This window comes from Ochotona princeps, chromosome 2 (assembly GCF_030435755.1).
Source record: "Ochotona princeps isolate mOchPri1 chromosome 2, mOchPri1.hap1, whole genome shotgun sequence".
Lineage (NCBI taxonomy): Eukaryota > Metazoa > Chordata > Mammalia > Lagomorpha > Ochotonidae > Ochotona > Ochotona princeps.
This window is the reverse complement of record NC_080833.1, coordinates 76,452,623-76,740,980: the sequence shown is the minus strand read 5'-3', so window position 1 is coordinate 76,740,980 and position 288,358 is coordinate 76,452,623. Positions and strand designations below refer to the sequence as shown.

The following is a 288,358-nucleotide window of genomic DNA, read 5'->3' as shown; positions in this document are numbered from 1 at the left end:
TGAGCATTCCTTAGAATCACAAATAAGCAAGATAAAGACTACATGAGTAATTTAGCAAATAAACAAACAGAAGACGTTTTAATCCTACCTTACACTGTCAAAACTTTGGAATGAGCTTGGGTATAATTAAGCTTTAAATGTAAAGCTCAGGAATTCTTATTTCCAAATTTCCTTCAGCCTCGCCTTAGCAGCTATTATTTTTGGTCAGCATTGATAATTAAGCACTTACCCACATGGTCATTTGGTGTGTATCCAATTGTAATGTTTCCTGAATTTGATCTATTCTAGCTGTTCATTTAGGGTGTACTCAAGAGAAAGTAGAAGGGTTGTAAGCTAAGGGAGAAAACGAAAGGTAAGCCAAGATAAGGGGAAATGCACACGAATAGCCTGGAGAGAAAGCAGAAGGGCAGAGAGACAATGGTCTAAGCGTGACAGTAGGTCATCCTCTGTCTTTCAGAGACAGAATGCTCAGAGCGTTCCAGGGTGGGGATGATCGCTTTGTTTTGAAAAGATGCACCTGGGTGCGTGTACACACACACAAACACACAAACACACACACACACACACACACACACACACAAGCAAAACTCCACTGACTCATTTTTTAGTCTTATTGGTTATAACAAATAATGACCCCTGTTAGACATTTTGACTTTAAATTTGAACTAAAAGAAAACTCGAAGATGTAAGCTCGGGAGGGAACTTCTGGCATCACCCTGTCCATTCCAATTCTACAAGGACTTGCCCAAGATCATGGTGCTGTGCAAGGGAGATTCCAGGCTAGGATTCCAGTCTTCACATGTCCAGTCCAATGAAGGCGTCAAGATACATGATGCTTTCCCTCATGTTTGGACTGAAGACATAACACCTTCTGTTCGAAAGAAAAAAAAATAGCTCAAGTGTGTAATTTCTTAAAGGATATTGTGGTAAATAGAATTATAATTTCTCTTAAAGGATAAATAAACTTCAGAATTTTATTTACTACACTTGCTAAAAGTTCCATGGTGAATGGAGAGGATTTTGACAACATCTGTTTACCAATTTCCTACTGGTAACAGAATCTCGGCTGCAATAACCGAATCACCTCCTTGCTCTTCTCTGTGAAGCCATTAAGCCTAGAAACATGCTGTTTTTGGCAATACAGAAATCAAAGTGGTAGCACAGCCGAGTAGATCTGTGTTAAAGAACAAAAATCCACAGGCTGCTTCAAATACCAACAAGGAACCCTGAAATTTTCTATCAATTTCTTTTCATGGCCTTGTGACATTTTCAACTTAAAACTATATTGCTTAACATCAAGGCACTTTGAGAGAGCTTCAGTTGGAAAAGGTAATTTTTGAGTGAGATTCAGCAGAAAAAGGTAATTTTTTTCAGAGAGGTTCACTGGAAAAAGGTAATTTTCAGAACCAATTGCTGCATTCTTTTGCTGTTATTTTGTCTTTTTTCTAAGTAGCCCTAATGTCATTCATGGGCATTCTATGTCAATACATCTGTGCTGGCTAAGTCGTTTGTGCAAAGTAAGTTTACAGAAACTGTAGCTTTAGGCTATGTTATTCCAGGGCTGTGAAGATCAAACAATGCAATTTCACTTGGAAGTTTCATCAATTTTGCATCAATGTTGATGCTCGAGCTGGAGGCCTGTACCCGGAATCATAATTTCAGCCATAAAATATTTTGTTTTTGAAGGAGAGTCTAATTTTCTATGATGACCATTGCTTGGTAATACTGTGGTTTAGTAATGCAGTTCTATAAACCTTGAGTGCTGACCCCCAAATAATGGGTAAGCCATGGAGAGAGTTAATAGCTGATTGAGACTGCATCAATTCAGACTGTTTTTGAGATACTAAAGGCAGAGTAATTCGTCTTAGAATGCATGTTATTATATGTTATTTGTATAAGTGGATGAGCAAGTATCCTTGAAAGCTGAGACCTTTCATCTATTCATTTTTAGAGAGCTTCAATCTTTAGACAGGAAATTATGCAATTCAGCTTTAATGGTTTGAAATGCACACTCTGAAATTATCAGACTCCTCATATATTTCTCCTTTGATTATGCCATCATAAAAAAATGAATTAAAAAAAACTTCCTTCCATACAAGATGTGAAAGTTGAGAGGCATAAAAAGAAGCATTTGATAGGCTCTTCTTTTTAAACCACAAGCCTTAACAGGCTAGTACTTTACTCTCCCCTTTAAAATTATATGTGTTTGATTTCAAACAAGTCTTAATGGATTTCCTTTCATTAATCCCTTTGTTTTGCAGTTCAGCCTTTGTGTAAGAACCTGTGCGGAAGTTCACGTTCCCTGGTTAGAACAACATACTGCCAGCACAGTTGGGACACTTCCCGCTCTCTGTTGAGACTGTGCACAACTGCTTTTTCTTGCTAAAGAGCTTCTTCAATCACCTTTCTGTCCCACAACAGCACTGTGGACTGAATAAAACAAACAGTGATGGCGAGTCTATTTAAAATAAGTATCTTTTTTTGTTATAAGGGTAATGCATATTTCATTACCCACTGAGAGAAAAATTAAAGGAATCAACTTTGATTTATGTGAGTTTTTCATCTGGATGAGTTGGTTTTTTGTCTATAATCCAGTTCATTGTCCATTTTTAAAATCAATATTGATAACCTGTTATAACAATAACTAAATGTGCACAAGCAGATGTTACATAACTCATCTTCAATCATTTAAAAAAATCCCTGTTAGTCCTGACATATGTAGTCTCTGAACTCTTTATCCAATCTGTTTTCAATTATCCACTGTCCACACAAAGATTTTTCATCATCCAGCTCATAAATATTTTATTAAGTGAAATTTTTGTCTAATTGTGGCTTCATCGGGCTGTAACAATAATTGCACGAATCTGTTAAGAGGGTACATCTTATGTTAAATGTGTTTGGCTCTGTGATGATGTCTTTGGCATGTCATTTATCCTCTCGTAGGCTTAGTGTAGCTTTTGTGCTCAAAATGAGTATGATAGTATTTACTATCAGTGGTTTTTGTGAGGGTAAATGAGCCAATGGCTTGATGTGATTAGTCCAGAACTCTGCAGATGCCAAGCATCATTAAGATATATGTCAATATTGAACATGGGATGTCAGAGTCAGAACAACTTATCTTAACATCGTTCCATTTTATGCTGGTGAAACACTTGCTACTCTAAACACCCTTTTCAATTAGAGTAATTTTGATGAAGATAAGATGAGCACTCTTCTGGTACTTTGTGTCACACCAGAAGATGAGTTCTGATTCTGTGTGTTGGAAATTACAGAGGGAAGTGTTTTCTAGACTCTGTGTAAAAACATGTCACTCCCTTCACTCCCTATGGACTGAGGATCACCTCAGGTAGACTACTCTTTGATATACTAAAAGATTCCTTAAATGCTCATTAAAATAAGGGCTGGGCTGGCCTGGAATTGTCAGATAGTTACTCCCCAATCCGTGGTAGGCAGTCTCCTTAATGTGGTATAACCTAATCACGAAGTCCTTTTAATATTTCAATCACTGTTTGTACTTCATGCTCAATTATGCTGTTATTAAGGAACATAAATGGGGTTTATTTTTCAAAAAATCATTTTATGATTACTTTTGTTGAAGCTGTGCTCTTCAATTCATGCTCATTTTTTAAATGGAAAAATGATACTAAATGTTTATATTTCCTAAAACTGCAGTGCCTGGGTACAGGTTATAAGAACTTTACAGGTATAGTGCCTGGCTCTCTCAAAGACACGGCTCCATACTACAGCACAGATAACAATGCATTTAAATGAACACAAATAAATTCACATTTGCACATGTAATTTATAAATGTATGAATATATTAAGTATGAATACATGAATGTGAATGAAGAGGGTTTTTCTTCCTCCTATTTTCAAACTGCTATCTTTCAGCCTGTGACACATTCTGTTTGTTCAATTCCTAAATGCAGTGTTGCCAGGTCAACCTCTTGGTTGAGTTCCTCCATATTTCCTTTATGTTGTCTCAGGGATATGTCCACTCAGCTCACAACTAACAGCTTAAATTGTTGGGCCAGTGCTTACTAAAGTGAGGCTGTTACAAACCTTGGCCAGCTATCTGCAAAGGCTTAAGGCCCATTTTACAAAGAAAAAAGAAACGCAGTCACATTGGCAGGAACTTAGCATATTTTTAGAGATAAATTTGAGTTTTAGCCAGGCTTATTTCTCTCCAAATTTGTGAATGAAATAATAAAAAAAAAGGGGGGGTCATTTCCTAGGACAATTTGCCGGGTGCAAAGATTCTTAGAATTAATCAGTCACTGACTACCTAAGTCCCTTGGTTCTCTAGCCAGTGCTGCCTTTGCTTTGCCAGGCAGCGTGCCATTTTGTTTTTGTTTTGTAATTGAGATTTTCAGGGCTTTTATTTTCTTCCAAAATGTACTTAGGCTGATTAAACTTGGCTGCTGTCTTAGGTTATTATTTGTAACCAAGTTCAGGTTCAGTAGGGGCAGAACCCGGGATAATTCAGTTAAAACAAAGCCAACAAAAAACAAAGCCTATGCCTTGTCTTGGACTTTGTGGCAATATGAGATGCGAGGTTTTCTCCATTACACCTGAGTTAGCAGGAAAAAGAACTCTCTCGGACTGTAGAATTCTCCTCCTCCTTGCTTCTGCTATTCTGTTCAGAGCCACAGGGACACCATCCATCAAAAGAACCTTTCCAGAAGAGAATCTTGTTAAGTCTGGCTGTCAACTTGAGAAAACTAATCATGGTATCGAACAACAAAATGATTTTATACTGCTTTCTTTTTTCTCTTCTACTGAGCAGGCCATTAAGGAGAAAGGCCGACAGATGTTCGGCCATAAACTAAAAATAGAAAACCTGCTTTAAATATCAAGCAAGCCCCTTCGATTCTGGGGTGAAAGAGTGTGCTGGATGTCTACACACAATGGACTTCAGATTCTGAAGCCATGAGTCTGACTCTGATTTGGGAGTGACCATGTGGACTAGTGGGCAGTTATTTTTGCCAAAGGACTTAATCACTCACATTGAATTTCTTTTCTTCCCTGTGACCAGATTTTGTCGAAATGTGTGTGTGTGCTGCTACTGATCGGGGTGCATATTATGTCCTACATTAGTTCAACCTAGAGTCAGGAAGATCGATTAGTGCACCTGAGTCTGCAAAATAGACTCAAGGCATTTTATTTTGTGCGTGCTGTGCTCTTTTTATCTTCTCTTCAATGTAGCTTTCCTTTCCTCCTTATGCTATGGCACTGGCTGAATGCTGATGACCCCAATGTACAATAACAGCCGAGCTGCACTTAATGGTAATCTGGTGGCCACCACTGCCAGGTTACCTACTGATACTAAAACAGGGCCCTGGAGCAAGGAGTTTTCATTCTTATTTATAACTGAGCTCAGAATCTTGCAAGCATCCATCCTTCAAACTTCAGTTCCCACTGCCCTCCTTTATACCCAGAGGATGCCGTGATATTCCGTTTCTCCCCTCAACAACTGGATTTCTCTGTCTGTCTGTCCCTCTCTCTTGCTTTCACTCTCACATTCACCACTTACTTCTTTGTTCTGCTTCTTTAATTGGTAATAAATGCTGGCCTGGCTTTTCCTGTCTGTACACAATCCATAAACATTTGTTGCTTAATTAGATTGCTTACACAAGAAGGAGGCAGGACAACTCAAAATGAGTAAATTGCAAAAATTTGTATTGAAACAGTGTGCATGCAGACATACACACCCATCTAGTTAAGGGGGGTTGCTGGCTCCCCCTGAAACCAGACTTGAGGAAGAACCCTGTTGAAGGACATTGGTTAGTACAAGAGAGGCCTTGCCAATACTCTTGGGAATAAGACAGAGGTGCCTATAAGCTTTCTTCCCAGCAGCAAACAAACAAACAGTTTGATTTAGAATTGTACATTTTCTCCAAGACTCTGAAGTTATGCACTTACATTTCAACTTTAGTATCTACAAGGATGTGAGGCCACAATGCAGAGTGAAAAGATCAAATAAATTTATTTTAATCACATCTGTATTTGAATCCAGATTTTGCTGCTTACTGCCTGTGTGATCTCAGCCAAGTCACTTAACATTTCTAGATTTTTTTTTTCTTTTTAAAAACAAAATTATTTTATTTTATTGTAATTGGTGAGTCATTTTTATATGTTTACTGTGGAAGTAGATGAGGAAGGGGAGGGATATTGATCAAAGAGAACAAAGTTGGGCTGGGCATTTGGCTCCACATGTAAGTCATGGTTTGGGATACCCAGTTCTTACATTGGAATCCATGGATTTGAGAACTGGTCTTCGTCTGATTTGGCTTCCTCTAATGCAGCATGGCAGGCAGCAGGGTGATGATGGAGTCCCTGTCTCTTCTGTGTAAGACCTGGGTACAGCTCCAGGCTAGCAGCTTTGGCCTGGCCCAGATCTGCTGCTGTAGGTATCCGGGAAGGGAAACAGCAAATGGAAGGTCCTCTCTCTCTTTCCTTCTCCTTCTTTCTTTCTGTCTTTTATGTAAATAAGCCAGAAACAAAAAAAACTTAAAATAAATATTTTTAGGGAGGTACAAAGTTGTAGTTCAGTGGGAGGAACAGATTCTGGCAATCTAATGCATACCATGGTGACTATAGCTAATAAAATGTATTATATACCTCAAAATAGCTAAAGACAGGATTTAAAATGTTCTCACTGTATTTAAAGTGATGGATAGCCTGATTTGATCATTCCACAATGCACTGTAGTTTTCCATCTCATTTTCCATCTGTTAAATTGGAATAAAGCTAATATTTTCTTCCTCAGAGATATCAAAGCACGCATGCGCACACACGCATATATGTACATATATACACATACATGTATGTATACAATGTACATGTATATATTGTATATATACATATATGATTTCATTATTTTTGAAAGGCCAAGCTATAGGAAAAATATAAATTTATATTTTTACTATATTTACCATATATTATACATAATATGACATAGATTTGATATATTATATAATATAGTATGTTATATTTATAGATTTATATATTTATATCTATACATATCTATACTTTTATCTATCTAGAGCGAGAAAGAGACAGAGAGAGATTGTTCTTCTACCTATTGGTTCGTTCTCCAGATGCCTGCAATGGCCAGGGCTGGGCCACGCTGAAGCTAGCACCCAGGACCCGGAGCTTCTTCCAGGATTTCTGCACATGTGGCAGGAGCCCAGCTATTTTGGCCATCCTCCACTGCTTTTCCTAGGCCATTAGTGGGGAGTTGGATAAAATGTGGAGCAGCTGGAACACAAACTGGTGCCTGTGTGGGATGCTGGTGCTAAAGGCAGCAGTTATACCTGCTATGCCCAAGATGTATATTTTTAAGTTGGAAAATAATTTGAAACACAGAGAAAGATCCTGTTCCTAAATTTATTCAACAGGTGATGACAATGTTGCCAGTGCTGGGCAGAGACTAAAACCAAAGCTGGAAACTCAATCCAGGACTTTGAAATGGTGACAGGACCCTGTTCCTTGAGCCTTCATTGCTGCCTGCCTACCAGAGTCCACATTAGCAGGAAGTTGTGAGTCAGGACCTGGAGGCAGATTTTGAAACCAGGCACAGTAATGTCAGACATGGGCTTGTCAGCCAGCATCTTTACCATTAGGTGTAAAGATGACCAACAAGTACATTTTAAAAGAAAATTAGCATATTTTATTTTACTTTTAACTTAATATTTTATTATTTTTATGTGTTGTATTTAAATTATGGTCAAAGGCTCAATTCTTCACTAAATGAAGAGTTAACTAAGATGTAGAATTTCTAGAGTTCAGAAGGAAAAATAGGCAGGAGTGGCAAATTATATCTAAATAGCACACATATTACATTGCTGTGCTTGTTGTAATAGTCTCACAGGTTTGGCGGTGAGAAGTGTGAAGCAGTGTCACTAGGCTGACAGCAAGCTGTCTCCATGGCTGCACACTCACGGTGTGTGGAGGTAGAGTTTGTTCCTTGCTTCTTCTGACCTCAGTAGCTGTCAGCATTCCTTGGCTAGTGGTGGCATTATGCTAATATCTAAGCCAGGACTAAGAGTTTCTCTTCTCCATCTTCACATACCCTTCTCCTTGGTAGGGGTATCAAATCTCCACCTATTCTCACAGTCATGCGATTGCATCTAGGGCCCCAGCAGACAATCCAGGATCATCCTTAACATAATCACATTTGCAGAGTCTTTTCCAAAATAGAAGATGACATTTACAGGTTCTAAGGACTAGGACCTGTCTTTGGGGACATTTTTCAGCCTACTCTTAACACTCATGTTGAGCTTCCAATATTTGTGTGTGTGTGTGTGTGTGTTTGAGATTTCTTAGGCATCTTGAAATTGCATAAATAATTAATGAATATATGTTCATCATTAAAAATTCAGAAAACATAAATTGTTACAAAATAAAAACCTACTGTGGCAGTGGTCAGCACTATGTGAAAGTCAACTTCCTTTTACAGATAATGAATTCAGCCAAATCCAATTACAAGCACTGTTCCTGTGAGACACACATGACAGCATAACTTACAGTAACTACTGCTAATTATTTAGTAAGCATCCTTCTAGATCCTTTATTGTGAATTTTTATAAGAAGCATTTTGTGATATATAGTCACATTACTGTGTGTGTATGTGTATAATTTGAACTTCTATGTATGGGAACTATACCATTCATTTTCTTGGGCAATTTGCTCTTAATTCTTAATATCTTAGAGATATTTTCATGTCAAGGCGTAAGGTTCTGCCTCCTTTGCATTACTTAAGTGCAAAGAGATATCATATAATTTGCCAGTCCATTTAAAAAATGTTTATTTATTTACTTATTTTAATCTAGTTGGAAGATTGAGCCACAGAGGAAGAGAAGGAGATGGACAGGCAGACAAAGGGAGAGAGAGATCTTACGTCTTCTGATCCATTACCTAAATGTCAACAATAGTAACCTGGGCCAGGCTGGAGCCAAGAGCTGGGAACCATACTCAGTTCTTCTGCATGAGTGTCAGGGGTTAACACACTTGAGCCATCATCTGCTGTACATGATATGCACTGTAGTTTTGACTATTTCATGAGTAAAAAAGATGTTTTATGAAATTAATCTATTTGTGCATCCATTGCATTTTTTGTATTATGTATCATACATATGTGGGTGGTTTTATGTGAATTTATGGTCGATAGCTTTTTAAAAAGGATTTATTTATTTTTATTAGAAAGGCAGATCTACAGAGAAAAGGAGAGACAGAAAGTGATATTTATCTGCTGTTTCACTCCACAGGTGACCACCAACAGTTGAAGCTGAGCCTGTCAGAAGTCAGGAGCCAGGAGCCTGGAGCCTTCTTCTGGGTCTCCCATAGGGTCCCGAGGCTTTGGATCATCTTCTTTCCAGGCAACAAATAGGGAGCTGGGTGGGAAGTGGAGTAGCCAGGACATGGATTGGCATCCATATGGGATCCCAGCATTTGAAGGTGGAGGATTAGCCGATTGAGCCACGGTGGCAAGCCCTTGGTGACTTTTTTGTTTCTACTTGAAGCAGTTAATTTCTCCTACTGGAAATTAGCTTGCACACTGGGTTATCTTTTAAAATGGCATTCACTGAACTAGTCTCAGGGACTCAAATGAATTTCTTGACCTTGTAAATTTCAGACTCTTAATTTTCAACTTTCTTTGCTTAAGGCTGTGTTGAAAAGCTAGTATGCATTTGTTAAACTACACATTACAGAAGAGAGGTGGCATTCTGTAAATGGACATTGCCAGCCTGCAGAAGAGCCCTTCACATTGTGTGGCAATGTACGTGTCCTGTCATACCTCCAGCCCAAGACACTCAAGGTAAGAGTGAGTAGTTGGGGTAGGTGGCTTCAAAAGACCAAGAATGAGGAAAATGAAACCCATGGATACAATATGAGCTCTTTCCACTTTGTTAGAGTACAATATTGGAAACCTCCAATGGAGTTGATGCAAAAAAGCTGTGAAAGTAAAGCCTTTCATTATTAGAGGCTATTTCCAAGGGAAGGAGGCTGCAGTGCCTGTATGCCATGGACTATGAATCCATCTCTTCCTTGTCCTTGCAAATGTCCCATCTATCTCTAATAATGTCTGTAAGCCTTATCACATGTAGTGTGAACACAATACCTAAAGAGCAAGTGTCAAGTAGGCATGAGCAAAGCAAGGCATAAACAGAGAAAATAAGATGGGACAGGACTTGCGGGGCGTGGACAAGAAATGATATAGCTTCGAGTTTACCAGATAGGGCCTATCTGAAAAAGTGTTGTAGTCCAGTTTTAAAATGATGAACACACAGGGCTGAAAGGGCCCCTGAGAAGTCATCTGAGCCTTCCCCCAACCTCCAGGGAGATTTTATCTAAACCATTTTCACTGAGCGGTATCTGTCGTGTTCTTAAAATTCTGTGGGGAAGTGGATTTGACAGCCTCTCTAGCATCCCATTAGAATGCTTTATAACCTCCAGTGTCAGAAAGCCCCTCCTCATACATATATATTCCTTCCTGCTCCAGCTCAATCCCATTGTTTCCCATTGCATCCCCAGTAGAGAAACGTTCACACATGTGGATACAGCTCCTGAATAATAATCCTTCCTACATTTAAAGAGACACTAAGTGGTCCATTTCTTCCTCTTCTTGAGACTGAATAATCCCTAAGGCTGTATTCTTTCTGCATTGCCCCATTTCCCCTGTCCCTCTTCAGTTTTTGAGGTCTCAAGCTGGGCTTCTTTACTTGGCAGGAGTTTTGACTTGTGGGCATTTCTAATGCCAATATTATTTTCCTTCTACATAGATGACTTTCTAGGCTTGTCCACATAAACAGTGTATAGGGGGTAGAAATATGTTATTGGATTCTGTAGAAGCATAGCTGTTCCATACTTAATTTGAGATTATCTGGCACAGCTAGAAGAAAGCAGACTAGGATCACAAGAAATAATTGTAAGAGTTGGCTCCAGCTCATACATAAGAAGAAAAATAGATCTGCAGATGTTATGTCTTTTAAGAAATATTTATTTGAAAGGCAGAGTAATGGGGTGAAGGAAGGAATGGAAAGACAATACTGATTTACTCCCCAAATAATCCTGGAATTCCATCTGGGTCTCCCACGTGGGTGGCAGGAGCCCCAGTACTTGGGCCATTTTCCAGTGGCTTTCCAGATGCGTTATCAGGGAGCTAGATCAGAAGCACATTAGCACATCCCTCAAGTAGAATGCCGATGTTACAGTAGCAGCTTAACTCACTGCACCATAATGTCAGCCCGTTGATGTTATATCTCTGTGTGGCTCAATGATTTTAAATACCCCAGGATGATTATTTGAAATTCTTGCAACCACTTTGGACTCCTTGCCAGCTATAGGCCCAGGGACTAAGTATCAAGACTTCATCTTATCCCCAGGGATACCTGGATAAGCTCTGGGATGATCAGGATGCCACCCTCTGAATTTTGGACAGTGTTATAACTTCCAAAGGGAATCTGGGAGGGGTGGTGAGGATAGGCAGTTGGTTCTTGCCATTGATCTTCTTTCCAACCAAATAAAACCAACACACAAAGTCCCTGTGTTTCAGATATCCTGCTCTGTGAAACTTGCACTATTCCCCAAGTCCTCCCTTTAGAACTGGATAATGACAATATATTGAAGTGTGGAGGCAGGTAATTCTACCAAGTGTGTTACAGAATTCTCTATAATCAGATAATAGCAAGTTTCAGTGACCTAAGCCCTAAACGCATTAGGAACAGATAGGCCTCTTTTGCAGTAGTTGGACAGTTGCAGTCATTTTTATTGCTAGGTAACTACAAGTGAAATGTACGGGACTATATGTTATATAATGCAAAGGCATCAAACAATAATAAGAAGGACAACTTGATTAAAGACTGTGTCAAAGATCTCAACAAAGTTCACATTAATGAAGACGCAACTATGGCAAATAAATATCTGAAAAGACGTTGAATATTATATCTCATTGAGAAATTTAAAAATGTGACAGCAATGTATAAATATTACATACTGATTCAAATGCTCAGAGTCCAGAAGGTGACAACACCAACTGCTGGTGGAGAGCTATAGAGGCAAGACTCTCATTTATTGCTTGTGGTAATACAAAGTGGCACAGCCAGTTTAAAAAATAGTTTGGTGATTTCTAAAAAACTGCACCTACTCTGATCATACCACCCACTTATCGCATTCCTAAGTATTTATGGAAAAATATGATAAGATGTTCATGATAGCTTTATTCATAGTTGCTGAACTTGGGGAATAACCAAGATGTCTCTCAATATAGTATGGTATGACTGCAGCTTCCTCATCCCAGCCTGTGTGGTCTTGAAGCTGCCTCAATGGCAGTTGTTCTTGGGTCCTGGACCCATTGGACTCGATAAAGTGTCCACTCAGAAAGTCCTATGGCCTCATTCTCTACTACCTCTGCTTGGTGTTGGCTTAGGGCCCAGCACTCTCAGCACTGGGTTGGCACAGGAATCCACAGGAATACCATCAGCTCCCATGCCTCTCAAACCTAAGTGTGTGGAAACTTAAAGAAGCAAGAGTAAGGAAGGTATGTTCTGTTTGGTGACAGTTCTGTTATATTATAGAAAAGGCAGTTTTGGAGACAATAAAAAGATCAGTGGTTGGCCATAGTTGGGCAAGGTTAAAATCATTAGATGGGGGCCTGGCACAGTAGCCTAGTGGCCAAAGTCCTCGCCTTGTGTGCACCAGGATCCCATATGGGCACCAGTTCATATCTTGACTGCTCCACTTCCCATCCAGCTCCCTGCTTGTGGCCTGGGAAAGCAGTAGAGTACGGTCCAAAATCTTGGGACCCTGCACCCATATGGGAGACCTGGAAGAAGCTCCTAGCTCCTGGCTCCTGGCTTCGGTTTAGCTCAGCTCTGGTCTTTGTGGCCATTTGAGGATGAACCAGCGGATGGAAGATCTTTTTCTCTGTCTCTCCTTTTCTCTATAAATATGATTTTCCAATAAAAATAAATAAATCTTTTAAAAAATCATTAGATGGAACATAGTGGATTTTTAGTTCAGGAAAACTGTTCTACAGGATACTGGGAATATAATGGTAGGTACATTTCATTATTATTCTGTCCAAGCCCACAGAATGTATGACATCAAGCTTGAACCCTAGGAAAGGGCATTGTGACATAGTGTGCCCAGCTACCACCTGTGACTGACATCCCAAATGGGAATATGTTCAAATTCCTGCTGCTCCATGTCCTATCCAGCTCCTTATTAATACACCTGGGAAAGCAGTAAAAGATGGACCAAGTACTTGGGTCTCTGCCACCTACATGGGAGACTGGGACGGAACTCTAGGCTCCTGGTGTCAACCTTGTCCACACTTGGCCATTGCAGCCAGTTGAAGAATGAACCAAAAAATGGAAGATTTTCTCTTTCCCCCTACCTCTCTCACTCTTTGTAGCTGTGCCTTTCCAATTAAAAAAATTTAAAAAGAGAATGAATCCCAATGCAAGCTATGGACCTTATAATGATGCATCAATATGAGCTCATCAATCATAGTACATGCACCACTCTGGTGTGCCTTGTGAACAATGGAGGACAATACCCATATGTGGAGCCTGGGGAGTTTTAGTTTTAAGTCTGTGCTTTCTCTTCCATTTTTCAGTGATCTTAAAAGTCTAAAAGATAAAATCTAATACCATGATTTTGTTTAATACTAAAGGATAACAAACATCTTCCAATTCTTCTTGTGGTTGTTAAAATCTGGCAGTCTGCCTCAGAAGTGGTTTCCCTTGGCCAGTGCCTCGTGCAAAGGATATTTTCTATTAACACTTATGTTTTTAATTATTGTGCAGTTTTCTTTAGACACGGATGGATAGAAGCAAAACATGGCAGCTTTCTCACAGATCCTAGCAGCTGATGGGCAAAGGTTAATTTGCCCACACATGGACACATTAGCTTGTCACATCTGCTATTAATTGCAAACAGAAGTAATAGTCTAATTAAACATTTCAAGGAACTGACCTAAATTGTTTAATGCCTGTTGCTATGTAGACTCCATGATTGGTTGCATGTTTATCCTTCTTATACTGATAGGAAATAGCAGTCTCAACTCTACATATAGAATTAGTTCTTGCAGTCATCACCGCTGGTATGTTAACTGTGCCTGAAATGAAAAACTAAAATTCATGTGACATAATCATGTGATTTTGCTGCTGGAGTTCAGCCATTTCTACTTCATTGCCTTGACCAAGAGCATTTTCAAATGGTTATTTTCTGTGGCAGCTGTCTAAGTGGCTTGCAGCCTTTCTAATTTTAGAGCTGATTATTAGGACAAACAGTTGTGGTACATCAATAGCCTATCAGAATTAATTAGGGGAACAGCAACCAAATATTCATCAGATCATTCACAAGCAATTTAGGGAGAGACTGTATCTTTCCTTCGGAGTCTTGAAACTGGCTTATTTTGTGACTTGCACTTGGGGTATATTTAGTGGTCGCCAGAGTTTATGATACCAGAAACCCAGTAATTGGGTGGGGTTTTGGAATTATTATGTGAACCTATTTCATGCATTTTTGTCAGTGTTAGACTACCCATCACAAGCACACGGGCAGATATTTCTTTCCCCACATTAAGAGAGGAAATCCCACTTTGTGTCTATCTATGGTCGTGTCCAGGACCTGGATACTCAGTAAATATTGATTGCATGAAGAAAACTGAGAAAACTATTTTCAGCTGGTATATGATAGAAACAGGGAAGATTACTATGAACTTCAGAGGCAGCTTGTGGGACAGTAGTTAGGCACCACTTGGAACACCCACACCCTGTGTTGGAATGCCTGTATTTGCGTTATGGCTTTGCTTTCAATTCTAGCTCTCTCCTAATGCACAGCCGTGGAGGCGGCAGGTGAGCAGACAAGCAGTGGGGCTCCTGCCTCCCATGTGAGAGATCTGGATTGAGTTCTAGGTTCTTAGAATCAGTCTGGCTTGGCCTTGGCTATTGTGAGGATGTGGGAAGTGAGCAAGTGGATGATGATCTCTTTTCTCTGTCTTTCCTTCTGATTCTCTTGCTATCTGTTTTACAATGAAAGTCAATGTAAAAGTTTTTACTCTTTCTGCTAAGAATGTGAAGACATATTTTTGAATAGACAAAAAAAGAACTCTTTAAAAGACAGGAAACAGTTCTCCTTTTTTTACACAAAAATATTTAGTAAACTCAAATTTTAAAACAGCATAAGAGGATTTTCATTAATGCTTGAAAATGATGACATTTGAATTAGTGATGAAAGAATATTTTAAGGTGGGGTATGTACATTGTAACATCTTGCCAGGTCCTGGGTGCCTCTGAAAAGCAACTTTTCAGTACCCAAGACAGTACCTGGTAAGGTCAGGCTTTGGCTGTGAATGCTGATAAACTTTGTCAGGTAAAGAGCAATTGGATTTTCTGACTCCTTTCTCCTTATGTTGCCAATCAGGGTAGTAGTTTGGGCACTTGGAAATAGATAGATTTTGCATGCTTCTCCTAACAGGTTGAATGGATATCTACTGAAAGATTGATGCAGTTGGCCCACTTATACTGGAACTAGAGAGGCTTTGGGAACCTTTCCCCTGGCTTCTCTTTGATTCTGGATTTTGCTGTCTTATTGGAAGCATCACATCTCTTCTGCCACACTCTCAGTTTACTGGCAACACTCTTCATGATTCAGACAATGGGCTTTCACCTTGATCTTGATAGAAGGATAAGATCTGGGCCTGTGAATGTAAGAATAGAAGCCAACAGTCCTTTAAGAAGATTTGGTTTTATTGTTTGTTTTTGCTTTTGTGCCCCTAACCTCATTCTATCTGCTAAAAATCTGGAACAAGAAAGATTCTTTTGCTGAATATGGGTAAGGCTTCATCTACTGCAGTAGAAAAACCCACTATATATATATATATTTCATTCAACGAACACAAGAGTGGGTGGCATGAAGATGAACTAGAAATGGTCTTTGCTCTTGAAGAATGCATAGTCTGTAGAGTAGTTGAAAAAGATATGCTGACTTATGAGTGGTAAGTGGAAAGAATATGTAAAATACCAAGGAAGAACAAAGCAGGTGATCATTCATTTTCTGTTGAGAAGAGTTCACATAATGAGTGATCTAAAGGGAATATCTAGTTTTCAATCAAGAATGCTTGAGGATGCAACAAATAGTAGCATCAAAGTATAGTTATTAACTCAATTATTCCATTTTTATTGATGCAATATTGATATCACAATAAAGGGAAAGTCAAAGTCTGCTTCTTGTAAACCTTAAGTTTAGTTGGGGACACAGATAATTATCAAGCAAATATCTGAAAGATCAGATAAACATAAATATTATGAAAAAGAACAAAAAGCAGAGTCTAAGGATGCAAAGTGATAGTAATGCTAGTAGCAAGTTGTGCTATTGTAAAGGGTAAATGGGAAATTCTGGCTGGAGCGAGCTGATATTTGATCAGAGAAATGAAGGACAACCATTGTGAGAACCTGTGAGAGGACCATAGCAGGTAGACATCAAAAAGTTTTGTCCTGGCTTTCAATACTCTCAGGCAATGAAGAGCTCTATTCATCGCCTCTTGGTGTGTTAACAACTCCATAAGATAGATATTTTAATATCTCCAAGTGACAGATAAGGGGAAATACTTGTCGTTATCCTGTGAGGAATATTTTCTAAGGTGATTGAAACTAGTGCAACTTCTCTAAGTCTTCACTGGGGGCTCAATATTTATTTTTTGTGTAGTACCACATTCTATCATGATTCTATGAACTCTTGGAGTCTTATTTACACCTATATTATTCCCCAACATAGTGATTTCAAGCCTAATAATCATATTTGCTCCCAATTTTTAAAATTCCACATTTAAATATTTATTCATCTAATTTACTTGAACAGGGAGAGAGAGAGAGAGAGAGAGAGAGAGAGAGAGAGAGAGAGAGAGAGATATTTCACATTGGCTGGTTGACTTTCTAAATGTCTACAACAGCTAAGGCATGGGTAGACTGAAGCCAGAAGCCTGGAGCAAAATCCATGTTTCCTACATGAGTTTTAGAAACCTACGTATCTGAACCATCACCCGCTGCCTCCCAGGGTGAACATTAATGGGAAACAGGATTCAGGAGCAGATCAGGACTCCAATGCAGGCACTCCAGCATGGAAGGCATGTGTGTGAAGCAGTGTCTTAGCCACTGTGCCTAACACTCACTCTAAAATTGCATATTAAAATACATATGCACACAAAACCCAGCTTCTGATTTAATAGGTCATGAGAGGGACCTGAATATCCAATTCTCATAGTGGGAACCTATCCAGCTCTTGGCTCAGTAGGTCTGAAGATGTTCCCTTTCTATTAAACTAATGTTGCTGGTCCTTGATCTGTGCTCTGCAATTGACATTGGCTCAATGTCAATGATGGAATGAGGACCAGCTCACTGGGAAATGCCGAAATCCAAGTGTGGAGATGTGGGAGAGTGAATTTACCACCCCATGCTGTCTGTATTGTGTCTGCAAGTGTTTTTGAAAACACTGGACTCTGTGAGAGCTGCAAGACACAACAGTTTGGAATGTGGCATAAGTGATAGTGAGGGCAGCAGATGGAGTTCTGATTTGGTGGGACAAGTTGAGGGCTAAAACAGGCATCCCTGGAAAACTCTGTTCCTTCTTTGTGCAATTGGTGTACCCCTTTACTGTGAGTTGAGGAGATCACCTGGTCCATGAAGCCTTCCTGTAAATTTCCCTCTTGGATCCTCCACTATATCACTCACAGGATCCATTGTCATTTCTGCTTTCTCCTTTTGCTTTCCTGCTTTGTGTGTTATTCTGGTAACTTTTTAGTGTGATTATAGACTCTACAAGACTGGAGTGCCCAGAGGAAGCTGCATTAATGGTTAGAATTTAGGATCTGGACACTAGAAGAGAACTCATGAAATCCAGTTTTCCTTTTAGGCAGTGATTACATCTCCCATTGTGCACAAAGGTAGTGATCAAACCCTGCCTGAGTCATGCCGATTGCAGAAACTGTACTTTGTGAATCTCTCACTTAAAGAAAAGAAGAAATGGCAGGGAGATAAATCAAGTCTTTGCACTTTCATCACTTCACAGCCAGAAAGGTAATAATAATGACAAACATGTAATATTTTAAAAATATTTCATGTATGCTGGACCCTTTTTTAAATTTTGCATGTAATTTATTTTGTTTAACCTTCATAACAATCTTAAAGACATTTTCATGAGCCTTGTTATGTGTAGGGGAAGGTTCAGTGAATTTCCCAACACCGGGCAGCTAGAGAGTGAAAGAGCCACGATTCTGAGTACTCTGATGGCAGATGACACACTGCCTGAATAGAGCAGAAGCTCATCACAATCAATCTGTTCTATCCTTTGTTTGCGAGAGAAAAGTCAAAGTCTCCCAAAAAGAAATTGTATCTCAGCAAAGTGAAATCCCTTTCTTACTTCAGCTACGCTTTGTGTGTGATGTGAGCCAGATGACTCACTAAATGTGACAGTGTGGTCGGAGACGGTTTTGAACTCCTTATGACATAAGTATGAGTTCTGGCAATTATAAGGGAAGCAGTAGGGATGGAGAGAACATTGCTCTGGTCCTTGATTTCCAAAATACCACAAATACATTGGTAATGCAAAATAAAGATGGGTTTTGAACTGGCCACTACCTAGCTGTGAACATTTTAATGGCTGCCATCAAGCTTGGAATCAAATCCAATCCCCTTAGCATGTTCTTTAGTGTCCTACATGCACTGGCTAAGGCTCTAGGTTCAATGATCCAGACAACCCTAACATTTCTTGGATCCAGAGAAGAAGTAAATATTGAGGACTACATTCTATATATCTCAAAATTAAAATTAAGGATAAAGTTAATAAAATGTCACGTGAGATAAAGTCTGTTTTCCTATTTGCATATACACCTTCCTAATGACAATGTGTTCCTAAAATAGTCGAAGTTGCTATTAAGGTTAAAGTCATCATGTTTTGAGAGGTCATGTTATATCTCACAGATATCACAAGGATTGTGTGCCGTTCAAAATCTAAAAATACCTTTTGAAAAGTATGAAAGACAAATGAAAATTATAAGTAGTGATTATCAGAATTTTAAAGCAGTGAAGCAAGCCAAAAGTCTGTTATTTAAAAAAATCAAATTATATATTGCTCAAAATTTTTTTGAAGATTTATTTATTTTATTGCAAAGTCAAATATACAGAGAGGAGGAGAGACAGAGAGAAAGATCTTCTGTCCATTAATTCACTCCCTGAGTGACTGCAACAGCCGGTGCTGTGCCAATCCGAAGCCAGGAGCTAGAAATCTCCTCCAGCTCTCCCACCGGGTGCAAGGTCCCAAGGCTTTGGACTGTCCGCAACTGGTTTCTCAGGCCACAAGCAGGGAGCTGGATGGGAAGTGGAGCTGCCGGGATTAGAACCGGCGCCCATATGGGATCCTGGGGCGTTCAAGGTGAGGACTTTAGCTGCTAGGCCATCGCACCAGGACCACTCAAAATTTTTGCAATGAAAATCAGACACACTTTTACAGTTTACAGTCTAGCTACTGCATTCATAATCACGTTTATACAAATAAGACAGGTAATACTGAATATTACAAACTATGCCTCAGCTTCCATGGATAGATGTTGCATATGCCACCCTAATTTGTGAACACCGGCAGAGCCAGAAAATGGAATATGAAAAGAAGCAAGAAAATAATCTGAGAAATTTTCATTATGCAAGAATCAATTGTATTCATGCTTTCTGTGAAAAAGTATTTGACAAGTTGATTTGTCTTTTTTCTTTCCAAGTCAAAAGGCTTCCGTGTCTGAAGCGCTCCTTTCCTGTGTTCTGTAGGTGGATGTCAGCACACCAAACCTTGAACTTGCACATTCAGACACGGTGGTCTTTTGTTTTGAGCACACAAGGCAGGAGATTTGGAGAACCAACTCCTTGGAGGCTAGTGAGTGAAACACAGGGCTGCTGTTTCCAAGCACAGGTTGGGCTGTCATCTGAGCAGCAGATCCCAGCTCTATTGCAGAAGCCAGCATATGTGTGTCTGCAGTTGTGTGAGTCTAGCTTTGTGCTATGTGAAGCCTTGTAAAGCGTAAGCCAAGAGCAGTATCGCTTCTTTTTGGTACTAGGGGTACATTGCAGTGGCCTTGCTGCTTTTCAGACACCACCAGCTTTACTACCTCACAGGCTTCATTGTGAAATGCTTGTCCCATTGAACTTGTAGCACTTAGTCTGTCATTTCAGTCAGGTCTGTTCTCAAACACCATCTATTCTAGAACCATCTGCCACTGCCACCCCACCTTCTCACCCCCTATTTAGGACAGTACTCATGGGGCAGGTGTTGTGGTACCTATACCATGACCACATTCATGTAGGAGTGCCAGTATGAGTCCTGCTTGCTCTTCTTATCATCCAGCATTCTGCTAAAGTACACCCCGAAGGGTAACAGGTGATCTGCCACCCATGTGGGAAACCTGGATGGAGTCCCTGGCTCTGTACTGTGGCCTGACCCAGCCCTGGCTGTTGCATTTTCTTGTGGGAGAGGTGGGTGGGTGGGTGGGGAGGACACCAGCAGACGGAAGAGCTCTTTCTCTGTGTTTTTCCCCTCTCTTTCTGTTACTCTTGTTTTTCAAATAAATAAGTTTTTAAAAATAAAATATACAGTAGCACTCCTGTCTCATCATTACCACCTTGCTCAGCTTTGTATCTCTTACTATCTGAAATTAAATCATGTCTTTGTCACCCTCACCAAGTGTGAATCATCTGAAGGGAGCAGCCTTGTTTCTCTTTTCATGGCTGCGTCTGGTACCTAGAATAGTGCCTGTCACGTCTTAGGTGCTCCATATTTTTATTCATGAATGACTGAGTTCTGAGTAATAGTTTATCACAAGGAAGAAATTATATTTTACTGCAAGGCTTTGAATAAGGGAAGGATGATTCCCTGTATTCTAGGACTGCCTGGGTTCCTAGGCAACAGCTGGGACCAAACTCACCTCTTTCCTCCAGCAGAATACCTGAAAGCTTTGACTTCCCCCTTCTGTCTAATAAAGAACAAAGCAGGTATGACACAGCAAATTAGCAATATTTCTCTCATCTCTACCTGGAACGTTGTTGAGCTGCCTTTCAATTATAACTGCTTTTCCTATGGTAAGGGAAAAAAGAACAGGAACACAAGATTAACAAAGGCCAGGATGATCTGTCTTCAACTAATACCAATTAACACTTTCCAAGTGACAAGACTAGCAGCGAACTGGTGGTTTTCACATTGTAAGGAATAGACACATGAGGTGTTCATTTACTATCTCTGGAAGAGACACACTAACTACGGCGGATGTGGAGCTTCTCCTTGGAAAATCTGTGCTCTAGTACCCAAATCATGTGTTTTCAGGTAACTTCACTGAAAATTTCTTTCAGCAAAAACTATGAAAATGAAGAATATGTTGAAGCTCTGCCTTTAGGAAGTGAGTGAAAGGTCATTATAGAAATACTTGTAGAAATGAAAATGGAGTCTATTCACGGATTTCCATGTTAATAGTAGTTGTCCCCAATTATCTTGCTCTTTCTCAGTCAATAACCTGGCATCTGTGTTTCACTTAGGATCCCTCTGGACGTTGTCTGGAAGTTGAGCACAGATAGCTGGACCACCACACCTCCCTGGACAGGTGGCCATTTTATTACCAAAATTTCAATTTCTAGAGGAAGGATGGTGGTGGTTTTGGTACTTTTCACTGTGTTTTTTCTGTCCATATATAAATGCAAAGATACTTTGTAAAACCCCATTGAGGGAAGCTTTCCAAATGATCACTGTAGTAAATATTTGTGTAAACAGTGATCAGAGAAGCAACACCAGAATGATAACTGAACAGCAAGGAATAAAGGTATGAAGTGGCAGGGAGTCATGGGGTGCCTAAAATGTTCTCTAACAAGGCAATTGAAGTGTATAGAACAATTATGGCAATTTCAGGCTATATGGTAGACATCCTATCAGGATCGTATTTCTCCAAAGTTAAATGTAATAAATAAATACATATGAAATCAATATTTACCTTTTAGAAATTGGATAATATGATTGAAAAGAAGACACAGGGGACTTTGACTTTCAAGATGAATCAATCCTACTTTCCCCTGCTCTTATGTACCTTCCAGAAAGTACAACTGAAAACCGTGTCACTATATAAAAATCTGACATCCAACTGGGCATCCTGTGGCCCAATCAAGTCAGCCGTGGATTAACCATCATAAATACTGTACTCTTGCAATAACAAATGTGCAAAAAAAAATGTGGCATTACTTCTGTCCACACCAATCAGGACCATATGGGAATTATCAAGTTCTACCCTTGCCAGTCTATAAGAAAACAATCTAAGAGAAGGATCTGATGCTCCCAGAAGCATCATTGTGGCATTTCCTGGATTTCTTCTTGCCTTGTGTATCCCAGACTTGTAACTAAATAAGGCATCAACCTACAGACTAAGACAAAAAGTTCCCCCACATGACCAGAACTTATTAAATTTAGCTCAAGGACAAGGAAGAGAGTAAGACAAAATAAGGTTAGGTAGTAACTACTGTGTTAGGGTTATCCAGAGACATAGATTTCATAAACTATATACATTTATGCTGATTAAAAAGCATTGGCTCACTTGAGTCTGACAAAGGCTTCCAACTTTGGTTGACAAGTTGGACAACCAGGAGATCTTAGTTGCTGTCCAGTTGTCAGAAGTTTGAGAACCAGGAATTCTTGAGGTTTAAGTGTAAGTCTGATGCAAGAAGTTATGTTCCAGTTTGGAGGCAAACAAGAAGAATTACCTTTTACTCTCCTGAGGGTCAGCCTTATTTTTCTGTTTCTTTCTAACCTCCAGTCCATTGAATGTGGCCTGCATACATTGGGAAGGACAACGGCTTTATACAGTCTATGATTCAAATGTGACACACAGAGTATGACCAAATGTCTGGGCACCAAATGGCCCAATCAATTCAAATACAAAATAGTCTGTCACTACCTTTCTACCCCAAACAGTGTGGGAAAATGTGTGGGACTGCCTTCAGACACACTAGCCAAGGCCAGGTAAGAAGCTTGGGCTTCTCCCCTTGCCAGTCAATAAGGAAACATCTTGAGCCCTTCCCACCAGGACAGTTTCAGAGGAATACTAGTAAATATTTTCACCACTTTCTGGTGAAAATTGAACATCGTAATTTGGAAATAGTTTGAGTATGTTCTCCAAAGATTCACCTATTGACATTTAGTCCTTATTGTGAGGTAGTAAGGAGATGGAAACTTAATCCTACCTTGGAGTTTAGAGCTGTGACCTTTGAGAGGTGATTGTAATTAGGTGAAGTCATCAACATGAAGCCCAGTGACTAAATACTGGTGGTGTTGTAGGACCAAGGAGAATAAGCTGGACATACACGCATGTATTCTTCCTTTCTCTTATTTTGTAAATTCCTGTGTCCCTCAGGAGTCCGTTAGCATGAAGGTCATCACCGGATGCCACCCCTTGACATTAAATCAGGAATTGTGAACTCAAATGAGCCTCTTTTCCATGTAACTCGTCTCCCCAAAGTCTATAATAATATGGTATTAGCAACAGAAAGTGGACAAATACATGAGACTGTCTTCTTTTACACCTGATATCAGTGGAGGAACATGAATATGTCACTTCTACCCTTTCTACAAAGGCAGATCAGCAGAGAACTAAAGGGGAACTCTAATCCTTTCCCAACCCAACAGTAGTTGTGTGGAGTCCCATGCTTCCTTAAGTGACAAGACAAAATGAGGAACTTACATCTCACCCAACAGTAGTCAGATAGCCCTCTCACTTTGCCCCCGAATAGTTAGTATTTTTTTTTAAAAAGATTTATTTATTTTATTACAAAGTCAGACATACAGAGAGGAGGAGAGACAGAGAGGAAGATCTTCCCTCCGATGATTCACTCCCCAAGTGAGCCGCAACGGGCTGGTGCTGTGCCAATCCGAAGCCGGGAACCTGGAACCTCTTCCCAGTCTCCCACGCGGGTGCAGGGTCCCAATGCATTGGGCCGTCCTCGACTGCTTTCCCAGGCCACAAGCAGGGAGCTGGATGGGAAGTGGAGCTGCTGGGATTAGAACCGGCGCCCATATGGGATCCTGGGGCGTTCAAGGTGAGGACTTTAGCCGCTAGGCCACACCGCTGGGCCCAATAGTTAGTATTTTAACAGAGGCTACATTAGGGCCAAGTAAATTACTCTACTTGTGGGACTTAATTGTGTTTAGAGGGAGGAGGTGAGGAAAGAGGAGACAGAGGATGCATGAGACAGAAGGGCTGTGACTTTGGAACCAGGCAAGGCCCCTGATGGAGCTCTGTCAGTAAAGTGCAGTATCTAGTGACCTTTGAGAGAGAACTCTGAAGGAGCGTGAGTCATCTTCCAAGACAGCAGAGCCAAGTGAAATAGAGGAGGCTTTGTTTCTTCAGATCTTTCACTTCGCCCCACAGTGACTTGAAATCACAGTGTCCAAGAAAGAAACTTGCATTCATGATTTGTTAGTTTCCCAAGATACTTCCTAGGAAATTCTAAACAACAAATGTTTTACATGTATGTACAGGATCTGCCTGGCATCACTATGCATCTATCATGCAAAATACCTTAGCAGTGATTCTCCATACACAAACATTAGCATGGTTCTTATTCTTTATGTCACAATAAATGTTGAAAACATGCCCTAGTTGCTTGTAGATGCCATTTACAGTTCTTATTTATTAAGGTACACATACATTTGTGGCCATTTTAAATATAGATGAACAGGGACTTTTGGATTACCCTATATAATAATTTGGAAAAGTAATCTAGAAAAATATTTTTCAAGCTAAAAAAGTGCCCCGTAATTTAGTTTCCACAATGGAACTGTTGAACTATATTATGTCAGTAATTCGAGAGTAATATTATATAATGAAATTGATTACTAAATTTAAGTGGTTTTAAACACAAATTCATCTCAGAGAGAATCTTGGAGAGCCTATGGACCAATTCATCTCATTTTACAGATGAAAACACTGAGGCCCAGAGAGCTAAATGGTCGAAGAGTTGGTGAATTAGAGCCAAGGATGTCTGTATCCATGGCCTTGTGTTCTGGATTGGACTGCCTTGCCTTGATGTTGAAACAACCACATTAGAAAGAAATTGATTTTGTGCCAGGTTCAACCTGCTTTGATGACAATAGCGTGAAAAGAAAAAAAAAGAAAGAAAAGGTGTGCAATAGAGTAACTTTGAAATGAGATAACAGTACAGGAGGGATGCAGCAGTGATGCCCAGCACTCAAGATCAGCTATGGAGTAATGTTACATGCAGAAAAGGATGATGTCTTCAAAATTTGCAGTGTCTATAACAAAACACCAGAGATTGGGCACCTGATAAAAGATGTTTATTCAGCTCACAGTCTGGGAGGCTAAAATATAAGATCAGATAGTGCCATCTGTGTGGCCTCCAGTGAGGGCTGCTTGAGAGGTGGTATCATGATAGCAGGAGTATGTGCAGAGGAGGAGGTCACATGGACAGACAGGAAGCCAGAGGGATACAGGAGTAAGGCTTGTTTTTGTGTCACAGTTGTCTCACAGGAACTAGCAGGTGCTTGAAGAACTACATTAATCTCTTCTGAGGGCTGAACAAATGATGTCTACTTAGCTCAGGGCTAGAGTTGTTGGATATCAGCCAGAGGCCACACCTCTCTTCACCTGTCATTGCTGAGGAACTTAGTTCCTCTTTTCTGGCTGATCAAAAAGGTTAGGTTAAGGAGTGAGTGACAATTGTAAATGGGTCTCATTCTGCTGGAGAGGGGTATCTCAGCTCCCAGCCATTGATAGTTCTACCATCTCAGTATGACTGTTCCAAGGAGGAAGTCATCAGCCATGAACCATTGGGAATACATACAAAGCGTGGCCAAGCCACAGAGGATGACTTCCAGATCTTAGCTCTTGGCCAGGTTAAGTCTCATCAGGACTTGGAGAAGGACAGCACTTGATGAGCATAGCATCTGTCTTGTGGTGTTCTTAGCAGGAGTGGTGTTCTGAAAATGCTCAGAAACGATTATTTGGGGGTTTATGTTTCTAAGGACTAATACTTTCAATGTCAGGAAGATATTTCTATCAGAACCTCAGTGGTGTTTCTTTATTTACATTATGACAGTTGCCACCTTTATCCATCTCTTCACATAGTCCTCTCTGTTAACTATTTCTTGAGCCTCTATTTTGTTGTTGCTATTGTTTATAGTTTTTCTCTTTTCAGGAGAGGGAAAAGAGAGGAAGAGGCAGACTTGATTTCCTCTGGCTAGCTCTAAATGCTACTGAGGAACACACAAGTATCTTCCCTTTAGTGGAGTGAGGCCCTCACACCAGGAAAATGTTACTCCCTCCTAGTGTTGACACTTTGGGTCAGCAAGTGAAAAGGAAATAAGTTCTCAGCAATTTCAGGTGGAGAGAGGTGTGGCTTCTGGCTGAGACCAAACAGCACTGGGCTGTGAGCCACAAAGAGGTCATGTATTTATTCAACAATCCAACAAATTCTGATTGGATACCTCCTATGTGACAGACAATGAGTGAGGCTGTAGGAGGCTAGCAGGGAGCCAGCTCCTTCAGCCAGTGCAGAGTACAGATAAGTAAAGGAGTTATGTCCACATGTGTGATTCCTTGGTTGTTCCAGCCCAGCCCAGCATGGTGTAAAGACAGACACTAGAGCAAGCTTTAGGATGCTCCATGCTCTTCCACTAGATACTTCTTGCTGAAGATCCTTTTATCCAGGATGTTAAAAAATAATAAAAGGATTCATGTTATATAAATTCCCCATTTCCAATATTTACCCAGAGTTTCCTTTATAGAGCTTGGTTCCCTCTCTGTTAACACTGAGCCAGTATTCATTTTTAATCACCTTCTTCTGTCTGCGATTTGGTTAGTTGGAGTGCTTTTACAATGATGCTGAGACAGGGCCCTTTATAGCTTTAATCAGTGCTACCTGCTGTGTGTTCACACAGAGGACATTGGCTTGACATATCTCATTGCAAAGCAGGCATGGTTATTTCCATTTTGCAGATGAGAAGAGCTTGAGATAGTTGGTTATTGATTGTGAGCACTACCAGATTTCTGGCTTCAAATGCACAAGCCCCTGCTTTACAGCAAATCATCCTGTATCAGACACCAGTCTTTGAGCACCTTCCTAGGACACAGCGCTGATGAGTAGCAAGTGCCATGAATTCTGCGAACATCTGCTCCTGAATGGGACCCATCCTAGTGATTGGGACCTACCCAATTCTAAGTTGCTAACCTTTTGCTAGGTGCCTTTTGAGGTCCTAATTATTTAAACCAGATTGAATAATGACAAATGTTAGTAACAATGACTTCTTTTTATTTGTACCTTACTATGTGCTGTTTGACACAGTGGCTAACATGCCATTTGACATACCTGCTTTCCATGTTGAACTGTGTTGGCTCTACTGCCGATTCCAGCTTCCTGCAAAAATGCATGGAGGAGGCAGGTGATGGTGCTAGGATTTGGGTCCCTGCCATCCACATGGGAGAAAGGGATTGAGTCCTTGGCTCCTGACTTCCACCTGGCACAGCAATGAGGAATAAATCAGTGATCTGTCTCTATGGATCTGTTTTTCTACCTTTCAAATAAATGGAGAAAAATGAAAGAAACAAATATTTTATGTGACATAGCTCATTTAATTTTCAAATCAACCTACCAAAGAGGAGGATATTTCTATTAGTCATATGGATAAGAAACATGGAGGCTGAGAGAGGTCAGGCTACTTGCCTAAGGTCACACAGATGGAAAATGATAGATTTGGGATTCAAAACAAAATTAACGGATGACCCCAGTATTTATTTTCTTATTTGTCCATTTAAAGGAACTATTTGTGTATTTGAAAATCAAAGTCAAGAGAGGGAAGGAGGAGAAACAGAAAGAGAGGGAGAGGGATAAATCTTCCATTTAATGCTTCAATCGAGTGTGCTGTTTGGACCAGTGCTGAGCCAGGCCAAAGCCAGAATACAGGAGCTTCTCCTGGATCTCCTGCGTGAATGACAGTAGCCCAACATGTGGGTCATTTTCTTCTGTTTTTTTTCCAAAGCAATTAGCAGAGTGTTGGATCAGAAGTGGATCAGTTGGGACATGAACTGGTATCTAAATGGGTTCCAACACTGCAGGTAGCAGCTTGATTTTTTTTTTCTTAATAAATCATTTAACCCTTCATCAAGAAAAATAAAAGACTTGATACGTTACCCAAATAAAGCCACAAATGTAATTCAGGATCATAAGGGCCACAATTGAGGCATCCATAAGTATTTCAGAGTTTAGAGGAAAACGTGAACTAGAGAAAAAATGGGGTGATACATTAAAAGTAAGACAATGGCTTATGCAAAGGCCAAATGAAAGAGAGCACAGTGTGTTTGCATGTATAGAACTAGTTCCCCAGGACAGCTGTTGAGAGGGTGGGAAAGGAGACTAGAGATGCAGGCAGGTGTTAAAGGAACAGGAATAGAAGGCTCAGGCAGGTGGACTGTCTGCAAAAGCACTCTGAAGGGTTAAGGAAAGAAGTGACACAGTTGGATTTGTGAGATTTTTGTAGTGGGGGCAAGACAGGAGATAAAGTCAACTGCATTAATCCATGTGAGAAAAAAAGTGTGAACTGTGCTCTGTCCCTGGAAATGCAAGGAAGGGGGTAGTCTGGGGAGATTTTTAGGAAGGTAAAGTTTGCAAGGCTGGGAGACCAATTAAGGGTGATGTAAGGATCTGGAAAGAGCTGAGGATGCCTTTTGCTCTCCAGAGTCGAGGTGAATGTGGATGTCACAGTGGGGGTGAAGGAAGAGCAGCAGCGACAGCCCTGGGCAAGTGCTTAACACTCCGTGTACTCCCTGGCTTTAGCACTTTACTTGCATTTGCTGGGTTAGCTCTTCCAAGCTCCCTATAATGTAGGCACTACCGTTGCTTGCACACTGCACAGAGAAGTCAAGGAACTGCCCCATTTGCAGTTGCCAAGGTGGTAGAGCCAGCAGTCTGGCATGAAATTCTTTGCCTTTGGCCAAGCTGGGAATAAGATGATGAGCTACATTTGAAGCTTCTAGAATGTGACGTACTTGTGGAGCTGTCAAATGGCAATTTCTGGTATGTAGATAGACACATGGCATGGGAACTAGGAGAAGTTCCAAATGCCTCTGTCAGTTACATCTGCAAAGGACTACCCTGCGAGTGGACCCACCCAAAGCAGGCATTGCCTGTGTGGTCAGTTTGGGGCATCTATGTCCTCAGTATCCTAATCATATTAGAAACCTGACCCTATGAATTAATTTTTAACTCTATGCTTAATGGTGTGACTAGAAATTTTAGTAAGCACTGGTGAAACCACTGGGCATCAATTTAGGAGAGAGCCTGTGATTATAAAAAATGACTCATCACCTTGGATTCTTTCTGGAATAAGGCAAGGGAATGATTAAACAGATAAAATACAAGCAGGACTCTCAACTTGTCATATGATTCTGGATACAGAAAAGAGATAAACCTTGATATGGAAAGAGGCTGGCAGAATTAGTGGGAAAAAGTTAGCCTCAAGGCGTAGGAAATAACCAAATTAAATGGGCTGCTTGCAGGCACAAGTCTACTGTGGGCTAATTTGTTTCTGCAAAAAGAAAAAAATAACCCCCAACTCATTTTTGTCCTCTTAAATTTTAAACAGGCACTGTGTAATTGCACTTCCTTTCCCTTCTTAGGATTGTTGCTTGGACAAGGGGGACTTGGGGGAGAGAAGAGATGGAGAGAGGGGTGGGAAGAAGGGGAGAGGGAGTGGAAAAGAGAGAGCAAGAAAGAGCAGGGAGATGGGCTTTGGGCTTCTTCCCTCTGCTTATCAGGGATGCTAATAACATCCCACCTGCCAGTACAACCAGGAGATGGGTATGTTTCATCTAAGCATCTTCTCTTTGAATTATCAGCACTTGCTCTTTTTCAGAGGAAAATTCCAACTTCAGTTTTCTTTCATCTCTGACTCTGCATGAGAAGCTATAGTTTAACAGCACTTAGTGGACCAATTGATTAAACATTGACCTCGTTTGCAGGCACAACCCAGACAGGATATAGAGAAAGCATGAAGCCTTTTTTTTTCTTTTGCAAGCCACATGATTATGTTTTCCCCATCCCTGCAGGACATTTATTCATTCACCAGATATTTGAAGGAGGCTTATTATGTGCCAGACACTGCTTTAGATGCTGTGGAGACAACAGAGAAGAACAGCTCAGAATGTGTTGAGGAAGCAAGGTCTGTAGGCTCTTGCAGTGCAATTTGCTAAGTAGTACTGTGAGAGTACCCAGAGTTCTGTGGCGTGAAACCAAGACTTGGGCCACCAGGGCAAGCTTCCTATTGGCAGGGGTAATAACTCAGGACTCCTGAAGGCTCAACAGAAGCTGGGGTGGCTAAGGGAGTAAGAAGAGAAGTATAGATTTCCAGGCGATGGAAGCCACACATGCAGCAATCTTGAGGCTGGACCAGAGAAGGTGTATGGAGTCCTATACAGCTTAGTAGCTCGAGAGGGTGAACAGGAGGGAAGGAAGGAAAATCTTCGCAGTAGGAGAGATAAGGCTGGAGATGACAAACAGAAGGACTCTGGACAACAGGCCCTGTCACACACATGAGAAATTTACCTTTTATTCTGATTAAAACGGGAGTAATGAATGTGTTGCTCATATTTACATTGTAGAAACATCTGAGGGTATGGCTAATGACTTAGAGGATGCACAACTGCCAAGATAGAGGGTGGGGCTGCAGTAATTAATCCAACATATAAGATGCTACCCTGAAATAACACTGTAGCTTGGCCACACATTGCTTTGGGGCATTAGAAAGAGGAGAGGTCAAGGGTTGGGGAAAGGCTTCCCAAGAGTGAAAAGACGCTCACTGTTCCCTGCCCTTGGGGTGACTTAAGGCCACACTCCTTCATCTGCTACTTTAGAAGTTCTTGAGAATTCTTACAAAAAGAAATTATACAATAACTATATTTTCTCATCTCCATGCCCCATGCTGCCATTGAATCATTCAGCATTTTCATATTTTATGAGGAGCTACAAAGTGTTTGATGAAAATACTCACCATCTTTTAATTCTGCTTTTCTGTAAGTGTTCTGGAGCCTCTGCATATGCCCTATGTCTCTAAATAAACTATTAGAAGATTACAGGGGCTAGTGCTGCCACCTGTAAGCCAACATCTGATATGGGTGCTCCTTACAGTCCCTGCTTGTCCACTTCTCTCCAAGCTCTCTGCTAATGTGGGAGAACTGAAAGAAGCTCCTGGCTCTCCAACCTTTAGCCTGGCCCAGTCCTGGCTATCGGGCAGTGTGCCAGTGGTTGAGAGATCTCATGCCCCTTCTTCCATAACTGCCTTTCAAATAAATAAACACATTTTTTAAAAAAGAAAATTATACCAGGTTATATTAGCATGTTAGAGTGGGAGCACAGACAATCACATAGGGCTGCATGTTGTAAAACTTACATTGACTTTCACAAGCAGAAGAGAGGGAGGGAGAGAGAGAGACAAAATAGGGAAAAGGAAGGAAAGAAGGAAGGAAGGGACAGAGGAAGAGAGGGAGGCAGAAAGGTAGAAAGATCACAGTGCCAGCTGGAACTCTCCTATTGATTAATTTTATATTTTTAATGACAGAATCACAGTAATTATCTTGCTAACAGACTGTCTTGAGTTTTAGACACACATTCACATTTCTTTTTAAAAATATCGACAAAAATCCTTTTTGGACTGGCACTGTCACATGCGGGTTAAGCCACCACCTGCAACACTGGCATCCCGTGTGGCCACAGGTTTGAGTCCCAGATGAACCACTTTTCATTCAGTTCCCTGCTAATGTGCCTAGAAAAACAAAACAAAGCAAAAAAAAAAAAAAAAAAAAAAACAGAAGCTGGTCCAATTGCTTGGGCCTCTGCCACCTACATGGGAGACTGCAATGGAGTTGTAGGCTCCTGACTTTGGCCTGGCCAAGCCCTGCCAACCATTTGGAGAGCAAACCAGCAGATGGAAGATTCTCTCTCTCTCTCTCTCTCTCTCTCTCTCTCTCTCCCTCCCTCCCTCCCTCTCTCTCTCACACACACACACCACTCTCTTTCTCTCTCTCTTTGTAACTCCCCTTTTCAAATAAAAAAAATCCTTTGCAAATACCAAATTTGGAATTTCTATAAGTAGTTCATGAACCTTCCTTCTGCTTTCCCATTGCGGCCAATGATGTTGCCATCTACTAATGATGACCTCACCAAACACTTCAAAGACAACATGACTTTTACTCCTCCACTGCACGTGTCCCTTTGCTGTCAGCTCATTAGGATGGGTTAGCACATCAGTGTTTCGCAGGTTGCCATGTTTTCACCATCCTTGGACCAGGGCAACCTCTTTCCTGGACTATTACAGACTTTAGAATAGCCTCTCACGCCTTTATCTGCTTTTTAGTCTTCTGTCAGAGTACTTCCAGAAGCAAGTTGCATCATATCTGACTTGACTTGCAATCTTCTGAAGGCTCTCTAAACCCAAAAGATAAAATCAAAACTCCTTAACAAGGTACTCCACAGCTAGTCTCCAAATTAGTATATATTTTTTGTCTCTTTGCTCATGTAGACTGTGAGCTGCACTTGGGCAAAGATTAAGCATTATTCATCTTTGTAATTTTAATGGTCTGAAAGACTGAGATACCAATGTGACACCTACCCACTTCTTACATCTAATTCCCTTCACGTTAACATGGCCAGAGCTGTGTTTTACTATGGCTTCATGTCTGCGTCAGTACCGCAGCCTTTTCAATCCTGTGAGTCACCCCTCCTCATCCCCAGACCTGCAGGGAACTCCATATAGTTGAGTACCCACGGCTGATGACGGATGAGTGCATAGCACAGCGGAATACATCATCCATGCAATGAGGGAGGGTTGCACTCACATCCTGATACTTACAAATCAGGCTTGAGAACAGGATGCATTTATGAATAAGGGTAATCTATTTTTAATAACTAACAATGAAGTCTGTATCATTACTTTGTTAATCACAGTCTCTATAGGAGGTGTGCTAGCTGACAACTGGACAAGAAAATTAAAAAGTAGTATGGGAAAGGACCAGAGTTCTCTTACGCTAATTGGAAATTTTCAAAAGTTTTTTAGAGGAGCACACATCCTAAGGGGCATGGTGAGGACAGCATTTTGAAGGTTGAGGAAAATTTGTGTCTGACAAAGGAAAGGTCACACATCACATGTGTGTTCCAAAGCACAGTCTGTGAGAGACACACTAAATGACAATGTCACTTATCTTCAATTACAGAAGAAATCATGAACAGTGCTCATCTGGGACATCTTGCAAAATAAAGAAGAAAAGAATCAGTAGCCATCCCAACATGTAGAATACTATAGGGTAACCTACCTGGCTGATTAACAGCCAGTCTTTCCACATGTTTATATAAATGCTATAACATACTGTTAAGGACCACAAATCTCTGTTTCCAGATTGAAATGGTTTCCGATACCAATACTGCTGCTTACTGTCTTCCTGGCGGAAAACTTATTTCCATCGTATAAGACTCAATTTTCTTTTCTATAAAATAGGGATAATAATACCACATAATACACTGGTTTCCTTTGAAGATTGAATGAGAGAATGTACATCAAGTGTTTATCACAGTGCCTATCATACATGGTAAATAGTAAATATTGGGCAGCATTTTTTTAAACAAAATGGACTTTATACTATGTGTGTATAGGTTTGTATCCTGTGCTTTCTTTATGAGACCTTCAAAATATTCTATTATATGACTGTCTGGTAATTTATTTCACTATTATACTATGGTTAGAAAGCTAGTTTGTTTTCAATTTTTCACTGTTATGAATAACCCTAGCAGTAGCAATAAGCATTTTTTGTAGCTTAATATCTACCATACCCATGATTATTTTCTAGGGATGAATTTCTGGAATGGAATTACTCAGTCAAAAGGCATGAATATGTGGATTTTTTTGGTATCTTGTTCTGAACTGTCCCTCAGATGAGCTATATCAATTCATACTCCCTCAGGCCTAAAATGAGAAATTTCATTTTTCGCTTATACCAACAAAGGGCATATATAAGTATAGATACATACGTTGCCAATTTAGAAAACTTTAAAAATTTTAAATATCTTAAGATAGCATTATTAATTTTACTAGAAGTACAACTAAAATGATATTGTTAAATAGCATCAATTAATTAATTCACTTGAAAACACACTGGACCAGCACATTTTATATTAACAATGGTGATTAAATAGATGAGAAGTGTCCCTTCTACCTACACTAGGGAGACTGGTATTATCCCACAGAAGGTAAGATCAAGGGAGGATTTCACAATTGTCATTAAGCTGATCAAGGTTTTATGTGATCTTGTCTATGTTGTGTAGAGTTTAACTAAACAAGAGGAGCAGGACTGTGATTCAAATAGGAGTGACTTCCAAACAACAAGGACAGAGTAGCACCTTTCAACATAAAACACAACAAAGCCCCTTTGGGAAATCCTGCAGTCCCTGGAGCTCTTAAAATCAGCAGTGTCACCTCTTGGCTTTGGGTGAAAACGGTTCAATTCCCAGGGGTCAAGATCTCATCCTATTCAATAATTCTGTAGCTATTTTAGCAGGGTGTTGATGTTGTGGTATTTTTGGAACTACAGAACATGATTTTATTCCAAAACATATAGCAAGTGACATTTTTGAATGGATAAATTAAGCTCTTTCTAGAATCACCTGTCCCATTATATATACAGATGCATGCAACGCAGTACCTGCCACCAGCTGTCTTACTCCTATGAGCAGGTTAATCAAAAGCAATGATGACCACGGCCTTTTAAAAATAAAATGCTGTGTATTTGTCCTTTTCAATGGAAAGATATATTAATTGAAAAGAAAAATGTTTAATCAAGAATTGAGTGCAAAACGGATTTTTGTTGTTGTTACTGACCAGTATACTCCAGCTCTTCCCCCTGGATTCTTCCACACAAAGAACACATTGTTATTGGAGCCATTACAGAGCGCCTCTGCTTTGCCAGGCTCAGCAGGGCTCGAGGGAAATGGCTATAGATTGCAGCAGAGGAGTTTGTCCGACAGACCACATGTGACCCCACTGTTTCTAGGAAAGAATGCACCAGAACACTTCAGCTGAATAGACAGATTTTCCAAATGTTTTAAATCAGTTTTGAGACAAAAAAGAAGAAAATGCTGAGAAATGCATTTGGCCTATACACATCAGGCTGTGCGGTGCCCATTTCTCTGAGATGCAGACATTAGGGCTTTCACAAGAATAGAAGACCTTAAGGGGAAAAAAATCCCCAGCCCCCCATAACAATTAAGCAGCAATTGAAGAAAAGCGGGCAAGAAAAGATGGCCCTGTGTTAGTACAATAGCTCAGGGGCTTTTCATTTTGGGGCATAAAGACAGAACAGAGAATGTTGTTTTCTTTTTAAAGCCCTTTTAAAAATGGTAACTGCATCCTGCTCTTGTAGATGTATTACTTATGACATCCCAGTTTTCATCCGTTCATGATTTTACATTAGAGTTAAATCTCTGCAGCTTGAATCTCACGGCTGAGTTGCCAGAGCCCATAAAATATTGAAACCTTTAGAGCAGCAGCCAGCCAGGTTGAGAGAAGTTCATGTCCAAAGCTGAGCTTTAGATTCTGAGACATCCCAATTGGAGTGTAGTACAGAAAAAAGCACTGATAAAATTTTCATAAAAATGAGCTAAGGATATTGCTAGCATGCTTCTCAGCATCTATATGAAAACTTAATCTGAGCTAATGGAAAGGATATGAAAGCCTTTCTCAATTCAAACACAGTCGATGCATGATTCATAAATTATTGTCAGAGAAGTGATTCAGCTCCCAGATTTATTCTCTTTTGGGTAGAAGCAACCAGAGGAAAACTGGGTCTTTTTGACCTTTAATGCCAGCAAATTTTACAGTAGAGCTGTCAATATAACCAAGTAAACTGGTCATTTCTCCAAACAGCAACAAAATACCCTCCATATACCCAGTGTGGGCTAATATTAGCTTGGCCCGCTAGGTTCCTGACAGCACAGTCAGAGGAGCAAACAGCCAAGTGTGTGAGCTTATCTGGCTACACAGGACTGAATGAAGATGCTGTGTGCCCAAGCCCACATCATCCGCAGTAACTGGGATGATATGTGGCTGTTAGATGTCCCCCTACCTTCATATCTTTGGGTGATGACAACAGCTTGGACCTGACCTACTCTTCAAAGAGGAATTATTACTTTCACTACTACTATTACTATGATTAACTTACTTTTGTGAGTGAAGGAGTTCAGAATGTATATGGGATCATAAAAGCAATAGTATTACATGGAAATTATTGACATTGTCCAGGTTAGCATGAAAGAAATGTAATGAGAGCAGTGAAGGTGGAAGTACTGCATGTCGGGAAGACTGTGAGAGTTGTCATTTTAGTTTAGTTTTTCTTCATCCATCTGATAGGTCTGAGCACCTACAAAATGCTAAGCATCATGGAGAACATAAAGATAAAAATACGAACTGTGCTTTCAGTGAATGAGGAACCCTATACAATGAAGCCACAGAATTTCAAACTTGGAGAGACGAAGATCATTTAGTGCAATCCTTCTCCATTGTAGATTTAGATTTTTTTTTCCTGTGAACCCTGCTGGCGTAGTCAACCAATCCAGATTGCACATGCTTGGTAAGAACCTCCATTCTCAGTTATCCATGTCATCCTCTTTGCTGGTTTCTCATAAGGAACCTAGACTCAACATAGGTTTCTTATCTCAAACCCCTGTTCTTGGTGTCCCCACATGCCACAAGTTTATTGGCAGGAAATCAAGGATTCTCAGATTAACCTGGCTCCTTCAGTGTGTTGCCATAGCCTCTGTTTGGGTTTAATTATCTTTCACCAGGACTGTCCAAATTTGCTTCCCTGTGATCATAATTTCCTCTAGTTTACTCTCCATTGTGTCAGCATAGTTTATTTCTAAGGTGAACCCATTATGTCACCCACATATTTTTAAAACCTATTTATGTCTCCTCATTTTTCATAGGACTGAGTTCCAACTCGGAAGCATATAGTACAAAGCCCTGGCCATCTGGCTCTGCTGTCATTTCCAGAGCCACCTCCAGCAGCCATGCTCTGGTCAAGAGCAGTTTTCTCATCCTCAGCTTCACATAAGATTTATCAATGGGTGGCACTTTCAGCAAAGGCCAAAGATTGGTTCAAACTTGGGATCAGCTGACAGAACTGGTGATGGACAGGGAGGAGAATCAGGGTATAATCACAGATGTATTTTTGCAACCTCACCAGGTGAGTCCAGTGCACTGCCACAGTTAGACTTACTGTTCTGAGAGTGCTGGTTGACTTTCTTCTTTCCATTCCCATGAAGTTCCAGATCTCAAGACGTGACCACAGCTTGATATACTGATTCCTCCACCTACACAATGGTGAATATTTGAGATTAGAGTGGTTTTGCTGAGTGACTAGGATTTTGAAGGTATGTTGAGGAACTCAAGAGGTTTACCCAGGAAAGATATATGGGGGTGGGGAGAGTAGTCAGCACTGAGCATCATACTCAGTTCTGGATACTGTTCTATGTGCTGCAGAGGGGGTGAAAATGTTCAGACCATAAAGTGTGAGCTTTGTGAGAGGAGTTGTACGTGTCTTCTCAGTGTTGTAACTCCAGCCCATAGAACAGTTACCCAATATAATAGTTCCTCAGTAAATGTCTGCTAAAAGACTGGATATTGAATTCAGACAATACAAGACATGTTTGGCTATGCTTTTCGCTCAGTCCTGTAATCACCCGGTCCACTAAAACATTTTTAGGAGTCTGAATCTGACCTTTCTCTTAGGTCTCTGCTATTTGCAAAAATACATAGAATAGCTACCAGAGAAGAGATTGCATGTACACATCTAAGTGTGGAGTAAGATGGGCATCTACACATCTGGTGCTCACCTAAGTATAAAGTGTCCAATTATATGTAGAGTACTACTGAAAGTGAGCATGCAGCAGCCGTGTAAAAGCATTCAAGACTGATTCCTGGGGCAGGTGTTGTGGCTCAGTGGTCAAGACACTGCTTTATTCTATGGACAGCTGGCTCGCAGTCTGGCTTCCCGATACATCCAATCCAACATCTGCTAATCCTCTGGGAAAGGTCCTTGGCAAGGGAGGAAGTGACAGCTCCAATGTAGTTCTGGGCCCCTGAGCTCAGCCTGATTCAACCCTAACCATTTTGGTGAATTTGAGATATTTGCGTGAACCAGTAAATAGAAGATAATTTTCTTGCTTTGTCTCTCCCTGTCTCTCCCCTTCTCTCCTTTCCCCTCTATTTCTGTGCCTTCCAAATAATTAAAGCTTTTCTCCCTTCAAAGAGATTACAATGTAGTTTGGGACTGAATTGTTACAGAATAGAAGGGTGGAAAAGCAGAATGCAATCTATGATTTAGTTGTTAAATGTATTACATGAGGCACGACCAGAAATATTATAATGAAGATAGGTATATACCTCTCCTGGTGTATGAAATCAAGACTTTCATACTTCACACATGTGAGTGCTTGCAGGAATGGCACCATTTGCTTCCTGATCCAGTTCTGGCTTAGTGACACTTTTGTGTCCTGCAGTGAGTCTGTGGGGCTTCCAGTTCAGAGAGACCTACTGATCATGTACTCCAGGGAACTGAGAGATATTTGTACAACTGGACTTGTTTTCTGTATCTTCACATTGAAGATCTGTGAAGTAATATTCCAAGTCAGGAAGAAGATCTAAGTAATTAGGTCAACTTGATGTCTTCTGCTGAAACCTCTGTCGCAGCTGAGGGAGTGTGGCTGCTACCAGCCACTCCCTTCCAGCCCCATCAGTGCTTCCTACAGCCACTAGGCCTTAGGGCTGGGAAGGGCCAGGGGGCTGCTGCCAGCCTCAGGGACAAGAGCCCAGCTCTCACAGTAAAGCCAGGGCATCAGGTAAGTCAACTCCAATTTTGAGAGTTGTTCCTCTCCTGAAGGGATTCTCTTATCCACCAAGATGCACTGAACACACACTGTAGAAGCCCAGAATTGCAACCAGTGTGCTGTTTAAATCAGGCCTGGGGGGAGAAACAAGGTTCTTCTAATTAGCTTTGCAAAATCACTGTGATCTCAAGGCTGGGATCAGAAAAATATGACGAGATATCCTTGTATACCTATGTATGGAGCATATCAAGACACTTATTGTACTTGTGCAACATCAATAGAGCTACTACATTAAGAGCTGTGAGAGATAAAATTCTACTATGTGCTTAAAATGCTGGCCTTTGTGCTGGAAGATTAAAGAGAACGCTATCCCATAGAGGTCCTTTTTTCGTAATGGCACCTAATCATATTAGCAGCATTTACAAACCTCCTGAAAACATGCGCCTAATTTAGGGTGATTTTCAAAAATGATCTGAATTCAGCCTCTCTCCTGAAAACAAAAAAAAATCTGGGGAAGCAAGGATGTTTTCCTGCTCATGGCTTCTTGCACCACAGCAGCAGCACAGTGTGAGGTTTTTTGGTGTCTGGTTGTCTGTCACCTATAGACTTGGATTTTACGAGTGCTGACCTCATTTGCTTCCTTTGTTTTTAATTGCCCTAGAAGCGGTGAGAAAGGAGGTGAGGACTGCCATTAGGGCCGGCCAAAGTTAACATACATAAATGGCACTGTTATGTGGGGAGGCTGTAATAAGTCACGTGACGGAGAGCACCGGCAGCCCAGCGAGCAAAGGGAGCAATTTTCTGCCCCGCAAACAGCACTTCAGGTGCTGCCGTTCATCTTTCTGTGACTTGGTCTGTCAAAGTCCGCCCAGAGCAGAGATGTCCAGGGACCCACCAGGCCATAAGTGTCCAGCTGAAAAACCTGGGAGAGATCCCCAGGCCCTAGGAGCTCACTTTTTCAGTTGCTCTGATTTACTTCAGAATGCCCCTTCAGGGAATTTCTGCCTTCCCTGGCTTTACTTTCCCATTTCCTTTCTTGTCATCTTTAAAAATCCATTAAAGATCACGCAGGCGGTTTCTGCAGGCTCAAATTTCCGAGAGTTTTTGTCGCTTTAATAAAATGCACCCTTACAGTGGGCTGTCTCCTTTGTGCTTTTAAAGCTTGGAGACTATTACGACTTTTAATCAGAGATCAAGGAAGCGAAAGATGAATTTCTCAGGGAAGTCAACATTTTCGCATCCAGGGATCCAAGATGGCCACTTGGCTCGGAGATGAAGATGGAAAAACACTGACCTCGGATTAGCAGTACAGGCAGCAGAATTCAAATATGCTCCCTCTTCCCCATTATTCCCCTAATTATTCGTTTCAAAGTCCTCTCATTGCCAAGGTTAAGTGTTTATTGTCAACACCACTGACGGCTGCTTCGGGAAAAGAAATCCAGCTCTTAATTTGTTTACAAATCCAATTTCCAAGTGTGCTCTTAACCAAGCAAAGCACAGATATCTTTTGAATTCTTGCCTATAATTTGTCTTTGCTCCACGGAGTCTCCTGTCTATATGCTTCTGTACAACTCATTCACTGTATAATACGCATGCAGCCTTCTCCACAATACAGGAAGATCATATTCAAATGCCACCCTGCCGATCAGCTCATATTAATTCAGATTTGTCTATCATTTGGTGTGGCTGCTGCTTTGCCTTAGGTATTATAATAACAATACCTCACCTGTCACACCCCACTAGCGCTGCCTCACCTAGAAAATTGCTCTAATCCTGCCTCGGATCTCACACATCTTCTTTATTTTGATTTTTTTCTCACAGGCTTACCTATTACAGCATAATAATTGAACCTTTATTGGAAGCCTGTTCATATGTTTGTATTGTATTTTAGATCTAGTCCAGCAATTGTTCCAAGTGGATCCTACAGCAGATTGAATCTCTGAAAGCTGATGTGCTGTTTTGTTCATCTATAAAATGTCTTGTTCCCCTCTCAAACTACTGCCAGTCGTACTGGGTAGCTTCAGTAAGATTTTGAGATGGATGAGTAGCTATTCAAAGGGTTATTTACTTGGGAATTTTAATAATAAACAATATTATATGGTTCTATCAGAATATGTCTGGTAGTCTTGGACTGAAAAAACGTAAGCTTAGTATTTCATTTCTTGTGAACAAAATTGAAACATCCATGTTCAAAAAGCTAGGTACAATTTCCTTGAAATACATTTTCTCAGAGAAATCCAAAGTATAGTTTATACCAAATAGAGACGTTTTCCTCCGAAAATACTATAGAATGGATTTGTGTTCTTATTTTTTTTTTGATTGTGGAAGTTGGTCTGAGTAATTTCCAAATGTACAAAGCCATTCGTCACAGGTGTTTTGGTCTCCAGGTCTGTGAGAACTCTAGCTGCTTTCACGTGTCCTGGTGAATTTCAAAATTGCCTTTTAAATGCTATGTAAAGAAAACAAATAGTTCATGAAAACCCACCACAGCCTTGTAATGCTTGCCAGGTGCCAAGGAGAAGAGGAAGTTGCTGAGAAGAAATACTATCTTATTGGCTAAGAAGCCCTCCGCAGTGTCTTTTTGCATAATTGAACTGGACATGTTTTAGAGAAATGCAATGACAAAGATCGACTGTTAAGCTGCAAGTAGTATTCTATGGCATTATCAATTGCCGAGCTTCCAAGGTTTGCATATTAATTGCAGAAAGGTGCTAATTTGCGTGCTTTCGGCTCCACTCACAAGCCTGTTTACATGCTTTGTTCCACCTGGACCTGTTTGGAGGTTTGTCAAAAGCCTAACAAGCAGAAAAATATTGCATTTGAAAATACACATGCATGTTTAATTAAGCCAGGGCCACTGAACATTCCTCAATATATTTAGCTGTTGAGCTTTAAGCGCCATCAGAGCATCAAGCATTATCACCTTTTGAAGTATCGCCGAATCTTTAATATTTAAAGCACAAAGCAGACGGTAATAAAAAATTCCAGCAGACCCTAGAAGATTAAAGACGCATTATAAATGTGACAGTTTGTAAATGGAACACCAGTATTAAAGGATCCCCCCCCCGATATTTCACAGCATATTTTTCAGGTGTACGCTAAATTATGAATACAATTAAATAGCTGTAATTATTCTCCAGGAGTGGACAGCAAATTTAAATACCTAGACATTTGCAATTGGCTGCAAAATAGGGATTTATAACATAGTAGCTTGAAGGGGCAGGGAAAATATTGCTAGCCGGTAGTAATGAAAGCTCTTTCAATCCAGTGAGAACTTTACTCAACCCGTCTAATGGCTGGCCTTAAGTTTCAGAAGCCAATGACTCTGTCTTGGCTAAGTGCGCACATCAGCACACAAACGTGTCAGAAAGGAATTCAGCAGGGCAGTGATATCCACAATCACGTGTCTTAGCCACACGTTCAAGCGGTGAGTCTGCTGATTTGAACATTTTTAGCACACCAATCTGATTGAACACATGCAGTGCTTGGCATAGAGTGAGTTATAAGTAAATATTTATGAAATGGATGAATTAATCAATGAATTAATAAATACAAAATGATGTACCTATCCTAAAACTTTCATATTTGCATTAAGTAAATTTCCCTGGAAACTGAGTTTAGCATGATTCAGTTGAATCCATGAAAAGTGGAAGAAAATTTGTGTGTTTTGCACTGTGAGCATAAGAATACCACAGTGTTCTTTAGCTGTGAGGTACTTCTCGAGGTGAACTAGTGTAAGCCTTACAAGGACCTATGGAAATTGTAGTCACTGATTGGCAATTAACCTCGACGTCCGCATCCATAATATGGGACAGCTCCTGTTTGGTTGGAAGTGAAACAATGAAAGATTAAGTGCTTCACTTGGTGCACACACATGGGCATTGCCTAACAAATAGTCTTTCACTAGGAAAGTCAGCACACATGTGTAGCTAAGAACCAAGATTCAGGGCATGGACATGGCAGCTTGGAGGTTAACCTGCCTGCTTGGGACACTTGCCCCTCATGTTGGACTGCCTGGGGTCCAGTCCTGCCTCCTCTTCTGATGCAGCATGCCTGCCAATGCTCCCTTGGGAAGCAGAAGGTGATGGCTCAAGTAGCTGAGTCCCTGTCACCCATGTGGGAGGTCCGGAGAGTTCCAGGTGCCTGACTTCGACGTGGCCCTGATCCAGCTGTTGTGGATGTTTAGGAGAGGAACTGATGGATTGAAAATTCCTGTTTCTGAGGGAGAGCCTCTTGGTCTCTCATCCCCTCTACCCCTATGGGCACTCTGACTTTCAAACATTAATTAACCAATATACTTAATTAACCAATTAGTTATAACCAAACATTAATTAGCCAATATACTTTATATTAATTAACTGATATACTTAACGAATAATAACTAAAACACTCATACAGTCTCTCCCAGACTGCCTGGGTTTGGGTCCTGGATTTGCCACTCCAGTGGATGACCTTAAACAGGTTATTTGACCTATATGGACCTCAGTTTTCCCTAACTACAACATGGAGGTAATAATAGAATCTACGCTCACAACGTTGTTAGGACGATTCAATGAATTAGGATCTATAAAATAGTTGGAACTGGTCATGGCATATGTACCCCCATAAAGTGTGGCAACTGAAAGAGTGCTAACTGTCTCATGGGAAAAGTTTCTGAGGAGAGGCATTCCAGGAGTGGGCACTCCTCGTGAAGCACATGGGCTGTGCTTCCAGAGGGCTGGGGGAGGCCTGCATGATTACCCTGGAGATCTAGAAGAGATTGAGGATGATGGAAAGAATGCAAAGGCTGAGCTCCAGGCTCAAGCCTCATTGCTCACGACGGGTTCTCCAAAATCCTAAAATCCAATGTAACAATAGGGAGACTAATTGTTCTCAGATTTGGGGAAAATGGGTTTCTTAGCCTTCCATTAGAGCAGGAGAAGCTTGTAGCCCCTCCCAACTGTTCTACTGCTACTCGGATCCTTCCCAAGCCACAGGTAGTTGACTGATCACGTGAGCTCGTTTTGGTTGCAATCCTGCTCGTTCCTATTGCTCCGCAAGAGTTCTCTTGGTATTCTTAAAAACTGTGAAGGGAAAACACTGTTATTAGCACCATTTCACCTACAAGAAAAGTGAGGCATAGTGGAATTCCTTGATGTGACTGTCATAGAGACAGGGAAGGGCAGAGCCAGAACTCAACTGAGCTCTGCTGTCTTGGTGTAGGCAACTTGAGATTACTCAAAAACATCCAACTAATTTTACTTTGTTTCTAGTGAGTTGTACATATTGAGGACGAGTTATAATGAGAGAGAGATAGTGAGAGGTGATATGAAATTGAAATCTAATTTTTATTTTTTGTAAGGTTCACCATTTTTTTTAAAGATTTATTCATTTTATTACAGCCAGATATACACAAGAGGAGGAGAGACAGAGAGGAAGATCTTCCATCTGATGATTCACTCCCCAAGTGAGCCGCAATGGGCCGATGTGCGCCGATCCGAAGCCGGGAACCTGGAACCTCCTCCAGGTCTCCCACATGGGTGCAGGGTCCTAAAGCCTTGGGCCGTCCTCGACTGCTTTCGCAGGCCACAAGCAGGGAGCTGGATGGGAAGTGGAGCTGCCGGGATTAGAACTGGCGCCCATATGGGGTCCCGGGGCTTTCAAGGAGAGGACTTTAGCCGCTAGGCCACGCCGCCGGGCCCAAGGTTCACCATTTTTAGAACTACTGATAAACTAAAATTAGACTAAATCTTTCTGTTGGGAAAAAAAATGCACAGAAGCACCTGCGCAGGCATTCTGACGTGAAGGAAGTCTTTGTTCAAGGCCAGACTCTGTAAGAAAAGGGTTGGTTCTACACAGTATGTGATTGGAGGGAGACATGTCATTTAACTCAGGAGATTAAAAGTAGTAGATTATTGTGGAAATGACCCCACTTTATTTTAGCTTTATCCTATCCATGTCCTTAGGAATTCCCTTCCCATGCTGGTTCTAGGCTTGACCATGTGACTGTGATCCCTTTGGGCTGATGGGCAATAGGTTATGTGACATAAGCAGAGACTTAACTATTGGAGTTTGATCTCTGCCACCATGTGTAAGAGTGTGGGTTAGTTTCCTGGCTGCTAAGAGAAGAATGGTACTGTTACCAACTGAGAAACCTGCCAACTAATTACAGATGCTGGAGAGAGCAGCCAGTCCAGGCCAAGATTATATATAAAATGTCTGTAACAAAAGCCAGAAATGGTTGGCATTGGCATTGGTTTGGGGGTCAGGCAATGAGCAGAGAGTAGAAAAATGTCAAGGAAGCTGCTATAGCAAACTGGAATAACAGAAATACAAGTAATAGTGTAACTAGACCAACGTTAAGGAGTACTTTTTTTTAATGTAGCAATCATCTCCAGATACCTCAAGTGCATTCTCACAAGGAATAGCCAAGGGGAAACAAATCATTGGCTGAACAGCACAGTTCCTCTACAAGATCTGTGCTTACTCAAGTGGTATCCACCGGTCATTGCTGGACGTGACACTGAAGGATACCTGCTTTTCCCCATATCTGTTAAGCCACTGCTAGAATAGCAAGGGCATCTCTCTAGCAGTGAACAAAGATTCTTTTCCTCTTGTATTTATTCATTTACTAATTCAATAAATATTTCCATCCTTTTATGTAAGGTTCTGAGCATACAATAGTGAGAAGATAGACATGGTTACTACCAATGTTATGTTTACTAGGAACATTGCTATTTGTACGAAATACTGTCAGTGGATTCTCAGATTAATTCATTTCAATAAATACCAGGTGAGTACCTACCACATGCTAGATATTGAGGATATTGTCACATTTCACTTAAGCAGAAGTAGGAGACAGAGAGAGTGGTAGAAATGGACCAGTTAGAGCAGCTGCCTTCATGATAGCTCTTGTGGGATGTGCTAGAGGTACTACACAAGTTTTTAAATCATGAGACAGGAGTCATTTCCATCTGTTAGTCCTGCCACTTGTCAACTGTAATTATCAACAATAACTGATATTTATTGGGAATTGCTACAATATGCCATATAATACTATTTTTAAATGTACTGCCTTATTTAAATACTACAGCTATCTGTAATCCACACAATTCTTATTCCAAGTTTACAAATGAGAATGCTGCAGTTCAAGAACGAAAGAAGAAAATGCCAAATGTCTCAGAGCTGATAAGTAGAAAGTCCCCAGTTAACACCTGATTTGTCTGACTCTTGGGCCAGGACTGCTGTGCCACCCTGTAGTCTGAGTCACCTTGGACACACTTCTTATTATTTCTGGAGTTCATTTTATTTAATTATAAAACAGGAAATTTAAACCAGAAAAACCTCTAAATTCCTGCCACCTTTCACATTCTATGATGATTCAAGCCTTACATATCACCCACAGTATATGGTCAATAAATATGGTTTGGGGTGCTGGGAGTGGCCTAGCGGCTTAAGTCCTCGCCTTTAAAGCCCCGGGATCCCATATGGGCGCCGGTTCTAATCCCGGCAGCTCCACTTCCCATCCAGCTCCCTGCTTGTGGCCTGGGAAAACAGTCGAGGACGGCCCAATGCATTGGGACACTGCACCCGCGTGGGAGACCCGGAAGAGCTTCCAGGTTCCCAGCTTCGGATCGGTGCGCATCGGCCCGTTGCGGCTCACTTGGGGAGTGAATCATCAGATGGAAGATCTTCCTCTCTGTCTCTCCTCCTCTCTGTATATCTGGCTGTAATAAAATGAATAAATCTTTAAAAAAAATAAATAAATATGGTTTGGAAGATCTTAGACAAATGTTACAGTTTTGAATCTCCCCAAAACTGTCTAACTCTAATAAATCTTTAACGTCCCTCAGGCATGACTGGGTTTTATGTTTCCTTGTACTCCCAGCATCCTCCCGGGCTTGGTGTCTGTGCTTCTACCTCCCTACTTTCAGAAAACAATAACAACAACAACAACAAAACAGGATGATGGATCTTTTGGAGAGAGAAGAGGGATGTGGGAGTGAACCACAATTCCACTGCTACAGAGGTTGTAAACGTAAATATCTACTAGGAAAACTCTTCTTAAAAAATGAATGTGTAAAATGGCTCACATGTATGAGAACATCACCTTGCTAGGCTGCTTTTATCACTACCAAGGAACATACCTACTTCACCTCATTGTTTCATAAAACACATGGAAGAGAATTCTTGGTTACATGGCCAGTTGACCCCAGCCACCTTTCATCTTTCCGTCCTGAAGCTCAATAAAATGCAATAAAAGTCAATATTTACTGAAAGGGCAAATAGAGGATGAAGAATTTCTCTATATTTTTATAACCATGAAACTGAAATGTTTTGATAACTGCCATGGCTGAGCGGAGGAAGCTACAGACCAAGGCCCGTGCATATGGAGAGAAGGAGCAGAAGTCAACTGGTTTATCCTGCAGGACCCTGAAAGTGCTGATATTTGAAGATGTACTGAAAGGTTTGGGTTTTTGGGTATGTGGTGTGGAAGGTGGGGGCAACATGTTTGATAAGTGGTGAAAATTCCTGACATTGCATTATTTTGACCACAGGTTCACTCCCCTTTTAGTGCACAGAAGCTTCCTTTAATGCAATGGATCAAAGGGATATTTTCTGGGTAAGTAGTAATAAAGAAAATGTGAATAAGACAAAAACAAAACCAACCAATTGGACAAAACACTATCAGAAAAAAATCACCAGTAAAGAGTTAAGGTGAGGCACATATGTAAAAAATGTGGATGAAAGTTGTTTCACTTCTGGCTCTGGTTGATTATCTCGTTGGCTAAACAAGTGAACTACCATTAGCTGGAGGGTCAGAGAAATAGAAAACATTCTAAAATGTCTATGTGAAGACACAACAGAAGTATCAGGACAATCAAAATGGCAGTGACCAAGGTGCAAGACAGAAGGAACATGCGAAGTGATACTATACATGCATCATTGCTTTTCTCTTTGGTTTACAAGGCACAGTCAAGAGGATGTAGTCATTGGGGTAGGATGGACAAAAGTCTAGAATGGAGCATCGTGTGACACTATAAACTTTGCAAGGCCTGGGAGTAACAGTCGTTTTGAAATAGACTAGTCTCACAAAGTTTGAAACCAGGCTTTGGGGCCCTAACTGGACTAATATCTTCTTTCAGCTAAACTTCCTGTTAGAAAGAAATGTGCACTAATTCTGGAGGGAAGATAACATTACCAGAAATGTTCCCTGTAAAATTTCCTATGTGACATTTAAGACTTACCTAAAACAAAAACAGCCAAAATACTAGAAGACAAGCATCAGTGGCCAAAAAGACAGAGAAAAAAAATTACTGAAGAGATACAGAAATGGAAGTTATTAGACAGAGATTCTGAAATAACTATTAATTACATGTCATAGATAAGGAAAAATGTGAAGTTTGGAAGAGAAATGAACTCTATACAAATAAATATGCTTTTGCAATATCTTAAATATGCAAAAGAAATTAATGTAGCAAGATATGAGTTTAAGAGATTAATGGAATTGAAGATAGGACTAAACATTTAAGTCATTTTGATGAAAGACATGAAGCCACAAATTCAAGAAATTTCATAAACCGTGATAAGACCAGTAAAAAGAACCACACCCAGATATATCATAGTTAAACCACTAAAAATCAGACAGGCAGATCACAATAGATGCACATGAAGTAGAAAATCCAGACAGATTTATTGCCTTCAAAAGGCTTGCCAATGGATGTCCCAAAAGTGGAACCCACAAGACAGCAGGACAATGAGGAAAGAAACTAAAAGTCTGGGTAGAACCCTGTACATAGAAGAAGTATATTTCTTTTATTTTAATTTTTATTGGAAGGGCAGATATACAGAAAGAAGGAGATACAGAGACAAAGATCTTTTGCCCGCTGGTTTGCTCCCCAAGAGGTCGCAACAGCCAGGGCTGAGCTGATCTGAAGCCAGGAGCCAGGAGCCTTCTCCAGGTGTCCCATGTGGGTGCAGGGTCCCAAGGTTTTTGGCTGTCCTCAACTGCTTTCCCAGACCAAAGGCACGGATGGAAAATGGAGCAGCTGGGATTCGAACTGGGCTCATATGGGATCCTGGCACATGCAAGATGAGGGCTTTAGCCACTAGGCTACCATGCTGGACCCACAGAAGTATATTTCAAGAATAAATACAATGTAAATATACCTCTCAGCAAATAAAACCAGGTAACTAGTCATCAAGAGGCCTATAGAAAAAGAAAAGGTAATGGAAATCTTTTAGTGTGAGGAAATATATTACACTATACAGAAACCACAAAACAAAGAAATGGATAGCATAGATATGTGGAAAGGCTAAATGAATATTGGTTATACAAAGATATTCAATAATGTCATGCAGTCTAAGATATTTTTATTATGCCAATTAAAAAGAAGGAATTAAGAAACAGATATTAGTATTCTTTTTAAAAGAAATTTTTATATTTCTGAAAGGCAAACAGAACAAGAAAGACATGGATAAGTAATCAGGGTGATATCTCCCATCTGCTGTTTTATCTCCAAATGTCTGTAACAGCTGGGGCTAGGCCAGGCCACAGTCAGAAGCCAGAAAATCAGTCTGGGTCTCCCACATGGGTGGCAAGGATGCAAGTACTTGAACCACTGCCTGCTGCCTCCTGGGGTGAACATTAGCAGAAAGTTGAATGTGTCTCAAGCCTAGGTACCGCAGAATGTGACGTGGGCCTCCCAAGTAATGTCTTACTCAGCCTTCCAACTACTGGCTCTAGAATATGGTTAATATATAATATGAAAATTGTATATTTGTATAAATACACATAATCTATTTAATCCAGAAAATGGAAGGACTAAGATTATAGAGCATGGTGAGTCAAGTAAAAACATAAGATAAAATGATAGAGTTACACACAAATATATTGGTAATTAAATGTGAAAGGACAAGATCTAGAATTAAAGAACAATTATTTTCTTTAAAAAAAATACTATATTCAATTTAAAAGCAACATTAGAGATACAATAAAGGAAGATTAAGAGTAAAAAGAAACGCAAACATGTATCTCATAGACACTAGAGGAAAGATGAACCTTGGCCTAGAGGCGGCGGGCTGCTCCCCAGGGCGGGGGCGGCCCAGCCAGGCCGGATCCGAGAACCAGGACTCAGCATGCCAAGACCACTGCCGCGAGGCAGTGAGGGACTCTCTGGCTATCCTTCAGGCCCAAGTGCTACCGCCTCCTTCCCGGAGCAACTCCAGTCCAAAAACAAAATCAGCCCAGGAATTGCACCTATAAACCGATTGTGGCGATGACCAGCTGGACTCAGAACGCCAGCCAAGATAAGATGGCGGACACATCGGGTCAATCAACCATCCCGGATATATGTTGGCAGCGAAAACTGGGCGAATGAAGACTCTATGATGGACAGTGTCAATTGGTGAACTCTACAACGACCTCATCGAGCTGGGAGAGGCGAGACTAGCAGTGATTCATAACTAGAGAAATATTAAAACCACTAGGGGTTGATCGCAGCTAAATAGTCTCCCCTAGAAGCTGTTCAATCCATCTGGACAATGAGCAGCTGGACTATATGCTTGGCATCTGTTTGCAGGGGAAGAATCTTGATTGAATTTGAACTGTAACGATGCAACGGGGTGGGGGGTTCCACCGTGGAGGAGGGACATGGGGAGGGGTAGGGGGGAACCCCAGAGCCTATGAAACTGTCACATAATGCAAAATAAAAATTTAAAAAAAAGATGATAAAGGTATCGTAATATTAGACAAAGTATATTTCATGGCAATATTTAGCACTTCAGGTAAGGTAGAATATTTCATGTTAATACTTATATACCACAAATATGTCCTTACTAAAGATTAAAATGTACCTAGTCATAAGGTATCAAAATTTGTAAAGCTAAATTGGATGAACCAAAGCAAGTAGATGTATTTATTAATAATTGTATTAGAAGCATTGAGCATATCACAGTATCTGTTAGAACAAGTGAACAAAACAGTAGGAAGGGAAGATATACAAGAGTTGAGCGCAAAGCTCCCATTAACATAGAATTATACTACATTATGTATAGAACTATGGATTGCATAATCATTCCAAGAGGACATGCGACATTTTCTAAGATGTCTCATTTTCTATGCCAGGTAATAGACATATGTGCTTGGAAAGATTAGTGTATCACAAAATACATTTTCTCACCACTACTTAAAGTTTACTAGAAACAAATAGAATAAAAATAAGTAATAAATCTGCCCAAATTTGGAAATTAATAAACAAAAAAGGAAGAAACCACAGTTAGGAAATCATACTAAATGAACAATAACTTCAATGTAAAGCAGGAAACCAAGTAAGATATAGGAAAAAAATAAGCTTAAATGAAACTATAATTATTTAAGAATCTATCCAAGACAGTAGAAAATGAGCAGAAATTAAATTCAAAGGCAGTAGGAAGAATGAAATAATAAAACTAAAACATATTCAAATTAAGTAGCCATGAAATATTCAATAAGAGTATTCATGAAGCTAAAATTTCTTCGTTGGAATGTAGTAAAATTTAAAGCACACAAAAGGCTCTTCAGTAAGACAGTAGGCATGGATTACTAACTATAGATTTTAAAAGAAGATGTATATAGATATTGACAATAGAAAGATAATAAAAGTTATTATAGACAATTTTCAGGCAATATTTTTGAAAATATAAATAAGAAAATTTCTTGCAAATAGATTTTGCCAAATAACCACAAAGAGAAGCAAAAATATTATCAGTCTTACATAAAATTTAAGTTATAATTTAAAACTATTCCATATAGAAAATGCTAGGTCCAGTGTTCATTTATGATTTTTGTAAATATTTAAGGAATAATTATATCAATCTTATCCAAGCTCTTTTAGAGAGTGTGGGTCAAGCCAGCTTCGGTCGCGACAAAAACCAGTACACAATATGGAATGCCAGGGTGAGGTTGCATGTACCGAATGTGACCGCAACACCCAACCAGCACGCATGAGAACCAGGAAAGGAGGGGGCAGAGCAGGCAGGGAAAATAAGGGGGGGTTTCCTTGCTGGACAGTTACTCCCACTGCAGAGCGTGAGCTGGGATGGGAGCAGACCAGACTAAGCAGGGCTACAACACCTGTGTGCCTCATGTGGACTAGATCAGGGAAAAGCCAGGCTGGGCGGATTATTCCTACTGGTACAATCTACAGTTAGAGTGGGTGAGGACTGTTTGGGCTTAGCCACAGCATCAGCTGGTAGAAGCTGGCACTGGGGGCTAATTCTGTCAGTCAAGCACAGAACCACCTGGAGAGTGCATAATCCAGGAGTGAGAGAGACCTGGGAGGGAAAGAGTGGGTTCCTGCCTCTTGGGTTACCACTCCCATGGGAGGGCTCGAAAACTAGGACAGGGGCTGGGGTGGCTAGACAGAGAGGCACTCAACAACATCCATGAGGGCTGGATAGTTGAGCTGGTTACATGAAACTAAGCTTCAAAACCCATTGACATGTACAAAAGCCAAATGGGATGTGGAACAGACTGGACTAGTCTGCTACACAGACGGGCAAACCAGGGTAGGGAGCGGGTCTGGTGGGGGTTATTGTGGGTCGCTCTGACTAGGCTGCAGCTCCCCCTGGTTTATGTGAGGGCTGAGTATGTGCTGGGCAGAACCAGGCTGGATTGCAACTCCCACTGGTTCAAGTGGAAGTCGGGGCTGAAAACAGAACCAACCCAGCAATTGCAAACACCAGCTGATCGGGGTGATGGACCGTGCTAGGCCTTGTGCTTGCTAGTACATACAAGAATCTGGTCTGGGAACACCTCAGACAAAGTTTCTTTGGGCATCTCCCCAGTCGAGCTTCCAGACTCAGAACCCTAACCAGGAAAAGACAGAAGACAGAACAAATCAATCAACCACCTCAGCTGTATATTGACAGCGAAATACTGAGCAAATGGAGACTCTATGATGGACTATGTCAATCAGTGGATTCTTCAATGACCTCATCGTGCTTGGAGTGGTGAGATTGGCAGCAATTCATAACTGGTGAACTATCAAAACTACTTGAACAAGTATCTCAGAGCATGCCTCACATCTGGGACCTGGAGTAGGTGGGAGACTGAGTAGGGCTTCTCCCTCAATATCCGTTTACCTCAGATACATGAAAGAAACAATATGGAAATAATAGTCTTGCCCATTTTCCTATAGCTCTTGAACCTTTTTACCATAATTAACTATTGTAAAGATTGTCAAAAATATAATAAAAAATGAAAAAATGCAAAAAATAAAAAAGAATGATTCTCAACTCATGTGAATAGGATAATATTGAGATAAGTCTGATGAAGAATATTAGAAGAAAAGATTATTACAGGTCATAATATGAGCATAAAAGCAAAACCTTGTAAACTAAGATTTAACAAATGAATCCAGTCACATATGAAAAGATGATATTTGATGATTAAGTGGAATTTATTTCCAGGATGATGAAATGACTTAAATTTTAAAAGGTGCTAGATAAAATTCACTACACTTACTAACTAAAGGAGAATCACTATGATGAGCTCAACAAATGCAGAAAAACTCCTTGAGAGCATCAACATCCATTTCGATCAATATGCTCAAAAGAGGAACTGTTTAAATTGCTACTTGAATTTAAGAAGACAAGGTATATATACAAAGTCACTTTATTTTCTTTTGCAACCAACCAAAACTAGAGAGTACAACTTTTGCTTATAGTCTGCAGGTCGGTCTAGGGAGTGAGCATTTAGCCCAGCTGTTGAGATACCTGTGTTTCAGCTGGAGCACCTGCTCCAGCTTCTGATTCCAGTGCCCTGCATGTACAGCCTCTGGGGGCAGCAGGGGTCACTCCCGTAACTGGGTTCCTGCCATCCACATGCAACACCAGGGCTAAATGCCTGGCTTTCTGTTTGGGCCTGAAACTAACCCTAACTATGTGGGCTTTTGAAGAGTGAGTCAGTACATGGACTCTCTCTTGCTTTCTTCCTTGATAAAGATGGAGACAGAGATCGAAATAGAGATGGAGATGGAGAGACAAAGACATCTGTATCTCTGGTTATCATTCTCTACCCTCAAATGAAGACATTTTTAAAATTTAAAGAGAAATTTGGAAAAAAATGTAGTAGAATGTTAAGGGAATATTTATTTTAAAGATGTAAAATACTACTGGGGAAATTAAAGATTGAAAATAGCAATGGAAGGGCGTATTACGTTCATGAACCAGACAGTGCAGTAATGCAGCATGGTCATCCCCAGTAAGATCGGTACCTTCAGCATAATCCAATGCAACATCTCTGTGGTTCTTGCACACGTTGAGAAACTAATTCCAAAATGTGTATGTCAATGTAAAGGATCAGGAATCACTAGGATCATATATCAGAGAATATTTTTTAAAGATTTATTTATTTTTATTTGAAAGGTAGATTTACAGAGAGAAGGAGAGACTGAGAAAGATCTGCCTTCTGCTGGTTCATTCCCCAAATAGCTGCAGCAAGTGGAACTGAGCCGATCTGAAGCCAGAAACTAGGAACGTCCAGGTCTCCCACGGGAGTGCAGGGCCCCAAGTCATCTGCTTATGCTTTCCCAGACCATGCACAGCGATTGAAATCACAAGTGGAGCAGTGGGGACTAGAGCAGGCACCCATAGGGGATGCCGTCATTGTAGGGGGCAGCTTTACCCCACTACACCACCATGTAGGTCCCTTCACAGCTTTTTCTGTAGAGATCCAGTTGGTAATTAGCCTAGACTTTGTGGATCACACTGTCTCTGGCATAGCTCTTTAACTGCCATTGTAGCTAAAGACCTACAAAGAATGGTCATGAAAGTAATAGCTGTAAACCAACAAAGCTTTGCTTACATATTGACTAGTTTGATTAACCTTAAACTAGTCATGGTTTATTGACTCCTGCTCTTGTGAAAGATCAAATTGGAAGACTTAAGATGCAGTATATCGAAACATGTAAAATTACAGTGTGTGGCTAGTGGGCTAGCGATACAAACTAAGTCCATAAACATGCCTATACACATGGGTGTGGTGAGTGACAAAAGCAGCATTGCAGCATTCCTAGACAGCTTTCCCTCCTCAATCAATCCAAGTTGCATGAGTAAAATTGCTTTAGACATTGGGCGCAGATCCAATTGTACGAATCCTGAAAAGCCCACAGTGTCTGTGAGTGAGTGATTGCAGGGCGGTTTCTGTGGTTAACCTACAAGAAGCAGGAATGTCTGATGAGGATGAACCACATTCCCCCAGGGAAGGATCAGTAAATTCTTCAGGGCAGCCACATCATGGTCATGGCCGCACAGCAGCACTTTGTGGTGACTGGTGTTCCCATGAGTGTGTGTGGTTAAGTGTTGCTGCCTTACAGTTGTATGTACAGGTGTGAGCATTAGGGGTGATATTCATATCACTGTGCATTGTCTGGCATGTTTTACATGGAGATGATGTATTAGTACATTGGTTCAGCTATTTCAGTGATCAAAAGAAAAATGATGGAAATAAAGCATAGTGTTTACTTTTTCTATATTATAATCTATGTTAGGATGTTCTCCTGGGGGGGGTGCCAAGTAGCCAGGGTGGGTTACTCTGTCTCTAGGATGTGTGTTTCCAGTTTAAATGTGTATGTAACTCACTTGGAACTCTCACACAGATGCAGATTCAGACTCAGGAGGCCTGGAAGCAGGGCCTGAGAGCCTCCACCTCCGACCAGCTGCCCAGTGAGATAGATGGTGCTGTTTGTTTAAACATCAGGTACTGAGTATGAAGGACCCCACATCAAAACCATATCACTGAGTTCCCCTAAACCAGAAATTGTATTCACTTCCTATGGCTACAGCTGTACTCACAAACTTCCTGGTGCCAAACTGTAGATGCATATTCTTTTATTCTGAAGGCTGGACATGTAATGTTAACACCATTTGACTAAATTCAGTGTTAGCAAGGCTCACTGCTTTGAGAGGCTCTATGAGAAAAATCCCTTCCCTGCCCTCTCCAAACTTGGCAGCTGTCTGTACTCTGGCTCAGAAAAAAAACATGCTCTAATTCCTTGACTTAAGATCATTAAAACTCCTTTGGATTTCTGACCTCCACAACTGTAGGACAGTATATTTGATTTTTGAAAGACATTTAGTTTGTGGTACCTTGTTACAGTAGCAGTAGAAATGAGTACAGCAGTAGTCCCAGCTTTGGATTTATGGAGAGATTGGTCAAGCAGTAACACACACAGGACCTTAGTGTACAGCTAAGTAGAAAACAAGCAGGGCAAATGCAGATACTCTATTCAGGAGGATCCCAGTGCTCCAATGGCAGCCCTGGCCTGGCCTGCTCAACAGTAGTGCTGAGTCTGGAATTTATGCGGGAATACATGTGTGAGTAGAGGACCCCAGGGGCAAGCTGGTCAGATGAGAGCACAGGCAAGTCAGAAAAGAACTACTCAAGTTCAAAGTCGGAAGTGGAACTGGGGGTAAGGGGTGAAGGGAACCAGAAGTCAGACTTTTGTCTGACAAACAGGGAATGGTTTGGTAACTGTGAAAGTAGGTCTTGTGTGAAAGTTGGTCTGGAACTTGGGTCAGCGTCTGGCTTGCAGATGAGAATGTTGATAGATCCAGCTAAGATGCTAGATAGATTTAACAGGTGCCTTGTAAGTTAGGTCCTAACAGTCTGTTTGAGTTTCAAGGGGAAAAAAAGGAAGTAAAATTCAGGTCTAAGAAAGTAGGAAGATAAGGAGGGAGGAGGGGAAAGCAAGTTCAGGGCAATTGTTGCAGTAACTTAAAAAACAATGTATTTATTTTACTTGAAAGTTGAAGTTACAAGAGAGGAGGGGAAGATGATCCCAGCCACCCAAGTATAGACCCTCTCCTTGTGTCTGCAGAGTGTTTCGTGTTGACTCCCCAGCCCTGCTTACACTTTGGGGAGGTGGTCTACCCTTCTGTCGCCCCACAAAACAGTTATAGATCATTACTGTTGAATCACTCTTGTATCCCTAGTTTATGGCAGGTTATGGACACTTAATAGATATTTATAAAATGGATTTCTGGTATATATAGAAGAAAGCACAACATTAGTGCATGTAGAATATAGTCCCATCTCACACTTCGCCCCCTACCATACACATGTTCTGCAGACTACCCAATCCTTATTTTACAAATAGGCTATGGAGAGTAATTAGCCTGCAGCACTGCCATATAGGTTTGGCCATGAAAAAAACCAACTGCATTGCAGGTTAACCTTCTCCTTGAACTATCTTCCCTTTCATTTTTTTGAGGTGGGTGCTGTGATTGCTCTCTGATCACAGCATCTTAATTTGCAGAAAACGTGCTATCACGCAGAAAGTACCTCAACCTTCCTGCCTACCTCAGTTTAGGTTCTTCCCCCAGAGAACGTCAAGCATATGCCACAAAGTCAATTTTTTAAACAAGGCCATTCCATGTTGGTGAAATTCCATGTAGTCATTTTTACTGTGTGGGACTTCCCCCTAGGTGATGATAAATCTCCGCACTGCTAGTCCTGGCTTTATCGCCTTTTGCTTCTGTTGCAGGGGAGGTGATGTCTATGTTCTGAAAAACTGCCTGGTCTTTTTTCCTTTTGATGGTACATTAGGGAGAGCGGAGCACGCTGGTCACTGAACGGCTGAAACAGAGGCAAGCCCTAATCCTGAGAATGCTGTGCGTGTGACCCTGGAAACTGGCACTTACAGGGTCCAAGCCATGCATTTCTAAGCATGAAGACACAGGCCTGGAGGTATTTTCATTATAAATTCATGCAAGTTTAATCTACCCAGCAGAAATCAACATTAGAAGTCCAAAATTAATATATTCAGATAAGGTTGTTGGCAGGAACTCTTTATGCCATGCAAAACAGTTCTTCAAAGGATTTTTATCTCATACCAGGGTTTCTCTTAAATTAGTGGGAATTGTGGAACTTAAATCCCCCATTAGGTTGCTATTGATATGGCTAAACCAATTCCTTTCCAGTAATCTTTTAAGTTCTTTTTTGCTATGCTAACAAATTGTGCAATTAATAAAAACACCATTGAGGTGTTTTCATGTAAACATAGATAAGGTATTTTGGCAAAAGTTAAGAAAGGTTTGTTAGGTTAGAAACGGATTTTTGAATGCAGGATGCTAGAGCAGTTTGGTGATGAGGGTAAGGATGACGATGCTGAGCTGCAGATGGAGGTGATGATAATTTTCAGATACTTTCCCACTATTTGGAGGTGGAGGATGGTGTGTGAATAATTAAAAGAACTTGTCAACATGCATTTAAAAATATAAGATGGAGCAACTCCTTGTAACATTCTTGTAAGATTCTTCATATCTTTTCTAATGAAAGACTTAGTTTCTCATGAGCTTTAGACAATATAAAGGAAGGCCCTTGTGATATTGTTAGAGTGATTTTTACCTCTGAGTATTTTCCATAGGATGAGCTGAATATTGTTCAAAAAAAATTCTTTTCAGTTAGGTGGCTGTTTTCAAGCTGCAATCTGTATGTGAGGACTAAACTTGGTGTTCAAATGTCAAAATAAAATTATCTTGGTAGTAGAAACAGTTCAGGTGTAACCTGACCAGTATTGCGTCTTTTGTACCTAATGGCAACTTACCGGTCTAAGGATTTCCCCAAGGTGTGACTTGCAGACTACTAGTTATTTTAAACACTCCTTGACACAAGAAATTTGAGAGAGGACTTCAGAAATTTGTGGGAAAAGGAATTAAAAGATTGGTTTATTCTGGCACACACACACACACACACACACAACCTTGCAATTGCTGAAGGTTTTTTTTTTTTTTTTCCAGCAGACAAGCATATAATCCAGGAGGTTTTTTTTTTTTTTTTTTTTTTTTAAGACTCTTCCTATGGTCAAGCAGGTTTAATTCCTTTACATAAAGTACAATAAGAACTTGGAGAAACCATGTAGTAGAGACATATTTGTCTAAAGCAAATAATTTTATGACCCCCCTGTGTGTGTGTGTGTGTGTGTGTGTGTGTGTGAACTTACTCTGTTTAATTAATGGACTTCCAGAGGCAAAGCCTTTCATGTTATGGTAAGCAAATTATATGGCAATAAGGTCATAAAAGTAATGACAATCAAGTCATTATGGTAACTTTTTCCGCCACCTCTACTGATTTATTGAGGTAAAAGTGCTATTTAATAAGTGCACATGTGAAGATTAGAATCTGATGAGTTCTGCCATGCAGTGCACACTGATGCGGACCCCAGCTTCATCGGGAGAGTGAAGACATCTGCTGCTTCTAAGGTTTCCATCGCTGCTTGGTGACCCCGCTCTCAGATGACTGCAGGTGGAGACAGTGGACAATCCTGCTTTGTTCCTCACTTTAGGGAAAAAGCTTCCGTTCAGCCCTTCAGCTTTAGTGAGGTGGCAGATAGAGATTTTTTTAATATGTCTCCTACAAAGTTGAGGAATTTCCTTTCCAATCCCATGTCTCACAATGCATGTTGAATTTTCATCTGTTGGGTTAATCTGTTAATACAGCAAAGTCAATTGACTATCTTTCTAATGCAAAATCAATGTGTATTTCTGCAATACACCGCCACTTAGTCACGATTATGTCATACCTACAATACAGTGATATTGATATGATACATCCATGGGAAATTCAGAATTCATGAGAAAATGCAATGAAAAATAAAGTACATTGTCCATTAATTTTTGAAAGCCCCTCATACAGGCAATGCATTAAATTTGCTAACATGTTGCTAATGTTTACATCTGTATTCATGTAGATACTATTTTTTTTTTTGTATCAGAGAAGTGCTGACCTCCTATAATGTATTTTTTGGAAAAGCTTGCCCAGAAATATATAATTTCTTTCTCAGTTTTTTTTTAAATAATTCAAGGTTTATTTATTCAAAAGACAGAGTAATGGAAAAGTGTGAGAAAGCAAGTTCCCATGCACTGGTCACTGGCAAAATGACCACCATAGCCAAGGCTGAACCAGACCAAAGCCAGAGGCCAGGACTCCATCCAGAGTTTCCAGTGCTATGATGTCACTTAGCATACAGTAAAAAGCTATGCAACGACATGCTCCCATCCACCCTGCCCTAGGCCTTTAGGTGCACTGTTACCCATTTTATCTCTATATATGTTTGTTAGTACAGTTTTGTTACTGTAATGGAATATCTGAGATTGAGTAACTTGTAGTGAAAAGAACAACACAACTTCATTTCTGGAGTCTAGGAAGACCAATATCTAGGTACCGGTACTGTGAGGGCCTTCTATCTGAGTCATCACAAAGAGAAGTTAGAAGTCCTTTTTTAATGAATCCACTGTTATGCAAATGACATTAATCCACTTATGAGGATTAATCAGCCTAATCAGCTGGCCTAATCAGCTGTTAATAGTCCTACCTCTAAATGATGCCATAAAGCAACTAAATGTCAATGTGAATGTATTTATTTATTTATTTTAAAGATTTAATTATTTTATTGGAAAGGCAGATGTATAGAGAGACAGAAAGGAAGATCTTCCCTCCAATGATTCAGTCCCCAAGTGGCTGCAACAGCTGGTGCTGAGCCAATCCGAAACCAGGAGCTAGGAACTCCAGGTCTCCCATGTGGGTGCAAGGTGCCAAGGCTTTGGGTCGTTCTCAACTGCTTTCTCAGGCCACCAGCAGGTAGTTGAATGGGAAGTGGGGCTGCCTGGATTAGAACCGGTGCCCATGTGGGATCCTGGTGTGTTCAAGACGAGCACCTTAACCATTATGCTGTTGCACCTGGCCCTGTCAATGTGAATTTTGGAGAGGACAATCATTCCAACCAAACTAGTACACTATGCAGTAGTGTTTCTCCTGTAGATTCTATGTTGATTTGGAAGAAATTTAAATCATACTACACCATATTTATTCAAATAGTTAGCTTTCCTGTTGCTCATTCCTTTGCTTCCATAAAAATTTATATCTAACATTTTTGTTCTTCTTGAAGGATTTAAGCTAGAAAGGGATTTTTTTTTTCACTTTTTTATGTGTTTCAAAACGTTTTTTACACATTCATTTTTCACTTTCAGTAAGCAAGGGCTTCTAGGTTGAGAAAAGTTTCTTTTATCACTTCAAAAATGTTCCTCCACTGTCTTCTACTTTGGTTTCTGATGAGAAATGTTTTGTATTGTGATCTGGTTCCCTGCGTATATCATGTCTCTTTTCTCTGGGTGCTTTTATTGTTTTCCCTTTCTCATTAAATGATCTTATTATGAGTTGCCCACAAGGAGTTTCTTGACGTTTCTTGTGTTCAGCTTCTTGGACCTGTGGATTTATAGTTTCATCAGATTTAAAAGACTCTTGTCCAGTATCCTTTAACTGCTTGTTTGCTGCTTCTCACGCCCCTGTCCTTTGGAGACCTTAATGAAATATGACTCTGAAACTGTACTACAGTTCCCTGATACTCAGAGTATCTTTTACATTTTTAGTCTCATTTCTTTCTGTGTTTCAATTTGGATTGTTTCTGCTGCAATGCATTCAAGTTCCTTAATACGTAGCATCCGAGACAGTATTAATCCTACCTTTATATTTTCATCTCAAATACAGTAGTTCCAGCTCTTAAAAGTTTTTTGCCTTAATATCTGTTCTTACTATATTCAACTGTTTCTGTTGAACAAACAGAATAGGTATAGCTAACACTTTAATTTCACATTAATTTTTCATCTTTGCCATTTCTTAATTTTGATTCACTATGTATGCTTCTTATTATATGTTGCCTTTCATACTTTTTGGTATGTCTGGTGATTTTTTTATCTGGAACCAGATATTTCAAATTTTATCTTAGTGGGAGGTGAGCATTTGTTTTTTCTATACATGTTTCTTTTATAAAAAACATTTATTTACTCCAGAATTATAGACAAAAGGAGAAACAGAAAGAGAGACCGAGAGAGCGATCTTCCATCTGCTGGCTCACTTACCAGATGCCCATCACAGTCAGGGCTGGGCCAGGCCAGAACCAGGAGCCAGAGCCTCATCCTAATCTCCCAGATCATTAGTAAGGAGCTGGATTGCAAGTGGAGCAGCTGTAACCTAAACTTGCTCCCATTTAATCTTAAATGTAAAGAGAGCAATGTACTTAGTTTACCTGAGAGAGACAGAAACAAACACACAGGGAGAGATCTTCCATCTACTGGCTCACTCCCCGAACTCCCTCAGTTAGCTGAAACTGGGTCAGAACAGGGACAGGAACAAGATAAGGAACAAGAATCAAGAACAAGATCCAAGTCTCCCACATGGGTGCCAGTTATTTAAGTAGTTGAGTCATTACCTGTTGCCTTCAAGTGTTTCTACCAAGAGGCTAGAAACCAAAGTGGAACTGGGACTCAAACCCAAGCACCATGACCTGTTATGCATGCATCTAATGTTCTAAGGCAGTATCTTAACTTCTTTTTTTTTTTTATGTGATACATTTTTTTATGCACTGGGATTCCCCCCGCCCCTCCCAAAACCCTCCCCCCACGATGGATTGCTCCACCTTATTGCATTTCCATAATTCAAATTCAGTTGACATTCTTTCATTGGAGGTATTTACCAAGCACAAAGTCCAGCATCTTATTGTCCTGGTAAGTTCAATAGTTTCTTGGTGAGACCATCTCTGGTCTGAAGGTAGAGCCGGCAGAGTATCATTCCAATCAATTAAAAGTCCCAACATAATATTTCCAACCATTTACAACATTGTGGCATTAATTGACATGGTATTGATTAACCAATACGTTAATAGGAAAATGCAGGTTCTCAACCACAACCTGTGACTTCTTGATAGACATTTCAATTTTGGTTTACATTCAACCGTATTCTATACACCTTAAAATGGCTTAGATTGCTATTCAGCTGTCTCATGCCTATTTTAATTTTAGTCTTTAGCAGATCATAACTGGTAACTCATAGACAACAGACTCGAATTAGCATTAGACAATAGCAAAACTACAAAGGCATATGGGGGAATCAGGAGTAATCCTAACAACCTCTTAACAGGAGGTCATACTCATAGAGCAGGGGGGGGACCCCAGAGTGGAGCAGGCGGATAGGAGGAGGCTTTTATCCCAAACCTGAAGACTCCTAGATCCTCACCAAGGACTATCAGTATGAGCACCCCGAGGGCTACATCCCTACTGCCAAGGAGACCACGGGGAAATGGAGTGCCTTCGGAGACCAAGAACTCTGAGGTCAACCACCCCCATTTGGATCTACCACATGGGATGGAAGAAGCCCAAATCCTGCCTTGCAGGTTCCAAGGTCATCGGAACAACAACCAGGATCCCTGAGCGGTCCACAGAAACAGAAGAACAGTAAACTTCCTTCGGGACTAGGGAGAGGAGCTTTCTCTGGTCCTTGCCTGCTTCCAAGTATCTTAACTTCTAAGCCAAATGCCTGCCTAACCCCTTGAGCTGGTTTGTTTGTTTGTTTTAATGTGATTAAGCTGTTTGGATACACCTGATTCATTCATGTCTGCGGTTTTTTTAGGTGGGATTAAGGTATGGTTAAATTGTTTTTTCCAACTATTGTAGCAAGATCTTTCTGATTGCTTTTATATTCCAGTTATTTGTAGCAGGCACTGTTCCTGCTTCTGTGAGGACTTCAGACATAATTCTTTATCATCTTTTGGTGGCTCTTTCTCCTTCTTCATGTTTCTTAGCATGCGACAATTGGACATTACTCAACTGATTACTCAAGAGTGAGCCTGGAAAGATCTTGTCTGTTTTCTGTGCAGCTGTCTTCTGGTGTTCTGCACTGCTACTGCCTCGGTCTGCACTACTCAGCCTGTGTCCTCAACACAGGGAGACCATTAGTCTTTACCTCAGAGTCTCTTCTCTCTGCAGTGTAGCCAAAAAAGTCAGGCCTCACTACAATCTGGATTAACTATAGGGCACACCTCCTTTGTTTCCCAAATCCTATAATCAGCACTGCTCATTCTTTGTTGTTAAGTATCTTCTTGTTTGATTTACTGCTGTTGTTTGTTTGTGTTTTATTCTATCTATTCCCTCTGTCTTTTTAATTTTAGTGGTTTTAGGCAGGAAGGTAAACCCAAACCATGTTACGTCTCTGGTTCTTGAGGAATCCATTGCCAGTCTGAGTTTCTTTATACGCACAATACATGGTCACACATCAGGCACAGACTATCAATGAGGTAAAAAAAACTTCCAACTTATGGATTTTGTTTCCTTTATTTTCCAGAAAAGCCATAAAAGATGAATAATGCCCAGCCTTTGCCTTTATCCTGTAAGCGCTCAAGCCCACCCTGGTTTGATGCTGACTTACTTGCTCAAGACCCGTCAAAGTAAATTCTAGCCTCACAACATGGGAAACTGACTTCCTGAGCTGGGTAATGTTTTGCCTTGGCATATCCCTGAATTTTCTAGGTGCTATTTTCTAACCACACAGAGCAGATCTCTGTAGGTGAGCATAGAATAAGCATTCTGAGCCGTTTGCTGTGCTAAGGCACAAAAGAAATGCAAGAGATTGAGGCACATGTCTATAAGAAATGTAAAGTAGCGTGACTTCCTTCTGCAAAGCTGTAGGAAAACCCCAGTTACACAGCAATTTATATTTGGGGGATCCAGGATGCTTAGCTACTTTTCCATGTAGCCTCACTCGTTATTCGTGTTATTTGTTAGATTGTCTTTTCATTTCAATCAGTAAGTCCCAGATACAAGTTCAGACCAATGTGGCTCTTCTTGCCCCTTCTTCTTCAGTCTCTATCCCCAGTCTGTTCCTGGCTGACCACATGCTTAGATCCCTCAAGCGGAGTGATGATTTCTCCTGACCCACACAGCCAGTCATTATTTATTCTACTTTACTCTCACCCCTTCTCACTCTCCTGGTGGGAGCATTGCAGTGGCTGCTGGCTAGAAAATTAGCCCAGGGAGCTGCTTCTGTCAGCCCCTTTTCTCATTATACTAGTAAAAAATTTAACTGTGACATTCTCTGTCCCTGCATGTATCTGTGTGTGTGTGTGTGTGTGTGTGTGTGTGTGTGTGTGTGTGTGTGTGGAAGCACACTGTAGGGGCTAATAGTGAGTAATCTGACTGTGGCTTTCTCACACATTTTACTCTTCCTTTCTCTAGAGTAGCTGCCGCGGTGCAGGGCACTCACGTATTGTTGCTCCGCATTATAAGCTGAGCTTGTGGGTTTATGTGTCATCTCAGTGCTTCTGCCAGGTTGTTTTCTGGCTGGATGTGATATCGTTTCATTCATTGTCAGGGGGCTGCACAAGATACCTGGGTTGCTCAAGAGACGCGACACTTACTTGCCATGTGATAGCAGAGGCTTCTGTTTATTTCTGTGACTGCTCCTCTTGCAACCCTCTGTGGGATCCCTGGATGTCTGAGCTGATGGGGAAGCTGGAAACCATGCAGTTTCACTGAGGTTTTAAGGGTTTGTGCTTATAGGTATTTTTGAGTCAACCCTAGATGACTTTACAAGGACTTCGTTTATTTTTTAAGTACCCTTATTATTCCAAATCTGTTCTGAGTCTCAGTTCTGCAGTTGCACAAGCTTTGAACTAATGACATTCTTAGTCCCACACAGCTAAGCTCTGGCAGGGTAATTAGTAGCCACTGGAGCTGGCTGTAGGCAGGCGCTGTGCTTCCTAGCTTCCTCTGTGTGTCAGCAGCGTCTAGGTTGGTACTAGGCACACCAACAGTGCAGGTTAACGGAACGATTGATTGAGAAGAAAGCTGCTTATTTCTTTAGAATAGCATTTTTTATTTGGGCCACAGGCATGAGCTTTTCTCTTCTGTGCTCTGTTGTTCGCAGAGTTGAAAAACTAAGAGATTTTAGGTGGACGTATCAAAAAGGCAAAGTTAATTCCCAAGGACCTATCAGTTTCTGCAAATTTCACTATATCAAAGTTGGTGCGAGAAAAATAAAAGTAATGAGGTGAAAAATGCAGAAAACAATACTTTGATAGTGGGGAGTTTGTGCATTTTATGTTAGAGAAAGCTTTTCCCTAGGTTGTATGCCATTGAATCAACAGAAGAGGGAGAGACATGTACTGGTTCCTGGAAAAGGTGTTGTCACAGTGAACAAAGCAGAGTAATACCGGCCTAATTCAGTTTGGGGGGAAAAACACATTACATTTTCCATTGTGCCTTAAAGTTATCTGTTTAATTGACTATCTGACTATTTGGTTCTTTACAGTTTTCAAGTTGTTAGAAAGACTCTATAATTAGCTACAAGTGGTATGAGATAGGAACTGGTAGAGGAAGTTACAGCACTTTGTATTTGTGTCTCATTAACGAGCCTTCAGGTTAACATTACCAGTTCATTTCTGGGGACATGTCATTCAGGACAGAAGATCCCTTTTATTTCCAGCTCTTCAGGCAAAGCTTGTATAACCCCAACTTAACCACAAACAGTGTCTTCTGTTGAAGACATGTGTGAACGCTGGGCCTGTCTTTGGCTGGCCTTGCGCCTGCCAGTGGAAAGTTAACCTTTGTCTGACCGATTCTAGGGCACAAGGAGGTCTGTTTCAAGGAGCAGGGAATATGTAATTGACACAAGCACATTTGCCGACTCTATCTCCTACATTCCAGCTCTCTGGGGGAAGTCATGTCACCCCATGGTGTGTGATGCCGCTCCAAACTATTTGCAAGAAATAATCTAAATGTCAAGTTGTGGGTATCATGGGGCACTGCACATGTTGAGACAAAACAAACCCAAGTGTGAGGAAATGTACAGTGAAGCTTGTTTCAAAGGTTGTGCAAAAAGAAACTTCAAATCATCCAGGACCCAGTAAATGCAAAGAGCCAGAAGGACTTTGTCGCCCTCACTTCAGGGTCCAGTCCATAAAGGGCAGAGTTGCTAATGCAGGTGTCAGTATACTTCTTCAAAACTAATTCATAGGACATTCACCCAGCAAGCATGTCTTGAGGGTATCCATGTGCCAGACTATGTGCTAGGCCTTATGGGTGAAGCAGTGGACACTACAGAGATCCTAGTCTCACAGAGCCTGTCCAACGGGAATAAAAGATATGACTGCACGCAAGCCAGAGCATGTGTCCTTTTGAAAAGTCCTATGAAGAAAATGAAGCAGGATGAAAACGGAAAGGAAGGGGCAGTGTGCTTCTTTCTAAGGGGACTAGAAACAGTCTCTGAATGGGTAACATTTAAGAGAAAAATTCCTTAAAGCCCTAATTCCATTTCCTACCTATCTCAGTCTTTAGCTAAATTAGCACACATTTCTTTGTCTGAACAATCAAAGCTGGTGCTAGGCATGCTGGCAGCACTTGGCTGTTTCTACAAAATCTGTAATTGACTCCACTGTTGGTTAAATTGGCTGAGATTCTCTGGAGCTGAACTGTAGGTGATTCAAGAAGGATGCCCTCTTCCTATTGTGTTTCACTTCTCAGCCAAAAAAGAACAGGCTGTACATTATCCAAATAAGCTACGTGCAAGAGTGTAATAAGAAATTCTGCTGTCCCTGGAGGAACATTACAAGAGGAATGTTGTAATGACAGAGACCCTTGGAAAGAGGATAGGAAATAGCCTTTAGCACTTTCCGGTTGGAGGAATTTAATTTTACTGTGTCTCAATTTCCTTAGATGCAGAGGACAGTGTTTGCTCCAGTGGGATCTACTAAGAATTAAATATCTCATAGGGCCTGCAATGTGGCATGGTAAGCTAAGCTTTTGCCTGCAGAGTTGGCATCCCATCTGGGCACCAGTTCAAGTCCTGGCTGATCCACTTCTGATCCTGTTCCTTGTTAATGCACCTTGGAAAGCAGCAGCAGATGACACAAGGCCCTGTGCCCTGGCATCCAGATAGGAGATCTAGACGAAGCTCCTGTCTCCTGGCTTGAACCTGTCCCAGCTCTGGCCATTGCACCCATTTAGAAAGTGAACTAGTAGACGGATAATCTCTTCTCTCTTCATGTTCTCTCTCTCTGTAACTCTGCCTTGCAAATAAAAATAAATATGTTACAAAAAAACACAAGGGAGATCTCTTTGTAAAGTTTTTAGTCTGGGTCCTAGGGTATGGCATGGAGGTCAGCATTTGAAATATGTAATCATCATTGTTAGTAAGGTGGCTTGTTGGCAAAGCTTTCTTTCTGTTTAGTCACATGCTCTAAGAGTAAGTGTAAAGACTGGCTAGCGTTATTTTTTATTTCATTCTTTCGTTGTGTCATTCATTTCTTTAAGGACTGGTTATTGAATGGTAGGCATACTGGATTCGGCATATGTGTGGAGATTAACAGGTATGCTTGATTTCTGACCAGTGACAGAGGGGACTGAAGCTTCAAAGAGGACTTGTTCCAGATGATCTTTGAATTCTCGTGTAAGCTGGTTGGTCTGGGAGTCACAGGCACTTACTCATCATCCAATAAACAGAGAAATACAAGATTCTGGGAAAGTGCTGAGACTGTATGGGATCCTCCAGGACTCCAGAACAGGTCATGGAATGCCTCCTGGGGCCTGAGCCAGGGGCAGGAAGACAAAGTTGTTTCTAGGATTCTGCATTCTCTTGCAACTCCTCACATCAAAAGCAGAATAAGAACATTTCTTTGTGCACTATGTGGGAGTTGATCAGGTATTGTCACAAACATAATCTTGAATGATCCTTTCACTACAACAGGACAAGTCAGGCGTCCACATCCTTATTCCACAATGAAGGAATTGAAGTTCAGAGAATTTAAGTGAATCATCCAAGGCCCCAAAGTGGCAGAGCTTTCTGCCAACTGAGCTTAAGAGTTTGGCAGGTGTTCCCAGGAATTGGGAGGAAAAGTTCTATATTGTTGGGGGATCTTCTTCAGTTAGGAAAGAATTCCCCTCACACATAATCTTCCTCCATGGAAGGCAGGTCACTGACAAGGGTACAGAAGAGCCAACTCCCTCCTATTGCTTAGACCATGCCATCCCTGACAGTTCTGTGTGAAGACTTCCCTCTTCAGGTCAGACTTTATACACATGCCATCCCACATTCACACTATTTATACCCCCTGTGCCTTGCAGAATAAGGGATTTTTCTTCTTGGGGACCATGCAGGGCAAATGTACCTGAGATCCTACTGCTCCACGCTCTTGCCCAGCACCAGTCCTACAGGCTGGGCCTGTCTGGGAAGCTGGCATGGGGGCTGCAAATGTGTACCAAGGAAAGCTCTGGTAACAAGGCACATCTAGCAACCCAGATGTCACATCCTGCTGCTGCCCAAAGGGAAGGAGGGCGAGTCAACAAAGGCTGCTGTGGCTGAAGCACTGTGTCAGCCCTCAGAGCTGGCAAGGGGACCTGCTCCCCATCTTTCTGATGACCACTTGCATAATTCGAAGAGACAGAGGAAAAATGTACCCTAAGGTATGGAGCAAGCAGGCGCTTCTTCCTGCTCAAGCTCTCTGTTCTGCAATGCCACAAACTTCCCATCTCTGCTCCTTTGCCAGTCTGCCTGCATCCTGCTCATGTGACCCCTGCCCCTGAAGGGCCAGACCCTCTTTCCTGAAAGGGTTCTATCAGGAGCTCACAGAGGAATCTCTTCTGTTATCATGTCACATGATGGCACACAACAGTCTGTCCCATTGCATCTTACAGGAAGCTGATATTCCAATGATGTTATTAAAAAGTGGCACCTTGAGCCACACTGTGAGAAAATCTTTCTGGTGGGGTTGGGAGGAGGCTGCGATGCCTTTTCCCCATGGAGCTCACTTCAGCCACTGCCTTTGATGTCTGGTGACATCTCCACACCGTGATGCATGTACGCGCGTACGCATACGTGCATCCCATAAACACATCTCCTGTTTGGAAAAAAAATGAGGAAGTTGAGGGACTTATTCAAGGTCACTCACAGGGACAAGAAAGTCAAGTCATTTACACAAGGGCATACAGCATCCAGCCCGGTGCTTCCTGGCTCTTAATCCTCCTCCATGACCTCTGCTCAGCCACCACCTCACCTCCTTTTCAGCTGAAAAAATGTGTAATGCATGCCACAAACGCCCCCTGCAATTGAGTGTATCACTTCCTGACAGTGGCTTTTAGCTAACAAGAGTGCTGTTAACTCTCCCTCCCTATGGGTATTTCTCAATTCAAGGTTGTGTGTTTTTTATTTTTGCTTGCCGAGAGAAACACACACTCTGCTCAACCTTACTCTCCAGTTCTGCTGCAGAGGACAGCCCAGTATGAGGAGGCAAGAGATCTTTGTTCCAGCTCCAGCTCTGCTCCTGACTAGCCTCAGGGCTTTGGGATTGGTGCCTGGCCTCTCCATGATACTACTTCGTCAGAAATGAGTGCAAATTATAATCCCTCATCTGCCAACCTCATGCAGACATTGGTGGGAAGCAGGGGAGATTATTATCTTGAGAAGTTTTGAAATTTTTAGAAGAAAAAGTTATTTCCCGTCTAGAGAGACTGGGTGGACTAAGTCAGAATCAGGCAGCACTGGTTCAAATTTCAGCTCCAGTTGTGTGCTCTTGGGCAATTTATTTAACTGGAGTCTGCATAAAATGGGGAGGCCAGAACACTTTAGCAGCATCCTGGAGAGGATTCTATGAGGAAGTCTGTTTCAAAGCTCCTAGCAGAGCTAGGGCATGAAGAAGGTGAGCAGCCCTTGTTAGTTTGTTTCTCCTTGGTACCTCAGGCCCCACAATTCCAGTGCACATACATGGAGACACTTAGAGGTAATTTCATGTCTCGTGTGCACCTGTCACTGTGCCTGCTGCATTGCAGGAACTCCACACTATTCTGTGCATATGAATGAGAATTGCAGATTACACATGGACATTTTAAAAGTTGTTTAATTTTTTTTGTTTTCATTGGAATGTCAGATATACAGAGAAAAAATTGTTTAATTTTGAGGTTGAAGTGTAGCAGCTGATGCTCTACATGGATCCAGCTTCCTAGCTGGGAGCATGGGAGAGAATTTGACAGTTTTACTCATATTTGAACAATTGAGTGGTAATTGGTGCATTTAACTCCTAGATCTGCTTAGGATGATCCAAATCTAGCACCAATCTTCTGCATTTAGAACAAATCAGACTTATGATCTGGCCCATCCAACACTGCCACAACTAGTTTCACATCAGGAAGTCACGTGGACAAGAAAACACTTGGGGGACATTCCCTTGTGAAGACTCGACATGCTTGGCCAGAACCGTCTCATCATGGAAGAGCCAACTTTTGAAATTACTGTCAAATTGAGCTGGCTGATGGTTCTGGTCTCCAGCTAGTCCATCACAGATGCAGAGGAGGAAACTTATCTCAAAGGTAAAAAGTAAGGCATATACAAAAGAACCCCAGCAGGACCCTGAATGAATGATGCTTGACAGCCTGGATAGCACTATGATTTTACAAGGTCCCTTTCATATTGCTTTTCTCGGCATTTTTAAAAAGTTGTTTTGGACAGATTTTTTCAGTGTATTTTGCACCTTATACATCATTGTTTTTAATATTACTCTTTAAGTTATCAAACACAACTTTTTCCATTAAGTCTAATCTCTTAATTAGTTTTTAATACCTTGAATTTTTTAAAAACATAAGCATTATGGTAGGTAAGACTGGAGTCAAGGCTTGGAGACAGAACAGAGAACAGCAAAAAGAATGATGTCTGAAAGTCTAGAACTGGTGTTTGAGCATCTTCTTTCTCCTACTCTCTTAGAAAATTGAATAGGGCTCAGCACGATAGCGTAATGGTAAAGGTCCTCGTCTTGAACGCACCAGAATCCCATATGGGCGCCTGTTCTAATCCCAGCAGCCCTGCTTCCCACCCAGCTCCCTGCTTGTGGCCTGGGAAAACAGTCAAGACGGCCCAAAGCCTTGGGACCCTGCACCCATATGGGAGACCTGGAAGAGCTCCTTGGTCCTGGCTTTGGATCGGCTCAGTTCCAACTGTTCCGGCCGCTTGGGGAGTGAATCATTGGAGGGAAGATCTTCCTCTCTGTCTCTCCTCCTCTCTATATATCCACCTTTCCAATAAAAATAAATAAGTCTTGTTTAAAAAAAAAAGAAATTAATGAATAGACAACCCTGAACTCCAGAGCCATAACACTCCGCGTGAGGAATTTACAACTGCCCTCTTGGTTGTCTAAAGTGAGTATTCATGGAAATGATGCATCAAGCTAGCTTCTCAAGATTCTGTTGTTGCTTTTGTTAAAAGTTAATCAACAACCCTCCAGTTATTTATGACTTAATAAGTGTATAAAGAAAAGAGTCTCATCAGTCTAAAAATAAAATACAAGAAAAATGCTTTTCATCCATAATAAGACATAGTCATGATCAATAACTATAAGCAAACAGAAAAATGTCAGGCGAAATGCCCACCTCTGCAACTCCCATGCAGCACCACTTTGCAGAGATTGGAGCATTTTGCTTTTCCTTCCTGAGAACACCCATAGTTATGTGAAATTACATATGCATGTATTTCCTTGCATTCAGGGGAACAGTCAAATGTGATTAGGTCCCAATTGTCTGCTGTCATCTCTTGTTTTTAGAGCGTTTATGCCATGGTTCCCTGATTGGATTTTAAAGCCAGAGTTCTCAAAGCTTTGTGACTCTGGGTAAAATCGCAAAGCCTTTGCTTCATTGCCTGTGTGGCACAATGATGACATGACTACTTGAGAGCTGTTTGTGACAAAGTTAATACAGCCATGACTGCAATCAGAGCCTGACTCAGAGAAACCCTTCCATCAATGACCTATCACCAGAGCCAGATCTGATCATTCTAAAGTGCCATGATATTGCCTTGATTTTGATCATGTGTCTATATTCTCAGCCTTCCATCTACTGCAGCTCAGCATAGCTGCATGTTTTAATGGGGTGTAGGAAGTAAGGTGTTGTATTTCCTCCCAAGCTGCTCTTTCCTTCAAAAGCACAGGTACTTGACCATGTGCAGCCACCCTTCTCAAAAGCTCTCAGAACTTGGAGTGAATGCAATCACTTTCTCACTTGGCAGCTCTCACATGCGCCACATGTCCATGGCTATTTCCAGCTGATGAGTTTATATCTCAGCTACACTGCATCTTAGCAATCTTCCAGCAAGACTTGGCTTCCGAAGGGATCATGACTGGCCAGTTGATCTGTTAAATAATATGCCAAATACTGAGGAAACAACGAGGAGGAGAAAATTACATTCACACTTCTTTATTGGTGCCATTAACAGCATTTTGTCATCCAGCTGATGAAGCAGTGCCATCTCTTCGAAGGCGTCACATCACAAGACTGCCTGGAGCCTCGTCCATCCGCTCACCCCTCAACCTAACTTTGCCCTTGGCTCCCAAGCGGGGGAGGCCAAGGAGGACCAGAGCCAGACTTGGGATGATGCCCTGGAATAGAGAAAGCCAAGGGACTGTGCTTTCCAGCAGTCTCTCCTTGCATGCTAAAACCACTGTTGGGTTGGTATCATCAAAGTCCTGACGAGCTCTCCCTGCCGAGTGCTGTGGAGGTCAGGGGACTCTAGGCTGCAGCGCCACCAACCTCATCCACTTGCCTTTCATTTTGTACTACCTGGCTACTGAGACCTGTCTTCTCTGGATGTGCACTAAAATGAATGCCTTCTTTGTTGCTGTTGCTGCTGTGTGTTTAATACAAGAAACTCAGCATGTATGCTTTAGACAAACTGTCATCAAATCTCAAAGCGCAGGGTGAGGCTTTCGGCACAGAGGTTAAGATGTGACTCAGGACACCTGCAACCTATATCAAAGAGCCTGAGTTTGTTATGGCTCCACTCCTGATTCCAGCTTCCTGCTAATGCACACCCTGCGAGGCAGCAGATGTTGAGCATGCCTCAAGTGTTTGGTTTCTGTCACACATGTGGCAAACCTCAGTTGTGTTCCCAGCTCCTGACTTTCATTCGGCCCAGCTCTAGGAGGTATTTGGAGAACAAACTTGTGAATGTCTTTTTCTATGTCTATTTCTTAAATTATTATTATTTTTAAAGCACAGCATGGGATCTTCTTCTCAGACCTATTCCCACAATAGCCCCAGTCCATCTTCCTTTTGGGGCCAAGCAGGCCCCTTCTGAGAGCAGCCCAGACAGGGCTCTGCATAGCATATCATGTTCTGGGGTACTTAGCAATGGAAGGCATGGCCCCTGCTCTGTCCCCAAATCAAGGAGCGTACTTGCTGTGTTTTAATTACTGCTTCTGTGAAAGGCATCACTTGGAGAAGAGGCTTCAGGAATGCTTGGGAAATAAAAAACCCAAGTAGCAAACAAACAAACAAACAAACAAACAAAATATTCACACTGTAACCAGAATCATGGGGAAAGCAAACACAGTCATTAGTGGAAGATACCTAGGGCAGCCCTTCCAAATCTGCACCCTTTCAAGGCAGCCATGAGCTGAGTTCATGAGCTCTGAGAAAGGCTCAGAAGAAAAGCAGTAGAGTGGACAGTACCTCTGCCCAGGGCTCCAGCAACACCCCTGGGTCTGAGACCGCAGTCTGGCATGGTGAGCAGAGGAGAGGTGGGTACCTAGTATCACATGTGATCCCAGAGACATAGGGAGAAGTCTGGTACACTGCGGCTAGCCCCAGAATTGTGCTGCGTGCCATCTAAGAAAACAAACACATCCCTCAGCTCTGGGGATGTCTGCGTCTGGGACAGGTTGGAGTTGAGCACTTAGGGAGATGTGTTGAAGCTTCCTCCTTGGGACTGGTGTAACAGGCTGCATCTTGGGACAATAAGGAGATTTCATTCTGGAATCCCTGGCAGGGACCTTGTTCCCAGGTGCTTGGGTGTGGCTATAAATCCTGACCTAGTGGACAGGGACCCACAGGACACCCCGGTATGAGTATAGAACCATCTCTAGGAGGAAGGAGATTCAACTTCACCCAGTCACATTGATTTGCTCAAGTGTCTTGATTGAGGTTAGCAAACGTACTGAGGAAGAAATGCCAGAGCCATTGTATAGCACTGCCATCACTCTTGTCCTGGTCTGAGAAGGTGTGATTAAGAGGCAAAGCCTTTACAGACCTAACATGAACATTAAAAGTCTCTAGACTTTGGATTGCAAATATAACTGCAATATAACCTAGCTGAAGTTGACAAATCCATGGACTTCCTTGGTACACATTTTCCTACTAGACTGCACAATGCATTCATAAAGTCAGGAGCTGCTTCTGTTGAATTCTCTGCTCTTTATTCTGCACCTATCACTCAATAAATATTTGTGGAGTGAATAAATGTGTGATGAATAGACGCAGAGGCCAGCGTTTGAGAGCTACCTTTTGGCGTGTGTTGTTTAGCATGCTGAGTGATTAGCTCCTCACAAAGCTAATCAGCTCTCACCTTCCAGTCGGCTGTGCACTGCCCCTAGACACTCTCCACACCTCTTGTCTTGTCGAATTCCCAGCACACACATAACTCTGACATTGCTTTTAATATGTATGCTGTTGCTATGTAAGGTTTAATTCCTAGGAGAAAAGTCACTTTGCAACTATTTAGTTTCCATAGAAAACAACAACAACAAAAAAGGCCTCTCAAATATCTTCTTTCCAATAAAGAAGACCTTGTCCCAAAATGATCAAGGGACTTAAAAGAACCAATTACAGCTGTGAGGCTGTTTGCTCTCTCTTCACACAAGTGTTAATAAAATACACATATGGTGGGAAGACATAACTGAACATACTTTGAAAATACAAGGAAACACATAGGCTTTCTCTTAGGTGAAAAAAATATTTTTCCATGTTTAGGTTATTTCTAACATCTTTCTGTGGAGACACATGCACTTCTCCCCTGTAAAAGATTTTCTTAAAGATCCTGAATAGTAGAGGAAGTATGAACAGAAGCATGCTGCCCTTCCTTGAAAGTAGCCTGGATGACCTATCCCTCACACCACCTGTCAAGGGAGCTGATCGTTGCAGAGGCTTCCACTGTACTCGAGTCTCTGCAAATGAGAGTAGGATTGCACCTCATTTAGAACTGTGTGTCCAGCACCTATACTAATGTCTGGTACAGAGGAGAGGCTCAATACCTGTTCAGAGAATGTATGATTTTGGGCAAATGAATGAGAACCTAGGAGTGGGGAAAAGACTTGGGACTCCTGCTCATTTGTACCTCTCAGAGAACTTGGAGGCATGGGGGCGGGGGGCTCACCAACAGGCACCCTGCCTTCTCCCTGAGAACCCTCCTCATAATCAGTGCCCTCATCTCAATTTCCAGTTGGTGCCACTCTTTCTAATGCCTCGGATCCTTTGGTCAAAGGTGTGAGTATCAAGTAACGAGAGAGAAAAGAAAGAACCACATTCTGGTTCTGGCCTTGTGTTTCCCAGGGTCTCATTTGCAAAATGAGCCCATGGCCCATGTAAGCCCCGAAATCATTTCTAACTCTGACAGTCTGTGGCCTTTCCCTGAAACATTCCGGACTTGGGAGCATTTTGTCTCTCAACACTGCTTTTACTCACCCATTGTTTCATGCTGTGTGTGCAGTAGGCCAATTAGCTGGGTAATTGTCGCTGAACACAAGCTTATTCCTAATGAGACAGTGGCTGGGTTCACAGCACAGCAATTAGCCCCCAAATGAAATAACTGCTCTGGAAGGGACACAAAACAACTCTTATAAGTTCATCCTTCCTCCCCTCTGGTTACATCAGAAGGGACACTGTCTCTGTGGCTTTGTCACTTTCTCCTTGACCCCTCTGTGGTCTTTTCTGTGTCATTTCTCTGGCTCTTAGTTGCCTAAGAGCCTCACAGCCCCATGTCATGCCATTCTCCTGACCTACGACCTTGCAGCTCCCAGGAACCAAGTGATGTTTCCCTTCTGTACCTACAGAGCTCTTACAGGTCATGCACAACCAACTTACTCCATGAATAGAATTACCACATCCAAAGCATGCAGACAAGAGGCCAGGAAAATGAGGTGACTTACCTTCAATCTTCACAAGATAGCAACATCTGGGGTGCACAGACTTAACTACTTTTTTTTTTTAAAGATTTATTTTATTTTTATTACAAAGTCAGATATACTGAGAGGAAGAGAGATAGAGAGGAAGTGGAGCTGCCGGGATTAGAACCAGCAGCCATATGGGATCAAGGCGAGGACCTTAGCCACTAGGCCATGCTGCCGAGCCCAGACTTAACTACTTTTGTCTGTTTCTAGAATGTAGTAATAATGGGTAAGAGAGATGGCTGCTAATAATATAATCCACAATCAAGCATTCACTTCCCATACAAGCACTAAGCAAGGGAGTGGTGACAGGTATCTGTTACTAACAGATATGAGCATGTCTTTGCAGTCTAAGGCCCTTTGTAAACAGATGGTAATACACCTGACCCAAGCCAGTCCTTTTCTTTCCTCCCCTGCTGCTAAATGTTTCCTGGCATGCTGATGGCCCCTTGGCAAAAAGGATAGTATGCAGTAGCCTATTTTCTTTGGTTTGGGGCCAAACACTTGACCAGAGAGGGATGCACCATTTAGGGTAGACAAGTTGGGCCAGTAGTAGAGAGAGGGACTCCAGTCTGTTTCTGACTCAAGGGCCAGCTCAGGGATGGTGAGGAGTTTGTCAGCTGAAGAGAAGGCACTAGCAGTAGGCAGAGTGGCAAGAATTGCAATTCTGAGGCAGACCCTTTATATGCAAATTCCTGCTCAGCTAGAAACTGCTACCTATATGCTTGCCTCCTTTTTTTTGTTTGTTTTACAATAAATGTATTTTATTTTTTGATGATGTTTACACAGTTAAGAAGGATACATGCCCATGAGGACCACTTACTAGGTTTGAGAGGGTCGAGGAATAGGGGGAAGTAGGTGAGACAACTGCTTCTAATTTCCCTTTTTTCCTTATATCTGGGGGAAAGTGGAGAGAGAAGGGGCAAGGGCCACTCCCAGCAGCCCAACCGCATCTCATCCCAGGGTCCCCAATGGGGAGCATATTGTGAGGGTCCTGCATACATGGTTTTGATAGTTCTGAGATGCTATTGATTTCGTTGCCCCAAGGATAAGGAAATCCTTCCAAGGTCCATTAGTTTGCCTTCTTTAAACCTTAGTGTCATCAGCTGTGGAACAGAGATGCACCTCTCCCATATTGTGTGTAGCAAATACAATAAAGTATGGAAAATGTCCCACATAATCCCCAGGACATACTAACACATGAAAAATGCTGGCAAGCAATAGTAGCGGAATGACTAACAGCCCCAAATACAAATATGCTCAGTCCTGCTGCCAGCCAAACGAACAAATTTGAAAACATATTCAGCACTCAAAAATACCTTCCTGCCAGTGGGGGATGGGGATGTGACTTGGGGGCTGGAATAAATATGCAAATCTAGTCACAATCAGCTTGAATGGCACCCCCTAGAGCAGGGGTGGGGAATAGCAGCCTGAAGGAGGTATAAAACCTGCAATACCATTTGTTGTGTCCCTTCCAAGGCTACTGCAGACAAGACATGATTCAATAAATCTAGAGCAGGCAAAATTTTAAATTGGTAATTTTTTTTGACCCGCATAAGATGTTTAAGTATCCAAATGGCCCTTGAAAGGAAAGATTCTCCACATCTGCCGGAATAGAAGAGCATGGAGTTCACACACCTGGCAGGTGCAAACTGGACCAGAATTTTAGCAAGGTTGTACATCATTTCATACTCATTTTAATGTCTTAGACACTGAATATCAGGAAAGATGTTTGGTTTAGATTTGTTAATTAACTTATTGGGAAGCTCCTCAGTGGCACCTTTAGAATTCTCATGGCAAAAAGCACATTGTGCACATTCCCTTTCCTAGTGTTAAGTCTGTTTTTAAAAATGATTTTTATTGTTTCCCATGACACAGTTTGTAGGTATGAGGATTACCCTTTTCCCTCCTGCCATTTTGCTCTATATTATTATAGTAGTGTAGTCTTTTAAGAATAGTCACAAATTTTACATTCTGCTGCTTAAGTGCATAGTTAGTGGCATTGTAGATATGGACAAAGGTATAAAATATAGCATCATATTATCAAGGTATCTTTAACTGTTACACAGGGAGTTCTCCTTGTACTATGGAGTAGGGATGTGTGCTGCAATGAATCATCATTTCCTGGTATGCTAGTCTCCACTACACAGTTTTCTGTGAGAATATATGTACATGCTTGTACATATATGTTTATTTTGTATTTTGCTTAAGTGATGTCTTTTATCAGAGAGAACATACGATATTGGTCCTTTGGGTACTGGCTTATTTCACTGAGCATAATTGTCTCCAGTTGGGACAATTTTTCTAGTGTTAATTCTTTATTTTTTAAGATTTTTAAAAATTTTTATTGGAAAGTTAGATATACACAGAGGAGGAGAGACAGAGAGCAAGATCTTTCGTCCAATGATTCACTCCCCAATGAAGCCCGGAGCCAGAAGCTTCTTCCAGGTCTCCCACTTGGGTGCAAGGTCCCAAAGCTTTGGGCCGTCCTCCACTGCATTCCCAGGCCACAAGCAGGGAGCTGGATGGGAAGCTGGGCTTCCAGGACTTGACTCAGTATCCATATGGGATCCCGAGCGTGCAAGGCGAGGACTTTAACCACTATGCTATCGCGCCGGGCCCTCTAGTGTTAATTCTTACCAGTTAAGCCAGATCATTGACACAGTGACTGTGGAGGTTTTCCTTTTTGCTACGTTCTGTGGCTGGAAGCAGCCTATTGGGTAAAATGTGTAGTTCCTGGATACCTGCTTTGATGTTAATGTTTCTTTTGGTAGGGGGAAAAAGAACTAGATTGAGACAAATCAATGTGAATTTGTGTTTCCACACTCTTCCCATCCCTTGTCCGCCCTGTCATTGCTAATTACATGAAATAGAGTTATAGAGAAGAGCATGAGTAACGCTGAAGCAGCCCCACGAAGCAACCTGAAACCCAGGATGGACAGGGCAGCTGGATGCCTGGAAAAAAAGATCACCCCTGTAAGCAGTGGGAAAAGTTCATGTGTGGAAGAACCTAAGATCACCAGGACAATTCTCTCATTAGTCCAGATGGCCAAATAGCCTTGGTTGTTATCCTGGGCTTACTCTCATTCCCCAGGGCTCAAGGCCTAATTATGAGGAGTTAAGAATGGGCAGGCTGTGACTCCACTTGTAGCAATCTTGGCTTAGAAATAGGGTTCAGTGCTGTCTACTCCCTGGAAAGTGGTATTATGCTATTTTTTCCAAGCACCCAGGGAGGTTATTGAGAAGAATGGTTGTAATCAGCAGAATTTGAGAAGGATCAGCTAACACTGGCTTTGCTTTTTTTTTTTTTTTTACAGATTTATTTATTAACATGAAAGCCAGCATTCGAGAGAGAAAGAGAAATCTTTCCTCTACTGGTTTACAACCCATTGAACATAGCAACCAAGGCTGTACCAGGCTGAAACCAGGAGCCAGTAGCTTTCTCCAGATCTCCCTTGTGGGTGGAAAGGGCCCAAACACCGTCCCATGCAATTAAGAGGCAATTGGATCAGAAGTGGAGCAGTTAGAACTAGAACCAAGTCCACATGGGATGTCAAAACTGCAGGCATCGGCCCCGTCTGCTGTGCCACAGTGCCAGCTTGGGCTCTGACTTTCTGACCTTTGGAAAGCCAACTGGATGTCCTTGTCTATTAAAATAAGAGAACAGAATCAATGAACCCTATGACCTTGGTCTCAAGCAGAAAGCTGCCATGCGTGACTCCTATTTCCATCGCTTAGGGAGTGAGTGTCCTTGGTGAGGTAGACACTGTTGTGTGTTCCAAGAGCTGTTTCTGTCTTGGGCACCATGAGAACAGTGCTTTCTGGATCCCTTATACTTAGTGTGTAATTACACACTTGGATCCACAAGCAAAGCAATATGTCTTCTCTGAGCTAGAATGTTTCATTGTTGAGGGGAGATCCTTCACTAGCTTCGTTTCCCTCTTGCCTCATGCAAGGCTCTTGGTTCAAGGCACTGATGGCTATGCCATCTTGGATTGCTATGTTACCACAAGGGAAACAGTTGCCCACCAATCACTTAAACTCATCTTAGATTTAAAAATGAGACATAAGCTTCTAAGATATTCTCCCTTAACTTCTCTTTCTTTAACATACAATTATTAATATAATGCACCTCTCCGGATTTGTACAAGGATTAGTAATGTAATATACATATGTGTATAGGAATTTTAACAATGCTTGCACACAGTAAATCCTTAGTAGACACTTGACAATCCTTGTTACTATCTGTACACCTATAATTCTACTATGTTATGCTTATTAGCAGTTATCCTGAACTATCACTTCTGTAGACATATTTTACAGCAAGTGCTGCCTGCTAGAGGGTGGAATTGTGACCTCTACCTTGTACATTGAAGTCCTAACTCCTAACATGATGGTGTTAGGGGGTGGATCATTCATGATGTGATCACGTTTCAATGAGGTTGGAGGGTGAGGCCCCATGATGGGATTAGTGGCTTCATGAGAAGAGTTCTTGGGATATTCTTTTCTCTTACTTCCAATTTGCTCCTTCTCTCTCTCTCTCTCTCTCTCTCTCTCTCTCTCTCTCTCTCTCCCCCTTCCTCCTCCCTCCCTCCCATCCTCTCTCTCTCTTTCCCATCCCCTCTTTCCATTTCACTTTCTCTCCCTCTACCTCTTTCCGTCTCCTCCTCACCTTGCTTCTCTCTTTCTCTTCCCACCAAGTCTGTGTTGTTACAATAGAGAAGACTCATATACTGCCCCTCTGCAAGCCTCCTTGGTGTTCCTACTGCTCCATTTTAGAAACTCAGTATATTGAATTTGAACTGTGTTCCATTTGGTAGTGTTCTCCAACAAACATTGAGACACTTAAAAGGCAGGAATTATATATTTTCTTTATGAGACTACCGTATTTATCCAATTGAGAAAATGTTTCATAGGCGTTTGTTAAGTAAATGTAGAGTGAGATTTGCCTCTTTTTTCCAGCTGAGCAGGAAACTACTGGGAGGGGCCAAGGGTGTACTGCATAACCCAGAATGAGACATCTGTGCTCGTTCAGTTATTCTTAAGGAGACTACCTGGTAGCCTTGGAAACAGGAGAGCATTGAAATCACACTAACATTGTCATGGGTAAGACAGGAGAAACTGAAGTAAGTGTGAAAGGAAGAGTGAATATGTGGCTTACAAATGAATTGCTCCCTGACTGACACAAATCTTGGAGTAATTCCTACTCATCTGCCACAGTACAGTTTTCCTATGGATACAATGAAGTAAGAACACAATTGATTTCTGCTCCAATAATTCTAGTCTGAAAACATATATCCAGAAGAAAATGGAATATATTAATGTACTTGGATACCTATAAGTTATATGGTTGAATTTTGGAACAAATTAAATGCTAATAAGAACTTGCACTTCCATAGTTTGCTAAGAACTGTATGTAGATTATTTCGGAATGGTTCTCAAAAGCACACAGTCAGGTACCAGTGTGGCCACCTCTGCTCCTATTGTCTGCCCAGCACTACTTGGCCTTCTTTGTGGAGATGCTCGCTCCCACATGTTACATACTCGTCTCTAGAGCCTATCTCATGCTTTCAGGAGTTTCCAACACAGACCTATCCCCCTGACCATCAACGTGCATGTGACTGGAGATAGGCTGACCAGAGCATTTTCTACCTAGTGGTAGAGATGGAAGAAATACCACAGGATCTGCCAGTGGACATATGTCCTGTCTTACAGGAAACTCCTCGTGGAGAGAACGAAGCCAACATATTGAGGGAAGCAAAGAAAAGCAATACCCTGAAGGACATGTCTCATGTGACTGTGACTGAAACAGCCTAAGAAAACAGGAGAATCCGTTGTTTTGTACTAACTGTGGGAAAAATCTTGGCATTATTATGTCTTAGACATGACTGAGGCCATACAGATGTAGCCACTGAAGCCAAGAGAAATTAAATAAAGTATTCAGTTCTGAAAAGATGGGCTGGAAATTTCACTTGAGGAACACCTACCATTTTCCAAGCAATGTATGCTTTACATGCTTTCTTATGAGAAGATGTCATCTTTCTTGGCTAAGGTAGCTAACATTGGCAGGACTCAGATGTGAACTCGAGTCTGCCTGGCTTCTGAGCTCGTAATCTCTCCTGACAGCTCCCACTTAATAAATAACAAAGCCACAGAGCTGAAGTATTGTTCAAGTCCTTTCTCTGCTACATGATGCTGCTGCATGAAGCCCTTGAGGCAAAAGTCTAGAAGGATTCTCATTATTTACATATGTGTAAAAATGCATTATGCAGCCCTCATTATTTTTTATAGTACAAAAGTACACTTTGATCTTTTGTCACCAGTCCTCAACTGTTCAAATGTTTTCCTGATTAGCATGACTACATTTCATATTCTTGAGTAAGAAGGTGACTGCAAAAGATATTGATACTGAAATAGAATCCAAACTCAGGGCCCAGCGCGATGGCATAGTGTTTGAAGTCCTCACCTTGCATGCACTGGGCTCCCATATGGGCGCCGGTTCTAATTCCGGCAGCCCTGCTTCCCATCCAGCTCCCTGCTTGTGGCCTGGGAAAGCAGTTGAGGACGGCCCAAAGCCTTGGGACCCTGCACCCACGTTGGAAACCTGGAAGAGCTCCTTGCTCCTGCTTCAGATTGGCTCAGCTGCAGCCATTGCGGCCACTTGGGGAGTGAACCATCAGATGAAAGATCTTCCTCTCTGTCTCTCCTCCTCTCTGTATATCCGCCTTTCCAATAAAAATAAATAAATCTTTTTAAAAAGAATCCAAACTCATTCTTTCCTATATCTTGCTATAATAGAATAAATATTTAACACCATGGGCTCGGTGGCGTGGCCTAGCGGCTAAAGTCCTCGCCTTACATGCGCCAGGATCCCATATGGGTGCCGGTTCTAATCCTGGCAGCTCCACTTCCCATCCAGCTCCCTGCTTGTGGCCTGAGAAACCAGTTGAGGACAGCCCAAAGCCTTGGGACCCTGAACTCGTGTGGGAGAGCTAGAGGAGATTCCTGGCTCCTGGCTTCAGATCGGCTCAGCACCAGCTGTTGCGGTCACTTGGGGAGTGAGTCATCGGACGGAAGAACTTCCTCTCTGTCTCTCCTCCTCTCTGTATAGCTGTCTTTCCAATATAAATAAATAAATCTTTAAAAAAATTAACACTACAAAAAACTCAGTTTTCCATGTTGGCTAAGTCTTCAACAGTGATGCTGTGAAGCCATGTGTCCCCTGTGAAAGTGTTCTAGTGTGATTAAACCAGTAAGAAGGGAAGGATGGGGGAATAGAAGAGCGCTCCAATGGAAAGGAGATTAATATGGAAAGTAGAAGTAGCAATGTGAGTAGCAATGGCCAGAAGAGGGTGCTACACTTGTGATGTCCTTTGTCCCACAAGATGCTCATGCACCCCAGTGTGACTGTATGAAAAGTAAGTGCGCATTTAACAGGTAGGACCTAGTGGAAAGTAATTGGGTGCTGCCCATGGATGAGATCAGTGTATTTCTAAGGGAGCCCAGCTAGTTACCGCCAGGGTGGGTCATTATAGAAAGAGCAGATTGAGCTGCTCCACTTCCTGTCCTTTCACATGATCCCTCCCTCTCAAACACACTCCTGCTACTGAGATGCGGTCACCAGAGGCCCAACCGATGGGGCCACCAGATGTTAAGCTTCCAGTTTCTAAAAGCATGAGCTACATAAATCCTGCTCTTTGCTTTATTACCACCTACCCTGAGGTGCTTTGTTATAGCCACAGACTAAAAACTAATACAAAAATATTTAAGAAGAAAGTAAAATGGGCAAAGGAGAAGAGTATGACAAGCATACATCCTGGAATACGGGAAAAGCTGAACATAAACAAGATTATTCTAAAATGGAAGGAAAAGCAGGCAAAAGGGACCAAAAGCAGTGAAAGGTGGAGTGAAGACTTAGTACTCTAGACAGAAATGGAAACCCTACAGAGAACACAATGACCAGATGATTCTGTTGATGTGCCACTTTGAAATTCAATTTTCTTTTGGAAACAGATTATGGAAAAATGGGAGTATGTTAGATAATCCAACTATGCCTAACTTTTCTGTTTCTTTTCCCAGCAAAAGCAGCAGATGAAGTGGAAGGCAGTGCACACTTTTCAGAACTGCAGATACTAGGGAAAAACATCTGCCACAGTGGTTAAGAGACACTTAGGACACTAAAATCCCCTGTATGAGTGCCGGGCTTGAGTCCTGGCTACTCTACTTCTAATACAGCTTGCACTCTTGGAGGCAGCAGCAGAATAGCTTAAAGACTTGGGTCCCTGATATTCCTGTGGTAGACCTTAGGTTGAGTTCCTGACTCTACTCAAGCCTGGCCCAGCACTGGCTATTATGAGAATTTAGGGATTAAACCAGTAGATGGAAGATCTTTCTCTGTCAGACGCACTCTCAGTCTCCTTACCTTTAAAATAAAATGAGAAAGTGTTATTTTTTAACTTCAATTTTAATTTTCAATATTGCTTACATCCTCAAGAGGGATGCATGCCCATGTCAGCCTATAATTATGGTAGGGAAGGATGAGGCTTGGCGGAAGGTGGATGGCACAGATGTTTCAGTTATTGTTTTTTTCTTTTTAAAAACAAAGAAGTTTATTCGAGAAGTGACCAGGTGGATGAGGAGAAAAGGGAAGGGGAAAGCACCTCCTGAGAGAAAGCTGGGAGGTGGGGTGTCTCTTGAAAGGAGAGAGGGAGAGACAGCAGATGTTATAGTTCTTTTGTTTCTTTTTTATCTCCTATGTCTCAGAGGTCAAACTACATCAGTACCCAGGAGGGATGATGCTCATTTCATGACCCTTTAGAGACTTCAATTTGGGAAAGAATGTTCCAAGGAGGTTACTTGAGTGATTTTGGTAGTTCTGACATGTTATTGGCTTAGTTGCATCAGGTCTGACAAAATCTTTCCAAAGTCTATTGACTGACCAAGTTAACTTTTGTGCATCCACAGACCCAGACATTGCTACAAACTTGATCAGGAGAGATCTACCTTATTCTGCACTTCATACTTTGATATGCCACTCAGCGACTCTGTTGGCCTAGATGAGCTGGCTGTCATGTCCTCTGTGTGCATCTGGGCATGCTGTTCACTGCACAGGCGTCAGCAACTGAGGAGGTCCAGTCCTGACACATGTACTCCAAGGTTGGACCACATATATTATAATTTTTCCGTGTCCAGGGTTTGAGTCCAGTGACTTAGTTGGGGTGTCCCCCAAGAAACCTTGCCTGAAGAGACCTCATACTTGACTCATGTGCACCAGCCAGTGGAAGGTCAGGCTCAGTCCAGCCAACTCAAATAATGGTGGAGAAAGCTGTCTGATCTTCCCACATTCCCATCTCTCATGAGAACTGCCACAGGCCCAGTCCTTACTCACATAAGTCTATTTGGAGTGACCCCAAATATCCCATTAGTCCCACTTCCAGCCTCAATTTTTATGCATAGTGGAATGTGCCACAGTCTAGCCTGGCTTGTCCCGTCCCACTTCCAGCCTCACATCTCATCATCTCATCTGGCTTTCCTCTTGTCTGTACACCCATGGGTGCTGTAGCTTAGCTTAGCCCAACAGGGCCCCGGACCCAGCCCCTACATGTTCTGAATGGTAATGCTGTCTAGACTAGCCTAGCCTGTTCCCAGCTCTGACTCTCCTACTCACCAGTGGAAGCTGCAGCCTAACAGCAGAGTACCCACAGTTCCCCTACCAGGCCCGCTCCTAGTCTCGGATCTTGCATTTACCAGAGGGGACTGTGATCCAGCCTGACATGACTCGCACCCAGTCCTGGCACTTGCCAGTGGTGTCTGCGGTCCAGCCTAACCCATCACCCATTCTGGTTCTCATGCATGCCAGTAGATGCAGCAGCACAACACAGCATGGCCTGTCACCAGTTATAGCTCTCATGCTCACCAGTAGAAGCAGGGAGACCTTAAAATTCCCTTGTCAGGCTCATTGCCAACCCCAGATGCAAAGTTTTTAAAAGTAATTAAAGTTACAAGTACATTCCTATTATACTCTACAAAGTAGATAAGGAAACTGTCAAAAACTTACCATACCAGTTGTATAAGAAGTTGCAATAAAAGTGGGCTGAAAAATGAAATATATTACGTAAGAAAATAAAGTTAGAATCCTGAAAGAAACTATGGAAATATGGGGAATCACTTAACAATTGAAGGTGAATTATTTTTTAAAACTGAGAATGGAGACCAGAAATCTTTTTTGGGTGTGAAATTCTGAAAAGAGGAAGTCTTCTCAGACAGAAACTATGCCAAAATGGAAAAACAAAAGAGGGACAGTGGCAGAACGCATGGCAGTATGCAGTGGTCTTTGGAACATCAATGTGTTTGTATGATCAGGAGGAAGCTTCTTGTGACCTTAGGGGAAGGGAGGATTGCGGAGATACAGAGCCACAATCAGATTTGCAATCTGACTGAACCTCCTGGAATGTGGGGAATGGGTTAGAAGGCTAAATTAGATGCTGAAACACCAGAGAGAAGGCTACTTCAAATGGTTTTGGGAAGAGATCATGGCGGTTTACCCTACTTGGTAGTGCTGCAGTGGGGAGAAGCAGATGGATTTGAGATCTCAAGAGATATGAAATGCACAAGGACCATGATATAGATTACAGACATCGAGAGAGAAGAAAGCAGAGAAAATGAAAGATTTAAAAAGTTGTGAGAATAGTTTGGTCATTCTATATTCATCACAAATGTCTGGGCCGCAAATGACATAGATTCCAACTTAAATTAGCTCAGACACAAAAGGAAAAGTATTTGTTTTCTTCAATAAAAAGCTTAGAACTAAATCTACATTCAGATGTTGCGACATCTAGGGGCTCAAGACATGCTACAGGACCCCACGTTTTCCCAGGTCTTGACTCCATCCTCTCCACAAGGGCTTCACGCTCAGATTCCCTGCTCCCTTTGAATACAACATACACATAAGCATGAATTCAGAGACAAAGAAGGGTTCTCTTCACAGGAGACTTGAGGCACCTCTGAATCAGCATGGCAAATGTTGCCAGGAGGGGACTAACGTCTCCGTCACAAGAAGTTCAAGATAGCTATATCCAAGTGAAGGGGAGCTGATGCCAATGGCCAAAACACATTGGTCATTCATGCCACATTTCCCATTAGCCTTGGCAGTGCAGCCAGATGTTCTCTCCTTAAAATCACAAATGAATTTATACACATGTACATGTTGGGGCGATGGAAACTGGTGCGATTTAGAGCCAGACCAGGCCCTTTACTTAGATCCTGACTACCTCAGCATCCAGGGACTTTCTAACTCTCTGAAATTATTTGTAAATTTTATCACTCACTCAGAGCCAAAATAGAATTTGGCAATCTCTGTGTTACTCTATGTGAAAGGCTTAGAATTATTTTGAGACATCATCTTACTCTTGACAAAAGACATTGCTTTGTAAATAAAACACATATGTAATGGTAGTTCAAAAAGTTTGTGAAAATGCATGCTATGGAAAACATATGAATGGATTTGCATTTTTTGCACGAAAATAACCATTTGATTCAGGTTTTCCACAGACATTAGTGGTTTGTTTCTTAAAATATTTGTTAGTTGTAACGCAAGCAAAGCATCTCAGCAAAGCAGCTTAGAACCAAGGAGATGTGTAATGGGGTTAGACCACAGCCAGGCTGTTGATCACTTACAGTTGATGTATGCTTCTGGGTTATGGAATACTGGTTGAAGACAACAGCACTTGATTACTTGCAGCTGTCTCCGTGGCTTAGTGGTAGCAGTGCAGTCTGGTCTCACCTCTTGCCTCTGCCGTTTACTAGCTTTATGACCTACTGCAAGATACACACCTTGTGTTTTAGTCCCCTTCTCTGTGAAACAGTAACAGTGCTACAGTTGAACTGCTTTAAATAGTATTCATGAGCACTAAATGAGTTCCTACAGTAAAGTCAATACAATGGTGTCACTGCCGTGCTTGTCTTTGTTCATCAGTGTGAAAGTTTTAAGTCTCTGCTCTCTGAGTCTCAGTTTACTTCTTCGCACAATAAATACAGACTAATTGCAACTTCTCCAGATTGCTCCGGGGCTTAAGTGAGACACTTCCATGTGAGGCTGCTCCTACTGAATTTTGTAAAGCAGTTACTCAAGACATGCAGCTCTGCCCTCCTCGATCAATGTTAATGAACACTGGGGTGGATCTAAGTAGCATTCCCCACTTCATTGGTCTCCCTTTCTGCATTTCTTAGTAGTTCTCTCTGGACTTCACCACCATATTCCCAACCAGACTATAAACTACAGAGGCAAATACCAGGTTCAAACTGCTCATTGCATACATGGCAGCATACACACTCATAGTACACATGAATTGGCACATGATAGATGTTCCATAAGCCATTGTTGGATGAATATTCAACCTTTTACTTCAATGCACTTTGTCCATCCAGTGGTATCCTTCAAGATAGATTCAGCAAAATAGACAACTCATGATCCAGACAATTTTTCTTTTTCTGTGTACAAATTCCATCTGTATAAAAATAACTGAGCAGAGCTGCAACCAGCTGTCACTTCATGTAGACATGTGCAAGCACAAGTTCTATGTGATGGGCATAGTTCTTGAGTTGTGCCATGTTACACTCTGTCAAATGGAATATGTTAGGAGAGGAAGCACTGGCCCACAACTTTATAGTTACAAGCAAGCATTTTGCAGATAGAAAAATAAGAGATTTGAGAGACATGTGCTGAAAAAACAAGCAACTCCCTACTTTAAAAATTTTAAGTCGAGAAAGGTCTCATTTTCACCAAGAACTTGGCAACACAAGAAACTCCAGGATGTTTCTCATCATTTGGATCCTCTTCCATTATTTCTATCATTCTGAGTAATAAATTTCTGCATTTGATCAAATAGTGGCAGATTCCATGGTATCCCATTCAGGTATCCCTGGTTTATCTATAATGATTTTCCTCTTGTCAGCTCATTTCTTAAACCTTTGCTGGATCTGGTTTCAATGGTACCATAAACAATCATCATTGCATTGTAAAACTGGAAACTCTCTACTAAAATAGTGTTTTGATCTGGGTTGCCATAGTAATAAGTGTATGCTCCCCTCTTTGGAGGCCTTGTTATATGAAGTATCTGTGATTTGCTCAGAATGGCCCCAGTTCATCTGTCAAAATGGGTTTTTCCTTTTTTAAAATAATGATCTAGAAAATCCCACAGCGGTCACAAATATTTTACAGCCATAACAAGGAGCATTGGAGTCGTCAAGGTTTATAAATCTATGCCATTATTACATTAGAATAAATCACAATTCTTAGGTATATAACATAGGCATGTGAAAGCCTAATTTTAGATCCACTGTGCAATAAGGGTGTGGTTGTTTATAATGAAAAGGGAATCAGTAAGCGTGACTTCAAAACTGCATTATATGTCAGTTCATGTAGAGAGACCCTGGAGCAAAAAATGAAAATTATTTCCTATTTCTGTCAAGATGCTGCAAATAGCTATTCAGGTTCAAACTTAGTTACAATTAGAATGTGATGAGCAATGATTTTTTACAGCAGCATGCAATTCTATATTCCTTTCACATTTAGGTTTGAGTTACTCATTGGTAGAGGGGGGAAAAAGAAATCTTGCAAATTTATCAGGGTCACTGTACACAAAATAATGATGGTATATTATTTAAAATAAAAATGTTCAAGTCAGTTACAGTAATGTGATACAAGAACTATGATCTCTTTTCCTGCAGGAGTGAGAGTAAACAAACACTATATCAACAAACCAGCAATAGAATCCACAAAAAGGTATAAGATCATTTTTTATCTAAGACAAATGGTTAAGTTGGTTACTTTCTGTAAGTCGCTCCCAGCTAGAGGGTTATTTGGTGTAATTCACGGCTGGCTACTGCCTCATAATATCGGATGTGGGAATATTAACAACATCACTGGGCAAAAGAACAGGAAGAATCCATCTGTATTCAATGAATTCTAATTAAAAAGTAATTATGGCACCATGAGGTAGCTGCCAACTTTATTCCCTCTTTCCAGTTACAAACCACACACACACACACACACACACACACACAGAGGATTAGTCTTCTGCTATTTGTATCCTGCGAAACAATCGCAAAGGCAGGCAGGAGCCAGACACACATTTCCTTACATTTTTCAGGTGACTTAGTTTTAAACAACTGCAGCCCCAGAAGACATTCGGGGGCAAGAGGTGGTGCACATCTTCTGTTATAATTGACCTGGGCTTTGAGATTTCTCTGTCATGATGTATCCCAGAATGTTGCATGATGGGAAGACCCTTGTTATTCCTCTACCAGCCGAGCCAAACGGACAAGATCAAATAGGCCTGGGACTTGGGAAGAAAGGAAAGAAATATTGACAGATAAGTAACCACTCCAGGAAATGACAGACAGCTGGGGCAGTGTCAGTTCTCTCAGGATTCAGATGTAATCCTTTAACCTCATGCCCAAACTCTGTAATCTTTCAAGGAGATGGAAGAAAAGGAGGGAAAAAAGCAAATTGCTTAATCAAAGCCCTTAATGTGTGACCAGGATTAGTAACTAAGTTAGAATGACAACTTGCAGGTATAAAAAGGCTTCATAAAATGGCCTCACTACTAATAAAGTTGTATCTACAGGACTGAAAATACAGAAGAAATAAGCTGGTGTTTTAGCCAACACAGATACCTTTCTTGATGAGAAAACAGACATTCAGAACTGTTTGCCTGACCACCAGCAATTCGACTTCAGCTGCCAAGAGACATGGCTGCAGCCAGCGTTGGTTTGGTTAGCTAAGATCCCATTTTGCCCACATTCTATAAAATCATCTTATCGTGGGGACAACATAGCAGGTGTCAGTTGTGTTTCTGTCTAAGGAAGAAGAATAGGCTCTGACATGAGTCATTTGCTGCTGAGGGCACTAAAAGATGTGGGGTGTTTTTTTCCAGAAAGGAAGTGCTAACAGAATAAAGTTGTTCTTGTCAATTCACATTCTAAGTGGAAAATGATAACACACGATTTGTACAGCATTCTTTGAGGCCACAATCCTTGTTGTTCTGTATATTTTTGTGTAAACTTTCAGAAGTGGTGAGAAATGTAGATCAGTTACATATCTTGGGCCATTCTGAGGTCCCAAAGAGTGATTCCTAATCTCCATGATCATAGTTACAGAGCAAGAGAACTCCTATGGAAAGCAATGTACGTCAGCCCTTTGGCTTTCCTTCTCTCCTTACATTACCAATCTTCTACAACATAAGCAACCATAAATGCTTTATGCTCTATCCTACTCACAGAATGGAGTAAAGGGATATATAATAATTTCCTTATTTCCTCTCCTCCAGCTGTGTATCAGCTATCTTGTGTAATAAATTTCTCCAAAATGTAATAGATAAGAATTTATCTCAGTTTCTGAGTGTTGTGAATCTGATAGGGGCTTGTCTGAGTGGGCCTGGCTCCAGTCTCTTAGGAGAGTGCATCATCTGAAGTTAGATTAGTGCTCAAGATTCTACCACCAAGCATGGTCACCTCCATGGCTGCAGACTGAAATCCAAAGTTCCTACTGACTCTTGATTGGAAGCCTTAGTTGCTCTGTGTGGACTTTTCCACAAAGCAGGGCACAGCAGCTAGCCTCACCCAGGGCAGATGATCTAAGAGAAAGAATAGGACAGCCATGATGGGGACGCAGCAGAGACAGCAAAATGGTGTTGGAGTGACCAGATACCCCAGCGGTATTTGATGATCAGAGCTCTACCAGTGACCAGGCGAGCTCACCGGGAGCTCAAGAGGTAAACTCAGGCATAGGACCTTGTTTGATTTCATAAAAAAAAGAAGCAAACAAAAAACCAGACTGGAAGAGCCCAAGCAGGCAGTTGCAGGAACAGGATAGATTTCATGGATTAAACTCCCACCAGTGCACACTGGGTAACATTTTATGTACTGAGGAAAAGGCTGTAGGGAGTGGCTGGAGGAACAACAGTGAGCTGTGCATAGCATATGCTAAGCCAGGAGAGAGCTCATTTCTGGCTCAGTATATTGCACTGGTCCCTCAGGGAAAACAGTACCAACTTGACATTCTACAGGTTCCACCCAAGATAGGTCTAGGTGGTTCTCAGACCTAATCGACAGCGGTTTCCAACAAGACCAGAACTGCTGACAATCCAGCAATTTTGGACAGCTGCAGTCTCCCTAACCCTGGGCACTGCTTGAGCCTGGAGTGGGAGAAAGGCTGTGCAGGCTTTTCTCAGTGCAGCCACAGTACATGATCATACATGGTAGAAAATGGTGAGCCAGGAGCTGGGGCTCAGGAGACCATGGTGGCAGCCTAACACAAGAGGCCAGGACTGAAACTTGCTGGAGAGAGTGGCACAAGTGGCTGCAAATGAAAACCCAGGTATAAAACACAATTGGTAAAATTGACCTGTAGACTAGTGAGTGACACAGCTTAGAAACCGCCCCTAAGGAGAAGAATCTGCTAACCAGAATAGCAATGACTAAGAGCAAAAGAAGAGGCAAAGACACAATGAGTATTACTGATGCCTCCCGCAAAAGCAGCAAAAGCCTTTGTCAGCCTCAGAGGTAACTGAGGAAGACATTAAGGAAACAGTAAATAAAAATTTTAAAATCTTAGTACAAAGTTTCTTAACAATGAGAAGCACATACAGGAGTTCAAGGTATTTAAGGAGTATGTCACACAGGAAATAGCAACTGAAGCAAAATCAAGCTTAGTTTATTAGAAAGGAAGGACACAATGGACCAAATTAAAAATTCAGTGAAAAACCTTTATAATAGAATGAGTGAGGCAGAAGAAAGAAATCTCAGAATTGGAAGACATTTCCTCCAACATTAGGGAAACAATAAAAAAGCTGGAAGTGGAACTGAGTTAACCTTTAAAAAGTATTCAAGAATTAAGAGACACTATTAAAAGGCCAAATATGAGTTATGGAAGTTTCAAAAAACAAAGAAAAAGAAGCTGGGTTTAAAAATGTATTCAGTGAAATAATAAAGGAAAACTTCCCTAATTCAGAGAAAAAAATAGCGAAACAGAACACAGGAGGAGCACAGAAGTCTCAACAGAGCTGCCAAAAGTGATCTTCACCACAACACATGATAATCAAGCTCTCTTCAATCAAATATATATAAGGAAAATATCCTTAAATGTGCACATGAAAAAAATTAATTAACATATAGAGGAATGGCAATCAGATTTACAGCTAACCTCTCACAGGAAACTCTACAGGCCAGAAGACAATGGAGTAACATATTCCAGATTCTAACAAGAAAAAATTGTCAGCCAAAAATAACATATCCAGCTAAGCTTTCCTTTGTCTTTGAAAATGAAATAAAATTCTTCCACAGTAAAGAAAAGCTCAGGATTACCTCTTCCTGTCCTGCTCTATAAATGATACTTAAATATGTTCTCTTGACAGGGGAAAGGAATAGCATCCACCCAAACCAAAGGCAAACCAAAGGAGAATGTCCTGATAAAATAACAAAGGAAAACTAAATCAAACAACAAACAACCCATTGCTAAAATGACAGGACCAAATTACTACCTATCAATATTAACCCTGAATGTAAATGGCTTAAACTCATCAATCAAACATCATAGGTTAATAGACTAGATCAAAAAATAAAACCCATCTATTTGTTACCTACAGGAAATGCATCTCATCAACAAAAATATGCAGAAACTTACAGTGAGAATGGAAGGAGATATTCCAGGCTACTGGAAAAGGAAAAATAAGTGGGTGTGGCCATTCTTATAACAGATAATATAGACTTTGACATTAAAGATATTAAAATAACAAAGGATACAACATAAAGATCAAAGGAAGATCACTTAGCAAGATTATTTAGCAAGAAGACATCACTTTACTAGTTTCTTACGATATTTTCTTTTTCATCTCTAATTTCATTTGTTTTATCTCTCTTGTTTTTCTTTGCTAGTTTGGCTAAAGGTTTGTTTTGCTCATCTTAAAACAATGGCACATTTTTTTGCTGCAATTTGTAGTTTTTTCAGTTTCAATTCCATTTATTTTTGCTGTGATTTTTATCATTTCTTGTTTCCTGTTCATTTTGTTTTTAATAAGACTTTGAGATGCATTTCTTGCTTCCTATTCATTTTTGTTTTTTATTAAGTCATTGGTATGCATATTAGATCATTTATTTGAAATATTTTGACTTTTTTTATAATTGGCATTTTTTTGAAATATCCCTTTCAATAATGTTTTTGCTACATCTCATGAGTTTTGATGTTTTCCTTTTTAATTCCATTTCTTCAAAAAAGCTTTTTCTTATTAATTTCTTCAATGCACATAGGTCATACAGTAGCATCATTTTCTTCAAGAAGGTTTTTGACTTCATTTCTTTAGTGACATATTGGTCATTTAATTTCATGACATAAATTTTTCTATTTTCCTTTCTGTTGATTTTGTTTTATGGCTTTTCATTTAAGGAGATTTATAGTAACTGTGGAATAATGACTGACTATCATATTGAGATATGATGATACAATGCAGTATGCATCTCTACTTTCAAATCATGATGGACTTCCAATGAAACTGTTAACTATATCTTGACAATAGGATGCTGGACTATCTGTCATTGTTCATTCCTACAATGTGAGGATATTCTTACACAGCAGAATGATGGACTTAGGACTTTCTGAAGGACTATACAATTATAATTATATAGGGGAAAACAGTGGGTTGAGGGGATTCCATAAGAAAAATCCCAAAGTTTATGGAACTGTATCATAAAGCAAAAGTCTTATAGTTCTTCTTTGAAGCCCTAACATCCAGTCTATGATCAGTCTAGGATCCAGCATGTGGAAGGTCTTCAGTAAACCTCTCAGTTGAGTTGAGTGATCGCTTTTGTCCTATCTTGTCATGAACCTCCTTCAGCAGCAAGACACAGCCTTAATGTTGAGAAGGTTGGTAGTAATATCCTAACTATGGGCCAACAAAGAAACCGTTTACATCTTGATTAGTTAATCTGACATCTTCAATGTAGCAGGTAATAGTGCTGGTTTTGTCAATGAGGAAACTGAGGCCCAGACAGGTCCTGAAAACAGACACAGGTGGTCCAACTCCAAACTGTGTACTTAACCTTCTCTTCCTCTCTGTTGAAAGGTCTCTTCAGTGAATAGACTATAAGCAACAGATTTCCATCTAGCCCTGAACACCTTTAATGTTGTAATTCTCTTTCTGGCCATTTGTATCCTGGAACCCAGGATTTGTGGTTGCACTGAGTAATTGTGACAACCTTAAGAAAGCCCCACTGCCTCTCTCCTCTTCCCACTTGCATCCCAGGAAAAGCACCAACTAATTGGTTTCTGCAGTAATATTATCAGTCTTTCATTACCACGGGATGCTTGAGACAAGTTGCTTATGCAGGAGATATTTATTTTAGCATGATTTTTGAGGTTCATAATCTAAGACCAGCAGGCCATATTGGTTTAGCATCTTGCTATGACACCCTTGATGACAGAATCTTGAAGTTGTATAGAGCATCTTCTATCAAAATGCAGCACGTGTGTTTCTGTCCATAAAGCCACTCTGATTTAATCATGAGGATACCATCTATTACCTCGTTCCAGTCCAGTCACTTTTCAAAAGCCCTTCAAACACCCTAATTGAATTTATGGTAAATAATCAGTGGTCCCAGACAAGGAACACTCTTGTGCTTGTACCCAAGCTCTCCTGGTCCTAACTGGATATTGGGCTTTATGTGTTGTGGTAATGAATCCAGCTCTGAGGTCTTGTAACCAATGAATAAGAAGTCTCACTCTTGGAGAAGATTTGATATATGTGTGAGACCAAGCATGAAAAAGAAACCAAGACTTTCATAGGTGGATTTAATTTGTGAAGATAAATGCTAAGAAAGTAAAAAAAAGGTTGGAAGGATACACCGGGATCAGGCAATTCCCCATTTGCTCTCAAAACTATTAGCTCTTTGTCTGTCAAAGTACTCTCTGGCTGGGGAGGCCAAAGCCAGAAGCAATCGTTCAGTTTTTATAAATTAACACTGTAAGAGCTTGGGTTCTTACAGTGATCCTGAGCTACATTGGTATGGGCCAAATTCAACAGCAACAGACTGGAGTGATTAGTTTTTCCCCCATGTCCCTGTCCTAAAATGAAACCTCAAAATAATTCCTATTGAATCAAATCCTTCAGTCAATAGTTTGCTAAGTGCTTACTACATTTCTAAGTCTTTTTATAAAATGTCATTTAATTCTCACTCTACTTCTAGGAGTTTACCTATTTTATTAAGGGAGGTGCTTGAGTTCAGAAGTCAAATACATTTCAAGGTCACTCTGCTCAGCATAGACAGTTGGAATTTTAACCTGTAGGTCTTAGCTCTTAAGCATTCAGTTTCTTTGCATGTCCTCCAAAAAACTCATCAATTAACTTGTAGGGTTAGAGTTCTCAGTGCAAATACCTCATTTTGTGTTCTGATGTGGGCAAGAACCCCAAGGGTCTGGTCAGTAGAATGCAGCCTTCAGAAACCACACAGGTGGTAGTGGACTGGCATAGTAGGTTAAGCCTCAAGCTGTGACACTGGCATCCCATATGGGTGCTGGTTCAAGTCTCAGCTGCTCTACTTCTGATCCAGCTCCCTGTCTGAGGCATGGGAAAGTAGTTGTATGATTCAATCCAACACTGGTAATAAAATCATCAGATTTTTCAAGTTAATTCTTACTCACAATCCCTATTCACTTTAGGTTCTTGTAGAAATGTGATCTTTTCAACAGAAAAAAAACTTAATCAAAATGTATATCTGATATGCAAGACACAAAAAAATCAAAAGAATAGAAAAATAATAGCAAAAGGAAGAGATGAGTTATTGTAGACAGAGGACATACTGTCCCCTCTCCTCTGATACTTCAGTCTTTTAGGTGTCAAATCATACTTTTCCACACATGTCAGGAACCTTATTAGATGGAGCAGAGAGAAGGCAGGGAAGACGTTTGTGAAGACTTGTAGGCCAAGGCTGGTCTCTTTTTCTTTTTGATCCTTCTTCTTTTGATCTGGGAAAAGGAAAAAAGGCAATGTGGAAGAAAGATAAAAGTGAAAAAGGAAAGATCTCTCCAGTGGAAAATCAGAGCTCAAAATCGAGATTGGATGGAGACTGTTCACACATCCCCGAAGCTGAGCTGAATCATGGAAGCACAGAAAGTGAAGGGTTTAACTGCTTGAAATCCTTTCTCTACAACTTTTCTAGCATGGAAAATTTCATCCATTGCTTTGAAATGACGTCTTAATTTTTTTCCTCTTGTCCACAAGTTGGGTTTATGTCAATTCCCAACACATAACTGGCTTTAAACTGGGAGATAAATGAGATCCATCTTGTTGGAGAATTATTTCAGAAACAAGGAAAACAATAACTGAACACACAGAAGGAGGGAGAACTAGAAGAAAATACATGATATCCTAGAAGGGCAGAACTAAGGTTTCTTGGAATAGAAAGGGGAAAGTAACACAAACAGAAATTTACTGAGTTCCTGTTGTATGTGCCAAGCCCTATTCTAGATCCCCTGCCTCCAAAAGAAGAAATGAGTTGGAGGCAGTAACCACACATTCTGAGGGCAGAGAATGACAATTGAGGAAGGCAGTTGAGGGTTCTAGGATGTCTGAGGTAACAGTAGTGTGAGAGCTCTGCCTTAGGTTTCCTCTTCAGCCTACTCATCGAAAACCTCCTGGCAATGACATACTGGTCTTGCTGACATTTGGAGACAAGGTCACTCATTTTGATCTCAGCCTGGTGAATTCCAGCTTGTCTTGGCCCTTACCTGTATATCAGTGGAGGAAGGTCTTTCTGTGGAACATGGTGGTGAACTGGCCTAGGGTGGGCTTATCAGCACTTCTATGGCAATGATGTTGTTCATGAAGGTGACTGATATCTTGAGGCCACAGGGCAGGATATCACAGATGGTGGTCTTGCTGTTGTTGATGATTCACTCCATGAATAGCAGCTGCTGCTGCTGTTCTGTACTTTCAATACCTGCTCATCACCCTCCTTTGCAGATATCTGTCCACAGAAGACAATAGCCATGTCAGGGTGACAGGCAGCCATAATACCTTTACCATAAGACCTGCTGGTTAAGCTTGGGCCCAGTGAGGGCCAATACTGCTGAGTTCCATGATTGGTGAGAGGGAAGAAGCCAAGCATGGAGAATTGGACATAGGAAGGCTACCATGTTGACTACCAGCCTGGAAGCATCAACCTTGATTTGGCCAAGGTAGCAGAGGCATCTGGCGACAGTGGTCATGGTAGCTGAGATGAGGTGATTGAGGTCCCTGTAGGTTGGCATGGTCAGCCTGAAGCAGATGTAACATAGGGCCTCACTGTCAATTCTGCTGGTTTCGTCAGTGTTCCCTGCCAAATGACAGAGTAGTGTTGTGGCACCCCTCTGAAGAGTGGCCTTTGGCCCAGTTGCATCTGCCCCAGGCTGACTGAAAGCAAAGTTGTCTGGTCTTCTGATCTGGCCAAAAGGACCTGAGCAAACAATTCATGGTCCCTTGTTCTGGATATCCTAGGATAGCACAATGGACTCTTTTTTCCATCTACAACTTCACTGTGGTTCACAAAGATATGGTCCAGCAGCAGGTTGCTGTCAATGTTGCAGGTACTAGTGAGGTCAATGCCATGTTCATCACTGATTAATTCAAAGAACTTGGCACCAATTTGGCTGTCACACTGATAATCTCCCTCATAATTAGAATTTATTTTAATTTTGCTTGCCACGAGAAACATACAGGGCAAAAATGTGCACATGCATATATATATATATGATGTATCATAGATGCATACATACATACAAAGAATAGAATGTGGCAGTACAAGTGTTCAGAGCTCTTATATTTTTTAAAAATGATAACTATGCAAGGACAATCTTAATAACAGGAAATATTATCGGGGCAATGCAAATTAGTCTAATTTTCTTTTAAATGAATCACCAAGCACAATAGTCATTAAATTATTTCAGTATAGAAGGTGATACATTTTGCTCTTTTGCTAAAATTTTAATCTTTCTTTACCTAAAACCAAAGGCCAAGTTCCACATAAAATTAGTCTAAGCGTAATTCAGTTCAACTGAAGTGTGTCATAGTAGCACAAGGCACCTAGCTGTAATATTTGATGATAATACCATTCTTTAAAAAGTCGAGAATTTAACTGGTTCTTCCTAGTTTTTAAAGAATTAGTTTTGGGGGGCGTCTCATGCCCAGATCCCAGATGCCAGCCACCATGTGCACGTGGTGAGCTGTCCCCGGGCCTGCCTGGGCTCCAGGGGCCGCTCCCTTTGGGGTGAGTACACTGACGTGAGGGTGGGGGAAGGTCTCCGTGACTGGGCACAGCAGGCTTGGGGCCCACCCGCCGCTCTCACTGAGTGGTAGACAGGATTGGGGAGGGGAGCGAACTTGGGCCTGGAGGTTTAAACTTCCTGCAGCCTCTCGGCTGTGCATGTGTCTCAGAACAGGGCGTCTCATGCCCAGATCTCAGATGCCAGCCACCATGTCCATGTGGTGAGCTGTCCCTGGGTGGCCAGTGTGCCATTTAGCGCCAGGCTCTGCCTGCTGGCCACCTGGCTAGGGAGCTCTGGGGTTTTGATTCTTTGAATCGCTGTTTAGGTAGCTCCAGGTTGAACCCATAGTGCTTCTGGGATGTGATTCAATCCTATAGATTCCCAAAGACAGTAACTCTTCCTTTTAAGAACTTGTAATCACTGAACAATGCTGAGCACCAAACACCAGTTCATGCAAAAGATAAGGCTCAGGACTTGTCCAGCAGGATATCCTATTACCTGACAGGATGATGGATCAGCAGATGGGTCACAGTAGGCAGGGACATGATATTAACTAGCACTCGAGAACCATATCCGGGGGTAGATTCTGTGGGGGATGTGTGGGCCAAACCCTGTGGAAATTCTAGCCCCACTGGTTAGATCAAGAGTTGCGGTGGTGATGGACTAAGCTAGGTAAGATCAAGGAGCTTGCCATCAATCACAGGTAAAGGAACCCGAAACAGTCTGGACTGGTCAAGGCAGCAGCACCTGAATGTGCATCCTGAATAGGGTGTGGGGTGGACCAGGCTGCAACGTTCACCAACTCATACAAGGCCAAATGGAAGGCCAGACTGCACCGGGCACTGGCCTAAAACCTATTGGCATGTATGAGAACTGGGTCTGGGAGTGGATCAAGTGGAGAAACTTGGGGAAACTCCCCTGGCGAGTCATAGCTCCTGCTGGTGAACATGTGGTCCAGACCTGGGGGTCGCACAAGCTGGGCAAAGTAGCTCCAACAGCTGGCTAATGTGTGAATTGGTAATGGAATGGGAAGTACTGGGCAGGACTGAACAAACCCTAGCCTACTAGCAAAACTAGAAACCAGGGTGGAGCACAGGTCATGCCGAGCTAGGCTCTTGCACCTACTGGTCTGCTTGCGTCAGAACACTTAGCCACAGTGTCTAAGGCAGAGGCCAGGAGAGGTGAGGGGCTCTGCCAAGCTGAGTCAGAGCAAACACTGGCATGCACATGATCTATGGCTGGGAACAGGCCCGGTTAGGGAGCTAAGGTGACACCCTAACTGGGTTGAGGTTCCCGCCAAGGCATGTGTGAGCTGGAATGGGGCCTGCATTCTGATCAGGAAACAGTTGTAGTCTCCCTTGGCACAAGTGTGGACTGAGGCTGGATGCACCAAGCCAGCCAGACCCCAACATCGTCTGGTGTCCTGGAGGACCAGGGTAGATGTGGGATGGACTAAGCTAGGTCTCAACCCCTACTGAACCATGTGTGAGCCATATGAGGGTATGGATGAGCCGTGGCTGGGCTGAAACATCCAACAAGAACCAGTTTGGGTTGGAAGCCAGTTAGGAAAAGCCACTGTCCCTGCTAGGACAGGAGGTGAACTGAGTAGTGCTGGTTCATGGACCCACTGGTATGCATGAAATCTGTCATTGGGAGGGGTTCTGATGGAAGAGACTGGGCAACTCCTCTGGCAGGACACAGACCCGGCAGGTAAGCGCAAGAAGCATGAATGTAAACAGCCCAGAATAGGCCATGGAAAGTTTCCCACTGGCATACATTAGGCATGGGTCAGGGGCAGACCAGGCTGAATCAGTTCATGTCATCCACTGGCAAATCTGAGCACCAGAACAGAGTGTGGGTTGAGCCAGGTTTGGTCATGACAAAAACCAGTGCACAATACGGAATGCCAAGGTGAGGTTGCCTGTACTGGATGTGACCGCAGCGCCCAACCAGCACACATGAGAACCAGGAAGGGAGGGGGCAGAGCCGGCAGGGGGAATAAGGAGGGGGGTTCTCTTGCTGGACAGCTACTCCCACTGGAGAGCATGAGCTGGGATGGGGGCAGACCAGACTAAGCAGGGCTACAACACCTGTGTGCCTCATGTGGACTAGATCAGGGAAAAGCCAGGCTGGGCCGATTATTCCGATTGGTGCAAACAAAATTAGAGTGGGTGAGGACTGTTTGGGCTTAGCCACAGCATCAGCTGGTAGAAGCTGGCACTGGGGGCTAATTCTGTCAGTCAAGCACAGAACCACCTGGAGAGTGCATAATCCAGGAGTTAGAGAGACCTGGGAGGGAAATAGTGGGCTCCTCCCTCTTGGGTTACCACTCCCACGGGAGGGCTCCCTCTTGGGTTACCAAGAGGGTTACCACTCCCATGGGAGGGCTTGAAAACTAGGACAGGGGCTAGGGTTGCTAGACAGAGAGGCACTCAACAACATCTGTGAGGGCTGGATAGTTGAGCTGGTTAGGTGGAACTAAGCTTCAATACCTATCAACATGTATGAGAGTCAAATGGGATGTGGGACAGTCTGGACTAGTCTGCTACACAGACGGGCAAACCAGGGTAGGGGCGAGCCTGGTGGAGGTTATTGTGGCTCTGACTAGGCTGCAGCTCCCCCTGGTTTTTGCGAGGGCCGAGTATGTGCTGTTCAGGACCAGGCTGGATTGCAACACCCACTGGTTCAAGTGGAAGTCGGGGCTGAAAACAGAACCAACCCAGCAATTGCAAACACCAGCTGATCGTGGTGATGGACTATGCTGGGCCCTGTGCTTGCTAGTACATACAAGAATCTGGTCTGGGAACACCTCAGACAAAGTTTCTTTGGGCATCTCGCCAATCGAACTGCCGGACTCAGAACTCTAACCAAGTAAAGACAAAAGACAGAAGAAGTCAATCAACAACCTCAGCTATATGTTGACAGTGAAATACTGGGCAAATGGAGACTCTATGATGGACTATGTCAATCAGTGGATTCTTCAATGACCTCATCGTGCTTGGAGTGGCGAGATTGGCAGCAATTCATAACTGGTGAGCTATCAAAACCACTTGAGCAAGTATCTCAGAGCATGCCCCACATCTGGGACCTGGGGTGGGTGGGAGACTGAGTAGGGCTTCTTCCTCAATATCCCCCTTTACCTTAGATACATGAAAGAAACAATATGGAAATAATAGTCTTACCCACTTTCCTATAGCCCTTGAACCTTTTTACCGTAATAACTATGTAAAGATTGTAAAAAATATAATTTAAAAAAAGAAAGTGGAAAAAAAATTAGTTTTGGAGTAAGAATCAGGAGAAGGGGTTCTGTTGACCTCAGAAAGGGGGTCATATGTGACTGTCCTAAGTAGCTGGGTGCTGGTTCAGGTCACTGAGTTCAGTAAGGTTCCCTCCCAGAAAGGAGGAGAGGAGAGAGATGTGCATGGGTAAAGAAGACTAGGGAAGGAAGGAAGAAAGGAAGGAAAGGAGGAGGGAGGGAAAGAATGAAGGAAAAAAGGAAGGAAGGAAGAGATGAATGAAAGGAAGAAAATGGAAAGGAAAGGAAAGAAAGGGAAGGGAAAGTGAAAGGGAGGGAGGGATGTGAAGGGAGAGGAAAGAGGAGAGGAGAAGAGAGGGGGAAAAAAGAATGAAAGTGAAAATATGCACATCAATGGTGTGTAAATGGAGGCTGGACTGGCTTGTGCAGCTGGCAGGATAAACATGGGGATGGTGCATGGCGAAGTGAATCTCAACACACGAGTGATGAATACCTGGGATGTCTGGTTGGCCTGTCATCTTGGTAGGACTGCTGCATGTCCTTCTTCTCAGTGTCCCCTTCTTCAGCATCCCTGCCGTCTGGACCCTGGCCAATGTCATGCGTAACTTGGTAATGTGTATTTTCCTACACACAGTGAGGGGGACACCCTTGGAGACCTCTGGTCAAGACAAGGCTCAACTACTGACACACTGGGAACAGGTTCCTCAGCATCTTTCCTATCATACTTGACTTCCTGGCCAGCCTCTACATCAAGTGTAGTGACAGGAGGGGGCTTTGAGATAGAAAGGAACCTTACTCCCTGCCATAGTGGCAGGAGGAAAAATGGAAGAGAAAAACCTGTCTTAATGGTGGGGAAAGCATTTTTTAAACATTTGCTTCAAAGGGGTTTCTCCAAAGACAAAAGGAAATTCCTGATCCCCATGGTACCTGGCTCTGAGACAAAAGGTCCAGAAAGGTGTCAGACATGCTACTTCCTTGGTCCCTTTTCAATGATAAGGAGACCAGTCTGAGGCCCTCCCCCACAATGGCCGGAGACAATGGCTGATGCTTCAGGTGGGGAATTGGTATGTTAATGTCGCCCTTGTCCCTTGGAAGAAACGTGGTGTAGTAAATCTAAGACATGGTGGGGAATACACCATTTTCTTTAAGAAGAAAATGGCTTGGGGACCCAGAATGCCCTAACTGCCTACTACCTAGTCTAACACCTCACACTTCGTTGGCATCAACAGTGAAGGATGGGGCTGGGAACAGCCCTACAGGCATGGGGATGGCCTTGAACAAGAGTCTGTCAACATCTTTCCACTTTTCAGCATACTATTTTCTGTAATTTGAAAGCCTTTGAACTACACAATCTTTCTCAAATTCCCAAGAAGTAGAAAAATTGGAAATGAGGCTCCAGGATTTGGCCCTGCACAATTCCTTGAATTAGGAAAGGCCAGTGAGCTGAGGTTAAGGGCAAAATATGTCCTCTACAGCAAGAAGCTGTGTTTGGCAGCTTTTCAGGTGATAACATTTTTTCCTATCTTCCACCCTTGCTACCTCCCAGCTCTGCTTTGCTGTATATTTTCTGCTTACCAAAAAAAAAAAAAGAAAAAAAAAAGTGTGTAAAAGGAAACATTTCAAATTCAATTCAGTTGCTCAGTATCTTCCACAAGATATTGTTATTCCCAGAATTTCTCTGAGCATACAGGGAGCTCTGAGCAGTACACTGGGAAAATGTTCCAGAAACTTATTTAAGACTGTGCTTATTTAAGACCTTGTTGGGATGTGAAGCTGGGATTCTCTTGGTCTCCTCTGAGCCAGTAAGCTACAAGGTCAAAGATTTGTCTAAAATATGGCACAGCAAGGAAAGGGGGAAATACGCAGCAAATTATTGGTTGAAAGGATTGGAAATTAACAATGCAAAATGGCTTTTAAACTAGAGGAAGGAAAGAAACCTTAAACAAGGTGTTTCTCTTGCAGACAAACTTGCTTAAAAGTGTTAACATTTAAATGGTCACACCTCAGCTTTGAACTTAACACTCCATTAAGCTGCTGAGGAAACTCACACCTCTGTCTGTGGTGCCTTTCTTGTTGAGCCCCAAGGAAGGAGTAGAGGGGTACAGAGGAAGAGGAAGAGTGGCTTCAAGGGAGTCCGTCGGAAAACTGATGGCCCTAAAGTGCTGTGTAATTTTTAGTGGCTTTTGCTTTCACTCCCCAAGTGTCCTGATTTGGTTAACAAGTAGGGTACTTGCTATTAAAGGTAACAGGCAAGGAATCCTGGAACTCTCATGGTTTGTCATTTGGAAAATGAGAAATTAGCACTTAGTTGTTGATTTTCCTAAGACCATACAGTTACTTAATGAAGGAACAGGAACCAGACCTAAGTTCCCTAAATGTAAATTGTGTATTTTTAATGTATCAAATATTTTCAGAAATATAAATAATGCTCTAAGAAAGGAGGAGTAGAGTACAGATGCTGTGGCAAATTATACAACAGGTTCAGGGTTTTGAGGGATACAGCAAGCACTGGCTTGGTGGGAGGTGTGAAGTCAGAAGCCAAGAACTTCTCCCAGGTCTACCACATGAGTCCCTTGATTTTCCTCCATTGTTTTCCTAGGCACATTAACAGGGAGCTAGATTAGAAGTGGAGCAGCCAAAACTTGAAACAGGACTCACAATGGGATGTTAGTGTTTCAGGTGGCACCTTGATCCACTATGCCACAGTGCCAGCTCCTAATTTTACTTTTATATGAATGTTCTCAAGTGTGCATGTGTGTATTCAGCCAGGGTTAGCTACTCTCAGAGTCCTTATCAACTCCTGTCTCCAGTGACAACTGCATCTTCCCCTCTCCTTTCCGCTCTAACCTGCTTGGAGGATTGGATGATTTCATAAGCCCACTACACTGCTAATATATTTAGTTCCACAAAGCCCACAGAAATGACATTACTGTTCTTTTTAAACATACAATGAAGCAGTCTAAGAAAGATCCACACAACTAGTAAATGAGGGAAGCAGAACTCAAACTCAAGTCTTCTTGTCTTAAACTTGTCTCTTAAAATTTTTATTTTTATTTACTTGAGAGGTTTGAAGTCAAAGACAGAGAGACAGAAAAAGAGGCAGAAATGGAGTTCCATTCCCTGGTTCACTCCATAAATGGCTGAAAGGACTGGGGCTGGGCTTGGGCCAAAGTTGTCATTGCAATATAAGATGCAGGTGTTCCAAATGCTCTCTTACACACTAAGCCAAATACCCATCACAATTTGCCTGTCCCTGAAGAGAAATTCCAGGATGTATGCTGACATGAAAGAATAAGAAGGGAAAATCAGTGGCAGATGGCTCTACCCCCAGGGTAGATGGTTTACAGCATTCTTTACTGCACTGTTCAGCAGGTGTGGCCCACATACAATGAAGATTTTCTCTGCTTAGTGATGGCATGCAAGTTTCACATATGGGGGGAGCTTGGACTCAGCCTTCAGTTTCATAAGAGATGATTATTTGTCTCTTCAAGAGAAAACACCCAAAAAAGAAAGTCAAGTTGTGGCAAAAGATCCAATGCCCCTAGAATCAATACCTACTCTTGGAGATGTGCCTGGCTGAGTAAGGAGACATGAATGGTGGGAATTCCTTGGAGCATGTGCTCTTTTCAGATCCTCCACTGAAGGCCAGAGACACAAGAACTCCATGCTTCATGTGTCCCATGTCTTGGGACTCATTTGGTCACCATCAGGAAGGGCCCTTCCTGTGAAATAATCCTTTGTATCATCACAGTTAGTTGACTTTTGAGTTATTTCTAATTACACAATGAGGACTTCAGTGAGAGTGGAGAAATTTTATTCACAAAAGCCAATTGGTAAACACATGCCAAAAGGAGGCCAAGACAAAGTGTCAAAGCTCCTTCTCTACTCACATACCACAGAACACTCACTTCTGTCGAGAATGTGAAAAGATAGCATTTTCTGTAACAGTAGGATTGTGTAGGCATCCACAAAGTGATCCACGATTGGGGCATTCTTTGTTCAGGAGACACAGGTATCAGGTGGGTGCTTTGACCAGATGCCATTAAGGTTTACTTCAAACAGAAAGCATCATAGCAGTGATTCTGGCCATCATAGGGACCCAAAAATCTTAGTAGAACTCATGGTTAACCCCTTTATTTTTTCTAAAGAAAGTGTCACTTTAAATACCAAACAAGCTTCCCTGGATCTGATTACTTTCATTACTCTACATTTGGTCTTTCATTAAAAAAAAATTGCTCTACAAAAGGAAACATGACTTGGAACCCTGCACACATTTTAATTGTTCCTCCTACAGGATAATGTTCAGCTACCTGTGCCTTCTTGAATGCCTACCATCCTGTGTCTGCCAATCCATGAGCAACTTCAAGCTCTGGGTTCCATGTTGGTCTCCTCTAAGAAGTCTTCACATTTTCTTATATTCTGAACTCCTCAAGAATTTTCAGTAGTACACCCACACTTTCTTATATTTTGCTCATGAATTTATCTTACGTTATTTCATGTTTCTGTGACTCTCCAACTGAATTCTAAATTCCTAAAGGGCTGTGAAGCTCTGTTCACAGAGATGAAAAGGAGAACTCTGGATTTTCCCAACGATAGCACAACATTGGGTACAAAGCAACCACTGAGGGCCCAAGATTCATCAAATAGCCATGAAATTCCACTAGGATTAAGCTTAATGGGGCAATCCAAGTTTTGAAGATCAGAGAATTCACATTCTGTTCTTAGGAGTCCAACAGTTCTTCCAAATCACCAGGATGGCAGACATGAAAGTTTCATCTATCCACTAGCTCTGGCTGAACATATCACAGGTTACTTAAAGTGCAATTTATTTTTAATAGAAAAATTGATTCTAGAATGAAACATGAAGTCGCCTCTTTTTTTTCTTTTTTGGTAGCAGACTAACCTTTTAGAGAATAGTATTCTTGCCCTAGAGAGGGGCATAAAAGTTTAAAAGGTTATTTTCCACATTACATGTAACCCGCATGCTCACCTTTCCTATTTCTTTGCTGGATATGTGCTTAGGGTGCCTGTGGCATCAGCTCACTGAAAATACCGGCTCCATTAATGCATGATTTACTTCTCTTTGCTTGGTAAAGTACAGATCCCATATTTCAAAGCAAATTCAAGCTTTTGTAATTCATTACTTACTCTGTGCGACAGGATGGCATGGAATTTTCTCTCTTCAAAACTCACTGGAGAAAGGCAAATACTGAAGAGAAATCTCCCCGAACTTACCCACAGGACTTGTTTTTTCCTCAAGTGGCTTCCCACGGTGTTTTTAACTTACTACTCCCCTGAAATTCATCATAATTGATCATAACCATCTGCTTGCATGTCTGTCTCGGCTATTCATACTGTCTACTCCAGGAGAACAGAAATCCCATCCCATCCTTTTCTTTGTAATCCCATGTTGTGGGGCTTTGATGTGCCATCCAGTCTTTGCAGGACAAGGCTCCCCAACTGCAGGGGTTGCTGCCTGCTGTGAGCTCACAGTCAAGTTTCTTTTCCTGGAACTACACACAACTAATTAGAATTGCTCTGCCTGTGCATTAACCCTGATCCTGAAACAGGTCAATGTGAAGGTGCAAAGTTCTGGTTTCAGTGTCTTAACTCAAGACAGCTCTGGATGGCTTACACAAATCTGGATCTCTGTGCTATCAGTTTAGTTTCCATTTGCAACTGTAAAGCAACCAAACTTGTCCTTTGCTGTACTTCCACCATCACAGATGTGGTTCCTGATAGCTCTCTCTGGTAAAAACCCTGCATACAAGTCTCCATCTCCAAGCCTATTTCCCAAGAATGCCCACTTCAGACAGTTGAAGCCTCTGCACAGTATCTAGTACAAGATTAGTGTTTCATTAATATTTGACAAATGATGCATGAATTAAATACATAGAAAATGAGTAAATATCTCATTACAATCTCAACATTTCACCCGTACTGCTGTCTCCAGCCCATCCTCCTGGGACTATGATTCTCAATTGACATGGGCAATTATTAACCGAGTTCCAATGAACTAGACCATGTGCTAGGCTGGGGGGAGTCAGAGACAACACAGACCCTTCTTGACTGCCAGCACCCATGGCAAAACAATGAAACTTGGTATTTCTTGCAGATAAAGAACCTGTAGTAGCAATTCCATTGCTATCTAGAATGTAGAACTGTACTTCTAAATATTTTATCTTTACTGTTAGTTTTCCTAGGCACATCTCATGAGTACTCTGAGACTTTTAGAATGCAATGATTATGGTACTTCATCATGTAACTGCATGGCTGATCCTAATTTTATTTTTAGTGAATACTTCCTTAAAGAATAGAGGACAACATAACCTCCTTAGAAAGATGATTATATTTGACACCTATTCCAGAATATCCAGTGTTAATATGAACCGATTAGAGTTAAGAATTAGAAAATTGCAAGAAATCAAATGCTATAGTCAAAAAATGCTATATGCAGAGGACAGAATAGTTTTGGGTTAAAGCAGATAGCACAGGTTCAAAAACCCTAACAACAACATAATAAAACATCATAGAACATTTACTTAATTAATGGGAAGCAAAACCATAGAAAAAGAAGAAAAAAATCTGCATTGAGATAATTAAAAGGGATGGCCAAAGGGAGGTATCAACAATAGCCAAAATTCTCCCTCCTATCCAGCAGTAGCAAGGTGCCCTATACCCCTCATTTGTCAATGAAGGCCAGGTGAAGAAGCTGCACTCTTGGCAGAAATGAGCATCTAGGTTTCCACGAAGCCAAGTTTTAAATTTCAATTATATTTGGTACATGATGGGTGTGTATTAGGCTTTCTCCTTGCCGTAGTGGTGTCAGAAGAAGCAGATGAAAACAGAAGCTTAAATAAGATCTAGAATCTCAAATATTAATAGAAAATGTCCAAGCTTCAGCTAAAAATCGCTTGTCATATCAAGAATCAGGAAGAGGTTAAACTGAATGAAAAAGACAATCAATAGATGACAACACTAAGATGAAAGAGATGTAAGAATTATCTGACAAATGTTTTAAAATAGGTAAAATAAATTCTTCAGTGAAAGTTTATGAAGATAGCTGAGATGAAGGAAAAAATAGAACCTCAGCACAGAACAGAAGATACATAGCAGAACAAATACAAGAAATATAAAGATTCAGTGGATGGGTTCAATAGCAGAAGGAATAGGATAGAGGAAAGAATCAGTGAATTGGAATCAGAACAATAGAAATAACCCAATCTGCATGACAGTTATGGAGTAGATCAAAAACAAATGAACCAAGTTTCAGGACATGTGAGAAAATAAATGATTTAACGTTTGTGTCATTGGAGTCCTAGAAGCAAAGAAAGGCAGGCGAGCTAACACAGTATCTAATAAACAATGAGAGGAAATTTTCCAAATTTGGAAAGACATAAACCTACAGTCTCAGGAGGGTGTATCCCAGTCAAGAAAATCCCAAAGACGCAGATGAAAAGCAACATGGTCAAATTTCTGGAAATACAGCAAACTTCTGAAAGTACTAATAAATAAATGGTATTTTTGCCTACAGATGAAAGACAAAGAATAAAAGTGTGTGCTTACTTGAAACCGTGGAAACTAGAAGGCAGTGGCATGTTGTTTTTCAAGGGATAAAAGAATACAATCAGAAGCCAATATTCATAAAAATATGCCTCAGGAGTTAGAAGAAAGTCAAGACATCCTCAAATGAAGGAAAACTAACAGAATTTGTCTCCAGTAGCTGTAAAAAGAATGGCTAAATACCCTAAACATGAAGAAAATAAAAAACTGTGGGGACATGAGGAAGGAAAGAAGATGATAATAAGGGAAAAAAGGATAAGTACATTAATTTTTTTTCCTCTTCTATTTTGTAAATTATGTTTGATGGTTATGGCAAAAATTATTACCATGTCTGATGTAGTTCTAAATGGCTGTAGAGGAAATATGTAAGACAATAAAATAATTAATATGGAGAGACAGTAGGGTACATGGGGAGATGAGCTTTCCATATTTTGTGTATAAATCATTTAATACCTACAGGAACTGCTGAAAGAGTTATACAAATAGGTATAATCAAAAACACTACAGATGAGTTAAAAAAATTCAGGAGGAAAAAAGCATTCAAGAAATTCAACAGAAAACAGGAAAAAACAGAAGCAAAAACACAGAACAAACAGAAAACAAAAATACATATCTTGCCATATTCAAGCCCTATAGCAACAATGATATTAGTTGCAATGATTTTAATATACCAATTAAGAAAATGAGTGACAGAGGAAAATATCCGTAAGAAACTTTTTTTAAAGTATAACTGTTAACAGGCATGTTGAAAAATTATAAAAATGTATCACATAAACAATCAAAAGAAAGTTTGAGTAACTATGGTAATATCAGAAAAATCAGACTTCAGAATAAAGGAAATTATGATATGCAGAAAACACCACTGTCAAACAAAAAACAGCCAACCCACCAAGAAGATAGAGCCCTCCCGAATGTCTGTAGTCACACAGTGGAGCCAGAACTGATAAAACTAAAGAATATGTAGACAAATCCACTTTAGCCCCCTCACTCAATGATCAAAAACAGAAGAAATTAACATCACTGTCAATAGGATCTACTCTACACTCATAGAACATTCTATCCAACTCCAGCAGAAAGTATAACTTTTCAAGTGTCCAACAAACATGACATGATAGACATTGCATACCAAAAATTCTAGATGTAAAAGGACCTCCACAAAGATAAGAATTAAAATTGTACTAGATATTATCCAACATAAAAGTACTAGAAAATTTTCAAATTTCTTAAATGAAAAATAAATTTCTGGAAACTCCATTGGTCAAAGTTTTCAAGAGTAATACACTCAAAAGAATAAACATTCATTCATTGTATTGACTGGAATAAAATGACATTGTAATATTTGACACAGCTGAAGTAGTAATGAGAAGAAAATTGACAATATTAAAACAAACTAGGAGGTGGCTCTGTAGCGCAATGGATAGCGCATTGGACTTCTAAAACAAACTAGCGAGAGATGAAGTCTAAAATTAGCAACCTAAACTCTCATGTATCCAAAAAGCAGTGTGTGTGTGGAGGGGATAAGTGGAAGGATAAAATAATAAAGATCAGGTCAGAAATCCATAAAATTGAAAATAAAATGATAAAATCAGTAAGGCAAAAAAGTGAGTTTTTAAAAAGATCGATAAAATAGACAAACTGCAAGCAAGATGGTTGAAGAAACATAAGGAGACAAAATTAAGCATACCAAGACAAGGAAACAAAATATATCACACAAACCAGGCTCACTATCTATTGAGGACACTTAATTTATAATTAGTTGTTTCTTTAACAGATGAGTTACACATAGGTGAAATATTTTCCTCCTTGCCACTATGGACCTTTTATAATGGAAGAATCTCTGTGGGAGGGGCTGCTTCCTGCTCTGACCTTGACCTTCATGTCACATTACGGTCACTTCCACAGAGGACGTTCTCCACTTTCTCATCCTTGCTTGCACACGCACACACACACACACATTTATATATATTCACATATACGCATATATTGAAGTATATGTATATATATTTTTGAAGTATATGTATATATATTTTTGAAATACATATATATATATACTTTGCATTCAAGCTGTTTTAGAGAGAACATACGATACTTACCCCTTTGGGCTGGCGTATTTCACTAAGTATAGCTTGGTTTAATTTATATACTAGTTCTAGTTCTATAAGTTTTCTTTCTCTTCTGTGGGAAGAGGGGCAGATTTAACTTTTTTTTTTTTTACAAAAATAATCATATCTTCTCAAAACAGGGGCAGTTTTCTTTCTTCCTTTCTGACATATACCTTTCTTTTTCATGCCTTACTGTACTAGCTCGACTCTGCAGCACATTACTGAGCAAGAGCAGTGAGCTATACATTCATCTGGAAATTTTCCTCCTGGGAGGAAAACATTAAGTATATTAGCTTTAAGTTTTTTGGTAAATGTTCCTTTGCATGTTAAAAAAAATTCCCATTTATTCCTGTTTTTCTGATTTTTTTTTTAAACTTGAAGTTGGTGGCTGGCATGGTAGCTCAACGAGTTCATCCTTTACCTGCAATCGCTGAGCTCCCAAATGAGTGCTGGTTCATGGCTTCATCATGTGGCTCGCACTGTCGCATGCACTCCCTGAAGCCAGACAGCCTTGCTTCTTGCCATTTTGTTCCATCTTTTTGTCTTCAACTGAGATAAGACCATAGATGGCTGTTTCATGAAGGAACACTACAAACAATATAGCCTGACAATGAACAAATCTGCCTTTATACACTAACTCATAGTCCATTGCTTGCATATGCATGATTTGTGAATTCCTAGCTACAGTTATAACTTTTTTGTTCTGAGTTGCTTGGCAGCCAACATTATGCCTAACACATTCACATGTATATGTCATATATATCAAGACATTTCCTCATTTCTCTCTGCTTCCACGTATATCTTGACAACTTAGACTCTAAACCTAATACTGCTCAGACCTTGCCAATTAACACCCCAACCATGTAATTTAACCTTTCTGTGTCTGTATATTTATATGTTTTATCAGCAGTAGAAATCTGTAGATTTCACTCATCTATGTAGATTAAAAATAACAATAAAAATAAAAGAATAAAATATCAGTGCTTTTAGGAACTCAGAATACATGGTTATGTAAATTAACAGAGATATAAAGTCTCTTAAATGGGTAGCATATCCCTAATGCACTGTTCAAGTGGAATAAAGGTGGAATTTAAGAAGTTGAAATCCGGTAACTTTCCTCCATGACACATAGTCATCCACAAGTGGCTTACACAGAGACCGTGAAAAAGCAGGGCTTCCTAGTAGCACAGGCATTCGAAGTCACTCCACAGTGTGGCATGTGCTAAGGTGCAATCCAATACCTGGGGACTGACAAATGGAGTCTTTCTAAAATTTTCTTACACAGAAAACAGGATCACCACCACCACATCATCAATTGTTTACTACCTGCCTGGACTACTCCTTGATGAACAACAAAATAATGGGAGCTGACAAAACTGATTGATGATGAACTTCAAGCAAAGTCTAGTTCATGGCAAATGAGAAATAGCTAGCAGGGCTCAGATGAAGTTGACCACAAGATTGGTCAGCCAACAGTTCCCATGACAGCACAGCTCTTTGACCAACAAGCACAGGTAGGCAGGGCTTCCTCTTTGAACACTGGCTGTAAATGTCTTCTACTGGAAACACTTGGGCCCATTTCCCCAGCCTAAAGGATGGGAAAGGCTCTCGAAGCATTTCATGAAGCATCAGAATAGCTAGATCATTAGTAACTCAATAAGCAAATCTCAGAACATCATTTCAGGTGCTTATCAAAGTGCTTTAAAAAAGGTTTTAATTCAGCAGATTTTGATTTTTGCATTACAGTTTCACTAATTAAAGGAAAAAGTATTGGCACCGTTTTTAATCCTTCCCATTAATCTCCCTCAACATATATTCTGCTGCCTGTTATTGTATAGTCATTAAATGTAAAATATTAAACTGGACATTTGACTTTATTGATCATTTTATGGACTAAAGAAACAGCAAGTAATTATCTGCTAAGACAGATTCATTGATTGGACTGTCATTGGAAGAGCTAAAAATTGACACATAGTTGATTATTATTCTAGTATGCTGTTTATATCAATTATTTTGCCTCATTCTCTTCCTCATCAAGAATTGTGTAGTTTCTATTTAACAATTCAAAATAAGACTTTTTATCCTAAAACCACACAGGTGGTTTTCAATGTAGATCAGAAACACTTCAGTCCAAGCGTAACAGTATCATACACTTGGTGTTTATCAATTCTAATACTAGGAAACTTGGCTACTGTTTTATCTTTCTAAGCTTAAGCTCTTCTATTTGAAAAATAAGCTTATCTTTTCCAGGATGATTATCCCCCTCCTTACTTTGCTTATTCTCAATTTACAATTTAACTTAGTCTGCTAAAGAACAATAGCATCTTTCCAACATTCCAAGTCCTGTGTGAGATGTAGGAGATACCAAGATGAATAATGTAGGGGTGCTATTCAAAGGAATTTACAATATAGTCAAGGAGACTGGTTTGCCCTAAAATAAAGGATACGTGAATTTGCAGAGTGTAGACGGAGGGTGGGTCATCCCTGAAACTAACCTTCTGTTTCATTGTGATGTAGGATTTTGTTTTTAAATTCAGTGCTAGAAATAAGGTCAATGTTGTCTGGCCTCAGAGTACAGTATGGGAGGGTGGATTACTTTAAATTTACACCTAAGACAAACAAGATTGCTGTTACAGTTTATCATTTCTATAACTTAGTGTCCAACTTCCAGGGTGAATTCTATCACAATTCAGGGTTTTGTGGAATTCATTTCTTTGAATACCTTTGTGAAGAAGATTTAATATAGGTTTTGGTTTGTCCCCTGTTTTGATTAAGTGATGTTTATATAGCTATACAATATATTTCCCTACCTATAATTATTTTGGTAGTTGACTTTATAGACTATATAAGTAAGAATATGCTTTCTTTGTTTTTACTCTTTCTCCCCACTCCATGGTGGTAGGCATTCAATAAGTGATAACAGAAGTGTCTTTTAAGGTAGCTGAATGGTAGTGGCACATATTGAACAATCCAGTTTGTATGAAACTGAGTTCTAAATTTAAATTAGAACAGCTCAAAATGGGGTAGGTAACTTCACCTTCCTACCATTATTTGAGATACCAGAGTTCCAGTCAGCTTAAATTACGGGGTCTCTTTGGCCAACAAGATAAATGAATGAAGCCTAATACCATTTTACTTAAACATCATTCCAGTACTGCTTATAATACAATCTGGTAAAATAGAACAACATTGCATACAGGTTACCAATGCTAAATTTTGGTCTCAGTGCTCCTGAAAAGTGAGTCAGCTCTAAGATTTATTTTTCATTCAAATGAAGTGGCTTTGGCCAAATTCTTGGGAAAGATATTCACCACTAAAAATTTTTTTATTAATTAGTTTAAAAATTTTATATAATTTTATGACACAGTTTCATAGGCTTTGGGATTCCCCCAGCCCCGCCCCAAGCCCTCCCCCCATATTGAATTCCTCCATATTGTTACAGTAGTACAGATCATATCCCGTCATGATTCCTTCATTGCGGGTATGGACCATGCAGAGAGTCCAGCATCTTATTGTCCACATAAATTCAACAGTTTCATTGGGAGACCAGCCTTGGTCTGAAAGTAGAACTGCTAGAATATCATCTCCTCCAATGAGGTGTCACTACACAACATCAACAACAGGAAGAAACATGGAAATTAACAGTATCAGGAAGTTAATTAACATGGTATTGAGTGACCAGTACGTTAGAAAATGCAAGTTCTTAACCACATCCTGTAACTACTTCCTTGGCATCTCAATTTTAGTATATACACAACTGACTGCTATAAACCTTTTTTTTTTTCTCCCAAGCTAACATGTTTTTGAGTTTAACCTAAATCAGAGTGGCACAGGAACAGTGGAATGATCAACGTTAACATCTATCCTATATATAACAACTGAGTACAAACTTAGCATCAAAGTTTCTATGCAGTTACATCTTGTTTATCATTAACAGTCATAAATTGATAAAGTTTTGGGGGGAGAAAATTAATCCAAAATTTAAACTTTGCAGTATATAGTGATTGAGTGTGGTTTTACAGAAATTTGCATTTTAACAATTGAAGAATTGAAAAGTTTTAGGCAGGTGAGCAGGGAAATCCCAACAACACAGTGAGTGAGGAAGAATTTAACTCTACATCTTACCTAGTAAAGTCCAGGAGAAGCAAATAGGGAGCCTGACCAGTAAGTACAGGCTGAGCGATTATCTATATCTATGTCTCTCTCTGTTTATCTGAAAAGCCAAATGGGACGCCTGATCAGTAAGGTACAAGCTGCGTGATTATCAACTAGCTGACCTTTATTAGTCTCTGTCTAGACGAACTAATTTTGGGGCTCACAAGCAACTCTGATGGTCGGTGTAAGAGAGGCCTGGGAGCCAAGGCTGGAACTAGATAAGGACCAGAGAATAGAGAAAGTTCCTCTCCTGAGTCCAGAAGGAAATTTACAATCCTTTCATCTCTGAGTACCACCCGGGGGCTCCTGGCTGTAGTTCCAATGTCACCAGACCCTATGAGAGGGTTTTGGGCTGCTACCACCCCGTATGGGAAATCCAATAGGAAGTGACTGACCTCAGAGTTCTCAGCCTCTGAGGGCATTTATATTCCCTGTGATGTCCTGGGCAGTCGTCACCACTGAAATTTTACTGCACAGTTTTGTCTTGGGTTAGGATATAGCTTCTGTAGCTTTTTACTTCATGTATCCAGAAAATGGAAAGAAAACCTGCTATTACCCAAAATTTACTTTGAAAGTACTTATAAATAAACAACTGTCCTTTGAACTCCCAGATAACTCTGTCTTATTCTGTACTAAGAATTGCAGGATGGCATTTTGGATGAGAACTCTACATAGCATTAGGGAGGAGATTCTCAGGGGTTTTTTTTTTTTTTTTACTGTTTTTTAAAAATCTGATTGAAATTATGAACCCTGACCATGAACATTCAAGGAACTCCTAAAAAAAACATTTTGTGTACAAGTTCAAGGAAGTGGGAAGGAGCACCGGGAGCTGCTTCCAGAATGGGAATCACTTTCTAGGCTATGGTAAGACCTGGTTGGCTTTGATAAGAATTTTTTGTCCTGAAACCCTCTCAACTATGCCACCTGCTAACCATGTGCTCATCCCAAAAAAATTAACTAGCTTTTTAAATTTCCTTTGGACATTAGTTGTGACATTCAATTGTGACTCATTAGGAGTATTGGCATTACAAGCTAGCATAAGTAAAGCACCAGGCATCCTCTGTATCATACAGTGATAAGCATACAAAAATGTAATTTTTTCTTTTCCTTCTTCATTTTGAAAAAAATTTATTTATATATTTAGTTCAAGGTGAGAATTACAGAAAGGGAGAGTAGGAAAGAAGAGAACAGACAAAAAGAAAGAGAGAGAGAGAGATCTTCTGCCTGCTGGTGCAGAGATGGCTACAAGGGCAAGGACTTACTTGTGCCAAAGCCAGGAGCTTCTTCTGTGTCTTTTACATAGGTTCAGGGACCCAGGCACCTAGTCCATCTTCTTCTGTTCCCAACTACATCATCAGGGAGCTAGGTTGGAAGTAGAGCAATCAATTAGGACATGAACTGTTACATGTAAGGGATGCCAACATCACAGGTGGCAGACCAACATGCCCTGTCACAATTCTGACCCTCCTCATTTTTTTTTTAATCCTAGTCCAGCCTACGTAACTGTATGTCTTTAGAGTTTGGAGTACATCCCTTTTTGTACTTTTTACATTTTCCTCACTATTGTTCTCCAACTTTCTACTCCTACTTATAATTTATATATTTAGTCTTACATAATACACTTAGACATTTTCCTTTTTGGTTAAAAATGGCTCCTTTTTCAAAATAGCACTGTTGTGCTTGGTTTGCCAAAATGGGGTTCATTTTTAATTCTTCAGATTTGCAATTTCTAAGGTAAAGCCTTAGTCACATTAGCATGGCATGGAGTTTCCTATTTTAAATCTTTCCTGAGGCTGAAAATTAATCTTTCCTTAGGCAGTACCTAAAGGGTATGCGTATTGAGTGATCCAAAGATCAATTATACACTGACTGAGCTTCAGTAAAGGAACTGTTTCTCCACATAAAAAGAGGCCATGGTAACACTGGTAGAATCCAAGAACATTGAGCCTCATTCACTTAGCATCTTAAAGGAATACAGACATAACTAGGGAAAGTCACCTTGTGGCTCTAAAGCAGGGGAGATAGAGTAGAGAGGTAACACTTATGAGAGAGAGAGAGAGAAGATGCATGAAGTGGGGAAGACAGAGGGAGGGAGAGAGAGAGAGAGATGGGCTTGGAGTGGGGAGGACAGAGGGGGTAAGAGAGAGAGAGAGAGAGAGAGAGAGAGAGAGAGTCTTCTATTCACTGATTCACTCCCTATATGGCTGCAAGGGCCAAGAAATGGGATCTAGGAAATCCATGTAGGTCTTCCTGTGGGTGGTTAGAGCCTAAGTGCATTGGACCATCCTCTGCTGCTATCCCAAGCATGTTATCAAGCGGCTGAATCAGAAGTAAAACAGCTAGGACTTGAACCAGCATCGTAATATGGGATGCTAGCCTCACAGGCAATGTAAGTCACTGTACCACAACAACAGCCCCATGATCACAGTTTTAAATTTCTAAATTCTTTGCATAAATTATTTTGTTTGAGACAAAAATAAGCCATGGAATGAAATTGCAATTTGTTAAACAGCTTAAAATTTGGGGTAATAAGTATAAGAAAAAGTAAAATATGCAACTTCTAATGTAATGGAAAATTAAATGAGTAGAAAATGCCTCAATCAAAAAGAAAGGAAAAATAAAAGAAATGAAAAAGAAAGAGAAAACTTCAAGGCCTGTCAGAAGACTCTTACAACCAGTCACTGAGAACAAAGGATCTCAAAGCAGGGGAAATCAAAAAGAAAGGACAGATATCAGAGATGTGTGTTCAGAACACACTATGTCTTGGACAATATGTTAGATATAGTATGTACGTAAACCAGATACAACCAGATTCCAAATGGTTGGGTTGGAGTCACCATAGGCCCATGTCTAGGCAGGAAATAGCCTATTAACACATCTGCCACAAAATATCACTGATACATAGATGTAGGATGTAAACTATTGTACCTTAATCCATATATTCTAAAGAGAATGAAAAACAATCGTTCCCATGCTCTTCCAAAACGCTGTGAGTGCTGCACACACTTGACAACAGGTATCTGTTCTGAGCAGTTTGAGCTTCTGCCCTCTTGCATAGACAATGGCAGTGAAAAGTGGATGCAGAGGCAGCAGATTCTGAGCAGCACCATGTTTATAAATGTCAGATCTATTTTCTTTCTCTTTCTTTCTCTTTTCTTTATTTCTCCTTCCTTTTTCCTCTCCCTGCCTCCTTCCTTCCTTTTTCTTTCTTTCTTCTCTCTTTTTAAAGATTGATTTATTTTTCAAATTGGAAAGACAGATTTATAGAGGGAAGATCCTCTGTCCACTGGTTTACTCCTCAAATGGCCACACTGGCTGGACCTGAGCCGAGCCAAAGTCAGGAGCCAGGAGCCTCTCCTGGGTCTCCCATTTAGGTGCAAGATCCCAAGGCTTTGGGCTGTCCCACACTGCTTTCCCAGGCCACAAGCAATGACAATGCTCCCAGGACATGAACTGGCATCCATATGGGATCGCAGCACATACAAAGTGAGAACTTTCACCACTAGGCTACTGTGCCAGGCCCCAGATCTATTTTTCTAGGAAAGAAGTATACACTCTAATGTGTTTTTATTCTTAGAAACAATCTGGTTCCAGGAAACATTTTCATTTAAGCCTTGGAATTTATTTTTTATGTATCAGAATAGATCTGCAACTGCATAGCTGTTGAGGACTCTACAGATATTCATTATTGGCCTCATACTACCGTTTGAGTCCTATTCTGTCATTTACAACAAAATTCTGGAGATGCCATTAAAAATCCAATTGGTTTCTGTCTCACATTGAGTCAGGAGGTGGCATTATGCAAAGAATAAGTCTGTCTGGTGAGTGATGTTAGAGGCTCTGGTTCTCTGATAATGTGCTGATCAAGTCAGGGAAAACTCATCTTCTCCCAGGAAGCTTCATTTAACTTCCCCCAAGGTTGACAGCTATCAGCAGCTGGTGGTCCCAGACATGTTGACATGAACCATGGGGGCATTTAGGCAATTGCCGGTGAGTTTGTCAATAAAATTTGCATAATAACCTAACTATGTAAGCACGATATATTTGCTTTTATTAATCTTTCCATACTCAGAAAAAGAATTTCTCATCTATTTTATGCTGTATTTGATCCTTATGTGAACTAAATGAATCAGAACTTAATATCTCAGTTGTGTAGGTAAATTTCTGTGAAGACTTAAAACATCCTCAACTGCCAGAATGGCCCAGTTAGGATTCTCATGCAGGTCCCTCAGACTTCTGAGAGTGAGAAGGAGGGCTAAGGGTGATACTTGCCTCAGTTATCTGTGACAACGACAACTGCTAGAGTAAGAATATGCATTCCAGGAATAAAATGTTTTCAGGTGACAAAACTAATTTAATGTGAGATTTCTTAAGTGTCACAGATAAAGGGAGATTGCTAATTTACTAATAGTGTGTCCTGAGATTGATGGAAGTATACATGGACAAAATAGTTGTGCTAAAGCTTTTGGACACATTGAAATAGTAGGCAGAGAGTATTTATACAGCAAGTGATTTAGGTATACTTAAAAGCAAAAACATAGATAAATAAAAATTGAGGTCAGAAATGTAAATCTCGGAGCTGTGCATTATGTAGTGGTTAAAATTAAAATTCTACTGGGAATATTCACACCCAGTGTCAAAGTTAGTGTCCAGGCTCTGCTTCCGATTCTAGCTTCTTTGTTATAAGCACCCTTGGAAGCAGTATGTGATGGTTCAAGCACTTGAACACCCACCTGAAAGACATGACTTGGGTTCTGAACTCCTCAACTCAGCCTAGCCCACCCCTGGGTGCTATGGCTATTTAGGAAAGCATACCAGTGAATAAAGTCTCTATGTTTCTCTCACCTTACCTGTCTGCCTTTCAAATAAACCAAGATAAATAATAACTAGGCTTTTTTTAAGAACTATAAACTTGGAATTCATGTATCAGTCACACACACACAAAAACTAAGTAAAAAATGTCTTAAGACATTAAAACCCAAATATCTTTTTAAAAATTATTCATTCATTGATTCATTTCAGCACATATTTATTCATTAACCTGAGAACTTATCAAAAGCATTAGTAGGGACACATACAATTTTATTCTTATAGTGCATGAATTTGACTCTTCTTCATTGTGGAGGATACAAAATAAATTATTAATTATGGATAAATTATTACAAACACTAGTAAGTATTATAGAGGAAGAAGCTCAAACTGCTGTAATAGATTTTTAGGATTGAATAAAATATAAAAATCTTTAAAGCATAGTTAGAAAACATATCTTTGAGAAGGAGACAGAAAAATTAACATGTTGTAACAGGATTCTGGATGCAAGATCAATAGATAATTTATTTCTCTGTACCATCGACAAAGAGAAAAATCCAATTAACATGAAAGGTTTGTCATCATCCATTCCTGATAAAAACTCTCAGTGAATAGGAATGGAAGGGAGTTTCCTCGATTTGATACAGGACATCTACAAAACCCTGGTGCCTAGCATCTCTCTTTAGGGAAAAAGTGAATACTTTCATCTTGTGGTCAGGAGAACAACAAAGAAAGTCGTTTCCATCTCCTTATTTAGCAATGTGTTGGACATTCCAGCCATAGCAATATTTTAAGAAAAAAGTAAAGGCACTCATATTGGACACAATTCCATACAACAGGATTATTTATATTGAGAATTAGATAGACTGTACAGGAAAGTTATTAGAATTAGCAAGCAAGTTTATCAGCATTGCTGATTGTAATATCAAATTATAAAAATGATTTTTAAATATATTAGCAACTAGTAATCAGAAATTAAACTTGAATATACCATCACTTGAAATAACATCAAAATATAAAACACTGAGGGATAAATATGCCTGAGATGTGAGTCACACATTTTAAACTCTAGAACATTGCTGAGAAAAATCATTAAATAATTTAATAGGAGTCAATGTCATGGTGCAGTGGGTTAATCTTCTGTCTGCAAGGACAATGCACCATGTGGATGCTACTTTGAGTCCAGGCTGCTGCACTTTCAATTTAGTTCCTTGAAAATGTGGCTGGGAAAGCAATGGAAGATGGTCCCAGTACTTGGGTCCCTGGCACCCATGTGGGAGACCTGGGTGGAACACTGACTCCTAGTTTCAGCTTGGTCCAGCTCTGGACACTGAGGCCATTTGAGTGAAGAATCAGCTGATGGAAGATATTTCTCTCCTTCTCTCTGTCACTCCCTCCTAGTCTTCCTTCCTCCGTCACTTCCCTCCTATTTTCTCTACATTCACATAAGTTAATATTACTATGTATTTTAAACATGTATTAAATTCCTAAGCACAAAAAATATCTGCAGCTATCCTCAAACTGAATATGGTAATTTGATCATTTTTTCTTTTTTCTTTTTTTGTATTTTTTATTGCTACTACTTTCCATGATATAGTTTTGTAGGTATAGGCATTTTACGCCTCAGTCTTTCACATAAGTAAACACTTCTTAAAGATTAATAAAAAGAATTTAGGGCCTGGTGCAATTGCCTAGCAGCTAAAGTCCTCATCTTGAATGCACTGGGATCTCATATGGACGCTAATTCTAATCCCAGCAGCCATGCTTCCCATCTAGGTCCCTGCCTGTGGCCTGGGAAAGCAGTGGAGGGCAGCACAAAGCCTTGTGACCCTGCACCCACGTGGGAGACCTGGAAGAGGCTCCTGGCTTTAGGTTGACTGTGCTCCAGCCATTGCAGCTGCTTGGGGAGTGAACCATCGGACAGAAAATCTTCCTCTCTCTCTCTCTCCTTCTCTCTGTATATCTGCCTTTCCAATAAAAATAAATAAATCTTTACAAAAAATTCAATAACCAATGCATTCCTTGTTTGGTGGTCTAAAGAATTAACATTATTAAAATATCAATTATCTCTTGAAATTATCCACAGTCAACAAAATGCCAATCAAAATTGAAACAGTTTCTTTGGTAGAAGTAGACAAACCGATTCTAGAGTTCATGTGAATATATAGACTTCAAAACAGACAAATCAGCTTTGACCAAAAAGAAAAACTTGAAGTACTATCTGATATCAAAACTGATTATAGGGTTACAATAATCCAGTGGTGTTGTATTAATTAAGAGTTAGACACACACCTTAAGGGAGAGTAATTGGGTCTATAAATATACTCACACACACGGACAACCGATTCTAACCAAAGTGAGAAGTCAGTTCAGTGGAGAAGACAAAATTTCCTACAAATGATGCTGGGAAAGAAGTGGAGATCACGTGAAGACTAAAAGGAACTTTGATTCAGTTCTCATACCATGTACAAGCAAACTCAAAATGGATTATTGAGTTTAAAACTTATAAAAGAAAATATAAGTGAAAATTTTGGGGTCTTGAGTTGAGTCCAAAAACATGAACTAAAAAAGGCAAAATTGGAGAAGCCAAGATGGCCGACATAGGAGGATGGATGTGAGAGAGATCGCAGAGAGAGAGGGATAGAACGCGATGGAAGCATAAGCGGAGCAGCAAAGAACTGCAGGGAGAGGTGCGTGAAGTTCCCTGGACTGTGTGGAGACAAAAAGATCCACACAACTCGGAAGGGCAACCAGAAAACAAAATAAAACAAAAGGCAGGGAAGACAGAGACCCATTCCAGACTTGGTGCGTCATGTTTCTGGGCAGCTGACAGGAGACACAGCCAACCCAGAGGATACGGAAGGTTGGAGGGATCATCACTGGCAAGGGTCCTCACCAGCAGCAGAGGCAGACTACAGGAGAGCCTGAGTTGTGGGTAAGCCAGATAGGGGCGGCAGTGGGTCAGCAGCTCCAGGAGCTAGCCCCCCAGGGGCACGCACAAAGTCCGGGCCTCCTTGGTGCTCCTCTCCACACCTCTCCCCACAGAGTTTCCAGGGACTGAGGCCACAGGGCAAGTGCCTTGAAATTGCCTCTAAACTGCTGAAACTGTGGCTTAGAGGTGGCACACAGCAGTCCAGTCCTGCGCACTGAGGACGCACAGAGAGAGCACCCTGAATCCTCCGAGCCCTGCGGAACCGCACACAGGGGACGCACCCAAAGAGCGCCTTGATTCTCCCATGCTTTGCGGACACATGCATGTTGGGGATGTGCTGAGAGTGTGCCTTGAATCCGCTGGGCCTCAGTGGTGGTGCCCAGTGGCTGGGGACACACGGAGAGCGTCTTGAACACTCCCGCACCCTGCGGACCCACACGCAGGGGATGCACAAAGAGTATCTTGATTCCCCCACGCCCTGGGGTTACGTGCACGCAGGAGACGCACTGAGAGAGTGTCTGAATCCTCCGAGCCCCGTGGATCAGAACTCAGGTGGCGCACCTAGAGAGCACCTTGATTCCCCCATGCCCTGTGGTCGCATGTGTGTTGGGGACATGCTGAGAGTGTGCCTTGGATCCTTGGATCCATGGTGGCGCCCTGCAGTCCTGTACACTGGGGACGCATGGAGAGTGGCTTGAATACTCCCGTGCCCTGCGGATCCACACGCAGGAGACGCATTGAGAAAGTCTCTTGAATCCTCAGGGCCCTGCAGTCCCGTGAGCTGGGGACACACCAAGAGGGCCTTGAATACTCCCACGCCCCCCAATACTCCAAGCCTGCAGGCTCCAATCTCTGCAGGATAGCACTTGGAGACCCCCTCAGCGCACCAATGCCTGGATTTCGCTTCAGGATAGGGCCACGCTGCTCCACAACTGCAGGCTCCAAGACAGCGTGGCTCCAGTGGCATGACATAGCACACACTTTCTGCAGGATAGTGCTTGGAGACCGCTCAGTGTACCGGTGCCTGGGTCTCGTGTCAGGCCTGAGGAGCGCTGGAGGTCTCCCAAATCTGCTCAGACCAGAGACACAGAGTCCTGAATCTACAAAGTGCTGTTACTATGCCCTGACCCTGAAGATGCACACGGAACGATGCCATAGCCAACAGACCTTAGAGAAACCCAGCTACTGAGGGTTGTATACATCCAGGGGTTAACAAAGCTACCCTACCCCACTCTCGCCAAACATCCCCAATAGAACTCAGAGAAATTCTCTTCTGTATGCAAACCAAAAAGCAGTAGCAGACTCACCTACTCCAGACTACTGCACTGAGACCAGAAACTGTGGATAAACAAATCAGAGAATAAATTCCCCAAATCAACAAGAAACAATAATGCAATGGGAAGAGGTATCAGAAAAAGTTAATGATCTAGACGAGAGAGCCAGCACCCAACCAAAAAAAGAACAAAAGCCAATATCTATTTCGGAGATACGAGATGAAGACATGGAAGTTCTACCAGAAAAGGAATTTTAAAAAATGATGATAAAATTCGTCGGAGATAATGAGAAGAACTGGGAAGACTTCAACGAATTCAAGAACCACATAGTCACAGAAATACAACAAGTCAAAAGCAAAATCCTTGACTTACAGCACAAAGTAGAGGGTCTAACCAATAGCATAAATACAGCAGAAGAAAGGATCTATGAAACTGAACAAAAGCAGAATGAAGGTACCCAGCTCATTAAACAACTGGAAACAAGTCTGAACAAAGCCAATAAGACCATACACGAAATGAAAGACAACCTCAGAAAATCAAATATCAGGATTATAGGCCTTCCTGAAGGAGCGGAAAGAGAGTCAGGTATGCAAAAGGTGCTCGACGAAATTATATAGGAAAACTTCCAAAACACTTGGAACATGAACCCAGCCCAAATCCAGGATGGACAGAGAACTCCCAACAGATACGATCCAAACAGAACCTCACCCAGACATATGGTGCTTAAGTTCCACTCCAATGAAGACAAAAAAAAAATCCTGACACAAGTACAAAACAGAGAAAAGAGCACATACAGGGGAAAACCAATCAGAATCACTGCTGACTTCTCTGAAGAGACCTTACAAGCAAGGAGAGAATGGACAAAGATCTTCCAAATCCTGAATCAGAACAACTGTCAACCAAGAATAACGTACCCAGCAAAGATCTCATTCGTATTTGAGAACAAAATCAGATACTTCCATAGCAAAGAGAAACTGGAAGAATATGCCAGCACAAAACCAGCTCTACAAAATCTCCTTAGAAATGCACTAAATCCAGAAAGAAAGGAGGCAAACCATAAACAAAGATGGCAAACAGGAAGGTCTCCCCACTAAAGTCCACAAAAGGAGGGGCAATTACACAGATACCAACACCCACAAAAACACACATGCATGGCAGGGCAAAATCGCAACCTCTCAATATTAACTCTTAACACAAATGGCCTAAACTCACCAATCAAAAGACATAGATTAACAGAATGGATCATCAAACAGGACCCAATTATCTGTTGCTTAAAAGAGACACATCTAACCAGCAAAGATGCTAAGAAACTGAAAGTGAAGGGATGGGAAAAAGATATTTCAGGCCAATGGACAAGAGAAAAAGGCTGAGGTAGCTGTCCTAATTTCAGATGATATAGACTTCAATCTGACAAACATCAAAAGGGACAGGGAAGGACATTTTATATTGGAGAAAGGAACGAGCTATCAGGAAGTAATTACCATCATAAACATCTATGTACCAAATTCCAACATGCCTAGCTACGTGAAGCAATTACTTACAGACTTAAGGGGAGACATAGATATACATACAATAATTGTGGGAGACCTCAACACCACATTAACACCAATAGACAGATCAACGAAACAAAAACTCAACAAAGAAACAACAGAGCTCACACAAACAATAGAACAACTGGACTTGGTAGCCATTTATAGAACTTTTTACCCTAAGGCCACAGATAATACATTTTTTTTCAGCAGTGCATGGCACCTTCTCCAGGAAAGCAAATCTATATAACCTTAAAAAGATTGGAATTCTACCATGTACCCTCTCAGACCACCATGGAATGAAACTGGAAATCAACAATTCAAAATGCCCCAGGAAATATAGAAACTCTTGGAGGTTGAACAATATGCTATTAAATGGACAGTGGGTCAGAGAAGAAATTAAGACGAGATCAAAAAACTTATGGAAGCCAATGAAAACTCTGATACAACATTCAAAAACTTGTGGGACACCACCAAAGCAGTGCCATGAGGTAAGCTCATTGCAATTGGAGCTCATGTCAAGGACCAAGAAATGCGCCAAATGCATGAATTAAGCACACACCTCCAGGAATTGGAAAAGCAGCAGCAGAAGGGCCCCACAAAAAATAGGAAACAAGAAATCATCAAAACAAGGGAGGAGATAAACCAAATAGAAATCAAAAAACTATACACAAAATCAACGAATCAAAATGCTGGTTTTTTGAGAAGATAAACAAAATAGACACCCCACTGGCCCGACTGACAAAGAAAAAACAAGAGAAAGCAAGAATTAACAGCATCAAAGATGAAAACGCCAACATAACAACAGACACCGCATCCATTAAGAAAATAATTAGAAATTACTACAAAAAACTGTACTCCAACAAATCAGAAGACCACCAAGAAATGGAAAAGTTCTTAGATTCCCACCACCTACCAAAACTTAGCCCAGAAGCAACAAAAGACCTGAACAAACCCATAACCGAAGCAGAGATTGAATCAGTGATTAAAGATCTCCCAACAAAGAAAAGCCCAGGCCCAGATGTTTCACTACAGAATTCTACAAAACATTCTGAACAGAACTAACCCCAATCATCTACAAACTCTTCAAAACAAGAGAAAAGGAAGCAACCCTTCCAAACTCATTCTATGAAGCCAACATCACCTTAATCCCAAAACCAGATAGAGAACCAACTGAGAAGGAAAACTACAGACCTATCTCTCTGATGAATACTGATGCCAAGATTCTCAACAAAATCCTAGCCAATAGAATTCAAAAACACATCAGACAGATCATTCATCTGGATCAAGTAGAATTCATCCCTGGAATGCAGGGATGGTTCAACATCCGGAAATCCATAAATGTGATGCACCACATCCAAAAACAAGAATCACATAATAGTATCAATGGATGCAGAAAAAGCTTTCGACAAAATCCAACACCACTTAATGCTAAAAACTCTAACCAAGAGAGGCATAGAAGGAACAATCCACAACATAATCAAAGCAATATATGAAAACCCCAATGCCAGCATCATACTGAATGGAGAAAAACTGGAACCCTTCCCAATGAGATCTGAAACAAGACAAGGATGTCTGGTATCTCCACTGCTATTCAACATAGTCCTAGAGGTACTTGCTGAGGCCATAAGACAAGAAAAAGAAATCAAAGGAATTCAAATGGGAAACGAAGAAATCAAGTATCTAGGAATAAATCTAACCAAAAATGTAGGAGACCTTTTTGAAGAAAAAAGGTACAAAGAAAAAAGGTACAAACTACTTTAAAAAGAAATTGAGCAAGACCTCAAAAGATGCAGTAACATTCCATGCTCCTGGATAGGTAAAATCAATATCGTTAAAATGTCCATTATCGTCCAAAAGTATTGTCCTTACTACCAAAAGCAATATATACATTCAACGCAATCCCGATAAAATTGCCCAAAACATTCTTCATGGAACTGTAAACAATGATACAAAGGTTCACCTGGAAACACAAACAACCACGAATAGCTAGAACCATCCTGAAGAATAGGAAGTTAACAGGGGGGAATCACAGTTCTGGACCTCTGGACATACTATAGGGCAGTGATTATCAAAACAGCCTGGTACTGGCACAAAGATAGAGAGGAGGATCAATGGAGCAGAATAGAAACACCAGAAGGGAACCCACACATATACAACCAAATAATCTTTGACAAAATGGCAAATGACAATCCAGGCAAATGGGAAGGTCTCTTCAATAAATGCTGTTGGGACAACTGGCTGATAGCCTGCAGAAACAAAAAGATAGACCCACATCTCTCACCATACAGTAAGATCAAATCTAAATGGATAACAGACCTAAACCTACATCCAGAAACCTTCAAACTTTTGGAAGAAAATGTTGGAAATATCCTGCAAGATCTAGGGGTAGGTCCTGACTTCCTAAAAAGGACACAAAAAGCAATAGCAATCAAGACCAAAATAAATAAATGGGACCTCATCAAACTAAGAAACTTCTGAACAGCAAGGGAAACAATCAACAAAGTAAAAAAGTAACCAACAGAATGGGAGAAGATCTTTGTGCACTACGTAGGTGAGAGAGAGCTAATCTCCAGGATATACAAAGAACTCCAAAACAACCAAAATACCAAAACAAACAAGCCACTCGAGAAGTGGGCAGACATTTCACAAAGGAACAAACCCAAATGGCAAATAAACATGAAAAAATGCTCAAGCTCCCTGGCAATAAGGGAAATCCAAATTAAGACATCAATGAGGTACTACGTAACGCCAGTAAGATTGGCCCACATGAAAAAAAGCACCAACAACACTTGCTGGCGAGGTTGTGGGGAAAAGGGAACCCTACTCCACTGCTGGTGGGGCTGCAGGTTGGTACAGCCTCTATGGAAATCAGTATGGAGAACACTCAAACAACTCAAAATCTGCATACCATGTGATCCAGCAATAGCACTCCTAGGAATATATCCAAAACACCTGTTACACGAGAGACCAATATGCACCCCTATGTTCATAGCAGCTCAATCAGTAATTGCAAAAACATGGAAGCAACCAAAATGCCCATCAGCAGAAGACTGGATAAGAAAGCCATGGTTCATCTACTCCATGGAATACTACTCAGCTATTAAAAAAAACAAAATGCAGTTCTTTGTGGCCAAATGGGCCCAACTGGAAACCATAATGCTAAGGGAAATGAGCCAATCCCAAAAGGTTAGATACCACATGTTTGCCTTAATTTAAAATGAAATGATGTCAATATGAAAAATAGTACCTGTAAAATCTAATATTATCTCAACTTCAAACAGCCTATCTCACATGCAAGATATTGTGAAGTTACCAATGAACCAACAATCAATGTGAGTCAGACTGCTTATGATCTACATCAAAGAACTGTAAAACCTAATATACTTTTAATACCCTATGTTATTCCGTAATGGAGCAGGAGAGCACAGAAAATTTCCATCACCCTAGAATGTGTGAGGAACACGTAAAATACAACCTACCAGGATCATAACTGATAACTCATAGACAACAGACTCGAATCAGCATTAGACAATAGTTAAACTACAAAGACATATAGGGAGAATCAAGAGTGATCCTGACAACCTCTTAACAGGAGGTCATATGCACAGAGCAAGGGGGGGGGGGGGGGCTCCAGAATGGAGCAGGGGGACAGGAGAAGGCTTCTATCCCAACCCTGAAGACTCCCAGATCCTCACCAAGGACTATCAGTACGAACACCAAGGACTACATCCCAACTACCAAGGAGACCACGGGGAATTGGAGTGCCTTCAGAGGCCAAGAACTCCCGCTTGGATCTACCACATAGGATGGAAGAAGTCCAAAACCTTCCTCTCAGGATCCAAGGGCATCAGAACAATAGCCAAGAGCCCTGAGCAGTCCGCAGAAACAGAAGAACAGTAAACTTCCTTTGACTCTAGGGAGGGGAGCTCTCTGGTCCTCGCTTGGTTCCAACTTTGGGTCCCCACACTCTCTGGCAATGATCATCAGGATCGCTCCAGAAACCCCTCAAAACAAACAAACAAACAAAAATATAGAATAGATAGAGAACAACAAGAAAAGCTTAGAATCAGACAGGAGACAGCGTGGATTCACTTATACCCTACTAGGTGGGACACAAAGATTAGTTACTCCTCATTAGGGTATTGAAGATTTCTCTGCACACCCCTCCTAAAACTGTTCTGCACCTAAACTGTTGACATATGTCTTGTTAGAGTAATAAGCCAGTCTAGACTACCCGAAAAAAAGACAGGTTCAGCAAAATTATGCTTCAACACTAAAAAATGCTAAATACTGTAATGAAAATAAACACAAGACAGCTGAATAGTAATCCATAGCCATTTTAAGGTGTTTAGAACCCGGTTGTATATAAGCTAAAATTGAAATGTCAGTGAAGAAGTCACAGGATGTGGTTAAGAACTTGCATTTTTTTTAACATATTGGTTACTCAATATTATGTCAATTAATCCCATAACATTATAAATTGTTGCTGATGTTATGTTGGGGCTTTTAATTGATTGGGATGATACTCTGCTTGCTCTACCTTCAGACCAGAGATGGTCTCCCCAAGAAGCTGTTGAACTTATCTGGACAATAAGATGCTGGACTCTATGCTTGGTATATGCTAGCAATGAAAGAATCTCAACTGAACTTGAACTGTGGTAATGCAACAAGGTGGAGGAATCCACCATGGGGGGAGGGTTTGGGGAGGGGTGGGGAGAATCCCAGTGCCTATAAAACTGTGTCACATAATGCAATGTAATTAGTTTTAAAAAGGCAAAATTTATAAGCAAGAAAATTTTAAACTTTCACTTCTTAAAACACAGCTGGGGGTCAATGTGTTGGCAAAGCAGGCTACTTTGCCTGTAGCACTGGCATTCCATATAGGCTCCGTTTCTACTCCCAGCTATTCCACTTCTGATCAGCTCCCTGTTAATGTGCCTGGGAAAGCAGCAGAGGATGGACCATGTGGGATCCCAGTGCTTACAAGGTGAGAACTTTAGCTGCTGGGCTACCCTACTGGGCCTTTATTTTTACTTTTACGGTACAGTTCCGTAGGCTCTGAGATTTCCCTTCCTCTCCCCATATCCCCTCCCTCCATCTTATTTCCCCCATATTATTACAATAGTATAGTACTTCATAAGCAGTCGTAAGTCCATCATCTTGTTATTTAAGTGTGTCCTGATATTGTTGGTACCGACAATGGCAGACAGTCAAGCATCCTATTGTCAAGATATATCCAACAATTTCATTGCCAGTCCATCTTTGATTTGGAAGTAGATATGCCTGAAATATTGTGCCTTCACAATTAGATATGATAGTCTCAATTGCAGTTACTATACATTCCCTTAAATAAGAAGTCATAAAACAAAATAAACAATAGGAATAAAGAAACAAAAGATTTACAGCATTAAGTAACATGCCTTGGGAATGAACCAGTGGATGGAAGATCTCTCTCTGACTTGCCAATAAATAATTAAAAAAAAAAAAAAACCTCTTACACAGATCACAGGACTATAGACGGGGCTACAGCAATAGGATCAAAAGGCAACAAACCAAGAAATGGATGGAAGCTGAAAATGCCAGGAAAACCTGGATTGGGTCCAATGACACTGATATTTGACTTCTTATCAATTTAGAAATTCTTACAGATTCAGACTATATAAAGTGACAGTAATTTGTTGTGACAATAGGGAACTAATTAGAAGAATGAAAAAGAGCCTAAGAGAAACTTTTGAAGGTTTATTCATTCCTATGATTTAAAGATTATTTTAGGGGTTTATACATACCTATGTTTAAATATATACATTTTAAGTTTTACATGAAGCATATGGCAACAAAGCTCTTAAACAATATGTGATTTGTAATAGCAAAATAAATGTTTAGGAGTAAGTATACAAAATATCTGATATTTATAAAAAATCCATAAATCCATTGACGGACTTCAAGAAAAGCCAAATGAATGGAGAAATATATCATATTCAAGAATAGATAGACTCAGTAACATAAAGAAACTTATTTTCTACAAATTAACTATAAGCATTTATTTATTTGCATTGGAAAGGCAGATTTTACACAGACAAGGAGCAATAAAGATCTTCCATCTACTGGTTCACTCCACAAATGGCCACAATGAAGCCGGATTCCAGGAGCCTCTTCCAGGTCTCCCACATGAGTGTAGGATCATAAGGCTTTGGGCCATCCTTTGCCTCTTTCCCAGGTCATAGGCAGGGAGCTGGAGGAGAAGCGGAGCAACCTGGACACAAACAAGTGCCCATATAGGATGCCAGCGCTTGCAGGCAGGGGGTTAGCTAATTGAGCCATTGTGCCAGTTCCCCCTACAAATTAATTATAAATGCAATGTACTTCCAGCAACAGTTCTAGTATATATTGCAGCAGGAGCTTATTACTTCTTTTTTATTAATCATTTTGCATTATGTGACAGTTTCATAGGCTCTGGGAATCCCCCCGCTCCTCCCCACGCCCCTCCCCCCTGGATTCCTCCACCTTGATGCAGTATTACAGTTCAAATTCAATCAAGATTCTTTCCTTGCAAACGTATACCAAGCATAGCGTCCAGCTACTTATTGTCCAGATGGGTTGAACAGTTTCTTGGAGAGACCATTTCTGGTCAGAAGTCAGAGCTGGTAGAATATCATCCCAGTCAATTAAGAGTCCCAATATAACATCAACAGCAATTTGCAACATTATGGAATTGACATGGTTTTGAGTAACCAGCATGTTAAAAAAAAAAAAAAAAAAAAAAAACAAGTTCTTAGCCACAACCTCTGATTAGCTCATTGACATTTCAATTTTAGTTTATATACAGGACCGGCTGCTATATACCTTAAAATGGCTATAAGGTACCATCCAGCTGTCTCGTGTCTATTTCATTTTAGTATTTAGCCATTTGTTGTGTTGAAGTATAATTTTGCTGATCTTGGCAGATTTTAGGATAATCTAGACTGGCTTGTAACTGTAACAAGACATTTGTCGACAGTTAAGGTGCAGAACATTTTTTTTTGCGGGGGTGGGTGGTACAGGAAAATCCTCAACACCATGGTGAGGAGTGACTAATCTTTGTGTCCCACCCAGCGAGGCATGAGCCAATCCACGCCAGCTCTTTCCTGTCAGATTCCAAGCTCTACTTTTTGTTGTTTGTCTATTTATTTTAGGTTTTTTTTAGTTTGTATGATTGTTTGTTTGCTATGAGGGGTTTTCGGAGCGATCCCGATGGTCATTGCGAGGGAGAGTGGGGGTCCAGAGGTGAAGCCAGGCTCGGACCAGAGAAAGCTCTAGGAGCTTATTGCTTATTAAAATTTGCCTGAAGCCATAATAATGACAGCATTAGTATACTTCCACATAAACAAATAGATAAATGAGACATAATTGAAAGTTCTAAATATATATATATATATATATATATAACATAAATTAATAGAAGAGACTTGGGACTGTAAATTAATGGGCATCTATTATCAAATATACTGCTCAGTAAGGGGTGCTTGCTCAATTGCTTATTCTTATGGGAGAAAAGTAAATCTATGTGTGACACAGATAGTACATGGACTGTAAAATGTAGCAGTATGTCTATACTAACCAAAGCAATTTGGGATTCAGCACAATCCTGTAAAAAGAGAAATGATATTATTTACAAAACTAACAATATAATTTAAAAATTCAGATGAAGTCACTACCTATGAGTCAACACAATCCTGAACAAGAACCAAGAGCCATCACAAGATTGGATTTAAATACATACTACAGAACTATTGGAACCAAAGCAGCATGGGAGAGACACAAAAGAGACATATTTAACAATGGAGAAAAATAGAGATTTTGGAGATGAATCGACACAGTAGCGGGAAGCTGATATTTGACAGAGACATCAAAACATGCATCAGAGCAAGCATAGCCTCTTCAGTAAATTATTATGGTTAAGTTATATATTCATACATGAACATTAACTCAAAATGTAGCACTTGAAATGACTAGAAAGAAATCTTATTGAATCCTGGTGCTTATACAAGGCGAGGAAGAGATGGGCATATAAAGGGAGATGCACATTTCAGGTCTCTTGTCACATGATCTCTCTGTCACTTCACAAGTCTGCCAGCAAGAACACCATCCCCTCAGGTCAAACCAAAATGGCCTTCCTGACCTTGGGTTGCAAACTGTGAGCTACAATCAACCTCTTTTTAAAATAAAGGTGTCCTACCTCAAAGATCTCATTATAGTAACACAGAGCTAACACTGCCTTTCTTGTGATACAGGTAGGTACTCATCAATTTAAAATCCTTGGCCTTTATTTATACTTTCAATTTATAAATCTTTTATGAGGCACATACTTGAAATTCATATCTATGTTTTCATTTACTGACAAGCTCAAATGACCTGTCAGAAGAAAGAATGGTTCCTTGGGACTAAAAATTGGATAATAAAAGAATATTGTTGTACTAAATTATTAATTTATTGATTATCCTAACTTGCAAGAAGCAAAAAAATATATCTGTAACCAAGAAATGTTTCTCTACTCCAGCTTCATTTGTAGTGATATAACAAATAGTCAATATAAGTGGAACATCTTTAATATATTTATATTCTGTCAGTGATGTATTATTTGCTTCACATCATAAGGAAATTCTTGAGTGAATAAGATGTAACACAGAAGCAATCTACAACTATCTACTATCAGCTATTGTTTTTCTTGTTAAAACAACCATAAACCCAGGAAAGTTTCATGCTTCCCAAATTCCTAATCCTAAATCGATGAGCATGTTGCCAATATTGGACTGAAATTTTCATTTACATTATTAAATGGCATCTTAAGTTATCTTAAAGTACAAATATATTAGTAGATCATAAGTAAATATGTTTAAGATAGAGGTTGAATGATAGCACTAATCATATTTATATTAATCATTAATATGGTTTTATTAAAAAACCTTATACTTTATAAGCACAGAATGATTTTCATCAATTAATTTATTTAACTGGATATTCTTTTTTTGCATTCATCTATTCAACAGCAATGCATCAGAAATGTGTCCCGATGCAAATCAATAATGTGCCAAATCTTCATTGTTAGCCATTACAGATTTTTCTTATGAAGGTTTTCTTGGCACCCAACAAATGGTAGGTGAATATCTGTCTTCACAATGGGTATGGACTATCATAGCAGAATTATTTGTGAACCCTTCTAAATTGTAGGTTCTGCGATGATGCATGCTTTTCTCTGTTAAGATAGCTTTATGTGTGGACCATAGAAATGTACTAGATACTAGAATGCTGGACTTTATTCCATTCTCTTTGCCTATAATATTAAGATACACTTAAATAGCAGAATGATGGATTTGTGATTATTGTTGAGGGATAAATTATTGTTACAATATAGGGGAAGACAGTGAGGAGGAGGGGATGGTGGAGGGTGGAAGGGAAAATCCCTGAGCCTAACAAACTGTATAATAAAAAATGAATAATTTAAATTTTAAAAAATCAGAATATGGGGGAATATTATACATAATAGATTAAAATCAATCATCACTAGGGGAAGTATAAATTGAGAAATAGCTATTAGTACAATGAAGAAAAGATCGACCACTGCAATTGTTGCCAAGGGATTCAGAAGAATTAGAATATTTTGGCATATTGATAATGAGAATATAAGATAGTATCATTTTGAAAAATTGTTTAGTAGTTTCCAACATACATAGGTTACACATATATAATAATTCATCCATTCTTCTCCTAGACATGCAGTCAAGCAAAATAAAACTGCCTGAGCAACAAAAATTTTTACACAAGTTTTTACATGGTAGCTTTCATTGTTCTTTACATTAGCCAAATAATTGGATATAATGCAAATGTATGCCAACAGATGAATGGATAAACAAAAAATCTATGGGCATATTATAGAATATTATTTAGTAATAAAAATAAGTGGACTAATGACGTCAATAGTATGAATGAATTCCATAATAGTTATATGGAAAGGCATAAGGTACTCATTCCAAAGAGCGTCTTCTGTATGATCTAATGAATGAAAGGGCTTCAAATATCTTATAGACAAATGAAGTTAGAAATACTTTGGTGCAACAATATTTTGGAAAACCATATGTAGTTTTTCCCTGAACTTCTTGAGCACTTTGAAGGATCTTCACATAGAAAAATCAGGCCAGTTGTTGGCTAGGATGAGAGATGGGTGAGAATGAGCAGGAGGGTAAATAGATGGGCATGAGGAAATATTTGGATGATAACTTCAAAAGTGTAAACCAGCATGTCAGAACCAATCAAATCACGCATCTTAAGTATGTGCAATTTCTTATATATCAATTATAAGGCAATAAATCTGTTAAAAATTGAATATGACAAGAGAGCAATGATGTATCAGATGAAACGATTACTATTAATAACCTGAAATAAACAATTAGGAAAAAATTGTTTTGCTGATTATGCTATGGTGCTTGTGTTTCATTCTCAACATTTTTTAAAAAGAAAGCTAGCCTCAAAGTGTCTCAATACTAAAAAAAAATAAATAAATAAAAAATAAATAAATAAAGATGGATTCCCAATGAAACTGTTAAATATGTCTTGACAATAGGATGCTGAACTCTGCCATTTTCCATACCTATGATGTTAGGATAACCTTAAACAGAAAAATTATGGATTTATGATGAATTATAAAGGACTATACTATTATAATTACATAAGGAAAATCAGTAGGAAGGTAGGGATTTGGGGAGGGGGGAAAAGGAAATCTCAGAGCCTGTGAAAATGTATTATAAAATAATAAAGTTAATACAAAAAATTGTAAGAACTATGGATGAAATGTATTTTCCCTGCTTGATTCAAGTGCTATCCAAACATTGGGCAAGATACTTTGTAATCATCAATAGTTTCAAAGAGTCTCTAGTTTCTGTTTTACTCAGGAAACAAGCTATTTACAGGATGACTGCCTTTCCTCTCTGTCAGGGGCTTTTCCAGCCACACATGTATCATGAAGAAATCCAAAGCTAGCTTTACATGGAAAGTTCGAATGTTTCCAGAGATCTTTAGGGCCCTTACATCTGGTCAAGTTCTGTCATGTTGGGTGATTAAAGCAAGTTCTTACACACATGGCAATAACCTGACAGATTGTTCTTGGCTTTCAACTGTGTTGCCATCCCCATATGTAATCTAAGCAGTGGCAAAACTGTTCTCCTAATATGGTTTCCACTTTCATAGTTCTCTGCTTCCTCAAAGCGTCCTACCTCTGAGGGTAATGTAAGACAACTGTATGGTCTCCCACCCATCTGCATTTGCCATGGCCCCAGATCCTCCGATCACCACAACTGATTACATTTAGATGACTATCACTAGTAGACTTCCTTCATTCAACAGATATGCATTGTATGCATAATATGAAAGAACATTCACAAACTTGGAAGCATAATGCTGATCAGACAAGACTCATTAACGACAAATCAGAAAACTATGTATCTATACATTTACTTGCTTTCAACACAATTAGGAGCCTGAGTAGCAAGAAATCACCCCACTATATGTCTACCTTCCAGGAATGTAGAAGCTTCCGAAGCTCTAGCATTGCATCACGTTCTTCAGACAGACTTTTCTCCTAGTCTCTTCTACTTACGCGATTTATAGCATCAAGGTGGGTGATAACCTTGACCCTTGCTTCTACCACAGTGTTCATGCTTCCTTTCTACACTCCAAGTAAATGTTCATGTATTTAAACTTCTGTGACCTCCTGCTCTGTTTTCCCCTGTCTCTCCTCAGTTTCTTGTTTAGGATTAAAATTCATAATGCTTAGCTGAGTGCATAAACACCAAATGCTGACAAGATTTCCAAACCTTCCTTTCAGCTGGGTGTGACTGATTAAGTTCTTGCTCCTACGATGGCAGCAGAAGTTTCATGTAACCACTAGGAAACAGTCTTAAAAAGGAGGATAGAGCTCTTAGCCTTTTCTTCCTTTCATCTGTCTTCTCAAGTCAGGTCATGAAGGTCCAAGGTTTTCTACTTATGGTCCAAGTAGAGCAGCTTGACCAGAAGCTCTGACTGCCTCCTGACTTTGTTCACTAAAGAGAAAATAAATGATGCTCCTGTTTAACTGTTATTTTGGGAACCCTGTTTGGTATAACTAAACTCTGTTACACTTTTTATTCTCTCCTATTCCACCCCTTCCACATACTGGACAATAACTCCCCAAAGAAGTGAATTCCAGCAGGTCAGAAGAAGGCATCAAAGTGTGAATGATTTTGGCGTAGGAAGGTCCAAGGAGCTGTGAGCCTCATGACAAAGGGGAAACTGTACAAGCTAAGTATCTATTTTTATGTCTTGCATATATTTAATGAACCCATACATTTCCTTTTTATTCTGTTTGATTTAAATTTGGTTTTATTCTTTTGAAAACACAAAATATTTTTATGGTACCACTCCATTCCTACCAATTATCATGATAACTTAAAAATCATCTTTTATTTCTAACCATTTTTTAATTCCTAGAGGTCAGGAGATACATTGTATTGACTTTTGCATTCTCCTGGGCACCTGAAGTGTTGGCAGGCATTTGTGAAATTACTACTGTGTTGATAAAAGTGAGCAGTGTTTCATAAAACACACTGAAAAAATGACTTCACTCCCATGTTCATTGTGCTGTCAATCCCAGAACTGGTTTGATAATAAGTGGTACTGCTTTATCTAATTTGGTCCCAGTTGCTAGTAAACATAGTCATGTGAGCAATCATCTTGGGATGCAGATGTTCCAGCTGGCAAAGCTGAGGCTTAGAGATGAAGCCGCTTAGCCCACTCCAGTGGGTCTGTAGAACCAGCCTTATCCAGCAGACACTCTGCATGCTTCTACTTGTTCAAGTAAAAACCCACCTGCTTAGCCTGAGCAACTGTTTTCAATCAATAATTAAGTAACTTTAAGGTCTCGATCAATACAAACTTATCAATATTTTCACTGAAAAGGAATCAATATAGAAAGAGGGAAGCATCCAAGTAAGCCCTTTTAATGGCTGTGTTTGGGCTGTGAAAAGCAAATGAATTGATTAAATGAATGACCAATATTGGCCTGCTAGTGCAATTTTTTCTCACTTTTGTAAACATTGCACCGACTCAGTTTAACACTTCTTGAAAGAGTTCTATTCCAAAGACTCTACTCAAAAGGGGGAATCTGTTTATACTAAACCTGGGCGTTTCTGAATTAAACAATTATTAATAACTGATTATAAGCAGGCATACGTTAGTTTTTACATGAATCATTTGGTTTTAACAAAACCCTAAAAGGTAGGTATCATTAATGTATTAGCTCATTTTGCATTGTTGTAACAAAATATCTCATGTGAATACTTTTTACAAAGCAAAGTATGTCATGTGGGTACTTTTTACAAAGCAAAGAGATTTATTTAGTCCATATTTCTGGTGGATAGAAAGCTCAACTGGCATGGTGTATGCCAGAGAGGATCCCCGGGTTATGTCACAACGTGGAAAACTGGAAAGGAACCAGCCGCACGTAGAGGGAGGAGCCCAAGTGTGAGGAGCGTTCTCATTTACAACAATTATTTTCCTGAGAACTAACTCATGTTATGAATTCAACATTCATACCTTCCTAGGATGGTGCCTCCATGAGCTAATTACTTCCCATTTGGCCCATCTCTCAAATTCCACCACAGTGGGAACCAAGATTTCAATGCATTAAACTCTGACAAAAGACATTATAGCAATTATTAACTTTCATTTTACAAATAAAGGTACAAGGCTTTAGAAAAGTGGAATACCTGTACCCAAGTCACAATAACTGATGAGAACTAGAACTGGTAATCTTACAACGTTCAAGTAAGCTCTTCCCTAGGCAGCTACATGCTAATATTCTCTAATATGCCGTTCTTGCCACAGTAGACCCTGCTAAAAGCTCAGGTCTTCCAAAGAGTACAATTATAAAATTGAGCACTTAATGGGACAGCCATAGAATGAAACAAGCAACCACTTTGGACTCCAGACACTTACTTTCATTTTATACTATTGTTGCCATTACTCAGGACATTCCTGAGGTTGGTCCTCAGAGTCTACAGAAGCCACCAGCTCTGTAATTTGAATGGATGTTTGGACTAAAATCTCAGTCTTCAGGCATGCCAAGCTTCTGCTTATAGTACCAGCATCCCATTGAATATTGATTTGTGGCCCAGCTGATCCACTTTTAGCTCCTTTGCATATGGCCTGGGAAGGCCAAAGAGAGAGGCTGTAGTCCTTAGGGTCCTGAACTCATGTGGGAGTCCAGGAAGAGGTCTCATGGTTGCAGGCCAGCTCAGCTCCTAGCCATTGCAGCTATTCAGAGAGTGAACCAGCAGATGGAAGATCTCTTGCTCTCTCTCTCTTTCTTCTCAGTAATTCTGCTTTTCAAATAAAAATAAAATAAATCTCAAAGAAAATCTTAGTTCTACAATATACTGGCTGTATAATCGATAGCCAAATTACTATCTCTAAGTTTCAGTTTCTATGTATTCATATTAGGGACAATAAGACTATGATGTGAAGATTAGATGAAATTATTCATATATAGCACAATGAGACATATATTAGCTATTATACTTTGGAATAAAATTTTATTCTTCAGATGTTATTTAGAAAAGAGGAATGTCTTCATCTGTTTCATTTCAACAGAAGATCACAGACCGGCTAATTTATAAAAAAGAGAGATTCAATTCTCACATTTCAGCAGACTAAGAGTTTGAGATCAAGATACCAGCACATTCAGTGTCTGGTAAGGGCATGCCACTCTCAAGATGATACTTTGAATGAAGTGTTCTTTGGCAGGCATGAACTATGCATTCTCTTGTGGCAGAATGGATGGGAGAGAGAAAAGGGGGCAACCTCTTCCATCAAGCTCTTATTTATTTATTTATTATTTTTAATTCATTAATTACATTGTATTATGTGACACAGTTTCATAGGTACTTGGATTCTCCCCACCCCTCCCCAAACCCTCCCACCATGGTGGATTCCTCCACCTTGTTGCATAACCACAATTCAAGTTCAGTTGAGATTCCCCCATTGCAAGCGTATACCAAACATAGAGTCCAGCATCTTATTGTCCAGTCAAGTTCAACGGCTTCTTAGGTATACCCTCTCTGGTCTGAAGACAGAGCCAGCAGAGTATCATCCCAATCAATTAAAAGCTCCAACATGCCATCAGCAAAAATTTACATCATTATGGAATTAATTGACATAGTAATGAGTAACCAATATGTTAAAAGTAAATGCGAGTTCTTAACCACCTTCTGTGACCACCTCATTGACATTTCGATTTTAGTTTATACACAACATATAACATGCATAAGTATCCTAATCCTGTTGAGAGTTGGGTCATCCTGACACAAGCAGCTCCAAATAGCCACATCACCCAAAATAGTGAGCAGACAATGAAATTACAACAGACATTTTTGAGGGGACAAAATCATTCAGACCATAACAAGGAATTTAGGATGAAATAAAAACTTGCATACAACTTTAAAATCATCCTACAGGTATATATGACTCTCTTACCCACTGGCTGCAAAGATTATTCAATGAGTTTTCAGATCACTGCCACACCCTTAACACAAGTGCACACTCTCCCAAGATGACCAGGTCAAAGGCAAATACATATTTGAACACTGTCATTTCTGGGAGACTCCTTTTAAAAAACCAATCACTACTCATATGCTATAAAAGAGATAAAATGTTGAATGAGAGAAGCCAGATAAATAAAATATATATGTTGTATGATTCTGTTTCTATGAAATTCAACAACAGGCCAAACAAATTCATGGTAATAGCAGACAGAATAGTGGTTACCTTTCGGTAATGTGAATAAGTGAGAAAGGGTAGAAGATAAGCTTCTTGGGGATGTGTGAATTGCTCTCTGTCTTAAATTGGGTAATGGTTGTGAGTATTTTCACTTAAGGTTAAATATAGTTTATGTATTGTCGTGGTCCCTTGAAAGGTGTTTGGGCTTCTTCTGAAACAGCATTGAAAGAGGCCAATGGAACTAAACAATTTAAGAAGAAATTGCCACAAAAGATGTCTCTCTAGTCTGATGGTTTCCCAATCAGTACCAATCCTCACATTCTGAGTTCACTCACAGCTTAGATTTCCTATTTGCAAAAAATGGAAGTGAACATGCTTTATCAAATCCCAACCTCTAGTCTTTAAGTCCAGTGTGTGTGTGTGTGTGTGTGTGTGTGTGTGTGTGTGAACGCAAGTGTCTTCCAGGTCATTTAGAAACACAAACTGACCTTATGTGCTTTGGGAAGATCTGTTTCTAAATGCACATGTTATCAGCATTCATCAAGTAAATCTTTGAGCATTTAAGTAACCAAAATAAGAGTTAGAAGGAGCCCTGGCAGTAGAAGTCAGGAGCTCATCTTCCCACTCTGTCAGGAATCCTTTCAGCCGCAGTCTTCATGGAGGGCCGTGATATTACAATGAAGTTTAATGAAGACACCCAGTGAGATTCTGTTTTATTTGCCACTGAGTCATGTGAAAATGTGAGAGGCTGAGGGGTGGGTATGGACCTGGAGAAGAGAGGGTCCACTAAATAGCTTTTCTGTGTAATCAATACAGAACAATGGAACAGCAGTGAGAATTGCTACATCTCCCCCGGGCTCTCTGTCTTGTCTTCACAAGCAAGTCACATGAAGTTGAGAGCAATTCAGAGCTTGGATTGTTGAAAAGTCATGTCAGAGAAATGCTAAAGTTGCCCTGGCATTTTAGATCCGCTCTGCCCTTCAAGCAGCAATGGAAATTGGACCTCCCATTACATCTGCCCTGGTTACCCAGGAGTCTTCAGCTGCCCTCAGCTGTGGGGAGCCACTGTATACACTCTTCTTCTTTGTAAATATTTTTTCCAAGGTTTACTTTTCTAAAAGAATAAATACGCACTCCTATCCATAAAGGTTGAGGCTCCGCTTTTCCATCTCTCTCTCTGCCCTTCATGGAATTGCCTCTCCCCTGTGGAGCGCAGATAAAATGTACTCACTTATGTTCTGCAGAGAAGGATTTCTATGTGGCAGAACACAAAAATCCCAATGACAAAAGTGACCTGAAAATTGCACAAAGCACTTACTAACTGCTGATGGGTCAGTCGTGAATAATTATTGATCTGTGGGGTCTGGAAGTTGGATAATTAATGCTTAGGAGAGTGCAAAAGACACATTTTAAGAGAAAGCAGATAATTTTTGTGTTTCCAATTTATGTCAACACATTTTTTTAGTCCTTGCTATAACATGCTTCTTTTTAAGAGAAAACAAATTAATACTTACATAGCAAAAGACAATTAATAATATGTACAAGTCTTAAGCAAATATCATATTTTACCATTATGATAGACAGCTATAGAATTCACCAGAATAGGAAACAAATCTTCAGACAGAAACCAGAGTTGATGAGTATACTAACATAGAGAAGCCTCTTTTCCTAGAATTACATATTAAATATTTACCTGAAACTCTTTATCACAACTTGAAAATATTTTAAATAATATTTAGTGCCTCAAGATGTTAAAAACACATCAGTTATTGCCTTCATACACACTAATATGAACATAGAAAAACCCAATAAATCAAATACCATACTGCTTGCCAGGCACCTATGAGTGAATGGAGTAAGAATAACAATCTTCAAAGGTCTTGTGAGGATTAAATGATGGGCATAAAGGAAAATAGCATAATGCTTGTTTTTAACAGATATTTAATAAATAATCTGCATATCTTGCATAATATGTGCATGTACTTTCTTTTTATAAAGAGCCATACCAATTTAATATTGTGACAGTTTTACCATGTCCTTGGCTAATACAACAATTAGCAAAATGCTAAATATTACAAGAAAAGCAAAAAGTGAAAAAGCCAATGGCTTTCCATACCAGCCGCCAATAACATTCTTTTTTGAAAATGCTTCTGTACCTTTGTCTTTTAATATATGCACAGAAAAAGAGGTTTGCATAAGTGACACCACTCAATTTGTGCATTTTGCAATCAGTCTCTTCAATTCAACTACATGTCCTGAAGCTGGCAAGATAGATACCATGCTTTCCATTTGGGAAGGATAAGGTTCAGGGAGGTTATGTACAGTTTTCTAAGGTCAGTCATTTTGCTACTAAGGATGCAGAGCCAAAAATACAATCTTAATCTATTGAGTCACAAAGAAAAAGAGATGCAGTAATCTTGAATAATTGCTATTTCCCTTAAGAAAAGCTCAATGGAAAAATTTACTTCTTTTATTATAATTTATTATTATTTTGTGATATAGTTCCATAGGCTCTGGGATTTCCCTTACCCATGCCTCATATTCTCCCTCCCACCAATTTCTCCCATGTCATTACAATGGTATAGTCTTTCATAAACAGTCATAAGCCCATCATTCTGCTATTTAACTGTATCCTGACATTGTAGGTATGGACAATGGCAGAATCCAGCATCCTACTGTGAAGACACATTTGACAGGTTCATTGGGAATACATCTTTGATTTGGAAGTACAGATGCATTCTATTTTGTATCTTCACAACTGGATATCATAATCTGTATTACAAAGTTACTATACATCTCCTTAAATTAAAAGCAATGAAACAAAATCACCAATAGGAAGAAAAATAGAAAACTTACGACCACATGAAGTTAAATAACATGCTACTGAATGACCAATGTGTCACTGAAGAAATGAATATTAAAAAACCTTCTTGGGGCTCGGTGGCGTGGCCTAGTGGCTAAAGTCCTCGCCTTGAACGCTCTGGGATCCCATATGGGCGCCAGTTCTAATCCCGGCAGCTCCACTTCCCATCCAGCTCACTGCTTGTGGCCTGGGCAAGCAGTCGAGGACGTCCCGATGCTTTGGGACCCTGCACCCATGTGGGAGAGTCTGGAGGAGATTCCTGTCTCCTGGTTTTGGATCGGCGCGCACTGGCCATTGCGGCCACTTGGGGAGTGAATCATCAGACGGAAAATCTTCCTCTCTGTTTCTCCTCCTCTCTGTATATCTGACTTTGTATTAAAAATAAATAAATCTTTAAAAAAAAAACCTTAAAGAACCCTTTTTCAGGCCTGCTGTGGTAGCCTAGCAGCCAAAGTTCTCATCTTATAAGCCCCAGAATCCCATATTGGTGCCGGTTCTAATCCCAGCAGCCCTGCTGTCTATCCAGCTCCCTGCTTGTGGCCTAGGAAAGCAGTCGAGGACAGCCCAAAGCCTTGGGGTCCTGCACCCACATGGGAGACCAGGAAGGTGCTCCTGGCTCCTGGCTTCATATCGGCTCAGCTCCAGCCTTTACAATCATTTGGGGAGTGAAACAGCAGACAGAAGATCTCCCTCTCTGACTCTCTTCCTCTCTGTATATCTGCCTTTCCAATAAAAATAAAAATAAATCTTAAAAAAAAAAAGAAGCCCTTTTTTACAACTTGTTTGTGATACATTTCAATGGCACATCGATTCTTCTGGGAGTAATTTTAAAAACAGAGAACTGGAGCTTGGGAATGGAAAGAGGAGATAAGCAGATGGCAGAGAAAAAGGAGATTTTGTACTTCAGTCTTAGAAAAGATAATGGAAGATGAAGACGAAAGGCTCCAACCTCAGAATCGCACCACTTCGTGAGCGCGTGTTCAGGAGGGCTGGGCAGCCCCAGGAACCTGGGTGAGGAATTAACCAGACAGGCATCCAGGCTGGTCCTGGAGCTGTTCAGGGATGCCAGACGCAGGTGAAGCTCTTGCTGCCCTTTCTGTCCCAGGCAGCCTAACCACTCTGCATAATTTCACTGCAGGGATGGAGGTGACCTCAGAGAAGAGGCTTTCAGCCACAAAAATTGAAAATCCATGGAACATTTGGTAGGAGATGAGAAAGGCATGTAAAACTCCCTGTTAACATGCATAGTGCCTTAAACAAATATTTACAATCGCCTATTACAATGCTGCTTAGCATGCATATGAAGCAAAGCAAGACAACAACTTCTCCGTCAAGGTGGTAAGAAAGAAAAATGGAAAAACTTCGGTCAAGCTAAATGAGGTAAAGGCAAATGTTCTGCCTGTGACAAATTTGGGAGGGAGGTGGTATCCTGTGTGTGTTTTTTATGGTTTTTTTCTTTTAATAAAGATTTTCATGTCATTATTTCCACCTTTTAGTACCTTTTCACAACACTATTTTGTGTTAGATGTCTCTTTGCAGCAGACCCCTCTACAAATTTTGACCATATTAATTTGAAAGTAAAAAAAAAAAAATTTCTTAGTACACTTCCGTTCTTGCACTATGGGACAAGAATGTGACAAGGGCAGGTGGAGAGCTCAACAAGCATGATCTCTACTCCAGTGAACCACACACCAGCTCCTTGTTTGAAATACATCCAATCTTTGTGTCTTAGCATTCTCTATTTCAGACAAGAGTTTTTTCCTGTTAATTAATTAATTTATTTAATTAAAACATTTTGTTCTATGTTACAGTTTAACAGGCTCTGGGGTTCCCCATCGCCTTTCCCAAGTTGCCTGCCCTCCCCATTGATTTCTCCTCTAGTTTTACAATGGGTGTCTCCTGTTAAATTTAAAATAGTGAAATTTACTTTTCTGTTAATTGTAGTAAGGATGCACTCTTACTATGTGCCTCAATTCCATGTTCCAGAGCGATGGAATCACTTTTGGTACATCAGTGACCACACAAAACATGGGCTCCCTGATGATGTTAGAGTGAGAAAATGTGGAATCGTTCCCACCATAATCCTTATCTCTGAGTAAACTTGTACCAATTGAAAAAATGAAAAGGTGCTAGTTGCGCTCTGTTGCATTTAAGGTCACTGAAACCATTCAGGGATGCACAAGTTTAGATGCCTTCATAGCAAGAAGAACCTACATGCACCTTCCAGGGTCAACCGTTTTTGTGTCTCACCAAAATACTAAAAGAAATAGAATATGCTGCCCAGAGCTGAGAGTGTGGTGTGATGGGGAGAAGGCAAGGAGACCCTGGAGAGACAGGTAAGTGAACACCACTAGGGAAAGGGACTTAATGGGGTCAATCTCTGATCCCAACTTGGAGCCTCCTTCTTAATATGGTCAAAGAGTGTCTCTGTTCATGGCCTTGAGAAATCATTGCCAAGCTATCTTCCTCTGAGGTGGGTACAGCTCTTAGCCAGGAATAAATGTGCCATCACTAGATCATTGTAAATGCTGAGCCCTTGCCCTTGTCCACAGGGAAATGGAACTGCAGAAAACTGTATGCTGGAGCCAAAATAAGGAGCAGAAATTCAAGGATCCTACCCAGGTTTCCCAGGTAATCAACAAGTTACCCAGCTGCCTAAGCCTCGGTTTCCTCAGCTATTAAATGAGAGTTGAATTAGATGATTTCAAACACTAAGTAAATGTCAAACATGATGTTGTATGTTTTTCTTCCTGCTGTCTTCCCCCATCGATTCTTTCCAAACACAAGCCCCCATCCAGATGTCAGGTACCGCATCTCTTTGGACTTTGCACTCAACTACATAGTATGCTACGTGGCATTCAATAGGTACTCAAGGAATGCTTATTTGGTGAACATTTCTGTGGAAAATCTCTGTGAATGGATATTACTTTCTATTATTGCCGCCCAGAAAAAGGGAGCAGAAATCTATGATAACATAGTAAGAAAGGGAGAGCATTCTAATAGTTGATAACACAGAATATATTAGAGCAATGCACAGTCACCATACATTAAGTCTTTTAAGTATAGCTTTTAAACAGCTTTTCTTATTAGCCAAATGCAATACAGTAATCCTTTAACTCTCATGTGTCAGATTATCAGCTATTTCAAGTAAGTGTTAACATTTCTGTCACTGGCAAAAGTGAATTATGTTTTCCTTCCCAAGCTTGCATCAACATGCCCAACAAGCAGGCAGCACACGCCTCCTTAATGGGACAGTGTGAGGTGCCACTGCTTGATGATTATGAAGCAGCCTGACATCTGGGGGAAGGGACTGGCAGCCCCATCCTTCTGCCTGAACAGGAACAAGCAACCTCTGCAGCCTGAGTGAATGAATGAATGAGTTGGAGTGATATCCTGTTCATCCTGTATGAACTGCAGGACACCTCGCTAGCTTTGTACTATAAACAGCTTGCACAGAAGATTCCAGATGTTATCCCATGTGCATTTCTATGGCAGGGACACGGACAATACAGGGGATATCAATAGAAAATGTCCCTATGAAAATTCAATATACAGACACAAAGTGCTTATTTTTCAGACCAATTGATAATGGTCTATCAGACATACACACATGATTGTAGAGGGAGGAGGAAAGAAAGAGACAGAGAGAAATTATAATAAAAATTCAAATATGTTAGCGGAAGCGCATTTCCTCTCTCGGCCCTTCTCCTGGCCATCCACTGAGCCATGCTGCTGCACCACACATTATTTTACTCTTTTTAGTTTTGCTTAGAAAAATGTCCACATCTTGTTTACCTGAAAAATTCCCACTGGTCCCTGAAAGGGACGCTAAAGGAATTGGGTTGTCATCCCAGGTGAGTGACAATACACTGATAAGCTCTCCGACTTTGACCTTTGTTCTCATGATATCGTTTGTTTTCTGGCACCTGGTACATACATTAGTGGAACCCTCAAACTGTATTTTATTTATAATTATATAACCTTGTTTCTTCTAGCAGATGATGAATTTCTTGAGATCATAACTTTAACTACATTTTGAATTTCATTTTTTAAAGGCTTATTTTATTTTTATTGGAAAGTCAGATATGCACAGAAGAGAAGAGACAGAGAGGAAGGTCTTCCACCCACTGATTCACTCCCCAAGTGGCCACAATGGCCAGAGCTAAGCCAATCCGAAGCCAGGCGCCCAGAGCCTCTTCTAGGTCTCCTACATGGGTGCAAGGTCCCAGTGCTTTGGGTTGTTCTCTACTGCTTTCCTAGGCCACAAGCAGGGAGCTGGATGGGAAGCAGGACCCCTGGGATTAAAACCGGTGCCCACATGCAATCTTGGCAAGTGCAAGGTGAGGACTTTAGCCACTAGGCTACTGTGCTGGGCCCTTCATTTTGAATTTCAAATGCTCTGGCATATATCAAAAGCCCAATAATTGCTGAACCAATTGTAACAAAACTACTGCCTAGGATATATCAACTACTCATTTTTCAATGCTACAAATTAGATATTACTTTTATTTTAAAGATAGAATACAGACCAGAAACTTTCGCCTTACTTGTGGTATAATACCTAAGTTTCAAAACTTAATGTCTCTGACTCCAAAATCCTTCTACTGTTTGAAGCTCTTTCAGCTGTATTTTTTCAAATAGCCGTATCATTGTAGTAATGTGCGAATTCTAATTAAATCCTAATAATAACCCTATGAAAAGTGACCATGCTCTCCTTTCACAGCTGGAGAAACAAAACTTCAGACAGGTTAAGTAACTTTCCTAAAATTCACAGCAATATCATATCCATGTCTGTACATCTAATTTCCAGCTCCAGCTAATTAAAATGGGATTCAAGAGTAATGTATCCAAAGCATGGCAAGAGGCTTGAGGTCTCTTAGCATCTACAGAAAGCACTAGAGTCAGTGAGGAAGATGTCCTGTTCCATGCCCTCACTGAGTAAGACAAAGGCTGTGCACCTCCTGCCCGGGACAGCTGCCCTCCTTCTGGATATGTCTCCTATCCCTATTCCCTTGAAGGCATTCAGGGCCCTTTGCTCAGAGTATGTCTTCAGATGTCTACCTCCTTCTTCCCCACCTTCTCCCCTAAAAGTCAGTAACAACAGCTGAAGTCATCAAGCCAAAACTCAAAGTCTAAAGCTGTTGTGCCTTTGCAACCCATCTTTCTGGGAAAAGAAAAAAAATTGTTTCACAAAAATTCAGAGGTCCAGGGCCCGGCGATATAGCATGGTGGTTAAGGTCATTGCCTTTCACGCACCAGGATCCCATATGGGCACCAGTTCTAATCTCGGCAGCCCAGCTTCCCATCCAGCTCCCTGCTTGTGGCCTGGGAAAGCAGTCGAAGACAGCCCAAAGCCTTGGAACCCGGCACCCGCGTGGGAGACCCGGAAGAGCTCCTGGTTCCGGCTTCGAATTGGCTCAGTTCCAGCCATTGCAGCCACTTGGGGAGTGAACCATCGACAAAAGATCTCCCTCTCTGACTCTTCCTCTCTGTATATCTGCCTTTCCAATAAAAATAAATAAATCTTTAAAAACAATTCAGAGGTCCAAAGAAATTCATGCTTACGGTTTTTGGAAATTAAAATTTAAAAAACCCCTGAGATGTTGGGGTGGGGGATAATCATTTAGACTGAAGATGTGTTTTGTCCTGGGAAGAGCGATAGTGGAGAGTTGAAAACTCTGGAACTGTGTCTCAGTTCTACTTCTGGGCAGTTTTTTCCTCATCTTCAGGGAGTGGACAGATATCACCCCTGTTCCACAAACCTCATGAAGATTCAGTGAGTGTGCTTTATTACTTATTACCGTTGTTGCTGGCCATCCCTCCAGAATGTTTTGGATTACGAGTTATCTGTGTAAGAGAATGTTAAATCTGAAAGCAGATCCTGTTTTTTCTTTGTTTTTGTTTTATTGGAAAGTCAGATATACAGAGAGGAGGAGGAGAGAGAGGAAGATCTTCCCTCTGCTGATTCACTCCCCAAGTGGTTGCAATGGCTGGAGCTGAGCCAATGCAAAGTCAAGAGTCAGGAGCTTCTTCCAGGTCTCCCACGCCAATACGTGATTCCTCTACTGCTTTCCCAGGCCACAAGTAAGGAGCTGGCTGCGAAGCAGGGCTGCTGGGATTAGAACTAGCAACCACATGGGGTCCCAGTATGTGCAAGGACCGGACTCTGGCCACTAGGCTACTGCACTAGGCCAAATCAGATTTTTTACAAATTCTTCCTTTAGCCTCATACATTAACAGAATTTTGCCATTATCAGTATTCTTTTCACTCCTGTGTTTGTATTACATGTATTTCACAGCATGTGGTTAAAAAAATAATCTTCCCTGTCTGTATCTTTTTGGTTTTCTCTTGCATTAACCTCCATTAGAAAATACTAGAAGTTAAGGATGAACAGAAAATACAAAGTTCATGAAATTAGGACTTGGGTTACCGTTTGGGCACTGAAATCTTGCTTTATTGATACATACAGAAAATTCCTGGGATATTGACAGCTGTCCTCTAGTTCTTGAACATCACAAGATTGCTTGCGATCCTCTGACCTTTTGATCAACTGCTCGTCTATCATGTAACATCTTCTGCTAAGTGAAGAGCAGGGTATCCTTAAGAGTAGTTATCCATTATTAATGTGTATTAATAATGCATTGCATTACTCTTTCACTAGAGTGCTGGCTTTTGGATACAGTCAAGTTTTATAAATTGTTGTCAATTTGAATAGGGCAATTTGAATAGGCATTCCATTTTTCAAAAAATCATTGCAATCTAGGCCAGTTTACCCCATATGTCCTGGTCAGTTGCCAAGGGAAGAGACACTTTAGTGCAGAGTTGAGGATTTTTGTTTTCATTCCAATTCTACTGCACCGTTCTTCCTGAAACATTGCCCATTGTTTTCTGGAACATCTACTGTGGCTTTGCTTGTGGTTCAGTTAGGCAAGGTGATTCTTCCTCCACGTCCAGGGATGGACACATGGTCCACGCCCAGCCAATCAGTGTGCTCCTGTGACCCAAGCATAGTCAATCCAGAACTAACTCCAAAAATTTTTTCCTGAGCTTGCCCCCTCAACTGAGAGGGGTGTGTGTGTGTGTGTGTGTGTGTGTGTGTGTGCGCATGTAGAGAGAGAGAGAGAGAGAGAGAGAGAGACCTATGTTAGCGGGGTGGTGAAGAGGGTGAATGAGGAGCCCGATTCTTGCTTTAAAACATTGTGGAGGACTTCAGTGCATGCTAGCCAATGCAGTAAGCACTTTATGTGAATCATCTCACTTAACTTTCAAATAACTTCATGATACAAATTGCATTATTATCCACATTCAATATAATAAACAGCATACCCAATTCAGTAACTAGGAAGTGAGAAAGTTAGAATTTGAATCTATGTCTGCCCTTCCCTAGTTCTTATGTCTACATAAATGGGTTACTCACTAATTTAACTGACAGCTTAAAAATGGCTCCCCAAATCCTCTTAATGGGTGCTTATCAAATTCCATCTATGCTAATTAGAAAAGAAAAATAAATTGTCACATTACTCTTGTAATTGAAATATTCTGAACATCAATGTGATCCCACAGGGAATGAGAAGTAACTCTAACATTTGTCAGCTCTATGTGCTTATAGGCCATTTCCACCTTGTCTGTAGTTCATTATATGGATGATGTCCCACCAACCCATCAAAATTCCAGTGATCTTGAGTATGCTTTCCAAATGGCTCAGAGTAACCTCCAAGCCTTGGAAAAGACTCAGCGTGTTATTCCCTTTTATTTTTTGGAGTCTGAGGTGCTCGTGTTTACTGTGCACCCAATGCCCCTCACATTATGATTTCCCCCAAAACAAAGCACTTTAAATAAGTTAATAATTCAATTAGGTCATTTAAATTGGAATCACCCTTGGCTAAAATTGAGTCCCCAACAACTAATCCCACTCTTTGCTTGCTTGCTTTAGCAGTGATTCCAATCCCACCTCCTCTAGGGAGCATACAGAGGAAGCTGAATATACCCTAGCCCTGATCAGTCAGGTATTTTTAGATAAAATATGCAGATTGAGGGTTGTTGGCTTCCTACTTCTGTGGAATTAAGGCTGCAGTGACTTTTCCATGGTCAAAGAAAACTTAGCACTAGAGATTTCCCTTGTCTTCATCAGTCGGAACTTTTGGAAGCATGGAATTGGAAAAGAGTGGTGGATAATTTCTCATGACATGAATGAACCTATGAAATATGTATTTCTGTTCTTCCCATCTTGCATCAACTCATTTGGTATTTCAGTTTGTATAATAGTTAAAACTCCTGGCAGAGCTGAGGCAGTAATTGCAAACAGCTGTAAAGTATTACTCATCTTGCTGATCAAAATGACTTCCCGCTAAATAAACCATGAAAAAAGCTTTTCCACCCACAGCGAAGTGAAGTGTAAATGATATATAGACTCTACCATGAAGAGATCAACAGATTGCATTTTCCCTCAACTATGGTTTTAAATAGCTACAGTCACTTTCAAAAATGGCTTAGAAATTCAACCATGTTCAGGAAAAAGAACTTTTGTGATAGAATGAATGTCACAGAAAGGATTCCAGCAGGTTTTTGAGATTACAAAGCTTTGGGGAGCACTGTCTTGCTTTCAGTGTGGCTTTACTCATGCTGATTTTGGACTCTTTTTTACCTTTCTTAGAAATTGTATCTAAAGAATATTAGCTCAAGGGCCCAGCAGTATGGTCTAGTGGCTAAAGTCCTCACCTTGAACACCCCGGGATCCCATATGGATGCCGGTTCTAATCCCGGCAGCTCCACTTCCCATCCAGCTCCCTGCTTGTGGACTGGGCAAGCAGTTGAGGACGTCCCGATGCTTTGGGACCCTGCACCCATGTGGGAGACCTGGAGGAAGCTCCTGGTTCCCGGCTTCAGATCGGCGTAGCACTGGCTGTTGCGGCTCACTTGGGGAGTGAATCATCGGATGGAAGATCTTCCCCTCTGTCTCTCCTCCTCTCTGTATATCTGACTTTGTAATAATAAAAAAAAAGAATATTAGCTCAAGTTATATGTCTCAGTCCTCTTGTCATGCCCTGAAGGTCCAAGGAAATACATTTGTGGCAGCATTGACAGTGTTGAGGCCACAGCAGAGAGTAATACACTCCCAGAGTTTCCATCCTTTGACAAAAGGACGATTTAGTGCTGGAGTCACAGAGCTGATCTTTGCTTTTACTGCAGCTATAAAGATACTTCAAGAAGTTCGTGAGAAATGGGATTTAAAAATAAGTATTTTGGTACAAAAAGGAATTTAGGATCCATGTATGTTTTTTCATAATATACATTGTCCATGAACTTTATGCAGACTCCTTGTATCTGCTCTAACTTCACTAAGAGTTCCTGTGAGCCTCTGAAACAAGGAAATTTAGTATACTCCAGTCATCAAATTATGGAATTTAATTCTTTTTCCTCCATGCGCAGACATGATCTTTATTTTTTGTCTATCTTCTTTGCTCAAATTGAGGTTCGCATACAAATTACCACTGAACTAGTCTTTCCAGTCTTGCTCTTTAAGGATTTTAAGCTCTACTATCATAAATACACTCCAAGCTCATTACCCACTGCTTGCTCTAGCCCCATCCCCAGCAGTCTCTTCCCTCTTGTCTTTGTATCTCTCTACATTCAGTTTGACTCTATCTCAAAAGCATGATGTATTTATATGATGGATTAGTCATAACGGTAGAAAGGAATGAATGAGATCTGTATATGTCAATGGGAACACCACTCAAACAACAATATTGAATGAAAAAGACATCACTGTCCTTTATACTGTATCACTCATACAAATGTTCACACAAAATGCTGCGGTTTAATATCAGTCTTGTAAAGTCTAGATAACTAAGTGTCTAAAATATCCTCACATCTTTACCACTCTTCTGCATGTGACCAAAACATCACCTGTGGGATCCCCCTCCCTTGGGTCACACAATCCTGTAAACAATTCCCACATGAGAAACTACATCATAATCCCAATGAGAATGATGGTCTCACGAGGTGAATCATGTGAACAATTGTGCAAGTATGTGTATGAAGACAATTTATTCACAAACCCCATTCATTCTCTTATTAGTGATAATAATTCATGACATCCTTTCTGCCGGAGTCCAGCTCCAGCCGAGAGTTCGGAGCTCAGGAAGGGTGTGTGGAGTCGGCGATAAAGAAAGACACAGACACTGACACTTGGTGCGTTCTCACACCAGCCCAAGAAAATGCTGTCCTTTTTATTTACTCAAAACTTCACAAGCTTCTGCACAAGCAACTATTTGTTCTATTTTTTTACTTCAAGACTAAGGGGGCATGTACAGACATTCGGTCATTCCGTCTGCACTTCAGGGCTAAGCAGGTGTCCCCAGAGATAATTCTTTAAAACACTGTATTCATATTCTTCAAAGCAAGCCATTATTCATTCTTTAACAGTAGCCATGGAGCGGCAGCCAGGACTCCAAGGCCAAAGCACATGCGATTACCTGCTAATCAGTAGTACATTCCTACCACATTTCTATTTCCACAATTTGCTTATTATTCAATGGGAAAACAATTTACAAGGGAAAAAATATAATCTAAAAACAAAAATTACAAATATTAAATCCCTCTACAACTATAGACCCTGAAACCCCATAAATAAAGCAATAATCAAAAACATTTTTCTTTAATAAAAGCATCCTTAATTCCTCTAGCTAAAAATTATAAAAGCAGCTAAAACAGCTACATTTTCTATGCTCCAAAAAATTGCAAAAACAGGCTAGCCTATAAGATAACAATAACTATACTTATTGCCATAGCAATTTCAGCTCTCACTCCCATCACTTGCATTCCCGTGGGTCCACTGGGTGCTACCTGACTGGCCAGGCCCTGGAAAGGAGGCAGATCCGCCTCACCTGTGACCTCCTGTCTTCCTGCTGCCTCCTGGCCTTGAACCAGTCATTATTTTAGGGCAGGGCACTTGTGCAGTACTCCCAACACTTTCTTTTGTTGAGACAAAATTATTTTTCACTTTGTGATTGAGACACTGGTCATGGGCCAGAACTTTCCAATATCTGCTGTTGCTGTGCTTTTGAGAGGTACTTTATGTAGGCAGTTCGGGAACACTGATAGGGCAAAGGTCCTTTCCTCTCCATACAGCCAAAGCCAAAGAGGCACGAAGAAATCAGAGAAAGAGACACCACAGCTGCCCACCTGTGAGGTAGACCTCCTTCCTGAGCTTGGAAGGTGCCTTGAGGCCAGGATATGGCAGGAAGAGCATGCAGCTGGAAGTGAAAAAGCAAAGTCCTGGCTACAGCTCTGCCAGTTTGTCTACCAGTGACCTCTCTTGTTTGTAACTGAGCCAGACCACTCCTCGGCCTTTTGCTAAGATCAAGTGTTGTAACTGAGTAGGAATCCGCATCAAAATTTCTTCCTAACTCTCATTCTCAGATGCCAATGGCATCTTTAGAATCATCTATATAATTAGGAAGTGGGGTGGTATTGCAAAACGAAAATGCATGGCTCCTTGGTGGATCAGCTCAGCTTCAGCTGTTGCTGCCATTTGGGTAGTGAACCAGTGTATGGAAGATCTCTCTGTATCTCCTTCTCTCTATAAATCTGCTTTTCCAATAAAAATAAATAAACCTTTAAAAAAAATAAGAATTTCAACATGGTGATGGCAGAGCATTAAATTAAGTGCAGAATCCTTCTGAGTTAAAGGCCTTCTGCAACTCAGCATTTCAAAGCTAAGTCAAATGTCAGCTTTCTATCAAGGGGCTGTTTTGTCATTTAAAGCTCAGGAGGCAGGTCTTCCAGGTCAAAAGCTGGAAGGCAGTCAGTCATAGCCAGAGACAATACAAGAGGACATGAGCCCGGCAAAGGCCCTGCACCAAGTCCTGTGAGGAAGGGAAGAGTCATCCAGAGGCTCAGCACAAAACAGTCCTCTTCCCAGGTCTCCTCTTCAGGTCTTAACCATGGTAAGCAAAGACTGGCCCAATTTCAGTCTTAAAAGGCCGTAAATCTACTTTGAAACCTGGTCGAAGTCAGAGGGTGGCAAGTGACTCACCACTTTACTCTTCCACAACTTTCTCTCAGAGTGCTCAGTTTTATCAGGAAGCCTAGCACACTGCTGTGCTGATTGTCTGGAAGTAGTAGTTGACTGCTTCTCCCCTCCTGCTGAAGCCATAGCATTTTAGGGTCAGCACTGAAGCAGCAGCAGCCCAGGCTTTGAACATGTTAGAACAGACAGAATTGCCCATGGCCCCAAAACACCACTCTTCTACCTTACTTGGTGCAAAGTACTTGGTCGCAGTATTCACAGAAGATGCTCTTAATACCATATACAGTCCCTAAATGTCATCAAGATTGTGGGTCAGGCAGGCCTCAGTGCATGAGGCTAGACAGGATATCCCTCAAGGCTTCACCTACTAGTCCAGTGCTTCCCACCAACCAGATGGATCAACTTGGGTGATTTCTGATTAGTGACAGAATACTAGCAGCAGAGTACTCAAATCCACATCCAATGCTTCCCATATTGAGGCCTTTGGTGTCAGGTGTCAGAATAAGAGTAGTGAAGAAAACACCTCTGGTGACTTCCCATAAGCTTAAGAGTGGAGTTTTCAAATCACTTCCATCACTATGTTTAAAGAAATTATGAAGCCTTAATTAAACAGAGTGCAGGGCTGAAAGTCGAAAGACTTGATGTCCAGTTCTTAGTTTCAATTCGTAGGCTGAACAATCACATAGAAGTCTCCTGACCTGCTGTGTTTCAGTTTTCACATTGAAATGTGGGAATAAAATACCTGTCTGAGGAGAACACAATGACCATAGAATGACAGACATAATAGCAAAATTTAAAAAAAATAATTTACAACTATTGGGTCTAACCTTGACTTTCAAAGATATCATAAGCCAGCCTCATGGGTCTAATAAAGTAAGTCATTATGCTAATAATAATACTTTTGTTAAAAGTTTAATAATAAACTTTTGTTATTCAACTCTACCCACAGCTCCAATCCCTTAGGAGTGTCCCTTATGAGTATCTGTAGAATTTAGCAAAGGAAACCTACTCAAACTAGCACACATCATATCAACATTTGGAGGGAAAAAGAGATTTAAGAGATTTACCCCACCAATCCCTTAGTAATTTTCATGCTCATTATCAGTAAGCTGTGTTTTTCTTGTGAAAGAGCTATTTGGGCGTGCAGTGACTTGAGATCATTAAAAATGCATTTACATTTTGTGGAACCATGAGTGCCCTCAGCATTTCAGGACCTGGCATTGTATTTGTGCATGGTTCTTTTCCCCAGCCAGTGAATATTAAACTATTTAACCTATATTCAGGCAGCAGCTTCTTCAGTCACTGGGACTTGATTCAGTAATGTCAAGAAGTCAAAAGGGGTTTGCCAACAGAGAAACCCATTGCTATGCTTCACAGCGCCCCCATCTGCAAGAGACTTGACTTTTCTTTTTTTTTTTTTTTTTTCACTGCTTGAAGATTTCATTAGAATTTCCCCCATTTGAACAGGAATTGGAAACACTGCAAAGTAATTTGGCAAAGAGATACCTTTAACATGTTTCCCAGATGACAACACAGAAAAGGGACATGGCAAATCGCCAGCTTTCTAAAAAGAAGCAGAAAACTTCACCAGACCCATTGTCACAGAATTATACCTGAATCTCACCTGGAAAGAGGAGTGTCCAGACATGGGAAATGCAAAAAGACATATTTTACACCGGAAATGCAGGGAAATCTATTCATCCACTTTGCAAATCTAGCCAGTCATCCAACATGGCTGACATGAGAACTGTAGAGCAAGGTGGACTGGCCTGACAGCATGCCACTATCTTTCTACACCTCTTATGCGGGCAGGTACACATAAGTAATTGAACAAAATAAGTTATAACCCAACACAGTCTGCATGACACCAGACAGGCAGAATCATCTGTGATCAGGTATGCCAAGAGGGCAGTAAAAACCAGAGTGTTTAAAAGCCTGATCTTACTATCGTTCTAATTTTCAAAGTCAGGAAAGATGCATTTCCTAGGAGACTGGACGCTGCTTAGAAGGGCATTTGGGCTAGGCAATAAAATAATATGAAAATACCAAAAAGTAAAAATAAGAAAGAGAAAGAGATGTGTGGCTTCATCACAAGACTCCTGTGGTATCTCAAGGCACCATGCTTCATGAACCCCAAAGAAAGCAAAAACCCCAACTAGTGTTATAAATCCTGGTCAGCTGAATTATTTCACATGTTGCAGCCTGACTTAAGTTATTCATCGCAGAGCCTGGCAGCTCCCTGATGCATCCTTCCATGTCACTGAACTGGGTAAAAATAATAAATTGGCCATTGTGAGACACTCTGAGTTTCGTGGGGTTGAACAGAGCATGTTTTATATTCTTCTCTTGGAACTGCCTCTCGTTGGTAGTAAATGGCTGCCAGCACTGCTGTTTCTCAATAGACAAGTCCTAGAAGTAAAGATGATTCAATTTTCATTCACTCTTAGGTCTCCTGCTACCCATGAGCTTCCTCGACACAGACAAGGCTGTGCCTGTCTTCCCAGCCTGAAGCCTGCAGGAGTACTTGCAGGGTTTGCCCCTTGCCAGGAAATGCCCTGCGCCAGCCTGAAAACCCTCTCGCGTGGCATAGGCCACCCCAGTGAGCACAGGTTGTCTAGTGGTCTTTTTAACTGGTCTTCCTCCAAGATCAAAGGCACCAAGATGCTGATTCAGCAGCACATCCTGAAAGATAGTCAGACTTGGTTTCAGTCTTTATAAGTTTCCATTAAATAGAAAATATAATGCTGCAATGCTCTTAGACTGGAGTTAAATGTCTACCCTTGCATCACTGGGATAGCAAGTGTAATTTCCATCTGTTCTTTAGAAAACAACATGGCAAGTTAGTAAAGATGATAAAATAGTTCATACTTTTTGGAACCAATCGCCTCACTTATGATATTTGTTCTTAGTGATGTTAATTTGCATAACAGCATGGGACTTATTAAGCAAATCTTGATTCAGATGGTTTTGTAGGACAATGTGCTGCTGATACAGGAGGAAAGCTTACAGAACAGAATACATTCTGTGATTGCAGTCATGAAGTACAACATTGCCACAGGGACAAAGAGGATAAATGTACAAGTGTGGTGTTTTAGGGGTAATGCAGTATGTGTATTTTCTCCACATTCAAATTTTCCCTCAATATTGTTTTATATCTCTCCTTCCAAAAATAATCTTAAAAAAGGGTACAAGATATGCTTTTCTCACGTCTGACATTCTGCAACTGTCTGACTCAATCTGCTCTAGTGTTTTGGAAAAAAACGAAAATGAAAGTTCCTTTCTTGTTTTTGTTTTTTTGTTGTTGTTTTGTTTTTTTTTAATGGTCAGACACCAGTTTTTCATTAGTGTCTTTATTTTGTCTTATATCATTTTCACAGTTGGTACCTTTGCTATGCATAAATTGCCTTCTATCATTTTCACAATTTTTTACATCATAAGCAAAGGCTAAGAAATATGGTTTGGAATTTCTATGGTCCTTCTCTTCCAGTATCTTTTTCTGTTTATTTGAAAGGCAGAGTGACAGAGAAGAGATTTTAAGGGAGGGATAGAGGGAGGGAGGACTGGAGAGAGAGAGAATCTGCTGTCTGCTGGTTCACTTCCCGAAAGGCTACATTGGCCAGAGCCAGGCCAGGCTGAATCCAATAGCCAAGAAATGTGTCTGAGTTTCCCACATGGGTGGCATGATTGGGCCGTCATTTTCTACCTTCCCTGTCAAATTAGCAGGAATGCTGGGTCAGAAGCAGCAGCCTCGACTCAGACCACTAAGTACTCTAGTATTGGATGCTGCCATCTCAAGCTGTGGCTTAATACACTACACAATCCCTGACTCCTGTCTTGGGATTCTTAAGTGAATCCTTTTGGAGTCCTTATCTTCCATTTACAAATGGAGATAGAATGCAGGAGCTGAGATTGTAACAAGCTAGCTACCAGATTTCAAAGTGCAACATATAACAATCGTTCAAGACACTCAATCAAATTCTATCATTGTACAAAATAAAATGTAAGGCACATCACTGAAAATAGCAAATATTGTGGGTGGCAGTGACACTGGTATTTGGAAAGATGAATAAATGCAATTAAGAAACCATGCAAAAAAGTAAACATGCCATGTAGCCTACAAAAGGCCAGCCACATTGTGTTTATTTTAATATTGTTTAACGGTAACACCTAATAAAGAGAGCATCATGATTGTGTGAACTAAATTTTCAGTCCTAATGAATGCTACAAACTTAACCTCCCAAGTTTAAATAGGCTACAACGTCTTGGGAAAAATGCAAGAAAAATTATTTGATAAAGGTGATGCTTTTTCACACCTGAAAATAATGTTTTTCTTCCAGCCTATCTTGATCAACAGCCGGCAGCAACACATTGCAGAAATAATCTCAAGACCTTGTGGCATGTACTTGTCACTACATGCATAACTTACTATGGACAGAGGATCACGGAGATTTTGAACATAATTTCCCACACAACAGGAGATTAAATAGACCACATTGGAAGAAGGCAAGAAGAAGCTAGGTCTCTGGAGTACCAAAAAGTAAACTTCAGCCAGTTCTGGAAGCAGATTAACAGCAGGCAATATACTCTCAGACAGGCTACTTTCTCAATAGCTTCTGCTTTGAAGAACTCTAGGGAAAGTGTGAGTTGCTAGGCAAGAAAAGGGCAGCCCTGGGATGATCTATAGCGGAAGAAAATCAGTGTCTCTTCATTTAGGCCTTTGCCTTTTCCATTCCCCTGTGTCCCACTTTCTTGGGGTGCCCACTGTCCCAGACTACCTTACCCACTACCCCAACACCTGTAGTGAGATGTTAAGTTATTGCCCTGCTTCTCCCTGGATATATAAATATTGAGATCTCTGTATGTGTTGTGTTTCTGAATACAGGAATAATAGTGAACAGAAAGGAAAGACACTAGAGTACAAAACAAATTTTCCAGTGTTCTGACAACCAATCTTTACAGTATCCATATAGCAAGATCAAGTTTCTTGTGTGTACACTGAGCTGGGGTTAGTGTCTTTCCCTGTGAAAACATGGTGAAGTTCCCTGTGAAACCCAAGAAGTTGTGAAGACTGAGTTTGTTCATTGAAAACTCTACAGCAATGCCTGACAGGGTGATATGCAATATGTGTTCATTGCTGTCCCTGTAATTATCTGATGTGCCGGCCTTTATGAAACAGTCATGTGATGCTAGACAACACACATGGCGTCAGCACTCTAGCAGTGACTGAAGCTTCTGCTTGTGCTTCTACTATTCCATTTCAGAGCACCAGTTTATGTCTAAGCTGTTCTGTTTCTGATCCACCTCCCCTGCTCATGTGCCTGGGAAATCTGGGCCAACACTGGCTATTGTGGCCATTTGGCAAATGACTTACTAGGCAGAAGCATCTGTCTCTCTATCTTTGTTTCTGTCTTTGTCTCTGTCTAAAATGTTTCGGACTGGTTTGCACTTAGAGCAACAAAGTGGTTAAAAGCAAAAGTTTTAGGGACCAGCACTGTAGCATAGTAGATTGAGCCTCTGCTTGCTTGTACAGACACCAGTTTGGGTTCCGGCTGCTTCACTTCCAACCCAGCTCCCCGCTGGTGGCCTGGGAAAGCAGTGGAAGGTGAGCAAGTGCATGACCCCCTGCATCTATGTGGGAGACCAGAAAGAAGCTTCCAGCTACCAACTCTCAGCTCCTCACTCCTGGCTTTGAATCAGCCCAGCTCTGGCCATTGCAGGCCATTTGGGGAGTAAATAAGCAGATAGAATATCTCTCTCTTTGTCTCTTTCTCCTTATCTGTAACTCTTTCAAATAAAAAAAATCTTAAAGAAAAAGCAACAATTTAAAGATAATTATCTGTTAGCACGACATGACTATTGTGTGACACAGGATGATATATATACACATATACATACATATGCAAACATAGATACAATATTTTTTGAAAGGCAGATTTACAAAGAGAAGGAGAGACAGAGGGAAAGATTGTCTGCCTGCTAGTTTATTCCCCAAGTGGCCACAGTGGCCCAGAGCTGAGCTGATATGAAACCAAGAGCTAGGGACTTTTTCCAGGTCTCCCACATAAGTGCAGGGTCTCAATGCATTGGGCCATTCTCTACCAATTTCCTAGGCTATAAGGGGAGAGCTGTATGGAATGTAGAACAGCCAGGACATGAACCAGCACCCATATGGGATCCCAGTACATCAAGCTGAGGATTTAGCCACTGACCCATCACACTGGGCCCATATTTCTAATCTGAAATATTTCTCATATTTCTAATCTGAAAAATGGGGAAACAATATACCATGCAGAATTTCTACAATGATGAAGCCAGCTAGGAAAACACTGGACAATGTATGGAATAGACACCCAATCAGTAGTAAAAAAAAAAGTTCATTTTGCCAAATTTCATCTTCAAAAACTTATTATCAAGAAGTGACTATGTGAGAATATAAGGGCTCTCAAAATACGTAAACCAGCTTATGGGAAACAGAATGAAAAGCTACTATTTCTGGGAGAAAACTGCTTTGAAATCCATGTATATTAAAAGTGTTTGAAAAGTTCATAGAGTATCTACTGATAAGACACAATATATTTCTGTGACTTAACTTTGTAATTTGTCTAAATAGTATTCTTGTTCTACTTAAAACATTTTTTTACTGACAAAGGAATAGCTTGATACAGACTTCTAAAATATTTGTTTCTGTGTTCCTGTTTGTACCACCTGATCAGTTTAATAAAACTGATGTGACAAATAAAAGTGTCTCATTTCTTAAAGTGGTAACCAAAGTAATAAATCATTGAACACTTTTAAAAAGTTCATAGAAATGCACATTATGAGAAAACTATGTATGCATTAAAAAAATTTCTTCGCACCAGAATATGCTTAACTTGAATTCCATTTTCCCACAAGTTTTTTGAAGTACTTGTGTAAAAATAACCTCCAAAATGTGACCTATTTGAAAAATTAGCTATTAGGATGACCCAGTATCTGAACTGCAGAACATGTTATAGATGCAGGACCCGATTGGACTGCCAACACCCAGATCAGAACTATGCCAACTGGCCCTTCAGTCTTTGACTAATAAGAACTCGTCAACATTTCAATTCTTCAGAAAAGACTAGTCTGAAAGAAACCAAAAGAGGCTGAATTTTATCAGTGTAACCACTTTCTTATACAAATCCTTAAATAAATCACTTATCTTCCCAAGAGGATTGAGTGGGTTTATGATGAGAGGCTGGAAGCTCCTCTTCCCTGGTATTCCCTGATGAGAAAGCAGTGCACATGCCATCCCCTTTGTGGGTACTTGCAGACTACAGAACTTTCTACCAGACTTGTCCTTGTCTGACACATCAGTGTGTTTCTATGTCTGTATGTTCTACATAGAAAAACTAGGTGAAAATGTCCCCTGTAGTTACCTGATATTCACATTAGAATTACGAAGATCGTGTCCTTGCCTTGTGATACTTTGTCTTAAGGATGGCCACTATCAATCCCTTCCCATTCTCTATATGCACATATTTCCTGTACCTAGAGGTCTGAATTTGGTCCTGCCTGTGACTGCTTTGACTGGTTTGGTCAGATACAGCAAAAGTCATGTTGCATGAACTCCAAAGCTAGCCCATAGGAGTCCTTACAACTAATGTCTGGTCTTGGGAGAAGCTAACATCTTCTCAGGTTCCAAGCTGCCCTGAAACCCCCATGCTGTGAGGAAGCCCACACAGTCATCTGAACAGAGAGATGACTGGCCAGCTCCAGCTGTTTCAGTCGTCCCACCGGAGGCCCACCAAGGGCATGAAGAACCCATGTTAGATGTCCAGCTAAGTTGGTTCTTCAGGTGACTTCGGCCCTAACTACACAACTGTGACAGATCCCAAGCGAAATCACCCCACTGAGCCCAACCCACCCACAGAACCATGGGAGACAGAGTCAAGAAGAGCGATTTGTAGTGACTACACCTTAGTGTACCTGTTATACAGCAGTAGATGTCCGAACACTCTCTATATTGAAGATTGCTTACTTTTGGGGATTTACTGACGTTGCTTTGCAATCTCGTTTGAATAGTACATGAGCAACTGAGACTAATTCTTATTTAAAGCATTTTATAAAATCAAAGATTCATGATGCTTGGCATTTGTTTGGGGGTTAGCTGGTCAAAATAGCCATATTTTCCCTTGCATAAAGGATTGATCCATTTAAAATTGTATTTTTGTATTTGAAAGGCACAATAATAGAGTGGTGCAACCTCAAATGGCTGCAGCAATCATGGCTGGGCCAAGCAGAAGGCAGGGACTTAGCATTCCATTGGACATTCCAATGGAGTGGCAGGGGGCCAAGAACTGGAGGCATCTTTTGCTTCTTTCCCAAGCACATTAGCAGGAAGTTGGATTTGAAGTAGAGAAACCAGGTTGCATATCAGCCCTTATGTGAGATGTGTGTGTGATTTAGGAAGCAGCTTAATCTACTATGCTACAGTGCAGCCGCAAAGGACTGGCCCTTAATCTTAAATTAAAATGCTTTACAAATGAGATTAGGTTTCTTATACTGTGTTAAAAGTCGCATTTCTTGGCCCCGGCGTGGTGCCTAGTGACTGAAGTCATCACTCTGAAAGCTCCGGGATCCTTTATAGACGCCAGTTCTAATCCCGGCAGCCCTGCTTATCATCCAGCTCCCTGCTTGTAGCCTGGGAAAGCAGTTGAGGACATCCCAAAGCCTTGGGACCCTGCACCCATGTGAGAGATCCAGGGGAGCTCCTGGCTCCTGGCTTCGGATCGGCACAGCACAGGCCATTGCAGTCACATGCAGTCACTTGGGGAGTGAATCAGCGGATGGAAGATCTTCCTCCTCTCTCTCTCCTCCTATGTATATCTGACTTTTCAATAAAAATAATTTTTAAAATGTTGTATTTCTCAAATAATGAATTGGTAACAGGGAGAATGAATATTTACCATGGAACTAATTTTTATCATTTGTTATCAATTAATGATGCAATTGCTCCCTCACTATCATTAGATTAACAGCTTCAGGAAGTACATTCACATTTGCTTGATTTTATTAATTTGTGTAAACTCTTCTGTCATTCGTGGTTTCTAGAGGAAAGCAGAACTTGAAACCTAATTTTATGCGGAAAGTATTCTTCAAACCATATAGATGAATTAAACCAGTCATACAAATGGATCCATACTGAAAACCTGGATGTTCAAAGAAACTTAGCCAAGATAATCAAGGATCCATCTGAGTACTCACTATTTTGTCTTCCTGGCTTGTTAAAGCCCATTTTATATATTTGGAGGAGTGTTTTGTGACACTATTACCATAGCAGCAGCTCGTAACTGGGACATGAAGGAGGCACTACTTTATAAAGAAGGGGGCAATTGCAGGATTGGCTGCTAGGAATAATTTTCTGAAGGCTGAATTTGCCCCATCTGTCAGACTCACTGCTTATTTCTCTGACCTACAAAACCATAATAATTGAGATTTGCAATCTTTCAATTCCCTTGCATCCCGGGTTAGCCTCTTCTCTGAGGTTTTGTTATTCTTTCGGGGCAAAAATGAAAAAAAAAAAAAAACAGAGAAGAATGTCCTGGATTTAGGAATTAGGTGCATAAACTCATTCATGTAAAAGTGACCTGCTTGAGCTTTGACTTTTATAGCAAATAATATATACCTAAGAGCACATGAAGAAGAGAGCTCTAATTCCCAGGTTACTCTGTTGAGCCCTTTGAACACCAGAGAAAACACTGGTTTAACTCTGAGGGACCACAAGTAAATTGTATATTGGCATAACTTCCACATAAAAGTCTCTTCCTAGCATGTGTTCAGAGCTAGTGGTGGAGTTTTTATTCCAAGAGACAAATATTCAACCCAAATATTGCACCCACTAACCCTACTATTTTAAACCATCTCAACCAACTGGTCAACTACACATGCAAAGTAGATCAGCTTTGTCTCAGATACAGTTGGAGATGAAGCAACTGGGGAAGTGAAATGAGAGCTACCCCATCTTGGCCTTCTAACCAGAAAGTGTGAGCTCTTTGTGATCAGCTTTTTGTGTGCTATTCCATCTTGGGATGGACGTAGCAAGTTAACTGTTGGGCTTTCATGAGGCCCATGTGTCACATTCCTTGTCCTGAATGAAACACAATGCTAAGTTGATTTTCCTAGACCTGAAACAATTAACACATTTTTCAGATCTCTGTGTAATTTTAAGAACTACCTGAAGGATAGGGCGATGTTAGCACAAAAGGAAGAAACAAAAAGAAATATAGACAGGGCTGTTAAACAGATGGTGTCCAAAGGGTAAGCACTGAGGACACAAAAGACCTACTATTATTTTGATACTTTTTTTGGATTATTGCTGTTACCAAAAGTAGAAATCAATCATTGACTGAGAAAATTAAATTAGAAATTTAATATTTGTTTTGCAAGCAATCTTTAATTCAAAAAATATTGATACGAACAAACGAGTTATTGAAGGAAAATGAGCATGATATAAGCCAGTAAGACATGAAGTCAATGGAAGTGATAGTATGGAATGATGTTTTCTTTGATTTTATTCTCTGCATTGATGAAAAACTTGTGATTTTTTTAGCCAATAACAAAATCAATAGAACTGTGAGTTATGTCTCTCAGCTTAAAATGGTTAATTTTATATGCTTGAAAATCCAATTGTATTTCTAACAATTATACTTTCCTTATTTGGAAAGTTGTAATGGGGCAATCCCAACTTTTCTGAAGATATTGTTGTCTCTAATAACTTTTCTTCTGTATATCTGAGGAACTGTGCTAGGATCTGGCTTTACCTTATGTTGATTTTGAACAAAACTCAAAAAGCGAAATACAATGTAGATTGGCCAGATATTGGATATCCTATAAAGTTTAAGGGTGGATAATTTAAATGAAAGGCATCAACAGTGTGCAAATATCATTGCAAATATCAACAGTATGCCATGCAGATATGTGTAAAGCAATAAGGCCTTGGCGACTATGGATTTAACAGTCATCATTCTGTTCTTAAATGACCCTGAAAGACCACTACATGTAGCAATTCGCAATCTTGCTGAGGCATGAATCTGAATTGCCTACACTGGGCAGCAGTAGTGAGTTTTTGGCTAGATGGAAGGACTTCATTTTCGTTTCCTGTAGAAATTTTGTGGATTTGGGGGTCTGCAAAGTTCCCAGAGACTTTCACAAACATTTTCATACCCATGGTAGTGTTAGAAACACTAGTTGAAAAACAATAGGAAAGGGCCAAGAATATACAAACACACAGAAAATGCTGTAGTATTGTAATGTTGGCATTGAACGCTGACAAGCGGAAAAATCTCAAGGAATACTTATTTGTGTTGGCTGATTATTAAACGGAATAATGTATGCTAAGCATGTAACACGGCGTCTGACACATGGTGGGGTATGCCTTATGGCTTAGTTCCCTTTGCTTTGCTTTATGTTTGCTACCGAAACATTTGTACTCTAGTTTTCACTTACCAATTTCTTCAAACTAGAAAAAGGGAGAAAAAAGCAGAAGCTATCTTTCTTTTTCTGGATATGAGCCATAGTTGGTGTAAAATCTGCTTGAGACAAAACAGCTCCATAGAAAGCCCACACTTGATTTAGCAGTCTATATTTATGTGTAGCGACAGAAGCATTGATTATGCATTCGCCTAATCTACAACATCACAGTGTGACTGGATTAGGAATCTGGGCCCACATGTAGATATTAGGGTGGCGAAATTGAGACACTTCAATAAATTTGTTTTTGAAGATTAGGAATGAGTGCTCAATACACCCATTTGGCTTTTCTCGGTGTCTGAACACTGAATCTCAGTAATCCTTCTGTTGGCAAACTCATTAATGCATCTTTCAGATCACATTACATTACGTATGTATTATATCTGCCTAAAAATCAAATAAGGCTAGCTCTTCGTTAAGATGGTCTTTTTAAAATGGGTGAATATTTCAATACATCACAAATAACTTTCTCAAAGATTTAGTAATTTACATATTTGGCAGATTATTTAATGAAAGGGCAAAATGCAGCCATCATTGTTCTAAAGCTCAGGAAGCTGAGCGCTGTTAGAAGCTTCTGTGAAATCGACTGTCACAATAAGAGAAACTTAGATTTTCTTTTATGTTTGAACATTGAGGGAAATGAGTGTTTTTAATGATGTTTTTTGCCCACCTGGATTTCTAAAGTGTTACACTCTTATAGGTGGGACAAACAATAGAAATCAGCCAATTGCTTGGTCATCAAAACATGAATATGGTAACGTACACTAACAGGAATACTGTGCTATCTTCCTTCCAATCAACATAATGAGAAAGCAGTTACACATTTGCATGAAAAGAAAAAGTCAGTGCAGTATTATGGTCCTTCAATTGTAATCTGCTCTTCCACCAACACTGTCTACTCTCCCGCCCCCTCACCCCTTACCACTTAAGTGCACTGGGTTTGCAAACTGCTTCAACAACCATCAGCCAAGATATGCCCATGTCATCTGCAAATCACAGATCTTGACTCCAGTGATTGCAGAGGGAGAAGTGCTGAAGGGTTAATAATGGCCAGAACAGGACTTAAAAGTGATGTGAAATAGGGAGCAAAGAGGGCTGCAATTGCCTTGGAGCCTAAAATAGACAGAGCTCCCATGCCATAGAAAAAAATCACCGGCTTCTCCATCATTTCTTTAAAGGTCAAAATTTTTGTGGGTGGACTGGGAGAGCAGTGGATTGCAGATGCGTTTAACAGCAGGGTATTTTCCGCTGCCATGACCAGTTAAGGAAGATTTTCAGAAACACACCTGCTGGTAAACAGTTTGGCCCTACTCTGGGTCATACGCCTTCTCCAGTCTCCTAGCTGTCTAGTTTCTTACCAGGGTAGGGTCCCTAACCTCACATCTGTCAAAGCTGGGCTTTCAGTACAGTCCATTACCGTTTTTACAGAGGTACCTCGGTGGCTTTCAGGGAGGTTTTATAGCATGGGGCTGCCTCTTCCCAAATGCATGAAGCACACACATGAGGCCTACAGAACCAGAGCATGGACTCAAACTGTTTCCTCTTCCTGTTGCTGGTCAGTGTGCGGGCACTGTGGTCTGACCCTTGCAGACAAACATTCAGTGTTCATGAGAAAGGCTAGGTCATTCTTACTCCAGAACCCCCAAAGGAACCAGAGGGGATCCAGGGATCCAGTAGTCTACCATGTTATACACTGCTTTGGCTGTTATGAAACAAGTAAGTCCTTTGGTAAATCATTCTGAGCCCATGGCCAGAGCATTGCAGTGAGAGTGGTCATTCATCTCTGCCCACATGTGCACACCCATGTATCTGCATGCATAAACAGAGTGGTAAAGGCCAGGGAAACTCTTCCCCATCCTACAGCCTCCCACGAATGGTACATCTCCAGGTGCCAATGTAGCAAGACAAGGTTCTAATACAGCCAGATACCTAGAATTTTCTTCTGAGCAGAGATATGCAAGCAACTACCTGCTCCACAAATTTTCTTGCAGTTTCAAATTTTTCAAGTTAGAATAAAATTATAAGGTCAGATTATACTTAATCTCACCTTCTAACATGCCACAACCTGTAGAACACTAACACACATAGTTTTTGTTAGTTATCTATGGTTTCCAGGGAATAAAACGTGTGCTCGAATCTCATTGTTCAGAGTTGCCTTAGGGACATACTGTGTAGTATTGCTGCTACTGTGCATATATAGGTATGAATGCCAGAGGATGTGGTGTGACCTGTCCTGGATATAGTACTCTCTGGAGATGGCTTAGACCTTCCGAAAAGGAAACAAATAAGGCCAGAAATGCTGAGAGTCATAGCTTTTTTTCTCTTGGAAGACATAAGTGTTCTCCTTTCAGTATTTCCTAGCAGCTGTTTTTCCATTTAGCAAAGAGATAGACATTGAATTGGCTTTTCACATGCTCTCTTAGCTGATCCTTTAAAGTTCCCTACACAAAACAGAGTGGAAACCAGAAAAAGGACCTTAGGGAAGTTACTTTAGCTCTCTGTGCCTCAGTCTGTCACCAACAATGGATGACAATAGCATGTGGTAGCAGGCATTAAACGAGTTAATGCAGGAAAAGTGTTGAGCATCTGGTACAAAGTAAGTTCTTGGTCAAGACTTAGTTGAAAAGAAGGTTATGGCTCTTATTTTTATGTCTTTTCAGCACCTATCCACCATCATTCCCTTTGTGAAGGTGGAACTGGAGTTGAGAGAGCTGGAGGAGGTTTCACAGTGCAGTCATCAACCAGTCCCATGGAGGCTCCTTCCCTGCAAGAGCTGCTTTGGGTTCTGCTCTAGTTTTATTTTCTTTCCAACTCCCAAGGCTTGTTTATTCTCTTTGTATACACCTGGCTCTTTCATGGGAACAAAACAAAATTCTTTCAAGAGTTTTCAAAAGGTAGTATAGAGAAGAGAACACCCATGCACAAATAGTGTGGGTCATGGAGAAGAAAGTGGCAATGCCGTCTTCAGGATCCTAAGAGTTATGCCGACACTGATAAATGTGAATATTGACGTTGATAAATGTGAATGGACATGCAACAGAAGGAGGGCATTTTGTTTACAATCATTAATGTGCTTCATGCCATTTTCTTGGCCCTTAATCATTAGGGGTTCCAAGCAGCAATGCGTTCGTGACCTTTGTGTAGTGCCCAGTGTATGCTGCTTATGCCCAAAGTGCCCGTGCCTGCTGCTTTAAAAATACCCAGGGCCAAACCTGGGTGGGAAGTAAGTGGATATGTATGTTAAAATGCGAAAGCCATTTGAAAGCAGATGTATGTAACAGAACAAATTTAAACAGCTGTTGGATGTCATTACATTCCTTTCTCTAGGAGTCCTGTCTTCGGTTGACACCAATCAAAGACCTGGGTCACCTCTCAACAGTATTTTTTTTTAGAAGCCATGAAATTTGTGCATTGATTTCATCCCGCCTTGGCAGAACAGGTGCTGAGAATGGCCAAGCTGTTGAGGGCTCAGCCAGCCCATGGGGCTGTCATCAACTCCATCTAAAGAGTTTATATCCTTAATGGGATCAGAGGTCTTATCGGTGATTCTTCATAAGTGCAACAGAGAAACTATCTTTCTCTCACCACCGACTCCACACCTGACAATTCTCCTATTTATCAGTTAACAATTATTGTCTGAAAGCAAGTCAATTACAGAGAGGGATTTATGAAGCCCTTAGCGACTAAGGAAAAAACTTGATGGACTCCATCCATTTTGCTAAGAAAAAAAAAAATGTGAACTGTCTGAAGACAGAACTGACTTCACATATGTTAGCACCCCATCACAACGCAGATCATTAGGACATTAATTCCTGTGCTTCTGTATATAGCCAATAAGTTATAAGCATATATAGAGAGAAATAAAACACACAGTCATGGTAAACGTGGGCGTTAGTCCTGGCCCTCCACTCACCTTTGTTATCATTCCCAATCCTCAGCCAAAGCTGATAATGATGATCGCCAGCATCTAGTATGAGTACATAATCTTGCCTTCTGGCGTGGACAACTTTGCCATTGGAGACTGGGGCAGCTGCTGGAGCCCACCCCACCACCCTTGAGCTTGCTGAAAGAGTAGATATTCCCCAAGGGTAACTCTTGCTGGTGTCTCTCTGATAACTCTAAGGCGTGTCCACTACACTTTGAAGGCTGCTGCTGGGAGGAAGGGGCCCCAGGTTCCCACACAGGTGATCAACTCATTGATACTCCCCTGCATTGGTCCTACACCTAAGTCTCCCTTTTCTTTCTTAGTTGTCTCCGTTTTGTCTCTGGAGCTTCTTTCTCTGAAATCACCTGCCTGCCAACCCTGGTGATAAGCTCTGTCCATAAAAAAACCACAGGTACGGGCCCGGCGGCGTGGCCTAGCGGCTAAAGTCCTTGCCTTGAAAGCCCCGGGATCCCATATGGGCGCCGGTTCTAATCCCGGCAGCTCCACTTCCCATCCAGCTCCCTGCTTGTGGCCTGGGAAAGCAGGAGAGGACGACCCAAAGCTTTGGGACCCTGCACCCGCGTGGGAGACTCGGAAGAGGTTCCTGGTCCCGGTATCGGATTGGCGCGAACCAGCCCGTTGCGGCTCACTTGGGGAGTGAAACATCGGATGGAAGATCTTCCTCTCTGTCTCTCCTCCTCTGTGTATATCCGGCTTTCCAATAACAATAAAATCTTAAAAGAAAAAAAAAACCACAGGTACAACCTGGTGTGACAGAGACATTTATTTTTGCCTATTGAGCATCCTCATTTTGTTAAGGTGTGGTCACAATGGTAAATGAAATGAAGAACTGCAATGTTGTGTTACACCTGTCCTCAAGAACTGTGCAGCATGCACAAAGCATTCAGTAACTAAGTACATAGACTTAGCAGTTTCAAAAATGTTTACCTAGCCTTTATTAATGTATGCTCTTCTTTTGGATTTATGAAAAACGTCAGGCCAAGGAAATATGATTTCTTAACTGTTTACCAAAAATTGTATGTATAGCTACATCTCAAGAAGTAATTTGACTTAAAATGTCATTCTCTTTTGTGAGATGGAAGCAACATTTTCTAAATTAAAGACCTACACTAACTTTGCTCCCATTTGCTCCTCATCCACTTCCTTTTTAACAATATGCCGCATTTGAGATTTAGTCACAGGATGTCTATGTGTCCCCAGACTTTGAAGACCATGATGCAGAGGGCTCTTACCTCATTTAAAAGCACATCCTTAGCTCTTAGTTCTGCATTTGGCATACAGTGAACCTCCAGTGGATATTATTTAATTTAACTGGGTGGAATAGGCTTTAACCATTCATGTCATAAAATGTTCGACAAAACCTTTACGTGATGACTCAAAGACCTTCCATCAGTACCTTCCATCAGGCCTAAGAAAACTAATCACAACTATAATATAACAATCGTGTGTCTTCCTTGATCCCATCTCCTCTATCATCAGAGACGCATTCTGTGTATGATTTTAGGTCCTTGTCACAACTGAGGTATCAGTAAAAATAAACATTACTATATCTTTCAAAATTAATGATTTTTATATGATGTCCTACCACATACAAACCAGTAGCTTTTATCTGTTTAGCGCTGGTAGAGCAGTGCTAATCAGAAAAGCTGAAAGCCAAAATGCTGCAAAATTCAAAACTTTATGAATGCCAAAATGGTCCCACAAATGGAAAAATTCTGCAGCTGACCTTATGTGATAAATCACAGCCAAAATTCTGATATTGTATAGAATTATCTCTAGGCTATGTGTGAAAGGTATGTATGAAACACGAGTTTAAACTTCAATCACATCCCCAAGATAATCTCATTATATAATGAAACTATTCCAAAATCTGAAAAATGAATAACATTGCTAGTCCCAAGGATTTGGATGAGGAATGGTCGACCATGTCTATGTATTTCTATGAGATTGATTCACAATGGTTTTTTATTATTCATTTAAATTTCTTTGATAGCATGAATTGACATCACTTTATTAATTCATTTTCCTCTTGATGAATATTTAAGATTTTTCCTCCTAACTTTCACTCTTACAGTCAATGTTACAATGAATATTCTCACATATGTAACACGTGCAAGTGTTTCTCGGTGACATACATCTAGGAGTAGAAATGCTAGAACACTGAGCTGATATCTTCAACTGTCAGTCTCTAAAGTGAAAATTGCTCAGGTTTGCACCTCTACCAACAACATATAATCCCCATTAACCCACCTTCCTGCATCACTTGAAATGTCCAGTATCTTCCCATTTGCCATTGTGATCAATAGGAAGGGCTGTTTTACTGGGTATTTAACTGTAGCTCTTAACTCTTGCCTTTGTGAGAATACAAATCCAAGCATAAGATACTCTGAACATTTTTTCTCCATTGCATTGCCCCTCACCCTTGTTCTGCTAGGAAACCTGGAGAACTTGTGTATCAGGAGACATTTCAGATATTTCCCTCCATGTGAAGGTGTGACAGTCGTGACCTCTCCTTCCTGGTGTTAAGTCAGAAACAATGAAGGGTTTGAGATTTTACTGCTGGTTGGAAACTACCAAGTTATCCTGAAACAGTTTTATATACATATACTGACAGAAAGTACAAGACCCCTGGGTCAAAGAAACAGCCCGTTTATTACTCACAGCACGACTCCTGTCTCATAGAATTACTCAGTAAGTCGTATATGCAAGACCATGCACGGGGCTGCTCAGGATCACCTCTTGTTCCCCCACTCTTAGAATACATGCCCACTCCTGCAATTCTCACTTGCTTTTCCACATATATGTGGAAATTTACAATCCTGAAACTCTTCTTATTTCTACAAAGGCCAGACACATCCACAGAAAAGATTTGGTACAGAATTTTTTATCCATTGTTTTTCAGCTGATTTCAGGCTCTGAGTTGAACACAGTTCATTCTGCAAAGCCATAATTTTATCTTCAAGGTCAATTTTGTTAGGTAATAGTTGGGTGGCACAGGGCAAGTTTCTTACTTTCTCTTAGAGTCAATGATCCCATCCATAGAATAGTGATAGTAGTGCTTACATTGAAGAGTTCACAGTAAGATAATACAGATAAGTACCTAATACACAGTAAAGATGTAAGAGACTCTAAAAGGCAACATCTTTGGGTGGAAGAATGTTTACTTTTCTGAGTTCTTATCGGATGTTATTCCAGTTTTTGATCCTACTGACATTTCAAATTTATCAGATAATACTAGTGATTATCTTTTTATTTACCTTAGTTCTTTTTTTAAATAGAAATAATGCTATTCATTTTCCACACGAGAATATGGAAAAAGAGAGGTTGGGATCTTGCCTAGAGTTATAAACATCAAAACCAGAGTTTGAACTCACTATTTTTCTTCAAACCATGTGCTCTCATTTATTTTTCTGAACAACACAAAGTAGGATTAGATGTTTCAACAAAAGATCTGATTACTGACAGATTTCATTCATTTTACTCTGTCATGAACATGAATATGACAATAAACAAATTACATAGATTTAGAGTAGAAATTACACCAACTTCTCATGTGATTTTCATTACTAGAGAAATCTATTTCTACAACACACACACATACACACACACACACACACACACACACACATACAGCCCACAGATACACACACGAAGTGTCAGCATGTTGGGTGAGCTGGGTATTTAGCATATTCCTTCCGAGAAAATGATAACCAAAAATCAGCAATTTTTTAAAGATATTTTCTTTTTTCCAATTTAAGTGAAAGTGTTTGAAAAACCTAAAAGAAGTTCTAACTAAGGTTCTCTGAAGTAGAGAATGATCCCAAGCCAAGGTCATTTAAACTCAGGTTCTTTACAACCAGATTACCTAATAAGTTTCATTTTTACCATTTTTTTGCAGGGCAGTAAAATGAATGAGCTTCATCCAAGAATATAAAAAATTTAGTGTTTTCAGATTCAGTTGGAGGCTTTTTCCTGTATGAGTGATGGCTTAAAAATGTTAACACAGAGATACAGCATCATGTCAGTGGCTTAGAATCAAAAGACCATGCTCAGTATTAGATGGTGTGTTTGACTTCTGTTTCATAATCCAAGACTTATCTGAAGTTATACAATAAAAATATCAATGTTTAAGCTCTAAAGGGCCATTAAGTTCCAAAATCTGCTCCCCAGAGCCCTTCATCTTTCACTGGGTCACTATTTTAATATGTGATTAAAGCCCTGTAATGCCACAAGTGATAATGTGAAACTCTGCAGGGTTAGTCAATCCACATCCAGCCTTCTCTCCTGGAATCCTGTAATAACACGCCATTTCTGCCTGGCTGTCTTTTCTACCAGTTGTTATCTAAAGTTGTTTTCAAAATAAGTAATTATTAAAATCTGTATACGTCACCCCACATTATGCTTCCTCTTTCAAAAATTATCTTTCTCCTGGTTACCCAGATTACTTAGTAGAAAATCTTTAATTAAAATCTCAGGAATAGGCACTCCCTGAATTAGTCCAAATTCAACCTAGATTACCTATAATACATTATAGATGAGACTGGAAACTATTATGTTTCATGAAATAAGTCATTCCCAAAAAGACAAATGCCATGTTTCCCTTGATCTGTGATAACTAACACAAAGAATGCAAAAAAAAAAAATGAAATCTTTATGAGCAAAACAGACATCTTGAAATTCAAATATGAAACCCTTTATCTGTACTCTGGAGGAATAAAGGATTTTTTTCCTTCTTGCTATTTGTAGAAGTCTTTATCCAATGAAGTGTTAAGCCTATTATTGCAAAATGAAATCAAAGTATGCCATTGTAAGAAGAAGAAAGAAAGAAAGAAAGAAAGAAAGAAAGAAAGAAAGAAAGAAAGAAAGAAAGAGAAAGATTAAAGAAAGAATGATGGATGGATGGAAGGAAGGAAGGAAGGAAGGAAGGAAGGAAGGAAGGAAGGAAGGAAGAGAAGAAGGAAAGTGGCTTGAGAACTTGGGCCGAAGGGAGAGTAGGGTGAGCAGTATCATGATACTGTATTGTGGATTCATAAAATTTGTTTACTTTGTGTACATAAGTCTTAAATACAAGAGACTGAATGAGGAAATGTGGGGGGGATAAAAAGGAGCAGAGTTGGGTCTTGACCTCAAGCACTCTGAAAGCAGACATAGGTATCCGAAAGAGTGTCTTGACCACTGTACCTAACATCTGCCCCAAATAGGTAGGATTCCATGCTTAGGCTTCAGAAACATTTGGAAAGTACTTAACAGCACAGGTACTTGCTCTGATTAATGAACATTAGACATTTCTACATTTACTCAGATGTTTTAAAAATTTTGTCAGTAAATTTTGTAGTTATATTATTTATTCCTGAGCAATGGGGGCTAAATAATGTTCCCTAAATTTGAATCTTGAAATCCTAACCTCTAGCATCTTTGAATGTGACCCTATAGGTTCTTCACAGATGTAATCAAGTTTAAATGAAGACATTGGAGGGCTTTAGTCCTGTGTCACTGGTGCTTTTATAAAAGGGGGAAATTGTGAGACAGACATACAGATTGAAAACAACATGTGAAGTGAAAGGCAGAGATCTTTAATCCATAGAACAGCAATGATTTCCAGGAAACCAGCAGGAGCTGGAGAGAGGAATGGAACAAACTCTTGCCCACCACCTTTCAGAAGGAATCAAACTAACAAACACCTTGATTTTGGATTCCAGCCTGCAGAAAAGAGAGAAAATGAAATTGTTGCTTCATCCACTGTGGTATTTTATCACAGTAGCCCTGCCAAACCAATACAGTATCGTATTCTTTCTTTTATGTAATTGAAAATAGAACTGTTTTTCTAACTTCAGTTTGAAAATGTTTTTCTTTTTATTTGCTGTTTTGAAGAAATGTAACTGATTTGTGTACATTTAAAAAAAACCTAAATGCATCTATTAAATGAAAATAAACGAAACAGACTTCTAATAAAAAGATGCAGCCCATTTGTCCACTTCCGTAAGTTACAGATAAAGATTAAATATTCTCTTTTACTGAAAGCAGGTTGCTGTTTAGCTTCTAGTTTCTTCCTGGCAATGACTTCCCATCCCCAATTCACTTTAACAGATGTAACTACAACCACAAAAACACTGTTGACTGGTGTCCTCTAGGGACCTGTTCATTACCTGTCATTAAATGTTTTAAAAGTTTGCATAATTGATCCAGCCAATAAGTCATCATTGATTTATGGGTTTCTGTGCCGAAGAGTTGCTCTTTAAAAATTCATAACACTGCTATGTGTCTTTACAATCCATTAGCTGTTTACGTACCCACAGTCTTAGCATTGATTGACCTTGGACTGAGATTCTCATGGACTTCTTTTTCTGCAAGTCCTCAGTATAGAAAAGCAATACTTCAGCCTTATCCCTTGACAGCCAGACTTTGATTTACTTTTCCCCTCCATCAAAACAGAAACTTTACTTGAAATGATGAATAAATAAAGCATATTCCATAAACAGCTCTTCACTATTATTTAAGCTTATGGCCTGCGTTGTGTGAATCTCCTTTCTCCACCATCAGATTCAAGTGTGTAAATGTTCTAAAAGGCTTTGAAAGTTTTATGATGATTTCAGGGGATGGAGGAGTAATAGTTGAAGAGCGAAGCTATTAGTTTTAATATTTATATTGAGTGCTCTGAAACATTAATGTGACAGGATGTAAGATCAGTGCAGTGGGATATACTTGCCTCACAACTATTGCCACGTGCAAAGGAAGAAAGAAATCTCTAGATCTGTGTGTGCTTATTTTGAAAACTTCGAGGTCACAGTTGAAATGTTTGTGGGTTATTGGGTCCCAGTGACAAATATGTCAGATTTCCTTCAACTTGAGCTATTTCTAGGAAGCAAGAATAGACTGCCAGACCAAGCTGGGCATATCAGTTTTTGGTGTGCTTCTGCATGCAGATGGGAAATGTCACTCATCAGACTAGCAGTTCTGGATCCTGTCTTCTGGCCCAGCTGTGTCTTGAGAAATTTTAAGGAACAATGATTGTAACTATAGCTCAAGAAGCTGCTCCTACTGACTTCATATGGAGAAGTGAGATAAGGCTATTCTGTACTCTGAGCTTCTTTAACTCTGGGTTTCAGGTCTAGCCCTCCTGATTAAAGGAGAGCCAGTTGTGTGGGGATGTTGAAAGGGAGGGTGTAGGCACAGCCTTAATTCTTAACCTTTGGAGATGAAGTTTTTAAAAAGATGTGTAGTTGTAAATTGCAGGAAAAAGAGTTGTTATTTAATCCTGAACTTTGTGTTTCTTTTATGTTTGTTTTTCTTTATTCCAACTAGTATAACACTTAAGAATAAACAGTAAACTACTAAAATGTGAACTCAGACAATTTCAGATTTAAGGAATCATGCAAACATGACTGACCTAAAATTGGGGGCACTGGTGAAGACACATCACTTGGGATACCCACATCCTCCATCAGGATGTCTAAGTTTGAGTTCCATCTCCATTTCCAATGCCACTGTCATGCTGATGCACACCTTGGGAGGCTGCAAATTGTGGCTCAAGTTCTTAGATCCTTGCCACTCACAAGGGAGACCTGGTTTGGGTTTTAGGATCCTATCTTTGGCCTGGCCTCTCCCCAGCTCCTTGGAAAGGTTTTTCTCTGGCTGTCTTTCTGTCTTGTCCTCACTATTTTTCAAATAGAAATGGGGACATGATTTTAAAATTTTGGAAAAGAAAATGTTGCTCTGTAAAATTTGAAAAACCTACATAACTCACCTGCTAGTTTTTAGATGTCAACAGCAGTGAAGATGCCCATTACAGAATGAATGGACCAGGAGTCCGTAATGGCAAAGGTAGGGGAGGAAGACTTTCCTCAGATGTGTCAGAATCCTTGACTGTCCATTTTAAGAAAAGATACTAAAAATTCTTTTGCAGGATCTCTTAAGTACCAATGGAAATTCCTTTCCAGTTGTTGAGCTTTACTGCCAGTGAGTAGGTGATAGCTGGACTTGTATTGGAAAAACCACAGCTGTCAACAGGCACAGGTTTTTAAAGAAGGAGCCTCCAGTCTTCTGCCTGGACATTTCATTGAGTAGATGTAATCATTCTGAGGGACAGGGAAAGGAAGCAAGCATCCCTAAATGACAATACACGAATTATCTCTTGGTGATTTGACTCTATACCATACTCTCCCATATGACCATGTCCCCAAACCACAGTCTCCCTGATTCAGAAACTAAATATCAGCTCTCACAGTGTACAGGCTTAGGGGCAGTCTGGGGTAGTGGGAGATGGAGAGAATAACAGGGAGGAATAATTCCAGACTAGTGATAGAACTGGGAAACCAAACACTCACATGCTCACCCTCTACAAATTCTCATTTCTGCTCATCTCCTGATTCATCGCTCCCTAGTTTCTAACACTTGTTTTTCTGTGGTTTTGTTATGTGGAGTCAGCCACTCCTCATTGGTATTGAATAGTATTGTTCTCTATAAGACTTTGTTTTAACTTCCTGTGCTCTGCAGGATCACTGGCCATTCTCCATCTACTCCCTTTCCTTTGAAATTGTTTCGGCCTTCCTCTGTTTTGCCTGGTCTCATTCCCTGCTTCTTGGGTCCTTTGGTTTATGCCATTTTGTTGTTCTTATACCTTGAATAAAATCAGAATGGAAAATTCAAGTGGGAGAGAAACATGTGGTCAATCTGCTGTTTTTAAACAGAAATTTCAAAGATTTGGGGACAAGATGAGGGCCTTTTTTTTTTTTTTTTTTTGAGCAAATGCTTTGCACAGCATTTGCAGATGAAACAGGAGTCATTTGCTATTCACAATGGTTGAAACTTGAGCGCCCCTTGCCAGCTTCTCCTTTTCTCTCTAAACTCAGACCCTCCCTGAGAAAATAGAGTGGGCTACTGGAAACTGCACCGAGAAGAAGCCTTGTGATCTCAAATTCCTGCCCCTCTGGGTCCTTCTGCCAAAATATGGAGATGTTGAGTAATCAAGAGTCATGTGGGATTTGCCTTATGTCCAACAATGATGTAGCAGCTTTTTATTCTATAGAATCTGTCATTCAACAAAGGATTCCCAGGCAATTTTTTCCTAAATATACTCATGAGTATGTGGGGAAAACAAAGATCAACAAGACAGTTGCCATGCTCAGAGAATTTAGAAGTTAGTGAGGCAGCTGTTTAAGTAAAAACATCATATCCCATGTCCTTCCAAAGATTCTTGGCCTCACCTGACAAGTCCTCAGAAGATAGGTGGGCCCTGACCTCATCTCTTCAATCTAAATGAGGAACCTCAGACAGGGCACAGTCCAGTGGCAAAAGCTGGACATTGCCCCTGCAATTGAGATATGCTCTGATTCAATTTCCCCTCTTCAATGCCCCAGCCTTGGCAGAGGCCTGGAAAGAAGGAGGCTCTTGACCAATGATCCTTGTACCTTACAAGTATGTTTTTCTCAGGTCCTAGATCTAAAACCACACTGCATAGAGCAGATGAAAGATGTGAGGTACACATTTGGATTTTTCTGTTTTCTTCTCTCTCCCTTTTCCTTTGATATCTTCCTAATCCTTTCTCCACTTAAAGCATTCACTTTAAGGAACACCCTAAAGCTCATATGGAGGCAAATAAATATGCTCTTTTTTTGTCCCTTGCTATGGGTCCTTTAATGTAAAGGTTACATAGCAAATATTTTCTATCCCAAATGTCAAAACAACCATGGAACTCCCTGAGGGGACTGTTTTTCCAAAACTCCGTGAAAATCAGGTTGGCAGGCCAAGAAAGACATAATGCTACAGCTACACATGTCCCCTGAAAAACTACAGGAAATAGCACAGCGGAGTCTGCCCAGTAACACATGGGAAAAGACTGGGATGCATGTCCTGGGGACTCATCAGGCATCGTGGGCGGCAGGTGCAACAGTCACTCACAGTCAAGAAGACAGCCCTTCACTCTGCCTGCATACTCTTCTGGGCAAAGAAAAGCTACAGATGCACGTTCCTCAATCAAAAGGAATAATTAGGCTTAAAAAATCTTCTGTGATAAAATCTGATGCACCTTTTGCAAGTTTATCCTCTGGAAATACTAGTTCTACCATGAAAATATAATACGAACAACAGCTTTTTTTTTTAACAAATATTCTTCCCTCTGTGGGAGTCCAAAGTGCTGTACACACCATGAGGCAAAGCTGGCACAGTGATTCAGATTGGTCAGTAGACACTGGCAGCCTTTTCATAAATATTTCCTGACCCTTCTTAGTAAAAAGAAGGAAGGAACACAGAAGCAAAGACGTGAGAAACTTGCGAATTTGTCCATAGTTTTTCCTCTCTTTCTGCATGACTCAGAGGTTTGGTTCCTGTCTGCTTCCCTGATCTCCATTCCATAGTGTTTTTGGGAAAGGGAAAGATAAAAAAAATCATACTGGAAGAGTTACAAGAAAATCAATAAGAATAAAAGAAACTGCCTGCCCAAGGGGCAGTGCAAAGTAAAGGAAATGTGGCATTGTACAAGATGGAAGAATCTGAAGGAGAAAGGTGACACAAAGAGTAATGTACTTCCAATGGAGCACTACTTCTCTGGACTGAGTGGGAAATTCCTGCAAGTTTCCTCCAGTAAATGACCAAAGTCACCAATGTCATCACCCTTGTTTTTGATTTGCATATGAGGACCTCCTGTAGTGATTGAGATATACAAGAGAAAATTTTAATTTTTATGGGGGCTCTGATTCCCTTCGATAAGGGACCATATTGCAGAAGCTTTTCCAAGCCTGCTAGGAGAACAAACCCATATGTATCTGAGATATCTAAAGTCCCAGTGATAATTTCCTGGGTTTAGTCATCTCCTGAGAATCGGCCAGCTGGGATGTCTTTCCCTTCCTTTGCTCAGGAAATATATCCTTGAGTTTGAATGGCTTCCATCCAGAGCACTCACCAAACTGAAAAATCAAAGTTTAGCTTTCAAGGGGGAAAATAATGTTTAAATCAATGAGAAGATAGGGACATTTTTGATGTATTCTCCTTCATGTCCCCTTCCAGCTCCATATATGACCTTTACCTTTGTCAAGACCAAGGATGGCAGAGGGTGAGTGGAGTGGGGTCTGACCTGCAAGATCTGATTAATGGAACCCCTTATCCGTGAGCTTCTAGTTGAATCTGATCCATGGTGAACTCTGAAGCAGATGCAAGGATAGAAGTAAGGCTGGATTATTTATTTTCCAAACTCATTTCCTGCTCTATTGAAGTGTCCCTCAACCAAAAGCACAACCTTACTCAGAAGACACTCTTCAGAGTCTCTCTTCATTTTAGGGTTCAGGTAATCACTCTTCCCTGTTCATTCAGGGCTGGAGTTCACCAGCTCTGGAGTTTGGCACTGTCTGTCCCTTGTGGGTTTTCCCTACTCTGCACTCACATCTTTGTAAATAGCCACCCCCCTTTTCTCCTCGCTCTCAGTAGTCTCTTTATTAGACTCTCTTCAAATTACCCAATTACAGTGTACCATCTGTTCCCTGCTGGGCCCCTGACTGATATAATAAAATTCACCGATGCAAACAGCCTAGCTTACCTAGAGGGTGAAAATAAAACAAGGGTGCTATTGATTAAGCAATCATAAAAATAAACATGTGCTAGAAAAATCATTTTAGGCATAAGATACTTCAGGATGCTTCAAGAAGGCATTAGGGCCCGGCGGTGTGGCCTAGCGGCTAAAGTCCTCGCCTTGAAAGCCCCGGGATCCCATATGGGTGTCGGTTCTAATCCCGGCAGCTCCACTTCCTATCCAGCTCCCTGCTTGTGGCCTGGGAAAGCAGTCAAGGACGGCCCAGTGCGTTGGGCCCCTGCACCCGTGTGGGAGACCTGGAGAAGGTTCCTGGTTCCCGGCATCGGATTGGCGTGCACTGGCCCGTTGCGGCTCACTTGGGGAGTGGATCATCGGACGGAGGATCTTCCTCTCTGTCTCGCCTCCTCTCTGTATATCTGACTTTGTAATAAAATGAATAAATAAAAAAAAATTAAAAGGCTGATTTAAGCAATATAAAACACTGTTTAAAAAAAAAAAAAGAAGAAGAAGGCATTAAATTAAGAAAATATATCAGGGCCCAGCACCGTGGCCTAGCAGCTAAAGTCCTCTCCTTGAACACCCCGGGATCCCATATGGGTGCCAGTTCTAATCCCAGCTGCTCCACTTCCCACCCAGCTCCCTGCTTGTGGCCTGGGAAAGCAGTTGAGGATGGCCCAATCCTTTGGGAACCTGTACCCGTGTGGGAGAACTAGAAGTTCCTGGTTCCCGGCTTTGGATCAGCATGTCACTTGGGGAGTGAATCATCGGAGGGAAGATCTTCCTCTCTGTCTCTCCTCCTCTCTGTATGTCTGACTTTGTAATAAAAAATAAATAAATCTTTAAAAAAAGAGAAAATATATCAGTAATCTGGATTTCTATACTTAAGAAATATGTGGTTTTAATCACTAAATTGAAAGAAAGGCTGTTAACCTTTTGTACATCTTCAAATTTCTACAAATAAAAAAATCTAATTTCAATAAAGTAGCTGAGAAGAACATAATCATAATCCTAGTAGACTAAGAGAACAAGATCTGGCTGGCAAAGATTATAAAGAAACAAGAAATGAAATTAAAGAACTAAGATTCATACTGGAAACAGTGAAGATTAGCCACTCAGTGGTTGTGAGGAATTCCCTGAGGGGTTTTCTGCTGATTTCTTCTCAAGAAGTTCATAAGTTTGGGGAAAGGAATACGACACAGAGGTTAAAGTGCTATTTGTGAGGTCTGGGCTCCATATTGCCACACCTGGTTCCAGTGTCTGCTACTCTGTGCTCTCAATTCAGCTTCCTGCTAACGTGCCTGAAAATCTACTGGTGACAGCCTGAGTGCTTGGGAACCTACCACCCATGTTAGAGACTAACATGCAGTTTCTGGTTCCTGGCTTCAGTCTGGCCTACCCGCTGGCTATTGTAGATATTTGGGGAATGGAACGAATTAGTAATGGAAGATTTTATTTCCCTCTCTCTACCGTTCTCTCTGTCTTTCAAATAAATAACTACATCTTTTTTTTCATTTAAAGTATGAAGTTTTGGTGCAAAAAAAAATTGAAACAAATATATAGTTTTTAACAAGATGCATATTTCACATATTATTAAAAAACTCACAAAATAAACACACTATAAATTTAATCTTCCATGAACATTGAAGTAACTTCGTGTCATATTAGACAAAATGTGAGGCTGGCATCATGGTGTACTGTATTAAACCCCTGCCTAGAGTGTGGACATTCCATTTGGGCCCCAGTTCAATGTCTTACTACTCCACTTCTGATTCAGCTCCCTGTTACTGTGTCTAGGAGAGCAACTGAAGGTGATCTAAGTACTTGGACTCCTGCACCAGAGGGGAGACCCAGCAAAAGAGCTCAACTTCAGCCTGGCCCAGCCCAACCTCTGCAGTCATTTGAGGAGAGAACCAGTGGATGGAATGTGAAAACAAAGACGTTGATGACATACCTGGAAGTGAATGGCAAAAATGATCACAGATTTACTCAAAATCAATACATTACATGGAAGAAAAAATTTACAGATATCAAGAATTTGAAGAGAAATCAAACTGGAATATTATAAATGAAGAATTCAGTATGCCAAATAGAAAATTCAATGGAAAGCCACAACAACAGCCTAGGTGAGGCAAAAGAAATACTATCTAAGCTGAAAGACCAATTATAGGAAATATCTTAGTCCAACAAAAAGCAAGACAAAACAAATAGAAAAACTCAAAGCAGCATTCAAGACTCGTGAGGTGATACCAAGCAACCAAACATGCATGTCTCAGGAGTTTCTGAAAGTGTGGAAAGAAAAATGGATTAGAAGGCCTATCCAGCAAAATGATAGCAGAGAAGCTGCCTAATGTGCTGAAGGAAAGGTGCATCCAAATACAGGGAGCACATACAACTCCTAATAGTCATGATCAGGAACACCATGACACATGGTAGTCAAACTTTCAACAGTAAAACATATGGAAAAGATTCCATTGTGTATCCTGTGTGGCACTAATGAAAGTACAATGACTAGATCATGGTTACTTACTGCAGCAGCAATGAAAGTGATAAAAGGGACATTGAAAATTTCAGTGATTACAAGCAATCAGTCTCTTATGGATGCTTGATTGATGGATTAGATCACAAGATCTTATCATGAAAGGCACAAATAGCTAGGAAGTACAATAATGCAACATTTACGGGTAAAATCCTTAGGTTTAACATCACATTGTTTTTTTATTGATTACATTGCATTATGTGACACAGTTTTATAGGCACCCCCCACCCCTCCCCAAATCCTCCCCCCATGGTGGATTCCTCCACCTTGTTGCATTACCACAGTTCAAATTCAGTTGAGATTCTTTCATTGCAAGCATTTACCAAGCATAAAGTCCTACATATTCTTATATTAGAAGTATCTAGTCCTACATGAAAATGTCAGACACTCTTTCACCACCCTAGCGTCACACTGATACCTTTGTTACATGTTTGTTAACTTCATGGGGATGAAGGCTCACTATTTTTCTTCCCATGGTGGACTGCACTTAAAGGATACATAATGGAAATGTAGCGGAAATTAATATGTTCATAGGTAGAAACAGAGAAAAGTATGCCCCCATGCATGCAGTACAAGGATGGACTCACAGCGAAATGGTTGATAATCTCCTACAATGTTGGGAGACACCTCAGTGGCAGCATGATGGACTTGTGAAAATTGACAAAAGACACACATTGTAAGACTGTAGGGGAGAACAGTGGGGAGGGAAGGGAATTGGGCGAGGAGAGAAGGGAGACCCCAATGCCTATTAAACTGTGTCATAAAATAGCAATAAAAAATGTTTTTTAAAAAAACGTAAGGAAAAGATTCTAAAATGTGCATGAGAGAAACATCAGGCTATCTTCAAAGGATCCCAAATGAGATTAACAGCTGACTTCTCATCAGAAACCCTAGAGGCCAGGAGAAAATGGAGAAAGATACTTTATAACAAACAGAAGACTGTTTCCAGTAAGGCTTTCACTTAGGTGAAGTAAAGACCTTCCAAAACAAACAGGAACTAGAATAAATTGTTACCACTCATCCAGCCTTACAATGTGCTGCATACAGAAACAGACATTGATAATCGGCATAATGAAAGAATGTGAAGGTAGAAAATTGCCTAGCAAAGGTACAAAGGAAATTCAAGGCAAATGTAGGAATATTGTGAGAAAATGATACAATCATGCCATTACCTTTCAATAATAACTCTGACTACAACTGACCAGATTCTTCAATAAAAAGAGATTGACTGAATGGGTTTTTAAAAATGAGACCCATTTATTTGCTGCCTACAAAATACACCTCACCAACAAAGATACACCCATATTAAAAGTAAAAGGATAGAAAAAGATTCCATGTTAACATAAAGGAAAAATAAGCAGGTGTGACCATTCTAAAATAGACATTAACAAAACAGACATTAACATAAAAATTGTTCAAGGAGATGAAAAAGGGCAGTCCATGATGATTAATGAATCAATTCAACAAGAAGATGGCACTATAGTAAATGTATATGCACCCAATGCTAGGGCACCTATTTCAACCAATTGCTAGTGGGTATAAATGAGACATAACCCTAATATCCTAATCCACTGTTAGTGGGAATGGGAGCTAGTATAACTTTTATGGAGGATAGGTACAAGTAGGTCTACCATATGACCCAGGCATCTCATTCCTTTGAATTTATCCGAGCAAAAGGAAATCAGCATATGAGTTATTTGTACACCCATGTTCACTGCAGCTCAATTCACTATAGCTAAGATATGGAACCAGTCCTAACGTCTATCAGTGCATGATGGGATAAAGAGAATGCTACACACACACACACACACACACACGGAATACTACCGAACCATAAAAAGAATGAAAATCCTGTCTTTTGCAGCAAAATGGATGGACTGGGAAATCACTACACTTAGTGAAATAACCCTATCCCAAACAAATATGTTTTCCCTGTTCTGTAATAACTAAAATACAGAGTGCAAAAAGTGTAATCCTATGAGCAAGATTCATATTTTGACATTTGATTGTTGTTTATAGCAGTTGTCCATATTCATGAGGAACAGTGGGTTTTTTCCTACTTGCTATTTGTTGAATTCTTTACTGACTGGAGTGTTAACCCTGTGATTGTGAAATGAAATAAAAGTTTGGAAAAAAAGAAAAAAGGGAGGAAGAGAATGGGTAGCGAATGTAGGTGAGAAGGGAAGGTGGGAAGTAATGTTATGGTCCTAATTCTGTATTACAAAGTACATGAAATACGTTAAGTTTATATAAGTAAAATAAAACCTAAAAGAGGCTTGGAAGTTCAATATCAAGGCATCAACAGATGTGGTATCTTCTAAAGCAGCATTTCCATATTCATGGAACAATGTCTTCTTTTTACAACCTGAGAAACTTCTTTCATAAGGGTACTAATTCCATTCATAAGGAGTCCACCCTCATGTGTTAATCATGCAGCATAACCCTGACCTGCTAGCATAACACCATTACTTTAATGGTTAGGATTTCAACTTATGAACTTTGAAAGAACATAAACTTTTCATCTAGGGTGACATAGAAAAGGCAATTTATATACTATCACTCAAGAGTTCAAAATGTGCCATTCAGATTCACCCAGGTTCTTTTCAATTTCTTGCTCTGTGACCTTCTGAGAGAACTCTAGTTGCCTGTACAGTTAAGCAGAGTTTCCAGTTGCTAAGCAGGGGAATAGCATGAATAAAATACTCATTATCTCAAAAGCATGACCAGGCAGTGATAATTAACATTTGTTATCACATTGCATTGGCAAAATTTAGCCAGGTGGTTGCATTTAACACCAGGATGGTTGGAATATACAATACTTGGTTAGGTAGGCATACACCTACCCATACTACGCTACAGAAAGAAAAGGGAAAAATTTAGGTGGAAAGTAGTGATATCTACCACACCACTGTAAAATCAGTTGAAAGGCAGAGAACAAACTGAGGAAACACACTTGTAGAAAGAAAATACAGAAATGTTGTCTATATTAAATATGGAAAATGTGTTTATATCATAACATAAATATTTTCACATAACAAATCACAAAGAAAAACAGCAACATGCTGATAAAAATGAACAGAAAACATAAACAATATAAATATCTTACAAATATAAAAATTATACTGTATTACTTGTAATTAAAGAGACTAAGTTAAAGTAATTAAATGGTATTATTTATCAGTATATTTGTCTCAGTTTTTCTTCATGGTAATTCTCAACACTGGCATCATGTGTTAAGATGTCTTTGGCTGAGTACAAATCAGTGTTGAGCCTTTGTGAAAGGCACTTTGGTAGCATATACGGAGCCCAAAGCAGGCTCTTCCATGGAACCCTGAGTCCACATTAGGAATCTACCCTAAGGAAATAATCCAAGATGTGATCTAAGAGGTATATGCAAATATGTCCATTGTTGCAGAAACAATTGGAAATAACATAAATGACAATAAGAGGATGGTTAAATAAATTATGTCTGGGGAGTAATACTATTGCTTTCTCTGTGTTCTTGTCTCTCCTTATAGACAAGATGACTGTTTATCTCATTGGGAAGTACTGGCAATGGCAACGCATTAAACAATTCCCTCACTTGTTCGTTACTTGTTATTTTACATCAAAACAGAGATGGTGTTGCCAGGAAACATGTCCACCCTCTCTTACACTCAGGATTCATGAGGAAGGCCAAGTCTCCCACCCTGCTTCCTCAAGAGAAGTAGCATGATTTTAACTTTTTATTTATATGAAGTGAGCACATTTCATGTGCTTCACAATTTGTGATTTGCAGATTTGTGAGCAGAGTGATGCTTCCCACCCCAACCCTACTCCTGCCCACATTCCCACCCACCACCCTCCTTACTGCTTTTTTTTATTATTTGTTTACAATGGCTTATTTTCAGTTCACTTCACATTTGGTTTGGGACAAACAAAAAGATACAGTTGAATCTTGTATGTATTAGTGCCTACAAGTCCCAGAAATTGTTTGGTTATGTTTATGTGTTATAATTCCATGCGTCCTTTAAAAAGATGCCCGTAAGTGAGCTTTTATGTTGTGTGTGAGGCAATAGAAAAAGAATTATGAGCTGGTGTATTCTGTGTAAAGCACTGTGCTAAGCACTTAACACGTGTCTCCCCTGAAATAGTTCATCAGTGATCCCAGCATCCATATGGCATGTTCTCACAGAAATGCTTTCTGAAGAAGGCAGAGTAAGTTGAGGAGCCTCTCAAAATTGCTCCACTTCCATGGCATCTCCAAAAGCCATGGTGGGTGAAAAAAAAAACTGTGATGAAAGGGAACTGGTCCTCGACATAGTCTGTACTGAATGGAAATTGAAGGGTGTGCCTTCCCCTCAGTACTAACAGTGGAGAGCATTAGCTCTGTGGGGGCGCATGCGGCATGCACAGCATGGATTCCTGAAAAGAAAGGTGATCCACCTCTTGGGCAGGATGGAGCAGCACAGCACCAGATTCCATCACACTATTCCATTAACAAAGCTTGTGTATTGCTTATTTCTGGGATTTCCTATTTAACGTACTCGCAGTGCACCCCACCTGCAGTTGGTGTGGAGGAGGACTCTCAGAAGGGAGGCTCGAACCACAGATCAAGGTCTCTGTTGTGAGAATCTGCAGTGGATCTGTACTATAGCCTCATCCGTATCAATTATCTCATGTTACTAGGTTCTCCCTAAACTTGATGAAAGATCCAAAGAAGTAATTTGAGAAAAGAAAGCATATTACATATTGGGGTGACTGAGAACAACTAGAAATGTGAATCAGATTCAGCACAATTTTCAGCCACTGCAACTGCCCCTTTCACTCCAGAATATATAAGGAATGCAGCAAAATCACAGTGAAGACAAATTTCCCTTCCCCAGAAATCCAAACATCTGTTGCAATATAACATACAAACCCCTTTATTCACAACGAATCGTTGTAAAAATCCCAGTGGGACCAGAAATCTGGAATGCCTGAATTGCCAGCCATAGTATTGATGCACTCCAGGGCCAGGATTAAGTAAAATGAGAATGACTTAAACGCAAGCACTACAATATCATGCTATTCAGTTTGATGACCATAAAGGCTTCCAAGTGGTAACAAGCAGGAAGTAGATACAGCCTGAAGATTCTGAACAAAGGGATAACTCACACAGAAAGCAGGATGGAGCAGGACAGTTTGAGATGTTATCATGCTATTCAGGTACACAATTTAAAATTTGTGAATGGCTTATTTTTGGAATTTTTTTATTTAATATATTCAGACTGTGGTTGGATACAGGCAAATAAATCTATAGAATTCTATGTAACTTTAATTCTGTAGAAGTCACATAGAATTCTGTAGAAAACTATAGAAGCTCTTAATAAGGGTAAACTGTTGTAACACATACCTAAGAGGTTCTTATTTTATGCCAGGCACTAGCTCAAATTCCTCTCAGTCCTGCTGCACACACACACACACATGCATCTGAGGTTCGTGGAAAAATGTGCATTAGTTTTTAAAGATTTCATTCTTTAAATATTTCATTCTTTTGCAACAAAATAAGCTCATCTCTAAGTTCTGTTTTCCGCAGGCTTTTTGCGTTATATTTTTAGCCTCAGTTTTACCCAAGAAATATTAATTAAGATTAAAGGTAGAGCCAGGGGGCTCAGTTTAGGTTAATTTGGCTTCAGAGTCTAAGATCTTACCAATTTGCTTTAATAACTCTTGCATCCTAACCAGACACTCTATTATTGGCACTAACAAAGAACTTGGATAGCTAAAATGTAACTCATGACATCTGTTTTCCACAATAGTTGTATAGAATGTACACAGAAACTAAGAATGTCTGGGAGCATTCTGTTTGCAAAACTTTTGTGCCTCATTTGCATGGCAAACTTAGAGAAGGGTGGCTCTATCAGTTCCACAAGAGTGATGGAAGGTGTTTAACTTTGTCCCTCTAGAGGTCTACCTATTTCTTTTCTACAAAACCCTGTTACTCTACTCCCTTTGCTCCTTGGATTTATCGATACCTTTAGGGTACATTCCTTTACAGTAGTCACATTACACCCATTAGTTTCTTTTAAACAAAAAGATTTATTTATTCTTATTTGAAAACCAGATTTACAGAGAAGGACAGAGAGAGAAATTTTCTACTTGCTGGTTCACTCTCTAAATGGCCTCAAACAGCTGTAGCTCAGCAGATCCAAAGCCAGGAGCTTCTTCTAGGTCTCCCATGTGAGTGCAAGGCCCTAAGGACTTGAGCCATCCTCTGCTGCTTTCCCAGCAGAGCAGGAAGATGAATTGAAAGTGGAGCATCCAGGACACAAACCAGCACCCATATGAGATGTTGGCACTAACAACCTATTGAGTCACAGTACTAACCCTCATTTGCCTATAGTTTCTAGCAACGAAGCAGCAAGATTAAAGAAGGTGAGTAGTTTATTATTTAAAAGACAGAGTTACAGGGAAGGAGAGATAGAGGGGAAAAAAGACAGATCTTCCATCTGCTGGTTCACTCACAAAATGGCTATGAGGACCAGGGTTGAGCCAGGCCAAAGCGAGGAACCAAGAGCTTCATCTGGTTCTTTCACATTCATGCAGGGATTCACGGACTTGAGCCATCCTCTGTTGCCTTCCCAGTGCATTTGAAGTGAGCTGGATTGGAAGTGGAAAAGCCAGCACATGAATCGGCACACATAGAGGATGTTTGCTTTGCAGAGGTGGCTTAACTTGCTACATCACAATGCTGGCCCTGAAAACCTCAACCTTAACATGAAACTTGAGTGTTAGAATATGGTCACTTCCTGGGAGAAATGAAGCTAGAAACTGATCTATAGACAATGCGCTAGGCTGAAACTGACACCAACTTAAAAAACGACATCAACTTGTTCCCTAAATCAAGCATGTTCATTTAAAGTATCCTGGCTTCATTTTCAAGTCATTTCTTAGTTTATAGTAAATAAGAAATTTATCTCACCAAGCAACCCCTACCAATGATAGAATGAAAAACAATGAATGTCTCAGCAGAGAAATTAAGTTTGCTCCTATAATAACTTTCTGGCTTTCCATAGACAACAATGGTGCAAGTCCTAAGCAACGTCTGATATGTTTACCAACTCCTTCTATTTGTGGTCTTTATTGATTTCCAAAAACAAGTGTTGACATATGTCTCTTTACACTGACAGGAGGATACTGTCAAGTCTGTTTCCAGAGGAAACTTTTAGAAGTATATAATAGATCCTTATTACAGAAAAGAATGTTGACAGCTGGAAAGAGAAGCAAAATGCATTACTACTACATTGGCACCCTTCCTTAGAGATCAGGAGAGATGCAGTAAGCATGATTTCTCTGACTGTTGCAGCATATTACATTCAGCTGTAATGGAGCAGAACATGGAGTGTACATCCTGAGGAATTTTACCTGCATACATCCGGCATTGTTATTAGTTGTTGCATTTAAGATGCATTGATTCACTCACTCTTTATATTTTCTTACAGAGAAAATGTTAATATGGAAAGAGAATATTCGATGCAACAAGTTATCTAACTTGCTAGTCTTGTTTCACTTTAAGTATGAAATTATTTGTTTAGCTATCCTTAGCAAATGAAATTTCAAGGGCATTGGAGGAATGTAAGTAATATAAAAAGGAAATGAAGCTACAAAGAATTTTTTCCTCTTCCTCCTTTTTTTTCCTTTGTATCCATGAACAGCACTAAATCATGCATATGTATGAATCAACAGAATCCGGTGAGCAAAGAAATTGGAAATTGTGCTGCACTAGAACATTTGTCTTGCTCTAGAGATCTTTGTTACAGATTTGAGGAACTAATAAAAAAATCATCAGCTTCACGGGAACAGATTCTTTTTTACGGACTCGGATTGTTAGCTTCTCCTAAGAGCTTTGGCAAATTCCTCACTCATCCTCAATACCTGAAATCATGTTAAGAGTATCCATCATAAATTGGAGCAGTAGCATGACTTAGCGGGTTAAGCTTCTGCCTGTGGTGCTGGCATCTCATATGGGCACTGATTTGTTTACTGGCTGCTCCACTTTCAATCCAGCTCTCTAAGATGGTATGGTAAAGCAGTAAAGAATGGTTCAAGACCTTGGGCCAAGCACCCACGGAGGAGACCTAGAGGAAACTCCTGACTTCATATTAGCTCTGGCCACTGTGGTCATTTAGGGCGTAAACTAGTGGATGGAATCTATCTTTCTGTTTCTCCTTTTCTTTGTAATTCTGCCTTTCACATAAAAATAAAGTATAGCTTAAAATGTCAATTGGAATGGGAATACTGCAAATTTCAACAAAGCAGAATACAGTTTAAAGGTAGAAAGAAAAATAGGTGCTAGATAAATAGATCAGAGAAAAAATAGAATAAATAGTTAAATGAAGATAGAATTTAGGTAGATTAACCATAGCATGAAATATGCTTAATGAAAATTATGAACTAATCATCATTTTCTTCTTAAGGCAAAAGATAATACCTTTCCTCACCTGAAATGACCAGGGTCACAAGAGGCACAGAAAATAAACTCGACATGCTTCTCCTAAGCTTACCTTGATGATGTGCCTGTAAGAGCTGTCCCTGGAAATTCATATGCAATGTTCTTTCTTTCTAAGCCCTTGTAAGTTGCTCCCAGTGGAGGCCAAATTTGATCAATTTTGCAGAGACCAAAACAAGGAAAAAACAGCAGCTAACAAGCTTCCTGGTGTCACTGGGAAGGCTGTTTGTTGCCATCTTCTTAAACTGCATGAGTAGGTGCAAATGGGGCACCTGCCCCCAGCCTTGCCCTCTCCCTGCCCATCTCAGTTGGAGCACATCCCTGCTGGGCAGGCCCAGTCCCAGTCAGCTTAAGACCTACTTGCCATCTGCTTCTTCAATTCCTAGTGTTGCCCACAATTTATTTTGCTCTCATTAATGAATGATGATATAGGATGAGAGGCAGAGTCAGGTCTCCAACAGCGTAAGAGAATATTGTGCCCTTTCTCCTTCCCCATTCATCACAAAGGGTTATGCTGGTTTCAGTTCCAGCTCTCCAATTGTGAGCTGTGCATATGGGAACAAGTTTGCTGAGCTCAAAAACCTCCCTCTCCCTGATGAAATTAAAACATCATTTATTTCCCAAAATTGTGGTGACAAACGTAAAAATACCCAAGATAGTATGTAGCTCAATGCATGTAAGCAATATATTTTACTGCAGTTAATCAATTCATTAATTCTATAAGCATAATGTTCCCATATGAACATTACCTGTGAGGATATAGAAAAATAAAAGACCTGGGTCTCTTAAAAAACTCCTATTCTATCCAGAGAAACATATATGTAAATTAATAATTACTCTCCATAGTATGTAATTAAATGTGTCAAGAAAGGCACATGAGTAATTTAACTCTGAACACTAGAGGCAGAGAAATTAATATGTGTATTACATATTACATTTCATACAGGTACACATAATAATATTACAGGAAAAATTACAAGATCTTAAAATCATCCAGAGGAAAAAGACAGATTACAAATGACTTCTGACTTCTGATCACAAGTAATTCAAACTAGAAGAAAATAGATAATATCATCTGTCTGCTAGGAGAAAATAAAACCGTCAACTTAGGATTCCATACCCAACAGACGCATATTTTAAAATTGAAAATGAAATAAATCTATTTTAAGGTAAATAAAAATTAAGTTCTGCCAGTAGATTTGAACCACAAGAGATATAAACCAAGTTCTTACTAAAGAGAAACAACACCACATAGACAACAGATCTACAAGAGTAAATGAAGAATAACAAAAATAGTTAAACTATGAGAAAAGGCAATGGTTTATTTTCATTTAACATCTTCAATGGTAAAAATAATAATAAAACTTTCTGGCGTTAATAACATAATGCATGCTTGCTGTGTTTAACAAAAAAAAAATTGTGGGAAGTAGTTGAACACATGCCATTGTTGGGCTTCTGTATTAAACATGGAGTGGTATAATACTAATTGGAGGTAGACTGTGATAGATTAAAGACACATTAATGTTTAGTACGGTTAACGAAAAAGTGGTACAGCTAAGAGTTAATAGGAGACAAAACAGAATGTTAAAAATACTTCATCCAAAAGAAGTTGGAAAATGGAAGAAAGAAAAGAAGCAAAAAGGAGGAAAATAAATAGTAGAATTAAAAATAAATGGTAGAATTAAAACAAGGAATATGGAAAGTTGTACTAAATATGAATGTACGCATAGACATTGAAAGCCAGAGATTGTCCAACTGGAGAAAAAGAAAAACGGTACAAAGACATGGCTAAAATATGGAGCTACAAATAGCTGAAGGCACAAGAGTGGAAGTAGATATACCATAAAAATATAAACAAGCAAAATCTGATATAGTTTTATTAGTATCAGACATCCTCAAAATGAGAATATTACTGGAAATTAAGGAAGACATTTAATAGCAGGAAAATGGGCCAATTCTTTAAAAATGATAAAATATTCAATGTGTATAATTATATGGAGTTTCAAAAAGAGAAAGCCTCCCAGTTTTAAGCAGATGTCTAGTTACCTTGTACCTAGACAAGTATTACATCATTGGGGGAAAAGGGATGATGAATTTAATGGTTCTGTCCCCAATTTGTTTTATGTTAATGTGCACCCTGGAGAAGCAGCAGTTCATGTCTCAAGATCTTGGGTCCCTGTCCCTACATAAGCTACCTGGACTGAATTTCAGACTCTTAGCTTTAATCCCCAGCATTTGTAGGCCTTTGGGGAGTAAACCAGCGGATGGCTGTTCTCCAGAGGGGAAGACATAATTGATAAACAGACTCAGAGGTGAACCTGTGAGAGCACAATGAGGAGAACACCTGCAAGGCAGAAACAGAGCCTCATAAGAAAACAAACCTGACAACAAACCGATCTTGGACTTCTAGTCTTCGCAATTGTGAGAAAGTAAATTTCTGTTGTTTACATCATCCCCATCTGTGGTAGTCTGTTATGGGCAGCACTAGCAAGCTAATACAGAGTTTAATTCTCCCCCAGTTGATCTATAGATACATCTATAGATGGTAATCAAAATCCACATAGGCATCTGTTGTAGAAAGTAATAAGTTTATGGTAAACAGAACATTGAAAGATATGACATGAGTAATATTTGCATTTAATCAATAACCTTGGAACTATCTGAAAGATTTTATAATACTTGATTTGAAAATGCAGTTCACTATAACTTGGGTAGTCAGGAATAAGATAGACAAATAGATCAGAGAACAATAGAGAATTCATAAATAAACCCACATATATATTATCAGTTCATTGTTTACAAAGGCACTTAAAAATCCCATGGAGAAAGGAATCTTTCTAATCTTGCCAGATTAGAAGCATTTTTTTTGATGATGATGTTTCCATAGTTAATTAGGGTGGGAAGGATTAAGCATTAGGAGAAAGCGGGTGAGACCAGTGTTTCCAAATATTGGAAGCTTTCTAATCTAATTTTAATGTGAATTGTACTGCAACCAGGTTCAATTCTTATTCCAAATTATGCATAAAATTATTTTTAAAATATTTTTATTAATTTTTATGGAAAGGTAGATTTTACAGAGAGAGTTGAGGCAGATTTTCCATCCAGTGATTTACCATCCAAATGGCTGCAGCTGCCAGAGCTTAACCAATCTAAAGTCAAAAGCCAGGAGCTTCTCCTGAGTACAGGGACCCAAGGATTTGGGCCATCCTCTGCTGCTTTCCCAGGTCATAAATGATGAGTTGGATTGGAAGTGGAGCAGCCAGGACAAAAACTGGCACCCATATTGGTGCTGTTGCTGCACACAGCTCCTAAAGCCTTTGGGCTCTTTTAAGTGACAAGTGTCTTTTATATGATAATAACATGACTGGTGACCAGAGAGTCCTGGAGAGCTCAGGATGGGGGCTGTTCACCAGCAGAGCTAGCCGAGTAATTAGGGAGGTGGAGCTTTCAATGCTACCTCACATATTCCAGGGAGGGAAGAAGTACTGATAGTTGAGTCAAACATTGATGGTCAATGATATAATCAGTCATGCCTACATAATTAACCTCCCAAGAAAATCCAAAAGAACAGGGGTTAGAGAGCCTTCAAATAGCTGAACACATTAAGGAAGTACCAGGACCTTCCCACGTGCCTGGTTTACACAACTTTTCCATCTGGTTTTTCATCTCTATCTTTGTAGTAGATTTCAGAATAAATTGGTCATCCTAAGTAAATCATTTTCCTGAGTCCTGGGTGCTCCATTTGTAAATTAATCAAACCCAAGGGGAGAGTCATGGGTATCTTGATTGACAGCAAGCTGATCATAAGCAACCTGTGTTTATGATTGGCATTTGAAGTGGGGGAAGTTTGTGGGACTCAGCTCTTACCCTCTGGGGCTTGATGTTCAGCTAAACAGTGTTTCAATGATGCTAAATTAAAACATACCCAATTGGTGTCCCCTGAAGATTTGGTTGTGGGTGGACGGAAATTCCTAGCACATTTTGGTGACCAAAGGTGAAATGTTCAGAATTAAAGGGGTAATCTTGAGAGGGAGAAAATTTATTAGAACTGTTGGAAGATGTGTTTCAAGAGGATGGGGTTTGGAGTACAGTTTGAAAGTCCCTGTAATGACTCAGGGTTAAATTCTAATATAAAGTTTTTCAAAAAGATTTTTGGAATCTGATCATGGCTCAGCAGATTAATTCCCTACCTGTTAGCCCCAACATTCCAAACAGGTACCAGTTCATGTTCCAGTTGCTCCAATTTCCATCAGCTCCCTGTTTACTGTCAGGACAGCATCAGGGGGTGATCCATAGCCTTGGGACCCTATACCTGAATGGGAGACCTGAAAGTAGCTCCTGGCTCCTGGCTTTGGATCGGTTCAGCTCTGCTTATTGTGGCCATTTAGGGAATAAATCGGTGAATGGAAGATATTTTTCTGTGTGTCTTTCCTTCTGTCTGTAAATTTGCTTTGCAAAATAAAGAGGAAGAAATCTTTTTAAAAGTTTTTGGGAAATTGCAATTAAACAATAAGTTTATTTGGGGGCAAAAAGATGAAGTCCTTAAGTAGTTGCTAATAATTAACATTTTCATGAGCTATTTGAAAACCCTCATGTTGACTGGAAGAGTTTGGATATTATAAAATTTCAAGCAAACCATTAGGTAAAACTATGACCTAAAGCGGGCACAAAGAGTTAAGGTGAGTTTGAAACCCAGGCCACACCCTGGTCTCTAAAACCTAAGCCACTCTGCTAGAAGTAGTACTATTTTTGTATTCACTTAATCAAAGGTAGTGTCTAAAGTACAAGGCACTTTCTAATTTTCCCGAAGTCACCATATTCAGTATACAAAAGAAGTCCCAGTTTCAAGGCTACCCAGACATGGTTCAGATTCGCAAAGGTTGGACTTTTTTGGGAAATTTTCATGAAAATCTTAGCAAGGTACCTGAAACTGCTGTCTCTCTTGCTGGGGATTTTTTTTTTCATAGAACTTAAAATGGAAAAGGAGAGCCAACTTCATTGACATTAGCACATCAGAATACAATTTTTCAACACCGTCCCTTGTCTTGTCCCACATGCATACATTGTTGTTTCTCTTCCACTCCAGAAATGCAAACAGCTTTTGCTTATTTCTACTGAACATGGTCCTTTTTCTCTGATGTTTTCTCTATTGAACCTGAGAAGCTGACATAATTGTGCAATTCAGATCTCATGAAAGTTGAACTTTGAACAGTAACTGGAGATCTGAGCAGATAAAGGCATCTGTCAAGATTTTGTACTTGACAACACCAGCCTCCCTTCCCTTCTGAATAATAACAGAGCCAATTCGACACCCTCTATTTTCCTACTACTGCAGCATTGAATTCAAGTGTCATTATGAACTGCATGTTTATTGGGCAAGAACTCAATTAATTTGAGTCCAGATTCATTAACTGTTCCTAATTCACATTTGACCATTGTGCTTGGTCCCTGACCCCTGGTCTCACTTAATGTGGCAGAACCTCTCTCAGTGGAAGAACAGCAGGCTCTGGAAACTAGCCCCTCATGATTGATTCTGATTGAGACACTTTCCTATCCATGAAGCTGCTGGATCATTTTGAAGGTTTCTTAATTATAAATTTACACACACACACACACACACACACACACACACATATGTTTATCTATCATATATAGATATATGAGATATATATTGAGATATATAGATACATACATAGAGATATATATCTCAAATCTCAAATATATATATATATATATGTCTCAAATCCTAAAAGTTCTTTCCAAGATGATTATAATTCATTAAAGGAGGTTTGTGATCCAGTGTAAAGAACCTTGCATTCATTCAGTATTTAGTGAATGCTTATTAACTAAAGGCTACTCCCTGAAACTAACGTGACCTGGGTCTAGTCATGTCATCTCCCAGGTACTAACTCTTCTCATTTGCAATATCAAGAGGCTGAAAGGATGACTTCAAAGATCCAGAATCAGTTGTGTTCAATTCCTATTCTATGCTATGCGACTGAAGATAAATGCTGAGAAAATCGTCCTGGAAACTCAAATGACCTTTGGAGGCCTCTTCTGAGTGAATTTTCATTAAGGGGACTTTGAAAAGGACTTTGGGCATTTTATCAAAGATCTCAAGCAATCAGGAAAATGAATAGATCCAGCCACGATTTTGAAATATACCCTATCCCTGTACTCTTATTTATACTTTTTACCTTCAAATCTGCATAGTTTTTTGTAATGTATTCACCTTCATAGACTGGTTTGTCGTTCAAGAACTCACTTATTTTTCTTCCTAGTAACTCAATGGAGTATTGTAAAAGCAGTTCTTGGGAGAAAAAATCTTTATACTGTTTATCTTTCTTTTCATCCTTTGAGGAAAATCACTAATTTTCGTCATTTCCAGGACATAGACAGAAAGAGGCAAAAACAAAATACATACTTGCAGCAAAATCTTTTTCCACTTCCTCCCCAATTTACTTATATCAAAACACGAATACTTATCTAAAGGAGAAATTGTTATGCTTTAAGTCTGATGTGTGGATGGAGCAGACATTTGGCGTAGTAATTAAGACACGGCTTGGGAGAGCATGGTTCCAGCTCTGGATCTACTTCCTGTCGATACCCTGGGAGGCAGCAGGTGACTGCTCAAATCCTTGCATCCCTGCCATCTACTGGCAGCACCAGGGTCCTGGTTTCAGTATGATCCAGCCCTAGCTCTGTGACCATCTGAGGAGTCAACCAGCTAATGGAAGATTGTTGCCATTACTTTTCGGTTAAGTTACACTCTTTTTCATTTCTTGGGTGCTTCAGTTAAAACTGAAGAGGTGATGTCAAAAATTAGTCGAAGATATGTCATTAATAGGAAATTTGCAGAAACTGATATCTAGTTAGTTGTTGCATAGTTCAAAATGTCATGAAATCTGAAAGCTTGTGAGGAAATATACACAGCCAGCAATGATGAATTTATTTAGAAGAAAGTTTCTGTCACATGCTCTATGTAAATAATTCTTGTGATTAAAATACAAATAAATCCTTACTGTTTTCCTCACTAGAAAAAGGTGTCTTAGAAATATCCTTATAATTCCCATTTCCTTTGGTTCTAGTTTTACTTTTTGAAATGACAAAGAAAATTAACAGCAATCTGTGATGTCAGCATCCCTTATCAGAGCATAGGTTTGAGTCCCAGGTTCCCTGCTTCTGATTTAGCTCTTTGCTAACGTGCCTGGGAAAGCAATAGAATGTGGGCAAGTATCTGTGCTCCTGACTCCCATGTGTGAGATCTGGATGGAGTTCCAGGTTGCTGATTTTGACCTGACCCAGTCCAAGATGCTGTGGCCATTTTGGGACTAAACCAGGGGAAGAAAGGTATTTCACTTTCTATCTCTCCCTCTGTCCATCACTCTGTCTTTGAAATAAATATTTTTTGCAGAAGAAAGGAAAGAAAAGGAAAGGAAATCGAGGAGAAGAGAAGAGAAGAGAAAAGAAGAAGGAAGGAAGGAAGGAAGGAAGGAAGGAAGGAAGGAAGGAAGGAAGGAAGGAAGGAAGGAAAAGGAAGGAAGAGAAAGAATGAAGAGTCTCTCAACATTGGAAAGCAGGAAGCTGTAGGAGTACGATGCCTGAGAAAAGAGAAAAGGAGAAGGTAGGCTCTCAAACTGTGTATCTCATAATGGAGGCAGTTCCTAGGCTGCACCACTGAAGACCTGAACAAAATCCTGTAGTTGCACATAGGTAATAACACAGATCAGAAGATCAGAAGACAAAACTGTGGCATCACAGGATAGGAAGACAGGGAGGGGGAAGTTACACATGTAGATAAAATCCTGCAGATGTGTGGATCCCTCACATCTTTGCCTAAGGTGTGATACATGTGCATCAGGGAAAATCCCCCAAGATCTCAGGTAAACTTTCTGGAAAAGGAAAAATAAATCCAGAAGCTCATTTCATGTTATTACCAGACAGAAAGGGAAAAGTTCATAATACGCGACGTACTGGGTAGAATCATTTTAAGGGTATGATCTTAGCTAAATTACGTTAGACATTTAATAAAGATTTCCCTAGACCTGCCTTAATAAAACTTCAACAAGTCACAAAAGAACCTAATTGGTTTCAAGTAACTTAAGTGTATAATGGAATAGCTTCCAGCAATGTTTCCATTATGTTAGTGCCAAAATTGACACAAACACAAAATTCACAAGTCTTGGCACTTAACCCAACTTTTACCAGGTATACGAATAAACAGAAAATACTGTCCCTAATCATGAGGGAAAAATCACTAGAATAAGATTTAAAAACATGGTATTTAATAAATAGAAAATAGGAACTTTGAGACTTGTCCTAGAAGTGATTCATAGATTCAAAAATACAAATGATTGGGCCAGTATTTTACTGTAGTATATAAAGCTGCTGCCTATATAATTGACAACGTATGTGGGTGCCTGCTTGAGTTTCAGTTATTCACTACAATCCTACTCCCTTCTAGAAAAACAGTAGAAGATAGCCCAAGTCCCTGGATCCCTTTACCCACTTGGGAGACCCAGAAGAAACCTCTGACTCCTGGATTTGGATCAACCCAACTCTGACCATTGCTTCTATTTGGAGAGTGAACCAAATGGAAGATGTCTATCTCTCGGTCTCTCTTTCTCTCTCCATATATATACCTTTAAAAGAAAAGAGTATGAAGGAAACTATGGGTATGAGTATAGGTATTTGGAAGATGCATCTTTTAAAAGTACTGAAATAAGAGAAAAAACTATTTTGAAGAAACAAAAATTTTAAAAAAATCAAAACTCGTGAGTTGCAGCAAAAATAGCATTGAAAAGGCTGTTGATCCTTTATTTTGCATGAAGCTTACCTTTTATCAGAAAGATATTTGTCCTTTTGGGATTGACTTCTTTCAGTGAGCATAATAGTCTCTAGTTTGGACCATTTGATTGCAAATGGTAGAATTTCATTCTTTTAAATGGCCAAGCACAACAGTTTCTTCATCTACTCTTCTTTGTGAGGGCATCTGGGTTGTTTCCGTGTCTTTGCTATTGCAGATACTGCTGTAAATTTAGGGTTACAGATCCCTTTCTCTTATGTAGATCTCATTTCCTTTGGATATATTCTCAGAACTGGGACAGCTGAGTCATACAGCAAGTCAAAACTTCCACAGTGGTTTTGCTAGCATACACACTCACCAACAAGGAAGGGAGGTACCTTTCTCCCCACATCCATGCCAGCAGGTGTTGTTAATAGAGTTCTGAATGTAGGCCATCCTCACTGGAGTTAGGTGGACCCTCAATGTTTTCATTTGTATCTCCCTGATAGCCAGGGAGCCTGAGCATCTTTTCATATGTCTGTTAACCATTTGCATTTGTTCTTTTGAAAAATGTCTGTTCCTGAAATCAGGAGCACTGATTTCTTCACAGGATTGTTTTATTTTGTAGTTGTTGAGTTTCTGAAGCTCTTTGTAAGTCCTGGATATTAGTACTCTGTTGGTTGTGTAGTGTGTAAAACTTCTCTCCAGTTCCATTAGTTGATCATCTCCTTTGCTGTACAGAAGCTTTTTAGGTTAATGTAGTTCCATTTGTTTATTTTGGCTTTGACTACCTTTTCTCTTAATTAAGTTCTTCACTGACTCACGGGTCATAGAGTAGCATCGTTCTCTCCAAGAAGGTTTTTCATTTTCTTTTTCATTTTTTCATTGACACATTGGACACTGAGTAGCACATTATTGAACTCCATGGTGTTGTAAATTTTTTAACTTTATTCTTGGTGTTGATTTTGTTTTATGACTTTTCATTTTAGGCAATGTATAGTAACTATGCAATAGAGACTTGCATATCCATATGGGAAGACACAATGCAGTATGCATCTCTAAATCCAGTTCAAAGTTGGATTCCCAATGAAACTGTTGAATATATCTTGACAATAGAATGCTGGACAGTCTTCCATTGCTCCTACCTGCAATGTCAGGATATACTTAAATAGCAGAATGACTGACTTAATGACTGTTTATGAAGGACTATACAATTTAATGACAGCAGAGCAATTGGTGGGGGAAGGGGATTTTGGAAAGGGGTAAGGGACATCCCAGAGCCTATGGAATTTTATTATAAAATAAAAAAATAAAACTTCAAAAAGTACTGAAATAGAACTTTTTACAACAAAACCTCAAATGCCTCATATTAAATTTCACTGGATAAGATTCATGAAGATTAGACAAAGTGAAAAGAAAATCAATATAAACTTAAAAACATAGCAGTTGAAACTGCCTAAAATGGAGCACAGACAGAAAGAACAGGGGAAAGGCCTCCTGGTATAGCATATTTAGCTGTCACTTGAATTCTTTGTATCCCATTTGGAGTGCAAATTTAAATCCTGGTTTTCAAGCTTCTAATAACGCTCCCTGTTGATACACATGGAAGGCAGCAAATGACAGTCAAAGTATTATTAGGGTCCCTCCACACACATCAGACTCAGACATAGTTTCTGACTCCTGGATTTAGCCTGGCCCAGTACCATCTGTCATTCTGGCTTTTCCAATAAGTAAGTGGATCTTTAAATGGAAAACAAACAAAAAAATCTTAAAAATAAATAGCATCAATGACATATTGGACAATATTAAGTTTCAACATAACACATTAGAATCAGAGCATTAAAAAGAGAGTTGGGACTGACAAAAATATGTAAAGATGACAACCAAAATTTATCAAAATTCAACAATAGCTATAAGCTCACAGATCCAAGAACCTCAACCAAATCCAAGATCAATAGTCACAAAGAAAATCTCATCAAAACACTGCATAATCATGTTTCCTAAAATTGGTGATAAAGAAAAAATCTTACAGGCATCCAAAAGAAAAAATTATATACGTTATAAATGTTTTAAAAAGATAAGAATAATATATTTCTGTGAGAAATTATTTAAGGTAGAAGGCAATGGATTAACCCCTGTCTTAAAAGATGTTTGTTTATTTGGAAATTACAGTAAGAGAGAGAGAGAGAACAAGACCTTCCATCACTGATTCATTCCCCAGATGGTCGCCACTGCCAGAGCTGAGCCAGGCCAAAGCTAGTAGCTCATCCATGTGCTATAAACAACAGAATGCAAGGCCAAAAAAGGCAGATATATAGGTACTAGTAGGTGACTGTGAAAGGCACATTTCCTCATTTTTAAATGTTTAAAAAAAAAGGAAACTATTGAATGCAAAAAATAACAATATATAATATATGAGAAACTAAAATGCTTAACAATAGCACAAAGGATGAGGAACGTAACTGGCATGGCTGCAGCCATTACACATACAATGGTGTATTACAGCTCATGTTGATAAACTAACAATGTGTGCTCTATGAGAACAACAAGAGAAGAACAGAAACAACTATATAATGCATTAGTCAGTAATGGAGATTAAAATGTAAATAAATTAAATACAAAAGGAGACAGATGTAGGGAGAAACAAATAGGAAAAAGAGAACAGAAAACTCCAAGTTGTTAGCTGTATAAAAGGCAGTGTCAATAGTTGACTTTAATATGTGTTATAAATACCCTAATTAAAGGTATAGATTTTCAGAGTGCATTGAAAATTATGATTAGAATATTTGTTTCCAACCAGAAACCTTTAAGTACATATGTAAACTTTCATAAAGGATGGTGAGACAAGCAAGGAAACCTATTAGTTTTAAGCATCATAACCAAATTAAAAGGAATATTTCATTGCCATAAAGGAGTCAATTCTTCAAGAGAACAAAACAGCCCCCACAACATACATATCTAATAATAGAGCTTCATAATGAAAGAAGCAGGAACTACTTGCACTGAAAATAGAAGTAGGTACACGGTTTTAGTTACATAATTCAATATTCTTCTTTGAATGGCTGACAGAAGTATATCACTATTCAATCAGTAAATCATTAAGAGTACAAATTTTGCAGAGCTAAGCCAGAGACATTCTTCAACTTTCTTAACTATACCTTGCTGGATTTCCCATCACTGCTTATGCCATCAAGTCAGCTCTTCTCCCAACCAGTACAGTACTCAGTATTTTGCAGCAGGACTATAACCTATCTCACACACACTATGATGCAGAAAAAGCTCCCAAACATGTGGATGTAGAAATACTATTGCAAAATGATGAAGAGGAGTGACTTTTCTAGCCTCTAAATCATCCTTTGTGCAGACACACATATTGGATCTTGGTTTTCATGAACGCACACCCAAACATGCATTGGTTGATTCAGTGATGCTCAAGCAAACGTTTCTTTCTACACATTCTTGTAAGTACATTGGCTCATACTGTCAGACCCTCAAAGAAGCATCCTCTTGGTTGATGGATATGCTACAGAGTGCAGAATAATCTTTTTCCTTTTCCTGGCCACATAGTTTAGATTCTTTCCACACAATCTGATGAATAAGCCAATGTCAAGCCATAGCTTTTCCCCCATAAGTGAATTAACATCATTTTCAATATAAATTAGTAAACTAACCAAGTGGCCTAATTTATCAACTCAAAAGTTCTCCAGAGAAAACGCAGCTGTTACTCTCATACTCACTCCTGCTCTCACTGCCTGCTCTCTTGTTCTTCCTAGACTGTCACATAAAATCCTAATCTTGTCTAAGTGATTACCTTGCAGCTTTCAGTTGCTTTGCATAAAGCGTTTCTCTTCATTAGTCATTCAGTCATGTAACCATGAAGGTAAGACTGTCAGCAATTCTCCCGCCTGGTGGACTGACTTTGATGGGTCACAGCTCAGGTGCTTGCCAGCTGCTGACTTGGGAAAATCTCTAAAGGCTCCCGGACAACTATCTCAGGCACTACTTATCCTAAAGTGCACCCTTTCTCTTCATAGGGCACCCAGGGCAATTTCATGTGGGTAGAAACTAAAGCAAGAGGGAACTGAGGATAGACTGTAAAAAATTTAGAATAAAGTCTCCAGAAATACACAATGTTCTTTGCCTACATTATGGCTGAACATTAAGAAGTTTCTTGAAAAAAAAAAAGATTTACTTGTTTCTAAGAAACTTATTTTTATGCATCTCTGTGTTCCACAACTGTAAGTAAAATCTTATTCCTCAGCCAGTGTCTAAATATTATGTTCCTTCCTCTAAATGCATCTTTCTAGTAAAATAAGATACAAACAAAGGTGCTCCCTTAGGTAAATGGTAACTAGCCAAAAAACTGTTTATTGTGGATAGTTATACTGTTCTAATGGTTCTTTATTATCCATAGGTTTACAAAAGTAACTAGCTATAAAATCTATCAAATTTTTTGAAACTCTACCAAAATCCATTCAAGGCCAGAAATTTCAGTTCAGGGATAGAAGTTCAGAGATAAACCCAATAATATTTTTAAAAGAAAAATATATTCTCACCACAATATGAAACTGTATGCCTTGAAAACAATTACAGCCAACTATAACAAAAAAAAAAAAAGGAGGGGGTGGGGTGTGACTGGTGCTGTGGTACAATGGGTAACAGTGGTATGACACAGTCCTTTGTCACAGTGATGGTTTTTTTTTTTTATTATTATTGTATTGTTGTTGACAATCTTTACATAGTTAATTACAGTTAAAGAAAGAAAAAGAAAAAAAAGGTTCAGGGGGATAGGAAAGTGGGCAATGCCATTATGTCCATATTGTTTCCATCCTGCATCTGAGGTAAAGGGGGACATTGAGGGAGAAGCCCCACCCGGTTTCTGCTTACGACCCTTCTCTCAGCTACAGTACCTGTGAAGGCAGCCCCAGAAATCCACAGCAGACACCCACATGGAGTTCCTGGCCCCAGATTTGACCCGGTGCAACCCTGTTTGTTGCAGTGATTTGGGGAGTGATCCAGTGGAAGAAAGATCTCTCCCTCTCTGTGATTCTACCATTGAAATAAGTAAATATTATTTTAATTTACAATATAAATACAAAAGAAAAATCAAAGAAAGGTCAGCGGACATTGTGCCAGCCTTATGGTTAAGACCCTTGCATCTCACATGAGGATACTTGGGCTTCATTTCTGGCTGTAGCTGCTGAACTCCAGCATCCATGTTAATGCAGACTCTGGAAGACAGCCATGATGGCACACAGCTACTCTTTTCAGTGTGGTTAGGTTCATCTTAGAGAGATGGGTTAGGTTTTTGCAAGGTAGTTGTGCTAAGAAGTCAGTTTACTTTAGATCTTATTAATTGGCTTTGCTGCATGGTTAAAATTCACAGGCTGTAGCTCAAATGTCTCTGTAATCAGGACCAATGCTGTGACATAGCAAGTAAAACCACTGCCTGTACTGGCTTTCCATATGGGTGCAAGTTGAAGTCCTGGCTGCTCCACTTCTGACCCAGTTCCCTGATAATGTACCTGAGAAACCAATGGAAAATGGCCCAAGTGCTTGGGTCCCTAAACCCACTTGAGAGACCTGTATGAAGCTCCTAGTTCCTGGTTTCGCTTTGGCCCAGCCCTGGGCATTGCAATCATTTGGGGAATGAATCAGCAGATGAAATTCATTTTCTCTCTCTCTCTCTCCCCCCTCATCTATGCCTCTCTGTAACTCACATGAATGAATACATGAATAGTTAAATCTAAAGAAAAGAGAATAATTATCTCTGTTAAGAGCTTTGTATCATTAAACCTATCACTACTCCTTAAAAGATATGGGAGGTTTGGGGTATATTTACCTAATCACAAACAAATTTTTGTATTTGGACTGCTGTAGGCATGAAATTGAACGGGCATGGGGGTAGGATTGCTGATTATGCCAAGAGATAATATGGGGCAATATAAAGGAAGTAGGAAGCTATTATAGAAGGAAATGGACTTGGGGCCAGTGCAGTGGCATATAGGCTAATCTGCATGCAGCCACGACATCCTATATGGGCATCAGTCCTATCTCCACTTCCAATCCAGGTCCTTGCTGCTTGCCTAGTAAATCAGTGGAAGATGGCCTAAGGCCTTGGGTTGCTGCATGCATATGGAAGACCCAGAAGAAGCTCCTGGCTCCAGGTTTATGACCAGCTCATTTCTGGCTGTTGTGGCCATGTGGGAATGATCAATGGTGGATCACACACTCTCTCTCTCTCTTTCTTTTTCTCTCTCCCTCCCTCCCTCTCTTTCTCTTCCTGCAATTCTATCAAGTTAAATGAATAAATCTTCATAAAAATAGAAAGGATATAGGCCTTACAGTGGGTCTTCAAAATTTTATACATTTAAAATGCTTTTTACACCAAGATAAGCTTATCTTTTTATTTTTCCATGAGCTTTCTGAAAAAATCTTAAAAAGTCAAAAGATTCAAATTTGGATTTTAATTTTATTGATTTTGTTTCTTATGGGCTCACTTTACTTCTTACTGTTGTATTTGGTTTCATCTTTATCATGTTCTCCAAATCTTTCACTCATTTCCAAACTGAGATAATAAGGATGTTGGGAGGATTTGTTCTAGCAGCAAAGGCAAGATTCTGGGTCTAAGAAACATGTGTTGCACAGGAACGACTGATAACTCCTACTCCAATCATTGAGGACACTAGAGTCAAATCTAACACCAAAATCCAGAGGTTCACCAAATCTATTAGCAAGACTTATTTTATTCACTTATTTAATTGTTCAAAAACAAAACAAAAGGAAAAAAACAAAAACCCAAACAAAACCCAAGCAGGAAGCACCTTCTTTGACTCAGGTGGCCCAACAGAACTTGGCAGTTTGCTTGGCCTCTGCCAACTCAAAGTCTTGTAAGACCAAGCACAGGAGTCGTGAAGTGCATGATAGGGGATTTAAAGCAGGCCAATTTTTATTTACAGAAGTTGTGCACTTTTTTGGGGACACAGACCACTAATGTTTGAGAATCTGAAATCTATCGCCAGAATCCAGTTTCCCCAGCCCCAGCATCTGCTCCCTGTTACTGTGTGTGTGTAATTACATGTGGTTTAGTTAGGCACCCTGGATTCTGGGAGTTAAGGAAATTATGCATACATCTGCCATTAGCACTAATGGGGGGTTACATGCACAAATATTCCACACACCACGAAGAGAATAGGCTCTTCTCGTTCATACATAATAGATCTGTAGAAAAATTAGCATGTCCGCTTTTAGGAGCTGAACTCTGAAGATGTACCTTTTATAGGAAATATGTAAATAAGGAGAGAGGATACACTGAAGGACAAGTGCTGTAATATGCTCCTTTTCCAATGCTTGAACACCTTGTCAGTTTTGCTGCTGCATAAAGTAGGACTAGACTTGTCTGCAGAAAATCCCCTGTGCATTCCACTTCCTGGTGCTTACCAAATTTCCCTGGGCACAGATTACTGTGCCAAATTTGCCAGTCTCCCTGGGGAAACCAGAGTAGCATCATGCAAGGATCGGTTAGCAAGTAAATACTTACAACAGCATTGGCCAAGCATTTCTTTTTTCTTAGAAATTATTAGCAAATTGCCCTATGATTTCAATTGTATTTATCAGAAGAGTGCCAACCCCCCGATTAGCTGGAGTTGCTATGAAAGATCACAGAAATCCAATATGCCATGCAGATTACATCTGTGGTGGGAAAGCATCTGCATCTTGCCATTTACCGTCTCACCTCACAGAGGAAGGAAATTTCTTCTCTCCACTCCTCTATGAATTTCCATGGAATTCCTCTCCATCAGCACAACTGCTTATCTGATACTCAGTGAACCATATTTCACTAGTAGGTAAGTTCAAGGCAAAGAAAGGTGATTCACATCCAAAGAGATGAAGTTATTCCCTTCCTGTAGTCACTCTCCAGGCTAGGATAAAGTCAGCCTCTTCCAAAGAGGGGAGAACCATCACCCTGGCTGCTCAGCCACTTGCTTCTAGTTGCTTTGGATACTATAGCCATGGCACAATTGTGTTCTAGGGCTGGGCGCACCAAGCCAGGCTGGATGCGAGCACCATCTGGTGCTCTGAAGAACCTAGGTAGATGTAAGACAGACTAGGCTGGGTCTCGGCCCCTACTGAGCCATGTGAGCAGTGTCTGGACATGGACAAGCCTTGGCTGGGCTGAAACATCCAACAATAAGAACTGGAATGGACTGAAGGCCAGCGAAGAGGGCTGATCCATGGCCCCTCCAGTATGCACCAGATGTGGCACTGGGCGAGGTTCTGATGGAGGAGCTTAGGAAACTCCTCTGTCAGGACACAGTCTCTACAGGTGAGCACAAGGACCATAATAAGGAGCAACCAAACAAGGCCAGAGTAAGATACCCACCAGCATACACATGGCATAGGTGTGGGGCAGACCAGGCTGAACCCGTTCACATCAACTGCTGACGAATCCGAGCACCAGCATAGAGTGTGGGTTGGGCTGGGTTCGGTTGAGACACAAATCAGTGCACATTACAGAATGCCAAGGTGAGATGAGCCGTACCAGATGTGGTTGCAGTGTCCAAACAACACACGTGAGAACCAGGAGGGGGATTCGGGGAGGGGGCAAAGCTGGCAGGGGAAATGTGGGCTCCCCTGCTGGAAAACTACTTCCATTGGAAAGCATGAGTCGGGATGGGGGCAGATCAGACCAGCAGGGCTACAACACCTGTGGGCCTCATGTGAGCTAGATAAGGGAAGGGCCATGGTGGGCTGACTGTTCTGACTGGTGCAGGCAAAAATTAGAGTGGGTGAGGGTTGGTTGGGCTTAGCCACAGCATTAGCTGGCAGAGGCTGGCACTTGGAGCTAATTCTGTCAAGTCAAACACCAAACTCATCTGGAGAGTGCATAATCCAGGAGTGGGAGTGACCTAGAAGGGAAATAGTGGGCACCTCCCTCATGGGTTACCACTCTCACTGGAAAGCATGAAAACCAGGACAGGGGAGGGGTGGTTAGACAGAAAGGCACCTGCCAGTATGTGTGTGGGCTGGATAGTAGGTTGGTTGGGTTGAACTAGGCTTCAATGCCCATTGACATGTGCAAGAGCTAAATGGGATGTGGGATAGACTGACCAAGCCTGCAGTACATACTGGCAAGCATGGGAACCAGGGTAGGGGGCAGAACTGATGGGGGTTATGGAGAGTCACCCCGACTAGGCTGCAGCTCCAACTGGTTTGCGTGAGGACCGAGTATGAAGTGGGTAGGATCGAGCTGGACTACAACACCCATTGGTTCACAAGGAAGACAGGGCTGGAAACAGAATGGATGCAGCAATTGCAACGACCAGCATAAGCATAACTTGATTGGTGTGACGGACGGTGTTGGAGTCTGTACTAGCAAACTCACACAAGAATCAGGTCTGGGATCATCTCAGAAAAAGTTGGTTTGGAGATCCCTCCAACTGAACTGCTGATCTCAGAACCCCAACCATGAAGAGACTATGTTAGCCACTGGGTTCTGAATAGATTTCACGTGATTGGAATGGCGAGATTGGCAGCAATTCAGAACTGTTGAACTATCAAAACTGCTTAAGCAGGATCCTCGGAGTGTGCCTCACATAGGGGACCTGGGATGGGTGGGAAGCTGGGTGGGGCTTCTCCCGTTGTATCTCTCTTGACCCCAGCTACAGGCAAAAAAAAGATTTAAAAAAGATACACATTAATCACAGGTTTACCTCTCTTTTTCTAAACGTCTTTAAGGTTTTGACTACCAACACAATGATTTTCCAGTAAGTGCAAACAATGAAAAGTATGCATTAAATTCATTGTATCCAACTCTCATGCTTTCAAGTCTCTATGTCTAAAGGGTAGAGTTTTTACCTTCATATTTTAAGAGTACAGCAGTGAAGCAGAGAATGATTGAATTGCTCCAGTCAAGAGCCAGGCAGTGACTTGAAACTGGAATCCTAAAAATATTGGTGGTAGGAGAAATGTTTGAATGTAGTCTGTATCTGATCCAGTACCACTGTAACCTAGTAGCTGTAGGCCCTATCTTTATCAACACTGTATTCTTCCAATCTACCCAAAACTTGTTTTGCAACAAAAATAGATTAAGAAATACACAGGCAGTCACTGGAGCAGCTCCTTCCCTCTCAAGTGTAGGATTTACTCCTACAAGATTGTTAGAATTCCCAGAACCAACTCAAGCTAAAATACCTCTGAAAAGCAGGCAACACTCACAAAATTACACCAGACTATCATAGTTGGAAAAGCCAAACTACATGTGCAAACACAAAAGGCACATTCCCTAATCAACAGCATGAGAAATACTGAGTCCTGTCCCTGAAACTGCTCCATAATATCATAGCCAGGAAACAATTCAGGTCACAAGTTCTGAATCATTATTCTTCTAAAAATCTAGTGGTTCAAATATTTTTTACACTACTTTTTAGTATTTTCCTTAAAAATGGATTTGCAATGTAACGGATAGGAGAATAAGAGGCTGATTTTAAAGCACAATTGCAACTAGAATAAAACTGTAGATCTGATTGTGGAGAAAATCTATCCTTCTTTTGAATAAAAATAACTTAAAAATCACAATCAAAGTGTTTTCATATCAAATAGTTACATGAAAACTGACATTGTTGTAAAGAACTAAAGTCTCCAATTATATCTATCTATATTGCTTAAAATCTCGATTAGATTTTTTTTTCCACTGTGGATTTTTATCCAAAATGACAGCATTTGAAAGGAGAGAGTTAAAGAAAATATTAAAAAGAAGAAGAAAGAAAGAAAAAGGAGGGACTGAACTGGCATTGCACATGCAAATGAATGCAATACAGTAGTAGGGTTTTTTTTTTCCACTGAATAAATTTACATTTACATCAGTTAGATCTCATGTAATTCTGAAACCAATGAAACTTAAATGTACACATATTTTGTCATGAAAGCTTTCATAGCTAGAATCTTTGGCTCACAGCTATAACCTTTTGATTGAGATTTATTGTAAGACTAAAAAGAAATTTCAGTTGACCAGTTTTAGATTTGACAACTTTTCTTATTGATGTGACCCAAAAGTATACTTTTGGTGATATTTTGCCAACACTCAATAGAAGAAGTCTCCTTCAGTTTTCCTGCCACTTCCTTAGATTTTCACAACAATGTTCATACACTGATGAAATTGTACAAACTCTTATTATAATACATATTGTTCACACTGGCCAAGGACAGCATTACATATGTAGATGACACATGTTTACTTTTACATTTTCCTACTGAACTGAAAATAGATCACAAAAATTAAAGAATGGCGAAAAACAATGATGAAGTAATACTCACTAGCCTAAATAGTCACTCTGCTCCTGTGTTACTTATTTCTGTTAATTACTGCACAAAAAGCAAACACAGTCCTAGACACTGAACTAGTGGCCAAAGGTGTTATCTCCAATTATCATGCAAGGGAAACTGTACAGAACCAGGCAACAGCAGCAGCAGCACTACTGTCTAAGTGAACTTACCAGGTCGTTACAATTTGTTCCCACATAGTGATTTCACATGGCAAATTAGTAAAGCTGAGATTAGGGAACCTTGCATACAGTGGCTGTGACAAGACTATAAAAGACTAACCTGCCACTAGGCTACCAAGTTTTGGGAAAAGATACTATTTAAAAGATAGTAACAGCAAGCATTTATCAAATGTGTATGTTTCAGATGCTCCTGGCTGGACTTCTTCTTAACTGATGCATAAGTGATATGTGGGGAAATATCAGCACAAGCATGCATTACCTAATATTCAGATCAGGGTAAAAAAGACTTTCCATCCAACACATAATATCTGTTTAGAATGAAAACGTTCAAGAATTCTCTCCTGAAGAACACAACATAATGATTAAGGATCCATTCACCAAGAAGAAATCAACATAATAAACGTAAACACACCAAATGTCAGGGCACCAAACTACATGAAACAAATATAAATGGGTTTAAGGGGAAAAATAGATTCCAATACAATAATTGTGGGGGGCTCTAATATCCCATTAATGTCAATGGACAGATTGACAGGACAGAAACTCAGCAAGGAAACAACAGAACTCACCCAGATACTAGAGTAAATGGACTTAGTTCATATCTACAAAAACTTTCATCCTACAGAAAAAAAAAAAACACCTTTTTCATCAATATATGGAACTTTCTTCAGGATTGACCATGTTATAGGCCACAGAACAAGCCTCAGCAAATTTAGAAAAACTGAAATTATACCATGCATCTTCTCAGACCATTTTGGAGCAAAACTAGAGACCAATAGGTCAAAATACCCTAGAAGACATGCAAATACCTAGAGACTGAATAACATATTACTAAACGAGCAATGGATTAGAGAGGAAATCAAAGGAGAAATCTAAAAACTGCTTTTAAAAAATGAAGGCATCAACACAACATATGAAAACCTAACACAACAATCAAGGCAAATGTTAAGAGGAAAGTTCACCTCAATCAATGCTTATGAGCAGAAATTAGAAAAGCTCAAAGTAAATGAGCTGATCATGCATTTGAAGGAGCTAGAAAAATAGCAAAGCAATTCCAAGATCAGCAGGGAAAAAGAAATAATCAAAATAAGGAAGGAAATAAACCAAACAGAGACCAAAAGAACAATATATAAGATCAATGAATCAAACAGCTGGCTCTTTGAGAAAATCAGCAAAATAGATTCCCCACTCACAACTAATTAAAGAATGGAGAAAATACGAATCAATACAATTAGAGATGAAAAGGGAAATATAACAACAGACACCTTGGACATACATTGAATTATTAGGAACTAGTATAAGCAACTATATGGCAACATCAGAAAACATAGATGAAATAGATTTTTGGACACATGCAATCTACCCAAAATTGAATCATGAGGCAATTAGTAATCTAAATAGACCTATAACAAGGACTGAAATTCAATCAGTAATTAAATCCCTGTTCCACAAGCTATTCCAAACAATAGAAACGGAGACCTTTTAAACTCTCTGAAGCCGATAACACCTTAATACCAAAGCCAGATAGTGACGCAACAGAAAAAGAGAACTTTAAACCAATATCCTTGATAAAGATAGACACAAAGATCCTCAACAAAACAATAGCCAGCAGGATCCAACAGTACATCAGGTGGATCATTCACCCGGACCAGGTAGGACTTATCCCAGGCATGCAGGGATGGTTCAACATCCGAAAATCAATAAATGTGAGTCATCACTTCTACAAATTGAAAAATAAAAACTATATGATCCTCTTAATAGATGCAAAGAAGGCATTTGATAAAACCCAACACAACTTCATGCTTAAAACCTAAAGCAAGATAGACATAGAAGGAATATTCTGTAATGCGGGAGATCACATCTGGATCTCTGCCTGCTTAGCCCATGTGGGAGGCTATAGGCAAATGGCACACCATGTCCCCAGGGGAACACCCTGACAACGATCTTGGTTAACTGAGACCTCAATCCGGCCAGTTCACTGGGCATGTAGTTGAGAGTTACGGTAGGCTGTTCCCCAGTCTCTCTTCTCTGTCCTTGGATGAGATCTGCCTGGACTTCCCTGGTAAAAAAAACTCCAGGAAGTTAAATGTAACACTCATTCTGTTTTTCACTTAATAAATGATCTTTCTGATGTGTTGTTGGATTTCACTTACTTTTCATTTTGTTGATAATTTTATTTATAGTATTCACTTTTTTACTTAATTATAGTATTCATTAGTGATCCTTTTCATTTCTATGGTATTGTAATATCTCCTTTTTCACCTTTTACTAATTTTATTTTTACCTCTTTGAATAAGGCCTCTATATCTTTGCCACTATCAAGCCCTTCCTGAAACCTAATAGGTCAGATATTTCTTCTTTCAATGCTTCCCAAATTTTCCATACACTTTCTTCAATGCCTCTTCATTTTTTCTTTTTTTTTCCTTTCTACAGTGTGTTTTCAAATAGCTTATCAACCTCAATAAGTCTTTCTTCTGTTTGATTTATTGTTACTAATGCCTCTTATTGTATTTTTGCTTTTTCTTAGTGTTGAGTTTCATTTCAAGGATTCATACTTGCTTTTGTATACTATTTTAAGTACTCTCAAATTATTTCACTGTGTCCTCATAAAGCTTCTTGGCTTTCCTCAAAATAGGTATTTTTAATTCTCTATCCAAAAGTTTTCAAATATCAAATGATCAGTTCCTGGCACCTTATTTTGTTAATTAGGAGAAGTAATGATTTCCTGAAAATTTTTTATGCTATTGGCATGTGACATTAATTATACATTGAACAGGTAGTTATTTATTTTAGGCTTCATAATCTTACTTTCTCTCTGTCTGGACTTGCAGGAATTTTAAGAGGTCTGCTTCTTTTCTTTTTTTTAAGTTTTTTTTTGTTTGTTTTTTTTGTATTATAAAGGCATATCTACAGATAGAAAGAGAGGCAGAGAGAAAGATCTTCTATCCACTGGCTCACTCCCCAGGTGGTTTAAACAGCCAGAGTTGAGCCAATTGGGAAGCCAAGAACCAGGAACAAGGAGATTCTTCTGGTCTCCCACACAGATGCAGGATCACAAGGATTTGGGCCATCCTCCACTGCTTTCCCAGGGCACGAGCATGCAGCTGGGTGGGAAATGGAGCATCTGGGACATGAATGGCATCCATACGGGATCTCAGCATTTTCAAAGTAAGAATTTATCCTTGAGCCATCATACCAAGCCTCTGCTTGTTTTCTAAGTCTTAGGATGCTTCTATTTTGATGACACACAAAGTTGAAGTTTGCAGTGAAATTTTTTACATGTTTTTACTTTCAGCATTAGAGAGAATTCCAAGTCCAAGTATGTATCAATTCTGCAATTATTGTGTTATTTAGAATGCTCTAGGAGAGTGCCTTCAAAGGCTGACACATTCATACAAGCCAGAATTGGCCCAACCACTTTGTCCACAGTCACTTACCTGTGATCAAGCACCAGGGAAGGACCATTTTCAAGATCCTACACAAGCCGCTAAGATCTTGTGACTGGGCGAATTTGGGAGGGGTTCAGGCCTTGGGTTTGAGGGCAAGTGCCGCTCCCTGCAGTGTGGCAGCTGTGGGGGGTGCCCCTGCCAGATCGGACCCAATGCTGGGGACTCACGCCAAAGACACTGCTGGAAGACAGTGAACAAGTCCTCAGCCTCCCCCAGGGTGGCCAGTGCACCAAGTGGTGCCAGGCTTTGCCTGCTGGCCACCCAGTGGCCACCTCTGGGGTTTTTAAGATATATAGTTGCTGCCTGTGGACACCCATGACTAAGGCCAGTTCTAGTGTAGGTGGGAAGTGAATTTTGGGTGATTCCCAGTGACAGGATCATGAAAGTTTCAGGCATGCATGGGGACTGAGACCTGGTAGTTTGGAGGGAAGTATCCAGGAGATAATTTGGGTTAGACAGATTCACCAGCCCAATTAGAAATTCAGAGATGGGCTGTTAGCATAGAACATCACTGATCGTCACACACCAGCCCACACCAAAGCTATGGATGGGGGCCTCTTTGGCTGTGTTAGCTTCCATTACCCGACTGGGTGGTGGAGTGGTGGAGTGGTCACATTTGGCAGAGTCAAGACACTATCCAGCATGAGAGAGAAGTTGGTCTGGGAGTAGATTCTATGGGGTTGGGTGGGCCCAACCCTGTGGAAATACAAATCCCCCTGGTTAGCTCGCAAGCTGGGGTTGTGGTGGACTAAGCTAGGTGAGACCATGCCACCTGCCATCACTCACCAGTGTAGGAACCCACAACAGTCAGGGCAGGTCAAGGCAGCAGCACCTGAATGTGCATCCTAAAACAGGATGTGGGGTGGGCCGGGCTGCCACTGGAAGGGGGCAGAATGGGCAGGGCCAAACAAACCTTAACTCACAAGGAACAGGAATCAGGTTGGAGCACAGGTCATGCCAAGTAGGCCCTTGCACCTACTGATCTGCATGAGACAGGGATGCTAAGCCACAGCATCTAAGGGGCCAGGACAAGTGAGGGGCTCTGCCAAGCTGAGTTAGAGCAACCACTGGCCTGCACATGATCTAAGGCTGGGAAGAGGCCCGTTTGGGGAGCTAAGGGGACACCCTAGCTGGGTTGAGTTTCCCACCAAGGAGAGCATGGCCTGGAATTGGGGCTGCGTTCTGATCAGGATACAGTTGTAATCTCCCTTGGCACAAGTGTGGACTGGGAATGGAAGCATCAAGCCGGGCCAGACCCCAACACCATCTGGTGCTCTGCAGGACCAGGGTAGATGTGTGACAGACTAGGCTAGGTCTCAACTCTTACTGAACCATGTGTGAGCCGTATGTGGGTATGGACGAGCCGTGCTGGGTTGAAACACTCAACAGCAAGAACCAGATTGGGTTGAAGGCCAGTCAGGAAAAGCCACTGTTCCTGCTAGGGTAGGAGGTGAACTGAGTAGGGCTGGCTCATGGACCCACTGGTATGCGCGAAATCTGGCACTGGGCGAGGTTCTGATGGAGGAGCCTAGACAACTTCTCTGGCAGGACACAGTCCCTACAGGTGAGCACAAGAAGCATGATAGGAAACAGCCCAGAATAAGCAATGGAAATTATCCCACTGACATACACATGGCATGGGTCGGGGGCAGACCAGGCTGAACCTGCTCACATAACCCGCTGGTGAATCCGAGCACCAGAACAGAGTGTGGGTTGGGCTGGGTTCAGTTGCAAAACATACCAATACACATTAAGGAATGCCAAGGTGAGATGAGCCGTACCAGATGTGGTTGCAGCGCCCAAATAGCACATGTGATAATCAGGGGGAGGGGGCAAAGCCGGCAGGGGAAATGTGGGCTCCCCTGCTGGAAAACTACTTCCATTGGAAAGCATGAGTCGGGATGGGGGCAGATCAGACCAGCAGGGCTACAACACCTGTGGGCCTCATGTGAGCTAGATAAGGGAAGGGCCACGTTGGGCTGACTGTTCTGACTGGTGCAGGCAAAAATTAGAGTGGGTGAGGGTTGGTTGGGCTTAGCCACAGCATTAGCTGGCAGAGGCTGGCACTTGGAGCTAATTCTGTCAAGACAAATGCCAGAACCACCTGGAGAGTGGATAATCTGGGAGTGAGTGTGGCCTAGAAGGGAAATAGTGGGCACCTCCCTCATGGGTTACCACTCTCACTGGAAAGCATGAAAACCAGGACGGGGGAGGGGTGGTTAGACAGAAAGGCACCTGCCCTATGTGTGTGGGCTGGATAGTAGGTTGGTTGGGTTGAACTAGGCTTCAATGCCCATTGACATGTGCAAGAGCTAAATGGGATGTGGGATAGACTGACCAAGTCTGCAGTACATACTGGAAAGCATGGGAACCAGGGGTAGGGGGCAGAACTGATGGGGGTTATGGAGAGTCACCCCGACTAGGCTGCAGCTCCAACTGGTTTGCGTGAGGACCAAGTATGAAGTGGGTAGGATCGAGCTGGACTACAACACCCATTGGTTCACAAGGAAGACAGGGCTGGAAACAGAATGGACGCAGCAATTGCAACGACCAGCATAAGCATAACTTGATTGGAATGACGGACGGTGTTGGAGTCTGTACTAGCAAACTCTCGCAAGAATCAGGTCTGGGATCATCTCAGAAAAAGTTGGTTTGGAGATCCCTCCAACTGAAGTGCTGATCTTAGAACCCCAACCATGAAGAGACTATGTTAGCCAGTGGACTCTGAATAGGTTTCATTGCAATTGGAACTGCGAGATTGTCAGTAATCCAGAACTGATGAACTATCAAAACTGTCTGAGCAGGACCCTCGGAGCACGCCTCACATAGGGGACCTGGGATGGGTGGGAAGTTGGGTAGGGCATTTCCCTTTGTTTCTCCCCTGGCCCCAGATACAGGGAAAAATGATAATATAGTGTGGAAACAATGGTATTACCCACTTTCACCCTGTAGCCCTTGACCCTTTGTACCCTAATCAACTAAGTAAGATTATTAAAAAATAATAAAAAAAAAACAGAAAAAAAAAGAATAAGTGTCATTTTACAGAAAAAAATAAGATCTTACACAATTATTTGGCTACCACCCTTGTTTTCCCCCAAACAATTAATTTCTCCTCATTGTGCTTTCTGACAATAGGGGAGGAATGATGTGGATAGTACTGTGGCCACCAGTAACACAATGCTATGCAATGAAGCCCACAGCCTACTGAGACTTACATAGCATGGAGGTAATGCCAATTTGCATACCACTATGAACTGCTGTAGTTGAAGTTAGTTCTGGGTCCAAGACCACTACAACCAGCCCCTGGTACTGCTGGCCATGATTATAAAACTGACAAATGAGGCCCTGGAGTTCTACCTGGCACTGGGAAAGATCTGAAGACTTTTGCCTGACCTGAGACAGGTACCATTAGGATCTTGCCAAAGTTCAATTTTACCAGGCTCACACAGCCATTTGCTCACTTTCCTCCAGTTCTCCCAAGAAAGTCTTCTTATTCCCAAGATTGAGGGAGCAATGTGTGATCTTTGTCCACTAGGCTGTGTCTCATCTGAATCTCAGGTTGAAGTGCCCTGCAACAAGACCTGATGACACACACATGGTCTCCTGATGACACAGGCCAAACTACAAGTCCAACCCACTGGGGCCAGACAGATCTGCAGACTCCACCTGTGACCAGTGGGCTAGGGATGTGGTCTTAGGCTTCATCAGCTGCTGAGGCTAACCAGGACCTCCAAGGAAAATCACTTCCTCATTCTGTTCTTCAGGAACTAACCTGTAGCTCTGATGTCTGGGAAGGGATGTTGATGGCAGCTATCTGGCTAAGAAGGTTCAGAGGTTCAGTCTGTGGTTACTGTCCAGGGAGCAGACCCTCTCTGGCAATTGGTATCTCCATGATGGTCCTGAGCTGGATTTCAAAGTTAAGATCTGATTTAATTTCATCTCTTCTACCCCTAAGCAGATGTTTCTCTACATTGTGCTATTTACAACTGGGGCAGGGGTAATACAGGAGCATCTTGTTTTTCTTACTGCTCTACTAAAACTAGACACTGTCATCTCTCACCTGACTTCCTTAGCTCTTGTGAAGGTGGCTTAGTGTGATTTGTTGCTCAAATTGGTGTCTGTGGGGAAGTAACTTGGGATATCTTGCTCAGGTGCCATCATGCTTCAACTTCCTCTCAGGGAAATCCTTAATTCTCCTGAAGTAGGAAATAGAGTTTCCATTTTACAGATGGAAGTGGCAGAGAAAAATCCCATGTCTAAATGCAATCATTTATAAGTGGCAGAGTGAGGACATAAATGTAGGTTGGTCTGAATGAAGGCTGAGGTCCCACAATGCAGCATACCCATGGGGAGTTAGCAAAGGACTGGAGAGTTTCAACAGAATCATAGCAGTGCCTTTAGCTGGTATAAGGAATGACTTTGATGGAGAATTTCCTTTAAAAAATGCACTGAAATCATCTTTGAAGATAGTCACATTAGAATAATCATATTATTACAGATCCAATGATACTTTGTTGTTTATAAGGATCTTTGACATGGAGAGCTAACGTCTCAAGATTCAATTACAAAGTTACATGCAAATGTGGTTTAACCTAACATTTCATTGCACTTCATGCTTCTTCATCTCCACCACACCACCAGATCTCTGGAGGTGCTCCCAGCCCACTGGTTTCTTTTCTCTCTCTCCACTTGTGTCAGCCCTATTTAATAGAGAGAGCAATAAAAACAGGTTCTGTGCCATGCTCATCTGGAATGGCCAGGGCTGGCCCAGCACCAGACATATCTCTTTACATGCTACTTCACCTGATATATGCAGGAGCGTGAGATCAACCCATGACATGGAACCCAAAGGATACTCCCAAAGAACTTAAACAGTAATTATCAAATTTTAATAGGTATTACAATCACCTTTTATTCATTAAAATATATATTCCAAAGTCCCTTTCACCCACAAAACCGAAGCTATGGTTTTTAGAGTATATAGGCCCAGGTATCTGCATTTGTGTCAACTTCACTGTAACTTCATTAATGAGGTTCATGGAGGGGAAAGCCAGTATTAAGCCCTGAGAAACACTGGCTGTATCAAAAGGGCAATAATATAGCCTGATCTGATCTGGAAAAAGGGGCCAGTCTTCCATCACCATGAGAGGATTGCTTTCCTGAACATTCAATAACTCTATAATGTGATATCAAGGAGAAAATGATGGGTGTGTGGAAGCTTTAACCGCCAATTCTATTTCCCATTTCTAACTTGAGCCTTCTATTTCCAGTGCGCACTTAATCCTTTACTCATTTTCCCAATCTTCTTTTCTATTCTCTGGGCCTTGTTAGCCCTCCGTGGGCCATCACACATTAAAAAGAACTTTATCAGAAAAAGAAAAAACAAACAAACAAACAAAAAATAAAATAAAACCGGAAAAAAAGAAAAAGAACTTTATCATCAGTAAGTGTGTTGTATACCAAGCGCCATGTTGGAGTTCAAACCCAGGGCCCAGCAGCTCAGCCAGTCGCCTCAAAGCCAAAACAGCATGAAGGAGGGAAGTTTGGCATCTCTGTACCAGGATCATATCAGAAATTCACCCCAGGCCCAGCATACTCAAGCCTACTTTAAAAAAAAAAATTGGTATAGGATCCCAGAAGGAAAATTTCAGTCTTAAAATCTACAGTCGGGCCCAGCATACTAGCCTAGTGGCTAAAGTTCTTGCCTTGCACACACCAGGTTCCCATATGGGCACTGCTTTATATCCTGACCGCTGCTGTTCCCTTCCAGATCCATGTTTGTGGCCTGCAAAAGCAGTCAAGGATGGCTCAAAGCCTTGGGATCCTGTTCCTGTGTGGGAGACCAGAAGAAGCCAAAAGAGGCTTCTGGCTCCTGGCTTTAATTGGCTCAGCTTCAGCCATTGTGACCATTTGGGAAGTGAATCAGAGGATGTAAAACTTTCTCTATGTATCTCCTCTGTAAATCTGATAAATTTACAGTCAATCCCAACCCTCCAGACCCCGGGGGAAGCGAATGTCCCCACAGCAGCAGGTCCTGGCAACAGCCCTTATCACACTGTGTCTGCTTTCTTTCTAGATAAGTCTGCAAAAAGAATCTCAGAATTGGAAGATATGTGTACTCGCAATGGGGAAACAATTAAAAAACTGGAAGCAGAGCTGTGTCAAATTAAAAAAAAGTATTCAAGAATTAAGAGACACTATTAAAAGGCCAAATACAAGAGTTATGGGAGTTCCAGAAGGCACAAAAAGAGAAGCTGGACTTAAAAATGTGTTTAATGAAATAATAAAGGAAAATTTCCCCAATCTAGAGAACGAATTGAGAAGCAACATCCTGAGGCACAGAACTCCCAACAGGCTTGACCAAAAGTGATCTTCACCAAGACACATGATAATCAAGCTCTCTTCAATTGAACATAAGGAAAAGATTCTTAAATATGTATGTGGAAAAAAATCAATTGACATACAGAGGAATAGCGATTAAATTCACAGCTGACCTCTTACAGGAAACTCTACAGGCCAGAAGAGAATGGAATGACACAATCCAGGTTCTACAAACAAAGTGTTGGCCCGGGATAACATACCCAGCAAAGCTTTCCTTTGAAAATGAAATAAAATTCTTCCACAGTACAGAAAAGTTAAAAGAAAAAGCCTCTTCTAAACCTGCCCTACAAATGATACTTGATGTTCTCTTGACAGAGAAAAGGAATAGCACCCACCAAAACCAAAGGCAAATGTGAAGAACATCCCAATAAAGTAACAATAGAAGATCACTTAAACAACCCATTGCTAAAATGACAGGACCAACTTACCACGTATACATATTAACCCTAAATATAAATGGCTTAAATTCATCAATCAAGTGTCATAGATTAGTAGCCTGGATTAAAGAAAACAAAACCCATCTATTTGTTACAGCCTGCATGAGACACATCTCACCAACAAAGATCAGCGGAATCTATATCTCATAGATCTTGATGTTTTTGTTTTCAGTTTCATTGCCTAAAAACACTTTTTCATTAAATTCTTCACTGATTCATGGATTATATAATTGCATCATTTTTTTCAAGAAGGTTCTTAATTTTTCACTTCTTCAGTGACACATTAATCATTCAGTAGCATGTTATTTAACTTCATGGCATTTTTAACTTTTTTATTCCTGTTGCTAATTTTGTTTTACAGCTTTTCATTCAATGGGATGTATAGAGACTATCCTACCCAGATGTGAGGATACAACACAGTATGCATCTCTACTTCCATATCAGAGATGTGCTCCTAATGAAACCGTTCAATATATCTTGACAATAAGATGCTGGACTCTGCCATTGCCCATGCCCACAATGATGGACTTATGACTATTTATGAAGAACTATACTATTGTAATAATATAGGGGAACTCATGAGGGAGAGGGGTTTTGGGGAAGAGGCAAGGGAAATTCCAGAGCCTGTGAAAACTGTATCATAAAATGTTAATTAAGAAGAAGAAGAAAATTTTTAAAAAATGGTCCAATTCTGATCATCAATTCCAATCATCTCAATGTCTGCAGTGCTGACTTCTCGTATGGGCAATAGTTCAAATTCCAGCTGCTCCACTTCTGATCCAGTTCCCTGCCATTGTGCCTACGAAGGTGGAGAAAGATGGTTCAAGTACTAGGACACCTGTCCCACTTGGGAGACCTGGAAGAAGCTCCAGGGATCCTGGCTTTGGCTTGGGACAGCCGTGGCAATTGTGGAATTTTGGTAATTAAGCCAATGAATGGAAGATCTCTCCCTCAGGCTCTCCCTCTTTCTAGTTCTTCTTTTCATATAATAAACAATTTTTTAACAATTAGATCAGGGAAATTAATTACACAACTTGGGTGTTAGGAGCCAGTCTTTATATTTCTGTATTTGTCTCTTCTACCTCCTTTCCCCCAACAGGAACCACATGGACATTTTCTCTAGAAACACTTAATTGTAATGAAATCCACAGGCTGCACAAAAAGTATCTTTAGCTTGAGTTAGACTTTTTATACATTTAACAAGAAATTTTCCTTCTACCTACCATCGTTTCTGTTTGCTGTTTGATTTTTTTAGAACTCTTCCTAGTCTGTGGAAAGGTCTCACCCTAGACACACTGGAAAGCCTGGCTGGGGAACCTGGGCTCTACCTGTGCCTGTTTCATGAGACTGTCCAGTGATAACATGGGAGGATACCATGGGGCAGCCACGTTGGCACTTGGCAGGATCATGACTCTCCAGCAGCCCTTGGAATTTTCTGTTTGTTCTGCAATAACTTGTTTTCCATTCCTAAACACTTCCAGTAAGGAAGGTCAACACTAACATGCTGGCTTAGCAGAATTTAAAACCAAAGGGGTAAAATACAGGCAGTGCTGAAAGATCTCCTCCAGCAAGGACTGCAGGATCCACTCCTTCAAGAAATACAGAAGGTTCCAAAGCTTCTGCAGACTGCTGAATGGGAAAAACCCATGGACCAGCAAGAAAAAGCCAATTCAATCTGGTTATTCTATAAGCAAAAGTACATGAAAAGTTAGCTTTGAGATGTATACACTGGGGATTCACAAACTCTCCAGTGCTAAGGAATTGAAAGCAATGTTTAAGGCATATGGAGGAAGAATTTGCTAAGTATTTAAAATGTTCATTACCAGCATGTGTTGCTGTGCTGTTGGTTATGTTGTACTACCATGCCCAAGGAGTAAGCTGGAAAGCAGGGCATAGAGCCTGAGACATCAATTTCCTCAGGACACCAGGCCATTCACAACCACCTTGCTTTGTATTCTAGAAGGCAATAGGTAGTCTTTACTATGTGTGTCTATTTGGAGCATTAACTTGGAACACAAAACAATGACTGACCTCACCTGATCCCTTCTCCAGTCTACATAAAGACAAAGACATGTGACCAAAACCTGCTAGATTCACCAGAGAAGTAGATGAGACTTGTGTCTGTGACTCAAAGAACTGAGCAGGTGTTTCAGTATGTTCAGCCTGTCCAAGTGTGGTGGTCTGGATGACTTGTAAGCAACTGAAATCCAGTTCTCACAATTCTACAGGCTGCAAAACTGAGATCAGGGCACCAGCATGGTCGACTTCTTCCAGCTTGGAGTTACTTGACCTTTCCTTGTGCCCTCACAGGATGGGAAGCAAGCAAGCCAAGTTCCCTGCAGTCTTTTTCAGAAGGTAAGTAAACCCCTATGCAATGAATGCTCAACATATTGAGAGTTAAGATGCACCATATGAGTTTGGAGGGATGCAAATATCCAGCTCATAGCTTCACACTTGTCTTCCTCTCTGCTGGGAGAGTGAGAGATGGGGAGATAGACAAGTGATGGTCAGAGAAAGCTCACATAGCAGTGAAGAGTGTGGCCCCGACAATGCCTCCACATGGGATCCACATACCTACAGCAACAGCATCTCCAGGGAGTCTGCTAGAAATGCCAACTCCTGAATCCACTCAGATGTACTGAAGGTCAGAATCTGTGGGGCTGGAGTCTAGGAATCTGCATTTTAAATAAGTGCTCCAAGTGATTCTTCATGTGCCAAACTGTCACACTGGGCTCTGGAGCCAAAAAGACCTGGGTTTGGAATTGCTCTAGCTCTCTACTCCTTCCTTTGTAAACTAAGGATAATAATAGTTCTAACTTCATGGGGTAGTGGTGAGGATTACAGGAGATACTGTATGTAAAGCAATCATAGGATCTGACAAATAATAAATCTCCACTAAAGACATACAGGAAAAACATAATGGCCTTCATAAACTCTTAAGCCCTACTTCCAGGAAGAGCTTATGTTCCTGACTACCTTCTAAGGTTGACACATGGCCCACAGTCAGTTTTTACTTACAAAGAAACTCCTGGATCTCACCTAAGCCATCAATGACTATCTCCAGTATGGTAGACCATCCACAGACCTCATTCTTCACTACTTGACTAAGGCCTCTGCCCCACTCAAGCAGAGACACGAAATTAGCTGTGGTTTCTGATGGTGTTGGTTTGAAATGGGAGACAGGAATTTTGAGTATATTTTAACAGGAAGACAGAAAATTCCAGAGAATCACAATTAAGGCTACAGATATTTATGAAAATAGCATCTTTTTTTAAAGATTTATTTATTTTGCTACAAAGTCAGATATACAGAAAGGAGGAGAGACAGAGCGGAAGATCTTCGATGATTCACTCCCCAAGTGAGCCGCAACGGGCCAGTGCACGTCGATCCGAAGCCAGGAACCAGGACTCTTCCAGGTCTCCCACGTGGGTACAGGTTCCCAAAGCTTTGGGCCATTCTCGACTGCTTTCCCAGGCCACAAGCAGGGAGCTGGATGGGAAGTGGAGCTGCCGGGATTAGAACCGGCACCCATATGGGATCCCGGGGTGTTCAAGGTGAGGACTTTAGCCGCTAGGCCACACCGCCGTGCCTGAAAATAGCATCTTGACGTCAGCATTGTGACACAGCAAATTAAACCTCCATCCCCAACAGTATCAGTCTTTATGGACTTCAGTTTTAGTTCCAGGTGCTCCACTTCTGATCCAGCTCCCTGCTAATATGCCTGGGGAAGCAGAAGAAGATGGTCCAAGTACCTGGGCTCCTGCCACTCTGGTGGGATGCTCACATGGAACATCCATCTCTTGGTTTCAACCTTGTCCTGTCCTGACCATTATAGCCATATGAGGATTAAACCAGCAGATGAAAGATCTCTCTGCAACTCTTCCTTTCAAATAAATAGAAAAATAGCACCTTATTTTCACCAATTTATTTGCTGTTTAAGTAAATAAAATAATTTCGCTCAACTTAGAAAACAGTCCCAGGAGCCTGGGCTGGACTTCTTCCCTCACTTTATTGCTAAGCTTTGTTTATGGTTCATTGATCCACTTAGAGGTGCCGGGGCAACTGGTTTTCTGTGGCATGCTGCCAGTGTAACATGCATACTTAACAAACTCCTGCCATTTACAATTATCAGAATTTTTAAATAGAATTTTAAAAAGGTATTTTGATAATGCCTAAGAAAGGCATTATTTCGAAAGACAAAGAAATGTTAACCTAGCCATAGATTCATGTAGTCTATTTTGAGAGAAAATAAAAGCCAAGTCTTCAGAGTAATAATCCTGGCACTCATGAATGTTGATGAAACATGTGTATGTGCACACACTAAGAAAAAATGTATATGTAGATGCATATATAAATACAACTGATACAGAATGTAGAGTCCTGATATCCATGTAGCAATGCAAATTCTGAACATTTTTGCTTTCTCCAACCCTGTAAAGCCCAAGGAGTGATCTTCCTCCCTGTTTTACAAACTGTCTGTGCTAAAGGACAAGTACTTATTCTCTGCTTTTACTTTCTCATTTTCTGTCATAGGTCATACGATAAATAAATTGTTTTAAAAATAAAATACAAAATAGATGACACCACCCTGGGAGACAAGTCTTCCCCAACTCTGTAAAGGAACTAGATACCAAACCACAGAAGAATCTACGAATCCAAGACTATCAAGTGAGCAAAAGATGTGACGAGACTGTTGAAGAGACGGCATGGCAGTGGTAGCACAGACAGAGGGCTCCCCACACCCTTCAGGTCCTGGGTAAAACCTGCTGACTCTAGCGATGCAGCCGTCTGTTCTACAAGAGAACAGCACAGAAATACTGCCTGCTTCACACTGGTTCCCTACATTTCTGGTCAAAAGTAACACAAACACTCATAGGCCCTATGGGCTTGGAGATAGGGCAAGGCTGGGTTTGCAGATGTATTATTTCTTCCTTCTTTTAATCTTGCTGCTTTTTCTAATCTTGTGCAAACTGTGTGCAAGAAGTGAAAACTGAAAAATAGAACTTTAGGTGAAATGGAATTCCTAATTGTGGCAAGGACACGACTACACAGGGATCAATGATTAGGACCTCTTGGTGGTAATATTCACCCAAGAGTGACATTGAGTGTCTGGGTCCCCTGACATTCCCTCCTCTTTTCATTTGCTGTATACTGTGTTCCACCCAGACAGCTTCCATCCTTATATCAGAAAAGCACCATTTTATTCTTTAGATCAACATGGTTTCCTGTCTTTGCCTACCACACTTCATCCTTGTCACTTGCTGGGGGTGGAGGTGTTATTGCCTCTTTCTGTGGCCCACAGCTTTCTGTGGATTGGTCTTCCTTCTCCTAGCTATGTCTATTAAAGACTAAAGGACTATAACCTTTGGAGGCAGGGGAAGGAGAAGCAAGTAAATGTGGTAGTCATGATCAATACATAATTTCTTTGTGCAACCTCTCTTTGTTTGATCAGACAGCTCAGCTACCACAGTAAAGGAATGCCCTCCGCAGAACTCACACTGGCTTGAATACATTCTGTAAGACTGTCCTCGCTTGCTCTAAACTACAGACTTCATTAGCCTGGATCTTATCAGTCATGATAACCTTGGCTACTGCCCTCACTATGCTATGCAATTTTTTCTCTATCGGCTTTGCTCTTGACTATTTTGCATGGATCTATGATCCCGATTACTGCATGGCCCTCAGTGCATACTCAGGACTCCCAATGAGCATCTTATTACCAGCACAGACTTCCTAGTCAGGCAGAAACGAGTTCAAGTCTCAGGTCCACCATTTAGCAATGACGTGACCTTGGGCAGCTTACTGAGAGTCAGGGAGATCTAGGTTGCCTATCCATAACAGAAGTCATGACAACACCTGACCCAAAAGGTTCTTGTGAGGATTAAATTAAATGTTGTCTAGAAAGCTGCTATTGCAATATTTTGTCCACAATCAACATTAAATATAAAATAACTCTTTTTGTAATCTGTCCTTGTGGACAGGATCCAAATTGCTCTTTAATGGGTAACAAGCAACACTAAGTAGTGCGACTTAAAGATAAGATAGAAGTGATACAATAGTTGGTTCGAATAGACCTACTCATTCATTCAGGACATGTTTATTCAGAATCTATGTCGTGCTGGTTGCTGCCTTAGGTTAATAAGGCAGAATACTCTAATGAGGAACTCAAGCATATTGGAAAAGAAGCCTCATAAAAACAAAATAACAATTCCTGTATCAGTTTTGTTGGCCAAAGAAAGATCGGAGGGTATGTACTGAAGCGCCCCCTGTCCTTGGGAAACCTGATTGCTTCTAAAAACATATTTGGATCATGCTCCCCCAATCTTTGATTTGGATTTGCCATAGTTCTGAGGCCAAGTGCAAGAGTGAAGAGGTGGGAGGCATGACTTTCCTGGGGCCTGGTACAAAAAGGCACCCTCAGACCTCCACGATCTAGGGCTAGGGAATGCCTATCAGCAACAATTGCTAAGGGAGACCCACAGGCATGCAGCAGGAAGGTACACACCCAACACCCCTTTAAATTAACTTCTCGTCATATCTTTCTGCAGAGTGTGCACGGCTCTAGACGATAGCATCGGCAGGGGCCAGGCCACTGTCTCTCCTTCCATGGTTCTTTATAAAATTGAAGAGGGAAGAAAGCAGCACTGTTCTCAAATCAATCTTCTGATTGATTTGAAGGATTCACTCTTTGGGTCCATCATCTCCCAGTGAAACCTGCTGTATGCTCCTCGGAACAAAGAGCATCCAGACCGGCCAGCGTACATGCCACCCACACATGATAAGCAGTGTGACAGCCTCCTCGGTGGGAGCTCTTTCTTTTTTTTTTTTTTTCATTCCTTCTTTTGTTTTCCATGTTTTATCAAATGCCTTTTGAAGAGGCAGCAGAAAAGGCTCTCCTTTTTTGAGAATATTTCCTGGACCAGAGGAGGGTTAAATAAACAAATGATAACAACACCAATCAACCCTCTTTGCTTACAGCCTGCAGAGTCAATCTGCCTCCTGGCTGCGGAGCTACCAACCAGCAAAGGCAAACTAATTAGACACAGACAAACACTTAGGCAATCACACCTTGTGAATGTAAGCGTCTTCCTGTCATTTGGCAAGTCTCTCAGCTGCCTCGGAGCGTGAGACAACAAATTCCCTGCAAACAAGTCCCTCTCTCCCCACGTCAGTGAGACCTAACGGATCACAATGGCTGGAGGTGAAAGGTGGCAATCTTGTCAGGTAATGACATCCCTCCAACAGCCCATATTAAAACAGCCGCACTTGTTTAGACTAGCCTATTTGCACCTACCTACAGAGGGCCTTTTAAATGTAATTATTAGCCTCTGCTGCCCTGCTCTGGATTTGAAAATATCGTTCATTTTCATCTTGCTTCAGCTACCGCTGCTACCTCCCATTCTGTCTCAGTCACCTCATCTTGCCACAACTAAGTGTAGAAACAAGCATGAGCTAGAAGAACTGAATTAACAAGAACAAGTTGGCAGGTGAGCTATGTGACAAAAAAAAAAAAAAAGAGAAGGGATTTGACAATATATTCTAATCACTACCTGTCTGTGGAAATCTTGAAAAAATTTAAATGGCTTTTCTTGCAGAGACCAAAAGCTAGCACAATAAATGACCAAACCTATAGATGGAAAAACAAAAAGACCGGCCTCCATAACAGGCGGCACTCAGTAAACAACCGTATGTTCCGTTAAAAAAAAAAAAGGAGGCTCAACTCTATTGACAGTCTGGGCCAAGATTTCTGATAACTGCTCATCATAGTGTGGATGGTGGTCTTTGACATTTTAAGTAGCTAGAAGGGATGTTCCTACCTGACCTCATTCTGTATTATACAAACAAATGCATCACCGTGTCAAAGTTTGGCGGATACATTACAGACCTGTAGGTCAAAGACCAGAACATCTAAGTCCCCCGGATGATTTCCATCTCCGCTTGTAAGTATCCAGGTCATATTTGGGCAGAGCTGGCAGGCGTTTTACCCACCCACTCTTAATTGTTAGATATCTACCATTGCTTGGAGCTGTGTTCACTTAAAAACGAAGCAGTTGACTTTCTGTCGAGATGATTTCCCGTCTTGCTCCTCGGTTTTTATTGGTGTTCAGTTGTACTGCAGCTTGTGGCTGTCGCTTGCCAACGTCTAGAAACAGGGATGATTTAGAAAAAGGCTATTAGTTATTTTAAAAAGTTAAAGTTCTGGTTTAACGTTACTATTACACGAAGCTAATTCCCGCAACCTGGTTCTTTACCATGAGCCGAAAACATTAGACATAACGAGGTATCTTAGGAGGTTTATCCCGGCGGGGCAGGAACAAGACAGGGTGGTGGGGAGGTGAGGAGGAAGGGGAGGGGAAGGGGTTGCGGGTAAACCGGAAGGAGAAGAGGGGGCTTCACCTGGGAGCCTTTTTGTCACCCAGGTGAGCCTGCAAGGTGTGGGGGCGGGGATTGGGAGGAAGTGAAGGCAGGCCCGAAGGAATTGGTGCCCGAGCTCACAGGTGATTACCTAAGAATGAGCAGTAAGTGGGCGGGGCTGGGGAAGGGGCTGGGAGATTGGGGTGGGACTCTCAGATGAAATGCCTGATTGGTCGCACGAGGTGGGCTGTGAGGAAGAGGAAATGGCACCTGGTCCAGGGTGGAATATTCAAATAACTCCTTACAAAGACACCCAGTCAACCCATCGCCAGGGAGAGACTTCTGCAGAAAGGACTACACTCAAACAGAATCCTGCATTTTCCTCTTTGTCACCTCTCCGTCACCGTGTTTCTCCCCATTCCCTGCCCCACCAGTGGATATGGCAGGCCTTATAAAAGTCATCTTCCAAGAGAAACTTGAGTGAAGAGAGGAATCAGGAGCTTAGAGACTCCAGAAACACAGAGTCATATGTGATAAGTGACCGGGGGAGAGCAAAAGACAGGCTGTAATGACAGTGGTCATATGAAGAATATGCTACATTTGTTAACTTTCTATCAATATTGTGCTAGGTCAATGGGGTAAGTAGGAAAAGGCAAAATACCCCTTGCTTCCATCCACACAGGAAGACAGAACAAATGGGCACCGTGAGGGGATTCACACTTGACCTTCCAGTTCCAAACCAGCCACTTGGTAGTGCAGAGGCCACATGGTTCAGAATGACCAGAAAGAGACTCCTGCTCAAAATGAAAAATGAGGACAAGAATTCAAAAGAGAGGAGGTCAGAGGGAAACGACATTGTTTTTCCTAGTAAATGATGCAATTTTACCAAAAGCTTTTAGAGGGGGAAACAGAAGTTGATCAGGGCAACACCCTGGGCCAGTTTTCAAACCAATGTCTGCACCAAGATGGCAGCACAGAACAGTGTCCCTCAACTGCTTACTAAAATAACCAAAAATATCCACAAAAGTGTACTGCAATTGGTACCATCTTTACAAAGCCAAGTATGACAGATGCTCATAGGTCATAATTAGGAGAAGTTTCCACTAACTACAAGTGAGGAAAGGTTGCCAAGCACATTCTTTGACTATACAGACTGATGACTTCTGAATGAAAATAATGTGGAGGACTTTGAAATGATAAAGGAGCACTTGGATCCCATGCCTTCTCCAAAGCCCAGCAAGCATAACCACGAAAGCTGATGGTTACTCCTGAGATACACCCGAGCTGTGTTCTGACTCCCAGGACTCTGCTGGCTGGCAGCTCTGGCCTGTGTGCCATTCAGAAGGCAGCACCACACACAGGGGTCTGAGGGTGGAAGTGGCCACAGTTTGCATCCTAAAGTCTGGCCTCTCTTGCAGAAAGGGGGGATTCAGACTCTGTTGTCATAGGTATCTCACCACCTCTGCCACAGTCTCCAATTAGTATGGTCAGGGACTGAGCCAGGGCTGCGTACCCCAGGCTGCCCCAGCTTAGCCACATCAGCAGCCAGAAGGTATTTACATCCAGTGTACAATGAAAGGTGCTAGGACCAGTCATGCCCCGCCCCCGCCTCCGGCCCCTGTGCAGTGGTAGATGTCCGACACCTCACACACCCAGCCAATGACAAAGGGGGTTAAACCTGGGAACAAGGAAAAACCCTAAAGCAAAAGCCCTGTGTCCCCAAAGGCTGCGGTCAGACCTCCAACAATTTTCCACAGGTTTTTGTTAAGAAATGTTTGTTTGTCCTTCACAAAACAAAGACAAGGACATAGACAATAGAATATGATGAGGCAAAGGCTGAGTTGAAAAAGAAACTAGGGAAAAAGTGCAAAAACATCTTCAATGTAATAGTCAAATAGAAAACTAGCATTAGAGGCAGGAATAAGGAAACTGTCACTATTTTTTTTTCCTTCTGTTTTGAGGAATTTTCTCAACTGCATTCCTTAAATTACTGTTTGCTCTCAGTAGCAATGGAATATGTTTTTTAAATGTCAAAGACAGTGGATATGGAACTTTGGACATATCCCATTTTTTTTTCATTTAAGGATAAAAGCTAAGAAAATGGAGACGAAAACACAAAGTGACTACAACTTGCATAAATGACAGGTTTTTGCTGCCAGTGTCACACACTGCTACCACTTACTAAAGTTCCCCTGTTTTTGCTACTTCCTAATACTTCTTAATCAGACCAGTGCTTATTAAAGATCTAAGTAGGGCAAATCATGGGATGTAGGAGTATAAAAATAATCACAGTCCTGTCAACGTAGGTCATAAATTGCTTCACTAAATACACATAGAAAACCTGCCATGTGATTAATTTTATATGTCAGTTGGGCTAGGTCATGAGACTCAGGGTTTGGTTAGACAGAGGTCTAGATATTGCTGTGAAGGTATTTTTCAGATGTGATTACATTTCATTGCATTAATCAGTAGACAGATTATCAGTAAAGCAGACTATCCTCCACAATGTGAGTACGGCTGATCCAATTAGCTGAAGGCCTTAAGAAAGAACCTGAGTTTCCAGAGAACAAGTGAAATTCTGCCTAAAAATTCTAACAGGGACGCTCTGCCTGGATTTCCAGCCACCGCTCTGTGGAACGTCACGCAAGACTGCACCGCCACTATTTTTTTTTATTAAATTTATTCATTAATTACATTGTGTTGTAATTACATAGAATCTGGGATTCTCCCCCCACCCTCCCCCCATGGTGGGTTCCTCCACCCCGCTGCATAACCATAGTTCAAGTTTAGTTGAAATTCCCTCCCTGCAAGTATTTGCCAAGCATAGAGTCCAACATCCCATAGTCCAGACAAGTCCAACTACTTATTGGGAAGACCCTCTCTGGTCTGAGGGCAGAGTCAGCAGAGTATCTTCCCGGTCAAATAAAAGCACTAATATACCATCTGCAACAATTAACATCATTATGGAATTAATTGACATGGTATTGAGCAGTCAACATGTTAAAAATAAATACGATTTCTTAACCACTTTCTGTGACCCCCCATTCACAGTTCAATTTTAGTTAATATACTACAAATGACATAATATCCATAACATAACATGATATGCTTAACATCATATCATATTAAATTAAGGCAAACATGTGGTATCTAACCTTTTGGGATTGGTTCATTTCCCTTAGCATTATGGTTTCCAGTTTGGCCCATTTGGCCACAAAGAACTGCATTTTGTTTTTTTTAATAGCTGAGTAGTATTCCATGGAGTAGATGAACCATAGCTTTCTTATCCAATCCTCTGCTGATGGGCATTTTGGTTGTTTCCATGTTTTTGCAATTACTGATTGTGCTGCTATGAACATAGGAGTGCATGTTGGTTTCTCATAAAACAAGTGTTCTGGATATATTCCTAGGAGTGCTATAGCTGGGTCATACGGTATGTCGATTTTGAGTTGTTTGAATATTCTCCATACTGATTGCCATAGAGGCTGTACCAATCTGCAGCCCCACCAGCAGTGGAGTAGGGTTCCTTTTTCCCCGCAACCTCGCCAGCAAGTGTTGTTGGTGTTTTTTGTGTGGACCACCCTTACTGGTGTTAGGTGGTATCTCATTGATGTTTTAATTTGGATTTCCCTTATTGCCAGGGAGCTTGAGCATTTTTTCATATGTTTATTTGCCATTTGGGATTGTTCCTTTGTGAAATGTCTGCCCATTTCCCGTGCCCATTTCTTGAGTGGCTTGTTTATTTTGGTGTTTTGACTGTTTTGTAATTCTTTGTATACTCTGGAGATTACTCCTCTATCACCTATGTCATGCGCGAAGATCTTCTCCCATACCATGGGCTGCTTTTTTACTTTGTTGATTGTTTCCTTTGCTGACTGCACCATCACTATTACCTGAGCTTCCAGTCTGCTATTTGTCCTACAAATTTTGGACATCCCAAACCCTACAACCATGTGAGCCAATTTCTAAAAATAAATCTTTCTAGACACACTTATGCACAAACACACACTTAACATAGCCAATATATATCTTGTTTTGTTTCTCTGGAAAACTGTACTGGAACAAACAAGGTTTTATTATACATTCTGGGGTAATCAGAAGTAAGCAACATGGAGCAGGTGTCAAATGTGGCTCAAAAGGCTAATCCTCTACCTTCAGGCAATGACATCCTACATGGATGCCGATTTGAATCGCACCTGTTGAACTTCCAATTCAGCTCCCTATTTATTGCCTTGGAAAGCGGGAGAGGATGGCCCAAGTCCTTGGGAACCTGTACCCACATGGGAGACCCAAAAGTAACTCCTGGCTAACAACTTTGGATCAGCTCAGCTACGGCCATTGCAGCCATTTGGGGAGTGAAACAGTGGGTGGAAGGTCTTTCCTTCTGTCTTTTATTTCTGTAAATATTTCTAATATAGAAAATGAATATTTTAAAAGATCTATTTATTTTTATTGGAAAGGCAGATATACAGACAGGAGGAGAGACAGAGAAAGATCTTCTGTCTGCTGGTTTATTCCCCAAGTGGCCGCAACAGTCAGAGCTGAGCAAATCCGAAGCCATGAGTCTGGAGCTTCTGGGTCTCCCACATGGATGCAGGGTTTCAAGCTTTGGGCTATCCTTGACTGCTTTTCTAGGCCACAAGCAGGGAGCTGGATGGAAAGCAGGGAGCTGGATCAAAAACAGGGCAATGAGATTAGGACCAGCACCCATATGGGATCCTGGTGCGTGCAAGTAAAGGACTTTAGCCACTAGGCTACCGTGCCAGGCCCAAAAAATAAATATTTTTAATAAAGGAAGTAAATTACACCTTAATCTCCATTGCCAGAAAATATGCACCTCATTCAACACAAGTTTACCCAATGTTGATGTGCCCAGCACTGTGCTGAAACTCCACTTAGGACTATAAGTCACTACAATCTAGCCATGAGATTTTATGCATAAAGCATTATAAAATTATAGGACATCCTAAGGAGAGTGAGGATATTTACAGGGAAACAAGAGCTCCTGCCAGAGGCATTGGTAAAACCTTACTGAAGAAGATAGCACTGGGCCTGAGTGCTAACACTTCAATATTCAGAGTGTAATATCCCCTTGAAAAATTTGGGAACCTCTCCTGGGTTCGTAAACCACCAATCACTAGAACTATAAACTCTATGAAATCTTAGATTAGAGGAAGAGATATTAAGCTGAATGGGGCTCTGTGCAATACTGGTCTTATGAATCTACCTGGCAGAAGTTCCCCAATATTCTTACAACAGGCAACCAAGGTCAAGGTCATGAGAGCAACACAGAAGATGGTGAAAAAAAAAAACACAGAAGGAAAGCTGAGCAAACTTCAATCCTTTAGTTAGTCTGAGAAAGCAGCCAACCTACTCTACTCTACTCCACCCAGCAGGTTAGGTTATTGCCCCAGCTCCCCTGGTCTTTGCAGGCCAGTATCATAACATGAAGCAAAGGGCAGACCTCCTTCAGGGACCTTTCCCAGCAAGCTCCAAGGTCAGTTCGGGTCAGTCTTAGCCAGCTATTTGTCCACACTAACTTTGAATTTGATGACATAATTAAGTTCACTGTTCACTGCCTTAAAAACCAGAGAAAGACAGTATATTTTTTAATTTATTCATTTTTATTGGAAAGTCAGATATACAGAGAGGAGAGAAAGAGAGGAGGATCTTCCGTCCACTGATTCACTCCCCAAATGGCTGCAACAACGGGAGCTCAGCTGATCCAAAGCCAGGAATGAGCAGTCCGTTCCTGGTCTCCCATGTGGGTACAGGAACCCAAAGTCCAGGGCCACCTTCAACTGCTTTCCCAGGCCACAAGCAGGGAGGTAGGTGAGAAGCAGGGCTTCCAGGATTAGAACCAGATCGCAGATGGGATCTTGGAGCATGCAAGGTGAGGTCTTTAGCCGCTAGGGTACTGCACCAGGATGAGGAAGTCAATATTTTTTCTTTTAGAAAGTCAATATTTTTAAGAAATAACCCCCCTCCCAAAAGCACTTTGAAATGTGGGAATGGGGATTATAAACCCAATAGCCATTGGGACATAGATGAATAACATAACAGTGTAAATCAGATGGGGACATGGTCTTAGGAGTGCTTTGGATTGATAAAAGTTCTTCGATACATCTGCAGCTAGATTTGGGTCATTGTCCTACTAGTTTCTGTCCTATTCCTTAAGGGTTATTAACTTTGTGTATTTCTGAAATGCAGATTGTTGAAGCAATACAATCCCGGAGGGCTCTAGAAAGCTAGAATTTATCTAGACTCCAATCGCAAGAACTGCCACTAGCGTCAAATGCCAGAGAACCTTTAAATTTTAACTTCCTCCTTCTAAATAAGAGCAGTAGGATATATCAGTGGCAAGTGCTTGACCCAATTGACGCTGTGATTTCAGCAGGAAAATGTGGTCTCAACTGGAGAGATGCAATATTATGCAGGATCCACGGTTCCATATGGCCCCTCGGTCAGGGGTACCATTAGAGTACATCAAATGCATTACCTTCTCTCAAAGAGCTGGCTGGGAGGCCTTCTCATTCCATCTGACCACCTGTCCCTGTCACAAAGACTCCTTCCTCCCACTGTACTCAACCAGTGCCTAAATACTCAGCCCTAGCAGTTACACTGAAGGTGGGGGAGGTAGTGATGTCAGGGAGCACCAGCTGGACCAAGGCCTGGCACTCCTCAGCTCTCCCTGAGATTGCAGAGAAGTCAGCTGTCCCTGTGAAAGAGGGCCTGGGAGAGTGACTGGCTTAGATTCCTAAGGTCATTAAGGATGGCTCATTATTTAAAGATCCACAAGGCTGTGCAATGAAGGAATAAGCCCCTAAATGTGTGGCCAGGAGTCTCTGGATTTTCCAGGGTTCTGGGAATATTGCAGTGGGAGGACTTGGTGCAGCTGTAAATGGAAATATTTTTCATCAGTTTGGGAACTCATCTGATTGGAGAATAGAGAAGTGGTTTTGTTAAAATAGGATAGCTCAGAAAAGGAAAACCGAGAACCAATAGAAAAGTCAAAAAGAAAACCAGCTGTCTTTTGGCTCTACCAAGAATCAACCATCTGAGGCTTTCAGAAGAGTTGTCTGCAACCCTCATCTAAGTGTCCCAGCTGAAGACAATTATGATTTTCCTTGAAATCATGACTTCTCCCATCATTTCCATTCATTATTTCTCCCCAGGGGAGGTCTCTGAATAATCCTGTCACTCCTCCAGTAAGCTTTCCTAGCAGCAGCAAGGGACAATACCAGTCTCTGTGCTTACAAATGGACAAGCAGAACTCTTCACAGTATACAAAACTCCCTGGTGGTACTGAAAACCAGAATTACATTTGTCTCTGAGAAACAAAGACACATTCAAACCATCAAGCGTGGTTGCCTTAATTCTTTTTCAAACATGTATGTTTCATAAACATACAAGTCTAGATCCACAAAGTAAGTGCTCAACCAATATTGTTGGTTGATTAATTGATCAAGACTCCTCTTCTACTACATACCCGGAAGGGTTCCCTGTGGTTTTCCTTAAAGGCTTTGCTGCCGCCCAAGAACACCTTGCTTCAGAAATCCCTGCTTTAAGATGAAAATCACACTGAGAAGAAGAAACACCTGCACAGCAAGGAGCCAACGGAAGGCATGACTCGAAAATGGCCAGAGGCACTTGAAAGTCCAATTTCACTTTTATTCAGAACCTTCACTTTTCTTAAAGATGAATTATTGACGTGGAAAGAGAACTTCAGATTAGCCTGAACTCACTGAAAACCCTTGCTACCTGGACAACTTGAGAGGCCTCTCTAAATATATATGAATGGGCTTCACATTCTATGGTTTCAACTGGCCTGGCCAGCTCTGTATTGTCACCAACTCAGGGCTGTGTTCAGTGATCCTATATCAGTCCTCTTCCATTTTACAGACACTCTTGTGGTCACTTTGGAATTACTTGTCTATATGTTGTGGTGAGAATATGGAAAATAAGTAATTTCTAAGGAGATACCGTTAAGGTTTAAAAAAATGTTCAGATGTTTAAATTTTCTTTTCAACTGGAATCCCCGCGCTTGTCAATATGTCAGATTACTGACAACTGTCTTCCAAGACTCTTCTGAATGTAGTCTCCTCCATAGATTATTCTTCTCTCTAGCAAACATGACATCTTCTAGCTCTGGGGCTAGACTAATCTTAGTCCTGAATATGCTCAGCTGTGAGCTTTGGGAAGGTTATTTAGACTCCAACTATTCAATTTATGCATCTTTAAAATGGAAAGAATATTCCAACCTACCTCAAAGGGTATGAAAATTAGAAAATTCAATTAATAAAAAGTATTTAAAACAGTACCCAGCATTTGTAAATATCCCACTAAAGTTGACTGCCATTATTAGCGGTGAATTCTAGTAGAATTTTTGTATAGTAACTTGTTTCCCTCATTTCTCCTACACTTCTTTTTTAAAAAGATTTAATTAATTTTATTGTAAAGTCAGGTATATAGAGAGAAGGAGAGACAGTAAGGAAGATCTTCCATCCAATGATTCACTCCCCAAATGACTGCAACAGCCAGAGCTGCGCTGATCCAAAGCCAGGAAACAGAGCCTCTTTTGGGTCTCCCACACAGGTGCAGGGTTCCAAGGCTTTGAGTCATCCTTGACTGCTTTGTCAGGCCACAAGCAGGGAACTGGATGGGACCGCCAGGATTAGAACCAACACCCATATGGGATCCTGGTGCATGCAAGGTGAGGACTTTAGGTGCTATGTTACCGCACTGGGCCCTTCCTACATTTCTTCAATATTTGAGGTCACTTATCTCTCCCAGCCAGAGGCAGTTTTAGGTGAGGTAGGAGCTTCCCACCTTAGATAAAGATCCCTGGGGGCAAGGGCCATGACTCTGATCTTTGAGACTGGCTCATATATGTTTAAAAAGGATACCTATATTAAGCACTCAGAATTTATCTAGTATCTAACATAATGTTCCTCCTACATTTTGTGTGGACATAATATTATACCAAAAAGATGAATATACATGTCTATATCAAATCTGCATCCCTACACTCCTCATATCTTTGCGTCCATTAATGATATATCTTAGCAGGTGTCCACACACAACTGAGAAACAAGACATAAAATGAAATAATCCTTTGCCTTCTGGTGACCTGCCAGGATTAGGAAAGCATGACACCACCCAGAAAACTTCCCAACACGCAGAACTGTCATTGGCATTTCCCCACTTTCCCAGATACACACAAATACTGCTGTGAATGCCAACAACACGGGCAACCAGAGCAAGGACACTCAATGCCCTGCTGTAGTTATCCATGATTATATTCATTCTCACTCTGATCTGCTGTCAGTTTCATTCCTCTCAGATCCATGGCTACTTTGTTAGATAACACTGCAAGTCTTCATCATTTGGCTTGCCATATCTGCTTTCAGGATGCTCTCTTGTGAATACAAGGTAAATTTAATACTCATTTTTTAATGCTCCTAGACATTATCTACAGTCAGCACAAACCTTTCTTACCTCCATTCCTGTTTCAGTGTTTTAAAAAAGTTTCCCCCAAGAGTTTTCCATTGTGATCCTCCTTCCCTGGCAGTTGGTCTTTTTAAGCTGATCTGATTGGTTTCTAAAGAGGTAAACCTTTTGGAATTATCTGTGTGAACACCCAGGGAACAATTTGGAATATAATTGGCATATCAGGCAGATCTGTGTGGATCTTCTTCAGCCTACGAGTAGGATAAGTGAAGCCAAAGAGAGATATGGGGACTTGGAGGAGTTCAGCACTACCAACAGTGGAAAGCCATTGCCACCAGGGGCCAGAAGGAGTAAGAAGGAAATGGTGTTACTGGAATTGGTGAGAGCTGGAGCCAAGAAAGAGAGGACAGCTCTCAAGGACTGAGGTCTGAAAGGACACAGCCTCTGCCAGTCAGGCAATGAGTGGCTATCACCTGCAAAAGAGTCAGCTGCCTGATGCTCTGACAGAGAAGAAAATGGTAGAAGAGTGAATAACTCGTGGGAGCTGGAGAAGAGCAAGTGAAAAATAATCTGTACAAGGAATGTGAAAATGTAGGCACCCACATCTGTATTCACTGTAACAAAAGACCTGTGGTGGAGTACTTTATTAAAAAAGGTCTATATTGCTCATAACATTGGTGTCTGAAAATTCCTAACAGCCAGTATTCTGGTAAGGGGTCCCTTGCTGCATCATAGCAACATGGTAGAGAATCACACTTAGAAGAGGCCATTGTACAAAGTAGCCTTGCTTTGTTGTTATGGAAAGTGACCATCAAAGACTGGATAGCCATGTATAGAAAGGAAGTAGCCCTTATTTACTTTAGAGGGCACAAACCTGGATCCCTTATAATGGCTAGGCTCCGATGGACTACTCTCTGGAATTTATATAGTGCACTGGCATGAGTTATTTTAGCACAGGTGGGGATATGTGAGTAGGGATACTGAGACAAATACACAGTGGTTAGATTTTGGGCTATTACAATCCTGGGAACTTTCTGAGTTGTTAAGCCAGCATTTCCTTATCTCCTTTCTTTGGCATTCTTCTCCTTACCTGTCTTTGCTATTCTTGTAAAGCTTGGTTTCCTACGACACAATATCCTGTATGTGAGCTTGGTTTTTACCCACAAAAATGGTTTCCACTTCATTATAACAACCCATTTTTGTGGTAGCTAACTTCATGAGATAAGCTTTAATCCCTTCTAAAGTTGGTGTCTTTGTGACTTAAGTATCCGCCATTAGGCCCACCTCTCAACATGACCACACTAGAGTCAAGATTCTAGCACAGGAACCTGCATAAGCCATATCCAGACCATAGTGAAATATGTCAATCAAACTAAATTTCATCCATGACAATTCACAGGCAGGTCTAAGGAATTAGTCATTTGGCTCTAACTGGTCTGGATCAGTGTAAGTAGAAAAAGAGGTCCTTTTAAGTCTTAAAGATAGACACTAACATAATCTTTCTTGTGACTTTGATTCTCTCAGATGCCTGTAAGATTTGTGCTACATTACTTTTTAGTTACAGAAACAGATTAGGCAAATTTCTCCTTTCCATTTAATAACACCTGGGATAAAAACAGCAATTATGGCATCTATAGATAGTGCTTTTAAAAAAAGGAAGTAATTTTGAATATTCCAATTATAGCTGTAAGGCAGGGGTTTTGACCTGGCTTTTTGCCAACATCAGCTTCAGAACTTGTTTCCAGCACAGAATCCAGTGACCTGCCCCAGAGAACCTCAATTGAAAATCATTAATTTGAAATTATGGCTGCATGATTAGGAAACTCTACATAGATATTTTTAGCCAGGCCTCTTTGATCTATCAGTAAAGCTTAACATTATTCTGTGTTATGTTTTTAAAAGATCTGCCATGTTATTCTCAAGATCATTTATTAGTCGGAGGTACATACCCAAGAGAAATAGAAATTAACTTTAATATGATTTCATGCTCTTAAAAAGAATTGGATCTAATTCAAATTAAGGTTTTTCACAAAACTCAAACTAGTGTGTGGTTAAAGGCTAGGGCTGTGGAATTTCTGGAAATCAAGGTGAACAAATGAAAACACTTCTATAAACTCAACACCTACAATGGATAATCAACACAACTACAGCAAGGCATGAGAAATCTGCCTTCCACCAAATTTAATAAAGAAATCTACTCAGAACTCTACTTGCTTCTAACTGGATCACATTTCACTTTCCATATTTTCATTATTACTATCATTTTTAAATACAAATTGTACGACGTTACACATGAACATTTTGCGGTCAGATCCCATTCCTTCTTTATTACTGTGCCATTCACAGTGCTGATCTGTGGTAAATGCTTACTGGTGTTGAAATGAACAAACATTATTTCTTATTTTAGTTTCAACATACAAATGAAAACAGATGATATTTGCCTTGCTGTAACCAGTTTATTTCATGCAATGTGATGTCATCCAATTCCAATCATTTTGATTCAATGCTAAAATATATTGCTTTTTTATGGCTGAGTGATAGTCCATTGTTGCATGTATATGTTGAACTAATACATTATCCACTCATCTGACATACATCCCATCAATTCCATATTTTAGAATTGTGAACAGTGCTGCTGTAAACACTGTGGTGCAGAAATATCTTTGATTCAATTTTTTAAAAAAAAGCAAAAGCCTGAGTACATCGGTTTTGCTGCCAATTCAGTGTTCTGTCAATCTCTGTCAAACTGTTAAGAATTATATATTACTAATTTTAATGATTTTGTAACTATTTCATAGTTCATTTCATTAGTGAAGCTGGACATCTTTTCATTGATTATTTTCCTGGTGAATTAGAGTATTTTTACTTTTTATTTGTTGAACTATTTAGTGGAACATTATGCCATTGAGAATAATGTAAGTTAAAAATACATTATCTGAAAATAAGAAAAAGAAATCCCCTCTAATGAACCAACTGAAAACAATGCATCATGGGCCTAGTACTAAGGATGTTTTTCAATGACACATACTTTTCTCCACACCAACCTGTGATGTCCAGACAAAAATTAATTCTAAATGAGGTCTTCCTCAGATAGATCCAGGTTCAAACTGAAAATAAAAATAAAATCTAGAGTCCAGATCCAGTGCTATCGTGCTTGGTTTAGACACTGAAAATGCGGTAGTTTTCAGATACAGAATTTTAGAAAATGCTCATTTCAGGCAAATGTTTACGCTATGTAGTAGACTCAATTTTTGTATGACCTCTTGATTTCTGTTATTATTTAACTTCTGTGCTGGTCTTTTCTGATGAATAATAAACATTTCTCACTTATACTTAGTGAGTTTTAGTGAAAGTTTAAAGCCAGTAAGACGGTAGATACTGTATTTTTAAAAAGGAGAGCAAAATTTGTTTGATAGTCCAGAATTTTAGAAAAAAAAAATGTTCCTTGGAACACCAGACTTGAAATCAGGCACAAAATACAAAAGAACCGGAACTGATGAATTTTAATGCTACTAGGCAAAAACCCAAGGCCTGTCACACCAGCTGGTCATCCTTGCTTCAGCCATTAAAAGTGGCCTTTTTTGTGACTAACAACAGAAATGTCGGTCAATCAGGCGCAGCTGTAGGTCTGGGCTTGGAGCCCACTCTCAACCTTGTCCCCTCCCTTTCTTCCCCCCAGGCTAGGATGGAATGAAAGGCTCAGGATTGGAAGTAGGCACAGTGAAAGAGAAAACCAAGATGCTTAAAACCGGATGAAGGATTGATTGCTGCAGCATCTCAGGCCTTAGCCTATTAGGTAAAGTTTAACCCCTGCAAAGCAGGTCACTCGGCAAAAATGAATGGAAAATACAAACTTCAGGTTGAAAGAGGAGGGAGGCAAGTGAGATACACTGCTGCATATGGTGTTCCATTAATAGGTATCACACTCCATAATGGGAACATTTTTATACAAATGTGTTCTTTGGAATCCAGCCAAGAGCAAGGCACCCTAGTGAAATCACAATGCACAGCTAATGAGCTATTTTTGGTGAATTTGGCACTAGAGACTAATAGAACCAATTTGTCCCCAAAATGTTAAATCATTTAGCGCTTCTTTGGAGGTGCTAAGTGCATCTAGAACTTTTCCGGGCTGTCAATAAAAAATTACAAATTCCTCAAAAGCCTTTGGTCTTGGCTTGTAACCCTATATCGCCTGATTAGATGACTGCTTGGCACCAGAGGAGACTGAGCAAAGTCTGGGAGCTGCACAAAGCAAGTGGTGGGACTGAGTGGCCCTGGCTCTGCCCTAGCTGAAGAGAGCCTGCAGAGGTCATAAGCACTCCTCCCCAGCCATGCTGTCTACCTGCATCTATCCGTGCAATCCTCCCACACTCCACCATCCTCTACTGCCTTTTCTCAGTGCTGCCATGTTCCCTGGCTCATCATCCATGTTCTTCCCCAGCGATCAGCCCTTCACCACTGCGGCTTTAAAATTGTCTGCCAGAACTTCTTACCACCAGCAGCCTCTCCTGCCTTTAGTCACAGTGCAGAAAGAGGGCAAATGAATCTTTGTTGACTAACATTCTGAAAAAGTTGTGCACTTATTTGGAAACTTTCATGGGCTCCAAGGCACCTGCCGTATCAAGTCTGAACTTGGCCACCTGACTGCCAAAGTCCTTTGTAAGAATTTATTCAACCAGGATAGCCTTATTTTCCTCAGACTGTTTTAGCCCGTTTGGCTCAGGAGAATCGTTAACCATCCTTGAATAAAAATATCCCTGCTTCAGCTTACCCTGGAGTCCACTACAGAGAGTAAGCGTATTACATAGTGCTGCCAGTGTGAGAAACAGCAAAATCCAGACGTAAAGCATTCTGTTTAAAGTGTTTGCCCTTGTAAACTACAATGTAGAGCTCCACTTCAAAACCACGGCTCATGTCCTTGGTCGGGGGTCCACTCACCGCATCCGCACCAAAAACACCCTGTCTTCATGAATCTAAATTTCATCTAAGTCTAGCAAAACTATTCTTTAATGCTCTAGTAACACATAAAAGCAACTTTATGGTGACGGCTGATTGCTCCCCACGTGTCCTCTGCCATTCTCAGACTGGACTGTTGGTCCACAAGCATCTGCATTCATGCTGCTTTCACATCTCATGCTGGCTTCAGTAGGTCCCTCCCCTCCCCTCCATCCACTCAAATTCCATTCTGTAAGGCTCCACCTACTCAAGTGAACCTGCTGCAGCTACTCCCATTATCCAGAATTTCATTCTTGAGTTAGTATGTACCGGTTATTATTAAAGATTGGATTAATAGTCTCCTTAGTGCTAATAGCTGATCACTTCACAGGAATCCTCATGGAGAAGAGTGATCATTTAAACCTATGTTTTCATCTAGAGGTCTAATCATAGGAGATGTTAAGTAATATCTCTTTAATCAGTAAATTATTTTTGTTACTGTTTTAATAAAGAAGTATCAGTAAATTTATTCTTTAATTATGTATGCTCTTATCATGTCCCAAATAGTACAGAACATATGTACTCAGAAATTCCAGTGAATCAATCATCAAATACTTCTTAAACTAATTTTTAGTCCACTCCAGATGTCAGGGTAAAAGATTGTGCACCAATATGGCTACTAGGATAGAAAAGACTACTTTCCACAAATGTGCACTTTCTCTTCTATCACATCAAGTCAGCAATTAAGAGTCTTTCTTTCATCTGTGTAAAGACACCAATGGAATGTGAAACAAAGCCATTTCTAGGCCAAAGTGGCTAACTAGTGGTTATGCCTTCTTTATCTTCTTCTCTCCTCCAGCTGGAGAGATGCCGCCTGAACAAAATACCTTCAAGGATTTGAGAGTGAATTGAATCGCACCAGAGAAGCACTCTCAGGCAGGAATACTTGTACTGGACTGGCACAGGCAGGTTGTAAAACATAACAATGTGACCTGATATGGAAGAGCAGGGCAGACTGTGCCCGGAATCTTGAGTTCACAGACTTCTGGTGCCAGAGGCCAACATCAGACTCTGCAGGCACTGGTTTGTGAGTGGACAGAAGTTCAAGACCAAGTCGAGGCCTGCAGGTAAGGTCCACAGCTGGACAACAATCCAAGGCCACAGAACTGTGTGCTTTAAGATATCCTTGAGACAATCGCGTACTGACTTCTGTACTTGGGTCACACTCTAGTTTCCTGATCATCGAACATTGACTGATTAACATCAGTAGGTGGCGTAGCTTTCACCTATCAAAATGTTTGCTATGTTGATTCCTATCATTTGACTCCGCAAGTAGTTCAGCTACCACCTAGTTAAATATTAACCCTGGGTGTAAATGGCTTAAACTCATCAATCAAATGTCATAGATTGATAGAGTGGATTAAAAACACAAAACCCATCTATTTGTTGCCTACAGGAGATACATTTCACCAACAAAGATCAGCGGAAACTATATTTCATGAATTTTGATGTTTTTCATTTTAGTTTCATTTCTTCAAACCACTTTTTTTCATTCAGCTCTTCAATAATTCATAGATCATACTATAACATCATTTTCTTCAAGAATATTCTTGATTTTCTTTTTTATTTCTTCAGTGACACATTAGTCATTCCGTAGCATGTTATTTAACTTCATGGCATTTTTAATTTCTTTTTTCATTCCTGTTGTTGATTTTGTTTTGTGGCTTGTCATTTAAGGTGATGTATAGTAACTATGAAATGGTGATTATCATACCCAGTGGCATGTTGTTTAAATTCCTGGCATTGTAAATTTCTGTTTCTTCTAGTTGTTGATTTTGTGTGGCTTTTCATTTGAGAGATTTATGGTGACTGTGTAGCAGAGACTGACATGTTCAGATGTGAGGGTACTGTGCAGTGTACATTTCTACTTCCAGATAGAGTATGAACTCCCAGTGAAACTATTGGATGTGTATGAACTATGGGAAGCTGAACTGTCTGTCACTGTCCATGCCTTCGAAGATGGACTTATGACTGTTTATGATGGACTATTCTGTTTTAATTATATGGGAGAACTCAGTGTGTGTGTGGCGGGGGGTGGGGCTGGAGAGGGGATAGGGGAATCCCAGGGCCCATGTAACTGTATCACAAAATGATAATAATATTAATAATAATAATGAAAGAAATAAAAAAGATTGAGGCAGTAAGCCTTCTAGATCCTCCTTCTTCCTTAGAGAAGGGGATTCCCTCTGACTACCCACATTGTAGTCTTCATCTGTGTCTGTCTCATTTCTTACTTTCTAAATCGCATATCGCCTCCTTCTCCAACCCTGTTCATGCTCCACTGGCGATGGTACTGGATTGTTTCATCCTGGCAAAAGAGACAGAAAATTTTATTATATTTAGCTACTGAAAATCTAGAGTATAATTGCAGCTAAGCAATCACATACCTACCCCTGAAAAAGTAACATTGCCACTGAAGAGAGGAGCATTTCAAGTGGGGAAGCAACTGAATTCTTATGCATTAATACATGGTAAGTTTAAAAAAAAAAGACTAATTGGCATCTACAGTACACCTCTATACATCTAATGAGGAATCCAGTCATGTTCCACCAGCCCAAAGAAAATGATATACTGTATTTCTAACATACCCAAGTTCATGGTCACAAAGATCACAAGAAGATGACTTCATCTCCTATCTCCAGCCAAAACTGCTCTCCCACACTATAGAGTCCTGTAAATCACTGCTACTATCTCCACCGGACTGCTCCACAGTCTCAAACCTGCGATCTGTAGTAACAATTTCCTTTCCCTCTCCCACTCATCTCTACCTGGCACTCCTCCTACGTTCCCTAGCTCAGGGGTATCACTATCTATCCGAAAATGTACATTAACTCTCACAAACTTGAATGCCTCTGCATCTGTGCTCCAATACACCTGTGCCAAAGCCACCACATGTCACACAGAAGTGATCACCTCTGTGTGCATTCACCTCCACAGAGTTCTTCAGAGACAAGATCTTTTTATCTGGATGCTCACCACACTCAAGTATTCGCTGAATGAAAGAATGTAAGAGGAGAGACATAAATATAACAGCTAAAGTATACTGCAAAACTTTTTGAAGATCACATAACAGGAAGCATGACCTTGGGTTGGGCAGAATTCCTCAATAGGCATCAAAGGCGTTATTGACAGAATAAACTGAGCACTTAGGCTTTGTGAAAATTAAAAGCTTTGGAACTTCAAAAGACCATTAAGAAAATATAAAGCCAATGCTGAGAGAAAATATCTTTCTAATTGAATTTTGTTCCAAATACATAAAGAGCTATTACAACTCAATAATAAAGAATTTAAACAAGGGCAAAAAAATCAAATATATAAATAAAATAAGGTAAACAGTAAACAAACATGAAAAGGTACTTAAATACCATTAGTTATTATGGACATGAAAGTTATAACCTCAATGAAAGTGACCATGAGGTTATAACTTTCTCTCTAGAAAAAAAGTATAATTAAAAAGATAATACAAAGTGTTGGCATAGAGATGGAGAAACTTGACAAACATTGCTGACAGTAAAAGTGATGCAGCTACCTTGGAAAAGTTACAAAGTTTCCTTAAAGTTAAATACAAATGTACTATATGACTCAGCAACTTTGCTCCTAAGGAAAATGAAAATGTAATTTACATGAGAGAAGTTGAAACTGCATGTTCACACAAGGACTTGAATGTGAGTAATCACAGAAGCATATGTATAATTAGTGAAAAGTAGAAGCAACCCACATGTCCATCAGTTGGTGAGTGGATAAACAAAATTGGATTTTGGTGATGACACACAACTCTGGAAGTTTGAAAAAACTGTTAAATTGTACACTTAAACCAGGTCAATTTTATGATATGAAAATTGTGCTTGTATACAGCTCTTTATTTAAAATAAATGGCAGTTGTATATCTACATAAATGTGATAAATGAAAAAATATATTAATGCATCTCAGTGTGCCAGGCCCAAAAACTTTATACGTGTTCATTGTGTGCATGTAACCCACACAATGATATTAGGTAGATATTATTATTCTCCTATTTTGCACATAAAGCCTGTCTAGAATTAGACACGTTAAGACATTAGATCTATAAACACTGAGAAGGAATGATTGCAAAATCACTCTTCTATGTGAAAAAGATGTTTCTTTTGAATTTAGCAATTATGGTGATTAAACTATATTTGGATTATTTTTTTCTTTTTCTTCTTACTAACATGTAAGATTTAGGAATATACTCTGAAATTACATAAAGATTCATTATTATCATTAAATTCCTTTTTTGAGTCATTTTCACTATGCAAAATTAGCATTTCTGTAGCCAATTACTAGAGTAGTGGACAGATATTGTGACCTAGCAATGTGATGTCTCTATCTCATAATGTAGAGCATGGGATTGAGTTCTACCTGTTATCTGTCTAGCTTCCTTTTAATGTTTGTGGAAGGTATATGTCAGAAGATCCCAATGAATTCCTGGCCTCTGGCTTTGGCCTGAATCAGCTCTGGCTCTTGCAAACATGTGAGAAGTAAATCAGCAGAATGAAAAAGCTCGCTCTCTTCTGTCACTCTGCCTTCCAAATCAATAAATCTATAAAACAAAGAGTAACAACAAAATATTGTGAGGGGAAGATAGAATTACAGGATGGTACCATTATATACTATCAAAAGCAAACCTTAAACATCTTTATTCTACTTTAGTTTAGAAGTTCAGGTGACAAAATCCTTCCAAGCTGGCCAAACAAGCTCTCACTTCTCCCCCACAAAGACCATCCATCCTTACACACCTCCCTCAGTGCCAGCTGTCTCAACCAGAGACTCTCAGTCTTGCCCTCCAGTTTTCAGACGTGCCTGTAGCTGACAGTTCAGAAAACATTCTTGAAAGCCCAAATTTATGTTCCTTACAAGTAATAAAATTGAATTTAGGCAAACACACACACAAATTGGTAACACATAGGTTCCATTGCACCGGAAGCCCAACACACAAACAAAATTAAGCTGTAGGAAATTATGTGGTTTTGCTTGGGTGGCAGCAAACAGCTTGAATCATGCTGTTACACTGAGTGGTCAACGCAACTTGAGTTACCTGATTAATACTGAGGTGATGTAGATGTGAGTAGAGAAATAGGGAGAGACTTTTCTTTAAAGGGAGAAAGAGAATTAATTCTGCCAAAAGACACCTAATCCTAATCTATACTTGACTAAAATGTTTAAATTCTGGCATATTAGAGGTGAATGCAACTTGTGCAAGCATTCCTTGTGAAAATAAAATCTTTTTCCCTCTTCTACCTGTTTTATTCCCGTTTTAGCCTCCAGATTTAAATAGCTCCTTTTTGTTGAGGCTGAATCAATAGTTTCATTCCTTTATTACAAATCTTAGACCAATTCTAGCAAGTGAAGAATGGAGTTTGACTTGATAGTGTTTAATTATGGATGCGGTCTTTAAAAAACACGTTTGAGCTTCTAGAATGATTTCTTATCGTGTTGCTCCATTTCTCATCGGATCCTTATTCTGTTTTCTCTTAGCCTTTGCATTCCTTTTCCACTTTTTGCAAGTTAGCAAGTACTACATTGTCTGCTTTTGAAATGTGTCTTTAGGCATGCTTTGGTTTGACAAGGAATGCCAAGGCTGAGCTGACAAAGTCTGTTTGAAAATCTTTTTCCAGGTATACAAGATCAGTGAGCCTGTTCACTGTATACTGTGATTAGAATTTTTCTTCAGATATTTATATCAACATTTCAGGTTTAGAGAGAGATGTTTTCTGAGCCCAGCTGTCATAAGGAAACTTACAAAAGGCAAGGAAATCTATCATTTATATATTCAAATGTAGACATACATTTGTGGTAAAAAGTAGACATTCTGCCTCCTCCTCCCTTCTTTATAACTTTAAAAGAATAAAAAAGGAGGAAGGTGGCTGACAAGGACAAGTCACCACTCCTCCCACAAACGTAGACTTCAAGATTAAGATATAGGGCTTCAGGGCAGGAAAAATAGAGACAACCGAGTAAGAATATACAGCTACTCAAGAAGATCATCATTCTAAATTAGTCTGTTCGAAATGTGATCACCAGTGGGCATCTGCAAATATCTAGGTGATATTGTTTTTATTTTCACCTGAAACTTCAATGTGAAATTCAATGCATTGTAGCATAGGATGTATTTAAAGCGTATTGTGTTGGTGCGGTGGTTAAGACATAGCTGAGGAACCCATAACCCATATCAAAGTGGCTCTTCAGCTTCCAGCAAGTGTACCCTGGGAGGCAGCAGATGATGATTCAAGTACTTAAGTAGCTGACATCCACTTAGCAAACTCAGATTGAGTTCCATGCTCTGGACTTCAACTTGTCCCGGCCCTGGATGTTGTGAGCATTTTCAGGATAAATCAGTGAACAAAAGGTTGATCAATCTCTCCCTTATTCTCTCTCTCTCTCTGCCTTTCAAGCACAATGAAGATAAGTAACAATGTAAAAAGTGGTGAAGGATGGGGCACATGGGAGCTCAGTTTTAAAAAGTAATTAATAAAATGCACCATATCTTATATACAATTTATAATAGAACATATTATTTTAAGATAAAAGTCTATTTTGAGAGCACACATTTAACTTGGTGGTTGAGACTACAATTAAAACACACAGGTCTCAAATCAGAATACCCAGGTTCAGTTAGCTCTTGTTCCTTACTCCAGCTCCCTGATAATATAGACCATATGAGAAAGTTAAGATGGCCAAGTAATTAGATTCCTGCTACCTATGTGGAAGACCAAGATTGAGCTCCCAGTTCTCAGCTTTGGCCTGGCTCAATCCTTCCTGTTTTGGGCATTTCTAGAGCGAATCAGCAAATGGAAACTTGCTACCTGCCCTTCTCTTTAAATCACTCTCTCCCTGAGAGAAAACTTGGAAAACTCCTCTGTCATGACACAGTCGCTGCAGGTGACTGCAAGAACCAAGGCAGGGAACAGCTCAGACCTGGCCAAGTTATAGTACTCACTGGCATACATGTGGGAAAGGCTGGGCCAGTTCATCACACCCTCAGGCAGATGTGAGGTGCAGAACAGACTGGGTCAGGCTGTAACACCAGCCAGTTCACATTAGGACCAGGCCTGGGGGCTGGCTGGGGTGGGCTAGGCTACAGCATCTACCAGCATGAACTGGTAATGGACACAGACCAGGCTGAACCAGGCTACACTGCCTGTTGGCAAATGCCAAGATGAGGCGTGCCATACTAGACTGGGTTGCAGCACCCAGCAGTACATGTGAGATCAGGAGGGAAGGGTGTGAGCCTTATAGGGGGACAGCACAGGCTCTGCTGCTGGGCCACTGCTCCCACTGGTGAGTATGAGAACTGGGACTGAGGGGAGATCAGGCTGGCAGGGCTACAACACCTATTGGTCTGCATGTGGATTGGATTAGGGGGAGAGCCAGGCTGGGCTAACCAACTGTGTCCACTGGCATACACATGAGCCAGGATAAATGCAGACTTGTTAGGCTTTGTCACAGCATCAGACGGCAAATGCTGGAACTGGGAGCAAGTCCTATTGAGCTAAACTGAAGAACCACCTGGAAAGAACAAGATTCAGGACTGCGAGTGGGACCAGTAGGGAAACTGTGGGCACCTCTCTGATGGGCTACAACTCCCAATGGTAAGCATGAGAACTATGTTAGGGCCTGGTTACACAGGCCTTGGCACCCTCCAGCATGAGTGTGGGCTGGATAGTACAGTTGGTTAGGTTGACCTGGGCTCCAATACCTATTGAATTGTATGAGAGCTGAATGGGATATTGCACAAACTGTACCAGTCTGCTGCACATACTGGCAAGCACAGGAACCACAGGCTGATAGGGGCAGGCCTGATGGGGTAATTGGGGGTCCCTTCGACTAGGCTACAGTTCCAACTAGTGTGCCTGAGAGCTGACTGTGTAGGGAGCTGGATTGGGCTGGGCCATAGCATCCATTGGTTTGTGTAAGAGATGGCTGGAAACAGAACTGACCCATCAGTTGCAACTAGCACTGTGCGTATTGGCTGATATGGATTTCAGACTAAGCCAGACCCCATACTGGCAAGTACAAACAAGCATCTGGTCTGGGATCACTTCAGACAAAATTTCTTTGGGGATTCCGCCAACTGAACCACTGGAATCAGAACTCCAACCAAGGAGAGAATTGTAGGATCTGTAAACTGACTGTGGAGCGCATGTGGCAGAGCTGGGCCTCCTCAGTGGCTCAGATGCAGCAGTGGATGGCATACCCAGTTGCACATGGGGTATATGGCAGTTCACTGGAGCTGCAGAATGTATCTGATACCATAGCAGAGGAAGGAGAGCAGAACAAATTAGACAACTACACCAAAAAAGTGTTGACAGCAAATATCTGGGCAAATGGAGACTCTGAGGTGGACTATGTCAACCAATGGACCTTGGAATGATTTCCTCATCCTTGGATCAGCAAGATACAATATTTCAAAACTATCAAAACCATTTAAGCAGAACTCTCAGATCATGCTCCACATTGGAAACACTGGGATGACATCACATGGCTGTTCCTTATCCCTGGGTACTGAGGTGGTTGGGAAGCTGGGTGCAGCTTTCCCCTGTCTCTCCCCTTCCCCAAGATACAGGAAGAAGAAAAAGAAAATTTGGAAACAGTGGTCTCACTTTCGCCTAATCCTAAATCCTTCCCACCCTGATCAACTATGTAAACATCATCAAAAACAAAATAAATCTCTCTCTCTCTCTCTCTCTCTCTCTCTCTCTCTCTCTCTCTCTCTCTCTGCCTCCATGCTTCTCATTCTATGTATCTCAAATAAAGACCCAAGAGAAAGGTAGGAGTAGACCATCGTAGCCAGAGTCACTGGCAAAGTGCCTGACACAGATTCTCGCAGACCACACTGTGTGGTCAACAAATTCGGCACATTCAGAATGGAGCCAAAGCAGGGGGAAAGGTTCTAACAGATTACTGTGGGGGAGGAGCTTGGTTTTTTCCCCTCATTTCCCCAAAAAGTGCCTGGAAGAGTGAGGAGAAGTGCCCTTTTAAAGGTGGCATTGGCCAGCTGGAAGAGATTGCCATAGTAAGATAAGAAAGTTCACAGTGCTTGTGGGCACCAAGCTCTGTTTTGGAACATGTGATTAGGTGATCCTAATGAGGGCATAAATATGCATTTCATATTGACTTTGAGTCTGGGCTGGTAGGTTGGCAAGGGATGCACACACGTCAGGGACTCTGAGTTATGCACACATCCCAACCAGTCTGCAGGTCCTGAAGCACAAATTGCCAAGGCAGAGCATTACTAGTTAGCAGGCTCTCTCTGCAGTCAGAACCGCCTCATGGTGCATGTGGATCCTCAGCATCTTGTGACTGTGGGAGTCCTACATGCAAAGATGGTGGGAATTCCATGTCTACACAGGAGTGTTTGGTGTGTAGCTCAGCCTCTGAGAATTGCACAAATCCTTTGCTTGGTACATGTGCTGCTGTGTGTAGAGGTTGTGGCCAGGGTGTGATAATCCCTGGCATTGATCACTTTGAAACAGATAAGGTGAAGCTGTGATTATACTAATACTCATGATCATTGCCTTACCCATGCTGACAAGAGTAGATCACTACACCCAACTCAACACAGAAGCAGGAAGGTTAATCTACGCTCTGGACCAAATAGATCTAGTTGGTATCTACAAACATTTCATCCCACATTTGCAGAATGCACATTCTTTTCATCAACATGAAACTTCCTGTAGAATAAACCTTATGCTAGGCCATAAACCAAACCTCAGCAGATTCAAAAAAATTGAAATTGTACTATCTATCTTTTCTGACACCATGGATTAAAGCTGGAAATTAATAACCCAAGTAACTCTAGAAAATATGAAAATGCGTGGAAACTAAATAGCACATTACTAAATAAAGGGTGAGCCATAGAAGAAATCAAAAGGGAAATAAAAAAATTCCTAGAGACTAGCATACCAAGAAGTGAAGATGCATTGCAGTGTGCACCTCTAGTTCAGAATAAAATATGGACTTCCAATGAAACTATTGAATATGTCTTGACAGTAGGATGCTGGACTTTCTATCATTGTCTATAGCTGCGATGTCAGGATACACTTACACAGCAGAATGATAGGCCTGTGACCGTTGCTGAAGGAATATACTATCGTACTAACATGGGTGAAATCAGTTGGGAAGGGGTGGGGAGAGTAGAATTGTAAATTTCTGAGTCTATGAAACCGTATCATGAAAAATAAAAATTAAAAAAATCCTAGAAATGAATGAAAATGACAACACAACATATAAAAACTTATGAGATACAGAAAAAGCAGTGTTAAGAAGGAAATCCATAGCACCAGGTACCTCCATGAAGAAATTAGAGAGCCTGGCACAGTAACCTAGCAGCCAAAAGTCCTCGCCTTGAACGTGCTAAGATCCCATATGGGCACCAGTTCTAATCCCAACAGCCCCACTTCCCATCCAGCTCCCTGCTTGTGGCCTGAGAAAAACAGTCGAGGATGGCCCGAGGTCTTGGGACCCTGCACCCAAGAGAGACCTGCAGGAGCTTCCTGGCTCCTAGCTTTGGATCAGCGCAGCCACGGCCGTTGCAATCACTTGGGGAGTGAATCATTGGATGGAAGATCTTCCTCTTTGTCTCTCCTCCTCTCTGTATATCTGACTTTTCAATAAAAATTAAATAAATCTTTAAAAAAAGAAATTAGAAAGGCATATCAATAGATGATTTATGTGTGTACCTGAAGGACCAAAAAAATTGCTGAAAAGGAAAAGTTTTAAATTAGAGGATAAACAAAATTAAAACAAGAAAATACATATGATCAGTGAATTAAAGAGCTGGTTTTTCAGAGTAAACAAAAATCAATGCAACATTGTCCAACTAACAAAAAAAGAATGACAAAGACTCAAGTCAATAAAATAAGAGATGACAAAGGAGATAAAACATTGAAAATTACAGATATCTCAAGAATAACCAGGAATTACTCTAAGCAGCTATATTATAAAAATGGGAAAATGTAGAAGAAATGGATAGATTTCTGGACACATGCAACCCACCCAAGTTGAGTTACGATGATGTAGAAAACCTAAATAGACCAATAATTAAGATGGAAATTCAACCAGCAGTGAAGACCCTCCCAACAAAGAAAAGCACAAGACCAGATGGCTTCACTGCTGAAGTCCACCAAACTTCTCAAGAAGAGCTAACTTCTTTCTTTCTCAAACTAATCAAAACAATTGAAAGAGAAGGAATCCTCCCAAATTCCTTCTATGAGGCCAGCATCACTTTAATTTGAAAACAAGAGAAAGACACAAAAGAGAAAGAGGGCTATACACCAATATCCCTGACGAACATAGATGCAAAAATCCTAAACAAAATTTTGCTAATTGAATTTATCAGCACATTAGGAAAATCATTCACCCAGATGAAGTGGTATTTATTCCTAGTATGTAGGAATTGTTCAACATAAGCAAATTTATAAATATGATACATTACATTAACAAGCTGAAGAATAAGAACCGTAATATTATTTCAATAGATGCAGAGAAAGCATTTGATGAAATAAAAATATTTTCATGGTAAAAAACTGTAAGCAAAATGTTATCAATATAATCAAGGCAATATATGACAAACCCACAGCCAGCATCACATTGACTGGGGAAAGATGCAAGCATTTTCACTTACCTCTGGACTCAGACCAAGAACCCCTCTCTCACCACTGCTTTCCAACGTAGTCCTGGAAGTTCTGGGCAGAGCCATTAAACAGCAAAAAGAAATGTTAGGGATATAAATTGGAAAAGAGAAAGTCCAGTTATCCCTATTTGCAGATGATTCTGTATATAACAGAACCAAAGAGTCTACTAAGAAACTATTGGAACTCATAACAGATTTTATAAAGTCTCAGTACATAAAACCAATACATGAAAATCAACTGGTTCCATGGCTACAAAAAAAAAAAATTGTAAGATCAATCCCATTCACAGTAATGCAAAAAAAAAAGAATATCTTGGAATAAATTAAACAAGGGCGTGAGGAATCACTGCAAATAAGTATTATAAAACATTGCAAAAATAAATATGATACCAAAATATGAAAAAACCATCCCTATTCATGGAACTAATACATAGAACTAATACTATCAAAATGTCTATACTTCTGGGCCCAACACGGTAGCCTAGTGGCTAATGTATTCGCCTTACATGTGCCAGGATCCCATATGGGTGCTGGTTCATGTCCCTGACTCCGCTTCCCATCCAGCTTCCTAGTTGTGACCTGGGAAAGCAGTCAAGAATGGCCCAAAACATTGGGACCCCGCACCCGTGTGAGAGATCTGGAAAAAGCTCCTGGCTTCAGATCAGCTTAGCTCTGGCCGTTGTGGCCACTTGAGGAGTGAACCAACAGATAAAAGATCTTCTTCTCTGTCTCTCCTCTTCTCTATACATCTGACTTTCCAATAAAAATAAACAAATCTTTTTTAAAAGTCTATTCTTCCACCTAAAAAAAGAAAGTAATGGAGATTTGCTAGTACATGCTGAAGTAGCTCCTTTTCACACCAAAGCAAGCAGGTGATGAGAACCATTCCAAATAGACAGGCAGCCTCACTGTGTGCATAGTCTCTAAGTGCTAACGCAGTAAAGAAGGTGCTTTTTCTTTGTCTTTTCCTGATTCAGCTAACTTGGTGCAACTGTTGCAGTCTTTCCTGTAAGGAAAGGCTAAACTCGAGCCAGATGCCAAAGTGTCATTTAAAAAAAAAAAAAGTTGCAAGCCCTTTCCGTGCGGGCCAGAGAAAAGTGTCAGAATCTGTAGGAGTGAAGTGAGACAGACAGAACCAAGTGTCACTTTAAGATAGAGTATACACAGCCTATCCAATTCATTTTGCCTTTCGGCTAGCTTTAACTGGACACATTATACAGACTCTCTTGTTTGCAGAAACTCCAGTTGTCTATGAATCCCCAAGATAAGAATACCTAATATATTTCAGGAGGTGTTACTACACTCACAAATTCAAATGATAAAAAACAAATAGGCTTCAGAAAACATGTATAAAATCAGCATCTAGCAGCTTAAGACAGAGGGCCCCAGGGACAAGCACTTCACAATTCCATAACTGCATCTGGTTCAGGGCTCCTCGCAGGAATGAAGAGCAGATGATCATTTGCTTTAGATGCATGCTAGGTGAGAAGGGAATTTGAAAGGTGAGGAAGGGAATCTTCTGATTGGGGATAAAATGGAAATTATTTACTCTGGCAATCCTCATTATCCTGTTGATTTCCATCCTACTGACACTAAGAGGTCTTCTTATCTCCCACCCACCCCGCCTCTGCTCTTACAATTTCCTATTCCCTTTGATTTCATGACAAAAAATTTGCAAGTCTGAAACTCAGATTTCACCTGAAATGTTAATGCCAGATCTCCATGTATGAAAAGGAGGAATGGGGACGGCTCCCACTTTCAAACCCACAGTCATCCTTTTGGTTGAGAAATTTTGACAGCAGAGTTGCATGCCTGCCCCACCCCCCGAAGCATTATCAACACTTAGAATGTTGCTTTCACTGGTTGTTTTGTGGAGTAGTCATTTTATGCAAAATTCTCAATTCATATCAAGATGGAATTAAAAAGAACACTTTTTAAAAGTGAGCCTGATGTGGAGATATAATGAACCTAGGTTATTACTGTTTTCCTTTTCCTTCCTGAAATGAGAAATCCATTTGCCTGTGATCTTTTGTTGTGAGGAACAGAACTTCTTACAAAGAAGATACCACTTAGACCACAAATATTCTCAGGACATAGGGAAGAAAATCCATTAAAGAGTTTAATTCTGCTAAAATAAGATCCTTAGCTTGCCAGTGCCTGAGGCAATTTGAATAAAGGGTGCAATTTGAAAACTTGATTAAGTAGGTTTCTTCATATAGTATGCCCAGCCCAGTAGCCTATAACGCCTTAAAACCCTGACGCCAATTCCATTTCCAATTCATCCATATCGCACTTCATAGTGAACTTGAAAGAGACTCAGACTGGTTTGAATTCCATCTCAGCAAACATATTAACCATGGAATTAATAAGTCTTGGTTTCTGACTTTAAATTTTATCTCGCACAATCCTAAAAACATTTCTATAATGCAATTATATAACTTCTATAAGGCATGTAGCACATGTCCAACATGTGGTAGATACTTAATGATAATACTTTCTCATAAAAACATATCCCTGGGGCCAGTATGATGGAATAGCAAGCTAATCTTCCACTTGTAATACCAGTATCCCACAGAGTGCTGGTTCTAGTTCCAACCACTCTACTTTTGAACCACCTCTCTGCTAATGACCTGGGAATGCAGTTAAGGAAGGCCCAAAGCCTTGGACCTCTGCACCTACATGGTGGACTCGGAAGAAGCTCCTGGCTCCCAGCCTCAGACTGGCCCAACTTAGGCTGTTACAGCCATTTGGAGAGTAAACCAGGCGATGGAAGATGCTCTACCTCCTTCTCCTTCCTCTCTCTCCCTTTCTCTCTTTTTCTCTATAACTCATTTGGGCAAAAATAGATAAATAAATCTTTTTTAAAATCCTTGCACAGAATACATTCTCCACTCCAAAACATGTGAGTGAAGAAAAACACTGACAACCTCACCAATAAGCAGATTATTAGTCTGTAACTTAGTCAAAGCAAAATACGATCATCTTTTTTTTTCAATGTGTGTGCTACACTAATTGTACTCAAGGTACTTGCTTTCAATGACTTATCCTAAAGGGGGATTATGCTTGTTGATACAGACCCTGGGTCTAAATCAAGTCAACAGAGCTTTGAGCCATTCCCAATTTCTATTGTGAAGGAGGAACCTAGAGAATCTTCCAAATACTTACTTTTCTTTAAAAGTTCTTGAGAAAGAATAAAACTACAGAAGGATATTTCACTCTGGAAGAGCTAACTCTTTTTCAGACATTTTGTGGACCAGAGCCAAGGAGACTGGCATAACTAGGTCCTGCAGCCCCCAAAGCTACCTTGTATAGGACATCATAGCAAACAAAGGGCTCATCACTATGGGCTAAACTCCTTGGAAAACAGAACTTCATCCCTGAGTCACAGAAGAATATCTCACTCCAAACCTGGAGGTTAAGTGTAGGACACATTTGCTCAGGGTGTTAGTGAGACTCCAAAGACCTCTGATAATACTGAAAGTTCTACTGGCCACCTAGAATATAGGACTTTCCACAGGGTCTGTCACGTTGCCCACACACAGCTGAAAACATGCCAAACCACAAGACTGCCTGGAAGAGCATCACCTTCCTCATCAGTGTAGAAGACAAGACCCAGAATGCAGAGCACGGTGTATTTTCATCATTCAACCCTGGTAGAGGAGTGGTAGGACAAGAAGTGCGTGCTTAGGGGACCACTCGCTGACCTCAGTTCAACCCTAAGATTTGTTTGTAAGCTTAAACCCACCAAAGGACAATGTAAAAGAAAAATGAGTAACGGCACCTGTCACATATGTAGAGTAGTGTTCTAATAAAACAAAAAGTCAAAATGCTCTTACTGAATCCCTTTTAGTAACAGACAAGGAAGAAGAATATATTAGGTAATTCTTACTCTTTTGATAACATAGAATAAAACTCCCGGTCTGATTCCAATTCCATTATCACAGAACCATTCCCCTAATGTCAAATCAGAGCTTTTCATCAATTTATCATTAAAAAGAACATTACTACCTAGTGTAGGGGAATGGCTCTTCCCGTAGAGATTCTGTTAATGGGAGGTTGGAGCCAGAAAACAAGCACAGGAAGGGACACAAAACACGTGCCTCTATATTGCCAACAAAGGACACTGCATAGTGGTCTGTCACTGATGAGTTCTATATACTTAAAAAAACAAAGGGTGGGCGTGAGAGGTGAGATTGGAGAAGTTTAAAGTTTCAGAGATGCACCTTCTTGAATTTCTCTTTTTAGGAACCCATGTCTATTTCCAATACACTTTCCCCAGTGGCTAAGTTTCTTTCTACCTTTCTCACTCTGTCTTTATTAGGCTCCAAACTTTCGCCTAGGAGTGATACATTCTAGCATATCTTGACAGTGTAAATGAACATATTTTTCAGCAATTAAATAATACCAAACATGAGGTGTTTTTTTAAAAAAACTATTAGCATTAGATAAAATTGCCCTTCAAGTCTATTTTCCATGAACTTTGTGAAGTAGCTTCAAACGGGATAGAACTAGGAATTGAATCCAGGCAGTCTGTCCTTGCAATTCGTGCTCTTAATAGTATATGATGCTGTCAACCCCACTAATATTCACATAATATCTGGCAAATTAAAGAACAAATTAGTAATCAGAGATAATGAATAATCAAGCTGGAAACCCCAGGTAGTTCAGTTAAACTGCGGATATTGGCGGCGAACAGATTGAGAGTTGGATCCTAAACAGAACCTGCTACATGTTAGTATGATTCTCCCATAACGTGAATGTAGCAATCTTAACCCTAAGTGATGGTATTGGGAGGTGATTAGGTGACAAGGGAAGACACTCAGGAATAAATTAGTATCCATGCAAAAGAAGCCCTAGAGAGCAGCTTTGGCTCAACTACCATGTGAGGACACGCAGGAAGGTAGCCCATACCAAGTACTAAATCTTCTTTGCCTTGATCTTGGACTTCTCAACCTTTGGGACTGTGAGAAATAAATTTCTGTTGTTTATAAGCTACCAAGTTTATGATCTTTTGTTACAGCAACCAGAATGGATAACAGCCAATTAAATTTGAACAAGTTAACTATCCCAGAGTCTCAGTTTCCATGTCTTTAAAATGAAGACATTGCCTGTATGGACACACTTGCATAATTCTAGCAACATATTTAGTGCTGTATAAACATTATCTATAAAGTCTTCAGCCTCATCATTATTATTTATTAAACATGTGGTTTCTATTGTAGGGGTGCATATTTGGAAGTAATGACTCTCCCTCATTCTCTCCAGGCATCCCACTGCTTTCTGAAGCCCACACATGTGAGATGACTAATGGGGATTAGGGTATCGCTGCAACTAAGGATCACAGCAAAGCTAAGGAGCTCACAGGGACGAAACCCCTCAACCTTGGCTTCATTAGCAAGTTTCTCTAGCTGAACTAACCCAGCCCATGCCAGTCAAGCATTCCCTTGCAAATATAAATCATTACCCAATAAACCACAGACACTGAAGACTGTCCACTGCAGATAAAGCTGTGGGTCAGAGTAGCCAATCCCTGAGGCTTTGGGGAAAGGGAGAAAAAGCAACAGCATTAATTATATAAACAGTTACTTGGAAAAAGCTTTAAGCAAGTGTTTTAAATTCCCCTTTAATTAGGATAAATAATTACTTCACTTTCATCTTTCAGTGAGCTCCCAAACTCTCTCATGCCCTGTCTTTAAATATCAACTAGAAATACACCAAGATCAGGGGAATAAACTAACTGTGTACACTTTTAAAGCTACTTTATCCTTTTGGATCTCTGCTTCACCATCAGTACAATGAAGAGATTGGACAAGGTACATCTCCAAGGCCCTTACCAGTGGATTTTCCACAACTCTGTAGAGTGCTTTGGGGCTGCTTTAATGGCTATACTACTATACTCCTCTCACACCCTTTTCTTAAGAGCTACATAACATTTGAAGATATTAACAGCATTTGTTTATTGAGCTTCAAAAAGTGGTTTACAAATTTGTACAAAATGCAAACATCAAGATATCCAGCAATTTTATAAGTGTGCTAGTCCTCTACCTGAGATAGAGAAACCTAAAATAACAGATCTAAATGTCTGGAGATCAGTTGAAGGAAGGGTTAAAAGAATAAAAGATGTTCTTCAGAACTGCTTATGCTATTTCTTTTAATTAGAATCTCTCTATCGCTCCAGAATGCAAATCAATGGATTAGCATTGTAGGAAGAAAGATATTGGGTTACTTCATAAGGAATGACTTTCCACTGAAGGTAATAGTCAAAAGGATTAAACATTTGGTATAGCTTTGAGACTCACTAAAAGAAATGGAAAGACTTCCCACCAATGATGCATAGAGAAAAATCTTCAGTTGTGACAGTATATGGTATATACTGAGCTCGTGTTGTCCTTCAGGATCCCCCAGATAGTTCATAACTTCAACCATGATTGCCATCCACTGACTATATGATGTTTTAATATTTGTTGATGTCATCCTTACCAAGCAAGAGTCATAATTCTGAGCACACAGACTTTCAAAAGATTTATTGGTTAATTTTTTATTAAAAATTTATGGCCATGGAGCTGGCATTGAAACATAGTGGGCAAAGCCACTACCTGTGACACTGGAATCCAGTCTAGGCACCAGCTCATGTCTCAGCTATTCTACTTAGTTCCTTGCAATTGGCTTGGGAAAATCAGCAAAAGATGATCCAAGTCCTTGGGAATCTGCCATTGAAATAGGAGAACCAGATGAAGTTCTTGACTTTGGCCTGGCCATTGCAGCCATCTAGGGAGCAAGTCAGCAGATGGAAGATCTCTCTCTCTCTCTCTCTCATTCTGATTTTGAAATAAGTAAGCAAATAAATTGGTTTTTAAAGATTCTTTTTATTGCAAAGTCATATATACAGAGAGAAGGAATGACAGAAAGGAAGATCTTCCATCTACTGATTCACTCCTCAAGTAATGGCAACAACCGGAGCTGCACCTATCTGAAGCCAGGAGCCAGGAGTCTCCTCTAGTCCTCCCACATGGGTGCAGGCTCCCAAAGCTTTGGGCCATCTTCGATAGCCCTCCCAGGTCACAAGCAGGGAGCTAGATGGGAAGCGGGTCTGCCAAGATTAGAACCAGCACCCATATGAGATCCTGGTGTGTTCTAGGCAAGGACCTTAGCCACTAGGCTACCATGCCAGGCCCAATAATTTTTTTTAAATAAATCCTGACCGCACCTGCGATCTAGTTTGAACCAAAATTTACTTAATGTAATTGTATCATATACCTATATACTACACCTAATACAAAACCTTAAAGGTTTAGGAAATACTATTTTGAAAACAATTAAACATTAAGTGGTGGCTTGAAGCAACTGCCAAAATTGAGCCACCACCTATTTGAGGAGCACATTCCTCCAAAATATCTGCTGATTCCTCAGTCTCCCACACTAACCTGTGTCTCCCTTCCTGTACCAGAGCTCAAGTTGATCATCCTCCCTTCCCTTCTCTGGAAGGATTAGATCAGATTAGTACTGTATAATATTCCTTGAGGCAAAAGCAGATTGGAAGAAAGGCCAGACCCTACCTAGACAGCAAGTAGAAAAACAAGTGTAGCAAATCAAGCACGAAGTGAATTAAGGCAGTCTCAGTAGGGGCAATGGAAGCAGTAGGCAGCATCCAGGGAACTGGAAGTCAGAGTGCTTAGGTGTTCAAGGATGCCACCCAGGCTTCTTCCCAGAGCAGCTGAATGGCCAGGGATGGAATTTACTGAGATAGAAACACAATACTAGGGTAGACATGATGAGGAAATGATGAATGATGAATTTTGCTTTAGACCTGATGAGTCTGAAACACCTGTGAGACAGTCAAGGAGGAGGCATTTGTAAAGAAAGTTAGGAGTTAGGCAGTAAGGACCAGGCTGGAGCGATGATGATCACAGAGGAGCATACAAACCGTGAACTCTGTTGAGGTCTTGCAGGGATTAGGAGTGAAAATACTAAGGGAAGAAGCTACCCATTCTCTCGCCAAAGCCAGAAGAAACTGAGAAGTTCATCCATCTACTTGTCCTGCGTCTCTACTCCGTGCTCCTACGTAAGGGAAGCAGAGATTTCAGGGATGCTAGTGAGTTAAGAGTTTGTCTACAGTGATTGTTTCCAGATTTAAACATTACCCTTTCTCCAAAACCTCGGGAAACTTTAAAAAACTGGGCTTTACTATAATTTGCAGCCTAACATTAAACCCAGTTCTAATGTTGTCTTTCTCCCCTTTAATGTGTTCTCCTCTTCCTCTGAGGGAGATGGAACAGCTGGTTAACATGTAAGAGATTGGGTCTTCAAATGAATGAAGACTGTTCTTTTCCAAGAAATTGGCTTCAGCCAAATCATTGTGTGTCCCGACCTGCAGGACACGACAGTCAACCCTGAGGGTGGACTAGGAATGCCGGGATGCTAGCCCCCGGGCTGCTAGCCCAAGAAACACACGGACACACATACTTGGTGGAAAAGAGTGCCTCGTGCTCTTTATTTTACTCCCCATACATATACCTTCTTCTCTAGGGGAGGAGGAGACCCACGCGGGCACAGGGTCCCAAAGCTTTGGGCCATTCTCGACTGCCTTCCCAGGCCACAGACAGGGAGCTGGGTGGGAAGTGGGGCTGCTGGGATTAGAACCAGTGCCCATATGAGATCCCGGTGCGTGCAAGGTGAGGACCTTAATCACTACGCCATCACGCCGGGCCCAAGACTGTTCATTTTGTAATGAGCCCATCTTGTCATCATAAAATAATCAGAAGCTCTGTAAACATGAAACATCAGATTGTCTGTGGGATCTTCAAAAATATCTTGGAAAATGAAATTAAGGAATAAATTTGGTGCAAGAAATTTAATATATACATAGATTTTACAACATGCATTTTCTATGAACTTTCTGAAGATTCCCTTACGATTGAATTTTACAAATCATTTGCACTAAAATAAACATATTTTATTCCATTTTCCACAAAAGTTTTGAAGCTCTCTATGATGTTTTTGTGGAGACTGAACAGAGTTGCAAAGTGCCCTGAATCTAGAAAACTGCTCAATAGCTCTTTAAAGAATCAATCACTCCTTATTCATATGCACATCCCTGTAGTGCTTGGAGACCATTCTATACTACTTAAGCCAGTTAATTCCATCCTGTTCTCTTACTTCACAACTGTCATGCTCACAACTGCAATTTGACAGTAAACTTGTTGAAAATAGGGTTGTTCGTTCATACTTTATCTTACATAGTATGCTGAGAAGCAGTGGTACTCCGTAAAGCTTGTGGAATCACTGGCAGTGCTGTGTCAAGGATGAATTTATGCTACCACATGACACCTTCTGAAAGATAAAAAAAAATGTGTGTCAGAGCAAGCAAGACTTAAACGAATATTCTTGAAGCATACCGTAAACGATGCTCCTATGTGTTTCTGTATGTAGGCTAATTGAGTAATTCAGCACTACTTCCACTGAATTAAGCTTCGGTGGGAAGCAAGTGGACCTGCACTGTGACATTCAACTGGCAATGTAAATTTTATTTGCAAACTTATAAACAGCATCAGGAATGTGGTTTATTTCTTGTGCACTAAATCAGCAGTTTCCCAGTGCAGTGTAGGAATCTGTATTCACTGCACATTATGGAAAGAGGGAGAGAGACAAAGACACATAGAATCAGGATGTATTTAGAAAAGTAAAGGATGAGAAGAGACTAGGCTCATCATATAAGAAATCTGCATCAATGGACTCAAGCTCAGAGCAGAAGAGCACTGCCCAACCTTCTTGTGGTTTCACGAAGATCCTCTCCATTCAGCCAGAACTGCAGTAAGTGCTCCTAGAATGCATCACAACAGAATGATTAGATCTCTGAAAACACCCGTCGTGTGGAGGCTGCACAATGAATGAGCCTTCTTGATCATTGTTTAGAGCAGTCACTAGATGACATGATGCATTGTCAAATGCAGGTGGCTGTAAATAACCAAGTTCTGGGTCCACAGACATCATCCTACAGCAGGGTATCAATCAAAAAAATCACAGCCCAGAGAGGTGAGCCAACAACCTCTGAAAGTTCTCAGGAAGCAAGAATCAAATGTGCAATGCCTGAGAGGAGCTGAAGCCTTGGGAGCACACTCCACAGAAACATATTCAGTAGGTGTGCAGGCAATCAAGTACTAACCTGAAAGCAAATGGACCCGTATGAGCCTATCTGCGGAGGCACAGGCTGGTGTTTGTTTCTGGCTTTCACTGGATTTTTCTATTAATGCTCCTTATATAATAAACCTATAATGTGTGTGCATGTGGTCTGTTTCTTCCAACTTGTGAATCTTGATAAAGCCACCAATCTTCAGTCTGCAGGAGCCTAATCTAGTTCTCATTCAAATTAAAACAAATCCACACCTAGACTCAGTCACAATGTGACAGTTGATCAACAAAGATAAGGAGAAGAAACTTGAAAGATGATAAAGAAACCATGGGAAAAAAAAGGGGGGGGGGGGAAATTTTGTCGATTCCTTGGTAGGCTCAGTTTAACAGACAACCTAAATAATGTCTACAAAACGCCAAGGGAAAATTATACCTTACATAGAATTCTGTAAGATTAGCTAAAGTAGTCTTGACAAGTGGTTGACTTGTCATATACCATACCTGAAATACAAGATATCATGGACAAGAAACGTATTAACTTTTTTTAAAAAAGTAGTAAACTTGAATAAGAGTTGACTTGAATAAGAAAAATAATGACCAAAATTTGAACCTAAACTTCTGAAAAAATAATATGACAGACATAAAAGTGAAGCACTATGCAACAATGGGTTAAGTTGCCACCTATAGTAGTGCTGGGATCTCATATGGGCAAGAGATGATCCAAGTCTTGGCTGTCCCCTTGCCAATTCAGTTTCCTGTTAATGTGTGTGAGAAAGCATAGAAGATAGCTCAACTGTTTGTGTCCCTGTAAGCATGCAGGAAGTCCTCAAAGAAGCTCCTGGCTCTTAACTTCAGCTTGGTCCAGTCCATGCCCTGGCAGCCCTTTGAGGAGTGAACCAGCAGATGGAAGACCTCTATATGTGTGTATGTGTCTCTGTAACTGCCTTTAAAATAGAGTAAGTAAATCTTTAAAAATAAACTTGGAATAAAATTGTAACAACGAGTCTAATTTGTCAAGAATCACACAAAAAAAATAAGCTTATCTTGGTTATTTCCACAAAGCAGGAAATTTTCAGATGGACTATTGGAAAGCAAAAAAATAAATTCCAACTGGTATTTACAGTAGGCCTATATGAAGCACAATGACACAAAAAAGATGAGAATTAAAAGAATAGAAAAAATGCTAAACAAATATTAGCTAGAATAATCCAGTTCTGATGGTATTAATTTAAACACACACACACAAAAAAAGATTTAAAGCAAAACACAGGAATTCAAGTTCACCAGAGTGAGAGTTCAGAAGACTGTTCTTTCAGAGCAGAGTTTCAGTTGTGAGAGCCTGGGGCAAGTTCAGGGTTCAGGCTAGAGTCAGAGTGGATTGAACAATTAATAATCCCATAACCAATGAAATCATTTATGTGATGTCTGTCAAGCAGTTAGGGTACTGAGCTGATCTTCATAACCTTGGAAGTAAGGTTATATTCTCAGTTTACATTTAGAAAACCCGAAGCGCAATAGTTAAGCAGCTTGTCCATTCTCACATCAATCAATTTGGAACGGTGCTGGGATATGTGCTTTTAACCCTAAGGTTGAGTAACAGAGGCTAGAACAAAGGATAAATGAAATAGGAATTGATACACAATAGATATGTTCAATAAATCAAGAGCTGATTTTCTAAGACAAAAAATGATAAACTGTTGGAAAGAACAACCCAAATATTTAGAAGGAAAGCTATCACATTCCAATCATGATGGAAACATAACCTCAGATATACTAAGTTATGTAAGAGAATGCTAACCTCCACATTAGTAAGGTTTTTTAAAGTTATTTGCTTATTTACTTATTTATTTTTATTACTTTAGATGATGTTTACATAGTTGATCAGGGTGGGAAGGATCTAGGGTTAGGGAGAAGTGGGTGTGATCATTGTTTCCAAACACTCTATTTCTTCTTCCCATTTGTTGGGAGATAAGGGATAGTCCATACCCAGACTCCCAACCATCCCAATACCCAAGGATGGGGAACGGTCACCCAGTATCAACCCAGGGTCCCAATGTGGTGCATGCTCTGAGGGTTCTGCCCAGGTGGGTGCGACAGTTCTGAAATGTTGTAGATCTCACTGATCTGTGGATGAGAAATTCTTTCCAATGTCTATTGGCTAACACAGTCGACCTCATAGTCTCAATTTGCCCAGATATTTGCTGTCATTGTTTGGCTGGGGTAGTTGACCGATGTTCTATTTTCCATTCTCTGCTGTGGTACCAGACAGATGCCCTCTGTGAGCCCTTATGTGCTACCATATCCTCTATGTACATCTTGGTCTGCCATCCAGCAGTCCATTTCTTAAATTGAGAAGGACCAGTTCTCCTAGGTTGGCTCAGGGACCTGAGTCAGGCGACTTGGGACCCATTGGACTCCTCACTCCTGGGGCTTATGAACCTAGCACCCACTACGTGGGCAGACCTTACCAGTTCTTACTATTGGGTGTTGAAGCCCATCCACAGACACATTTCTCACATGGTTCAGCAGGAGCCAAGACCTAGTCTAGCCTGTTCTATACCTACCCCGACTCTCATGAATACCAGTGGGTGTTGGAGTCTAGCCCAGTCTGGCCCGCCCCAGACCCAGTCCACACCCATGCAGTCATGTTAGCCCAGCACAATGCACTGATTCTGTTTTCAGATTTCACCAGTAGGAATTTCAATCTGACCAGGGTATCCCTTTATCTCCCCAACCTTGCCTATTCCCAGCCATGCAGCCAGGAGAGTCAAGCTCCAATGCCTCAGCTCAGACTCATCTGAACTCCATTCACAGCATAGTGGTGGTAGATGGAGCCAAGGTCCTGAGCATGCCTGGACTGCCTTGAGATCCAGCCACAAAATGGTGGCTATGAATGGAGAAAATTCTCTAGCCTCAGGCCTAGACTAGCTCAAGATTTGCCCACACTGTGGCAAAAGTAGGCAGAGCTAAGATCCCAAGCATCGAGTCCAGCCTGGATTCCTCTGGCTGCAACCACACAGTCAGGAGACTCAAGCACCCACACCTTAGCCCAGACCCACCCAAGCTCCACCCATAGCCATGCCAATAAGTTTTAAAATATAAGCTAAATGGGCAATCTCTGAAAATATTTAAATTTCTGTTGGGCATCACTTCTTGGATTTTGGGCTAAGAGCAACTGAAAATATTTAAATTCCTTAAAACTTACTTAAAATTTAACCTAATAGTAATAAAAGAGTGATTAAGTGATGCAATTCACTACTTGTCCCCTACAAAAGCACTAAAATCATTGGTTTTATGGTTAAGAACCTGAACTTTTCAGAAACCATTGTTTATGGCCTGGGTAATTTTTCATACAATGGACGAAAAAGAATGACTTTTATTAGGATGACAATAAGTAAACTTAAATGCAGAGGTGTTATGAATGTTGTACTACCCTTCATACTTTTCTTCACTATTCAGATATTTTTGTACAAAAAAGAGCATTAACAAGGTCAGACAAGGTCTATCTCATATCTTTGATTTCAAATTTTAGATTCTTTAATTCACAATGTAGTCAATCACCTGTTATTCAAAACTGTTCATTACCATTTTTCTTTTTAACCTCAGTTTCTGTTTCTCAGAAGTCTCCAATACGTCAGCCCAACTTCTTAAAAGCCTTGTAATGTTAGTGTAGCTTTGTTCCACACATGCCTTTTCTTTCAGAAGCAGTAGATGGTCTCTCCTCAACAGTGTCTGAATCTGTGACCATTTGCTCACACTGCCATTTGAAGCCACCAGAACTGAGGACTGTGACACTCTCCAGAAATTAGTCTTGCTTCTACAGGGAATTATATTTACAAATACTTCTTTATTCTTTCCTGTAAAAAGGATATATTAAAACTTCTTAAGCTAAAGAGAAACCATCCTGGGGAAGAACTAGCCCACATAGAGCTGTGTAGAAGTCAGAATCAAAAGTCAGGGCTTGAAAAACACAAGCTTGAGGGGTTGAGGCAGTGACTCAACAGGTTAATCCTCCAACCCGTGGCACCGGCCTTTCCTATGGATGCTGGTTCACATTCCAGCTGCTCTACTTTCAATCTAGTTCTCTGCTTGTGTCCTGGAAAAGCAGCAGTGGGGGGCCAAAGCCTTGGGAGACCCACAAGAGGCTCCAGCTCCCAGCTTTGGATCAGTTCAGCTCTGTCCATTGCAGTCATTTGGGGAGTAGAGCAGAGGATGGAAGACCTCACCTCTCTGTCTTTCTCTATCTGTAAAATCTGCATTTCATATAAAATAAATAAATTTTTATGGGCCCGGCGGCGTGGCCTAGCGGTTAAAGTCCTTGCCTTGAAAGCCCCGGGATCCCATATGGGCGCCGGTTCTAATCCCGGCAGCTCCACTTCTCATCCAGCTCCCTGCTTGTGGCCTGGGAAAGCAGTTGAGGACGGCCCAATGCATGGGACACTGCACCCGCGTGGGAGACCCGGAAGAGGTTCCAGGTTCCCGGCTTCGGATCGGTGCGCATTGGCTCGTTGCGGCTCACTTGGGGAGTGAATCATCGGACGGAAGATCTTCCTCTCTGTCTCTCCTCCTCTGTGTATATCTGGCATGTAATAAAATGAATAAATCTTTAAAAAAAAAAAAATAAATAAATTTTAAAAAGCAAAAAAGCATAAGCTTGGACTGAGTCATTTAAGTAGATGTTGTAATATCTATTCTTTGAGACTTACATAAACACCGGAAAAGGTCACAGCACAATTTTTCAATGGTTTCATTAATCCATGGAGAAAACCTGTATTCCTAGAAACACTTCAGAGAGCTAACAAAAGCTTAATTATGATGGGTAATACAAGAAAAACAGATTTAATTAGTCAGGTGATGAGGAAAGAGATCAGCATTAAAGCTCAACAGAAAAATACCTTAATTTATAAATTAAAAATCATGGCTACCTATGATTCAGCTGAGACTATTCTAAGGGCCAGAAAGTATCTTAGAAGAAGACTACAAATTTGCAAAGGACTGTTTTCCAGCACCATTCAGACTCTCATTCTTAATCTTGATAATGCACTGTTCTCCAATACAAAATATGATGAAGCATGATAATTACCTCTTGGTTTTGCTGAGGACTCCCATGGGGCAAAGGAAATCACATTTAAAATTTTATCAGAATTTGTGTTTAGAATTCCCCCATTTAAGGGGTAAATAAAAAGTGTCACTTGGGGTGTTCATATCTCATATCAGAACTATTTCAAGTCCCAGCTACTCTGCTTCCAATACAGCTTCTTGCTAATGTGATCCTGTGAGCAAGTAGGTGATAACTTGGGTTGTTGAGTCCTCATTATGCACATGAGAGAGCTGAGTGGAATTCCACACTCCTGGTCTAGCTCTGGCTGCTGCAGGTGTTTAGTGAATGAACCACTGGATAAGGATGTCTCTCTCTTTTCCTCTCTCTTTCTTTTCTCTCTCTCGCTTTCTCACTCCCTAATAAATAAGATACATGACATTTCTCTACTTAAAGGACATATGAACTAAATAATATTTGGAAGGCAGACTTGTTTTGCAGTCAAGTCACTGCGTAATGTATCTGTTTTCTATGTAGGAAGCTCACTTCAGGGGCAATTTAATGATACTTTTCTGTTCAAATTAGTGTTACAGTAATGTTGGCTATAGGGGTTTAATGCCTGTGATTCAGGTTACAATGAGCTACTGTGTTATGCAGTATAAAATAAGTTCTGCTGTAACATTATCATGGGTGTCCTATAGGGCAATAGGTGTCCATTTTTCATGTTAATTTGTTTTTTCCCTATATGTTCCACAAAATAAATTGGGTTTGTAATGATTGGTTATGTTCTCAACCTGTGTTCTCTGTATTCACCTTAATCAGGTGCTAACTTACTTTCTTCACTAACAATGCCTAACAACATTGTACCAGAATTTCTTAGCATTTGTTCATTGATTTTTGTTGTTGTTTTTGCTAGCAAGTATTGTTATTGTTTCTTTCAGGGTTTACAATTAAGATATGTTTATCCAACTAGAAACACTGGAGATTTTCTATTTGTTCATCTTATCCTTTCACAAATATTTGTTTCTGATCCACTGCGACATTGGTTCTGAAAATACAAACCCTAAATAAGACACTTGAGACACTCACTGTCTTGCTCATTACCCCTCCCCTTTACTTGGCTAATAATGACCGAACCTTTAAGTCAAATGCTACAAGGTTAGTCAGTTGATGGCACAAAATAGAAAATTGGATTTGGCATCAGGGAGGTCACTGGAGACTTGAACCTGAGCATTGTCAGTGGGTAATGAGAAGGGGTTCAGAAACCAGATTATAGGTAAGGAGAATAGGAAGATAAGTTAATGAGGGCAGACTCTTCACTTCTGAGACAAGTAGTCTTTATGGAGAGGAGACAAATGTGATAGCAACTGCAGGGAAGAGATCAGCCAGTACTTATAGAAAGATTGCTCTGCTTGGAGAGAAATTTGAATATGTTTATGAACACGAAAGCAAAAGCCCAAATAGGAAAAATGAAAATGCAAAAGAGAGAGAGAGAGAGAAGAAAAAGAAGAAAAAGAAGAAGAAGAAGAAGAAGAAGAAGAAGAAGAAGAAGAAGAAGAAGAAGAAGTAGTAGTAGTAGTAGTAGTAGTAGAGTTTGGCTCCAGAGTGACGTGAATTGAGTCATGGACGTAGATGGATGTTTCTGTCTGGGAATGGGGAATTTCTCTGCCTGGAATGTTAAGGAAGGCATTACTGTGAGAACAATTGGAATCTAGAAGTGGAAAACAGGGAAGGCAGGATAAAAGAACACCTCCTATTCCCACCTATTTCCATTACATAAAGTGGAATGGAGTTACATTCTGAGAAAAAGAAAAATAAAGACCAGATAAGGAATACAGCATGTGTTCCTTTTGTGTTGCCTGATCCATTCTGTTCAAGAGGATGAGATTATGGATAGTGTCAACCAGTTTCCTAACTTGCTGGGTTTGGGTTGACTTTGATTAACGGGAGAAAAAATGTGATTTATTCCCCTAGTTCTTCTACTGGCCATCAGTGGCAGAGATCCTCTTGGAGAGTTCCAGCTCTGGTTACAGAACTTTTCTTAACATCTTGGAGAACTAAGTCCCCTTAATAGCTAGCTCCTGGATACTTCTCCCTCATTTGGGGTTTCCAACACTCAACCCCTTGCCCAAACAGAGGGTCTTTTTTATTAGATTCTTCTCTCTTCACATTGAAAGGGATCATTCATTTCCTACCCAGAATCCTAACTGCTGCAGAGGGCAAGAGGAAGCTGAATGGGAACAATTACAAGGATTCTCCTAATTTAGGTATGAGCAGAAGCAGATGAAGAGGATAGTAGAATTCATTGAAGCTTGCTGATAAAAGAATGTCTATGGTAAAAGAAGGAGAGGAGTTGATGTTGCTACTGAAAGAGTGATTAAAACAACTGCTATAAACCTAAGTTGTACTTTCCAGGAATTTCCATCTTCTAAGAACATCTAAACCTCTTAATCTGAAGGTGGCTGCATTTTTTTTACCTCAGGGTACAATGCAATGATGCATTGTCGTCATTCTGTTTACTTGTATTGGCCTCTGTCCTCCTCACTGCTGAATAGTACTCTCTCTTCAAGGCCCAGGTCCAAATTCACCTGCTATAAACAACCTGCTTTGAACAGCTACTGCTCAGCGATATGGCCTATTTGTCTTATTATTCATCTTCTTAACTATTTTCCCCGGAAACAAAGTATTACAACTTTGTAAACTCACACTCGTGCCTAGCAATTCCTTTTATATAGCAACTACTTAATAAATTCTTGTTATTTGATTGCATGTCTGCAATATAGGAAATGTTTAAAGATGTTAATAATTGCTAAGTAATATTCCGCAGAGTAAATAAACCACTGTTTCTTTATCCACCCCTCTTCTGACAGCCATCTGTGTTTTTCCCATGTCTTTACTATTGCTGATTGTGCTGCTGTAAATATAGGAGTACAGGTCTCTTTCTCATGTGCAGATTTCATTTCCTTTGGGATTTCAACTAGAGACCATTATGCTCAACAAAATAAACCAGTCCCAAAATGACAAATGTCATATGCTTCATCTGATGTAGGCAATCTTCATGCAAAATACAAGATAAATAAACATATAGGTAAACATGCATGTATATATAGTCATCTAGAGAAACTGTATAATAAAGACTATCATATCGAGATGTGACAGTACAATGCAGTATGCATCTCTATTTCCAAATCAAAGATGGACTCCCAATGAAAATGTTAAACACCTCTCGACAATAGCATGCTGCACTCTCTGCCATTGTTCATACCTACAATGTCAGGGTACACTTAAATAACAGAATGATGCACTTAAGACTGTTTCTGAAGGTCTGTGCTATTGTAATAATATAGGGGAGATCAGTGGGGGAGGGTGGAAATTGAAGAGGGTGGAGGGGAAATCACAGAACATATGGAACTGTATCATAAAATAAAAAATAATTATAACAAACCTATTCACTAATCTGTTCTTCCATGTAAGATACACTTGAAGAAGTGATGAGAATAAAAAGCAGAAAGATCTCATATTGCTCTGCTCACAGCATGGATGTGGCTTCTGAATCTTCTCTACACTCCTTCACAATTTTCAACCAAGACCACCCATCCCTAAGATGGAAGTGCTGGGTGGATGAAGAATAAGTCTGATGAGATGGTTTCCTGTCATCACAGCTTGTCTGAAAACACATAGGAAAAATAATCAGTTTATTCCCCTGCCCAAGACTGAGATTGCCTCAGAATACCTGGCAAATCAGACTAACTAAAGCATTCAATCCTTTGCAACTCTGTAGTTGAGAGGTCTAAGATAACATGTCCCCCAGCAAGGTGTCTTAGCTTAAAAATATGTCTGAACTAGTGGTCTTTCTATCTGTAAAACAAGAGTGGATCCTCCAAAATCAATCTATATTGTTTAACAGGCTCCTCTGATAATTGCTATCAAAGCAGTTCCCTTTGAACTTTGCAATTCACTTTTAAAACTACTGGCAGCAGCAACTCCTCCTCACTCTTGGACATTATGTCACCTTTATAACAATTCCATCATCCATTGATCCATTTCCCAATCCAGTTAGGGAATTTGAGTGAAGCAAAATATGACAGCATGATTGTGGCTTGATTGAATGTGAGTTCCTTCTTTATCATAATTGGCAGAGACCTCACTAGGGGAGGCAGAGCACCTAGTTCTAACTCCAATTTGTCTTCCTTGCATGAGTAATTCATGCTGCCTCTACACCAGCTATTGCACCAATAGGAGACAGTCTCTACCTGTAGATCACTGCCTGAAGTCAGTGCTGAACTGTCCCTCCCTATGCTGTAAGAAAGCTTTGGCTTCTGGGTATGTGAGGGTTCTCACCCAAGGTCAAGTTGATGGCCACTGAGTGTTAAATTGGTGTATTATGAATTTGTTCTTAGTAATTCGCAATCAGTTCAATTCAGCTAAAGGCTGGCCAGCTTCAACATTTAATCCTTAAAAGAATGTTGGCCCCTCCCAGGTGAAAGAGGGTTATATTAGGCGAACATTTTGAAAATAATGCATATTTACAAGTTTTACAGGCTTGTGCTTATTGAAAAAGGAACAAAAACTCAGACTAACTTTGAAGACAGGGGCCAAAAAGAGAGAAAAAAGGATGGAGGGAGGAAGAAACGGAAAGGAAACAATCTGACTATTACTTTTGTGCTTGAAGCCCTCGACTCCCACAGTTCTTCAAACAAAGTTCCAAGTCCTTAACATGGCCTAAGAAACCTTGAAAAATTGGTTTCTCCCTATCTCTGATCACACACCACCACTTAACCTCCTTTTGTGTGCTCCAGACACATTAATATTTGGGGTCCTTCAATCTGTTTGGAGGCTTCCCCTAATCTCTTCCTTCTTTCTCCTACCCCACCCCAACTCCATCCCCAAGCCTCCTCCTCATTTGTGTTCATCTTTCAGTTCTCAGCCAGAAGTCTGTACACCTCTGCTCTCACCCCATGTTGCCTGATTAGCTAGTCTATCACAACTGTTTTGTCTTCGTGAATATCATCTTAACCGTAATTTAGTAATTATAGATTAAGCTGTAAGCCTCAAAAGTGCAAGTACTTCATCTAGTTTTTTAGAGATTCATTTATTATTTGTATATTTACTCATTATAGACTGTCAAAGAGAAAAAACAAAAGCAGAGACCTTCCATCTTCTGGTTCACTCCCCAAATGGCAGATGGAAGCCAAAACCTAGAACCCCATTTAGTTGGAAGGAGCCTGAGCACTTGGGCCCTCATCTGCTGACTTCCCAGATGCATGGCCAGGGACCTGGATCAAACGCAGAGTAGCCAGAACTTGAACTGATATTCCAGTAAGCGATGCAGGCATTTCAAATGAAGCTTAATAAAATTAGTCACAATAATAACAGCACGCTTTAATTTTTTTCATCCTATTTCTTCACCTAGCATGTTCAGCACTTAACAATAGTATGATGATTAAAATGACTAAAACGAGAAAACAAAATACTGATGAGATATCAAACGGGAAGAACTGGAACTTTCATGCATTTCTATTGGAATATGAATAATACAGTCCTTTAAAGATACATAAAAACATATATACAGTCAAAACTGGTAAATTGCTATTTACAGCAATTTTATGCATGATCATTTGAAACTGGAACCATCTCAGTTGTCCTTTGACAAATACATAAGCAAACTTTAATACATTCATACAATAAAATACTACTCAGCAATAAAAGGAAGCAAAGTACTGATCCAAGTATAAATATAAATGGATCTGAGTTGAAAAAAGCTGGGTTCAAAATGGCACATAGCATTATGGAGCATCAGTATGATTTAAGGAAAGGTAAACCATAGGACAGAAAACAGATAAATAAATGGGTAGCTAGAGCTGGAGAGAAACATTGACTGTAAAAAGCCATAGGGAATTCTTTGGGGTAACGAAAGTGTCCTGGTCACCGTGGGATTTACACAGCTGGGTGAGTTTATCAAAACACAAAACTGTATACTACATAAGGGTAATGTTACTGAATGTAAATTATTTCTAAACAAACCATTGAAACAGTTAAATATGCCTTGACAATATGACACTAGATTTTCTACCTTTGTCTATACTTACAATGTCATTATATACTTAAATAGCAGGTGTTATATTTGTAAATGTTCCACTGTAATAATATGGAGGGAAATGGTGGGAGAGAAAAATGGGGGTAGAAAGGAGAAAATTCCTACACCTACAAAACTGTATCATGGAAGATAATCAAAATAACTAAAAGTAATAACAAACTAATTTTGCGGTGATCAGTAAAGAAAAGTGAATAAATCTGTTTAAACTAATCTGCATAAGTTTCTGTCACTTGCAGTCAGGAGTCCTCAATGATTCACATTTCCAGCTCATCATGTTCTGAGTATTAAAATGACACATTGTAGTTTCATCTTATGAGAAGGTTAAATTCTAATGTTAACTCATAAGGCTAACTTTACCCTTGAAAGTCCATTAACTGTCTCATAAAATGCAATGACTTTTTTATGTACACAACCTGGTACAATGATTATTACCAACACCAAAGTCTGAGAATATAAAGCAAATTTATGTGCAGTTGATTGGACTATTAATTAAAATCACTGTCTTTTTGCCAGATTACCTGGGTTCAAAGAGCTATTCCACCACTTCTTAGCAGTGGGTAGATTATTTAACTTTTGATACTTCAGATTTTCCTTCTGTACATACTATTGGTAGTACCTGACTCGAAAGTATATAAACTAGTGAATGCATTGCAAAGGCTGTCAATATGTTGGATAGACTTGGCTTACAATTTCAGTACCCTTCACTCCGTGAATAGCTATTAAGCATCTGCTATAGAACCAGGTATAATCCTAGATCATGGTAAAGAGAATTTTATTTCTTGATCTTTATGTTCTAGTAACTTCATCAAGTACTAAATTCTGTCGGGCAAACTTTTCTGTTGTCATAGTATTGTATATAGATATACAACACAAAGTAAGAAGTAGCTATGTTTAGTAGCTATTGTCTCCCAAATAGGGTGTCATAAACACTAAATTTATAGGTGTTTTTTCCATAAATATTAGAAATCTGAACTACCATGCCTATTCTACCATTAAGTAGAATCATTTTTAAACTCGGCACAAGGACACCTCTTCCTACTTCTCAGTTGGACATTAATCAGGGTGCTTCTTCCCTGTATCTATCAGTTTCGTTTCCCAAAATAAATCAGGGAACACTGCCTCTTCTAAGCTGGCCTGAAAAGGGAAGGAACCAAAAGCAATTTATTTTCTTTACACAGAGAACAGGGATTCTAAAGAAATGTAGACATTGTCTTCCATTATCTGTATAAATAGGACAAAGAGCATCCTTCTCCATTGAAGGGAGGAGAGGGGATCTCATCAGCCCAAGAGAACTTTATGAAAGGAAAGTAGAGTTACTCAATCCAGGACTGACATGGACAACAGTACGGTTTGTGAACTATACAATGGCTAAAGAGGTGATTGAGAGATGAAATCTAGCCTTGCCAGTATAGCCACTATTCAGCTGCAGAAGTGACTCTTTACTCAGATATCTTAAACTTGTCATTCCACATATCTAAGAGCTGAGTTGATCCTGAATGGCTGATTTTTCTTAACTTGCAAAGAAACAACACATCCAGTGGAAGCCCTGATTTTAACACACTAGTGGCCTTAAGAATCTCAAGTTTATTGAGATTTTGAGTAGGGGGAAGAGGGTCTCTAAATGGGGGCATTGAGAACTGCAGCAGTAGCCACAGGGACACCATCACCACATGACCTGCCCTTTTAGGTCGCCCAGAAAAACAACAAACTCTCTTTATTAATAAAGCATCAGGCTCAATCTTTTAAACTTATGTTTTGTTTAAGAGACAATCATACAGAAAACTTCCAACTGCTGCTGCTTCACTCCCCAAATGCCTGCAATAGCTCTGGGTCAGGAGCTAAAGTCAGGAGCTGGGAACTCAGCTGAGGTCTCCCATGCTGCCTCCCAGGGCAAACATTAGCAGGGAGCTGGAGTCAGGAGCAAAGCCAGTACTCAAATGCAAGCACCTCAAAATGGGATATAGGCTTTCCAACCAAAGATATCTTAACTGCTGCACCATTAACTCATTCAGAGAAATCTTTGAGCTTAGGAGCTAAACTGCTAACTCAGGAGTTATCCACCCCACAGCTGTAGGCAAAACCACCTAGTTTGAATTGTACCTAGCCAAGTGTTACACAGCTTGGAGAAAAGCAGCTAATACCTGACAGGTATCCTGGGTCTGGTTATTGCCAATTTGTGTTAACTATACCAGTGTGCCAGCACAGTTGCCTATTTTTTCTTCAAAGGATATGTCAGGAGCAGACATCAGCATGTCAGCAGACAGTCTGGGGACCCACATGCAAGTGTGCATGGTCCCTAGGTATGCAGACAGGGCTCCCGGGTGGCACCTTCCACTGCCAGAGAACTGGGCTTAGGAGTCTCTGTATTCGTGGGCATGGAGGGAGTCGGGGGATGTGGATTGCTCAGGCAAGTGGTGTGGGAGTGATTACTACTGAGGGAGGATGTGACTTCTGGGAAACTTCCACAAACAGGCTACTGGACTTACAGGTAAATGAGGGAGCTGAAACCAGCTAGTTTAGAGGAGGGAAACCAGAGGACTTTTTTGGGCTAGACCAATATAACTGCCAATGTGGAAACCTGAGCTAGGATTGTTAGTATCACCACTGTCGACCAGTAGGCCTGGGGGGCCTACCAGGGAAAGTTTGACCACGGTACATACAAGTGATTGTCAGGGCAGGGTGTGGACTACGTTAAGCTGGCCATGACACTAAGCAGCACATGAGAGAACTGGGGCAGAGAGTAGATTCTGTGGGGGATCATGAGCTCATTCCATCAGAATGACATTGACATAGCAGCTGGTTTACTCAAGGGATGGTGGTAGAAAATGGCTGAATTAGATATGACCATGAAACTCACCAGATCTCATGGGTACTGGGGGTGGGAACAGGTCATGCTAATTCAAGCTGTAAGACACAAAGGAGCACCCAGTAACTGGTGTGCAGAGGGCCAGACCACAGCATCCACAACCAGCACACACAAAGGCTGAGATGGGAGGTGAAGCGGCAGGGGAAGACTGTGCTGGTTAGGGGATTAACATTCGCAGGCACACATGAGAACTGGGTGTGGGAATGGATCTGGGGAGGATTTACGGAACTCCCCAGGAGGGTCATCACACCTGCTGATGAGCAGGTGAGTCAGGGCTGAGTATTAGGCCGGACAGGAATGCTTCACTTGTCAGCAAGAGTGCTGTTTTTCTGGGTGTTTGGGGAGGGTGGGGACCAAGCTGAGTTGGGCCAAACTAAAGCAAACTGGCATGCACAACCAGAATGGAGTACAGGCCATATTGAGTTGGGCTGGGCTCTCAGACCTATGGTTTGCATGAAAACCAGCGATGGGGGCAGGCTGGGCAGGGCTAAGCTACAGCACCCACCAGCAAAAGTTGGGATGGTGGCTGGGTGGGATCAGGCCAGGCTGTGGCATCTGATGGCAAAGGCCAAGACGGCAGACGGGTTATTCCAGGCTGGGTCAGAGCAACAACCAGCACTCACAAGATCTGTGGCTGGGAGTAGGCCTGGTCAGGGAGCCAAGGGAAGTCCTGGCTGGGTTGCAGTCCACACCAATGGATGTCAGAGCCAGAAAGGGAGCAGCAAACTGGGATGGATATGGCTACAGTATGCCTTGGCATGGGTATGAACTGGGTCTGGGACATGCCAGACTAAGCTCAGCTCCAGCACTTGCTGGTGCTCTCAAGAGCCAGGATGGATATAGGACAGACAGGCTGGGCTAGGTCTCTGCACCTGCTGAGCCATGCAAAAGCTGGTACTGGGAGTGGACCAGGCATGGCTGGAATGTAGCACCCAACAGAAACAGCCAGAAAGGTTGTGGGATAGTCAGGTAAGGCCACTGCTTCTACCAGGACAGGAGGTGGCCAAGTCAGGAGGTGGTCCAAGAACCCACTGGTATGTGTGATAACTGTGACTGGGAGGAGATCTGATAGAGGAACTTGGGGAACTCCTCTATCAAGATGCCATTCCTGCAGGTGAATACAAGAACCAAGACTGGGAGCAGCCCAGACCAGGTTACAGTACCCACCAGCATACTTGTGGGTCAGGTCTGGGGGTGGGAAAGCTTGGGCCAGTGCATAACACCACTGGCAGATGTAAGAACTAGGACAGGGTTCAGGCCAGGCCAGGTTGGGCCACAACACCAGCCAATTCACATTAGTGCTGGGACTAAAGACTGACTTGACTGGGCTAAACAGTAGCAAATACCAGCATCTTCTAACAAATGCAGAATTGAAGCAGGCCACACTAAACTTGGTCACAGCTCCCACCCCCACACATACACTCTGGGTTGGGTCACTCTGGTAGGCAGACAACAAGGACACACCCATCCCCCTGGTCCCCTGTCTCATTGTTGAGTGTGAAAACTAAGACTAGGACAGACCAGGCTTGGCAGGGCTACAAGTCTGTTTGCTTGCATATGAGCTGGGTTAGTGCGAGAATCATGCTGGGCTAACCAACTGTATCCACTAGTGCATGCCTGAAACAGAGTTAAGTGCAGGCTGATTGGAGTTTGCCACAGCATCATCTGGCAAGTGCTGGCACTGGGGGCAAGTCCCATCACACCAGACTGTAAAATTGCCTGGAAAGTGCAAGATCCAGGGCTGGAAGTGGGACCAGCAAGGAAACGATGGGCACCTCTCTGGTGGGCTGCAGTTCCTACAAGTGAGCATGAGAACTAGAGCTGAGGTTGGACCTTGCTAGACAGGCAGTGACACCTGCTGGCATGAGTGTGGGCCCAATAGTTGGTCAGTTGGTCTGCACTTCAATGCCCATTGATGTGTATGAGAGTTGAAAGGAATATAGAACAGTACAACGATAGCACTAGCTCTTAGTTGCTTCTGCTCTTGTGCAAAGCCTATGGTACAATGATGTCACTGCCCATGTGTGACCCTGTGGGGTTGTTCCATTTCCTTCTAGCAAAGTTCTTATGGAGAGGACTTTCTTGACACTATGCACAGTTAGAGAGCCAAGGAAGCATACAAGTCAGGCAACACAATCCACAAGAGGCCTCAATACTAGATTGTAAGCCCCAGTTTGTATATAGAATACTAACAGCTAATGCCAAGTATATCTTTGTTACTCTCACGAGGAATTTAACATCACATAATATTATTATAAAAATACATTTTTTCTAGGTAATTGAGCTTTGGGTGCTGTCTGGGGCTTGAGGTGCCTTGCTTGGTAGATTGAGCAGCATGTATGCACATATGTGCATTGTCCTCTGGCATCAAGTTCTTCAAATGAAGGCAAATCAGGGGTCAACGACTTTGCAAAAGGATACAAACGGATCAACTTAAGGTTTGCACCCTTGATAAAGCTGGTTATGTGAAGTGCTACAGGAAACCCTGAATGAATGAAAATGTTGCGAAAACATAGAATAAATTTCTGTAAGAGATCTGAGGAGGTATGAAAGGATGTATTACACTGATGGTCTTTGTCCAGACGCCAGTACCATTCTTACTAATTAATGGAACACCACTGAAATTATGGACTTCCAAGGGAAATGGGAAACACTTCAATAAGAGATATTTTTTAAAAATTTATTTATGTATTTATTTGTTTATTTATGTATTTATTTAGTGGAAAGGCAGATGTACAAAGAGCAGGAAAGACAGAGAGGAAGATCTTCCGTCCAAATGGCCACAACGGCCAGTGCTGCGCCGGTCCGAAGCCAAGAGCCAGGAACTTCCTCCAGGTCTCCCACACGGGTGCAGGGTCCCAAGGCTTTGGGCCATCCTCAACTGCTTTCCGAGGCCACAAGCAGGGAGCTGGATGGGAAGTGGAGCTGCCGG

General features: G+C 40.6%; 1 long non-coding RNA gene across 2 annotated transcripts; it reads right to left on the bottom strand.

Annotated features, from left to right (window-relative positions):
• Positions 1 to 224,115: 224,115 nt before the first annotated feature.
• LOC131479582 (uncharacterized) lies at positions 224,116 to 235,283 on the bottom strand. 2 transcript variants are annotated; one of them, XR_009244987.1, is made up of 3 exons: positions 235,241 to 235,283; positions 234,729 to 234,986; positions 224,116 to 224,221 (listed from the first exon to the last, which is right to left on the bottom strand). It is a non-coding gene; the product is annotated as an uncharacterized LOC131479582 (long non-coding RNA). The 2 variants fall into 2 exon arrangements; XR_009244986.1 differs by lacking the exon at positions 224,116 to 224,221 and adding an exon at positions 230,661 to 230,726.
• Between the last annotated feature and the right edge of the window lie 53,075 nt (positions 235,284 to 288,358).